Consider the following 274,576-nt stretch of genomic DNA (forward strand, 5'->3'; position numbering starts at 1 on the left):
TCAAATGTTATCCCCTCCACTCTCCCAAGCACCCTTGCTACCTCCAACTAAGGCTGTTGAACCTTCTATATTTATTTACAAGGGTTAGCAGATTTTGTCCACAGTATAGCTCCCTCACACACTATAATCTCTCTAGTTCCACCCTGAGGACCCAAGAAAATTATTGATAAATATTTAACTTACGCTTGTGAGGCCTTTAAAAACCTTGAACACCATTCATAAACTTGGTTCGTTTGCCGTACAGTGCATAAAGCTGGTTAAAAAACTACAGTGCATAGAGCTGGTTAAGAGGCTACAGTGCATAGAGCTACTTAAGAGACTTTTCAGTTTAGTATTCGGAGTAGAGAAATGTCTTCTGCCCATTACTCTCCCTCCACCCAGGCTGCTGTCTGAGGCAGGCAGCCCCCTTACCCAGCAGGCCCGTACGCGTTGCAGGATCCGCGTGGGCGCTAGGAGCCCCGGGGCGGAGCGTCGCCAAGGCCCACCCTCCGGACGCTCTTGACCGCCCCGCCCAGGCGCCCCGCCCCGGACGCGGGTGGGGGAGGGCTGCTGGCAGCGCCGGGCTGCCCAGACTGCTGAGCCTCGGGGCTTCGGCGGCTGCCTCGGAACTCCCGGGCGGACCCAGGTCAGCCGCCGGGAACCAGCGTCTCTGGCTTGGGTTATTCCAACGCATGCTGGTCCAGGATGCGGAGCTGTTCTTCGTGAGACGGCATCGACCCTGAGCACTTTGGCCAGTGAAAGGAAAGCGCCCCCTGCCAGCACCTGCAGCCTCGGTGGCCCCGACATGATCCCCTACTTCTCTGCCAATGCGGTTATCTCTCAGAACGCCATCAACCAGCTGTGAGTCCGCCTCTGCAAATGCTCAGAAAGTTTGCTTTTCAAACCTCTTTTCCGGACATTCTGGGGCGCGAACTAGCGAGCGAGGGCGAAAGAGCAGCGTGCTTGCTGCGCGGTCTAGCTAGATGCATCTAGTTTGCATGGTGGGGTTGGAGGTGTTGGGCGATTCGTGGAGTGTCCCGGAGCCTGGCGAACAGATGAATCTTTTGGAAGAATATTAGACTCCTTGGGGGAGTCTAAAAGTGGATTAACCTCTTAGGCGTCTATGGTGACAGAATGACAGCTGAACTTTGTAGCACGCGAGACTAAGGAAAATGGTTGATAGAATCAGAATAGCGCCAGAAACGCAAGGGTCCGATGGATCCTGCTGGCAGCCAACTTACTGTGGTAGTGAGTCTTATTTAAGTTTGCATATGACTGTACGTTTCTGTTATGGTTCACACAAGGAAGTTCATGCTGCTGTAGTCCGAAGTTATTTCAGAAAATTGGATTTCAGTAGTTTTCTTTTTAAGACCTCTTGACTAGTACATACAGCACAAGTCTTCCTGTACACTCTTTGACTCACTCAAGTGCAGGATTCACACGCATCTTTAAATCGTCATTGTTTTTGAAGTCAGGCTGTAACTCCTTTCCGTTGTGGTTTGCCTGCTTGTGAAAGCTGTGTGCAGAAGTTTGTGGTTAATCTCACCTCGCAGTTACAAAGTTGAAAGTAGAGGAACTCTACCAATTCAAACTGCATCTTTGATCCAGAGGAGAACTTCAAGGTCACTTAAGATAGTAGCAGTTTCAGTTGGTGTGTCTGAGTTCCTTCTAAATTGTCTTCAGAGGAACCACCTACTGAGATTTCCTTATGCCAGTACTAAACAGCGCTGCTACCGTCCCTCCCCATTTAGTGTCCAGCAAAAACTTTTCATTATCTCTTATTAGAAGCACAGAGGATATCATATAAAGTGATTTGTAGATACAGTCATACCTAATTTACTAATTTAGTTATTGATAAACTGTCCTATCCTCCCAGTTGAATTAAACTGATCTTTCCTTTGTGTTGATTCATGGTAGAGCTCCTGAGAAAGATAGCAAAGGGGGAGAATGACTTTACTGCCCAGTACGCTAAGGTCTGCACAGTACACTACCTAACTCTAGAGAGGTGAGGGGATGGACTTTAGGAGGAGGAAAGGAGGAAATACTCTGAAATCTAATAACCAAGCTCAAATGAATAGTTTTATTAGTACTTAAGGAAAGGGGGCAGTGTAAGATCCATCTGTGAACAGTAAATAGATAAGCAAAATGCCCTACACCGCAACGTTATTCTACTTTTTAAAAGAATATTCTGGAGTTGGGGTGATAGTTAACAGTCAGCAGTGAGTAAGTAATATGGCTTTGGGGGAAGACAAGTTCCCCATACTCACTTTAGGTTTCTCCTGTAACTCCAGTTTCAGGATACCAAAGGCCTCTAGTATACGCACATACCTGCACAAAATCAGATGGTTTAAAGCAATAAATAAAAATATTAAAAATAAATATTCAAAATATTGTCTTTTTTTTCTTAAAGGAAATTTGACACGCCAAAACATAATGAACTTGGAAAACATTGTACTAAATGAAGTAAGCCACAAAGAACAAATACTTTGTGATCCTATAGGTCCTGTCCCAGCTCCAGAACTTAAATGTTGTTAAAACTTGAAAGAGGAGTATTTTTAATACTAGTGGAATCAAAAGTTCTAGATACCTCTTACTAATAACTAATGTCCTTGGACAAATCATTTGGCTTTGTTTTCTTCCACTGTAAAATGGGAATTCAACACAATAGATCTCTCTCCCGTTCTCCTTGTTCCTTGTCTCAATGATAGATTGTATTTTATTGGTAGATCCTTAGTAGCTCATACAAGATCATAATTAGCTAACATTTTACAAAACTGTAAATCCTAGCAATAAAAATGAGTTAACTGAATTTAGTAAGAGCTCAGAGCTGCCATCTGTGGACCACTTGTCACCGTGTGTTATCTCATTTAGTCATCACGGGAGTCCTGAACTACTTTGTTGTGTTTACAGTAATGAGACTAAAGCTCAAAGCCATAAGTGACAGAACATCCTTAAAATCCACACCCAGATTTTTTAAAATCACTATAGAGATGTTATTTGTGTTAGTAATTGCAGGGTCACTTTTGAGACCAATAGTAAAGATCTTTGCAGAGTGATGCTAAGGTAAGATGATAAACTTTTAAACGATTTTTGGAATAATCTCTTCCCATTTTGTGTCTAACTACATATCCCAACCTGAGCCCAGACTCAAGCACAGTCTTCCTGCCTAGGCTCCTGGGTAATAGGCGCCACTAGTGAGGCAAACTTTTAAGGTTTGTTTATGTTGAGACTGAGTCTCATTATGTCGCCTTGTTTGTCCTGGAACTGCGATTAGACCAGGCTGAACTCTTTGAACTCAAGAGATTCTCCTGCCTCTCCCTCCTGAGTGCTGGGATTAAGGGGGTGTGTCACCATGTCTGGCCCTAGTTTTTAGGATCTTTATCCCTGACCCTTGTCTCTCATCTCTCTGACTCTTTCTTGCAGTGATGGGGATTAAACGCATGCTTGGTGAGCACTCTCCCACTGGGTTATAGCATATGCAGCTCACTTCATTCTTAAGAGAGGCTTGCTGTTGCTTTGACCTCTAAACTATACTTAACTAGTATTGCTTTGGATATATTTATTAAACATTTACAGTGCTGTTTAGTTCATCATTATGAAAAACATCCATGGGCTTAATATATCTATTGTTGCTACTTAATGCAAACATTCTTAATTTGGAGTACATGACTTGTCTTCAGAAAATTAATGAACTCCCTGAAAGGAAATGTGAGAATATGGAGTAGATAAACATGGATTTTGGAATCAGATTCTCAGTCTGTGATCTTAGACAATGCTGATCTTTTCTAAAGGGAAGTGTTATTTCTAAGATCTGATAATGTACACCTTAACTGATAGGAGCATTTCATGCAGTAACAGATTTATAAATAGCAAAGACTAACTGGAGTAACTAAAAGGTTCAGATTTACTACTAGGAGCCCAGGATGGTAGTTGTGCCTGCAGATGCTACAGCTACTCTGGAGTTTGACACAGAGAATCTTGATTTCAAGACGAGCTTCAGCAACGTAGTGAGACTACTGCCTCATAAAGGGTGGAGGTCAGATTTAAGAGTCCCAAGTAAAGGCTGATATAAGCATAATTTGAGTTTAAGGGAGAGAATCATGAACTTGGGCAAGTGGTTAGTAGTCAGGATAGGACTTGCCCTTTAGAGGATTTCTGTTCTCCTTTTTTCACTTGCTGACTCAGATGATGTGTTTAGAAACCAAGTAACAAATCTTAGGAGACTTGAGTCAAAAAATAAATAGGCCACAGTGAGATTACAAAGCCTTCCTAACCAGAAAAAAACTCATGGCCTTTACAGTGTGGCTTTTGATGATTTTGTAGACTCTGATTTTCAATTGTGATATATATGTTTGAAATATATATATCACAGAATAGTTTTACTGATAATTATGCCATTATTGGTGCATTAAAGTCTCCACTTAACCACTGTATAAAACTCACCAAATGTGTTATTTTTTGACCTATTAACAAAAGAATGTTAAGTAATCAAGTTAAGCTGGGTCTCGTGATCCATACATAATGACTTACAGGCCAGCCTGGGCTACATAAGATTCTATCTCAAGGAAAAAAAATTTACTATCATAAATATCATAAATACTAATTAATTCTACGGGGGATCAGGAGGTATGAGCAACCCAAGAGAATCATCTGATCAAACTTCCGAGTCGTGGGAGGGCTGAGGAGATAACCCAGTCAGTAAAGTATTTGCCTTGCAAGCATGAGAACCGGAGTTGAATCCTCTGAATCCACATAAAAATGCCAGGACTGCACAGTGCAAGATGCTGCTAGCCTGGGCACAAAGTATTAAAATTATTTTGTGAACACTGGTGGTTGTATTAAAACTTATGCCATTGTACTTCAAAAAAATAAAATAAAAAATGCCAGGACTGGCAGTGTGCTGGAAAGTTGGGAAAGATCCTCGGAAGATCCCTAGGGTTCAGGTCATCCAGGCACTATCTCAGAAGTAATGGAGAACATCCCTGAAAATGACACCCATGGTTGCCCTCTGGCTCCCTATGTATATACATACATGTACACACACACACACACACACACAAAACATATACATAATATTTTTAAATAATTTTGGACCAAGACAGTTAAGTTGGGTTAAGAACACTTGCTGATTTTGCAGAGACCTGAATTTAGTTCCCAGCACCCATGTTAGGCAGCTCACAACCAAGTGTAGCTCCAGCCCTAGGGCATCTGACAGTCTCTTTTAGCTTCTATGCTCACCTACATACACTATACACATAAAGAAGAACAAGTCTTAAATAAAAAGAATCTTGAGTCAGTCTGATCAAGATAATTGTGAAATTTTCTGTCCCCTGTAAAAGTCGACATATGCATCCGTCCCTTGTAAAAGCCTACATATGCTTTTTAATAAAACAAACACATAAACTTCTGAAAAACGCAGAAAGGATCATGTACCTCTAGCAGATGAGTGCTGTCACTAAAGGTGTGCTCCATCACATCTAGCTTTTTTTTTTAATATTTTGTTAGTGTGCATGCATGTAGGTGCCCTTAGAGGTCAGAAAGGATGTTGGATCCCTTGGAACTGGAATTATAAGTGTTTGGTAACCAGTAATGTGTATGCTGAGAATTAAACTCTGGTCCTTTGTGGGAGCAGTAAGAGAGCTTAACCATTGAGCTATCTCTCCAGCCCAGGGTTACTTTTAAAAATGATCCCGTTATGAAAATTTTTATTCAAAAGTCTGGGAACTTAGGTATTTAAGTCATTTCTTGGTTTGATAATGAGTTGTTTCTTTTTTTTTAAGCTTTCATTCTTGGACTGAAATGTGTATATTTATTTTCTTGGTTGGGTGTATGAATTTGATTTCCTGACTTTACATCAATGCTTTCTACAAGTTCAAGCTCAACAGTAGAGAGGCATATTGAAATTATCCAACATATAATATAGCCTTTCATGACCTTGGTTTTCTGTGTGTGTATATGTTAAGATTTTAGTTAGTTATTTTAATATATGTGAGTACACTGCCACTCTCTTCAGAATCACCAGAGAGGGCATCAGATCCCATGTGAGCCACCATATGGTTGCTGGGATTTGAACTCAGGACCTCTGTCTGGAAGAACTGTCAGTGTTCTTAACCACTGAGCCATCTCTCCATCCCCATGGTTTTTGTCTTTAACACAGGGTTTGCTACATAACCCAAGCTGCCTAGAACTCATCCTCCTGCTTCATTCCCTTGTAATTTGATGATGTTGAGTTTTTTGCTTTGTTTTAAATTTTCAGTTCCTCTTTCTGGTTGTCCAGTTGATTGCACGTGCTCTTTTCAAGGCTTAAGTTTTCATCATAAACACCTTGAGTGCTTGTTAAAACACAAATTGCTGGTTTCTGAACTCGTAGGCTAGAGAGTTGCACTTCTAACAAGTTCATAAATGCTCATGACGTTAGTGTATACCACACTTTGGCAGCCACTACTTTGTATTTTTCAGAGGCAGATTAGGAAAAGCATCATCCAAATTTGATATAGTAAATAATCAGAAAAAAATGGTGACATAATTTGAACAGAAATACATGGCTTATTTTTGGTAGAAAGGAAACCCACAACAGTATTTGCTATTGCTGATCTAAACTCTTATGAAGCTATATGTGCTTTAAAAGCTTTGATATATGTGCATGTTTATGATCTGTATATGTGTCTGCTCAGAGGTGTGCATGCGTGTGTGTGTGTGTGTGTGTGTGTGTGTGTGTGTGTGTGTGTATGCATGTGTGTATGCATGTGTGTATATGTGACACACCACAGACAAGGAGGTCAAATGTCAGTTTTGGAAATTGGTTCTCTTCTTTTATCTTGTTGAGTCAGGGTCCAACTTGTTTCTGTCTTGCTACATACAGCAAACTGGCTAGCCTTTGAGCTTTCAGGAATCCTCTAATCTCCCATCTTACTTTAGTAGGTGCTGGAATTACATATGTGCCACCACATCTGACTTTTCACATTGATTTCAAAGATTGAAGTCAAGTTGTCAGGCTTTGTACAGCAGTGTTTCTGTCCACGGAGACAGCTCAACAGTCCCCAGCCTATTCAGTGTGGTTACATTACTATTAACACTAATATACTGTGTTAATAGTAACATTAAATAGATTTTTTTTTTTTACTGCACTGTTACCCTGATAACACACTTTTGAGTGCTATATATATTGTCTCATTCTCCTTCAAAACCCTATTCCAGACTTTTTAATGCTGTGCTAGGGATTAAATCCCAAATTTACATTTCTGTCAAACATTCTACCACCAAACTAATAAATATCCATCTAGTACCATGACTTTTTTTTACTGACTTAAACTGCTAGATTTAAATATTAAATTTATAGATTCTTGAGGCTTATTTTTAGATTTATTCTTACTTTTAATTATGTGTATGTGTGTGGACATATTTACACAACTGCCCTCAGATACCAGAAATTTTAGATCGCCCTGAAGTTTAGAGTTACAGATGGCTGTGAACCACCTAACATGGATGCTGGAAATCGAACCCGGGTCCAATTTCCTAAAGGCAATATGGACTCTTAACTGCTGAACCATACATAAGGCTGTTTGTAAGGCCTTCTCTTAAAGTCTGCAGTCTCTGACGTGTCTTTATACTCATACACTAACACCACAGCATTTGCTTCAGTCTTTAGTTGAGATTTTGAAATCTCCTTTGGCAGGGCCTACCTCATTGTTTTTTTTTTTGTTTTGTTTTGTTTTTTGTTTTTTTTTTTTTGTTGTTGTTGTTGTTAATTAACTTTCCAGGGTTGTGTTTTTGTTTTGTTTTGTTTTTTGGAGAGGTACAGGATGTCAGGAGAAAACTTTTTTTTAAACCAAGTGTCACTATGGAGCTATGGCTGCCCTGAAGCTCACTATATGTGTCGATCAGGATGATCTTGTACTCAGAGAGATCTGCCTGCCTCTAACTTCTGAGTGCTGGGATTAAAGGTGTGTGCCATCAAGCCTGGTTAGCAACACCTTTTCTAATTAGTCACAACACATATAACTCAAATGTAACTAAGCTTTTCATACTTTCTTTTTTATCATTTCAATTACATTTATTTGTGTGTGGGGGTGGTATATAGGTGAACCATATTGGGAAGGTCCTTCTAACGGGGGTCTTGGGTATCAAATGAGGTTATCAGGTGCCTTAGCCTGTTGAGCTGTCTGACAGGGCCCATGTCTACTTTTTTATCGATTTCTTTGTTCTTTGTTTCTAATATAGACCTTATTTTTAGTTTGATTTTCTCAGTTCCTATAGGATAATGGTTATATTATCTATAAGTGAGTTCTGTCTCTTTGAAAATAACTCTTAAATTGCTTTGACTAGGACCACTAGTTACATATATTGCACTGTTTGTCCTCTTTCCCCTTGTAAATGGAGTGCTGCTTATGTCTTGTAAACAAGTGTGACTATACTTTATGCTACCGGTTCCTACATATAGTACTTAACGTGTTGAGACTATTTCATTGCAACTTATTTGCAAAGATTTTTATGATTTAGTTTAATTTTGTTGGATACTTTTTTGTTGGTTTGTTGTTATTGTTGTTGTTGTTGTGTAGCCTTAACTGTCTTGGAACTTACTCTGTAGACCAGGCTGGCATCAAACTCACAGAGACCCACCTTCTTCTGCCTTCCAAACTAAAGGCATCTGCCAACTTCCCCACCCCTTAAACCACCAAACTACACACACACACACACACACACACACACACACACACCATGGCTCTGTTGAATACATTTTATATTAATTGAATGTATGAATATAAGGTATTGTTTCCTTTATTAAACTGAGTGGCTAAAGCTAACAAACTAATAGTTCTTATGATTATTTCTGATTCTTGAATAGTCTTATTATTTTTTAAAGTTATCAAATTCGTTTACATTCAGTAAGTCTACAAATAAGAACAAGTTACCAGAGAGCTGTTGGGAGTTTTCAAAGGTACATTTCTGTTTTCATTATTGATAGTAAGTTTTTGTGGCTTTATCTGCACTTGGTTTTGTTTGCAGTTGGTGAAGCAATAATTAGTCTAGAAGGTAGGGCAGACATGAGCTCTGAACTTTGGCCCTGGTCTTACGAGTACCCAAGCTAACTGTAGATTTGCACAATGAAGGTGAACTGAAATGGAGGGTTGCTCTACTCGAGATTTCTGCTTGATAAAGAGTAGGTAGTTTTTCTGAATTATTGCTACTTAACATCTTTTCTCACTCCTAAAATTGAGCAATATTTCTAGGCCTACACTAAGAAACCACTTCTCAAACCTGAAATGATTAAATAAGTCAGTCTCTGTGTCTAAGGGCTGTTGGACTTTGGGAATAACAAAGATGCTCTAACTTTCATAAACTATCATGTACACTTCTCTTGGGTCTCTCTAATAAATGTGAATATACTGAAACATATGTCTAAAATGCCATACATTTACTGTACGTTCAGCTGCACTGGGGCTAATGGAGAATGATACAGGTACTGTCGAACAATTTGTGATTAATCATATAGTTTCTGGATTTCTAAAATATAATATCCCAAGTGTTCACAGATAAAATTAGTTAGCTGTTTTTGTTAAATAAAGCAGGATGTTGCCACCCATCACTCAATTATGCTTAACTTGCCGAAATATGCTAAAAACATTAAGGACATTTTAGACTTTCCTGTTATTTGGAATAAATATAACTGGTTGTTTATAAATAGATTATCAGTGTTACATACTAGACATCAAATTTAGTCCACCCCCTTTTTAAATGTTGTATGAATTTATTAGCAAGTTGGCTTTCTTTGTTAATATACTTTTAGAGGGATATAACCCTTCTTTGAGTAACCAAAGGGATTTTACATTAGTTACATCTGTTAAAGTAACAAAATCTGGAGTCTTAAATCATTCTCTAGTAAAGAGAAAACTCAGTGTTAACCACTTCTAACAGTTTAGGTCTCAGTGCATAGATGTAGAATTATTTTTATATGAGTTAAATAATCCATTTTGTTGCATATGTTAGATTCAATGGTGCTTGATTTTATAAGACTATAGAGTTCGAATGAGATGATTCACGAGAGGTTAAAATTTTACAAATATGAATGTTTGAAACTACACTCAATATTTATTGATCAAGGCTCACATGTAATCCCATAAACCATAATAGTGTACTTCGTTCCTGATTGTTTTACTTTTGGATTATAATTATATTGACTATCTTTTCTAGTGATTTTTATTAAAAAGCATTTATCTTAATGCATCTTTAAGCATTCTTTATCCCCCAGGAAAAGGCTGTTATGGCTTATGAGCTCAGTATCTTCTCATGTGTCTTATTTCTGTTATATTTTGAATTTTACATAATAAAATTCAGTTGATATCCACGAGGGCCAAAAAATGATACTATTTGCTGATTGGAAACAAGTATTGCTTGTGACAGAAAGTGAGACCACTTCTTTAATAGCCTCTTTCATTCCATGTCTTTTTAATTACAGTTTATCCAAGTGTTAAAATACCTGGTTCTCATGAAATTTAAAAAAAAAAAAAAAAATCCTGTTATTATATCATCTTTTTTTTTTTTTTTTAAGGACCATTCCTCTGGGAACTTGTAAATGGAGTTGTGATTTGATTGAGAATGGTTGAATGCTTAGTCACCAGGAACTGTTTGAAAGGATTAAAAGAATTAGGAGGTGTATCCTTGTATCTCCCAGGGTTGGCTTTGAGGTTTCAAAAGTCAGTCTCTCCCTGTCTCTGTGTGTGTCTCTCTCTCTGTCTCGCTGTCTCTCTCACTGTCTCTCTGTTTCTGTGTCTGTCTGTCTCCCTCTCTCCCTCCCTCCCTTTCAGCTATTCCTCCAGTGCCATGCCTGCTGTGCTTGTCACTATCCACCCTGCCATGATGATAATGAACCACACTCTGAAAGAAACTATTCTCAAGCTCCAAGTTAAATGCTTTATTTTATAATAAGAGTTGCTTTGGTCATGGTATATCTTCACAGCAATAGAACACTAAGACAGAAGTGATATGAATTCTAGATGTAATTTTCATTTTTAAAATATTTTTGATTAGCCGGGTGGTAGTAGCACATGTCTTTAATTCCAGCAGTCAGAAGACAGAGGCAGGCAGATCTCTGTGAGTTTGAGGCCAGCCTGGTCTACAGAGCAAGTTCCAGGACAGCCAGAGCTATACAGGGAAACCCTGCCTCAAAACACAGAATAGAGCAAAACAAAATTTATTTTACTTATGGTTATGGTTATAGGTATAGGTATTTTACATTCTTGTATGTCTGTGCACTTTATGCATGCCTGGTACCCACACAGGGCAGAAAAAGACATTAGATTCTCCTGAACTGGAGTTACAGAAGGTTGTAAGCCACCATAAGGGTGCTAGAAATTCTGTTTAGGTCCTCCGAAAGAGCAGCCAATGCTTCTAACCACTGAGCCATATCTTTGTTTGCCTCTCTCCCTTGCTTAATATGGGTTCTCATGTGGCTCTGGCTGGCCTCAAAATCAGAGATCTGCCTACCAAGTAGTATAATTAAAGGTATATGCCACCATGCCCAGCACGAATTTTTCTTAAAATTGTTTTATGTGTATGTATTTGTGCCTGCGTGAGTTTATATGCATCCACTTGTGTGTAGGTACCTTAGGAAGCCAGAGGGAATCCCAGGAACTGGTGAATATGAGCCACCATGTAGGTGCTGGGAACAGACCCTGAGTCCCCAGTAAAAGCAGTAAGAGCTTTTAACTACCGAGTCATTTCTGTGTCTGTGCGTGTGCACATGTGAGTGCAGGTGCTGGAGGCTGGAGGAAGTAATGGATCCCCTGGAAACTGGGATTACAGGCAGCTGTAAGCCACCCAGTGTGGTTCTGGAAACCAAACTCATGTCCTTTGAAAGAACAGTAAGCCCTCTTGGCCACTTAGCCATCTCTCCAGTCCCAAATGTGCTAAGAGATGGGTGAAATAGATTCAAACAATGAGTGAATCTGAACCACTTTGAGATGTTTAAATATCATTCTGTCAGTTCAATCAGTAACGTCTCCAGTTTAATTCTTGCTTGGCACCACTTTTAACTTTTTAGGTTTGGGAGGGTTTTTCAGTTTTGGTTTTGTTTTGTTTTCTTTTGAGATGGTCTCCTGTAACCTAGGCTAGCTTCAAACTTTAAATTTGGCCAACAATCTCTTTGAACTTGTGATCTCCCATCCTTTTCCTAAATGCTGGGAAACACAGGTGCTGTGTGCTACCATGCCCAGCTATCATACATAATTTTTTTTATCTATCCTTCTTTATTTTATTTATTTACATTTCAAATGCTGTCCCCTTCCCAGTTTCCCCTCCACAAGCCCCCTCCTCTGTCCCTCTCCCCTGCCTCTGTGAGGGGGCTCCCACACCCACCCATGCATTCCTGCCTCAGCACCCTAGTATTTCCCTTCCCTTGGTCATCAAGCCTCCACAGGACCAAGGGGCCCCCTCCTAGAGATGCCAGATAAGGCCATCCTCTACTACATATCCCACTGGAGCCACGGATTCCCCCATGTGTATTCTTTGGTTGGTGGTTACTATACATGATTCTTAAAGTGCCCCAATCCCTAAACATTCTTTTTCTTTTCTTTTTTTTATTGAACAACTTTATTTTAAAAAACAGATAAATGTACAGATTTAAATGCATTTTTGCATAAAAGTATATGAATACATTTTTGTCAGTACTTGTTTTTTTTAAAGGTTTGATAGTATACATTAAAATCTTACTCGTTACAATGAGCATAAAGTACATGTAAAACAAGTTGTAACCTGGAAATAGTCAAAGTTTTCTTGGTGTGTAAAGATTAAGCATAATGGTTTTTCTCTCTCTTTTTTTTTTTTTTTTTTTTTGGCCTTTGTTTTTCTTGAACTTGATATAGTCTGTGAGTTGTTTCTGGGGTGTTCAGAGCTTTCTGGGGTTAGTATCCAATTATCAGTGACTGCATATTATGTCTGTTCTTTTGTGACTGGGTTATCTCACTCAGGATGATATTCTCTAGATGCATCCATTTTCCTATGACTTTCATAGTCATTGTTTCTAATGGCTGAGTAGTACTCCATTGTGTAAATGTACCACAATTTTTGTATCCATTCATCTACTGAAGGACATCTGGGTTCTTTCCAGCTTCTGGCTATTATAAATAGAGCTGCTATGAACAGAGTGGGGCATGTGTCTTTGTTGTATGTTGGAGCATCTCTGGGGTAAATGCCCAGAAGTGGAATAACTGGGTCTTCAGGTAGTACTGTGTCCAATTTTCTGAGGAACCACCAAACTGATTTCCAGAGTGGTTGTACCTGTTTACAACCCCACCAACAGTGGAGAAGTGTTTCTCTTTCTCTGTATCCTCGCCAGCATCTGCTGTCATCTGAATTTTTGATCTTAGCCATTCTGGTTGGTGTGAGGTGGAATCTCAGGGTTGTTTTGATTTGCATTTCCATGATGACTAAGGATGTCGAGTACTTCCTTAGATGCTTCTCAGCCATTCGATATTCCTCAATTGAGAACTTTTTGTTTAGCTCTGTATCCCATTTTTTTTAGTAGGATTGTGTGATTCTCTGGTGTCTAACTTGTTGAGTTCTTTGTATACCTTGGATATTAGGCCTCTATCAGATGTGGGGTTGGTAAAGATCTGTTGGCTGCCATTTTGTTGTCTTGACAGCGTCCTTAGCCTTACAGAAACTTTGCAATCTCATAAGTCCCATTCGTCGCTATTTGACCTTAGAGCAGGAGCCACTGGTGTTCTGTTCAGGAAATTTTCTCCTGTCCCTATGTGTTCTAAGGTTTCCCCTACTTTCTCTTCTAATAGTTTCAGTGTACCTGGTTTAATGTAGAGTTCTTTGAATCACTTGGACTTGAGCTTTGTACAAGGAGATAAGAAAGGGTCTATTTTCATTCTTCTGCATGCTGCCAGTTGGACCAACACCATTTATTGAAGAGGCTGTCTCCCTTTTCCATTGAATGTTCACAGCTCCTTTGTCAAAAATCAAGTGACCATATATGTGAGGGCTCATTTCTGGATCTTCTATTCTATTCCATTGATCCACGTGCCTATTTCTGTACCAGTACCATGCAGTTTTTAACACAATTGACTTGTACTATAGCTTGAGGTTACGAATGGTGATTCCCGCAGATGTTTTCTTGTTGTTGAGGATGGATTACGCTATTCTAGGTCTTTTGTTATTCCAGATGAAATTGCACATTGCTCTTTCCAACTCTATGAAGAATTGGGTCGGAATTTTGATGGGGATTGCATTGAATCTTTAGCTTGCTTTTGGTAAGGTGGCCATTTTTAGAATGTTGATCCTTCCAATCCATGAGCATGGAATATCTTTCCATTTTCTGAGATCTTCCTTGATTTCCTTCTTCAGAGATTTGAAGTTCTTTTCATACAGTTCCTTCACTTGCTTAGTTAGAGTCACACCAAAGTATTTCATATTGTTTGTGACTATTGTGAAGGGTGTCTTTTCCCTAATTTCCTTCTCCGCATGTTTGTCCTTTGAGAAGAGGAAGGCTACTGATTTGTTTGAGTTAATTTTATATCCAGCCACTTTGTTGAACTTGTTTATCAGCTGTAGAAGTTCTCTGGTGGAATTTTTGGGGTCACTTACGTATACTATCATGTCATCTGCAAACAGTGATGTTTTTACTTCTTCCTTTCCAATTTGTATCCCTTTGATTTCCTTTTGCTGTCCAATTGCTCCAGCCAGGACTTCCAGTACTATGTTGAATAGGTAGGGGGAGAGTGGGCATCCTTGTTTAATCCCTGATTTTAGTGGGATTGCTTCAAGTTTCTCACCATTAAGTTTGATGTTGGCTATTGGTTTGCTGTATATTGCTTTTATTATGTTTAGGTATAGGCCTTGGATTCCTATTCTTTCTAAGACTTTTAACATGAAGGGGTGTTGAATTTTGTCAAATGCTTTCTCAGCATCTAGTGAGATGACCATGTGGTTTTTTTCTTTGAGTTTGTTTATATGGTGGATTACGTTGATAGATTTTTGTATATTAAACCATCTCTGCATCCCAGGGATGAAGCCTACTTGATCATGGTGAATGATCGTTTTGATGTATTCTTGGATTCAGTTTGCAAGGATTTTGTTGAGTATTTTTGCATCAATGTTCATAAGTGAGATTGGTCTGAAGTTCTCTTTCCTTGTAGGGTCTTTTTGTGGTTTAGGAACAAGGGTTATTTTGGCCTCGAAAAATGAGTTAGGTAGTGTTTCATATGACTCTATTTTGTGAAATAGTTTGGAGAGTATTGGTATTAGGTCATCAATAAATGTCTGATAGAATTCTGCACTGAACTCATCTGAACCTGGGCTTATTTTGGTTGGGAGGCTTTTGATGACTGCTTGTATTTCTTTAGGTGTTATGGGATTATTTAGATGGTTTACCTGGTCCTGGTTTAACTTTAGGATCTTGTATCTGTCTAGGAATTCATCCGTTTCCTCCAGATTTTCCAGCTTTGTGGAGTATAGGCTTTTGTAGTAGGATCTGATGATTTCTTGAATTTCCTCAGTTTCAGTTGTTATGTCTCCACTTTCCTTTCTGATTTTGTTAATTTGGATACTTTGCCCTCTAGTTAGTCTGGCTAAGGGTTTATCAATCTTGTTAATTTTCTCAAAGAACCAGGTCTTGGTTTTGTTGATTCTTTGAATGGTTCTTTTGTTTCTATTTAGTCAATTTCTACCCTAAGTTTGATTATTTCTTGCTGTCTACTCCTCTTGGGTGTATCTGCTTCCTTTTGTTCTAGAGCTTTCAACTGCGCTGTCAAGTTGCTAGTGTATGCTCTCTCCAGTTTCTTTTTGGAAGCGCTCAGGGCTATGAGTTTTCCTCTCAGTGCTGCTTTCATTGCATCCCATAGGTTTGGGTATGTTGTGTTTTCATTTTCATTAAATTCTAGAAAATCCTTAATTTCTTTCTTTATTTCTTCTTTGACCATGCTATTGTTTAATAGAGCATTGTTTAGTTTCCATGTATATATGGACTTTTTGTTGTCTTTGTTGTTATTAAAGACCAACCTTAGACTGTGGCGATCTGACAGGATGCATGGGAGTATTTCAATCTTCTTATATCTATTGAGGCTTGTTTTGTGACCGATTATATGGTCAATTTTGGAGAAGGTGCCATAAGGTGCTGAGAAGAAGGTGTATTCTTTTGTTTTAGGATGAAATGTTCTGTAAATGTCTATTAATTCCAATTGGTTCATAACCTCTGCTAGTTTCACTGCGTTCTTGTTCAGTTTCTCTTTCCATGATCTGTCCATTGACGAGAGTGGGGTGTTGAGGTCTCCCACTATTATTGTGTGGGGTGCAATGTATTTTTTGAGCTTTAGTAGGGTTTCTTTTATGAATATGGGTGCTCTTGTATTTGGAACATATATGTTAAGGATTGAGAGTTCCTCCTGAAAAATTTTCCCTATAATGAGTAAAACGTGTCCTTCCTTATCTTTTTTTATGACTTTTGGTTGAAAGTCTACTTTATTCGATATTAGAATGGCTACTCCAGCTTGTTTCTTCGGGTTGTTTGCTTGGAAGGTTTTTTTCCCAACCTTTTACTCTGAGATAGTGTCTGTCTTTGTCTCTGTCCTGTATGCAGCAAAATGATGGATTCTGTTTATGTATCCAGTCCAATAGCCTATGTCTTTTTATTGGAGAATTGAGATCATTTATGTTAACAGATATTAAGGAATGGTGGTTGCTGATTCCTGCTATTTTTGCTTTTAGAGGTAGAATTGTGCCTGCGTGTCTTTCTTCTTTTGGTTTTCTTGCTTAGGTATTTTCTTGTTTTTACTAGGATGTAGTTTCCCTCCTTGTTTTGGGTTTTCCACCTATAATTCATTGTAGTGCTAGGTTTGTGGTCAGATATTGTGTATATTTAGGTTTGTCCTGGAATATCTTCGTCTCTCCATCTATGGTGATTGAGAGTTTTGCTGGGTATAGCAGCTTGGGCTGACACTTCTGTTCTCTTAGGGTCTGCATGATGTCTGTCCAGGCTCTTCTAGCTTTCATAGTCTCTGTTGAGAAGTCGGGTGTGATTCTGATTGGTCTGCCTTTATATGTTACATGACCTTGTTCCTTATTGCTTTTAGTATTCTTTCTTTGCTTTGGGCACTTGGCGTTTTGACTATTACATGTTGGGAGGAATTTCTTTTCTGGTCCACTCTATTTGGAGTTCTGTAGGCTTTTTTTATGCTTATGGTCATCTCATTCTTAAGGATAGGGAAGTTTTCTTCTATGATTTTGTTGAAGATATTTACTGTGCCTCTTAGTTGATATTCTTCGCCCTCTTCTATTCCTATTATCCTTAGGTTTGATCTTCTCATTGTGTCCTGGATCTCCTGGACATTTTGGGTTAGGAGCTTTTTGGCTTTTGCATCTTCTCTGTTTTTTGTCTTTGGCCCCTGAGATTCTCTCTTCCATCTCTTGTAGTCTATTGGAGATGCTTACATCTGTGACTCCTGATTTTTTTTTTAGGTTTTCTACCTCCAGGGTTGTCTCTTTTAGTGTTTTCTTTATTTCCACTTCTATTTTAAATTCCTTCTTCAATTTCTTCATCTCTTTGGTTCTGTTTTCCTCTAGTTCTTCGATTTCTTTGAGTGTTTTTTCATGTTTCCTCTTTAAAAGCTTCTGATTCTTTTTGCTTTTCCTCCTGTTCTTGTTTAAAGATCTCCATCATCATCCTGAGGTATGATTTCAGGTCTGAGTCTTCTTTTTCTGGAGTGTTTGGCATTCCGCTGTTTGCTGTGATGGAAGAGCTGGGTTCTGATGTTGCCAGGTTGTCTTGGTTTCCATTGGGTAAGTTCTTTCCCTTTCCTCTTGCCATCTTGTTGTCTGTGATTATACGTGGTCTCTCCCATGTACCTGGCCTGTGTCCCTGGATCTCCGCTGTTTTAAGTGGCAAATGGCTTGAGCATTTGGTCAGCACGCAGGGGCCTTCTGGATGGACCCAAGTCTCTACAGCAGAGTTCCTGCTCCCCTGGCCCACCTGGACCGCGCACTAGGCCTAGCCCTCTCTGCACCACGGCTACTCACAAAGCAGTCTTGCCAGGCCTGTGTCCCTAGATCTCCGCTGTTCCCGGTGGCAAATGACCTGAGCGTTTGGTCTGCACACAAGGGCCCTCCAGGTGGAAACTGAGTTGCTATGGCAGAGTTCATGCTCCCCTGAACCAATGGGAAGGGGACGTGCTTTCCGAGCGCCTGGTCCTGCTCTCTCTGCGCCCCAGCCACTCACAGCGCAGTCTCACCAGGCCTGCGTCCCGGGATCTCCGCTGTTCCCGGTGGCAAAATCCCTAAACATTCTTTTTAATGACCTTTAAAAGTTCTCTTGAGTGGGAGAGATGGCTCAGTGGTTAAGAGCACTGACTGCTCTTCCATTGGTCCTGAGTTCAAATCCCAGAAACCACATGGTGGCTCACAGCCATCTGTAATGAGATCTGATGCCCTCTTCTGGTGTGTCTAAAGACAGCTACAGTGTACTTATATATAATAAATAAATATATCTTTTTTTAAAAAGTTCTCTTGGCCCCATTCAGAATAAGTATTTGCTATTTTCCCTTGTTCCCAGTATTTTAATACTATAGTGTTCAAGATAAAGACAACTCTGATCAGACCCATAAAGAATCTCACTATTCACTGCATGACAGATTATATAGCTTCTCTAAGCCTTCATTTTGTGTGTGAAAAAAGTGGAATTTGTAATACAAGGATTAAATATAGTATTTTTGAATTACAGGCAATAGTAAGAGCTCAGTAAATGTTAACTTGGTTTTTGTTTTGTTTCAATACATGGTCTTTCACTTTGGAGTCCTGGCTGGCCGCAGACTCACAGAATCTGCCTGCCTCTGCCTCCTGAGTGCTGATGGTAAAAATTCTATAAATTGTATTATCATAATTCCACTTAATTTGTATGATATAGGAGATAAAAAAGGAATACATATAAAGCATGGGCCAGATTGTTCAGAAGATATGACATATAAATGAAGAAATGACTAAGAATACAATCTAAACAGCAGTGGGTGCTTTAGGAGTGTAGAGGACAGGAAGGTATTGTGCAGCAGCGGTTAGGAAGGATAGGGGTAGTAGGACTTGAACTGGGATTCTGCCCTTTATGTCTTAATTTATGTAAACAGTGGTAAACAATAGAACTCTACTCTGGAGGATATTGTGGCTATATTATAAATAGATAATTTTCAACTAATGACTTAGGAATCATAAGAGAAATCTAGAAAGGCTTTTGCACAGAGGTTGTTTTTTCAGGCTAGCTGCAGTGTGTTTTGAGTCTATGAAATGGAAGAGCTGTAAAGTGTGCCAATGCCAGTTACTGTGTGGAGCGCCCAGGTAGACTTTATGTTGACAGTTTTGAAAATCTGTTGTTAATGAGTCCAAAAGGCTGGGATAACAACATAAACCCTCAGGATCTGCATAAGGACAGAAATCCTTAAACTCTTTGCTAGTGACTTTATACTTAAAATAGTATAGAAAGAATATTCAAGTAATCCAAAGTAAGGCCTGTCTGCTTCATCCAGATGCTGAGCTCTGGATCTTTCGCCAGCATCATAGTCTAGACAGAGCAATACACATGACATGGTTTTATACTGTTTAAGAGAATGCGCTATAAAGGAAAGCTGCTCTGATTGCCACCTTCTCCTCCTCTTTCTCTTCCTCCTCTTCCTCCTCTTCTTCCTCTTCCTCCTTCCTCTTTCTGGCTTGATTACAGACTTTATGGCCTAATGGCTGTTAATAGCTTTCCATGTCACATGCTGTACAAGCAGAATGCAGTTCTTTAGTTTGTAAGCTAAACACACGTGAGAACCATCCTGGTGGATACTGTGATCTTTAAACAAATTATAATCTTCTGACTGTGTCAGTTACTAAGCTCAAGAACTGCACAGGAGACATGTTACCCCAAGCCCAAGTGAGAAAAAAAAGCAACTTTCACATACTCAAAAGTTAGTGGTTATACCTGACCAACACAAAGAATCACAGCAAGCTGAGACTGTGCAAGATAAACCACGGTTTTTTTTTTTTTTTTTTTTTTTTTTTTTGATGTAGTGGGTTCTGACCAAATGAATTTAAAGAGTGTAGTTTATTTTTAGACTTAAGAAAAATGGAAGATTTAAAGGTGCTTGTTGACTTATCTTTAAGTATTACAAACACTTGTTTTAATTGTATTTCTGTATTGCTCACATCTTTGAAATACCTGAGTATTTCTACTGGATCTGGCTGTTCACTCCTGTGACTCTTGTCCTTGAGCATGGTAGTCAGCTACATCCACACGACTGGGACTTTCTCTCTTCCCCTCTAGGTTCAGTGAGATCCTGTCTCAAGAGAATAAGATGAAGACTGGTAAAGCAGATCTCTTGTGTTCACAGGAGTGCTCACCTGGGCATGTGTTCACCTATCACATCTAAGCACAAAAGAGCGTTATGCACATAACATTTGTATTTTACTTCCACTCTTTATCCCCCACTTAGCTAAAAACAAACTTGCCTTGGGTAATTATTTTAAATTGAAGTCACCTTCTTAGTAAAGAAAATACTAATTACTCTATTATTTGCAGATGATACATATTTTTGTTATAGAAAAGTCAGAAAATATTGTTTCTCTTCCATTCAAAAAACAAAAACAAAAAAGTATTTCTCTTGCTAGGTGTGGTGGCATGTGTTTAATCCCAGCAATCAGGAAGTAGAGGCAGGTGGATCTCAGTGAGTTCAAGGCCAGCATAGTAAGATCCAGGACAGCAAGAGCTATGTATAGAGACCCTAACTCAAAAACAAACAAACAAACAAAAGTATTACTCGTATTCTTATCTCCTAAAGATACTTAATGTTAACTCTTTTTCTGTGTATGAATGTGTATTTCCTATATGGATGTTATATTGTATATATGTGTATATACATGTGTATGGGTATTTATTCACCTGTGTGTTGGTGTGTAGAGGCCAAAGGTCAATATTGGGTATCTTTCTCTACCATTTTATTTTATTTCAGTAATTTTTGGTCCTGAGGACTAAACCCAGAGCCTTGCACTTGTTAGGTAAGCCTCTACTATTGAGCTAAATCCCCAACTTTTGTACCTCATTTGCTAAGACAGGGTCTCTCACTGGATCTGGAGCTCACTGGTTGGCCATCAAGTCCCCCTCACCCTCCAGGAAAAGATTAAGGATGTATGTGCTGCCGAACTCCACTTTCATATTACCATATGAAATATGGTATGTGGGAGAGCCCAGCCCATTGTGGGTGGTACCATCCTTTTAAAGCTGTTGGTCCTGGGTTCTATAAGAAAGCAGAGAGCAAGCCCTGGAAACCAAGCCAGTGAGCAGCACTCCTCTATGGCCTCTGCATCAGCTCCTGCCTTCAGTTCCAGCCCTGCTTGGGTTTCTGTCCTGCCTGCCGTGGATAATAAAAGGTGATATGGAAGTATCTACAGACTAAACCCTTCCCTCTCCTATTGCTTTTTAGTCATGGTGTTTGATCAAAGCAATAGAAACTCAACTGAGACAGTTATATAAAGAGACTGTCTCAAAACAACAACGAAATTTGAATGCAGTTGTTCTCCAGGACCATTGCAAAAGGGTGGAGGGCACAGGCAGAAAGACTCTAAGAGCTAGAGTTTGGGAAGGACCATAGCAAAACAGTGTCTTCTGTTCTTATAAACTCAGAGCTGCTCTGTTTACCTACATGAGACCCAAACAAGATCAAACCTGTTTCCAGCATGGAAGACAAAAGTGCTCACAAGACTCCAACCCTAGCTAAGGAGCTATGGACAGATGATAGGTTTTGAGAGTCAGTTTGCTTTAAAAGTGCAGCCCCTCGGAAGTCAAGCATGCTCTAGTGGATTGCCCCACACCCTTGTGTGTTTGTGTAGACAAACTAGACTTGATGGGTTCAAAACAAAACAAAAGAAAAACCGTACACACAAAGTTGGAGTTGGAAATGGATCTGGGAGGACATAAGGGGAGGATTGAAGGACAAATACCGTGTGTGTGTGTGTGTGTGTGTGTGTGTGTGTGTGTGTGTGTGTGTGTGTGTGTGTTGGTTTTTTCACTTTGGCTATAGGGGAGATTGTTTTATCATCTTAGTAAGCATTCCTTCCATAGCCTTCTCATTCTCATTGGGCTGTTCTCTTCTTTTCTTTGTTTAGTTTTGTTTTTTGAGACAGGGTTTCTCTGTATGGCCCTGGATCTCCTGGAACCCCTCTGTAAGCCACACAGATATGGCCTCACAGATATCCCCCTGCCTCTGCCTCCAGAGAGCTGGGATTAAAGGAGTGCTCCTGGCTCATTGAACTGTTTCTATTCACTCTACTGTTGAACATTTTGTGTCCTTTTTGTTCTGAAGTTATAAACATGCATCCAAATCATAGAGATTAATTCTGTGATTTCTAAGCTAAAGGATGCATACCTAGCTTTCTGAGACTGTGACATGGATTCCAGCTTTGCTCACCGCTGTAACATTCTACTCCCACCAGTAATTCCTTTTTTTTCCTGAAGCAAAATAAAATCAATGGAAGCCAATTTTAGGTTCAGTTGGAAACCTAAAGAACTTGGCCTTTTAACTCAAATTTTTATATTTTTATTTTATTCTAAAAGTGTCACCATTTAAACTTAGAGAATTTTAGAATGAAAAGATAAACAAGTTTGCTTAGAGTCCTATGTGAAATTAGCTTAAATCCATGATGTTCTTCTTAGGAAACATTAAGTATCCCTGAAATTTTTCATGGTAATGTCTTACTAGTAATTCACAAAATTTTAAATGATATTAGCTTGTATTGCCAGTGACCTTATGAAATTAGAATTTCCTAACTCGATTTATTGTAAGCAATGAATACATGTCACTAACTTTTTAGAGAATGTCACTTAAATTCTTGAACCAATAGTTTCCATGTTTGAGACCATGTGAGTGTTATTTAAGAGAAAAGACAAGTATGCTTCCTAAAGATGTCTTTGAAAGCTACCTGAAGATCTTAGTACCCCAAGGACCAGTCTATGGAAAGTTTACAGGTGTGGGGTAATAGTTACAAACAGAAAAGGGAAAGCCCAGATATGTGCAAGCTCCATTAGTGTCAGTTGCCCACCTTTCTTTTAAATCAACCTGCTTGTGTTTATGGGCAGGAGAGGCCTTTCAGGTAAAGTCTCACTTTTGCAGTGGCAGCAGTCCTCACACTGTACAGAAGGTGAGTTCAGCACCTTGTCGATCCTATCTCTACCCCACAGCTCATCTCTTTTACATAGTAAGCCTTTGTTTCTTGGAATGGGCCTCTGTGATTGGCCTATCAAACTGCTGTTAGAAATTCAAAGTCCCTGATAAGGAGTCTAAAGGTCAAAGTGAATTGGTGTAGGGGTCACTGTTGCTTTAAGGGCATCAGTTTTGACCTATTAGAATGGGAAATTTAATTGCAGCCCAGCTTCAGCCTTTTAGCCCCAGAGAAAAATTACTGGCTATTTCTACAGTCAGCAGGAACAGGAAGAAAAAAAAAGTCTTTCAAGAATGTTTCTTGGGGCTAAAGAAGATGACTTGACCATTAAGAGTGGTACATGCAGGCAAAACAGTCATGTATATAAAATAAAAATAAGAAAATCTTTCTCTTAAAAGAGTGAGTTTTGGGCCTGGAGAGATGGACCAGCAGCTAAGAGCACTGACTACTCTTCCAGAAGTCCTGAGTTCAATTTCCAGCAACCACATGATGGCTCACAACTATCTGTAATGAAATGTGATGCCCTCTTCTGGTGTGTTTGAAGACAGCTACAGTGTACTTATATATAATAAATAAATACATCTTTTTTTAAAAAGAGTGTGTGTTTTTTTTTTTTTAATTAAGTTGGGAGGTACTAGAAATTTCAGACTCCAGAGATTGTTAATATAGGAATGTTACTACATATGTGCATGGTTACTATCAGGTGACAGGCAGCAAATAAAAAGCAACCAGTGTAGTTTTAGAACAGAAAATCAGTTCGGTGAGATCATATAGCTCATTTATGTAAGTTGTAGTTTTATGTGAATGGGTGTTTTGCCTAAGTTTTTATCTGTGTATCACTTATATGCTTGGTGCCAGCAGAACCCAGATAAAAGGATCTCCTAGAAATGGAATTACAGATCTTGTTTTTGAACTTGTGAATCATCACAAGGAGGCTGAGAACAGAACCCAAGTCCTAACTGCTGACTCATTCCTCCTGCCTCTTAGGCGCTTCTTTTGACATGATAGGAGCAAAGCAGTAGGAAAGGCAAATAATACTCCCATTTCTTACTAGAGCTATAAAAATGGGCTCTTACTAAACAGTTTTTGTAAACTTCAGAATTCAGGCACTACAAATACATGATCTTCAGCCTAATTAAAAGTCAGGCACGGTAGCCCACAGCTGTGATTGCAGTGTCCACACTGGAGAGACTGGGGCAGGAGAAATGTGGTTTAAGGCCAATCCTGGTTATATAATAAGACCTTGCCTCAAAAATAAAATAAATTTTCTTTTTAGTTACCAGTGGTCTTTGTATATCAACCTTGAAACGTTTGTCCTCTAACCTATTGAAAAGATTTTAACTTGGATAGATACATAGTTGTGGGACCTCCTGCAAATTAACTACATAGGACCCCTTGTTCGTAAGTTACTCAGAATCTGAAGATAACACCAGAAGAATCATTAAACCAAGTATGAACTATCTACAGCACTGGACCTTTTATGACTGTATAGACCCATGAAACTGGCCTGACTTTAAATACATAGAATTAATGAGAGCTCTGTTACTTATCCTTATGTATACTCCTAAACCCCTATTTTATCTTTCTATTTCTCATTTTGTTTATTATTGTGGGGAAAGGGCAGACACACATGCTGCGGTACCAGTATAAAGGCCAGGGGACAATTTTTGGAGTTGGCTTTCTTCATTCACTTTTTTGTGGATTCCAGGAGTTAAACTCAGACTGCCAGGCTTGTGTGGCAAGTAACTTTAATCCACTGAGCCATCTCACTGGTACCATATTAGCTTTTAGGTACAGGCTGACCTGGAACTCCCAAGTAGCTTGAATTAGAGATCCTCTTGCACCAGCCTCCCACATGTGTAGCTTACATGTGTATACCACCATAGCTGGCTTTTCTTTAATATTTCTCTTCTGAGCTATCTAGTGAGACTCTGTCTCAAAAAGAAAAAAAAGGGTGGAAAGGAAAATAAATATGAGGTTTTCCCAAGCCATTAAAGAAAGAAATTAGTCAATCTGTCAATGATAAAAGTCTAAGTTCTAAAAGCACATTGGATGAGGGATAGAATAGGTAAAGAATACAAGTCAGCTTTGCCCTCACTTGGCTCTTCTTTGTGGGATACATGATGGAGGAAGCTGTCAACCAGAAAACTACCAGGTAACTCACCACTCTTAGTCCCTGGTGTTTCTGAAGATTGATTCCCAAGTTGAAAACCTATTTGTTCTAGTTTCCAGGAGACAAAACTGCTGAACATTTTACCCTGTTAACCTGGGCAGCTCTTTGTCTCTCTGCCTAAGGTGTGGCAGGCAGTCCTGGCATGTGAGTTGCATGCAAGGTATTCATAGCATTGCTTTAGGCATGGCTATGCCAGATTTATGTATGATAGGGATCTTCAGCTTTGTGCTAGAGATTATACCTCTGTTCAGGATGGAATAGAACTGAGCATTAGTTGTTCTGTTGGCTGTCAAGGAATGCTAAGTTGATAGTTTTGCTGTTGGTGCCTTTCCCCATGATGAAGTTATCAACCCCACTGTTGTGAGCTAAGCCTAAGACTGAGTCGCCTTCTATCTTTAATAGAGCGAGCATATCTTGTCTAAATATAGTAAGGTGGACTTGGCTAGTACTATGGGAGACAGTAGAATGACCTTCACTGGGCTTCATCACTCGTGTTACATTTATATTTAAAGAAATAGGAACACTCTAACAACACAAGATTCAAAAGGTAAAAAATTTTGTACTAGACAAAAATCAAATATAAAAGCCTACTTATAAAAGAAGATAGGCAAGCCAGATACAGAGGTGTACACTTGTATTTATAGCTACTTGGGAAGTTGAAATAGATCACAAGTTGAAAGCTAGTCTTGGTATCAAAGGAAGACCATTGTTTCAAAAGAAAAAAGAGTAAGAAAAACAAACCAGAGTTATTTTTATCTGAAAATATACCTATTGCATGATTTGTTGCCTCTGTTTGATTAACCAAAAGTCAACAACCATTGAAAATGTAAAAGATAAAACATAAGCTTCATGTACCTTAGGTCTTTTACAGTAATGATTTTTACTCTGTGGAAAGCTTTTGTTTACTAAGAAGAGTATTTTGTGTGTGTGTGTGTGTGTGTGTGTGTGTTACTCCAAGTATGTGAAATATGTAGATATCACCAACCCTGCCTGTTTAACAGGAAAAAATCAGACGGAGAAGTAAAGCTGACTTTACGAGGAGACAAAGTGAATCACTGTTGGAACCAGTGATGGTGGTTTCCCTATGCTGCGTTTTAGTTACATGGCCTTCTTTTAATTTCTTTTTAAACGATTTCTATTTTTTGCATTTTATGTATTTTGTCCACATCTATGTCTGTGCACCATGTGCATGCCTGGTGCCCAAGGAGACCAGAAAAGGGCATTGGCTCTATTGGAACTGAAGTTACAAATGATTGTGAGCTGCCATATGGGTTTGGGGAATTGAACTTGGGTCCTCTGGAAGAACTCTTAAACTGCTGAACCATCTTTCTAACTCCTTACTTTCTTTTTAGAATGTAAAACTAGGTCCGCAGCCTTTCTATAATGATTATTCCCATGAGAAACACCCTCCCTTCCGATCCTGTTGCTGCTGTTTAGTTGATAACAGAGAAGAGAAGGACTATTTACAGCAGACTTTCCAGTGGACGCATCAACCATTCGGTGTCTTAAACAATATGTAGTCCCATACAGCATCTGGACAACTTTGTTTTGTCTTTCTGGGTTACACCTCTTCTGCTATGAAAAGCTTAGCAGTGTTTTTGCATGTTTAATTGTCACAAAAATATAATGATCTCATCTTGGATTGAGGGTGTACTTTTCTTGTTATTTTGTTTTGTTTATTTATTTTTACTTACTTACTGCTCCCTCCTGGTTACCCCCTCCTACAATCTTTCTCCCATCCCCCTTCCTCTTCTCCTCTAAGCTGGTGTACCCCCCACACCCAGGTATCTCCCCTACCCTGGTACTTGAAGTCTCTGAGACTAGGTGCTTCCTCTCCCACTGAGGCCACACAAGGCAGCCCAGCTAATAGAACATATCCAACAGCTTTTGGGACAGCCCCCATTCCAGTTGTTCAGGACACACATGAAGGTCAAGCTGCACATCTGCTCTGATGCGTGGTGAGACCTAGTTCCAGCCCTTGTATGTTCTTTGGTTAGTGGTTCAGACTCTGAGAGCCCCAAGGGTCCAGGTTACTTGACTCTGTTGGTCTTCCTGTGGTGTTCATAGTCCCTTCTGGGCCTGCAATCCTTCCTCTTATTCTTCCATAAGAATCCCGAGCTCCATCCACTGTTTGGCTGTGGGTATCTGCCTCTGTCCAAATCAGCTGCTGGGTGGAACCTCACAGAGGACAAAATGCTCCTGTTTACAAGCATAACAGAGCATCATTAGCAGTGTTAAGAATTGATGCTTGCGGGCTGGAGAGATGGCTCAACAGTTAAGAGCACTGACTGTTCTTCCCAAGGTCCTGAATTCAATTCCCAGCAACCACATGGTGGCTCACAACCATCTGTAATGGGTTCCGATGCCGCCTTCTGGTGAGTACATCAACAGTGTACTCATACATGAAATAAATGCATAAATCTTTTTAAAAAAATTATGCTTGCCAATGGGATGAGTCTCAAGTTAGGCTGGCTATTGATTGGCCATTCACTGAGGGTGCAGTTTTAAGATTCTTAGTAAAAATCTTCTGAAATCAAACTTAATGAACATTTTCATAATGTTACGTGAAAATACTGAGATCCATATTAACTCACTCCATAGTATATATACTTCACTAATGACACTAAAATTGTGAGGGTTCTTTTTAGGTTTGCTTCTGTCCATGCCACAGTGGACAGGAGGAAGGAAGTCAGAGGACAGTTTTCCCAGAGTTGTTTCTCTCCTTTCACCATAAGGTCCTAGGAATAAAACTCAAGTCATCGGGTTTGGAGGCAAGTACCTCTGCCTGCTGAGCAGTCTTGATGGCCTCAGGTTCTGCTTTTTGTTTTGTTTTATTTTGTTTTTCTGTCTCTTCTATATGTTTTCCTGAAGTAAGTGAAGTACTACTCATCATCTTTCAGAGAAAATGTCTAAGACAACAAAACTGGCTCAAAGGTGTCTGATAGCCCTGTGTACTGTCATTAGAAAGCCCTGATCCAGCCTAGTGATGCACTAGCAGAGGCCGAGGCAGGAGAGTCTTGAGTTAAAGGCCAACCTGGGCTACATTACACAGTGAGGCTTTTCTAAAAAACAAAAGCAAACAACACTGGCTAATTAAGTAACTCCTGTTTATTGCTTCCTGTAAGTCAATAAAAATATAATCTGAGAACTGGAAGTCTTATTTGTAGAAAGATGTATTTTGGATTGTCAGTGCTGAGCTACTTTTTAAATGACTGTGTTCTGAAAGAAACAGCCACCTTTTTTTCATCCTTTCTCACTCATACCGTCTCAGGTCTCACAATCTCATTTGCAGAAGAGGAGCAGGAAGCAAACTTTCTCAGCTTTATAAAATTGGCAGATTTTCTGTAGTTAGATATAAATTGGATCCAATCTTAGTCTCTAGACGCACTGTTCTCTCTGCAGATTGTCTGTGGTTGTGTCTTATGTCAGTTCTTAGTTATCTCTCACTCTAGAGATGGAGACATTAGCTAACCTCTTGAGAACTGTCTTCCTATTGGTATTCCTAACACTGGGCAGTTTGGCTGAGGGTCCTACGTGTTTACTGTCCCTTGGTCAGTTTACACTAACACCCTAGTACAGAACTTAGCTAAATCACCATTCATTTAACTAAAGCCCATCAGTGTGCTGCCATATACACTAAAGTCAAGTAGGAAAGAGGAAAGTCCTTTGTGTAAAAGCATTCGCCTCAGCTGTTCTTCCTTGATGCTGGAATCCTGTGCCTGGCAGGAAATACCCAGACATGTGTGATAGCAGAGTGACATGAGGAAGAGTCACTCGTAGGCCAGTGGTTTGTCTGAACTGATGAGCTTGTCATCTGGCAGATAGGGACAGGAGAGTTGGATTTCAAATGTGGGGTTTAACAAAGTATAACTTGAGAGAATACTTGAGATAGTGGGGAGGAAAGTATTTTAAGAAAAGTTAGGACAAAAGTGGGTGGTAAAAGAGTTAATAGCCATGTAAATAAAATTTTTTTTGTAAATCCTTGGGTGAGAGGCTTAAAGCTTTGGTATTTGTTAAAGACCAAAGGGCCTGTCAAGAGACTCAAGAGGGACAAAGAAAATATTTTTTATGAGTAGAAGGAATTTGTGCATATCAAAGCATTTCTGTCTGGCTTTTCTAACAACTGGAATTTCTTTATGAAATAAATTTTCCATTGTACCAGAAAATGAACTAGATAGTACCTCATATCCATCTTTTCTGCATTCTCCAGCTTTAGACCACTCTTCTGTCTTACCTAAGATACCAAAGTCGTAGCTATCCCCCATTTAGAAGCCTCACCCATTGTCCAGCATGTTTCCTCTACTGTAGTTAGAAGAGTCTTTCTATAAATGTAAACTGTGGCTTTCTGCTATGCTCAAGATAAAGTCCAAATTCCTTGGCAAACAGTACAGGATCTGTGTACTGTGTGCTGCTTACCTTCCCCCATATTTACAGCAGCCCCATTCCACATTTCAACTAGAACAATAGAATTGCATTTGGTCTCTCCAAGGAAGATCATGTAGGTGATCTGATGGGCAGTTCTATTCCTGTCCCCTTCTGTAGAAGAGCAGTGATATGCTTCACTTATTATTAATTAGCCCTAACCCTAATGCCCTCTCTGTCAGAGAGCCCTTTTCTGACCATGGTTATTTGTCACTTTTAGCAGTTGAACCAGTTGGGTTTTTTCTTCCAGCACATTTATACCATCTGACATTTTACTGACTTGTCTCATCCCACCTCCATCCTACAAGTCTGTCAGTTATTTGAATTTATGTTTATTGTTATATTACCAGTACCTAGAACAGTAATTTACCACATGATATATTTTCAATAAATATTTTAATGAAGCCTATGATATATTCTTTTTAATATTTGTTTTATCTGTGGATATTTTTGCCAGCACTTATGTCTGTGCACCACTTATAAGCCTAGTGCTCTCAGAGATACCAGAAGATGGGATAGGATCCCCTAAACTGGAGTTACAGAAGATTGTGAGCCACCATGTGGGTGCTAAGAATCAAACCCAGGTCCTCTAGAAGAGCAGCTGGTGCTCTTGACCACTGAGCCACCTCTCCAGGCCCTGTGTTGTTTTTGCTGCTATTGTTTTTAGTAATATATTTTTGAAAAGTAATTCAAAACCACATTTTCAGAGGCACCTGCAGCACTTATATACATAAAAATTGCTTTGATAGCTGGTCATGGTGCCACACGCCTTTAATCTCAGTACTTGGGAGACAGAGGCAGGCAGATGAGTTTGAGAACAGCCTGGTCTATGTAGCCAGAGCTACATACTGAGACCCAGTCTCAGAAAACCCTGTTGTGTATTTTGCTGCTTTAGGGTATTTGGGATAGGTTCTAACAGCCACACTTCAAGACTACTGCTAGATTATATAAATACAAAAAGATTCGCCTCTTCCTGCCTTTCTTTTAATATGTTGCTTTAGAACTAAGGTCTCTATAGTTGATTATCTTTGGTTTCTCTGCTATAGTTTTCTGCTCTGCTTCATAGTTTCACCAGTAGGAAAGGGTAGTTTTGAACTATGTGGAAGTAACCTGATTAGGTTAGCTGTTTAGTTTTAACCTAACAAATTTATGCAAACCTACGTATAGCATTCCTTTGTCACAGAAGGGGGGAAAATGATGATATATAAGGCCTAGGGAAGGTCCTGGGATCTGAACAAGAGATTTCTAAGTCTTTTCTAGTCAGCTTGCCCAGAAGACAGATGTAAGCAGTAACCCATACAACACACCCAGCTTCTCAGAAAAGGAAGTTCAAGAAAGAACACAACGTAGGACTTTGCAAGTCAGTTGAAAGTGTTTTGAGTTGAAGGAGAGTTTAAAGTGTACTTCAGTCTTTGGCATTCAGATCATGCTTCTTTAACTATATATGCATTACCCTGGGCACACTATGAAGCAATATCACAGCCTTTCTACAGTATCTTCATGCAAAAGCAAACAGTATAGACCTAAAATATTCACTCAAACTAAACAGAAATAAAATTGAACACACATAAAACACAAGGCAGTAGAGCAGGTCAACAGTTGTATTATCTTAATTTTAACCTGACTTTTTCTGCATCTAATAAGCTTTTTTGTTTAGAGTAAGAGCAAGTGGGGAGGCGGCAGGCAGCTTTAAACAGTAAGTTCTGCCCCATCGATTCTCCCACAAGGACAGGGTAGCTCTATCTAAGAGATCAATGATATTGCTGGCAAAGAACCTCAGTCACCTAAATAAAAAGACATGGGCAGGAGCTAGAGAGATGACTTAGCCAGTTAGAAGCACTGGCTGATCTTATAGAAGCCCTGGGTTCAATTCATCTGGAACCTTATTTCCAGAGAATCCAACAGCTTCTTTCGCTTTGTGTCAAACTTGAGACACACATGCAATACATGTACATACATACATACATACAAAACAATTATAAATATAAAAAACTTTAAAGAAAAAGACAAGGGCAGCTTTAGTTCTTCCTTGGCTGATGGAGGCATCTTGGACAAGAATAGGCAATAAACATAGGCATTAACCTAAAAGCTTTGTATTTCTCTGCCCTGTGGGTTGTAATTGTTGGTTTCTTCACAGCTCACTTTCCCTCGAGCCCCACCCCTCATTGCAGAGAAAAACTTGTTGACCACAGCTCCACTTTTCAAGTCTTGCACAAAGGCAGATGTCTCTAGAATGTAGCTTACGCAAAACATCTGTTTGTGTGCCTGACTGTTCCCACGGAGCTGTTTTCCTTCCGTGCCTTGCTTAGTTAGCATCCTTCCTTCCTCTCCTCTTTTTCCTTCTTTAAAAACTGAAATTTAAACTTTTTAAACATTAAAACTTTATTTTTTATATAAAAAGAGGTGAAAAAACACAGCCTGCCTGACAACCATTTCTATTCTTCCCATTTTTTAAATTCACATAGCTTTTTTTTTTTTAACCTAGTTTTTCTTGAGCAGAAGTTCAAATATTTCGTCATATAACCACTTCCCTGATTTTCCCTGGTTCTGGTATTATCATCTGGTTTGGGGTTGTGAGTTAACAAAAGGACATTATATCTTATCAGCACTATCAGTAAGACCTTACTTATATTTTAAATATTTTGTTGTTTAATTATGTGTATGCATGTGAGTATGTATGCATGTGGACTGGTACCCTCGAAGTCCAGAAGAAAGTGGACTGACTGTCCTGGAGCTAAAGTTGAAAGCAGTTGTAAGCTGCCTGACTATAGGTGCCAGGAACTGAAATCAGGTCCTCTGGAATAGTCCCTACTGGCTTAAGAAATCTATATAAATTATATATAGCCTTGTTAGCTATTTGTTACAATGTGAAGCTTTCCTGTTGATCATTTTAAATGTTGCCTTTAGTATTAAAACTAGTATTTAAAATCATTCCCTTTTAATCCTTATATTTTCCTGGGTCCTGAGTTACCACTGGAGTAGGTGATTGGGCCTAGCTCAAACAGACTAAAAAGCAATCTCCATAGCTGGTGTAGGCTAGTAGTATTTATTCCTATACTGGAACAGATACATATTTTAACTTTTCCTCCCTATAACATGCTTAAAATTCAGTGAAGTTACATTTACTCTTAGATCACTCTGATTTGGATTTCTTCTTCCAAATCCAAAGTAACTCATTACTGTATGGCACAATCTTGTGAAGTCTCTGTCCCTGGAAAGGGAGAAGGGAGGGAGGTAGGACATCAAAACTGGGTTACCTCACTCAAGATGATATTTAAGGCTGCTATGAACATGGTGGAACATGTGTCCTTGTTAGATGTTGGAGTTTCTTTTAGGCCTATGCCCAGGAGTGGTATAGTTGGGTCCTCAGGTAGTACTATGTCTAATTTTCTAAGGAGCCACCAGACTGTACTAGCTTACAACAACCCCACCAGCAGTGGAGGAGTGTTCCTCTTTCTCTACATTCTCACCAGCATCTGCTGTCACCTGAGTTTTTGATCTTAGGCATTCTGACTGGTGTGAGGTAGGATTTCAGGGTTGTTTTGATTTATATTTCCCTGATGACTGTGGATGTTGAGCATTTCTTTAGGTGCTTCATGACCATTTGATATTCCTCAGTTGAGAATTCTTTGTTTAGCTCCTGTCCCCCATTTTTAAATAGGGTTATTTGATTCTTTGGAATCTAACTTCTTGAGTTCTTTGTATATATTGGATACTAGCCCTCTATCAGATATAGAATTGGTAAAAATCCTTTCCCAATCTGTTGGTTGCCATTTTGTTCTAATAACAGTGCCCTTAGCCTTACAGAAGCTTTGTAATTTCATGAGGTCCCATTTGTTGATTCTTGATCTTAGAGCATAAGCCATTGGTGTTCTGTTCAGGAAATTTTTGCCTATGCCTATGTGCTCTTCCCCACTTTTTATTCTGTTAGTTTCAGTGTGCCTGGTTTTATGTGGAGGTCTTTGATCCACTTGGACTTGAGCTTTTTACAAGGAGATAAGAAAGAATCGATTTGCATTCTTCTGCATGCTGACTGCCAGTTGAACCAGCACCATGAGGATGATGATAATTAAATGAGGGCATCCAAGAAAATGCATGAAAAGCAAAGAAGAACTGATAACAAAATCATAGAAGACATGATAGTTTAAGGAGTTGGCCAAAAAATAGTATTTTTGATATATGATGGAATGAGACTATGGAGGCATAATCTGGAATATAAGGAATAATAAAGAAGTTTTTTTTTTTTTTTAAGATTTATTTAATGTATGTGAGTACACTGTAGCTGTCTTCAGACACACCAGAAGAGGGCATCAGATCCCATTACAGATGGTTGTGAGCCACCATGTGGTTGCTGGAATTTGAACTCAGGACCTCTGGAAGATCAGTCAGTGCTCTTAACCACTGAGTCATCTCTCTAGCCCATAAATTTATTTTCTAAGCGCCCTCTTTATGGTTTAAATACAGTGGGCAGGGTAGGCTAGTATTACTGACAAATAACTGAACTGGGATGTTCAAGAAAGGTGCAGAGCAGATGTGATGCTTTAAAAACTACCTGTAAATAGACTCTCAAGAAGACGAAAATTATTTGCATTTCAGGTTTTCAATAAAGAGAAAAGACTGTTGAAGCAAACTTTACTCTGTAGACCATGTTAGCCTCAGATTCAGAGATCTGCCTCCCAAGTGCTGAGATTAAAGGCCTCACTGCCCAACATAACTTCTCTTCTTGAAGAAGGACTTCCTCAAAAAACAAAATTCCCTATCACTTGTCAGTCACCAGAAGTCTAAGGCCTGTTTTGTGCTACAACCAGAAGCTTTCCTGAACAGTCAATGGTTTTTGTGGTTGCTGTGTTGTTTAGGAACATTATCTTTGGATGCTAGAGACAGGGCTAAAGCTGAGCCTTGTGTGGCAGCTGCAGACACTGCAAGGCAACAGGGGTGTGTGTCATAAGTAGGTCTGAACTCAAACCGGAAGTGTTTGGAAGCCAAACTGCTAAGTTCAAGTTTGGAGCAATTTGAAGGAATCCAACAATACATACATCCTCTTTGCCATCCTGAAATCAAATGATTTTAGATCTTTGCTATAGTGTCACATAGGTATAAATTGGGCCCACCTGCTACTATATGAAGCCCTGCCCTATACCTACCAACTCTGGTCTTCCATGTTGAGTAGTTCTTTTAAAATATAAGCCAAATGCTAAATGCTTTCAGTCTTTGTAAAGAGATGAAATGAGTGTGTGGCCGGGTAATACATAGAAGCAAACATTCTTAGTCTCCTAGACTACCAAAAAGAACCCAAGGACTGGGTAGCCATCCACTTTTCCGCTTATGAAAGTCTCACCTGCCTTCATTTATAGGCCTGACATTTTATGTTTGTTTGCGGTGGGGGGTGTCTTGGGGGTTTGGTTGGTTGTATTTTGTTTTGAGGCAAGGTCTCACTGTGTAGCCCTGACTGACCTGAAACTCTTGTATATGTACCAGGCTTGCCTCAAACTCACAGAGATTCACCTCCTTCTGCTTCTTTGGTACTGGGATTAAAGGTGTATGACACCATATCCTGCTTACATTTTGTTTTTATAGTTAATTTTAGTATTTTTTAATTTATGTTTGTTTATTTATTTATTTACATCCCAAATGCTGTCCCCCTCCTGGTCCCCCCTCCCTTACAGAGTCTCTTCCTCCAACCTTTCTCCCCAGTATCACCCATCCCTGGCCTATCCTGTCTCTGCAGGATTAGGCCCATCCTCTCTCATAGACGCCAGACAAGGCAGACCTGTGGGGCAACAGAATCCACAGTCAGCCTACCTTCCTACTTCAGTTTTGGGGGACCCATATGGAGGCCGAGTTGCAGGTCTGCTCCATATGTGCGGGGGGGGGGGGGGGCGGTCCAGCCCATGTATGCGTGGCTCAATCTCTGAAAGCTCCCAGGGTCCAGGTTAGTTGACTCTGTTGCCCTTCCTATAGGGTTTCTGTCCTCTTCAACCCTTTCCGCAACTCTTCTATAAGAGTCTGCAACCTCCATCCAGTGTTTGGCTGTGGGTATCTCTGTTTAAGTCAGCTGCTGGGTGGAGCCTCTCAGAGGACAGTTAAAATAGGCTCCTGTCTGCAAACATAATGGAGTATCATTAATAGTGTCAGAGATTGGTGCCTTTCCTTGGGATGGGTCTCAAGTTGGGCCGGTTATTGATTGGCCATTCCTCCAGTCTCTGCTCTATCTTTGACCATGCATTTCTTTTATACAGGACAAATTTTGGGTTTAGTATTTTTTAAAGTCAGTTTTAATACCTGAGAAACTTGATGATGGGGAAAGAAGCAACTTAGATAATATGAAAGTATTTACCTCATGGAAGTACATCTCAATCTTTTCCCACTCAGACCTGAACTCTAAGAATGCTTGAAAAACAGAACAGCAAATGAGACTTTACTATCAAGCCCCACCTTCGTTCTGTGTACACAAATTAGCTAGATCCAGGGCTTGGAGTTTTGGTTGGTTGGTTTAGTTGGTTGGTTTGGCTTTATTTAAGAGAATGCTTTTCTCAGTAACCCAGGCTGGTTTTGATCCTTGTGCCACAGCCTAAGGGCTATTGACCATAAGGTACATGCCATCACACATAACTGACCAGATGTAAATTTGTTTTGTTTATAGTAATTTGCTTCTTTATATGTTAACATTTTTTTAATTATTTTAAATTTCATGTGTGAGTATGCTCATGTGTGCATACAAGTGTATGTGGGTGTCTGTGGAGTCCAGACAAAGTGTCAAAGCTCCAAAGCTGAAGTTAGTGGTGCTTATGTTTTGCCCATAAAAATTCCTCTGCAAGGGCAGCAAGCAGTTTTAACTGTTGAACATTTCTTCACCCAAGATGTGTTTTTAAATGTCACTTGCTTCAACAGAAACATATACTGTGATATTAACATCTAAGAAACTAAATGTCAGGTAACATGGGGGCTTAGTAACTTGTCTCTTTTGCTAATAAGCTGTGTTGCTTGTGGCAAATGATCAGATTTTCTGGCTTCAATTGATACTGGGAAGTATGTAACAAACTCAGAAATTATTTTTAACCTATCTTAGGCCAAATATTTATTGGACAGTGTCAGTACACTTAGTCGATGTGTGAGAACTAAAGAATCAGTCTTGGAGAACTGATAAACACATGGGTGTTCTAGGAAGGCCATGGAGGAAAAGCAAACAAGTATGGAATTTGCCACTCCCTACAGTGAACATGACCATACCCTACAATACCACCTCCTTTGGTTCACTTGCTAAAGATTCTTAGCCCCAGAGGAAATATTCTATCAAGCCAAGCATAAGCCACGTTCCAGCTTCCTTCACAGCTCCTCACACCAAGTCCACATTTGGTAGAGTTTCCAAGAGAAGAAATAGTAGCCAAGTGGGGTGGATGGGTTCAATGCCTATGTGAGCATCCTTGAGATACTGTTTCAAAATAAAAGTAAAAAAGGGGCCCAGGAAGATGGCTCAGTGGGTGAAAGTTCTTATTGCCACATGAGCCCAGATAGCCTGTAGTAGGAAGCATAGCAGCAGAAATGAGAGACAAGATGAAATAAGAGAACAGACTCCAGAAAAGTTGTCCTTTGACCTTCACTCATATGCCATGCATGCAAACACAAATACTTTTATACATTAAAAAAAATCTTGAGATATATGTCTGTGGTAGACATTTGCCACAAGCAACACTGGTCTGATGTGTGTAACACCCAAAATTCTACTACGAAATGAATGAGTGAATGAATGGAAAAGAAAGATCTGTTAGTAGATAGCCAGAAATAACCAACATCAAACCAGGTATGTTAAATTAGAGGACTGAATTGTATAACCAACAGTAAATTATTTTATCTTTCAGACATCCTGTGATATATGTTATCTGTTGAGGCAACAATGAAATAAAATCTTATTCATAAATGAACAAAACTAAAAAGCATTTTCTGATATTTTAAGTATTTGTCTCTCCTTTTCCCTAATTAAGATCTATATCAGTGATTCCCAACCATCTTAACAATCCTTTAATACAGTTCCTTGTGCTATAGTGACCCCCCCAACCATAAAATTATTATGTTGCTACTTTGTAACTGTAATTTTGCTACTGTAATGAATTGTAATATAAATATTTTTGGAGATGGAGGTTTGTCAAAGTATTTTTGACCCACAGGTTGAACAGAATTATAGTTATAAAGCTCAAAAATAATTTTATGGCTGGGAGTCTTCACGACATGAGAAACTATATTTAAGAGTCACAGCATTAGGAAGGTTGAGAACCACTGGTCTAGATGGAAAATAAACTAGAATTAAAATGGCGTGGTGGTTGTAGTTAATCAGGAAGACCTAAGAGCCTAAGCTCCTCTGTTTGTTAATTGGTTTACTGTGCTTTGTTGATAAGGAGAGAATTAACCTTGCTACTTATATTCATAAATTTGTGTGTGAGAATTAATGTCCCAGGGGAACAGCTTTCAGATATAATTTGCCATTTCCAGAATTGACCAGTGGTAGGCTGTGTGTGGTGGGAATGGAGAATGCATGATACATGGATTTCTGTTTTCTCCCACTGTAATCTAGATTCCTTTAGGGATACAATGTTACATTTTTTCCTTTCTGTGAAATATGCTTCTGAGTTTCTTGCAGTCATGAAGTGTATAATGTCTTTTTCTGCCCTGTTTTAATGTAGCTATGTTTTATCAATAAGCAATGACATTAATACCTGTGTGATCCCTTGGCCTCTGGTCTAATACTTCAAACTTCTAGCTACAAATGCCCTTCTATTCGCAGGGACATGAACACCTTCTCATTTATATTGACAGCAGCTGCCCCAGCATCTTTCTTGTATCTAAAATTTAAAGTACCAAGCAAGGACAGCTTATCAGAAGAGGAAAGTAAAGTATTAAATGTGTAGAATATAGGTAAAAGTTTCCTCTACATGAATATTCCTTACCTATTTTTTAAACAACTTTTTAAAAAAAGATTTGTGTTTATTTGGAGAGGTATATCCCATGGTACACATGTGGAAGTCACCAACCCTACATAATAATTATTCTTTAAGATAAAAATGCAGCAGCTTGAATTTTGTATTTGACTTTAACATAACTGCAACCAGTTCAGCTTTGAGCAATGATGTCATGTACAGCCAGTATTCCACAATCATTTGCCCATAAATTTGGCCTCAGGCAAAAACACCAAACAAATTCAGGTGGCTGGCATTTGAAATATGAAAATAACCTTTTATTTAATTTTATTTTTCTGGATTTTATTTTAAATAAAAATATTACATATACTTACTAAAACTTTCTTTTTTAAAACCTTTCTAAGATTTTTTAAATTTTTATGTGTTTTGCCTGAATTTATATATGTGTACCACATGAATGCCTGGTGCCTGAGGAGGCCAGAAGAGGGCATCAGATCCCCTGGAACTCAAATTATAAATGATTATAAGAGGCTACATGGGTACTGAGAACCAAACCCCAGTCCTCTGTAAGAGCAGCTAGTGGTTTTAACCACTGAGCCATCTTTCCATCCCTGAAACATTCATGTTCCCATAAATTTTCCATTCCTTCCTGTATATGTTTCATTATAAAACAGAATTTCTGGTTCAACCAACATTCAATCATTTGACCAGGTATATGTATTGCTTTGTTTTGTTTCTTTAACATTCTTGCTTGGTCAGAGGTGACCACCCTGACCACATTCCTCAAAGATTGTTTCATTATCTGCATAGCTAAGTATTTTCTTCCTTCCCTTGGTTGACCTTTTCCTTTATGTACTTTGCTTGAGAAGAAACTGCCAGTTAACAAATGCCATGCTTTAGGAAGTGATTTTTATCTGAAGGGTTTGGCAAGGGATGCTTGCCCAAAGCACAGTGCTCTTTCCCCCATTTTTTCGGCTAAAATGCTACTATCATTCCCCGAGGAGATTGCAGTTCTTAATCAGCAACACAACGAGACTGGCCCCCCAGACAGATGTTTGCCATTTACGTTACCTTCAGCCCTCTCACTCTCTACTCCACTTTTAAATTCTCTTTTTAAATTCTCCGTAGGAAAGAAACTATATTCCATCTATTATACTGCCCTAGAGTAACAGAAGAATCTTTCAGAGTCAGGTTGTTCAGATCAGATCTTGAATCTGAGGCTTACTGATATGTGATCTTGGACATATAATATTTGTGAGCTCCTCCAATGCCTAAAAGTAAACTGGAACCAAAACTAGTAGACTGTATTATAAAGGTGAAAGGCACATGCTTAGTTCCTAGCGTTATCATGTAGCCAGGTTAACTTACTAACTCGTTTCTTGTATGTAACCAGGAAGACCTTCCCTCGATGACAGAGAGAAGCAGCCGTTCTTCAGCTTTACCCTGGTGAAGACTGAAGAGCATTTATATCAGTCACGCTTCACCAGGAAAGCTCTAAGCGCTGTTTTCACATTTTTGTTTAAACATCAAGAGGATTTCTCTGTCGTTTTCTTTTTTAGCATAAGGGTTTTAAGTCCTTTGGGCTTTGTATTTGAATTAAATTCAGGTCATTGGGGTGGCAGCAAAATACCTTCACCTAACATTAAGCCACCAGGCTGGCCCCTCAGAACAGATTTTTTAAACAACTCCATCTGCTGAATCTTTGAACAGCTGTTTGAAAACACTGATATTGACAGAACTAAGTACCTTCCTTTTCTGGAACGCTACACTTCTCACCTTACACTGAAGTACGCGAAATTAAATTTACATATGATTTTATTCAGATACAAAGTGTTTAATTTGGCTTATGAAACTCTAAATGACCACAAATTCTGTTGTGTTTCCATTCACCTTTGACAGCATGGTTTACTTTACTCCCACAAATATACTCAGGAATAGTGAGATGTAGCCAGCCACTTCTCATCCGTGCTCCCTCTTTTACCAACAATATGCCACGTTTGTGACCACTGAGGACTTGTATCTAGGGCCATGGAATAAAGAGAATGGGATGTGTCATCTAGAGTATATTGAGTGTCACTCTGAAGGATCCTTTGCCACACTTAAGTGACAGTCTTCTGCCTGCCCAGCTAGGTCTGCTGTGCATTTACTGATTGTACAAATGGTCCAAATAGAAAGGCTGGTTTCCCTTATATCCTATGAGGTATGATCTCTGATCTGTTTTTACAAATTTATATTACTGTCACCATGGCCACTCTGTGCAGTGCTGGGGATCAAAACTCAAGAGCTTTGTGCATGATAGACAAGCGCTTTTCAGACTGAGTTGTGTTCTTTCTGATCATGAATTTATAGACCAAACAGCTTTGAATTAACTTAAGATAATTGCCCCTGCCATTACCCTTGTGAAAGCACTACGTACATTTTGAAAAGCACATTTAACTACTTAATGCAAAAAAATGCGCATAGATATTCTTTAAAGCATAAAAAACAAAAGAACAGTAATACAGAAGTCCCCAAACCAGGAAGTTAGTATGGACTACTGTTTGTCCAGGAAAACTACTGTGTCTCACAAAAGGAATGGCTGGAGGATGTTCAGCTGTTAGGTTCTCACTCAGCAAGTGCTTCCTTTGTGCACTCGGATAACTGCTTGGTTTCCAGTAAACCAACACAGCCAAGGCTGGTAATTTTGCCTAGTGAGTAGGTAGACTATTTAACTGTGTTGTTTTTTCATTTAGTAAAGCAGACGGTTGCTGTGTTGGCAGAAGTGTGAATTTCATTTCCTGTCTGTGGTGTACCCCGTTCATCCTGTCACTCAGACATTTTGTCTTAGATTGTTCCCGTAATGGTCCACAACACAGTGGCATGTGCACACCACGGATGTAACAAGAGACGGGGCTTGTGCAATAAACCACAAGAGAGCAGTGCTTTATTTAAAGATGAAAACAAAACAAAATCAGGGCAGCCTCTCCTAGTCAAATTCAGGCTTTTAAAATGAAATTTTTAAATTTAAAAATGTGTCCAATCTCTCTGACTGGTTGCAACCTCAAAAGCTTTATCAGTCTTATGCCTCTTTATTGCAGCATGAGATTGAAACATAACTCAGCATTGTGAAGCTGATTTCAGCCTGCCTACTCACTTACCATAAATGAGACAGGGTCTCATGATGTAGCCCTTGGTGGCCTGTAATTTGCCATGTAGACCCGGACCTGGCCTCACAGAGATCTGCCGCTGCTTCCCAGGGGCAAATTAAAGATGGACGAAACCAGTGTGCTCAGTGATGGAACAGTGCAGATAGCTGGGGGTAAACTGGTAGGAGTTAAGTTATTATCACATATCTTTCACGCACTTCATGTGTTTCTGCTGATGCTGAGGATGCAGTGGTGAGCAACATAAGGTCCTTGCATCCATGGAGCTTAAGTGCTGATAACTGCAATCAGTAACATACATGCATAAGTGTTTTAGTTCATGAAAATATCCTGAAAGGAACAAAGCAGGACGACAGGGTAGATGTATTGGGATAAAGGAAAAGAGGGATGGTGATTAAAGCTGAGATTTAAATACTGAACAGTTCAGAAGAATCAAGTAGAGGATGAATAAGTGCAGAGGCCTTTCGAAGGGGCCTGAAATCAGAGTAAACACGAAGAGGCAGGTAGCATAAGGTCAGAGGTAACTTGCTTCACTGTAAGCTGTTTTATGGGCCTCACAGACCAACCTGCAGGCTGGCTCTTCATTTTTAAATATGAAGGAAAGAAGCATTTACATAGTTTTATACAGCGATGCTATTATCTGGATATACTTTAAAGCACTCTGGCTATTTGCTGAGAGGGTAACAGAACTAACTACCAAAAGCCTTTCTGCTGGTACAGTTTCTGGGATTTGATTTACACTACAGACAAAGTAAAGGGGATGAAGATAGAAAATTAGCTGTGAACTAAAGCTAGAATGTGATAGGAATATGGGTGTTCATAATATTCTTTCTAGTTTAAGAAATGTTTGTTTGCTTGCTTATTGTGTGTGTGCATATATATATGCACCAGGTGTGTACAGGTGCTTGAGGAAGCAAGAAGAGGTTAAGAGAATTTGAGTTCCAGGCAGTTGTGAGCTCATTAATATGAGCTTTGGGAGCTAAACCTGAGTCATTTTACAAGACAAGTAAAGAACTTTTAACCCTTGAAGCATCTCTCTCACCTCACCACACACACACACATACATGCACACATACATACACACATGCATACTACTTTTTTATTTGTTTAAAAGGTTTTGTTTTTATTTTTGCTTGGTTAATTTGGTTTGAAATGTTCTTACTGTATAAACTAGGCTGTTCTCTAATTTCCATTTGCCTGCCTCTACCTCCTGCGATCTGGGATTCATTTTTACTTTATGTGTATGAATGTTTTGCCTATATACTTGTATATGCACCATGTATATGTTTGTTGAATCCCCTGTAACTGGTACTGAAAATTGAACCTGGGTCCTCTGTAAGAGAAACAAGTGCTCTTCACCAATGATAAGCCATCTCTCCACTCCACCCTGTACCCACCCCTGTATACAGTGTTTAATGATGATCTGGATGACTGTCATCACCTCAGACCTTTATCATTTCCTTATGTTAGGAACCTTCAAAGTCTTGTGGCTAATTTGAACTATATACACAGTTATAATCAGTCATAGTTATCCTATTGTGCTATAAAATATTAGAAGTTATTTTTCCTATCCAAGTAGACACCTGTACCCATCAACCAACCCCCCACACACATTATTCTTAGCAGGTTTTGCTAACCACTGTTCTATTTAATCAAAGTCTTAAGCTCACACTTGAGAATGAGGGGTGTGTGTGTGTGTGTGTGTGTGTGTGTGTGTGTATGTGTGTGTGTGTGCGTGTGTGTGTGTGTGTGTGCTTCTTTCAAACTCTGGATTTGTTATAAATAAATATAGAAGCATTTCTGGGCAGTGAGCATGGATCAGTGCTGAAGTAAGCACCAAGTATATGTGAGGCCTCAGGTTTTATCCAAGAACCTAACACCACAAAAATTAAAAATAAAATAAGAAAGATTTTACATCTTATCAGGACACTGTTGAAATACTATCACTAGCACTCACTAATAATAACTAATTATTAAGGACTTCTGTGAACTCAGGCACCATCTGAGGAAGCAGTGTATTCACTGATTCTTATAGCAGTCTCATGTTACCACTTTTCCCCTACTCTCATCACCCTTCCCCCTCCCCTTGCCTCCATGAAGATGCTCCCTCTCCCACCTCAGCATCCTGGCATTCCCCTACACTGAGAAAATGAGCCTTCCCTGGACCAAAGGCCTCTCCTCTCATTGATGCCAGACAGTGCTGTCTTCTGCTACATATGCAACTAGAGCCATGAGTCTCTCTAGCATCCTTATTATATAGGAGAGTAAATGTAGGTTTGCTCACATAGCAGTCGACCCATGATTGAGACCCTTACAATCTAGTTCCAGAGTCTTTTCCCTTTTATTTATTTAAGGTTGTTTTTAATTGCTGCTGTGTAATTTAAATACAATACCCTAAGTTTTATTTTAGAAAAATTATTTAGACTAAGAAGGACTATATGTGAACAACCAGAATAATGAGTAATCTCTCCTTTTGAATTTCTTAGTTTTTTTGTTTGGTTTGTTGGTGTGTGGAGGGGTGATTTTAAATTTTTAATTACTTTTGTTTGTTGTTTTTGTTTAATTTCCTTGCCACTTTGTTCGTTTTTTAGACAGTCTCACTGTGTGGTTCTAATTGGTATGGAACTTGCTTTATATCCCAGGGTAGCCATGAGCTCATCCAGATCAGATGCCTCACCCTATGAAGTTGGAACATTGCATTGGGAAGAGAGAGAAATCTTAAACTGGGTCTCTTCATCCTATTTACTTTCCTTAAATAATGTTTCTCTTAACTTTTTTCTCACAGCATCAGCGAGAGCTTTTTAACTGTCAAAGGTGCTGCCCTTTTTCTACCACGAGGGAATGGCTCATCTACACCAAGAATCAGCCACAGACGCAACAAGCATGCAGGTAAAACTGCACATATATGTTCTAGTTTCCTTTTTGTTGCTAGGATAAGATATTAGACAAAAAGCAATATGTGGGAGAAGGGAATTGTTTTAGTTCATAATTCCAGATTACAATCCATTATTGCAGGGAAGTCAAGGCAGGAATCTCAAACGGTAGTCACATCACATCCACAGCCAAGAACAGAAAAAAAATTAATGCATACATGCTCACTCGCTTGCTTGCTTGCTTGTGCTTAGCCCAATAATATATCTATTCTAACTAACTCGGCTTAGGACCCATCCTGCCTAGGGAATGGTACACCCTAAGTGGACTGAGTCTTACCCCATCAATGAACTTAATTATGGCAGTCTCCTAGAGACATGCCAGCTGACCGTCCCATGTGGACAGCCCCTCATTGACTGTCTTTTCCCATATGATTCTAGGCTGTGTCAAGTTGACAATTAAAGATAGTCATACAAACCTTTTTCCTTAACTTCTATTTGTGACCTCCAGGAGTGGAAAAAAAATACAAGGAAGGGAATGTAAACATACACATCAGAAGTGAAAGTTAGAAATGTTAGATCTTATTGAGTCAATAGTTGAGTTTAGCTATAATCAAAATAATCTCATCTACCTTAGAGACTGTGCTACTTCTTGTTTGGGCTTTCATCTCATTACAAGTGTTCACTATTATAACTAGTTTCCCTAGGCCATGATAATAAGTTTCTTCCAATACTCTCTGTCAATGTAATTTTTTTTAAGTAAGGGAGGGAAGACTTTTGAAAATTAGCTTAGGTATACTTTCTCAGTACTTCCTCCTCGGTTTCCTCCATCAGATATGGGGGTAAGTATTTTGGCCAAAAAAAAAAAAAAAAAGAAAATAAATACTAAAAGAAAGTAAGCCAACCTAAGCTTTTATTTCTATGAGGTGTGGAGAGTAAAAATAAGACAAACCATTGTTTTAAATCCAACTCACCTGACTAACTTAAGGTGAATTTCCCCTTGGCATGTAACAGTAAATGGGGTTAGTTGCTTTTTAAGCTTCTGCCTTGTCTTGGTTGACTATTTTGGAGGGTGGAAGCACACAGTTCACACTCAACTATTTCTACTTGACATTACTGTTCACTTATGTAAAAAGAAAAAGCAGGTTTAACACAAGTTGAGGCAAAATATGTAGAAGTGAAGTTTACAAAAGCCAAACTTTCACATAAACACCCTTGGCTAAGCTCAGCATAGTGGCAGAATAGAGTACATCAAGGGCTTATAGTATCTGGCGAATTCTTATTTGTGCTTTTTAAATCTGGATAGAGCTTTTTATCTGCTCATTTAAAATATCCAAATTCATGGGCTGGAGAGATGATTCAGTGGTTAAGAGCACTGACTGTTCTTCTGGAGGTCCTGAGTTCAAATCCCAGCAACCACATGGTGGCTCACAACCATCTGTAATGGGATCTGATGCCCTCTTCTGGTGTGTCTGAAGACAGCTACAGTGTACTCACATAAAATAAATAAATCTTCTTAAAAATCCAAATGCTGTTTGTCAATTTAAAAATTATATTATTAGTAAATGATAATCTATGTCTTTAAAAGGAAAATGATGAAAATTCCTTAATCAAACAATTTGCAGTTTAGCTACTACTAGTAGTGAAATATGTGCAAAGAGTATAAAATGAAGGAGGGACTTTAAAGATATGTTGCCTGTTGCTCTCTGTAAACACAAATTTCCCTGTAGGAAATAATACTCAGCTTGCTCATAGCAAAATTTCTCACAAGTAAGAAAACTACACTTTAGACACACAGCTCAGGTAAGGCTTCACAGTAGAAATCCTGGGTTTTATCTGACTTTGAAATAACACAGCTGGATCTCTGCAGCACTTACTGCCTTGAGTTGGAATTTTGGCCTGCTCTTCAGGGTTCTGCAGAGGTTCTGCATCCTGCAAGTCCTTTCCAGGGCTACACACCTCCTGATCTTGAAGAAGAAAGTGAAGTTGGTGCTGATGTTGTTTGTTGTCTACCTGTGCTAAGGACGGAAGCCAGGGCTTGCTCTCATTGAGTCGGACACCTACTGCTTTAGTGCATCTGAATCCCTGGTTTTAGGATTTTTTTTTTTACAGATAGAGTTACATTCAGAATGTCCTTAGATTCACAGTGATCTTCCTGCCTCAGCTTCTTGTGCATTTAGATTTCAGGTATGAGACACCATATGTGATATAAACTTGAAGGGTTTTCATTGTAGATATCTTGAGGTGTAGGGAGTATACCTGTTTATTTATTTATTTATTTTGAGACAAGGCTTTGTAGAACCTAAGCTGGCTTTAGATTGTGTCTCTGGGGTTTAAAACATAATAGAATGGATCTTGTATCTAATTTTAAACTTTAAAGGACTCTGTAATGTTGGAATCAGTCAGAAGCGAGCAGTGAACTGGAGAGGGAAGAAAAAATGAGGGAAGGTTCCAGACCTGTCAACCATTGAGCACACCCACCTCATCTTCCTAGCTCACTACTTCTTGCAAAGCTAATGTCATACTTAAAAAGCCACGAGGTGAACACAGGGGAAATGATGTGTGCAGGCTTCAAAGATAGTGTGAAAGAAAACAAGTTACTCTGGCATCCTAGAGCCTGTCACCTCTAGAACCTTGGGCTTTTGTCCAGGTTTACAGTATCAGGTCTACATTTGTTCTTGTGGACCAGGCCTCAAGTCTAATCTAAAAGCAGGTGGGTTACCCCCATCACCGTTGCACCACTATCTACAGTGGGTACACCCTGTCTGGGAGATGAGTAGTATAGCATGCACTGTGGGCTTTGTGGCTTTTCTCCCCACAGTGGCCTGCATAGCACCTTCTGGCACTATGAAAGTTGGTCAGTAGAGAGGAACTTTCAGGTCAGTTCCAGCTTGATTTCTTTATGTCCTATGGCCAAAGTATATTGTGTCTTCAGCAGTAAGGTTGTATCATATAGTTCTGGTAGACAACTAAGAGCAATGACAATAGCCTGTGATATTTGGAGTGCCTGTGGAGACTCCCTGACTGTAGACAGGGATTCATACCTAGTACTGGTGACTTTCACTTAATAACCCATGTCTTGTGGGGGAATTGTTGTTCACCTGTACCATACAAGGTATCTGTGTTCAAATTTCCCCCCACAATCTTACAACATAGTGAGTTTCCACAGTATACACACACACACACACACACACACACACACACATTTTGTCTTTTGTTTTGGGTTTGGTTTTTCTGGTTGTGGTGGTGGTGGTGCTGCTGCTGCTGCTACTGATACTGATGTTTGAGTCCTGTGTAGCCCTGGCTGGCATGGAGCTCACTACGTAGACCAGGCTAGCCTTGAACTCATAGAACTCCACCTGCCTCAGCCTCCTGAGTGCTGGGATTAGTTAAAGACATGTACCCCCGTGCCTGGCATCATCCTTAATATCTTAAATCTTAACTCAAAGAATTTTCAATTTAGTGTTATAAAATATTAAAGAGTAAGTGAGGTTTCCAATGACTGTTGACCATGTTAAAACACCTGATTTGTTCAGGAGAACATTCCCTATATGTTCTACTTAATAGGTACTCTCATTTTAATATCATCTACTAACCATTTTAAACTATTGAAAATAAAGGGAATCTAACAGTTAAATGCATCTGAATATTCTTATTACAGGAATAGAAATTTGGGATAATGTAGAACTTAGGGATAACTCTTCAAACACTTGTTTGGCTACCCTTAATGGTTCTCTACTAACATACTCACCAACAGATCCCTCATCTACTTCTGCCAGTGTATAAAATACAGATTATTCTTAAAAACACCTTTTCTATGTCAGATACCTTCTTTTTTTTTTTTTTCCAGTTTTTTTAAGGCAGGGTTTTTCTCAGATAGATTCACCTGCCTCTGCCTCCCGAGTGCTGGGATGAAAGGCATCAGCCACCACTGGCTGGTATGACAGAGACAAATCTTAACATACTATAAACTGAAAATAAATATATAAAAAGGTATCCCTACTAGTTACTTACTATTTTAAAAAATCAAACTGGGCTGAAGAGATGGCTTAGTGGTTAAGGACACTGGCTGCTCTTTCAGAGGTCCTGAGTTCAATTCCCAGCAACTATGTGGTGGCTCACAACCAGCTATAATATGATCTGATGCCTCTTCTGGCATGTAGGTGTACATGTAAATAAAACACCCATAGACTGACTAAATAAATAAATAAAACATTACAAATAAATAAAGCTTAATCTAACCAATAATTTTATCTGACATTTTCATCTAATGAAAAGACTCAGGGCCTAGGGAAATACCTCAGTTGTTAAAATTATGCTCTCTATTTTTATAGAGGACCTAAGTTTTTTCTCAGCACCCAAATCAATTGGCTCATAACCAACTGCAACTCCCTCTTCTGCCCTCATTGAATACCTCCTATATACACAAGATAAAAATATGAGATGGAGCTGGGTGTGGTGACTCACCCCCTTAATCCTAGCACTCCAGAGGCAGAGGAAGGCTGACCTAAAAAAAAAATTGGAAGACACCCTCATCTACATATAAAATTTCAGATCAGCCAGGGGTGCATAGTAAATCCCAGTCCTAAATAACAAAAATGTATGAGGAAGTTCTGTGGGTTAAAGGTACTAGTGACAATCCACCCGAGTTCAGTTTCTGGCACCCATATAGTGGAAAGGGAAAACCAATTCCCATAAACTGTCTTCTGACTTCCTCAGAAAGTGTCATCATGATATATGAGCATGTGTGCACTCACACACACTAAAATATTATAATGTAAAAATAAAAATCTAAGCTTTTCAGTAAGTTACAATTTCACATGTCACTAAGGTAGAAGGAATCTTTTCTGTTGGATTTTGAATAGAGAATAATCATCCTTTGCCTTTTAAATTTCACCAGGCGATCTCCAACAACATCTTCAAGCAATGTTCATATTACTCCGCCCGGAAGACAACATAAGGCTGGTAAGTTAATGGCATCATAATTTTTTCCCTCAAAAGACTGCCTATAGTAACTAGTACTAAAGTTATTTTTTGTTCAAACATAATGCTAGGACCTAGGTGGAATAGAATGAAGAATGACCTATCCCCACAGTCCATCTGAGAATTTAATTATTGTAAAACATATTATAAAGTGAGGTAAAATACTCTGGCTCAATTATTGTTAATTGCTGGTTTGTAAGTTATTCTCCATAATGGCAGTTGAAGTGCAGAAAAAAGAGAAAAAGTGGGAATTTGTCCTTGTTGGGGAAGCTTTGGACAGTGGAACTTGAGCAGATCTTAAAAGATGATGAGATTAAGCAGACAAATTCATTCTAAATAAGAACATAGCTTAATCAAAAGCACATATAGGAAGGGACAAGTTATGAATGAAATAGCCAGTAATTGTTGCTGACCTCAGAGTCAGGAGCTATGGGCTCAGGTTCTTGCTAATCATGTGATGTTAGACAAGCTACCTTAGGCTGTCTTTGCCCTTTTCCTCACTCCCTGACTACTTTCCCAGTTGACAGGATTAAATAGACATCAGAAGAAGTGTGAAATGCGGGCCAAATGTGGTAGCTGCACACCTTTAATCCTAGCACTTGGGAAGCAGAGGCAGGTATATTTGTATGACTTCAAAGCTAGCCTGAGCTCCAGGACAACCTGTCTCAGGGGGAAGGAAACAAACAGTCCTTGAGGCTTATTTCACATTTGTATTTGTATCTGATCCCCCAGTCAATACTTCTCCCTCTTCATGAAGCATTGTGAAATACAAGATTTTTAAGCCAAGAAATAACATGAACCAGTTACAGCATCTAAGGAAGATTCTCTAGAAACTAATACAGAATAGATAAAAGGAAGTGCACTAGGCAGTTATTGAAGTTATCCAGGTGTGTGATCATCAGACCTCTAGGTTTAGCCGTGAACATATTGAATTCAAAGAACTATTTCTACTCTCTGTCCAAGAAAAGACGTGAGCACTAAAGTGTGAGACTGTCTGGGACCCTCTGGAGGTCACTGATGCCTCGTTTGTTTTACTTTTAATGTTTTGTTAACTTTTCTCTCAAATGCTGATTCTGCTCTGTGTGTGTGTGTGTGTGTGTGTGTGTGTGTGTGTGTGTTGTGTGAATGTACACATATACATGTAGAAGTCAGAGTTAATGTTGGGTATTATCTTCCTTATTAACTCTCCATTTAATCACGTTCTTCCTTATCCATAATAAACTGACTGATTGATGCACATTTTTTAAAGTTTTTTAAATGTGTATGTGGCATTTACATGTGTACAAGTATACTCACCCGTGTGTGCCCATGTAGAAGCAAGAAGGACCTTAAGCGTCTTTACTCTCTCCACCTTAATTTCTTTTTTTGAAATAAGGTGTCTCCCTGAGATTTTGCCTGTTGTGCCATCTTCCCATCGTTGTCTGCATTTTTAAAGAGTATTTTCTGTGATTAAGTATGTGTGTTTGTGTGTGTGTGAGAGAGAGTAAGTAGAGCAAACAAGCCACATGGAAGTGAGGAGTTGGTTTTCTCCTTCCACCCTGGAATCTAAGGACTAAACTCAGATCATCGGGTTTTCACATCAAGCAGTTTTACCTAATGAGCCACCATCTTGCTGACCATCATATCTGTATTTTTAATACACTTAATTCTCAAATAAATCTTTTAAAAGACAATTTAGCCAGGCAATGATGGTCCACACGTTTAATCCCACCACTCAGGAGGCAAAAACAGGAGGATCTCCGAGTTCAGGGACCACAGAGTGAGCCAGGAAAGCCAGGGATACATGGCGGTAGGAGGGGTCCAGCTATGGGGCACAGAGTATGGTTCTTACAGCTTTCGTGCTCTAAAACAGAGGTTCTGAGACTTTAGGGTTTATCAAAATCACCTCCAATTGGATTGTTGCAGGTTGTTGGGGAGGCAGAGGAGGTAGAGATTATTTACACTTTTAACAAGTTTCCAAAAGATTCGTCACACATTGAGTACAACTTTCCCAAAGCCTGTGGTACTCACAAGAGCCAGTATCAGTTGCCACTTGTACAGGCTGGGTATTTGCTGTGAGAGCTTTTGAACATGGCATGGTATGGGGATAGCTAAGTCTAATGCTGTCTTTATAGGCTTTATCTTTTTTTCATTGAAAAGCTTTTGGAGTTTAGTTTGAACCCCTTAAATATAAAAGTGATTCCCATGTGAATCTGAAGGACAAGTTACGAAGGCAGGGCTGAGTATGAAAGCCTCTTCCTACTAAAGCACACAGCTTCAACCGTGTCCCTTTTAAAGTTCTCACAGTAAGTGGTGTGTGCTATGTTTACAGAGTATAAGTTCAAAAAACTTAAAACGACAAGCCATTTGACAGTTATTTTGAATTGTTACATAGTCTTTATGTTTCAGATTATTGAGTGAGTCATTTTCATGAAAATGAGTAAAGGCATTGTATGACTTTGCACAAATTGGCACTTTGTACTGAAAGGGGCATTTGTAGACCCAAAGCAAGGGCTTTTGTCTGGAGTTTACTTGGAATGCTAAAACTCTTATCTCAGGACTTGTATATAAGGTTAAAAGTTGGATACTCAGCTGAAAATCCTGCTTCTTTTGCTTTCTCTCCTTCTCTCTTTCTTCTTAATCCAACCAAAATCCACTTTTTGCTTAAGCATTGAAAATAGCAAACAAAGAAAAAACAATGTTTTCCTCTGGAGGAGTTCCACTTTCCAAGTACACTGTTATCTCAGTGCTTAAGAAACTCCTAATTGTTAATTGAGGAAATGGTTTTATGGTGCTCTTCCTTATTATCAAACACCCACTTAAAAATCAAATGAGGAATCGATGAGTTTCTCAATATTTCAGTGAGTAGCCTCAATGAGATTTTTACAGACGCTAAGAACCTGGCAGTATAATTCAAGAAAATTTGTTTTTTCATTTTAGTTTTATAATATGTTAAATTTTTTCAGCAATGAAAATGGGTTTACTTTTTTCTGAATATAAGTGGGGTTTGGTTTGGTTTTCCAAATCAGACAGCTCAAAAAGAAATGCAAATGAGTAGCCATCCCCGTCCCCCTGAGAAAAGCCGCCTGGCAGTTGGAATGAGCGCCTTTCCATTTGGTCTTGTATTTGCATGGGGTCCAGTGTAGGCAGCTGAGGAAACTAACAAACACAGCCATTCTTAATTCCGTTTTGTTGTTCTGGAAAAGTAAGAGATATGATGTCTTTCACCCTGTTTATCATGGGTCTCTTGCCAGGTCAGTAATTAGTCATGAATTTGGTAAGCTGTTAGGGACCATGCTGGGGACCAGACATAGGGTCTGTTCTCCTTGATAGATAAGTGTTCTGCCACTGAACTATATCTTTAGCCTTGGCCATGGTTTTCAGTGATTCTACAGAATATAATTTATAGATATTTTTATTTTATAACTTGATATTTTTATCCAGTCTTAAAGACAGTGTTTTTTAATTTATTAATGTCATATCTAAAGTTTATCTTAATCTTAGTACTGATTTTACTTTGTTCTTTTGGCAAGAATTTAATGCTTACATACTTTTGAAACCTTTCTTTCTGATGGATCAGGTGAGCTGCTTGTCTAGACAGTGTGTATCTTTATAATGTGGCTTCCCTAAGGATAAATACTGCATGCAGAGGCATGGTCCAGACTCATGATGAAAATAAATTCAAAGCAAAGGTGTGGCATGTGCTCAGGAAAACTATTTTCAGCTGTTAGATGATGGAGATGAGAAAACCTCTTGTGCAATACAGATCTGTGAACTGCTCTGCTTAGGTTCAACATTTACATTCGACTGAGGGTTTTAAGATGATTCTTTGAATACCTTAAATAATGAGCTCTTGATACTGTATGTTAAATATTAAAAACACGGGTAATGTTTGCACTGAGTATTACTTACCAAAATGTCTTGGTCCTACCTCTAGTTTGGCCAGGTCTCAAGCATTATATTTAGGAAGCTTTTTGTTCTTTTATCAGCTTTGAGTTAGCCAACAAGTTGACACTAGAGAGCTAAAGAAACGGCTTAGTCTATACAGTTCTTGTTGCACAGTGCTGAGGACTTGAGATTTTTTTTTTTAAAGTTGGTGATATAGTGCCTGCCTGTAATCCAAGCACTGGAGAGGTAAAGGCTGGGGACCCCTGGGCTTGCTGGTCACCCAGTCTACCCGCATTGCTGAGCTCAAGTTTGGGTAAGACAGCCTATCTCAGAAAAAAAGGACCTAGTAATTTTTTTCAATTTTATTGAATATTCTCTGTATTTACATTTCAAATGTTATACCCTTATCCCTCCCCCAACAGAGAGTAATTGAGGAAGATACCCAGTGTTGTCCTCTGCCCTCCACATACATAGTACACGCACACATGTGAACATAGCATACTCATATATCTATACACACAGTTAGGAAAACGAGTCGGCTTTTTTTAATTTGTCAGAATCATGGTTTGGTTGTTTTCATGCCATTTATGTTTGCAGATAAAAGTGATTCTAACACATTTGAGAAATTGAACATGTAATTTAAAGATTGCTAAGGCATGCTCAAGTTTTAACATGTGGTAAGATCTGAAATCTGTTGATAAGAAATTCTGGAGCCTGGAACATAGTTCAGTTGGTAAAGTGCTTACCTAACACGTGTGATGCCCTGGGTCCCAACTCCAGCACCATATAAACCAGGCATAACAGCACTTGCCTGCAGTCCTTCTATTGGTGGAGATCAGAAGGTCAAGGTGATTCTTCTCCCAGGCTACATAGCAAGATTGAGGCCAACTGCTGAGTCTGATAACCTGAGTTTAATCCCGAGGCCCCACATGGTTGAAGGAGAGAACCGTCTCCTACTGGCAAGTCTCTGACCTCCACAAGTGCACTGTGGTACACACATCATTCATATACATACAATTAATTAATTGTTTAATCTGACTTCGCCTGCACCAGATTCTCTGGTTAGAATAACATGTCCGGGCCAGTGGGATGATTCAGCTTGGTGCACTTTTCACCAAGCCTGGCAACCTGCAGTCTGTTCCCAGGACCCAGGAAGAAGAAGAGAACCAACTTTTGCATATTTTCCTCTGATCTCTTTACACCCTCACACACACTAAATAAGTAATAATTTTAAATCAAGTTATGCTTTGAGTGGTTTGTAAGGAAATCTAGAGTTGTTTCCCAGTCTACCTCATGCGTATTCACTACTATCCATAGAATTGTGTGATTACTGTTCCTTACTATCAGTTGACTAATTCTAGACCGTGATCCATTTAAATGATAGTTCCTCTTAGCTTCTCGTAAGTGAGTTTGATTTTGAAACTTTTCTTTATGGAACATACAGTGTCAAGTACAGCCTGTGTATTTGACCAGAATGATGGCATTTTATTCTGATTGTGTTGGTTCTTACAAATAAGCTTTAATGTCGCCACTTTGCTACATTAAAGCTGTTTTAATTTTTCCAGCTTTTCTTAGGAACATCAGAACAGAGTCATAAAGCTAGGTACACAACTTAATGGTAGAATGGTTGCCCAGCATCCTTGAAACCCTGGGTTCCATCTCCAGTGCTGCAGAAACTAAGCATGGTAGTAAACACCTGTAATCCTAGCCCTTGAGAGGTGGAGGCAGAAGGACCAGTGAAGGGTTATCCTTGAATATAGAATAGAAGCTAGCCTGTACTACATGAAACTTTTTATTTAATTTAATTAAATTATTTGATTTTTGAGACGGTGAGAATAGAACATAAGGAAGAGAGCATGTCTCCCCTCACCACGGCTTTCTCAGATCATGTGCTATCATTGTATATGCAGTATATGTATAACAGATATTTCAAGTAAATGTTGCCTGGCAGCCATTTTGCTTTGTTTTTATGATTTATGCACTGACCTTTCTTTAACTTACTGAAAAATTTTCCAGACAATTGAAGTAGAAAATATATCCCAGTAAATGTAAGATTCGGCTTTAGTAGCCATCACTCTTTGCCTGGTTTCTCCCATGCATGGCTCTGTCTCCTGGAATTAAAGACATGTACCAGCCACACCAGGATTAAGCTTTTCTTCACCTAGAACTTGCTCTGTCCCAGGCTGTCCTTGAATTCAGAGATCTGCTTGGCTTTGTCTCGTGGAATTAAAGGTGTATAGCACCATGTCTGAAATTAAGTTTAGCTAGGTGGGATCTTACCCTAAAATCCTACTCCCTTAATCTGTTATCTCCTAGAACAAACAGTTCAGTTCCTTTCTACTTTTTGGAACTTCTTTAATACTCAAATCATACATTTAATATTTTTCCTTTCTAAGTTTGCTATACTTGTTCAAAACATTCTTCATGATTTAAACCAGAAAACAAAGTCTCTGTTGGGCTTTTTTGAGACTCCCTTTGTCAATGCAATTAATACAAATCTCTTTACCTTAGCCTCAGGTAGACTCTTCAGAAAATGACAGCCACATTCTTCAACAAAATTTCAGAAGAACAGTCTCTCAGCAGCCTATTGAAATTCTTCTCTGAAACATCTAGAGCCAGGCTTCTACAGTTCATCATCAGCAACGAAGTCTTGCATGTTTCTACTAGGATAGCCTATTAAGCTCCACTTAAAACATCCCACTGCTTTCCAAAGTTCCAAAATCCACATTTCTCTAAACAAAATCATGGTCAGGCCTATCACAGCAAAACCCCACTCCTAGTACTAACTTTCATCTTAATTAGGGTTTTGCTGCTGTGAACAGACACCATGACCAGGCAACTCTTACAAGGATGACATTTAACTGGGGCTGGTTTACAGGTTTCAAAGGTTCAGTCCATTATCATCAAGGCAGGAGCATGGCAGCGTCCAGGCAGACATGGGGCTGGAGGAGCTGAGAGTTCCACCTCTTGTTCCGAAGGCAGCTAGCAGAAGACTGGCTTCCAAACTAGGACAAGAGTATTAAAGCCCACACTCAGAATAACACACCTACTCCAACAAGACTACACCTCCTAATAGTGCCACTCCCTAGGCCAAGCATATACAAACCATCACACTGTTGCATACATATATACAAACACGTGTTTGTATATGTAAATATCTTTTACATACAGATATTCATTTTCACAGAGCCAGTAACTTCCAGCTAATGTTGGATAATGCTAATATTTTGCTGCATATTACAGTAGCTTGTACAAATTTTATCTACATGATCAGTGCTTACATTCATGTTCCTCGTCTTCCCTTCTTCTGTAGAACGTTTTGGCAGTTAAAATCTGCTCACAATGACTGGAGAGATGGCTCAGTGGTTAAGAGCACCGACTGCTCTTCCAGAGGTCCTGAGTTCAATTCCCAGAAACCACATTGTGGCTACACTGACAAACCTTATTTCAAAAAACCAAAATCAAACAAACACTTAAATCTGCTCATAAATACATACTAGAATGGCTAGTGATCTTCTACCATGTACCAAGCACTATTCATGTTCATTATTTTGTAAGATTCTTTTTTTTAAGTGGTTAAAACAAATTTTAGTCAAGACTATTTTTTTAAAGATTTATTTTTTTATTTCATGTACATGAATACACTATTACTGTCTTCAGACACACCAGAAGAGGGCATCGGATCCCGTTACAGATGGTTGTGAGCCACCATGTGGTTGCTAGGAATTGAACACAGGACCTCTGGAAAAGCAACCAGGACTTTTGAAATAAAACTGGAAGACCTCAGTATAGAATTGGGCTTAATTGTTAACCCAGTATGGGCAAGCAGAAATTCATAGCCAAATGACAGAGTTAAGCCTTGTGATAAAAGCTGCTGAAAGGAAATATAAAAGATAATGAAGGACCGAGAGTAAATTGATAAAAGCCCTGTGAGCTGAGGAAACAGGGAGTTGGTAACAGTGCAAGCTGGGCAGTAGTGCCTTCACCATGCAAGCATGAGGTTGTGAGTTTAGATATTCAACACTTATGAAGTTTAAAAAAAAAAAAAAAAAATACAACATGTGCCTGTACTCCCAGTGCTGGTCATCCATTGTAGGCCCAATGATCTTTAATGAAAAGATCCTGTCCCAAAAAATAAAGCAAAGAATAATCCAGGCTAGAGGAAGATACCAAGAACCGACATCTAGTGTCTACAGATACACACACACTTTATATAAACAAATATATTTTTTAAAACCCTTAACTCTCCTATATTTAATTACAAGAGTTAGAGGACAGAGGGGTAGATTAATCTGTTAATACTTTAGTGCCAAATTAACTTAATAAATAGTCTCCTACATTATCGAATCATTATTGAAACCTAGGATGAATTCTAGGCAAACAAGCCACTGGGCTATACCATATACTCTTTATAAATACCTTTTTCTGGACTGTTTGCCTCAGCCTGACACAGTCAAGCAATAGCTCCTTCATACAAACTGACCTCCTGTCTCAGACCTCTGCCTGCTTCTCAATAGTTCACTCTTTCCCATAATCAATATGGATTCAGTGTAAATACTTTGTGCTTTTTTTTCCTCTCAAAATCTTCAGTATAAACTTGTGGTTTGAGTGAAAAATATTTCCTTGGGGCTCAAGTATTCAAAAACTTTGTCCCCAGTTGTTTTATGTGAGTAGTCTTGCTAGAGGAAGTTCATGGGGAACAAGCTTTGAGGGTTTATAGCCTTCTTCACTTCCAATTTGCTCTTTGCTTTCTACCCGAGGAGATAGAAATGTGATCTCTCTACTTCCTGTTCTAGCAAACTGCTGGTATGCCTCCCCCACCATATGGACTCTTCTTCTGGAATCCTTAACCCGAATAAGCTTTTCCTTCTAGAAGTTGCCTTGATCATGGTGTTTGATCATATCAACAAAAGTTACCATTACAGTATGTTTTCACACTGAGGCCCAGCAGGCATGTTTCTGTTTGCTGCCTCACTTCCCTGCAGGTGGTTGAAAAACTTACCCATAGTTAAGGGCCTTCTCTGGTTAGCATCTGTAATAGCTCCATTGGCCTTAGATTTCAGAGAACCCTCAGTATCAAGTTTTGGCTTAAAATGATTTAATTGATTTTGTTGAAGTTAGGCTAAGGTGATCATATATCACTTAGGAGATGATGGAGGATGAGAAACCCAGTTAGATATCAAGGATTATCTGGTAGAGATTATGTAGATTCCAGGTAAATGAATTTAGTGGGGGTTCTTGCTCAAGTTTAATTTTGCAGGAAATTGCACAGATAGATCTAGACAAAGTTCAGGAATCTGACTAAAGCTTGGTGAAACAAGTAATCTTTACCAAGAGAAACAGATTTGGTAAGAATGATTATTACCTTATCCTAAAGCTTGTGAAGACAGATAAGTACACATAGATATATAGACTATTTTAAGAGATGTAAATATAATATATTATATTTTATAAAATATTCTATATACTTTATTTTTAATGCTTTATTTTAATTTTAAATTTTATTTTTTTTATTTTATGTATATGAATACATTATTGCTCTCTTCAGAAGAGGGCATTGGATCCCATTGCAGATGGTTTGTGAGCCACCATGTGTTTGCTGGGAATTGAACTCAGGACCTCTGGAAGAGTAGTCAGTGCTCTTAACCACTGAGCCATCTCTCCAGCCTCTTATATATACTTTATAATGTATGACTACAACATATTTCAGTAAAATACACATCTATAGCATTTTGTGTTTGATAAACTTAATGTATATGTATAAGGACTTATATACTTAGCCTGTATATGTTTATTTTTCATTGAAAATAAATTCTTATACAATATAGTCTGATTTACATACAATGTAGTCATGATTTCCTCTTTCATCTCTACAACTTCTTTTTTTTAAAACAAATAAAAAGAAACAACGAACATACACAAAAAACATATGTACACACACAAATTTGTATAACACAAAATTGGAAACTTAAATACATAAGCAAAAGAAAAGCTAAAATTCAAAACAACAAAGCAATCTTGAGACCTCCCCAAAAAATAATCTCTAAAAATATCATTGAGTTCATTTTGGGTTGGCCATCTATTACTGGGTATGGGACCTGTCTTAAGTGTGATTTGTATACCTAGATTCTTAAAAACAACACAACAGGTATTATTTTATCTCTCTCCAGTTATTTAGTATTACATCAAAGGTTTTTATAGTTAATATGTGAGTTGAAATTTTAATTTAGGTCTCCCAACTATTGGCTCTTTGGCCTTGGTGGCATGCTATGAGATACTAGTTTAAAAGGAAAAAAAAGGATTAAATGGTTTAAAATTTCTCTAACTTTTTTGTTTCTTTGTTATCTGCTAACCTCAGGCTGTAAGACTGGAAAGTACTTACCAAAATCGAACACGCTATATGGTAGTGGTTTCAACTAATGGTAGACAAGACACTGAAGAAAGCATTGTCCTGGGAATGGATTTTTCTTCTAATGACAGGTATGGTACCATAAAAAAATGGGGAAGGGGCATGAAAACTACTTTTTAAGAGAACTACTTTTTAAATAACCTGTTAACAGTTATTTAAGCTATTACAAAGTTTCTTGTATAATTAAGATTTTAAATTTCAAGATAAAGTGGGACAAGAAGGTAAGAGGGTAAGGTTTGTGCATATGTGTTGTTTTATCTTTTTGAGACAGGATCTCGCTAATGTAGACCAGGCTGACCTTGAACTCAGAAATCACCCTGCCTCTACCTCCAAGTGCTGGGACTAAAGGTGTGAGCCACTATACTCAGCTTGTATTCTTGATTATTTCCTGATCACTATTCTATTGCCATTAATAGACACCATGACCACAACATTTAATTTAAAAAAGCATTAAGTGAGGCTTGCCTACAATTTCAAAAGTTAAGTCTGTTATCATGGCAGGGTGCATGACAGCACACAGGCAGACATGGTACTAGAGAAGTAGCAAAGAATTTTACATCCAGATCCACAGACAACAGGAAGAGAGAGCCATTGGGCCTGGCTTGGGCTTTTGAACGGCCACCTAGTAACACACTTTTTCCAATAAGAATACACCTACTCCAACAAGGGCACACCTACTAATCCTTTTCAAGTAGTGCCTGCCACTTCTGATAAGTAAATATTCAAGTACATGAGCCTGTAAGGACCATTCTTATTCAAACTACCACAATATATATGTTTAGGAAAATGGTTGACATATATGTATGAAAGTATCACAGTGAAACCCACTATCTTTTACAGTAAATACGTGGTAATGAAATTTTTAAGTTAAACAATTCATGACAGTCTGAGAAGGCGTTTGCCATGTAAGATCAAGTACCTGAGTTCAGTTACTAGCATTGGTGGAGAATCTAGGTACAGCAGCATGTGCCTATAATCCAACAGTGAAGAAGTAGAGGCAGGGTAATCCCTGAGACTTGCTGGCTGGCAGATGGGCAGCCAAGGAGCTAGCCTAGCCAAATCTGTGAGAGCAAATTTTAGCGACAAACTATGTCTTTAAGATGAAGAGCAATTGAGGAAGACATCCAAGGATGACCAATGGCCTCCAAATGTACCCCATAAACATATGAACACATGTATACGCACATAGACACACAAATCAAGGTATAAAACTAGGAAATAAGTTTCGACCATGATCTTCAGAGACAGTGACACTTGGTAAATGTCTTTGACTATTTCTAATTTACTCTTATTCTTTACCTTTCTCTTACTGTTAGGTACTAATGATAATAATTAAGCAAATGGAGCATAGCTCTGGGGTAATGTTTCCTTCTCCTGTCAATCTATTCTGTCAACCAGTAATGCTCTACTTTGGTACTCTAAGGGTACATACCTTTCTTGGTAATATACCACTGGTCCTGGGTTCAAAACTTTTCTTTTTGTAATTAAAGATATCTCAGACAGGACCTAAATCATTGTCATTATTATTGTTGTTCACTGGGGGAACTGAGGGTATCCTTAAGGCTTTTCTGTTATATTTCTCTACTGTTGTAAAGAACCTTTGAGAAGACTGTGGAATGTGGCTGCTAAGCGATCTTTACACTCTGAGATAATAAGCCTCAGGAAATCCTGCCAGATGTCTCAAACCATGACTTCCTGGTTTAGGACTAGAATGGAATTGTGCAATAGCTAGGGATGTGGCCCAGGCCTGGGGGAATTTACACACACACACACACACACACACACACACACACACACACACACACACAAAGCCCTGGGTTTGGAGGAAGGAGTATAGATTGTCCTTCTGGCTTGGGGTTGGGGGCAGGGAAATCCTAGTGTCACTAGAAAGTTTCCAAAATCAGTGTTTACTCTAGTTTGTACATAGAAGTAGTCTTGCTTTGCTTTGTGTTGCTGCAGTAAAACACTGACCAAAACCAACGTGGCAAAATAGCTATGGGTAAATTCATGTACTGCCAACCCCAACAACCTGGGTTCAGTTCCCCAGGGCCCAACTCCCTCAAATTGTCTTCCTCTAGCTTCCAGCATGCTTCCTCATGCACACAAAATAAAATAAAATGATTTTTTGAAGTTTGGGAGGAAAGAATTGAGCTTACAGGTTATAATCCAACAACATGGGGAGCCAAGGCAGGAACCTGGCATCAAGAACTGAAGCAGAGACCACTGAGCAAAGTTGCTGACATGCTTGCTCCCAGGCTCACAATTCACTACCTCTTACAGCACTGCCCACCATAGGCTGGCTCCTTCTACATCAGTTAGCAGGCAAAAAAAGGCCCCATAGACAAGCTGACCGACCAGTCCAATCAAGACCATTCTTTAGTTGAGCTTCCTTTTCTTCTTCCCAGGTATGACAAGTTGGGGGGAGGGGCAAAAGGTGAAGGCTGGAGAGATGGCTCAGTGGTTAAGAGCACGGACTGCTCTTCCAGAGGTCCTGAGTTCAATTCCCAGCAACCACATGGGGGCTCACAGCCATCTGTAATGGGATAGATGCTCTCTTCTGGTGTGTCAGAAGACAGCTACAGTGTACTCATAAACATAAAATAAATGAAATCTTTTTTTAAAAGGCAAAAGTCAACTTGGGAAATGACTTGTGAGTTTGTAAAGATTACAAAGCCAGAGTTGTGAATGTGTATATCAGTTGCAGCAATTAATTATATGTTCTGAATTTACAGAGGCCTGGCAACCACTTTAAGGAAGCTTTCTCTTGTGGTTTTAGCTTCTAGTGTTTTTCATAAGTAACAGCTTTTTAGTAGGAAAATACTCATTTTTTGAGAATGGTGGCATGTTCCAGTAATGCCATCCAGGGGCAGAAGCAGGAGAAGTGCCAAGAAGGTGAGGCTAGCCTGGTCTGTGTAGTAAGTTCAGGCTATCCAAGAGTGTGTGTGTGTGTATACATATGTATTTGTGTGTGACTGTCTCAAGGACAAGCAAGTGGGGAAAATTTGGACTTTTACCTTTCTAGACCCATATTGTCTAGTACATTTTCCTCTTGATACCTAGCTATTTAAATAAGTAAAACTAAAATAATGATATGTAAGAAAAAATCCTCAGTCCTATCTAGTCATGTTTCATTTACTTTCTTAGTAGTGATATGTGATTGCCAGCTCCCTATGGCACAGTACGATACTTAGACAGAATTGCTGTAGCAATATTTCCTTTGCTCAGTTCCCCTTGACCCTCAGTTGAAAACCTGTAGAACAGGAACTAGAAGTGCATAGAAAGGAGCTGAGGCTTCCCCTGGAGGCTGGAGGCAGTGACTACAGACATCAGATGCCTGGGCAGACACTTTCCATGGGTGACTGGTAATTTATCCTCAGCAAACCACATCAGTTTGTTCTAATAGTCCTGTCTGCATCATACCTAACAGATACCATTGCACTAACAATTTTAGTGTCTAGGAAACAAACTAGGACATGAAAATCAAAAGACATAAAATTCTGTGTCTTCTGTTGAGTGAGCATGTTTTACAGTAAAAGAAATGCTGTTGATTTCAGAATACTAGTGCTCAGTTATTCTTAAAGGAATTTGTTATATTATTTTATATACCAGAATATAAAAATATGTTTTAAAACACTATTAAGTCAAAGTAGAAGACAGATTGTTTGATAAATACAAGTAGTGATGATGTAACCAACTCATTTCACCTATTTTGAGAAGTATATTATAGTTTTAAGTGACAAAGTTTCTTATTAATACAATGTAAAGTTTTTTCCAAAATACACTGCATGTGCTTCAGGTTATAAAATAGCAGAGCTTTGCGGTCTGATGTTTGTTGCTTCCCAGGTTTTTTCCTATGAGAAAAGTTCTCACTGTGAAGCCCGGGATACCCTTCAACTCAAGCAGTGCTTCCAACGGTTTTCATTTGATATCACTGATCCTTTTCAATCATTTAGATCTTGCTGCCTGACACCCCACATCCCTTTCAGATGCATTAGAACAAATATTCTAGGTTAATATTTGATGTTAATTTTATAGTATAATGTCTTAATGTGTTATTTCACTTTAAAGATTTTAAATCTTTGGTCATTCAGTAATGAGTTGATTAATCTTCATGAGTTTGTATATTTACTAAAGATTTGTTTGTTGCCTATTTTAAATTTTATTTCATTGTGTTTAAATAGGCTACATAGCATTGTTTCACATTTTCTGAATTTGTTAAGATTATTGTGTGCATACAACCAGGATGTGGCCTGTTTTAGAGAGGTTTCCATAGGCTGCTAGTGTTAGGTGGGATTTTCTCCTATGGATGTCTGTTAAGTCCTTTTGATGTGTGAATGTAGTGCCCATAGAGGCCGGAAGAGGCATGTTTGGGAGGCCTTCCTTTTCTGAGGAAAAGGGGAGGGGAGGGAAACTGCAGTTTGGATGTAAAGTAAGTAAATAATTAATAAAAAGGAAAGGAAACATAATTACATCATTTCCCCCTTTCCTTTTCCTCCTTCTAACCTTTCCTGTGAGGCTGTTTTATAACCTACTTTGAAAGATGATGAACTTAAGGCTGAGAGGAGTTAAGTAATTTGTCAGAGTTTCAATACCAAAAGAGATCAAATCCAGATGTTTGGCATAGTAGATACTTATTAAATAGGAACTATTATGTTTAGAAACCCTCATGTATGTTTTCATATACTTGATCTTAAAACAGGACAGTAAAGGTTATTTTGTCGCTTCTTTCATATTTGAAGAGAAACACAAGCAATTAAGTAATTTTAGACTTTATAGTTTAAAGGCGAAGGAGTAGCTCAGAAGTAGAGAGCTCTGGCCTAGCCTGGGGAAGGCCCTGGAGAGAAGTCAGAACCCAGGTTCCAGTGTCCATCTGACTGAGAGCCATGATCGTAACTACACCATTCTACTCCCATATCCAGTGTTCTTTCTGCTATTCTATGCTGTCTCTAGAGATGTATTGTGCGGGGACGGAGGAGCAGATCCTTTGGAAAATGTCCAGAAGCAGGAAGTAGTTTAAGATACATCCTTAATACGGGGCAAAAGAGATGGCTATGCAGAGCATGCATTCATTACTCTTGCAGGGAATCCAAGTTCAGTTCCCAGCATCAACAGTGGTTACCTCACAACTGCCTGTAATTCTGGCTCCAGTAGATCTGAAGCCTCTGGCCTCCACAGGCATCTGCACTCATGCACATATCCCCATGCACAGATGGGCATACACATTCATGTATTTTCAAAAAGACTTTTGAGTGTGTGAAGTAAGTCTTAAATATCATCCTGGCCTCAGACTCACAGAGGCCTGCCTGCCTCTGTGTCCCAAGTACTAGAATTAAAGGTGTATGCTACCATACCCAATAAGACTGAAGATTTAAAGATCCTTAAAGCGGAGAAATGGACAGAAATAGTAAACGTTGTCCAGAGAAGTGGAGTCACAGAGCATACAATCAATTGATCCAGAGTCCAGGGCTTCCTGCACTAACCTGTTCTATTCACTTAGAGCCAGTTTTCTTCCTAGGCTAGTGTATGGCTGAACCTAAGGCAGATTACATACTTTACCACTAAGTTACAACCCCCAGACCTTGGACAATATTTTAGTATTTCATAGTAGGACCACCCTTTCATTGCTATTCTACATCTCAGTAGTGCTAGTTCAGTACATAGCATTATTTTGTCAGCTGTGATAGCACCTGCCTATAATCTCAAGGCAGAGAAGGGTGAGACTAAGAGAATTTTAAGTTTAAGGCCCATGTGGACTACATAGTCAGACTCTCTTAAACAAAACAGAAGGTTGGAGAGATAGCAGTCCTCTTCCAAAGAACTCAGGTTCAATTCCTAGCTCCCACATGACATCTCATAACCATCTATAACTCCAGTCCCAGAGATCTAACACCTTCTTCTGGCCTTCATAGGCACCAGACATACAAGTGGTACACAGACATACGTGCACACAAAATACACATGAAATAAAAATAAAATTTGTTTTTAAAAATCTTATCTATACTCATATTCACACACATAAGGCCATGTGCTGTTTTAAATTGTATTTTTGTTTCTCTAACTTGATAACAAGCCATGATTATTATTTCTGTACGTTTTTAATTCCTTTCCTTTTAAGACTATTAAGTGTTATTGTTCAGTGTATCTTAAAGTTGAATAGATCATTTCTTCCAACATCTTGAGCAACAAGCAATAGTTCTTGACATTAAAACTAGTCCTGGAGAACAGTTATGATGGCACATACCTATAATCCCAGCACTCAGGAGGTGAAGGTAGGAGGATCAAGAGTTCAAGACCAGCCTCTGCTATTTGATAAGTTTGAGGCCAGCCTGGGCTACATGAAACTTTGTCCATGACTCCCATCTCCTCAAAAAACAAAAGGATAAAATCCTTGGAATTGAGTTGGATACTGTATCCTGAGCAAAGTCCTACCAAATGCAAGTTAACCGTGACCAAAGTAATCCTGAGAATATGTATAGAAATATAGGAATGTCTCTGCTCTAACATTTATGACACAATTTATTGCTTAAGACAGTGGTTCTCAACCTTCTTCATGCTGTAACCCTTTAATACAGTTCCTCATGTTGTGGTGACACGCCCCTCCCAAAATTATTTTTGTCGCTACTTTATAACTATTTTGTTACTATTATGAATCATAATATAAATATCTGTGTTTTCTGATGGTTAGAGTCAACCCCTGTGAAAGGGTCGTTTGACTCCCCAAAGAGATTGTGACCCACAGGTTGAGAACCACTGTGTTATCATTAGGATAAACCATTGAAAGTTAATAAATGATGACTGCTTCCCAGAATAACAGGAAGTAAGTCAGTGATCATTTGTCTTGCAGTAGCACTTGTACCATGGGCTTGGTCTTGCCTCTCTGGAGTGACACCCTAATTCATTTGGATGGTGATGGGTAAGCACTTTCTCTTTTATTTTTCCCTCCTACAGAGAGCCAAGGGGTGTGGCTCCATCTTAGTATTAGTGGCTCATTCATTCAGCTGAATGGGAGGCCCATTGTGGCCAACTGAACTGACCTGTCAGCAGCTCAGTGAGGCCCTAAAACTGCCATTTAGTAAAGTAGAGTAAAATACTGCTTTCCAGGGTCTCTCTTTTCTGTTATTTTTAAGCTATGTTAGGAAGCCAGGCAAAGAAGTAGTAGCTTGTTGGCTCATCCTTCAATGTGAACATGTAGGACAGCTCTTGCTGTGTTCTCCCAGAGGATGATATGTTCTGTTGCAAATAACCTCTTGTGTCCCCTGCCAGCTGTCAGCCTGCTGTATAACTCCTTTCCTGAGCCAGTTCCTTCCAGTCAACCACCCCCACCTCCTGATGTTTTTAGAATGTATTCCCAAGAGACTGAAATGTTTGTTCCAATTTATAAAACCTAGGTGAGGTTTGCTATGAATCAAAAGGCTTCAAGATAGAAATACACATCAGAATACCTTAGTTTTGCCTGATAGATAAAATCATTTTGTTGAAGATTTTCTTTATTTAAATTTATTTTTGAGAGTTTTGAATATGCGCACTGTCTTTATATTACTTTCACCTTCTCTTCAACTCCTCTTCTGTTCCACCACTCCCTCACAAATCCACAACTACTTTGGTTATTGTTATTTCATATTTACATACATGTATACATATATCTATATCTACCTGCTGAGTCCTTCTGGTGTTGCTCGTATGTGTTTCTGTAGAGATGACAGGGCACTTGTCCCTGGAGAATACTTTAATTCTCCCTCTCTTGGTTGCCATGTTGAAACTTTTCAGTCGCATCCAATGTTATCCTGTTAACGTCTAGATGACATATCTGAATGTTTCTTCTATTTAATCAGTCAGCCGTTGTAGCAAACTTGAAATACCTGACCCTTATTTGTGGACTTTTGTCTGTTCTCTTTTGCTCTTAGTGGGTTCAGCGTATCAACAGATAACAGAGTTCACATATTCAAACCTGTATCTGTGCAAGCAATGTGGTAAGATGGCTTTTGATATCTCTATAAAACTGTGGGGTTTTTTTAAGTTTTATTTTTTAAAAAAGTTCTTTAATGTTATTAAAACATTGCTTTCTGAGAGAAGAACTATTTGAAATGTAACAATTCACTATAAGAATGCTGTATATGTACAGGGTGTGTGTGTGTGTGTGTGTGTGTGTGTGATTTGTTTGCATGGCTGAAGGTGGCCCAGAAGTGCAATTTTTAAATTTTCACAATGAAAAGTTTTATGCTCTGGTGAACAAGTGAAATTCAGAGGAACTAATAGGCTCTAGAAGAGACATTAATGGATTAGCGAAGAGCCTGTTAGAACTGTGTTTCACACTGACCATGCTTAATGTGAGAACCATGTCTATACGTTTTAGTGCTATGCACTAGCTTTTAGCTTCATATGATATCAGAGATAGGCATTGACAGAGTTACATTATAGATAAGTGAATTTTCTTTTCAAGTGCTAGCAATTGTTTGTGTAATGCAAATAAAACTTAAAGAAACCATTGTTAATAGCCAGCCATACACTCACACTTTTAAGTTATTCACTGTGTGCCAGATGTTTTGCACGCTTTATATTTAATCATCACACCAGTTCCGCAGAGCAGTGCTGTTAGCACCCTGTTGTGGATGAGAACCAAGACATTGCTAGGGTTGCATAACTGACCTGAGAGGATCTTATTTATTTAGACATAATAGACTCTTGTTCACTTATCTAGATGGAACATAGCCAGAGAATAATGTGACGTGCACATCAGTAGCCTTTAGCTTTTGGAAACTGAGATATTTCAATCAGAAAGTGTTCATCATGTGAGCATAGGGTCTGAATTTAGACACCAATGCTCATTCAGGTAAAGCCGGGCACTGTGCTCATTTGAAACCTTAGTGTCACATGTAATTGGGAAAGAAAAGGGACATGCAAGACCGGCAAATCCCTGGAGCTCAGTAGCCCACCAGTCTAGCTGAATCAGTGAGCTCCAGGTCAGTGAGATGCTATGACTAGTAATTAGGTAGACATGAATTGAGGAAGACACACAACATTGATGTCTGGCCTACTACATTAGCACACATATACACATGTACACACAAATCTGTACACACACAAACACTCATACCACACACACCAAATAAATACATTTCTGCTTCTCATTCTGCTGCCTGTTCTATAATAGAAACCCCTGATGTGTAGAGTGGATAAGTAGAAGGCAAGCAAAGCAGGAAGTGAATAATCCAAGAAATAATCTAAACCTCATTGTCACTGAACAATTACCTTTCTTAATATTTCATGAAGTAACTGAGGTGGGGCAGTTTTACACCACTTTTATAGATTTATAGCATAGTTCACAGGTGAATTTTTATGGAAAACGTAATGATCTCCTTTGACTAGTACTCAGAAGCAGTAACCTCTCTATTCCCAAGCATAAAGTAGAATGACAGTGCTTTTCAGATACATTTTGAAGAGGAAGACAAAGCAGCCTTAATTCAAGTAATAGCCTCAGATTAAGAGTTGTTGTCAAGTAAACTGACTAGTCACTGTTCTGTTAACTTTTTTGAGGAATATTGAATTGAAAGTCATATGAGAGAAATATTAGTGAGGAATCAAAGCAATATTTAGACCAGGTGCTTCCTTAACCAGACAACAGTTACTGTAGTCTCCCATTCCTATATGCAGTCATTGTATCTGTTTTGGTTTTAGTTTTTTGCTTTTGGGGGCAGTCTCTACATAGCTCTGGCTGTCCTGGAACTCCCTTAGTAGGCTTAGCTAGCCTTAAACTCAGAGATTTGCCTGCCTCTGCTTCCCAGTGCTGGGATTAAAGCCAGGTGCTTTAATCACACCTGAACAACTATAGAACCTTTTCAAAATGAGCATGGCTTAGCAAGTAAAGTCGCTGGCCGGACTAAACCTGAGTGTGATCTGCAGGACACTCTTGGTGGAGGAGGGAACTAACACCCAGGAATTCACCTCTGGACTCCACATGATTGCTACTGTGACACATGTACTCATACATCAATTTTCTTACTTCATTTTATACGTGTTATACATTGACTCAACAGTTTAAAATAGTTATTGATCTTGCAGAGGCCCTAAATTCAATTTCCAGCCCTCAAACAATGGCTCATAATCCTCTGTAACTATAATTCCAGGAGATCCTTCATCCTCTTCTGACTTTATCAGGCACATATGGTGCACAGACATACATGCAGTCAAAATATTCACACATACAAAAATAGTAAAATTAATTAATTAAATGTCATAAAGAAAAGCATTAGTTTATAGCTAATAAGACATTTATTTGAACATCAGCTATAATCTAGGTCTTATTTTTAAGCACTGGAGATAGTCCAATAAACAAAATGTAGAAGGTTCTAGGTTTTGTGTAAGTTACTTCCTAGCATTTCTTTTGTGTGTTTTGTTTACTTTCTAGCATTTCTGGCTTTAGCTTAGGTAAATAGAAAAAGGATAGATTTTAGTTTTGTTTACACCCTTCTTGAGTTTCTGACAGAGTCAGGAGGTTTAATTTAGTCTCATGTAGCCAGAGCTATTCTTAGACAGTAACTCGTGTGAATGAATAATTGGTTTAAAGAACTTAGAGACTAAGATAGCAAGAATGGTAAATGTCATTAGATCAGTACTCCCTGAACATCAAAGGACATAGCCCTGTGGCTTAGAGGCATCTGCCTATGTGATCTTTGTGGAGCCCATAAGAATCATAGAGAATAAGCTATCATATGATTCAGTGCCAAAGAAAAACAACATTTTGAATAGTTAATTGTTGAGAGTTTTGTAATGAAGTCACAGCATGAGTCCAAGGATAAGCAGATGAGACCATAGGTGCCTAGACCTGTTTTTCACTGGGAGTTAGTAGTTGTCAGTTCTCTTCCCCTCCCCCAGCTCCTTGCATTGAGGATGCAAGCAAGATCAGAGACTCTTGACTCCCATGTAGAAAGGAAATTCTCCAGAGAATGTTACCCTGTCAAATTTAAAAAGTAGACAAGTTTGAGATAGAAGTGATTTTTATCCTTTGGTGCTCCACAGTTTGATAGTGCTCATTTCTAGGCTTATCTTTCAGGTCTGCATTACAGAGTTTGCACAAGGCTTGTGAAGTGGCCAGAATTCATAACTATTATCCAGGCAGCCTTTTTCTCACATGGGTGAGTTATTACGAGAGCCATATCAACTCAGATCAGTCCTCAGTCAATGAATGGAATGCTATGCAGGATGTGCAGTCTCATCGGCCTGACTCTCCAGCCCTCTTCACAGACATGTAAGTTGACTTGCTGAGGACTGTGGAAGCCCATGTCCTAAACAGCAGATTCCTTAGGAACTAACCCTACTCTACATATGTCATATATGTGTCAATAATTAAGAATGTAATGCTATAAAAATGTATTACTCTGATTTCATTAATTTGAAATTTGAATTTAGAGGAATTGGCTGTGAAAAGGAGCATTTGATAAATTAACAGCAAGATTCTTTTGAAGGTTACCTAAGAAATTAAGCTGTCTTTCAAAGGAAAGCACTTGCTCCTATAGATGAAGTCCTCAGGAACAATAGTTGATGTCTTCTCTTTTTTCATTTACTGTTGCAACCAAGGCTATTTATACTCTTTGGGGCTGGAGGTGCACACCTTTAATCCCAGCACTCAGGAAGCAGAGGCAAGTGGATCTGAGTTCAAGGTCAGCTTGGTCCACAGAGCAAGATCTAAGTCATCCAGAGCTACATAGTGAAACCTTGTCTCAGAAAAAGAAGATGGAAGAAAGAAGTTTCCAATCCCTTTAAAAGAATATCTGGGTTAAATTTATTTATGTTGAGTTGTTGTTTTATTTTAGGTCAAGAAGATCAAAACATCTTCAGTGTTTTGTTTTGATTTTAAAAAAAAAAAGAATTGTTGATTCTGAAGCCGTTTTTTATTTTTTCCAGTAGACTTAGTTCTTTCAAGATACCATAGTTACCAAAAAGATAAGAATCTGTGGGAAATGATCTTCATGATACATTGTAAAGCTGGTTGGTGGGTTTCAGAGGAATGGATATTCCATCTAGCTCAAGGGAGAAGAAAATTCTCCACAGCCAGGGATAGTAACACAGCACACTTGGGACACGGAGGCAAAAGGGTTTCAAGTTCTAGGCCAGCCTGGACTACATATAGTAGAACCAACTCCAACACAAAGTAAACAATAAATATTTCAAAATCAGTAAACTAATGTTTTCCCTTCCTGATTTTTATTTTGTTTGAGAAGATTTTGGATCTGTAGCACAGAAGGAGTTGCTTTACAGTCCTAAACAAAAACAAACAAAAAAGTGAAAGATCCTGTCACCCAGTAGATACTCACTGAATTTTAGTTCTTAATTTTAAGTTGTATTTAATAAATTGTAGAAAAAGACTAAATGGAGACTGTAGACCAGCGTATCAGTGATAATGTGCAGGCTACTTTTATGTCAACTTGATACAAAAAGTAGTCAGAAAGGAAGGAACCTCAGTTGAGAAAATGCCTCCATAAGATCAGCCTGTAGGCAAACCTGTAGTAAATTTTCTTCAGTAGTGATTGATGAGAGGAGGGTCCAGCCTTTTGTGGAAAGTACCATCCCTGGGCTGAGTTCTGTTTAAAAAAAAAAAAAAAGCAGTCTGAGCAAGCCATGAGAGGCAAGCCAATAAGCAGTACCCCTCTATGGCCTCTGCATCAGCTCCTGCCTCCAAGTTCCTGCTGTGTTTGAGTTCCTGTCTTAGCTTCTTTTAATGAAGAACTACCATGTGGAAGTATAAGTCAAATAAACCCTTTCCTCTCCAACTCACTCTGAGCCATAATGTTTCATCACAGCAATAGTAACCCTAACTATGACATGATTATATCTGGATAGAGTGATTTTTTTTTTAGTTAGTTTTGTTTCTCTATATTTTTATATTTTTTTCAGTAACATCAAAGAGGGGAAAGTGTTTGTGGGCTATAATACTTTTTCTGTGCCCTCTTCCTACCCAAGTTAACTTTAAAAACCTATAAAAGGATAGTTAGAATACAGAAAAATGTGAGCCAAAATGTATTTACAGCGTTTACTGTGAACAGGTATTTTTGTAATCCAAGTGGGGTATGTATACATGGAATTCCCCAGTATACACCTAAAGTTATACCAGGCTCCGAGAGGAGAAAGACCTTGTTCAAGGTCACAGCAACTGTAAGTATCAGTGCTACATTTAAACCTGAGTCTGTCTGCTGCCACAATGCTCCACCTCAGAATGTAAGGACTCAGAACAAAACTGTTCAACTAGGAAAACGAACCCATGCATGCACACAGCTGCTAAAATCTGTTTTTATCAACTCATCTTTCCAGTGGAAAACTGTCGTCACACATTTCCTCCCACATTAGCCACGTCGAGAAAAAATGAAACCTAGATAAGAATTGTCCTCCTAGTCACAACAGGAATGCCTTGTTGAGAACAGCACAGTGTCAGCTGTGTGCTGTATAGTTCATGAGAAGCTGAGTGCCTACGCACTGTGGAGCTCTGAGGGTGTGGAGATGCGGTGTGCAGCATTGGAGATTACCAAGGCTATTTTTGCAGCTAGTGATAAGGCTGTAAGCAGCAGGAACAGGCAGGATGCCTGAAAGCTTAGGCCATGTCCATTTCTAAATAAGGAGATAGAGAACAGTTACCTTCCTTGAGTAGGTAGGGACAAAGACTGGATCAAAAGTACTGAAATTCTCCACAATGTGACACCGTTCCTCTGAACCAGTGCTTTGCTAGTAGTGAAGAGTCAGCTGCCTAGGCTGATTTTATATTAAGGTTCCAAGAGTAGATTAATTTTGTTTGCTTGTTTGTTTGTTTGTTTGTTTGTTTGTTTGTTTTGAGACAGGGTCTCACTCTGTAGCACTAGCTGCCCTAGAAGTCACAATGTAGACCAGGCTGGCCTCAAACTCAGTGTGCTGGAACTAAAGTACGTGCCTTGAGTAATTTTATTTAAAGACTAGAAAATAACCCAATGCTGCAGAGAGAGAGCTGGGCTGCACTGAGTGGTCTGATTTCCCTTCTAATGTATATGGTTACCACTGTATCTTTTAACATATTTATTTCCTTAACTATAAAATTAATATAAAAACTTTATGGAAATTATCAGAAAGGAAAGAGCAGAGATACACACCTATAATCCCAGTACTTGGAAAGCTGAAGCAGGAGGGTTGAAAGTTCTAGGCCAGCCTGAACTACATGGCAAGACCTTGTCTCCAAAAACATAAAAGTTTTCACAGAGCTATTCTGAGAGTTGCCATGAAAAGGAAAGTATTTTGGATGGAACTATTCCATCCAAATAGCTGACTCTCTACAACCCATTTTGCAATAACATTTGCCTTGCTGAAGGAAGATGGATCAGCTCTCCTTCCCTAGCTTATAGGCCTACAGCAGTGAGTGATCAACACAGGATGGCATTTTACAGTCTGGTTCTATTTACAGGCATTTACAGCCTGGTACTACCAGGCTACCCAGATTGCTATTCTAGCTCAGTAAGTAATGATATAAAAGGCACCTGATAGGAATGCGAGATACACTTGATACACCCAGCTTCTTCATAAATGTGTGTTTATGATATATTTAAAGTCATTTAAACATATAGAACCTGTTCAAGTAATTCTTATATGTTAATATTCCTTTTTTAATGTTATTTTATTTATCTATTTATTTATTACATATAAGTACACTGTCTTCAGACACACCAGAAGAAGGATTAGATCCTATTACAGATGGCTGTGAGCCACCATGTAGTTGCTGGGAATTGAACTCAGGATCTCTGGAAGAGCAGTCAGTGCTCTTAACCACTGAGCCATCTCTCCACCACCACGTGTTTATATTCTATATGTTTTTATTTTTAAATGTTGATTGATTTGTTTTGGAAGTATATTCTTACTGTTAGCTTTGGTTTAGGAAGTGTGCCATTATGTCATGCCCACATTGGTCTGAAACTCACTATGTATTCGCTTGCAATCTCATTTGCTTCCACAATATAAATACGAAAGTAAGAGTAATAGTTTGGAAACATGATCCAATGGTGAATTCATTGCTTTAAGTTGTTTACGAAAAATCACTACTTGTTTATTCTTAGACCAACTGAACGTGAGCGAACAGAAAGGCTTATTAAGACAAAATTAAGGGAGATTATGATGCAAAAGGATTTGGAGAATATCACATCCAAAGAGGTAAGCAACTTTGAGTCCTCATTGTTCCAAAACTAGAAGTGGGATAACAATAGATAGGGAGTTTAAAATGGTATTGAAAACACAGAGGAACTTTACAGAGATTAATAAAGTACATCACCTCTGTTTCAGATACGCACAGAGTTGGAAATGCAGATGGTGTGCAACTTGCGAGAATTTAAGGAATTCATAGATAATGAAATGATAGTGATACTTGGCCAAATGGATAGTCCTACACAGATATTTGAGCATGTGTTCCTGGTAAGTTTTAAAACCACTTTAACTGGTATTTTGAAACTAGTTTTGGACTCAAGACAAGAAGGAAAGAGATTATTGCTTTTTTATATTTAAACAAAATAAATGGACTGAAAAAAACGAGTCACTGGTTAAGAACACTTACTGTTAATGCGAAGGACCCAGATTCAATTCCCAGAACCCACATGACTCAATACCATCTGTAACTCTAGTTCCTAGGGATCTGAAGCCCACTCCTGACCTCTGAAGTTACCAAGCATTCACCTGGTACACAGGAGATCAAGCAGACAAAATACTCATGTAGATAAAATAAATAAATCTAAAAAACTTTTAATGTAACTAACATTAAAAGCATGGGCACTATGTACTCAAGCCTTGTTGCTTTCTAATCATTTTGCTACATTATTTTACTAACACTGTTTTATTATTTGTACATTTTATTTGCATGTATTGTATGATAGGAATGTTTTGCTGCTGCTCATGCCTTTCCAGTTCCTCTTTCAATGGGTTTTTATGTGAATTAAAACTTGAGTATAGTGGGACTATTTATACCAGGGAATTTAGCAAATGCTACAAACCAAGGATTTCTTCTTCTAGGTTATTAAAAATGCCATCTGTTTTCAGAGTCAAAGATGTCAGTCGCCTGTGGTTTCATACAATATATTTAAATAGGATGGTTTTTATATCTTTCTACTGAATCTATTTAAGGCCTGATACAGTTCATCAGAGCAAATGGGACCTACTTGTAACAGAAAGTCTATTGGGCTGTATTTGCTTAGCTACTGTTTGGAGTGGAGTGCTAAGGATCAAATCCTGATCCTTGCACATGTTAAGCGAATGTGCTATCATTGAACTACATCCTCAGCCATGGACTTTTAAGCATATAAAACCATGTCACAGCATCTTGAAGCCCTCAAGTTACTTTTCACAATTTCCAAGAAGTCAATAACTAAAAACTGTTCTTCATAGTTTCCAAACACTCAGTGACCTGTAATGCATCAAGGAAGTCGCACACAGAGAGAGTAGATAGAAGGCCAAATATGTTTCAAATGCTTCTTATCCTTATCCATTGAGAAGCCAGTACTATGTATATCCAGTAGTTTAACACTTCCAATTTCTTTTTTTTTAAAGATTTATTTATTTATTATATATAAGTACACTGTAGCTGTCTTCAGACACACCAGAAGAGGGCATCAGACCCCATCACAGATGGTTGTGAGCCACCATGTGGTTGCTGGGAATTGAACTCAGGACCTCTGAAGAGCAGTCAGTGCTCTTAACCACTGAGCCATCTCTCTAGCCCACCCTTCCAATTTCTAATGAATACATATGTGAACTGAATTGATTAGAAGCCAGGAAAAGGGATAGAAGGACAGACATACAGAAACTGACTGAACTGGATTACTGCACTCTGAACATTCTGGAGTTTATTTTACCATGCAGTCAGATTTGGTGCTGTTGAAAGCTTGACATTGTAGAACATGTTTGTCTCTAGTTTGATTTAATGGACTATAGCTATGAAATTATTGTGCAAAGCTGAACTGGCAGGGGATCTTCTTTTCTATTCCTTCTAAGGAGTAGGATTATAGGCATATGCTATCATACCCAGCTTAGATTTCTTACCATTTTTGTTTTCTTTTTATGTGTATGTATATACCTGTACACCACATTGATGCAGAGGCCAGAAGATAACATCAAATCCTAGGAACTGGAATTATGAACAGATGGTTGTGAGCCAACCTGTGGGTGCTGGGAACTGAACCCAGGTTCTCTAGAAATGCAACAAGTCCTCTTAACCACTGAGCCATCTCTCCAACCCCTAGAGTTTTTACTTTTAAAGTATATATTTGTGTACTTAATTTTGAATAAAGAAAAATTTATCTTCAGTTTCACCTACAGTTTGGTTTTCTAAAAATTGGACATTTCTTTACATTGTAAAATTTTAGTTTTTATTTGAGTAAAAGTTGGGTTTTTTTGAGACTGGGTTTTGCTGTCTTAAAACTTGCTCGGCAGACCAAGCTGACCTCAAACTCAAAAGATCTGCCTGCCTCTGCCTCTGAGCGTTGGGATTAAAGGTGTGAATGAGTTTCGTATTTAAGGAAATAACTTCCAAATAAAATTCTAAAATTTAACCTTATTCAATATCCAAAACCAATGCTTGAAAGGTGTTGTCTAAACATCTCATATTTATTTTGATGGCTTCTTTTCAGTTTGACCACACATCCTACATCCAAACTCCTTTGTCTTCTCCAGTGGGTATATACTTTCCCAGCAATTGGCATGGAAAAAGAGATCTAGGTTCAAGTTGCAGAGTTACTTTCTTAAAAGTTATCTCATTTCATGCAGAGTTGCCATGCCTGGAGCTCAACCAGTCTTTGAGGAGAGGCAGCAATTTTCTCTCACTCTGGAAGAATGCTCAACTCTGCAATACACTGCACAGAGATCTGTTTATTCAGAAAAATATCAGCTGATATGGAGAAGGAATGTTTAGAACATAGTTCAAAGAAAATCTGCAGTGAAGCTGATTGGTGGTAGCCAGGTTATTATTAGGGGAAAGATTCATCTAAATTCTCATACGATTGTACAATTTCTCTGAGCTGCCAGCCTTTGCCCAACCAGATTTTAGTATCCGCAGCTCTCCTGGAGGGTGTCTGACTTGGCTGAGAAAAACCTACATGTGAATACAGACCTTTTGAAAACAGCAACTTTTTTTTTAAAGCTGAGCCAGGGAAACAAGAGTATTGGACACAGAATAATTTTGCTTATGACTAAAGTGGCAGAATTTTTACTACTGATTATCTTTTTCAAGATTTGACATTACAGATCCTTTCGAGAAGGGAATTTTGAAATAAATTCAGCTACAAGCTAGTTATACTTGTAGTAGGAGAGAAAAATGGTGTAGAATTAAATGGGCCACTTTGTCATATTCTTAATTTTTTATCCTGAACTGGAAATGTATGCCATAAACCTCTCTTAAAGGAAAAATCCAGAGGCCAGCAAGATGGTTCAGCAGGTAAAGGTACTTTCCACCATCCCTAATAACCTGAGATCATCACCAGAACCCACATGATAGGAGAGAAAAGGCTCTTTCAAGTTGTCCCCTTGTATGACTTCCACATACATGCCATGGCATGAGTACACCCACATCCACACACATGTGTATATATGCACACATAAAATAAGATAAAATTACAAAAATTAAATTATGGCTAGAAATGTACCTCAATTGGTAGAGTGTTTGCCTGTAGCACTGTGCTACCTCCCAACACCATGTAAACTGAGTTTACTACTGACTTTACCGGTGCATGCCTATAATCTCAGTACTTAGGAGATAGAATAGTGGGTTCTGACATTTGAAATCATTGGGGCCAGCAAGAGGACTCAGAGGCCCCAAGCCTGACAACCTGAATTTGACCCCCAGAACATACATGGGTGGAAGGCAAGAACCAATTCCTGGAAGTCAAGTTGTCCTCTGATCTCCACATACACACGTGGCACTTGTCTGTTCACACATGTGCACACACTCATCTCCCCCACCCCCAGGAAAAGATAACTTTTTTATAGTATCATTAGTAAAAACTAGGTATGATAACATAAAACTCCTGATGCTAAGGGGCATGGAGTACTTGTTATTGAGTCACTTTTTAGAACCTCTGTTTCCCGTGTTCCTTTTCAGATGCTGTGTTGCTAATACTCACTAACCTTGTCTCTTTGGCTCCATAGGGCTCAGAATGGAATGCCTCTAACTTGGAGGACCTGCAGAACCGAGGGTGAGCACACAGAGCAATTGCTGACACCCCTGTATAACAGAAGTCCCTTGTTTGATTTTTATATTTATATAATAAGTATCAGTGGGTAACTTTAATCCTTAAAGTTGCTTTCAGTGCTCAGGTATAATTTACAAAAATCAAAACAGTTGTTCTCTCAACCGTTTGATCCTCTTCCCTCCCAAGAAAGATCAATTGTATTAATTGAAAGGCTTTGAAAAACAAATGCCCAAGTGTTTGGCACTCTTTAAAAATCAAATGTGGTTGCTAGAAATGTAGTTCAGTGGTAGTGCTTGCCTAGGCCAGAGGAAGAAGAGAATGACTCATTTCTGAATGCCATGATAGACCAAGAGTCAGGTCCCAGCTGGTACCATACATTTCCTTATTTTCTTCTGACAAGAAAGGTGTTTACAATTGCTAAAATGAACTTCTAGTTTTTATACAAAAAAAAAAAAAAATTCCAAGTAGGAAAAATAGTTGCTTAGTTGAAGATATAAAAGTATAATTTGAAAATTTCTAATTAGTAAGGATTGGTCTGGAGCTTTTGAGGGGGGGGGGGATATATTTTATTTACATTTCAAATGTTATCTCCTTTCCCAGTTTTCCCTCCATAACCCCCATCCCATCCCCCATCCCCCTGCTTCTATGAGGGTGCTTTCCCACCCACCCTCTCCCGCCTCCCCACCCTGACATTTCCCCTATACTGGGGTATCGAGCCTTGACAGGAACAAGGGCTTCTCCTCCCATTAATGTCCAACAAGCCCATCCTTTGCTACATGTACAGCCGGAGCCATGGGTCCATCCATGTGTACTCTTTGGATAGTGGTTTAGTCCTTGGGAGCTCTGTTGGTTGATAATGTTGTTCTTCCAATGGGGTTGCAAATCCCTTCAGCTCCTTCAGTCCTTTTTCCAACTTCTTCACTGGGGACCCTGTTTTCAGTTCAATGCTCAGCTGCAAGCATCCAACTGGAGCTTTTAAAGGTAGGCACTGTATCTTCATCTTCTGAATTTATATCTACCTAGCTCAGAGCTTCACACCAGTGTAAATGAATGATAAGAAGTTCACACACATGTGAGAGTTGTCATTTGCCCAGTGATAGATGAGGAGAGGAAATCAGCTTGTAAACTGGACCAAGAATCCAAAGACCTCGGCTGTCATCCTGTGTCTTCCATTTGCCCTTTTAACACTAAATAAATTGTTCACCAGTGGGTTTTGTGACATGTCCCTTGAAGATGAGACCCTGGTTGTACCTTAAAACACTGACTCTGCCTTATCTGCAGAAGTTCACTTAGATTTCCTTGGTAGTGAGACACAGTTTTTGATAATGTACAATCCTATAAAATTTTTAAAAGCTATAATTCTAAAAACCTAATGTGTGATATTTAGTATGAAATCTGATATTTGACATAGCCCTGCTTGCCAGATACATTATAATCAAATTGTATATACATACACTAGACTATAATCCAAGCTGGAGAGAAGCCTCATCCATCTCATTGCTTCTTTTATTAAAACATTTTATAGAAACATTAAATCTGTATACATTAATGAGGTACCATGTGATGTTTGGATACATATATTTAATGTTTTAAATCAAGTTTGTCATCTGGAACATTTTTCAAATTTTTTAAAATAATTTTTACATGTATAGGTATTTTGCCTGCATGTATATCAAATCCCCTGGAACTGGGATTACAGATAGTTGAGAGCTGCTATGCTGGGAATTTCCACCTCCATTTATCAATTATTAATTAATTAATTTATTTATTTATTTTATATATATGACTACACTGTCAATGTCTTCAGACACACCAGAAGAGGGCATCAGATCTCATTACAGATGGTTGTGAGCCACCGTGTGGTTGCTGGGAATTGAACTCAGGACCTCTGGAAGAGCAGTCAATGTTCTTAACTACTAAGCCATCTCTCCAGCCCTTATCAATTCTTTATGGTGAAAACTCTTCAAAATATTTTTTTTTTTTTTTGCTTTTTGAAATGTACAGTATGTAGCTATCCATCGCCCTACTGTGAAATATGAGACATCATTTACTCTGAGAAGACTTAAACTACAAAGTGCAACTGACTCTTGTCTTTAAAAACAGAACTATTCAAATTAAAACAGCAACAACAGTAACAGATTGGCTGGGCAGTGGTGGCACATGCCTTTGTTCCCAGCACTCAGGAGGCAGAGGCAGATGCATCTCTGAGTTCAAGGACAGCCAGAGCTACACAAGGAAACCATCTCAAAAAGAGAGTAGAGAGGGGGAGAGGGAGAGAGGAAGAAAGGGGAAGAAGATAGATGTACAGACATCCACTACTTAGGTCTTATTTCTTCAGTGACTCTGAAGCTTAGTGTGTGTTTATTCACAAGACTGTATGCACTGACCCCTGCTACTACTTTATGGGATTTCAAAGCACAAGCTTTAACATTAAGGTCACTTTCAGGTCATCTAATAACTTTAGAAACTAACTTTGAGGGTTACTCCATATAAAATTGCATAGTGGCAGATACAGTAAAGAAATTTGGAGGAGTTACAGTAGCAGTGACCAGTGGGCATCATTCAGCTCTGAAGTGAAAAGGACTAGAAAGCTTGTCCTGTCTCTATAGCGATGATATCACAAACTATCGCTGAAGTGTAGGATTAGCGTAGGAGACTGATTAGGTTTTGGGATTTTGTTATTAATTTTCTGTGTCAGAGTCCAGGAGAAGGCCAGAGCAACATGCAGTCCAAACCTCTGAGCATCTCTTCATCCCCTCATTTTTATCTTAAACAAAATCAGCAAGCCAGGCATGGTGGCTCACATCTTTAATCCCAGCACTCAGGAGGAAAAGGAAAATGGATCTGAGTTTTCAGCCAGGCTGGTCTACATAGAGTTCCAAGGAAGCTAGAGCTACATAGAGAAGCCTTATCTTGAAATAATAACTAAATAAAAAATAAACTGAGTGTGCTTGCTTTTACTTTTATTGAAAGTAATGCATAATGTAATGTAGCTAACAATTAAAGTATACAGCACTGTGGAATGTAGTTTCTGAGTTATGCAAATACCTTAGAACTTCTTTAAATAAAAAAGAGACTATGCATGCCGCCTCTGTCATATTTTCCTTCTTCCCTCCTCTAGAAGCCACTAATATCATCCTTTTGACTATTGTTAATAACATTGCAGTGACCCCCTGCATGCGCACTGTGGAGTGAGGTTAATGCTTGTGTAGTAACTGTTTGGCCTTCTCAGGAATTGCTGAGCTTTTTTCCACAGCAGTTGCATCATTTTACATCCTACTGTGCGCTTCATTTTTTTTAATTAAAAAAAAAAAACAAAATCATTTGTATTAGTAGGCTTTGGTGCTGGTTGAAGCAAATTCAATTCATGTCTCAAAAATCTTGGGCCTAGTTGGCCTTTACCACAGAGTAATTATATCTCTTCTTGTCTTTCTTCTTCTTTCTCCTCCTCTTCTTCCCTTCCTTTTCTTCCTCCTCTTCATCCTCCTTCTGAAACTGAGTTTATTGAACCCCACATTTGGTTATTTGAAGGAAGGAGTTTTGTACAAAAAAACTGAGTCTATGTTGCTACAGTAAATTCTAGTGGTGTCTATATAACTTTTGGCAAATTAAACCCAGGCATTAATTAAGGTGGTGTGGGAGAGAGGTGATGGGAAGTTTTTAATAGATAAACCCTTCTCTGCCAGCATTCCAGTTTATGAACTCTCAACAGGAATGTGGCCAGACAGACTTGAAGAATTTCAGGCCCAGCTCTCCATGGACAAGTTCCAACAGCTTCTTGCCTAACAATCTGGTGTTCAGAAAAATAAGAAATTTTCCCTTTTCTCTCTCTCTCTCTCTCTCTCTCTCTCTCTCTCTCTCTCTCTCTCTCTCTTTTTTTTTTTTTTTTTTTTTTTTTTTTTTTTTTTTTTGGAGTATATCAGTAGCCTGGTTTTATACAATCAACTTCCAAATAAAAGTTTATTATTGGTAATTTTAGCAACGTAAATTGCTAGGCTGTGGGTATCAGTTTGGTTTTTGTATATAGATATTAGGGCTGTTTCCAAAATACTGTCAAAGATGAGATTGTATAACCACACATAAGCTGAAAATGGAATTTAGGTATTGAACATGGCAGATACAGGGTTGGAAATTAGTTTTAGCCTGAGAATATATGCCCTCCTTTGGTTTTTTTCACAGGGTTCGGTATATCTTGAACGTCACCCGAGAGATAGATAACTTCTTCCCTGGAGTCTTTGAGTATCATAACATTCGAGTATATGATGAAGAGGCAACAGATCTCCTGGCTTACTGGAATGACACTTACAAATTCATCTCTAAAGCAAAGTGAGTATTGTCCCACACACATTCTGATCCCTCTCCACAGTGTAACTAAGGCTGGGGTGAGACTGAGACAGTTTACTGAAAGCTCTTAGAGAAAAGAGTAGGAAGGAAGAAAAGGCAATAAGCTTTTATGATCCTGGATGAAAGATTAATTAATGACTTAACATTTTTCCTTTAAGCAAATGAATAGAACAGAACAGCTTCTTATATGGCCTGGCAGTGGTGGCACATGCCTTTAATCCCAATAATGAGAGGCAGAGGCAGGCAGATCTCTTGAGTTCCAGGACAGCCAGGAAACTGTCTCCAAAAAAAAAAAAAAAAAAAAAGATAACCTCATATAGCCTCATTTTCTGATATGCAGAAAAAAATTTTAAATGAAATTATGCTGCAGCTAACAAAAAGATGACAGAATGGAGGAATTTTTTTTTTTTTTTTTGAGACAAAGCCTTCCTATATAATCCTAAATAGCCTGGAACCCTACATGGACCAGGCTAGCCTTGAACTCACAGGAATCTGCCTGCTTTTTTATATACTGAGTGCTGAGATTAAAGGCATGTACTATCCACCATGCCTGGCTCTAAATTAACTTCTTTAAATGCCACTGGGGATATTTGTAAGTTTTGTAGCAAACATTATTGTGAACAGGTATAATACTGGGCTTTTCTGAATATAAGGCATTCATTCAAACAGTGAGCTTTGAAAATCTTTCCAGTTATTGACTTTTTTGTAGATACTGTAAATGGTGAAATTTTTCTCTGGCCTTTCATTGAGGTCATCTTCAAATTAATTGACTCTTAAAGTTCTGAGGACTTCCTTTCCCAATTTTACTTACCCTTTCATTGGGAAGAATCATAAGTGAGCTCCTTAGCCACATCCTCTTCAGAAGGGACAGCACTCAAGCCATCTTTAGTGAATGAGAAACACTTGTTTTTAACTTTCTTTAAAAATCAGTCTTAACTTCCCTTAACAATATTGATAGACAGGACAGGCGTCAAATCTATTGCCTCTCATAAATGGTAAATCAGGATAATAAAATCTACTTAATTTTGTAAAATATTTCACACCATGGGCTTCCAGTACTCTGCAAACTCCCAGGAGAGGCTTTGACAACTGTAGATGCTAGCAAACTGGAAAGCATAGTCCAGATGTTTAAAAGATTCATCCTTACACTTCTGTTGCTCTAGAACCACTTTTGGCACCAAAATCTGTATTAGTCGGGGCTACAGAACTTATAGCACATACATATGCTTTTATGTGAATGACTTACAGGCTGCAATCAAGCTAACCAAACTGTGGCTGCACATAAGCAAAAAGTTCAAGAATCCAGTAGTTGTTCAATTCATGAGGTTGGATACCTCAGCTGGTCTTTAGTATACACTGGAATCCTGAAGAAGTAGGCTCTAATGCCAGTGGCTACCAGCAGAGAGTGGAGCCCAGATTAGAGGTGGGTCTTCCTACCTCAAAGATAATTAGAAGTGTATTTTCCCACTTCAGATGATTTAGTTAAGCAAAAAATCTTCATAGGTGTGCCTAGCCATTTTGGGGTTTTAGGTTATTCCAGATGTAGTCCAGTTGTTAACCAAAATAACCATCATAAGCACCAAGGTCGGAAATGGAGGCTGTTGCTCATGAGTTTCCCAAGTTTGAGTCAGAGTCTGAGATATAGTGCCTCCTTATATATTTCTTTTACAGGGCCCTCTTCCTAATGTTACAATGCAAACTTAGTCTAGACAATTCTATGCAGGGACTAAGGGGTGAAATTGAAATGTAGAATAGGTGAAAACTAACCTTCTTAAATAAATTAGAAGCTGAGCACTTAAAAAGCCCAGTTGAACAATGCCAAAGTGCACACCTTCAATCTCACATTCAGAGGCCAGTGGACCTTTGAGTTGTCTACATAGCAAGTGCTAGGACAGCCACGGAGAAATCCTGTCTCCAAAAAAAAAAAAAAAAAAAGTAATAGTTGAAAAAGGTGTCTTCACAGGGAATAAATTTTACTTTACTTAGGCTTGTCCAAGTTGAAGCATTTTCTATACCTATAGGCAAAGGCCTAAAATTTGATATTTTTAGAGCTCATTTGGAAAACAGAACACACACGTCTAAACTTTTATCTGAATCGTTGTGCATTGGCTTCCTAACTCTAGTCTAATACAAACTCTATAGTAAGGACCATCGAGATGGCTTCCAAGGCTAAATTTAATCCCCAGAACCCACATGGTAGAATTTTAGAGAACTGACTCCTCCAAGTCATCCTATGAGCTCCACATGTGAACCACCACACGCAGATGCCCACCCACATAGACACATAACCATAGAGGTTTCAAATTCAGAAAGATTATCCCATTCCGTGCTTTGTGTTCTTGTAGCTTATTTGCTCACTCATTTGGGCAAGTCACCTCAGCAGGGTCGCCACTGACAATTCTTCCGTCATTCATGTAGCTCATGAACAGCTTCTCTGCTTTTGCTCAGGTGTCTATGTTTTGGTTATTAGAACAGTTACTCGGAAGGATTAGAGTCCATGATCAGTAGCCATAACAGTTACAGTTCTTTTCCTCCAGTTTCTAAAATAGTTCCTCTTCAACAACCGGAAGATGTGATCAGCAGATGAATAAGCAGAGCTTATTCATGCATTTAACTGACCCTTGATGACTTAGTTTGTGCTGCAACACTATGTTGTTAGAATTGGAACATAACTGAATGATGTTCATATCCAAGATCACTAGCTTTGGCCATTAAGATTGAAGTATTTTCTTTGCTTTGCAGTAGCATTGTTTTCTCTTCCTTCCCTTGTATTAAAAGCCCACAGGGACTGGGACATAGCTCAGTGACAGAGCACATCCTTAGAGTATGTGTGGAGCCCTGAGTTCACTTCAAAGCATGCAAAACACAAACAGGCAGCTCTCGTTCGTTCCACCTGAACACTGAGAATGACACATGATATGTCACATGTTTTCTTCCAGTTCCCTGGGGCTGTGATATTGTGTGAAAAGCGATCTTTAGAATAGAGGAAAAACCTCAGCTTCATCTATGCTTTCCTCCAGGGTCAGAGCCCTTCCTGGGAACTTAACTAGAAATAACTCTATTAGAACAAATCAGATGAGTCATTACCACACCTGTAACTTGGGAGCGTGCCAGCCAGAAGATGTGCCTGAGGGCTGTGAGGGAACTGGCCTCCACCACACAGGAAATAACCTCCAACTCCAAATGCAAAATTCTCTCCACGCTCACATTCAGGGCGCTGCGACATTGATTTTTGTCTGTTTCTCTAACTCAATTGTACCCGTACATTAGGTTATATATGGTAGATCTTTACTGAGTGGATTAAGAGGCTTAATATTAAAAGTGAAAAAAAGAGAGTTCGGCAATGGTGGTGCCACACCTTTAACCCCAGCACTGGGGAGACAGAGGCAGGTGAATCATTGAATTCCAGGCCAGTCTGGTCTACAGAGTTTGTTCCTTCCAGAACAGCCAGGGCTACTAAGACTAACCTTGTCTCAAAATGGATGGATGTACAAAGATGAAAACATTGCATAGCAAAAAAAAAAAGTTAAAGGGCAATACAGGAACCTGAAACCCATCTCTTACACTGTACTGTCTGTCGGCATCTTGTCTATTTCACCTCACTCTCCCATCCATCACTCTCCCAACTAGGAAACATGGATCTAAATGTCTTGTGCACTGCAAAATGGGGGTGAGTCGCTCAGCCTCCACTGTGATTGCCTATGCAATGAAGGAGTATGGATGGAATCTGGATCGAGCCTATGACTATGTGAAGGAAAGAAGAACAGTGACCAAGCCTAACCCCAGCTTCATGAGACAACTAGAAGAATACCAAGGGATCTTGCTGGCCAGGTGGGTGTGAGTGGCTTTCTCTGCCTCTCATTCCATTACCCTTAGGAGTTAAAAATCACCTTCAGCTACTCTCGTATCATATGGTAAATGACTTGAGAATTAGTTTCTTGAGCTGTCACATGCTGAAATTCTCTGGCTTGATAGATTGGTTTGTTTCCCTATGAGCAGTTCTAGGCTGTGTTTTTAGGGTAATAGCACAGCTGTCTAAAAGCACTTGCAGCTGGTGCCAGGGTTTGACTCCAGCAAGTCTCATGACTTGATTTTGACTCTCAAATCTGGGCTGTGTTTCCACAGAACAAAATGTTAAATAGCCTTTCAGCCTATCCACACAGAGGGGCCGCCCTCCAGCCCCAAAGAATTGTGAAAATGTGACCACAACATAGCAATATGGTCTCCACTAACAACCCTCCCATTTACTCAGCATTTGGAAAGATTTCATCTGAGCCTCTGTCTTGAGAAGCTGGGAGAATACTCAGTCCTCCTCTGTTTCAAAGGAGTTCTGGTTCTTTAGCAACAACCTCGATGACACTTTCACATTAAGTTAGGTCATGGGGGTCCTTTTGGGCACAAGGAAAAGGTACCTAAGCATCTGAGGAGAACATAAATATTACATGTTCCCAGACACATGCAGCACACATAACGGATGTTAGGCAATGTCCTCATGTGACCTACTGAGAGGGAGGACACTACATGTGCTGCCAACTTCAGTATTTATTCTGGAATCCCAGGCTACTGAAAGCTGTTGGGTTGGTTCCCTTCCCCAGCACTCCTCCCCCAGTATGTGGTTTTCTTAGACATTAAAGGAATTTCAGGGAAACAAATCTTAAATGAGGATATGAAGGGCAGCATAAACCCCAGAGAATCACGCTTCCTCTTTCCTTTTCCTTTCCTTTTCTGTTCCATCCTGACTTCCTGAGCCTGATTCATAAAGGGAGGGCAAACTCCAGACAGGAAAAAACACAGAATTTGCCTCATTAAATCTATTTTCTGTTCCTGGTTCACCTATGTGCTGCAACCTTCAGAAGTTACTTGTGTTTCTAGTTCCTACCTGACCCCCATCTGTAAAATTAAAACATCAATATGAAGTTGAGAGAGGCAGTACAGTGCCTTTAACCCAAGCACTTGGAAGCATGCAGTTCTCTGTAGGTTCAAGGCCAACCTATTAGACATATCAAACTCCAGGACAGCAAGGGCTACATAGAGAGATCCTGTTGATTTGTAGGTAGGTAGGTAGGCAGACAGATAGATAGACAGATAAGATAGACCAGTTAGTCTATGTTTACTGTTTTGTTTTAGTTTCTTTCATAAAATAACATGTTTTGTTTTGTGTTTTTTTAGACAGGCTATCACATACCCCAAGCTAGCCTTGAACCTACTATGTATCCAAGGCTGGCCTTGAGTACCTAATTCTCCTGCCTCATCTCTCAAGTGTTTAAGTTATTTATTTTATTTTTTGTACCACTATGTGTTAAGGGTTGTTTCTCACCATTTCTTTTCTCCATGGTTACCCAAAAAGCATGCATTCATATATGTTCTTTATCCTTCTCCATTGGCATCAGCCTTCCCCCACCATCACACACACACTTAACTGGTGTCACCTGTGTAGAGTTCTACAGATGTGGGGCAACCTCCCTGAAAGGCAGTTAGACAGAGACAACTTCCAAAGTTTGGTTGTTCCTTAATAGTATTTTTTTCCTGGATCTTCTTTTCATATCATAGGAAACACATGGTGATTCTCAAAGAGTTAGAATTGTGATCCCAGCATCCTATAACTGTAGTTACCCAGAGCAGTGCTAGATACTTAACTGGCTGTGCCAGAAGTCTATTGGAAGGAGCTGATTGGTGCAGTGACCTCTGAGTTACACATTCCTATAGTAACATCTGAATTGATTACAGTCTTAGTGAGAGCACGAGGGCCCCAGTCACATGTCAACCCTTGGAAATGCAAAGAACATCTTACATCATTTAAAATATCAGAAAAGGTTGGTCTTCCACTCAAAGACCTAAAAAGGATGGTATAATTAAACTATTGCTGTTTTTCATGACATATTTTTTCTGTATTTATAATTGTGGAGTGGTAGCAGGAAGAGCAAGTTATGAAGCTCTTCCTGCTACCACAAGGATTTAAAATAATAGATGTGATCTAATGTTGTGTACCAAGTCCCATCAGTGTCAGAGCATTAGAATACACCAAACCAGATTTATGCTCTGTCAGACAGGTTCAAGTTTCAAGCAGATCATTTGCAAGCTGAGCCATGTGTCTATGGTATTAGGTTCCAGGGGCAGAAGGAAAACTAAGTGACAGCTAGGAAGAATTTGTGTTCCATGTCCTCAGACATGTCCACTTTGGTTATGAGAGCCAACGGTGGCAGGGTTTTCTTCCTATCCTGGTTTTCTGGTGGCGAGCAGTCTATTTAGACATAGCTGTCAGCCAAGCAGCAAGGAGCCTGAAATGAAAGGACATAGATTTCTGGCCCATGACAGCCAAGGCTAGTTATGGCATAGAAGGTTTTTTTTAATAACTTTCTGGTAAAATAATTGAAAATATCCAGGACTGTGCACAACTCACAGAAATGCCCACTGCTTTTCCTGATACCCTAGAAGGTAACCACACCCGGTCTTATTTTCCTAGCCCTACATTTCTAGCAATGTTTTCTTCTGTAAACATTTCTTAAGAGTTGATGCTATTACCTAACATGTAGCAAGAAAGCAGAAGGAAGAGAATGGAATGTCTTATATATCTTACCAATCACGTTTCTTTTCTGCTCATCTAATAAATAAGAAAACTAAACTGTTACGCAGAGTGGCCCAGTCATATGTGTGCCTGTGTTTACATGATTCCAAATTCAGGTCAGAGGCCACTCAAGGGAGGGGAGATCTAAGGCATGGTTGCATCATCTAGGCCACAGGCCAACTCTGATGTTCCTTTTTGGCAGCTTGTTTATTTACTTGCCTGCCTAGAATGAGAGTTGGGGGCCAGCTGGATTAGAGGTTAACCCGTTTAAAATAATAGATGTGACCTAATGTTGTGTACCAAGTCCCATCAGTGTCAGAGCATTAGAATACACCAAACAGAGCCTCGCTGAAAAGCAATCTAGTGTTACCAGCAAACCAGTGGTGCACAGTCGGCCATGACCCATGTATTACACTCTATTGCATGACACCTCTGAGAGACTAAAGTTTCAGCAGCCATAAGAATGTTCCTGGCAATATTTACAGTAGCCAACCATATGGACAAACTAATTGTGACACATTCATTTCACTTTATGAAAATAACATTTTAGTCAATATAATGTTTTAAGGTCAGGTGTGTGGTGAGCATGCATGCCCCTAATCTCAGCAGAGAGAGGAAAGCAGATATCTGTGAGCTCAGAGCCAGCTTGGTCTTCACAGTGATAGCCGTGATAGCCAGGACAATGTTTTTAAGATTCAATCTTAAAAAATAATTGATTGATTTTTTTTTAAATCCCTGCCGTAACATTTTAAGGAAGAGAAAGGCACAGATGATAAGCACAGAGCTCAGGAGGGAGGAGGGTGCAGGTCAGTGGGGACATGTGGTGCTTTAGCGGTGATGTTGGAGCCAGTCTCTGGGTTAGAGTTTCCTTTTCTTACTCTTTTATAAGTAGGTGTCAGTTGTATTCCCAAGCCCATATGAAGTATTTCCTGATGATCATCAAACTCCAAGAACAGAAGGAAGTCCTTGCTGAGAAGCAGGCTGTGTGTGATATTAGCTACTTCTTCTGAAACATTCACTGTTTACACTAGCATAACTTCCATTTCATATTTCCTCTTGACTGGCAATATTTTAATGTACTAGATTTATTCATTTTATGTATGTTAGCCTATATGTATGTATGTGCATCATATGCATGCTTGGTACCCATGGAGGTCAAAAGAGGGCATTTGATTCTCTGGAACTGGAGTTATAGATGGTTGTGAACCACCATGTGGATGCTAAGAATTGAACCTGAGTCCCCTGAAAAAACAATCACTCTTAACCACTGAGCTATCTCCCCAGCCCTGACTGATAAGCAATTTGCAAGCTTTTTTTTTTTTAAACTATACTTTGAGGAATTCTTGAGATAATGGAAAGTTCTCGTTTGTTTGTTGGCTAGTCAAATCAGCTGCTGTTTTATACCATCAGATGGCTAAGAACTGCTACACTCTGAGCTGTCTCTTCAGTCACATGCACCACAGGAATTATCTTACAGTGCTAAGTGAGAAGACCCATTTGAACAACCCCACAATAATTCACAGTGTGGAAATTAGAAAACAGGTGGCATTTAGGCCTGGAAACAAAGGCCTCCCGAGCTAAGTAAAGAAACTTCCATAGGAAGCGAACCAGCCTTGGTAATAACACAGTTTAGACCACGCTTACCCACAGCAGTCAGCTTGCCTCTCACTTGAGATGTGCAGTGTGTTATGTTGTCTCCTCCTAGGGGTGGCTGGAGGTCATGCAGCTTGAAAGGGTAAAAACTCCACAGTACAGCCAGCTAACTGATTATAGCTTGTCTTAATAAACAGATTTGACCTGTTCCCTTGGAGGGAAAGCACCCTCTGCTGCGAAGGCCTGAGTCAGAGCACCACACCCAAGCAGCAGACACCAGAGGGAGCTGAGAGCAGGTGTGGAGTTGAGAAAAAACAGGGTCACATCATTGTAGGCACATGACTCAGCAGAGCCCACATGTGGCCCCGAGCCCAGGGCAAATTGTTTGAGGCTGAGTTTCCCTTTCCACCCAGAAGTTAGGTTGTTCTTTGTCTGCTATTAAGTCATGGGGACTGTCAAGCATCATATTTAAGATCTAATCCCTGGGCAGGTGATTCTGACCAACTGTACAGGCAGCTGAGACATTTTGACTGGAGCTTTGAGAATTGTGTTTTCTATAAGCATGTAGCTTGAAGTGAATTTCATCATCAGACGTCACATCATGAAATAACCAAAGGATGACTATGTAGTGGTTTCTGGGGTTGGTGGGAAAGGCCTGTCCTTTATTCTCCTCTTCATTCTGTAACGGCACATTCAATCCAGACTTACTAGGCCACCTTTATTTTCTAACTGAATGATCACCTTAGCCAGACATGGTGGTATATGTCTTTAGTCCCAGTAGTCAGGAGGCAGAGGCAGGTGGAGTTCTGTGAATTCAAGGCCAGCCTGTTCTACATAGTGAGAAAAAGCCACATAGATCCTGTTTCAAACACACACACAAAAGACCGAATACCCTGGAGCTGGAAAGAAGGCTCAGCAACCCACATTTGGTATCCGCACCCATACTTGGGTAGCCTCTAGAGATCTGACTCCTCTTCTGGCCTCTACTGACATCAAATAAAAATAAGAAGAATCCTGATCACCAGTTTCCCCCACTTGAGCTCCAGCAACAAGAGTTACTATATAAGCTTTCATTCTAATAATGAACCTCTGAAAAATTATTGCTCTTTGAATGACTTATATGTTTAGATTGGGGGTTTGTTTTGTTTTGTTTCTGGTTGAATTGTTAAACTTTTTAAAAGATTTTTAATATTTTAATTTTTTAAATTTGCATACTATATATTTTAATTGTATTCCTTCCCCTCCCACAACTCCCAAGTCTTCCCCACCTCCCTATTCTTTCCCTATGGGGGGGGGATAGCATAGGTCAAAACAAACAAAAACCAGTAAAACAAATAAAAAACAAAAAAGCACCCCAAAAACAGCACCCATGTTGTGTTGGGGCCTGTTCTAGAGTATAGTTGATATATCCAGTGTCACCCTGGTGGCGAAAACTGGTTTCCCTTTCCCTGCAAATATCCGTTGCAAATAGCTTCTTGGTAGGGGTGGGACTTCGTGTCCCTTTCTCTGTGCTGAGAGATTTCTTCTGGTTTGAACTTATGCAGGTCTGTGTGCTGTCACAGTCTCAGTTCTTATGTGAGGAAGACACTGTTTCTTCAAGTCATCTTCCACGTCCCATGTAGTTACTAGGAACTGAATCCCAGTCTGTGTGTGCGTGCGTGTGTGTGTGTGTGTGTGTGTGTGTGTGTGTGTGTGTGTGTGTGTGTGTCAAGAAAACTTCTTACAGGAAGAACTGATTATTTAAAGATTAAATTTGGAAAGCTATTGCTACACTTGACTCTTAAAAGAAAGTCTACAGGGGTGTGAGATAGCCCAACAGGCCAGGTGCTTGCCACTAAGCCTGACAACTTGGGATCAATCCCTAGGACTCAGGCAATGGAGTGAGAGGACCAACTCTCCCAAGTTGTCCTCTTATCTTATACTTATACTGTGTGCCACAGTATGGCACAAATGGTAAATGTTTAAAGTCCACAGCTCACACTTACCAGTGCCACGAAAGAACTTGATTATCAGTAGTGACTATTAATAACATTTTAGCTCCTATTAATCTGATTTCAGAAAAAAAGTCAGATCTCAGCCCTCTGGAGGCAAAGGCAGGGAAATCTCTATTAGTTTGAGGCCAGCTGGTTTATATAGTGGGTTCCAAGTCAGCCAGGACTCTGTTGTGAAAACCTGTCTCAAAAAAATTCAGATCCCAACCATCTATTGCTGTTTGTGTTGAGTTTTATTCCTGTAAGTTGTGCATCTTTTGCAGTACTTTTTGTCTTGGACTAATGAATAGGAACAAGGATTTGCAGGAGATAAGGTTTCTCTGGATGTGGGGTCCTAGAAGGATGTTGACTGTTCTCACTAACCTGTTTGTGTTATCCACAGCAAACAGCGACATAACAAACTCTGGAGATCTCATTCAGATAGCGACCTCTCAGACCACCACGAACCCATCTGTAAACCTGGGCTTGAGCTCAACAAGAAGGAGATGACCACCTCAGCAGACCAGATTGCTGAGGTGAAGACTGTGGAGAACCTTGCAGCCATGCCTCCCGTCTTTGTGGAACATGTGGTCCCACAAGATGTAAATCAGAAAGGACTACGAACCAAAGAAAGAGTCATCTGCTTGGAGTTTTCTTCACAAGAGTTTCATGCTGGACAGATTGAAGATGAATTAAACTTAAATGACATCAACGGATGCTCGTCAGGGTGTTGTCTCAGTGAATCAAAGTTCCCTCTTGACAACTGCCATGCGTCTAAAGCCTTACTCCAACCTGGACAGGCCCCCGACATTGCCAACAAGTTCCCAGACTTAGCAGTGGAAGATTTGGAGACAGACGCACTGAAAGCAGACATGAATGTCCACTTACTACCAATGGAAGAGTTGACATCGAGACTGAAAGACCTCCCCATGTCACCTGATCTGGAGTCACCAAGCCCCCAAGCCAGTTGCCAAGCTGCCATCTCTGATTTTAGTACAGATCGTATTGATTTTTTTAGTGCCCTAGAGAAATTTGTAGAGCTTTCTCAAGAAACTCGATCTCGGTCTTTTTCTCACTCAAGGATAGAAGAATTAAGTGGAGGAAGGAGTGAGGGTTGTCGCCTGTCTATGCTCGAAGTGTCACCTTCAGAAATGACAGCCGATGACCAGAGAAGCAGCTCTTTGAGTAATACTCCCCATGCATCTGAAGAATCTTCTGTGGATGAGGACCAGTCAAAGGTAAAACTGCTATATGGTTTTCTATTTAATGAAATTCTCACCAAAGAAATGACTGAAGATTTTGCTGTGTTAATGTCTTTGGGAGGGGTTGGGGACACTCGCCCATGCTAAGCCAGTCTATACCACTGAGCTTTACCCCTGGCCCTATCTTTTCTTTAATTATCTTTTCTTTAATTGAGTTGGCAGTTCACAAGGTTCCTAGAGAGGTTAACCTAGTAAGATTCCCCCAGACCTTGAGTTACAAGGGCTTATAAGCTGCCCACCATGGGTGCTGCGGACTGAGCTCTCTTCTTCTATACACGCTCCTAACCACTAAGCCTTTTCTGCAGCCCTTTGATTCATTCTTGATGTTAGTAAAGATTTCCCTAGTAAATAGTAAAAAAATCCAGCTGAGACCTTCCTTTAAAACATGGCGCTTTTTAAGGACTTTATCTTTTCAGGCTTTGGTGTCATTTTAGATTTATTTTATGTGTATAAATATTTTGTCTGCATGTATAAATGTGCACCACATGTGTGCCTGGTGCGCACAGAAGTCAGGAGAGGCCTTCAGCTTCCCTGGAACTGGAATTAGAGATGGTTGTGAGCCACTATGTAGGTGCTGGGAGTCAAACTCAGGTCATCCACAAAAGCAGCAAGTGCCCTTAACCTCTGAGCCATCTCTCTATCCCCTGTTGGAAGCATTTCTGAAAGGAGATACCAGAAGAGAGAACTAGCCAGAGCTCGTTCTGTGGATGCTGGGACTCAGGTCAAAGCTCAGCAATGATGAGGTGTCACAGTGCCACCTGCATGAGATGGCATCAGAGAGGACAGGTTGGTTTGGGAAACATTTTGTCTCAAAGTTCACAAGCTAGACACAGGTAAATAGTTGCTGGAGTAGCAAGATGTCCATGCTGAGCTTAGTGATGCTATTAGTAATTATCAGTGAAGTTCTCTCCAGTCCTATGGAACTCAAGAATCAAAAGGTAGTTTGGTAGGATAAATTTGTGAGAAGCCAGTATCCTAAGATGCCTAAGTGGCATATGTTTTGATCTGTTCTGTTTTGTTTTGTTTTTCAAGACAAGTTTCTCCGTGTAGCCTTGGCCTTTCTGCAATTCACTCAGTAGTGAGAGGCTGGCCTCAAACTCAGAGATACGCCTGCCTCTGTCACCCAAGTGCTGGGATTAAAGGTGTGTGCCACCATTCGTGATAATGTATGATTTCTTATGAATCATTTCAGTAGTAAGAGGAAATACCATAGATGATCCAAAAAAGTTGCTTTGTTTGTCTTTTTTGAGACAAAATCTCAAGTTTACCCTAACATATAAAACTTTCCCTAATGATCTTAATGGACCTCATTATGGGACATTTATTTTGCAGTACTAGGGGTTTAACACATGGTCCTGTACATAGCAGAGAAGCGCTTTACCAAGTGAACTTTATCACCAGCCTTGGTTAGATACTTGAGATCTGGTCATTTCCTTCTATTCTGCCTTCATCTGTTGTTTCTTCACAAATACTCCAAGACAACGTTTGCTTCTACTTCTCTTTTGTTTGTTGTGTTTCTGTGGGAAGTCAGAAGGTTTAAGCTCTCTTTATAAAGCAGCCCGTGTAGTGGCATTGACAGAAATAGCCTCCCACTGAGTCCTTGGTCATATGAGCACTCCTTTCATGGCCCGTGCACATACCAGCTCACCAGTTCTGCCAAGATCACCTTTGCTTGATGTCCTGGCAGCTTCTCCCCAAAGGCAAGACTGGCCTTGTTAGTTTATACCAACTAAGACTCTTTTAAAGGATAAAAACCAGCACAATTCCTAAGTAAATATTGTATTTTTAAGTCTCACATACATAAAATGTTAGCAAAGGAGACTGACTGTCATAATGTACTGACTTCAAAAAGGACCATGTATACATTTTGATTTTTTTTTTTTTTTTTGCAGTGAAACCTGCTTTGAGCAGGGGCGGTTAGGGCTGGGGGAGTCTTGTCCTAAATTCATGGGAATTGTTACCTTGGACAGGAGTAAGATATCTACCTTGTAAAGGAGCAGAAGGATTCCTTTGAGAAGAAGGGTTCTAAGGCTACTGAGGGAAATGGCTGGCTAGGCCAAGTCTTCCTTTCCCAGAAGGAGCCACATGAAATTTAGGGATTGTTGCCAGGTGTGGGGTACCTGCTTTTAATCTCAGTACTAGAGAGACAGAGACAGGCATATCTGAGTTCAAGACCTGGTCTATGTAATGAGTTTGTTCTCCTGTCTCAGAAAAGGAAGGGCTGGAGCCAGCAGGGGTGGCTCACACCTTTAATCCCAGTACTTAAGAGGGAAAGCCTGATCTGCCTATGAGTTCCAAAATAGCCAGGGCTACACAGAGAAACCCTGGGGGCAGAGGGAAGGAAGAGAGGAAGGAAAAGTACCTGTTCTTGCAGGAGACCTAGGTTTGATTCCTAGCACATAACTATTCATAATTCTGTTTCCAGGGTGGGGTGCATTCTCCTGACCTTTGTAGGCACTGGGCATGCATATGGTACACATATACATGTAGGCAAAACATTCATACACTACACATAAGAGTTAAAAATCTTGAAAGAAAGAGAGAAAGAAAGAAATTTAAAGATTGTGAGGTCAGATACAAAGCACATTCTCCCAACCAGGAGGAACAGTAATGTAGGTGATCTGTTGAAAGCTATTGAGAGAGAAAATGGCAGCAAATCTTCAAATTGTACATCAGATGGCAGCCACAGCCATCTTGTCCTGTCTTAAACTGGGTATATTGAACTGGCCACCAAGCATTTGAAAGACCTGTGATCACCACCTGAGTAAGTTACTACCATATTAGAAGTTAATAAGCTAACTAGGAAATGGTTTCATTTATTTCTTTATGGTCTAAGTCCTAGAAGCTAATAGTACTATGAAAATATGAATTATAAAAGCCCCCATAGCTATTTGCACATAAACAGAGTCCTGAATTAAAACCTTACATGGGTAAACAGAACAAAATTTAGTAAACAGTCATATACCTTATAATACATTTTCTGCCTCCTGCTTTGATGATAAATCCTGTTTTGTTCCCATGGTCTGACAGCACAGTGAACCTATGCACTTGGCACCATAACTTAAGTTCTCATAGACAGTTTTTCTTGGATCACAGGGTTACTAAGTGAGTTACTAGCACTTTCAGTGAAGCCACAACTTTCGATAACCATCTCACTATTTTCTCTTTATAGGCAGTCTCAGAACTTGTCAGCCCAGACATCATCATGCAATCTCACTCAGAAAATGCAATTTCAGTCAAAGAAATTGTCACTGAAATTGAGTCTATTAGTCAAGGAGTTGGGCAGGTTCAGTTAAAAGGAGACATCCTCTCTAACCCATGCCATACACCAAAGAAGACCACCATCCACGAGCTGCCCCTGGAGAGAGCACAAGCCCCTGAGAACAAACTTGGACATCTGGAGCAGGACGAGAGTTTCTGTAGTGTCCAACCAGAACTTGCCAGAGACTTGGGGAAGTATGCCCCAGAAGAAGGCTGTCCGACCACACACTCATCCACAGTAGATTTGGAAGAAGAGGAACCAGTTGAGGGGGAACATGACTGGGGCCCAGGGATGCACCCTGGTGCCAAATGGTGCCCTGGGTCTGTGAGGCGCGCCACCCTGGAGTTTGAAGAGCGCTTGCGACAAGAGCAAGAGAACCATGGTACAGCCTCTGCAGGTCCCACATTATCCAATCGCAAAAACTCTAAGAATGATTCTTCTGTGGCAGACCTAATGCCAAAATGGAAAAGTGATGAAACCACCCCGGAACATTCGTTTTTCCTCAAAGAAGCCGAGCCAAGCAAGGGTAAAGGGAAATGCAGTGGTGCTGAAGCCGGATCACTATCCCACTGTGAGCAGCATCCCACTGCTTCAGCCCCTGAGCTGCCGGAGCACCATCACTCGCCAGCTCCTCAGGACTGCCCAGGGTCGGATAATAGAAGTAAGAAACAGGAAGGAGACCTAAAGAAGCAGAGGACTGTGGTTTCAAACCAGGCCATTCTTCTACCCCTCCCCAAGAAAATAGAAATCATTGAGTATACACCAACAGTTACTTCGTCACTTGATCACACTGAGCCAGGAGGTGAGACAACACCCAGCAAAGACTGTGAGAAACAAGGACTGAGGAAGGTGAAGATGGAGAAGTCTATTACTATGTTTTGTGCTCTGGATGAAAATCTGAACAGGACTCTGGACCCCAGCCAGGTTTCTCTGCCTCCCCAAGTACTACCTCTGCCTCATTCTTCCTCTGAGTGTGACAGACCCACTGACCCAACCCCTGTGTTAAGTAGCCCTCAAGACAAAGGGGACAGTTCATCTACACCCTTCAAGATGGCAGCACCTTTTGTCAGCTGCAGTACCCAGGGAGCATCTGTCAGCTCAGATTGTTTGCATCCCCATCCCGTGGTTCACCTGGAAGGCTGCACAGAGCAAAGCAGTACCACAGACAGCGAACTGTCTCCAGAGCAGGTTAGCTGGGAGGACAGCCAGGGGGGCTTCCTTTCCAGTGGTAGTAGAACGGCACACACCTCCTCCCCGTTAACTAATGAAGACCTGAGTTTAATTAACAAAGTTAGTGACAGTGTTGGCGTGTTACAGAAAAAACTGGATCTATCACCCGAAGCCTGTCGAATCCCACATAGCTCTAGTAGTGAAAATATAAGAGATCTCAGCCGCAGCCCTGGTGTGGTGAAGGAGCATGCTAAAGACATTGAGTCTCGTGTGATCTTCCAGGCAGGGTTCTCCAAAACATCACAAATGAGGCGCTCGGCTTCTCTTGCCAAGTTGAATTACCTGGACCTTTGTAAAGACTACTTACCGGATAGAGAGCTTGTCTCCTCAGAATCCCCTCATCTCAAATTGCTTCAGCCCTTCCTCAGAACAGACTCAGGCATGCATGCCTTGATGGCCCATGAGCCCTCAGAAAGCTCAGGTGCCCACCAGACCCCACAGCCCACCAAGTATTTTGTAGAACAACTCAAAACAGCAGAGTGTATTGTACAGAGCAAGCCAGTTGAGAGGCCCCGTGTGCAGTATGCCAAAGAGTTTGGTTACAGTCAGCAGTGTTTGCCCCCCAAGGCAAAACCAGAATTGACTAGTTCTAAAGGAGGCCTTCCTTTACTACAGACACAGGGTCTGCAGTATACAGGCCCCTCTCCAGGGCTGGCTGTGGCACCCCGTCAGCAACATGGCAGAACTCATCCCCTTAGGAGACTGAAAAGAGCAAATGATAAAAAACGGACAACCAACCCCTTCTATAACACCATGTGATCCTGAGCCCACATACATGATTTTCTAAGAAAATGTTTGTTAAAGGGGTGGTGTAATATGTAAGGAACATGCACTTTATTTGGTTAATTTTATAATATTTTTGGTCATTTTACTATTCCTGGCTCATGCAGGGTTTGGGTTTTTTCATGTGTGTGCATGCATGTATGTGTGTGTGTGTGCGTGTACATGTGTATGTATGTGTACTGATTTGGATGGCAAGATCATTATATCATTTTTTATTTTCTAAAAATTCAAACCTCAAAAAAAAATTTTAAAGAGCACCTTTATCAAAGGCAAATTGCTGTTTTTTCAATCAACTGCCACCTATGTCTTCTCACTTTGCCCTCTGAGAAAAGATGTGCCTGTTTGGCTGAGGGAAGGAAACATGGGGTAGGCGGTTCTGAAGCTGGGAACTGGAAATGCTCACCCAGGCCTGAGGAAAACCTGTTCGCTGAAGGGCAGAGGGAAGTCACTGCTCTCAGCCTCCTTCTCCAGCCCTCTTTGGAGTTTAAGAAGTTGCAGGCTCCGCTTTGCTTTAAGAGGCAGTTGAGACTCCCATTCCTTCTGATACTCCAAAACGTATCGATCATTACAGGAAAGAGAGTGGTAATCAGCCTACTGATAGAAACCTACGAAGCAAATAATTTTCCCCAAGAAAACAATCTGAAAATCAAAGAGAACCCTAAGCAAAATTCAAGGTCATCTATAGAGAAATGCATTAGGAGAGGTGGGGTCAGAGGTGGAAATGCAGCCCCTGAGTTGCTGTGGGGCCAGTGGAATCCACACGGGTGCGTCCTGGCCCCTCCTGCTGGGTCCCCACCTGTGGATGACAGCTCTGCCACCGCCTCTCAACTAAAGACCTGGAAACAGGCTTGAAAAACAGCAGAGTCAGTGTGTTCTTGTAAAATGAATACATACTGTGGGGTGTTAACCCTCTGTTACTTGAATATTCTGTGGGCCTTCTGAGTTTAATAGTTGTGGTTTTCCAATTGATTTCTTCTCTCTTGCTGTTTCCCCATTCTGCCCCTTTTTTAACTTCACAAATTATATTTTAATTGTTACATTACATACATAGAACCTATTGAACACAAAGTTTTCTGTGTTATCCCTGTTAACACTTGACCGAAGTTTTTCCCCTAATTTTTCCCAGGTTTGTCTTTTCTCTATAGTTGATATAGACAGTATTTATGTACATACTATCACGTTTTAATGTTTCATGACTGATATTGTGGGTCTTTTGATTTATTCTTGTTAAGGAGTAGAGTTGCAACTGGAAAAGAGAGACACCAGAAATAAACTGGTAGTTTTTGGTAGAATCTTTATTTGTTTTAAAAGAAAACTTGTCATTGCCAGCTCCTGCCAAATTAAGTACTTCCTCTTGAGAAACCCCTGCAGGCTCCCGCTAGATCACACTGAACACTGGCTTCTGTTTGAGGCTGAAGTCCCAGATCACTGTTTGCCAGTAATTAAAGCACAGCCAGATAGGTGTCTTCACTGCACAAAGTAGAAGCTCCTAGTGTGAGGCTGACGGGCTGGGGGCTCAGCCAAGGGCACGGGTTCCTTTTAGGATACCATCGCTTTGTTGATGTCCTGCCTCTTTAACACTGGCCTACTTGCTGCAAATATGCCCCTGAGAATAGTACAGAAAACATCTGGAGATAACCCACCACAGCTCAGCAAAACTGATGAGGTCTTCATATTTGTTTCCTGCTTGCTTTTGTTGATGTCCACATTGCTGAGGATTATCTGGGTAGGAGCCAGGGACTTGGGTTTTTTAATTCATCATAACCCTAATTGGGAAAAGACAGACATACAGATTATCATTAGAGACAGAATTTGGAGGGAGCAAGTGGTAGGATACAGGAAAAGTAGGACTGCAGCCATTCTCAAGTGCTCCAGATCTGGGAGTCCACTTGCCATACAAAGCCGTAGTTGGTTCTGACATTACTGCTGGGAAGCAGTTAGCGACCACCTGCTGAAAACATGGTGTAGAAGTTCTATATCCCTGTGCAGTCTTTCGGTAGTCTCTTTAAATGCCACAGCTTTGTGAGTCCCGGGTGTGTGTGTTGTCTCATTAGGTGGTATGTATCAGTGTGAGGGAGGCTTGGGAGGCAAGATGGTGGATTCCAGGACCCATCTACTAAAGAGTCCTGTCTACCAGTATGACGGGAGGACGAGAACTTATGATAGGGTAAGGAGTGTTTACGTCAAGGTTGAGAGAGTGCATCACCAAAAAATAGTAATAAAGGCTGGGTGTAGTGGCTCACATCTGTAATTCTAGCACTTGGGAGGCTGAGGCAGGAGGATCACTATGAGCTGGATGCCAACTTCAGCTACAGAGTGAGACCCTGTCTCAAAAACAGTGACATCCATGTGCTACACATTATCAGCAATGGGCACTGCTCTCTCATCTCCCAGTATAGATGTCCTCATTGGATCTCTCACAGCAGAGACTGAAAAAATGCCCAATTTGGGCACTGGGGGGAGGGGAGGGCAGAGGGATGGACAGACGCACAGACAATACCTGTTTTTGTTTTCAAGAATGAAAAAACATCTGCTGTCTTCCTTCTTAATTGTATTTCTTATCATCTTACTCACCTGCCTAGGTATCTTCCACACAGGGTCTGTAATTTAGCTATGCCAAAGGGTCTTGCCAGCCCTCCAAACCCCAACCCTTGGGTTGTTCCTAAGTCATGCTTATGACTAAGGCAGGTGCATAATAAGCTGTTGAAGACATTACTTTAGCATTTGATAATTTCAGATCATCTCCCTTTTTTCTCTTCATGGCAAGACTGGACCTGCCTGACCAACTGCTAAGCAGGAAAACCCGTGACCTCTGACCTCTGACTAGTGCTTAACCTCCTGCACAGTGCACCTCCTGCTCAAAGCCGCTGTCTCTCTTTACTGCTTTTCAGACCACAGTAGTCCTGTCAGTGTGTCTCAAAGTGTGTAAGCACACGTGTGGGCACTTAGGGGAGCTGACAACCCCAGGAGCAGGCAGGGTTGGAGCTACAGCCTGACTATAGGGAGAGGACTCCAGGCTTTTATTTTTGGAAACAGCAGCAGTAGGTGGTGTGGACACAGCACAGTAGGAGCATTTCATCTCAGTCTGGTTGCCCTTCGTTCTTTTTAACACATTCCTTCCTGTTCTGCACGCCCCCCCCAACCCCTCAGCATCTTTAGTGTTTTCCTGCTCTGTACCTTTGTCTCTACTGCTATTTCCTTCTCATTCTGGGAACTACCAAGAGCTCCAGGGACAGCCTGGGGACACAGCCCAGGCTCCAAGGCCTCCTGCTCCTGAGCCCAGATGCTTCCTCGGAGAGGCCTCTGACGCTGGCTCACGGGAGGGCTCTGCACCTGAGGTTCTCTCTGTAAAGATGTTCTGTGGGAGTTGGGTTTTTATTTTCTAAGAAAGCATTATGCAAAAAGTTTTAAGGGCATTTTAAAGAAAAGCCATTTTTCTTGGCTTTTTCAAACTATCTGTGGATACTTTGTTTCCTTTGTGAGTATTAAAATGCGCATCATTGTGGTGGCCTCCGGCACTGAAGCCATGGCTGCCCAGAGTCCTCCCCCTGAGTGGGTCAGATGTGCATCTGATCTCCACCTGTGTCCTGCAGTCTTTCTCCGTGCTGCTGTGTCTCCATAGTGATGGTCGTGATGGTGAATGGGTAGTATGGTTGTTTGGTTTTTGCTTTTTAACAGTAGACAAGGTGACATTCCGTTGTTTCAGCACCAATCCAACTTAAAAGATCATAGACGTCGTTATCCCTTCCAAACTAAAGATCAAGCATGTATTGGACATAAGTGTACGTGTCGCCTCAACTCATCTGGCACCCATATTAGGAAAAGGCCAGCCACCAAAGCAGGAAGCTGCACGCTCCTTTCCCAGGGCTTTGGGACCTCTTGATGCCATGGAGAGCTACTGCAAGGTGCTTCTGTACTGCTCCAGCCTGAAGCCGAGGTGACTAGGCCTAGCTTCTGCTATGAAGAGAACCAGCCTCATCTCAGTGCCCCAGAGATCTAGGACAGGATTTCTAAACTGGAATCACCCCTTATCTGCTTGTAGAGCCCCACCCCCCCACCCCAGGAATAGGGCTGGTGCTGCCATTTGTCTTCACATTGATGCTAGTGGCAGCATCCTGCCTACAGAGAGCAAATACCCCAAATGCAAAGCCGAGGAACTGACATGTTTCCTAGTCAGTAAGCCCACTGGGAATTGATGAGTTTTGTTTATTTGATTATGATTTGCTTGGCATAGCTAAAGGTGCCTTTCCCTCCCCCTCCCTTCTAAACTTTGTTTTGTAAGACTTGCTTGAAACCTTAGCAAGTCCAAAAGACTTGCACTGACTGTTACTTTGTTCGGGCTATTCTCATCTTACCAATAGCAGGTGCTCCCTGGAATCTCTGGGACCTTTTTGAGGCATTTAAAGCAGAATATAAAGAGTGGTCTCATCTCCTTCCTTAATCCTGGTGGTTGGGATGTCCCACTTGTATCATAGTTGTTTTTATTCTTACTGATGTGCTCCGCTGTTTTTAAATGTGAACTTGTGCGCAGACGTGCAGATTCAATGTTCTTGTTACAGATTGAATAAATTTTTATTTTGAAGACAAAATGTTTGTTTCAAGTGTAACAAAAGAGGGGGTGCTGGGGAAGGTGGGGGTTAGAAAACAGCACGGACAACAGACTGACTAACACTGAAGAACTTTAGTGTGGGGAAATAAATATATACACGTGTGCATTTGTTTATGTATATAACCTACCTTTCACAAAAGACTACCATAGGAAAAGGGGTTACCAAAAGTTGTAGACAATGAGATTCAGATCAGGTGATCAGGCTGGGGACTTGGCTGGTCAAAGAGTCACTCACAGAAGCTGTCACCTGAATGTTAGAATGAATAAGCTAAATCCTTCTGCCAGCTGTGGTGCAGAGTGACTGGTGTGGGACATCTGCGGTGACCTGTTCTAGCAGTGACTGGATTTTTTGGGTGAGTGACCTCACCAGACATTAGGACAGAACAAACAAGTTTTCAGCACAGTGAAATCTACTAGGCTGGGGAGATGGCTCAGTGGTTAAGAGCACTGGCTACTCTTCCAGAAGACCAGGTTCAAATCCTAGCACCCACATGGCAGCTCATAACTGACTGTAACTCCAAGGTCCGGTACACACACACACATGCATGCATGCAGGCAAAACACCAATGCACATAAAAAAAGCTACAAAGTCCAAATATAGCACTATCCAAATACAGTACAGTAAGTCCAAATACAGTACTATCTGGGGGAGCTCTATTAGTCTCCCAATTGTCAAACAAATTTTCTGATGTTTTCAAAGAAAACGCCTGCCTACTACTTTCTGAATTAGCCAGGTTAGGTGAGTGACTCACTGCTGTTCTGACTGAACATGATGGTGAAGGTATGATCACCTCACAAAATATCTAAGGAGTGCTTGAGCTCCTGACCAACTAAATACGTCCAGTCTTGGCTTTGTAGCCGAAGCAAGTGGACCAAATCATGTCTCGGTTGTCAGGTCTCTTTCAGAAAATGTTTGTGAAATGAAACTTCTGTTAGCCTCATGGATTGCAGTTCAGAACCCACTGATAGTTCTATGGGAGAACCCAAGCCCAGTGGCTTCTTTGCCTGACTGATGTTTTGTTTTAACTTTATGTGTATGGATATTTTCCCTGCCGTGTTTGATGGTGCACCGCATGTATGTCTGGTACCTGTGGAAGCTAGGAGAGGATATCGGATCCCCAAGAACTGGAGTTATAGATGGTTGTAAGCTGCTGTGTGGGTTCTGAGAACTGAACTTGGGTAACCAAAATGTGCCTCCAGAACAGTTCGAGCTAACCATGTACCTGGAATCTTAAGGTAAAAGACTCCATCCATTCTTGTGGCTCTGCACACATAGATGCCTCAAATTCTCTGTGTAGCACCAACAACTCTGGTTCTGTTCCTCTACAATCCACTGAATACCAAACCCTTCATGAGAAACCAACACCCTTGTGCTCATGCGCGTGCTCTCTTTCAACACACACACACCCCATACTGGTCTCTGGAAAACTGTACACTGTGCTGCCTAAAACCGGTCCTATACTACCCTCCAGAACCCAAGATGGGACAGAAGAAAGAACTCATGGGCAAGCATTGGGTAAACAGCAACTCAAGGAACTGCTGTATTTTATATTCTTAACCTTGAACAACCACTCAGACTGTGGGTCTTGGGGGTGATGGATTCTGCCCTAAAATAGAGGGATTATTTCAAAGAAAGCCCAGAGGGCTAAACATCTTCAGAGTTGGTCTCTCTGACCTCTAAAATGTGGCCAAATATCTGTGCCAACATCTTCCTCTTGAACCTGGTACTGGGAGCTCACTTTTCTCTGAGCTACCGGCTTAAGCCGCGCTCACAGAACCTTCTAATAGGGATGCCAGTGTTTTGAGTTCTCAAACTATCGCCATCGCTAACAATAACTGCCGTAGCCTCACAGTAGTTGCCCTGAGCCAGCCTAGACCCTCATCAAGCGACTGAGACGATTCCCCCGCAGAGTATCTTCCGGGGCCTCTCCCCGGCAGGTCGTGGCTGTTGGGGACAACCCCGCCCGCTGGGAGCGACCAAATTAGCTGCGCGATTGCGGCAGGAATGCGGCGCGCAGGCACCTGATCTCGCGCGGTGGCTCCCAGTGTCCGTGTCCCGCTTTGGACCGAGCGCCTGGGCCTCCGGAACCTGGATGCGAGGGGCGGACGAAGGGGAGGCACGAACACCCCGCAGGCGTACGCACACTTACTTGTCCCGTTTTACCGCCGAGTTGAGACGCTGGACTTTCCCGCGCTGGACGGGGCGTGGCCGCTCCGGCCTGGCCCTGCCCCCGCCCGGCCCCGCCCCCTCAGGTTGATGGCAGCAGCAGCTGGGACTGCAGCGGAGCCCGCAGCACGCTGGACCCGGACGCACCGACACCTCCTCCCTCGTCCCTCCGCGTACTCCGGCCCGCTCCGCAGAGGAGTCCCAGCGTGAGCACCTCCGCCCGGCTTAGGACCAGGTATCCCCCCTCCCCGCCTCCGCCACCGCAGCCAACGGCGCAGGCGGGTTCTCTGGAGGGGGCAGAGGTCTGCACCCCCCTCCCCCGCCGCTAAATTCAGTCCGGCAGGGCGGACTTGGTGTCTATATTTGGCCGGACGGCGGCTGGCGAGGAGACACCTAGTCTCACACGAACGCACTGCGGGGCGGGAGGCTGGAGGAGGGGGCGAGTAGGCCGGCCTTCAGGCCTGGGGCTGCAGAAGTGGTTTGAAGGGCACAAGGATGCCCGGGCTGGGGGGGGGGGGGGGACGCAGCTGGCCATTAGGAGAACCTGCTGTGCTTCCTTGAGAAGAGTAGCATAGCTAAGCTCCTAGCTCCAGAAGCTGAGGCTGTAGCACCAGAAAGAGGACCCCACCTTCTCCCTGGTTGCACAACTGGTCGGTGCAGGTGGGATCGAGGGCTCCCACCCTCAAGAGAACCTACTAGCCAGTATAGACATTGCACCCAAGAAGCTGGACTAAAGTATGCTGTTTGTGCAGATGACCATAGCCAGGGCTCCCCGAGAAACCGGTGCATGGTGAAATGGACGGAAGGAAGAGCCTCCTTACACTACCTACTCCTACATAGCCCCACACCACGGGAGGATTCTGCTAAGAACAGTAGGGAACAGGGTTAACAGGAGGACCTTTGCTCTTGGCGAATCCGTAGAAAAAGACACATCTGCTTGAACTCGGCCAGCAATGTGAAGGGATCTTGAGGGCTGCAGTCCTACCTAGCCCCGAAGCTAGCTACGGTCCAGTGACTAAAAGAGAATGTGTTGAGTGAGGTGCCTTGAGAAGGGATGAAGACTTGCAAAGAGGTGCTCACCCATGACTAGCAGCATGAGGGGACCCACTGATATTGCTTCCCTAAACATTCAGTCTTGCAGGAAGTTTCAGCCCTGTGTCAGTTTCCATTATTCCTCCCAGCCTGTGTGTCTAAGAAGTGGTGAGACTCCCATCCTTGTCCCTCGGGTTAAACAGCATGAGACAGGTGCCAAAAACCTGCCTCTGGCCTTGGTCACTTTAAAGATCCTTGCCAGATAACCCTACTCACTCGCTCCTCCCTCCCACAGTTCACAGGACTAAGGACCAACGTGCCTCTGGGCTTTGATACCCCCTATCTTTGCCCCAGCCATGAGCCGGCGTGTGGTTCGGCAAAGCAAGTTCCGCCATGTGTTTGGTCAGGCAGCAAAGGCCGACCAGGCCTATGAGGACATCCGGGTATCCAAGGTCACATGGGACAGTGCCTTCTGTGCTGTCAACCCCAAATTTCTAGCCATTATTGTGGAGGCTGGAGGTGGAGGTGCCTTCATTGTACTGCCTCTGGCCAAGGTGAGGGATTCTGGGAAGGAAGCAAGTGGGAGGGAACTGGCTGGGGGTCTCTGGGATACCCCACACTAGCCTTTTCTCACTAAAGTTCAGGCCTAGGTCAGAAGGGCAGTCTGTGTGGATTGGGCACCCTGTCTTTGCCAAACCCACAAAGAATGGTGGGGAACAGCGATATCAGGGTGACCTGTGCCAACCCTCTAGGCCACGAAGCACCATGTTCCTAGCAGAAACCAAGATGGGAGTTGGAGATGGTTGGGATGCAGCCGCCTCTGACCTTCTCTTTCCCTAGCGCCAGAGAGAGAGAGAGAGAGAGAGAGAGAGAGAGAGAGAGAGGAGAGTTCAGACTCTGATCCTGGGAGCAGGATGAAACTAAAAAGAGAAAAACTACAAATGCCAGAGCCTCCCTCCCCTGCACAGAAGGAAAAGAGCCAGGCACTAACTGCAGCCTTTGCAGACACTTAGCCATCTGTACCCTAAGACAGATACCCCAAAGCATAACCTTGACCTAGATACTGAGCCCTATACCTTGCTAAAGAAGGCCTCACACATGGCAGGGTCGGAAAGAGGCCTGACAATAGCCTATGACTCACACTGGACAATGCAGACACCATCCCGAGGGCTCACATTTCAGCCAGAGCCACCTCCTCCCCAGTATGACTGCCATTTCAATGCCATTTAGCCACCCTCTCTCCCAGACTGCATGCTCTGGGCCAGTGCCAACGCCTGCAGAGTCTTCATAGCTCCCATAGTTTACTCATGAAGACACAAAGAAAAGTGAGGGCCAGCCCCAGGTAAGGGCTATTCAGAACCAAGACTAACTGCTGCCTGTGGCTCCGAGGTAAAACCAAGGGAGAGGTCTGTCCTAGGGCCTAAGCCACTGCATTCAGGATCACACAGGGGCTTACCAGAGTTACTGCAAGTTGGGGAACAGGCCCAAGTATATTCTCCTCATAGGCTGTATGGTACATGCCTGTAAGCCCAGCACAAGTCAAGATTAGCCTAGGCTAACAAACATAATGAGACTTTATGTTTGAAAAAAACATCCTTCTCTAAATGTCTTTTGAAGAGCACAGGACTTTAATTCAAGTCTGGCTTCCATGTCTTTCTGTGGGCCCTTTGTCAAGTCATCCTGCCTCTCTGAATCAGATCCCTAATACAAATGATTTCTCTCTGTGCATCTCCAGCCAAGTTCAAGGAGTGGAGGTTGGGGTGGGGTTAGAGACTAAGTCTGCAAAAAGAAAACTAATAATACAGAATCGAGGTCAACAAATCTACTGCCCACTCCAAAACCACATACAGGAGAGCAAGGACCTGGGATGCAGCTCAGTTGACCATTTACTTAGCAAGTGCCGGACCCTGGGTTCTATTCCCAGCACGCCCGTGCACACACACAAATGTATGACAATGGTCCCACATCTCCCTCTCTGACCCTCCAGACAGGACGAGTGGATAAGAACTACCCACTGGTCACTGGGCACACTGGCCCCGTGCTGGACATTGACTGGTGTCCACACAATGACAACGTCATCGCCAGTGCCTCAGATGACACCACTGTCATGGTAGGAGCCCAGTGGATGCTGCCAGGCTGGGCAGGGGAGGGAGGTGCCTCACCTGTGCTGGGGAAGGTGATAGAAGGGACAGAGGCTCAGAGCTCTGCCCTGTCTTGCCCAGGTCTCGGATTATTTTTAGTTAAATACATACCCGAGTCCTCCCAGAATGCACTGCCTAGAACTAATTATAACCATGGGCAACTTGGGGCCCTAAGAGCAGGGGTACAGCACTCTGAAGTTTTCTTGACAGAGTGAGGGAGGCAGTCATTGGAGAACTCACAATACTGCCTGGTTCTGAACTGCTGCTGCTGGTACCACTATGCTTTGTTCTGTAATCCATCCGTAGCACTCAAAAGGACCAATAGCACTAAGTGGGCGGAGCCATCTCTGTATCGCACCTACTTGTTGCCTTTCTTCCTACCTAGGTGTGGCAGATTCCAGACTACACCCCTGTGCGAAACATCACAGAACCTGTCATCACACTCGAGGGCCACTCCAAGCGTGTGGGCATCCTGTCTTGGCATCCTACTGCCAGGAATGTTCTGCTCAGTGCAGGTCTGGGGTGGGACTAAGGAAGGTTGCTACTATAGATGAGGGTGGGGGTGAGGAAGGCGGGGCTCGGATGATGCGCCTGGTCACTCTGCACAGGTGGTGATAATGTGATCATCATCTGGAATGTGGGCACTGGGGAGGTACTGCTGAGCCTGGACGACATACACCCTGACGTCATCCACAGCGTGTGTTGGAACAGCAATGGTAGCCTGCTAGCCACCACCTGCAAGGACAAGACCTTGCGTATCATTGACCCCCGGAAGAGCCAAGTGGTTGCGGTGAGTGTCTGGCCGGGCTGGCTACTCCCTAGCACCCCTTGTTCAGCACTAGCTGTTAGCACCTGATACCCAGTCATCAGAGCCCAGCTTTTACCTGTTTTATCCCTACTCCAGAGATTAGTCATGACCGCCCCCTCCCCCTCGCCCCTTGCAGGCTCTACAGCCTCAATCCCTACCCTGAGTAAGCTCCCAGACTGCAACCCTCTGCCTGCTCCGGTTCGCTCCCCTCCCATACATCTAAGAGCTCTGAGGAGGGCTCCTTGCTTTGAGATTGAGGAGGGGAGAGACTGGAAACTCCATTCTCCAACCAGAACCTGCATGAAACCTGAGCTCCAGGACCCTCTCCTCTCAGATATCCTACGCCATCTTCCAGGGTCTGGGGTCTGACCACCGAGACTTGACCCCCCCCCCCTTCCCACCAATGACCCACTGGGTGGGGATGAAACAACCCTCAAGCGTTGTTTTTCCCAGATGGGTGTTCTGGGAATGGACCTGCCGAGGCCAGCCTCCTTTTAACCTGGGGTGTGCCTGCATGTCGGCTTGGAGCACAGGCGTGGCGCGGCTGGGAACCGGAGGGCGGGTGGGCGGGCACTCTAACCCACTAACCCTGCGAGCAGGAGCGAGCCCGGCCTCACGAGGGCGCCCGCCCGCTGCGGGCCGTCTTCACCGCAGACGGGAAGCTGCTCAGCACCGGCTTCAGCAGGATGAGTGAGCGGCAACTCGCACTCTGGGACCCGGTAGGCCAGGCCAAGGCGGGCGCATTGGCTCGCTTTGCAGGGTCAAGCAGGAGCATCCTCCTGAGTGGTGGTCCGGCCCAAGTGGCCCAAGTGGAGCACAGGGCTCCATTGTGGGTAGAACAACACTGCAACCCCAGGATGCCTGCACACATCACCTGCCCCAGTGATCACTTTGAGAGTGCCTAGGGACTGGAACCTGTTGAGAGAGTTCCAGGCCTCCTGTTCTCTCTCTCAGCCCTGATGTTCTCCAGGCCAGGGTCCTGCCACTGACCTCTGAGAAGCTGCGTTCTCAGGACTCCTTTTCCCCACCCCCATCCCACACTCAGGTTGGCAAGGTTGCTCAGCTTTCCATCTCCCGAAGGCAGGCAGCAGGGTGATGCTCCTCCCTTCTCCCCTCCCCCCCCCCAGGAGAGGTTTGCAGCCCACGAGGGGATGAGGCCTATGCGGGCTGTCTTCACGCGGCTGGGTCATATCTTCACCACGGGATTCACCCGTATGAGCCAGCGAGAGCTAGGCCTGTGGGACCCGGTAACACAGCTGGAGGCTTGGGGTGTGTGCCCCGGGGGCTGGCATCACGGGCGAGGGGCCAGACGCCCCACGCCCGCAGGGTATGCCCATTCCGACAGGGCTGAAGGTTGCTGCCACCTCACACCCAACACTGCCCTGTTTTGCTGCGTCGCCTGAAGGAGCTCGCGCTGGCGCCCCCTCCTGGTGATGCCTAGTCCCTGGGGGTGGTTTGCTGTGACTGCATGCAACCGCACAGAGTGTACCTGTGCGAGGGAAAGGGAAAGATGCGTCTAGAAGAGCCTGTAGCTCTCACCAGGGGTGGCTATAAAGCAAATTCTGAAGTAACCCGGGAGGGTGAGCAGGGCTGGTCACTCTTCCTGTGCTCGGCAGAACAACTTCGAAGAGCCAGTGGCCCTGCAAGAGATGGACACAAGCAATGGAGTGTTACTACCATTCTACGACCCTGATTCCAGCATCGTCTACTTGTGTGGCAAGGTGCTGGAGGTTGGGCTGGAAGAACCAGGGCCAGATGAAGATGTGAGCGTGCTGTCTGGTTTTGTTTCTGTCTAAATTGGCTGGTTTTGCAGGGTGACAGTAGCATTCGGTACTTTGAAATTACGGAAGAACCACCTTTCGTGCATTATCTGAACACATTTAGCAGCAAAGAACCGCAACGGGGCATGGGTTTCATGCCCAAGCGGGGACTAGATGTCAGCAAATGTGAAATCGCCAGGTCAGCACTTTTGTTCCTCCTGTCCCCTGCCTCTGTTCCTCATGTCAGCTCCAGACCTTCCCGATTGTGCTGTTCTTTAGGAAAGCCATACTAGTCTTTTTCAGGGACAGTCCCAGTGCTGTCCCACTAGCCTAACATCCCAACAGAGGTGCTTTAACCCAAAACTGATCATGTGCAAATGGTACTTACTGGGAGTGTTGACTTTCAACACCTTAGTCACAGACGTGGGGATTTTAAAAAGGATGGGGAGTCAGCAGGGATGTGGAATTCTCCTCCCTCATAGATTCTACAAGCTACACGAACGAAAGTGTGAACCCATCGTCATGACTGTACCTCGAAAGGTGAGGAAGGAGGGCGTTGGTGGAAAAGCATCAAAACCCAGACATCCAGCGCCCAGCTCACACAAGCCCTCCTGTCCCCCACTCCCTCAGTCAGACCTGTTCCAGGATGACCTCTACCCGGACACGCCTGGCCCTGAGCCAGCCCTGGAAGCTGATGAGTGGCTTTCGGGCCAGGATGCAGAACCTGTGCTCATTTCGCTGAAGGAAGGCTACGTTCCCCCCAAACACCGTGAGCTCCGGGTCACCAAACGTAACATCTTAGATGTGCGCCCGCCAGCCAGTCCTCGGCGCAGCCAGTCAGCCAGCGAAGCCCCCTTGTCGGTAAGCTTTACTAAGATCTGACCGAGCCACCCTGACTCTATATCCCCTGCCTCCTGCTCTCTGCCATGGTCTTCTTTGTCTTCAGCAGCAGCACACCCTGGAGACACTGCTGGAGGAGATCAAGGCCCTCCGAGAGCGGGTGCAAGCCCAAGAGGAGCGCATCACTGCGTTGGAAAACGTGCTGTGTGAGCTGGCGGACGGCACGGACTAGCACTGCATCTGCGCTGCAAAGCTCTGCACACTGCAGACCCAATGGGGCAGGGCGCACCGACGGCAGCACCGGCTGGAACCTGCACCCTGCCTCCTGGGGTTGAAATTAGTGGGGAGATCAGAAAAGAAACTCCATCTCCCACCGGAGGCCTGAACACACGGATCCTAAGTAGCAGGGACTGAGCTCCCTACTAGGTCCCCGGACTTTGCAAGCCTGGGGGAGCTGGGATAATGTGGCCTTAGCAGTGGTGCTTCATGGAGAGGCGGTGTCCCTCTCTGTCCCTTACCCTGGGCAGGGGAAGTGTTTAGTATTAGCGTGATGCCTGGGAATACCAAGGGGCTTAGTAGGTCTGACCTCACAAGAATGGTGATTCAACAGATTTCCCCAGAATCTCAGGAAATTTCCAAAATTTCTCCTAATAAGCAGCACCTCGTTTCTGTTACCGGAAAAGAGCTTACCCCACTGACTTCAACCATCAGTCAATGAGAGTGGGCTCTTCCCATCCCCCCACCTCTAGAAAGGGCAGTTTCTTGGACACAAACAGACCCCAGAGAAATCTCAGGAGAACTGGCACAGGAAAGCAGGTTCAAAACGCGCGCGCGACACACACACACACACACACACACACACAGAGCCTTCAGCACTCTGCTGAATCTTTTAAAAACACTGAGGCATAACTACTGAAATATTTTACTAAGTACAAGTCTGTGCCTCCTACACAGAGGGCCAATATGCTGCCCCATTACCCAAGGCACCATGAGGAAACCAGGCCTTGTCCAAACGAGGGGGGGGGCAGCACCCCAGTCCCTTTTTGGAAGCCTGAGGAAACCTAGCAAATGCAAGCTGGACTGAGGACCCACCAGGTAGCTTTTTACCCCAGATTATCCATCTTTGCACTGAGGTTCCCAAGACACCCACCCTCACACCCACCCCCGTGGGCACTTCTCCCCAATAAAGTTAAGTAGAAACGCATCTGGTTTGAAACCTCTTTTATTTGTGCCTCTGAATCAGTCTGGTGCCCCTGGCATCAGGGAAGGGAAGAGGAAGAACAATTTTGCTTTGTTGCTCTTTTCTTGACCCACTTTTGTGCCCCTTCTGAGCCCCTGGCAGAGAGAAGCCAGCCAGAAGGCAGCCCAGGACAAGGGTGTGGCCCCTGCTCCAAGGGGCCTGTGCTTCTTTAGGTAGGGTGGAACAGGGAGAGCCGGGGTTAGCACCATTGGATAAAGGGTGTTACCAGCCCCTGAATGGGGGCAAGAGGGGTGCACAAGCACAGAGGGCTAGCAGCAGCTGGCAGGAAGGGGTGGGTAGTGATAGTGGTACCAGGGCCCTCAGCAACGCTCTGTGTTGGATCTGGTGCTTGCCTCCAAGCCAATATGCTGCCCCCATTCCCCAAGGCACCATGAGGGAACCAGGCCTTGCCCAAACTAGGGCCACCTTAGACACACTCCCTGATCACAAGAAAAACGTGCTGCGGGCATGGGGATTCCAATTCCTGGCTGCCTAAGGAGAAGTTAGGACCACCCTGAGACACAGGACAGGTGTGGGAACTGGGGGAGCTGGGCACCCCGCTAAGTGCACTTGACGCTGAAATGCGGGGGTGGGGAGGGGCTGGGCCCTTGACGTGCTGGTTTGTGTCTGGGACAAAGCAGCGACACAGCACGCAGGGTGATCAGCTGCCTCCCAGGGGTGAAGAGCTGAGATGCGAAGGCTTCAGGGACAGTGTCCTGGAGAGGGGTCAGTGAGCAAGAAAGAGGACCAGCCATAAGGAGCAAGGGACGGGGACAGTGCTCCTCTCAAGGATTCGTTTCCTTTTCAACACCACCTGCCTCCGCCCTTGGACAGATCTGAGCCCAGAGGAGCGGATTAGGGGTTACCGTACAACAAAGCAGGGAGGCCAGCCATGCCTCTAGGGCTCTGGCCTGGAAATTAACTCCACGCTTCTATCAAACCCCTGGCATATCAAGCCTGATGCGCTGCTACACCCCCAATGCGATGGCTCCAGGCTCCAGCAGCCGCTCGGCAGGTGCGCAGACCCAGGTCCTGCGTGGAGTGGGAGAGGGTCCCAGCAGGAGGCGCTACTGTTCGGTCAACGAGAGCCGCAGGATCCGCTCCAACTCTTCCTCCTCCTGGCGCGCTCGCCGCCGCCTCTCCTCCTGCTCCTGAGCTGACAGCTCCATTGCCAGCCGCAGCTGTTCGTCGTAGCTCCGGAACACGTGGTTGCTGGAGCCGGGACCTGGGCTGGGCCGAGGGCTGGGCACTGGAGCCGGGGGCATGGGCTGGCGCTGCGGCGTGGGTGGGGCGCTCCTGGGGGCGGGGAGGATTTGTCGAGCGCTCCCCGCTCCCGGCACACCTGGGACACCTGCTCGTAAGCGGGGGCAGGAGACATCGTGGAGGTCCCAGGGCTGGGCAGGCTTGCCACCCTCTAGGGGAAGCCATGAGTCTCGCTGGGCTGACCTGGCCCCACCCAGTGGTGGTAGATCCCAGGTCCCGCCAACCTGTCTGTTGTTGAGGGTCTGAAGGTCCAGGGGGCTAGGTCCCTGATCTCTGCACATGCCTGGAGCACTGGCCACCCACCCTGTGCCAGGAAAGGGGGTTGGCAGAAGCCATCTTGATAACAGGTTCTTGATACCAGATAGAGCCCTATTGAAGGCACTGAGGGTTCTCTGGGCCTAGTAGGGTTCCAGTGTCACTGTGCAGTGTGATGACTTAGTGAGGGTATCTGTGCGTGTGGGTCTGGGGTAGGAGAGGGAGCAGGCACCTCTAAGTTCTCTTTGGCCTCGTGGGCACTGACCTGTCCTGTCGGCGGCCTTCATAGGACATGGGGTGGGTGCCTGGCTTGCTGTTGGTTAGCGCCTCCCAGATGGTGACCTGAAGGGAAAAGCCTGTTAGCTGGACTTGCCGGCACTCACTGTAGTTTGGAGTGGCATCGGGAACACACCTGGTCATACTCACTGCCCGCCTCAAGCAGGCTCTGCTGGATGGCAAACTGCAGCAGGTCATCGTCTTCATCACGAGTCGCAGCCTCTCGCTGGCCGCCCAGCACGCTGTAGCCACGTGGGGCCTCGAACAATGCAGGGGAGATCTCACAGGCACGGCAGGAGGCTGGAGGCGTGGGCCAGGGGTCAGGTGTGGGCTGGGCTCACCCCTTGGTGTCAGGAGGGGAAATGGAGCCGAGCTTGGGAAGGGTAGGACTCTGTGGGGAGTGGAGAGTCTCACTGGTAGAGCTGGAGCTGCTGACGCTGGAAGAGTCACTGCCAGGGGAGGGCGTCTCGCTGCTGGGGCTACCTCGAACGGAGGGCACGGGCTCATCGCAGCCATTGAGGTTCCCGAAGGTGATGCGGGCGTTGAGGATGTGAAAAATCGGAATTTCTGAGGATAAGGAAGCTATTAACCACTCTCGTCCAGCTCCTCATACCTTAGGCCCAGATTGCCTCTAAACCTCATCCTCTCCAAGTGGCTGAGAGTATGGTGGGTGGCTTACCAATCTTGACTGGGAAGCCAGGAGGCAGGCGCAATGTGATGAAGTCCCGGAGCTTGGCAAAAAGAGCGTTGCTGACAGCCATGAGGTCAATGATCGGAGCCACCTGCTCACACAGGGACAGGGGGTGCTCCTCACACAGCCACAGCTTGGCCTTGAACCTGGTCCCCCAGATCCCAAGGGGTAAGGGAAAGCTGTAGGAAGCCATGGCCTCCTAACACCTCTCGGACCCCTTCCCTGCCCACCCCTCCCCAGAAAGAGCAGGGGGCCTCACTTCTGTGTCTTGGTGGTCAGTTCCATGGGACGGCCCATGTCTCGGTTGCCAAGCTCAAAGTTGGGGTTGAAGTATTCTTCCGCAGTGATAGCTGGGGGGTTGGCTTGGCTCAGAGTCTGAGTGATCAGGGTCTATGCCACATAAGAGGGAGTCCTTAGTCCCTGAATCAAAGTCAGGGGTTGGTGACACATCTCTTCCCCCTCCCAGCATAGGGCTGACATGACTTTCTCCACATAGGTCATGGTAAGCAGGGTGCCAGCCAAACCTCCTAAGCCATATCCCCAACCTTCAAGACAATAAAACCCCTGGTACTCACTCACCCCATTTTGGGGTCCCCCGTGCTGCTCGGCAATTCCCAGGAAAGACTGCAGAGGTGTCTTACAACCTAGAAAGAATGTGGGGTCTCAGGAGAGACTACAGCCCCAATACGGGGGTGTCTAGGGTTGGGTGTAGGTAGAAGTCTACATTCTTAGCCACTTTCATCTAAAAATGAGGACTCTGGAGAACCAGGCTCAGGACCACTGCAAGCTTAGGAAAATGAAAGGTCACCTAAGCCAGGCATTGTGGGTAGCACTTTGAGGCAGGAAGGGGGATGGGTGTCTATGAGTTTAAGGCCAGCCTGGGGACATGAAAAATTTGAGACCAGGGTTACATAGTGAGAATTTGAGACTTGTCACAATCAATCAATCAATAAAAGCATTTAAGATCAGAAGAAACTTCCCAACATGCCCCTCTGTAGGTTGGTGACTGTGGACAGCAAAGCACCCCTCCCCTTCTCTTTGGGAGTGTATGTGAATGCTTCTTGTCTTAGGGTTTCTGTTCCTGCACAAAACATCATAACCAAGAAGCAGGTTGGGGAGGAAAGGGTTGATTCAGCTTACACTTCCATATCGATATTTATTAATTACCAAAGGAAGTCAGAACTGGAACCCAAGCAGGTCAGGAAGCAGGAGCTGATGCAGAGGCCATGGAGGGATGTTGTACTGGCTTGCTTCCCCTGGCTTGCTCAGCCTGCTTTCTTGCAGAACCCAGGTATAGCAGCCCAGGGATGGCACCACCCACAATGGGATGGGCACTCCTCCCTTGATCACTAGTTGAGAAAATGCTTTACAGCTGGATCTCAAGGAGGCATTTCCTCAACTGAGGCTCCTTTCTCTGTGATAACTCCAGCTTGTGTCAAGTTGACACAAAACCAGCCAGTACACTTCCCATTAGGTATTTCTACAGTAATGACTTCATTTTGTTCTTCTATGGGTAGGAATTACTTGTCCACTTGAGACAGGTTAACGGTGCCCAGTGGATATGTGTGAAATAAACAAGCACTTAGACTCAGTGGCAAGGCTCCCTTTTCTATTTGGGTTTTGAGACAGATGACTAGATTAGCCTCTGAATGGTATGCATGACATTTCTCTCCTAAATGCAATACAGACATTAGTAATCAATCACTGAGCCCAAACGAGCCCCAGGATCTTCTTTGCAGTATGTTATATAGCTATTTGAATTGAAATCTATTTGTCTGGCTGAGCCATCCTGGCACTGGGATGTTGGAGATGCTGTTGGGGACACCTAGATGAGAGGTGTCCCTTCCATCCTACTGAATCTCTCCCCATTTGCCTCAAGCTCATTACCTTTGACCTTGCCTTTGTGTTGTTCTGAAAGATGCTCTGTTCGTGTCCGGGTGATGAGCTCCACATTGGAGGCCCCGTATACCTAAGGACAGAGACACGAGGCTTGGAGACAGCTCTAGTGCCCACACTAAATTCTAAACACTCCCACCATCAGGCTGGATAGATGGCTCACTGACGGCTCTTCCAGAGGTCCTGAGTTCAAATCCCGGCAACCACATGGTGGCTCCCAAACCATCTATAATAAGATCAGATGCCCTCTTCTGGTGTGTCTGAAAACAGCTACAGTGTACTTATATATAGTAAATAAATCCTTAAAAAAAAAAAACTTCCACCATTAAAAAGTCTTAGAGGGACCTTTGCCCATCTTTAGGCATGTTGGCAAGTAAATCTGGTAAACTACTCATCCATTTACTTAGTCATTCAACAAACTTTTCAGTGATGCTTGGGATTGAACTCAGGGCCTCTGGTACCCTAGGCAAGTGTCCTGCCACTACACTGCAGCCCCAGCCCAGGAAGCAGATGTTTTGGAGACGTTAGACGCCAGCCATTGAGGCAGGCATCAGGACTACACAAGCTGAACAACCCAACACAGTCCCTGCCCCACTGAGAGTCACATTCTAGTTGGAAAGACAATTAGTTTAAAAAGTGAGATTCGGGCAATAACAGAGACACCTGAGGCCTCTTCTCTGAGCATACTGACCAGAGAGGAGACATGCCCAGAGCCTGAAAGCCTGTGTCAGCTCCGTCTCATTCATCACTCACTGGGCAGGTGCAGTTCCTCGGTGACAGTTTAGCGGCCTGGCCTTGAGGTCAGGTGGCCAAGACATGGTCCCTAGCTCTGCTACGTACAATTCACCTGCAAGTGCCTCCGTACCAGGTCAGCGAGCCACTCCATGTTTCGTGGACTCATCTGTGGGCCAGGGTAACAGCCGGCAACCCCAGCGTGGCCGAGTGCTTAAGGTTAAGTGGAGTACTGTGGAGAGGGCTCAGTACACATCTGTAACGTGGGGGTGAGCGCAGCTGCCTGCTGTGAGGAGTAAATGGGGTGACATAGATTTCCCTGAACCCCTACAGCATGTCGGAACAGAGCGTCGGATGTGAATACCCTAAGGACTCTGCAAATGGCCGTCTCCTGAGGGGACTGTAGGTCTCATGCCTTTCCTTCGTGCTGTGTCGCCTCTGCACCCCCAAGGCTGAGGAAAGTGGGTTGACAGCCCTCTGCTCAGCAAGGTGCCGGAGCTCACCTTGGCCTCGTAACCGTTCACCATCTCTGTCTTCTCACTGCGCCAGCCCAGAATGCCAGTCTTGTTCCTGGGGAGATAGAGTGGTCCCGGTGAAGGAGCGGCCCTCGGGCTGGCTTCTGGCTGGCCAGGCTACACCTGCTCACCTCTCAAAGGAGATGTTCTTGGTGTCAAGCTGTGTGGTGACAACAGGCGCAGTGAGCCTGCTCAGCACCTGTTCCTCCGAGGGCTGGGCAGCAGCCAGGAGCAGCTCCCGATCCTGCCCGGCCAGCGCCAGAGTCTCCATGTACACCACACGGCGGTCATGGTCAATCTCCATGACCACAGCACTTGTGTCTGCCATCAGGGAACAGCACGGGGGTCAGAGTGGTCCAGGGCTGTCCGCTGTCTCCCACCCTGCCCTACCGACTGACTGACTGACCTTGACCCCTGAAGACGAAGCTGCGGTTCCCCCTCTGCCAGGTCATATGGTCAAAGCCCAGAAGTGTGGTGTCTACCCTCAGGTTCTGCCCACTCTTCCACACTTTGTAGGTGTCGCTAGGGCAAATCTTGGATACCAGAGGCACTGGGTAGAAGTGAAGGTCAGAAAGGACTTCAGTTTCCTGGGCCAGCTCAGAGCACAGGAGTCAGAGCTGATGGTGCAGCCAGAAAAGATCTAGGGAACTCACAAGGGAGGGGCTCTTTCTTCACCACCACCCCAAATGGAGATTTGAGCAATCTGAGCTGGGCAGAGGGATGGCTCACACACGCTGTCTCCAGTACCCACTGTGCATTCATGCTACCACTCCATCTCATCTAAGCTTTCAACAAGTAGTTACTGACCGCCAGTCCCATGCCAGGTACTGTTCCAGGCATTGGAGATACGACACTGGGCAAGGCAAGGCCCCCGCCAGATGGACTTTACCTTATACCAACATCAGGCACTAAATAAGCAAACCATCACAGAGCAGAAAAAATCATAACGGAGTCATGATAGAATCCAGGGCAACCTGGAAAGACCTGGCTGGAAGCTGGCACCGAGGCTAGGTGAGAAGGAACCCCAAGAAGAGCACAGAACCTCACTCCAGGAGGGCACAGCGAACTCAAGAGTCCCTGGGTCAAGTTCAGCCCCTCTTACCCCAGCTTGTGAACTCCCATTTCATCTCCACATAGAAATCCTGGGCCTGGAGGAGGACAGAGAAGGGGCTAAGCTGGCACTCGACTCAGGACACAGCCAAAGCAGGTAGGTGGAGAGCCAGTCTCACCTTTCGAAGCTTCTCCAGGAGCATGGGAATGCCGGCCAGCCGCTTCACCACCCGCTGGTAATCCCTGTACCGCAGCACCAGCTGCACCAGCTCAAGGTCCCTGGTGCTCACAGCCTCCTGAAGCACTGGGAAGTGAGATCACAGGGTGGGACTCCAGCACACTTCGGGTGAGCTGACTATACTGGGTGCAGGGCTAAGGTAAACAAGGATGCTCACCTGTCCAACCACTGCGATTCTCCCTGCCCACATCTGCACCATGTGCCAAGAGCACACGGGCACATTCCAGGTGTCCCAGTGTGGTGGCCAGGTGCAGAGGAGTCCGGCCACGGGGATCCAGCTGTTCAATGTCCACCTGCGGAAGAAGTTGAGATGGAGCTCCAGTTACTTTGGAAGAGCCTGACGTAGACCTAAGCTGGCTGCAGGTCTCTCTCACTTGGTCGGGCTCACAAGGCCATGGGAGAGACCAGCATGATGCTATGCTGGGTGAATGGAGAAGGGGCAGAGGAGACAAAGATGAAAGGACACTGGGAGGGGAAACCGGCCACTTTCCTTCCTGTCTACCAGGCCCCCAGGTAGAGTTAGTTTTCTACCTGGTATCTTGGACCTCCTGTGGGAAGAAGGGCAGAGACGGAGTGTTGGTCCATCCAAAGGAGCTGTTAGCCAAGGAGAATGCCTATGGCCAAACCTCTCTGGTGGTCTCAGACCACACTGCCAAGAAGCACCACCAGTTAACAATGTTGGGATGACCACTGAGTACCAGTAGGCAAACAGCTAGGACAACGCCTACACAACAGGTAGTACACACCCCCATAATTCCAGCACTGGGAAGGCTGAAGCAGGGTGACCATGAGTTCAAGGCTAGCCTGCACTACATAGTGAGCAACACCTCCCCCTCTTTCAACACTGGTAGTGCTGAAAGAATGTGTTCATAGCAGCACAGCTTCAGATGCCTTCGGGCTCATGCATCAGTGTTCCTATGATTTCAGGATGACATTCCACTACGTTCAACTATATTGTGTTGTAAAAAGCATATGTGCTAAACATAAATATTTAAACATATCTCAAGAGTCTGAACTTGAGTTAAATCCAGTGAGTTGACCATATGCTTGCTAATGCCTTTCCAACACCTAATTCGAGGGCTTCTCTCCCAACCAAGATGATGTAACAAAAACTATACTGAATGTGGACAGGGTCACTAGCACTTCAAAATATGTGAAGTAATTGTTTTTAGACAATTGACCACAGGTGTCTCTGACTGGGACCCCGAGCCAGTGGCTTCCCAGGAACACCCGAGATTGTTACTCAGAGATAGGGATGGTCAGCAGACTTTTGGAAACAGACAGGAATCCAAAGAAGGCCAGGCAGTAGGATGCAAAGTCCTGGAAAAGCACATGGGCTTTGAGGAAAGGGGGAGGAAGGCTGGGGGAGGGGAAGCGAGAGGGAGAGGAAATCTTCACTGATTCTACCAATCCTCACATGTGCACAGTAAAACTACAAGATTCAACAAAACAGAGACGAGGACAAAGCTCGCTGAGGGCTGTGCTCGGGTTGGCTAAGAGGAGTCTGGATTCCCCATCTCTTTAGTAAACTCCAGAGAAAAGGCTAACCTGGAGTCACTCAAACAAATTAAGAGTTAGCTTCCAAAGGCTCACACTCATTGGCAAATAATTTGTGAAAAGGAGGCCTAATCTTTAAAGCAGTGGTTCTCACTCAGCCAGGAGGTTGAGACTCTTTTTGGGGTTGCATATCAGATATCCTGCATATCAGATATTTACCTCATGATTCATAACAGTAGGAAAGTTACAGTTATGAAATAGCAACAAAATAATTGTATGGTTTGGAGTCCCACAACATGAGGAACTGTGTCTTAAAGTGTTGCAGCATTAGGAAGGTTGAGAAACACTGCTTTTAAAAGGAAGACAACATTTAGGCATTTAATATGTATTTGAGAGTCCAACATCCAGTCAAACCTTGCTAGATTGAATATGGCAGCTCGGACCCAATAGGCAGGAGGCAAAGGTAACCGTGCAAATAGCTTGAGTTATGTAAGGAGACTGTCTCCAAAACCAACCACACATGCTCTCTGGTGCATGTCTTACTTTCTGTGGAGCGCCTCTCTTTCTCTTAACTATCATGTTTAAACCTATATTAGTGCCTTTATTAGATCCCAACTCAACATCATTAAAAAAAACAGCCCCCAGGCTGGAGAGATGGCTCAGCGGTTAAGAGCACTCACTGCTCTTCTAGAGGTCCTGAGTTCAAATCCCAGCAACCACATGGTGGCTCACACCATCTGTAATGGGATCTGATGCCCTCTTCTGGTGTGTCTGAAGACAGCTACAGTGTACTCACATTCATTAAATAAATAAATAAATAAATCGGGGGGGGGGGGGAACAGCCACCCTTCAAAAATCACTACATATGTCATGGAAAATATGGTCTGTAATCAAGAGGAAAGAGCATTCAGTATACACTCAGAAATTAAAGATGGTAGTGCAACATGGTCAAGTTTGAGATTTTTGGAGTTTTCTTTAGTTGTTTTCTGAGTGAGCTTGAGATAGGAAACCTGAGCTGGCACTGAGGCCGTTCTTCTCTGCCCGCTCCTCAGTTGGTTGTTGTTACTGTAGAAGGGGGGAGTTGAGACACGGCCTTAGCTGGCCTTGAACTCAGGATGTAGCTGAGGCTACTCATGGATCCCAATCCTCTCACCTCAGCCTCAAAGTGCTGGGATTATAAACATGTGCTACCACACTCAGCTTGATGCCTGTAGACCCATGTCAAGGACCTCCAGGTGACATCACCATAAATTACCATCACAGCTCCAGAATCCAATGACTAATGTTTTATAGAACACACAGAAATAGAGACAAAGACTATGCAACCATAAGGCAATGGGTCCCTGGTGCTACCAGAAGTTGGAGCAGGCAGGGACAGGGTCTTCTCTAGACATGGAAGAGGGTGCTTCTTGCTGACGCTTGAGAATTCTGAGAGTAAATTTTAGGCTTTTTTGTCTTGGAATTTGGGGTTTTTTTTATTTTTGTTTTTCAAGCCAGGGTCTCACTATGTAGTCCTGATAATCCTGGAACTTTCTCTGTAGACCAGGGCTGGCTTGAGTGCACAGAACTCCACCTGCCTCTGTCTCCCAAGTGCTGGGATCAAGGGATGCACCCCTACACTCAACTGTAACTTTCATCTTTACTCACTCATTTTTTTTGGAGCAATTTGTTGCAGAAATGTTTACAGTGATAACCTACAGGACCAAGAAACACAATGTTCCCATAATCAGCTGATGCCAGGCCCTAACCATCAGTCAGACGCTGGGAAGGTGCACTTAACAGCACTAAGAGGAGGCCTGGATCAGTGGAGCAAACAGAAAGTGCTTCTCTCTTGCTTCTCAGTGGAAGGCATACAAGCCAAAGGCAGCAGTGCCGGCTTACAGTGCCAGCACAGGGGAAACTCCATGTAAAGCTCTACACCAAGTGAAAATGCTCTTCCAAAATGGAGGGGAAATGAAGACTGTGGTGAGCCACAGCTAAGAGAATGGAGTGTGGAGCCAGAGGACGTGTGGAAAACGGTCAGGTGGGAAGAAAATGATACCAGATGGAGACACAGATCCACACAAAGGAGTAGAGAACGCCAAAAATGTTACATTTGCAAGTATAAGAATGTCGGTGAAACATTTAAAACCCACAGGAATAAAGAGATGTCAGCAGATGAAATCTCAACACATCTTCAGAAGATGGACGGTGGCTGAGGATCACTCCTGACTTTAGTGTAACAGAGGAAACCAGTATCCACAGTCAGGGGCCGGAGCAGCAAGGCAGGTCACCCCAAGCTCATCAGCAGGAAGTGTGCTGGACTTGGTGACAGTCAACTCCCCAGCAAAGGACAAGGTTATGGGGCACAACTCTGGTGCCCCTTCCACTGGGTCCAGAGCTGCGATCAGCCAGAATGCAGTTGTGTCTTGTCTCCACAGCCCACCCCTCCATCCAGGTAAGGTAGAGTTCTTCCTTGGAGGAAGTGAAGGCCCCAGTGGTGCCTGAATAGAAATGTTTGGGGTTCCCATGATGGGTAAGTAGCTTACTGCCCAGTTGTCTTATGTGTCGGTGAGCTCCAGACCCCATTCTCACACATATCCCAGTAGCCACTTGGGACTAGACACTGGAGACAAACTAGTCCACTGTGAAACCAACCCTAATAGACAATGGGATGCTATGCACCAGGAGACTACCTCTGCAGGCAGTGGTGGGAACTTGGTGGGGGCAGCAAGGCAGCCTCAGGAAACCCTCAGGAAAAGATGGGAAGATACCTAAGTTCTCAGTCAGAGCCCCTGGCCTCCTGTGACCTGGATCTTTGCTCACCGCCCTGTGCTCACTTCAGAAGCATCTTCTTCACCTTCCCTGGCTTGCTTCATTCCTGCACAGCTGCCCCTGGCTCCTCTCACAGTGGACAGCGCCTCACTTCACTGCATTTTCAGGTTAAAACAAACAGCACAGGCTGGGGGCAAGACGGCTCTGCAGGTAAAGGTACATGTCATCAAAGCCAGTCACTCAAGGTTGGTCTCAGAGATCTACACACTGAAAGGAGAGAACTGACTTATTGTCCTCTGACCTCAACACATTCTCACATGTACAGTGGTATACGTATGCCCCCTCTCCACAGAATGAGAGAGAGACAGAGAGAGAGAGACAGACAGAGAGACAGAGAGACAGAGAGACAGAGGGGGGGAATTGAACTTTTAGAAATAAAAACCTGTGTCCCCTTCTCCCCCCACCCCCTTAATTTTATTACTATGCTTTGGGCATGAAAATTACATGCTCACTCTGAGCTATATCCCACCTCTAGAACCTTCCTTTACTAACATTTTGATGTCCTCTCTTTCCTTCACCCTCCTTATTTAACTAACCGTTAGCATGACCTGCAGGCTCAACCTTCAGAGTAGACTAGATTTCCCTCAGTTCCCACCGTTCTAGCTACCAGGATGCTCCCAGCCACCCATCTTTCACAAGGCACCTCCGTCACCCCCTTACTGCTCACATCACCTCCCTCGTGCCTCCACACGACCAAGCTAAACTGAACTCAGGGAAAGCAGAGAGGTGGCTCAGTGGTTAGAAGCATGAGTTGCTCTTGTAGAGGAGTTGCATTCAGTTCCCAGCACCCAATGGTGTCTCAGAATAATCAGTAACTCCAGTTCCAGTGGGATCTGATGCTCTCCTCTGACCTCTAGGGGTGCCGGGCATAGATGTGATCTACATACGTACTGATAGGCAAAACACTCATATACATAAAAAGATAAATGAAATGAAAGGAACTCAGGGCTTGGTACACTTTAGCACAAATCTCTCCACTGGGTTTTTATGTGTCAGTGCAGAACCCTGGCCCTGGACTTCTGAAACTCATTTACCTCACCCACACTCCCACACTCCCACCCTCCCACACTCCTATTACCAGCCTTCTTTGTCATCTTAGAAATGATCCCTTGGGGCTGGAGAGATGGCTCATCAGTTAAGAGCACTGACTGCTCTTCCAGAGGTCCTGAGTTCAAATTCTGACAATTACAATGAAAATTAGATGCTCACAACCATCTGTAATGAGATCTTCTGGTGTGTCTGAAGACAGCTACAGTGTACTTATATATAATAAATAAATAAATCTTTTTTAAAAAAAGAAATGATCCCTTGGATACCCCAATATTATGATTTGTCCCCCAAAGGTTTCTGTGCTGGAACCCCAGTCCTTCCTCATACAGTAGGATAGAAAGGCAGCAGATCCCTGAGAGCTGGGACCCATTGGGATGATGATTCGGGCATGGCCACCACCCTGGAAAGGAAAGGCTCACAAGAGCAGGTCAGGTCTCAGGGGACTGAATCAGGCCCCACAAGAATTGGTCATTACATGAGTTCAGCTTCCTGGCTTTGCCCCATCCCACCCCTGCGTTCTACAGTATGCCCTGATTTATTCACTACACGGTGACATAGCAGGTGGTCCGGGCAGATTCTGCCTGTGTGCTACTTGAACACCCCCTTTGACCTTTCCAGCTCCCAGAATTATGAGCTACTGTGACCTACAACAACCCCTTTTCCTTGTGAAGTCTTCAGTTATACTAAAGGGTTATGTTTTTTTGGGGGGGGGGTGTTTGTTTTTGATTTTGGTTTTTGGTTTTGGCTTTTTTGGTGGTGTGGGGGATCAAAGTCAGGGTATGACTTGCTGTCTGCTAGGCAAGTGCTGTACCACAGGGTCACATCCCTAAGCCATCAGAAATTCTGCCATAGCAACACAAACAAACCGATATCTATAGAACCTTTCTCTCTCACTTCTGGTTGCCACCAAATGTCACATCCTTAGCTTAGTCTGCCCTGACAACCAACCTGAAGTGACAGTTGCTGCTTATCTCTCTGCTTCCCCTTATCCGGTTTCAATCTCTGCAGCACCCCAGGCTTGTTTACTCTTGGTGTTCCTCACCCAGGCTCTGCACAGCCGGCCGGATCCTGGCATGTCACTGGTGGCCAGTGCACATTTGTCAAACAAGAGTAAGGTGACTACATTGCGGGTCAGGAGAAAGTAATCATAATTTTAAAAGCATGAAAGTGATAAACCAAGAGATATACTTCTGGAAGTATTCATAATTACAGAGGTGAGCTCAGTGAATACATGAGATGAGTAATGGAAGAGGGAAGCGGGCTCAGTAGACGCCCAAGAGCAGGGGAAAGAACCCAGAGCTCCCGGCCTACGCTGCTCTGGAGGCAGCGCCCAGACTGAGCGCTCAGAGCTGCTGTCCCTCCACCCCGAGGGTCCCATGCCTTGTTCCAGCCTCCTCAGACACCTTCACTCACGGCACATACCCACACGCAGACACACAATTTTAAAATAAAATATGTATTTTAACTTAAAAAGACTCCTATAAACAACTAAATATTTAAAACCATGGAAATGAATTCACTTGTCAAAAGTAAGACATTTGGGTGCAAGACAGCCCAGAGGTTAATTAATGTGTGGCTACTCTGCCATGAAAGCGGACATCCAGGTCAGGTAGCACACACATGCCTGTAACTCCAGCTCCAAGATCTGATGTGTCTTCGCATCCCAGAGCTTGCCCTCACAGAAACACAGACACACGCAAATAAAAATAAATCTTTTTAAAAGACAATTTCAAGGCCAGGTGAGCTAGCTCTTGTACAAATGCACAGGGATAAACATACATTAAAACACAGTTTCAAAACACAGACAGGCTCAGGACTTGATCAACATCTCTGTTGTGGCAAGCACTTACATGTATGCGCACATACCTATAGATAAGTGTAGAAAATTTTTCTTTTTTGTTTTTGGTTTTTGAGACTAGGTTTCTCTGTGTGGCCCTGGCTGTCCTAGAACTTACTCTGTAGATCAGGTTGGCCTTGAACTCACCACCACTGTCCAGCTAAAATTTTCTTTTTCTTTGTTTTGTACTTTTTTTATGTGTCTGGATTTTTTTTCCTACGTGTATTCTGTATATGTGTATGCTTGGTACCTGTGAAGACAGCCAGAAAAGGGCACTGGGTCCCCAGAACCGCTTATAGATAGTTGTGAGTTACCAGGTGGTGTTTTTGTGTTTGTTTGTTTGTTTGCTTGCTTGCTGCTTTTTGTTTTTTTAAACTGAACCCAGGTCCTTTGTAAGAACAGCAAGTCCTCTTAAGCACTGAGCCATCTCTCCAGCTAGTAGTAATTTTTTTTTCAAAATGGTGAATAAATTTTAATCCAGCAGGTACTTCCCCCAGGATTGCAGGTAAGCTACTTGGACATCCTCCACCCTTCCCTAGATGCCCCTGCTAGCGCAGCTAACAAGGCCCCAGGGAACTAGCAGGCACGCTGCTGGGCCCCAGGGCCCATGTGGGCCCCAGTTCTCAGCTCTGCAGATTAGACCTCCTGCAAGGAAGGTGGATGCCTTTCCCACCCCAACTCCTCAGACTGTTCCCAAAATCTGCCCCTAGGCAGCACTGATTCCAGCGCCCAAGTGGACCCCCATGCACCCACCCAGACCCTAACGCCGCACTCCCTTCCTATGCAGAGCAGAGCCTACAGTACAGCGGCACTTTGCCCTGGGCCCAGGTGGGAGAGTTCATTAATTTCTTCTGCAAAAGCTCGCAGCTGTTTAATTGCTGCAATGAAAAGGTTTCCATGAAACCCAACACCCGCACTTCCCACAGAGAGAGTGGAGCCTCCTGGACCCAGCAGGCTCAGAGGGAATCAAAGCAGAAGTCTTTGGGTATAAGGGCTAGGACTCCCTGGGCAGAAGCTTTCCTGCCTCCACCTGTGAGCAGCACCCCTGTGCACATGCACACCGGTGTGCACAGGTTCCAAAAGAAAGCATGCTAGTCCTACATGCACACCTGAGCCTATGCACACTTACCTGCACAGGCACAGGTGTGCCTAGCTGCTCTCTAGCCCTGCATTGAGTTCACTTGTGTAATGTGTGCCTGGTAATGGCTCACTCAGTCTAAACACCCACACATACTAGCGGGGTGTTTTTCAAACTCTTCCAGCATGGACAGAAACCATTTGTCAAGTAAAGCCTTAAAAACACTTGCCAAATATACAGTAAGTCTGCAAAGAGCCTTGGCCACTTGGTCTTCTCTCTCTCCCCTGCCGCCCACCCACCCCTCCTTCCCAACCCTAGGAAAAATGGCTGGAGTTTGATTTAGTCATTGCTTCTGAGAGCTGCCACCTAACATGGGGCAAAGGGACAGGCATACCTTTCTCAAGGGTGAGGAGAGTTGAGGGTATTTCCTCAGCGTGCATGGAGTACAGTGAAGACTGTGTCCACGCTGGGGGTGGGGTGGGAGAGGGGGAGGGTTATGGTAGGGGAGAGCTGACTCTCCACCCTCCCAACCCTCTGTGACCTTTCTTTCATCCCAGAACTCATTGAACTGGATGTTTGTGTGTTTTTGGGGTTTGTGGCTCTCTGCAGACCTTCCTAGCTTACTATGGTGTTAGCTCCCACACAGGACTACCTTCTGTAGTGCGAGCAGGTACTAGGTGTTCCCCCAAGGTTCCCATTATAACTGGTACTTTTTTTTTATGTCCCAGGTGTTTTGTTTGCATGTTTGTCTATGTGAGTGTGTTGGATCCCTTGGAACTTGAGTTACAGGCAGTTGTGAGCTGCCAAATAGGTGCTGGGGATTGAACCTAAATCCTCTGGAAAAGCAGCCAGTTCTCTTAGCCATGGAGCCATCTCCCCAGCTCCCATAACTGGTACTTTTAGCAGGGCCCCACAATCCCATCTCCTGAGCTCTAAGTGAGAAAGATGAGTGGAGAAAGCCAGAAGAAGGCCATGGCAGTGGCAGCCCTAGAAAAAACAAACAAAACCAACGGCTCCCAAAGCCACAGTAGGATCCCCTTCAGAATCCTTGCTGTAAGGAGAACAGTCCTATTCCCATGGCCATCCCTGCCACCTCACCCCGAGAGAACTCATGACTCCAGAACCTGGGCCATGCCAGGCTAAGGGGAAGTGACATAAACCGCTCCTAACACCAACTCTCCTGCCTGGCAGGGCGCCAGGCTCCGGCAAGGCTCTACCTTGCCCGGCACCTCTTAACTGCTTACCACTCCCAGAAAAGCCCCCGGTAGCTGAGCCACTCTGAAAGCTCTCTGTCCAACCCTACTCAGTCAGCAGGCATTGCCAGGCCTGCCCGCGGGAGGCCTCTGCAGGCCTTTGTTGGAGCAAAGCAAAGGCAGCTATGCCAAGCAAGAACCAAGAAGACCCAGCTGCCAAGTGCTTGAGGAAAGCCTGGCAGGTTTCTACAGTAGCCTGTGCCAAGAGCTCTTGAGGTCAGGGACCCCCACACACCATCTGGGATGCTAAGAGTCTACAGGAGTATTATAATGACCTCAGGTGACTCACTCCCAGGTTTGTCCCCTGAGAGGACATCATAATGCTCCAAAGATGAGACGGTGCACATTTGAATACAAGTGTCACTCTGTGTCAGCCCTGGGGTTAAGGTACAACCAGGGACTCTCCCATCAAGGCTTGCTGCTTCCTGGTACTCAGGAGGGAAGGAGAATACTTTGCTTGGACTCCCCATGGATGAACAAGAGTTAATGTCACTGGTGCCCTATATTCTCCTGGCTTGGATCAAGAACAGGCAGGCTGGTGTCCATTTCAATATGACCTTAACTCACCAGGGCTAGAATAAGGTGAACATGGCACCTAACTACCATGGCAGCCAGAGCTTGAGAGGAACATCGGAGCAGCCCTGGGCGTCATGACCTGCAGCAGCTCCCCAGCCCAACCTCTTCAGCAAGATGGCTGACTTGAAGTCTGTCAGCAGAGGCCTTGATGAAAAAAAGCCCTTCTCTGATACATTCCTCTCCTCTCTAGTTTTAGGAGGACCACCCACATCCTTTTGGATAAGGGAGTAGAGCTGAGACATTCTGAGGATTCAGTTTCTAGCCTTCTAACAATCCCTAGATCTTTGGGGACTTCCTCAGGCAAGGAAAGTGAACAGCCAGAGAAAGCAGGACTGGATCTTTATGTCCTGTGTTCCGCACACTGTAATCCCAGAACCAAATCTCCTCCAGGGCAGGCACTGGTACCTTGTATTTGCTTTCCCAGGCTCTCTGACCTTCTTTACAAAGCCTTTATGACAGAAAAACTAACTTGGGGAGACCTTGTGGAAGCAGAGGCAGGAAGGAAGTGAACCCCTAGACCAGCCCAGAGGCATGCAGGCCCAGGTTGTTTTATTATTTAATGGGATACAATGCATAGCTGAATGCTGCACTGGTCTGGAAGTTCAGAGTGAATGTCAGATGGTCCAACCCTCTCCCCTTCACAGTCTGATGTCCAGCCTTGGCCCTGTCCCTTGGGAATTAGACAGGTCTTCATACCGAGCTTTCATGATGGAGGAAGTGAACCCATGGTCCCTAAGCCTCAGACTGTAGTAATCAAGCCTGCAAATGTGAATCTTTAAGCAATCCAAGGTAGCCTGGGCCTAGCTCTGCCCACTGTTTCCCCTGTGAGGTTGGGGGGTGATGTTGGCACCATTACTGCTTTGTCAGTTGTCAGGGTGGCAAGAAGAGAATTGAGAACTATTAGTGACTTGCGCCCACCTTTGTCCTGAAGAATGGCCAAGAAACCATTCTCCGGCTTTCCGCCTGGTTTGGTTTTCAGATACCCGAACCCTATCTAGCCTTGGCTGCTCTGAACATAAAGTACACCAGCTGACCTTACACTTGTGACAATCCTCCTGCCTCTGCCTCCCCGGTGCTGAGACTACAGGCATGCACTACTTCTGGCTCACAGGCTTCTTTGAAGTCACTGCCCAACCCAAAGCTGTCTGACCCACAGGTCTCTCTGATTGGCAGAAAGCAGGGAACCCCTGTTCTGGGCAGGACACCAAGTCCTTCCTGTGGCCCCTAGCTTCCTCCACGGTGAGAAGGTAGGCCCTAGCACCAAAAGGCCGGAGAGCGCCTTTCAGCACCTGGACAAGGCCCTTCGGTGCTTCCCAGTAGGGTCTTCACTCCTGGCTCCGGAGCCAGGGCTGGGATTGAAGCACCCATGGGTTCTGTCCACTCTAAACAAACAGAGACCTGGTTCACCAGGAAGTGAGAGGGCACTGGGTGGGGCTGGAATGCCTGAGGGTGCCACACAGCTTGTTCCCCGATCTTGTGTGGGCCCCCTCCCCACGCAGGCCTTTCCCATCTCTGTACATTCACGCGGGGATGTCGAGCCTAGCTAGATCTGGTGGGGTGGACTCTCCCACCACATGGAGCACAGACAGAACCGGCAACCCCTCCCTGTAGTTCCTTTAAGCCCCCACGGAGAAGAACACAGGGTCCCTCCACACCAGTCTCGGAGGGCCCGGAACACGTGTGGGCCACCGGTCCTGGAACCAGAAAAGCAGGCGTGGGCCGCTGCCATCACCCTCTTTAGGTCAACAAGCACAAAAGCCGCGGCTGCAAACAAAGAAGCGCTGCAAACTAGCTGGGGAGGCGGGACAGGCGGCGCCGCGCCCCCTCCCCACGCCGCGCGGGCGTGCGGGGCCATGGTCTCCGACGGCGCTCCTACCTGGCCGGCGCGGACCTCCTTCTCCAGCTCCCGGTGGCGGTTGTGCCACACGAGGTAGTGCAGCGGGTACTTGCCCTCGGGCCCCTTCCTGGCGGAGGCGTTGGCTGGGATCATCGCCCGCTCCTCATGCCGGGGCCGCGGCACCCGGCCCGCGGGGAGGGACGGCGCGGGAGCCGGGGCCCGGGGCCGCGGGGCGGACAGCGGGCGCTGTCTGCTCGCGGGGCTGCGGCTCGGGCATGTGCGAGCGGCGGCGGCGGGCGGGGGCGGCGCGCCCGGCGTGGTGCGGGCGGCGGGCGTCCTCAGGAGGCGGCGGCGGGAGGCGCGGAGCAGCCCCCACCCGCCCTGGGAGGGAGCGGGCACTCGGCAGCACGCGGCCTCGCGCCTCCCCTCCCACACCCCCGCACACAAAGACGCCGCTCGGCGGAGGGAGCAGGGACCCGCAGCTGGAGCGGGGGCGCACGGGGCGCCGGCCCCGGGGACGCCGCCGTCGCCGCAGGGACGCGCGCCCGTACCCTCCAGCTCCCCTAAGCCGCATAGCCCGGCCCTCAGCCCGAGCGGCCGGTGAGGGACTAGCGGCTGCGGGAAATAGAGGAGGGGACCCGGGTGCTCGGAGCTGGGCTTCTGCCCCGCAGCATCATGGGGCTTGTAGTCCGCCTGATAGAACCGAGCGTTTCGGATGACCAGAGATGGTCTGGGACTGATTTCCTTGGGGGTTGGGGGGGGCGGACAGAGAGTCAGACCCGGTCAAGACAGAGGCCTTTCTTGGATGCCAGGTGGGTTGGGGCGCGCCTCTACCCTTTGGCATTTTGCCTTTTGCAAGGAAATGGGGAAGCCTTTGAGGTCTGGCCTGAAGGATTGGGGCGGGGGACTGTGGCCTGCAGAAGTGAGCTTGAGTCCCAGTGAGGGTAAGGAGACATCTGAATTCCTAGAAGATAGTGACTAAAGAGTGACCCCTAAGAGAGATGCAGGGCATCAGTACCAAGGGTCATTGAAGCATGGAATCTGACACTCGAATTATTTCTCAAATCTTTGCTCTCTCAGAAAATTAAACCCCATCACATTGGAAAAGCGAATGTCTAATGAGACGAAGAAGACAGTCTTTCCCCCTCATTGCTCAGCAAGAGCCAAGATGAGGTTGAGCAAAGACAGCAGCAGGTGGCAATTCCCCACCTCCATCCCATGTGGGTCCCTGTCTAAGGGAAATGACTGACTCCAGATTGCCTCTTCCCTGAATGATCAGAGCAGACAAGCGCTTTCACAAAGATCCCTTGGAGAAAGTGTGGTAAAAGTCAAATTGGCCTCGGTGGCGGCCACCTGCAAATGTTAAAAGGACCAAGATGCCTTGGGAGAGAAAATGTCAAGAGAGTTGTGTTTAAATACCGTAACAATTGCTTGATCTTAAGCAAATTGATTATACTTCCAAGTTTCTCGGTCCACTCACCTCTAAAATGGGAGTGGATATTACCTCCTGGGATGAGCTAAGGGTATGAACTGCCTGGAAATGGGGCCTCTCTCCTTCAGTCAGGCTGAGACAGGTGGTGGGAACATGCCTCCTTCCTTGAGCCCACCTCAAGGAATTCCTCGCTAGCCCGACTTAGAACAACAATCTAGAGAGTGCTTGTGTGGGAGGTGACAGCAAAAGCTTGCAAACTCCTTGTGCCCGTCTCGGATTTCTTTGTGTGGTCTTCTCCCCTGCTTCCTGCACACCCAGCGGTGCCAGGCTGTGAGGACTGAGGGAGGAGTAAACTGCCTCGCCCCTTTCTGCAGCCTGGGCGGAGCCGCCAGGCGTCTCTGCAGCCCAGGGCCGCAGCCCACCTTCACCACCAGGGGTCAGCAGAGTGTCGTGATTGCAGCCCGAGTTGAGGAGGGGGCTAGGTTGAAGGAGGGACAACTAGGAGAGGTCGCGAGGATGCCTGTACAATTCCTCATTAAATCGTTTTCAGAGACTTATGTGTGATTTCACTTGAGCTGTTATGTTTCCTGAGATGGTGACATCTTCTTCGAGAAACCCAGAAACCCCTCTACCCCGATCTTCAAGCACTAAAGCTTGGCTGTGATGAGATTGGGGGTTCTGCAACAAAGTTTGGACAGTGTCAGAGCCAGGGCCCCTCCCAGGCAGTCCCTGAGCCAATAGGGAGATAGGGCAGCCAGGGTGGGGGGACGTGAATCATTCTTCCCCTGCACACCCTGTATTCCAAGAAAGGAGAGGCCAGCATGCATTTGGAGGAACTATTCTTTGGGCAGCTAGGTTGCCCTTTTGCCAGATGGCCGGCTACCGACACTAAGCCCAGGTCGCTTTCCTTTTGGTCTGAACGCCCTGGCTGCCACGTGCTCGAGACGCGCCCACACAGCGAAGAAACAAAGGCAGCCAAGCGAAGGGGCTGCCAGCAGCTGCCTCGACATTTAATAAATGAAATTCCATAGCTGGGGGTCGATCCGGGGTGAACGGGCGGCCACTGCTCCCGGGCTGCGCGCCCAGTTTCAGCTGCCAGACTGCTTCCCACCTTCAATGCTGGGGCCACCAAGCCTACATACCTTTGGGCATGAGTGCAGTTGGGGTGGCATAACCATCACCCTTTGCTGGCAGAAGCCCCACCTGCTGAGCTGCTGACTGACTGGGGGGGGGGGTGCAAGATTTTTTTTAAAGGTGAGATTATAAATATATCCTGTGGATCGCAATTTCAAACAAACTTGTCAATCTGGGTTGCAGCAAAAGGCGATGGAACGTTGCGTGTATTTTGGGTGGTGTGACTCATAAGCATTACTTGTCTCCCCTAGGGAAGGAGCCTGCCCACCCACAAGTCACTGCTGCTGTGGATTGCTGGGAGAAGTAGCCCACTCAGGCACCCCTATCCAATGACTCCCCCCAAACCTCCGCTTTATTACTGAGCAGGAATCCCTGACATCCAGGGAACTCTCCCTTAACTGTGTCTCCACTGACCTGCCTCTTTCCCTACGCACGGGGGGGGGGGGGTTCCCCACCCCCGACCTGGTATTGTGTTTTTTGCCCTCTCCATAAGCTGAGTACTTTGACAGCCCTTTTGCGGCTTGAAGGGGTGGGGGCTGGGCACAAACGGGTCACACGTGTATGGGGGAGCATGCTCAGTGCGGGGTGCACCCACGTACAGCATGCACTTCAGCTTCTTGCCCCCACTCTCTCCATGAGAAGTCCAAGAAAATAAGATCCTTGCAAAAAATTGCCCACTGTGTGTTATTATAAACATATGCTCAGGATACATATACACCGGTCGGGCGGCCCAGGCACATCGTTGATGCACAAGAAACAGATAGCAAGTTAGTGCTGGTGCACACAACACAGTGGTCACTCTTAATAACCACCCAGATTCTTTGCCTTCCTATTTGAAACAAGAACGATATTTTTTAGTCCCTCCGGGAGGGAGTCACACTTAAGTGACCTCTCGGGCACTTGGCCGTCCATTATTGGTGGTAGTGAGAGTACTTCTCAGGGATATGGCCACAGACCCACCTGGACGCTGACTTGGACACAGAGGGAAGCAGAACACACACCTCACCCCAACCCAGCCTCTGACCGCTAGAAGCATTGTGCCTGGGGATGCTTCCTGTCCACCCCGATCCCCCACCACGTCCGTCTCGCGGCTACTGGACCGAGCGTCCCCTGGACCACTCCCCAATCGGAAAGTGAAGGTCAAAGTGCTAGCGGGTGTCTCGATTGCAGACCCTGCTGGCGCGGGCCGCGGCTCCTTTAAGAACCCCCGTCCACTCCCGCCTGCGCGCAGGCTTCCTTTCTCCGAGAGGCTCGGCCACAGAGCGGAGCGGAGCGCCGGGGCGGGGTGCGGGCCGCCCCTCCCCCGGTGGGCAGGGCTTTCGCTGCTTCCTGCAGGAGCGGCCTGGGCCGCGCAGGGGGCGGGGAGAGCGGCGAGCGGCGGCGGGGCGGCGCGGGGTGGCGCGGGGCGGAGGGCGCCCGAGGGCGAGCGGGCGGGCGGGCACGGCGGGTTCCGGGCCAGCCCCGGGGGCGGACGGTTGGCCGCGCGCGCGGAGCCTCGCCGGGGCCTTGCGGGAGCCGGGCCGGGCCGCAGGGCCGCCGCCGCCGCCCGGGCCCGCCGCCCGCGCCCCCCACGCTGGCCCAAAGGGCTGCGGCCGCGTCGCCGCTGAGGATGTCCCGGAAGGGGCCGCGAGCGGAGGTGTGTGCAGACTGCAGCGCCCCGGGTAAGCGGCGGGACCAGGCCGGGGGCGGGACCGCGCAGCAGGCCGCCGCCGCCGGGCGGGCGCCGAGGCCTGGCGGGAGTGCTGTGCGGGGCCGGAGGGCGGGGCGGGGGCCACTGCGGAGCGGCGTCCTTGGCGGGAGGGCCGGCTGCGGGGGGCGCTGTGCGTTGAAGCCGGTGGACAGGAGGGGACCGCCTCCCACCTCCATCTCGGCATCCAGACGGAAGCGCCAGCCTGGTGTGGCAGGAGGGCCGTGGCGGAGGCCGGCAAGCTGTGGGAGGTGGGCGCTAGTATGGTTTGTGTCATCCCTGCCACCCCCGCGTCTTGCACCTGCTGCTCACACGGTCCGCGTGCCCGCCGGAGCGGTGGAGGGCAAGGGGCCTGGATACGGGTGGCTACTCTGGGACTCCAGCCCCTGCTTCCTAAGGCTGGGGCTTCTTGGAGGACCCGGTGTTCAGGAACAATCTAAGCATGGGCATCTTCCCCGGAAGCATCTCCAGGCCTCCTGGTGTCTGGGAACATCTAGACTCAGCTTTTCCTGTTCCGGGTAGGCCTGTTGGAGAAGGTGTGCTAGGTATTGGCTCAGTCTAAACACTGATCCCTTCTGGTCTCTAGCTCATTGGATAGAAGAAAGTGGTGAGGGGTGCTTAGGATCCCCGTGTCCAGCTGACTGCTGAGCTGGCTGGACTTATACACTGCTTCCTCCTACTAGCCAGCAGAGTGAGCTTGGGCTTGCTGAGGAAGTGAATGGAGGGCAGCAACTCACCAGGCTGGTCCCTTATGTGGGAGGACACAGCGGGTGATGGGACTTAGCAGCTGGCTGGAGGCAGGAAACTACTGGCCTTTGCCTGTCCCCTATAAAAGAAAGTCTCTCTATACAGGCTGGGGGGGGGGCTTATGGACTCAGGGTGCTGTAGATGTGATTAGCTGAGAGTGTGGAGTGCTGATTTGTGGGCCTGTAAGGTTGTAGTCACCCCTTAAAAATCCCAAGATCTCACTGTGAGTCCTGTAGTTCGTGTGGTCTAACTAGAGTATGGGAGTTGTGGGTAGCTGGCAGGTCCGTGAGCATGGGGTACCTTGTAGGTGACTGACCCTGAGACCTCCTTAGGATATAGCACGGTTTTTTTTGGGGGGGTCCTAGAAGATTCATTTACAAACGGATGTCCATATTCCTAGGAAGCTAGAAATGATGGCTCCCTTTCCCTGGCCATGGGTCGGCCTTGAATGGATGAGCTATGTGTCTATCCAGGCTGTTGCACACCTTTGAGGGATAAGCCTAGGGAGCCTACCAGGCCCCCAACGGGGGGGGGGGGGTCCTGGGTTCGGGTAGTGCCTTTGTTTCTAGCTTACCCTGTGAAGCTTTGCTCACTCAGGGCCTCAGGTACCATAGGAAGGAATTTTTGAGGACCCTTGCATTTCCCAGTCTACATTCTTGGTTGTGTAGCAGAGGCCTGTAGGATAGAGCAACTACCTTTTTCTTGTCTGTGACTGTCTGGCTGGAGCCTCTGGACACCCAGTCAATGAAGGGAGGAACAGGGTGTGTTAGATGTTAGGCCACTGAGCTCATAGCCCCCATCCTCATGTGACTGGGGCCTGCCTGCCTCAGGACTCTTTCCTTCCTCTGATGTAGAATGCAAATGACTAAGCTGAACAGCCACAGTCTTCCTCGTTATCCCACCTTAGCACCTAGTGTGTTGTGATTGGCAACCACTCACCAGGTACAAGTGTTGGTGTTTGTCAGGACGGCCCTATACCACACTGGGTCTGGCAGACAGTGCCATTCTTGATCTGGGCCTATAGCATCCCAGACAAGAGAGCATAAGCATGCCTGGCATTCTCATTCCACATATATGATATATAACAAAGTGTAGTCCATATAGTCATATATCCCAGTATAGCCCAAAGTCAGAGTCACTGATAGAATTCTGCTATTGCCTGGTGTGGTAGCATGTGCCTTTAAACCCAGCACTTCAGAGGCAGAGGCAGGCAGATCCCCAGGCCAGCCAGAGCTATGTATTGAGATCATAGGGTGGGGTCATGGCGGGTTTTGTAGTTTATTAACTTGGAGTATGATAGAGGTAAGAGGTGAGACTCAGCCTGAGCTCAGAGACAGGTGTGACTATGTTGCAAGGTATCTGGACAGAATGTGCCTGCTGTGGCAGCTTGTGCCACCTTACCGTGCTGTACCCCTGCCTGCCTTGGGAATCCAGGAGAGAGCAGGAGTCAGGACACACTGGAATGTTGATTGTCCCCTTTCTTTGCCTCTGCCCACTCTGCCTCATTGCCTTGGTCCTAAGAACTCTGACCTGGCTCTCAAGTGTTCCCTTCCCAACCCCCAACCACAGCCTTTCTATCAGCTTTACCTTGTGATCCTGGATTACCTCCAGATACCCAGCCTATAAGTGACCAGAGCTGGGGACTGTGCTTCAGGGTGATGCACACTCACATTTCTTCTTACAAGGACAAATGGTGGTCTTTTGCTTTTTTGGGGGGGAAATGAGGGGGTAAGCCAGTTTGAGACAAGGTCTCTTTTGGGTAGCGGCCCTGGCTATCTTGAAATTCACTTTGTAGACCAGGCTGGCCTTGAACTCCCAGATCCACCTGCCTCTGCCTCCTGAGTGCTGGGATTAAAGGTGTGCATCAGCACTGCCTGGTGACTCTTGCTTCTTGTACTTATATAACTTAGACAGAAAGACACTCACTTGGCTGTACCTGTACCTTTTTTTTTTTTTTTTTTTTTTTTCCAATTTTGAGATAGGATCTCACTATATAGACCAGGCTAGAGATTCACCTGCCTCTGCCTCCTGAGTGCTGTGACTAATGGCGTGCCCTATCATGTCTGGCTATCCTGTGGGTTTCAGACTATGTGGCCACCACCTTACTCAATGTAAATAACATTTCTATGGCTCTCCACCGCTTCCACCTCTGACCACACCCCCATTGGTAACCTTCATCCCCTTGGATTCCTCTTGTCTGCTTTCAGCACACCAAGTGTTTTCTCTCATTTTCCAGTGGTTTGGCCTTAGCTTAGTGGGTGAGAGGCCTGAGCCTGGGCTTTATATGCAGACCTCTGGCCCTTTGAAGATTGGTGGCTTTTGGTGGTGGCATGAATTTATTTCAGGGCTTTCCTATTGTTGCCACCAGTTACCTTATCCTGATGTCCCCTCTGATAACCTGGCCACACACACTGGCCTTCACCTGCCTATGGAGCAGCTAGGTGAAGACACTGCCTTCTCTAAGCCTCACATTTCTTACCCTTCTGCCCAAGTTTGCAAGGAGCTTCTTAGAAACCCATCCTGGTCTTCTGCTTCAGAATTGGCAGAGGTGGGGTTTGGAACTCTGTTGGCTGGCCAAGGTCATTTGGACCTAGAATGCAGGTAGAATTGTTAGACACAGACTCCTATCTGTGTCATCCAGAACTGAGCTGGCACCAGTGTGACCAAGACCAACAGTGTCCCCTGCCCTCCCTTCCTGTTGGAGGTCACAGCAGGGGAAAGGACCCTTCTCAAGCAAGTATAAGGTGCCAGGAATTCGTTAGCAGCTTGAGGTCCTGGAACCACTAGCCCTGGATGTCAGCTGAGTCCTGTAGGCCTGCCTTCTCCACAGGGCTACATGCCTGGGGTGGAGGCCTCAGTACTGCCCCATTCTGATCCTGGCCTGGGCGGCTCCCCACTCACAGGAAACCCTACCTCTTCAACAAGAGGAATTTAGGCTGCATCATTTCCCGCTTCCTGCCTGGGCTGCTGGAGGTGACTGGCAGGCAGACCCCCTGACCCAGTGGTGTTTGGGAGTGGGGGGAAGGGAGTTTTCCGTGCCCTGGGGGGCGTGGTTCTCATTGTTTGGGTAAAAACGGACACAAAAGTACTCTAGGGCTCCCCCTCTTGGCAGAGGTGGCTGGTCCCTTCCCCAGTTGTTAAAAGTCAGCTCCTGGAAAGGTGTATGGTGACCACTCTGTATATCCCTCGTTGCCTTCTCTTATGAGATTCCAGAAGAAGACGGAATCCAAAGACAGCTTTCACTTCCTGTTTCCGTACTGTATTGGGGAACACCCCCACATGGGCAGAAGTTGAGCTCTGACTCGTCTGCTCATGACTCCGGGAACTTTGATGGTGACATTGGTTCCAAGGGCCTGAGAATTGCCCTATGTTTGGGAGAGATTACTCCAGCCCCTAAGAGTCTCCACTGCTGAGCATCCTGAATTCTAGTAAAGCAAGGCAGAGAGCCAGCCCCATCCCCCAGAACAAGGCTTCCTGAGCCTGGGTGGGGGCCTGGGCAGAGCACAGTGTCCTGGAAGAGCGACTCCCTGCCCCCACTCTGGACAGCACACAATGGCCGCTTTCTCCCCCATGACCTTTCCTTTCTGTAGTCTTGAGCCGAGTGCAGTTTTCTCCTCCCCTTTTCCAGAGGAGCTTGGTGTGGTGGCATCTCTACTACCCTTGAGGACCCAGGAGTTTCTACCTGTTAGCCCCCATTCCTGTTTCCCAAGTTCATTTCAGCCCAAGGACTGGAGAATGGCTCCCCAGACTAGTCCTGAAACTCAAGTGGGAAGCAGTGGGCAGCAAGTTTAGGCTTGGCTTTGTCTCTGGCATTGAGGTGTCTGGCTCTGCATTCCGGCAGCACTCCTTATTAGCTGTGTGACCTTGGACAAGCCCTTTGACCTCTCTGAGCCATTTTAGTCCTTATGTGTAGAACAAGATAGCACTTCTGAAAGAAATCATAGACAGAATACTTGGCCAGTAAATCCTGAGTACTAGGTTAGTCCCATTGTCCTGAAGGCCGCAAACCCACAGTGATGGTGGCATGGGACTGGCGCCTCTCAGCTGTGTCAGAGCAGGGGTAGGAAGCAGTCTGTCAGACGGGGTCTAACAGGAGCATGCCCAGGACTGGGTAACATGTGGCATCAGGGCTCCTACCTCCCTGTGGAATGGCTGGGTAGCAATCTTAATCCCTGAGGAGAGGCTGTACAACTCATCACAGTGGCTGTAGGGTAGGAAGCTGTGCCCGATTAGGAGCCCTGGGGACCCTGCCTTCCCAGAGGTATAAGGAGTTACAGGAAAGGGCTAGTGGCCAGCTTCTAGGCTCCTAGGGAGACTAAGTAAATGTACCTGAAGCACTAAGCATGTACCTGGCTCCTGCTGACATCCTGCCTCTGCTCCCCCAGATCCTGGCTGGGCATCAATCAGCAGAGGTGTGCTGGTTTGTGACGAGTGCTGCAGTGTGCACCGGAGCCTGGGACGACATATCTCCATTGTCAAGCACCTTCGCCACAGCGCCTGGCCTCCTACTCTGCTACAGGTAGGGGACTGAACCAAGGACTGTTCTTGCCAGCGTGCAGCACCCAGGTTCCCCAAGCCCCCACTCTCAGCCTACACGCACACACAAACACACCTGTTCACAATATGCAGCTCCCAGGGACAGCAGCCACAGAAACAGAATATAATCCTGAGTCTTTCCACCCAGCCCCTGTCCCTATAGTGTCTACTCTTTAGCTTGGACTCATATGTTGGACGGTGTATTGAGCAAGTTGCTTAAACATTCTGAACCATGGCAAACCCACCAAGGTAAGCCCACATGAAGTACTAAACAGGACATGTGACTGGGTGGCTTGGCTGGATACAGGTACACTGAGGACCCTCAGTGGTGTTACCAGCTGTAGGAGGCACTTTGGGAGTATCTCCGCCAGTGCCCAGCACGCACTGGACACTCTTGCTTGGCATCTCTTTCCCACAGATGGTGCATACGCTTGCCAGCAACGGGGCCAACTCCATCTGGGAGCATTCCCTGCTGGACCCTGCACAAGTGCAAAGTGGCCGGCGCAAAGCCAACCCCCAAGACAAAGTCCAGTGAGTGGGGCTGCAGGGGTGGTGGGCAGGCCGTGTGCCCTGGGACAGGGTCCTGAAAGGTCTCTTCCCTAAGCTTCTTGCTCCCATTGCTTCCTTCGTGCTCCACGCAGCCCCATCAAGTCAGAGTTCATCAGGGCCAAGTACCAGATGCTGGCGTTTGTGCACAAGCTTCCCTGCCGTGATGATGATGGGGTCACCGCCAAAGACCTCAGCAAGGTGTGAGGGGCCCCTTTCCACACCCATGGCACCCTGAGGTCCCAGAGGCAGCATAGGGCCAGGGAAAATAGTAAATGCAGATACTCTGGGGCTCTGTCATGCTGCCGATAGCTAAGATGCCCCCAAGTGGATACACAACGCCTCCCATCTTCCACTTGAAGCTAGGAAACCCTGGGATCCTTCATTTCCTCCTCAGTAAAATGGGAAAGTAATAACAGGACCTACCTCTAGCTAATACCTGTTCTGAGGAGAACACGAGGAGGATAGTGACTGGCAGCAGCTGTTATTAATTGGCATTATCCTCTAGTGGGAAGCCCTTTGGCCTGCCTGGTGTTGGGTGATGTGTGGGGTCCTTGGGTACACATGTATCACTCATTTATTGCACACTCTGCTCCTCGTAGCAACTGCACTCAAGTGTGCGAACAGGCAACTTGGAGACATGTCTGCGCCTGCTTTCCCTGGGTGCCCAGGCCAACTTCTTTCACCCAGAAAAGGGCACTACACCTCTACATGTGGCTGCCAAGGCAGGGCAGACATTGCAAGCTGAGCTGCTGGTAGTATATGGGGCTGACCCAGGTTCCCCTGATGTCAATGGCCGCACACCCATCGACTATGCCAGGTTAGAATTGGCTAAAGGAGGAGGCTTAGGTGGAGGGGAGTGACTGCTGCTGTGTGGCTGAGCCGTGCCCCTCCCCACAGGCAGGCGGGACACCATGAGCTGGCAGAAAGGCTCGTTGAGTGCCAGTATGAGCTCACTGACCGGCTGGCCTTCTACCTCTGTGGACGAAAGCCTGGTGAGCAGAGAGTGAGCTGGGCCTGACTAGGCCAGGCAGGTGGGACCCAGACACACCCAGCAGCAGGTGCCATAGTGACAAAGCCAGCTGGGGAACTGTGTTGCTAGGCAACTGGCTCCTGTGAAATTGCTGCAGGCTCTGGGTTGCTGCCAGATGTTGGGGCCAAGGAGTGGGGGTGGGCCTGACTTCCAGCCAGCTTCCAGTGCTCTTGGGGTATCCTGCTGACCTCCATCCATTTTCTGACACTTTCAAATGTCAACCTCTGCTCATGGTGGTAAAGTGGACTCCTGGATGCTGGCGCCACCTGCCATCAGTGACTTGGCATTTTTATTTTTGTTCAGATCACAAGAATGGGCATTACATCATCCCACAGATGGCTGACAGGTGAGTGCCCACCTGATACCCCTTTCCAGCTATTAGATACAAGGTTACTTGACCTAGAGCCCTACCTCTTTCCAAACTTTAGAGGCCTGCCCTTCCACCCTATACTTGTATTGACCAGCAACACAGGAATTTGTAGCCTAGTCCCCCTACTACTGTAGACTCCAAGGCAGGCAAGAAAAGTCAGTTCAACATACAAACAGTGCATGTGAACCTTGTGATTATTAAGTATCTGGTGGGTTTAGGTACAAGGATAGGCCTAACAGGGTTGGACCATTGTGTTCGACCTGCCGTGTAGCCTTTAGATGAAGTAATTCCCTCTGTAGGGAGAAGATAACTACAGGGAACTTGTTGGCTTTGGAAATACTGTCCAGACCTCCAGTGTGCAGTGGCAGGGGAGTAATGGTAAATTTTTGCCTCTAATCATAGAGGCCCCAAGAAAACTCAGCAGTGGAAAATATCCCCTGCCACTTACTCAGTGCTTACAGGACAAGAATGAGTTGGTGCCACCTAGTGGTCCTCAGAGGACTACACCTTCATGCCAGGCAGTGCCACCTGGCATTAGGAGAGGTTTTCCATCACAGCCTATGTAGATTGATTGGATGGTCAGACTGTGCAGCTTAGATTCCTAAACCCAGAACTCTCCTGTTTCAAGACCCCAAGACTCAATTCTGTTTCTCTAGTCTGATCTGCCTAGGTGTGTGTGTGTGTGTGTGTGTGTGTGTGTGTGTGTGTGTGAGCATAGTCAACAACATACACATACAGGGACATAGAGTCAGTGGTTGTAACTTAGCACCTTCTCAGAGCCAGCTGCTGCTCTGGAGACACCGAGGTAATGCAGACACCACCTTACCCTGAGCTACAATGAAACAGACAGGACAGCAGCAAGAGGTGCTAGGGTACAGAGGTAGGAACTCCAAGCAACGTGTACCACAGCATAATGTGAGGGAATGAGACTAGAAAGAGCCAGGTGAGAATGAACCTTGTGGGGAACCTCAGCAAGGGCCTGAACGTCCTGACGGAGTTCGGAGCGTGACTGTAATGGATATGTGGTGGTGTTACTACCTGACTGTATGACTTGAAGCAGGTTACCTGAGCCTTGGTCATCTCATCTCAACATGGGGGTGCTAGGACTTACCCCTTTGGGAATATTGAGAATAATTAATACAACAAATACAAAGTACTTAGCATTGTTTAAAGAAAGCATTGTGAAAAAGTATGGCAGAACTATAGTCTATGTACCCATTACTATTGAACTGTTTTAAGGCAGAGGGCATAGGGGGTGTGTTGCCACTCTGCCACTGGATAAGATAAGAATTTTAAAGACAAGCCTAGAAGTCAAAAAGCCCGGACCAGAGGAAACAAGGGCAGAAGTAGGAGGCATGGCTAGGATCTGAGGAAGTAGAAAATGTTATGGCTCCATGTGACTGACAGTGGACAGAGGAGCAAAGCTGGCGAGACAAATATTCTTGCATGTTCTGTTTTGGGTGTGTGTGGAGATGTGTCTGAGCTTGACATGTGAAGGCAAGAGCTGCCTGCTCCTGGGTAATTGCTGCTCTATCCTGTTCTTCCCTTTGCTGCCTTCCTGGATTAGATCTCGGCAAAAGTGCATGTCTCAGAGGTACCCACACCTGTTGGCTGCAGGCTGTGAAGTTTGGGTGGGGGAGGCTTGGTGTGTGACCTTGGGGGTCTCATCTCCCTGAGCTCCCTGCATGCTTGGGATGTAGCCAGCAAGTGCCAGGCTATCCCTCATGTCTGGCCTCTCTCCTTCTCCCTTCTTTGTCCACAGCTTGGATCTGTCTGAATTGGCCAAAGCTGCCAAGAAGAAGCTACAAGCAGTGAGTCTGCCTCAACAAGCTAAGACTTTAGAGCAGCCCTCTTCATCCTTGCCAGCCTCCTCCCTCCAGTCACCTCCCTATGCCCTTGTCTTGATCCTGGTTCTGCCCTCCAAGTAATGTGTCCAGAGCCTCATCTCTGAGAGGATGAAATGACCTGAACTCTCTTCCTTGCACATAAAACCTTACCCACCCCTCAGTTCTAAGACAGGCTGGGTGACACAGGAGTCTTGAGACTTCCCCACATCACACAACATCCTGACAGACACTGGGTCTCCCCTCTCTACCTCTAGCTTAGCAACCGGCTTTTTGAGGAACTGGCCATGGATGTGTATGACGAGGTGGATCGCAGAGAAAATGATGCTGGTGAGTGGTAAAGGACCTGCCACAAAGGGCAGCGACCCAGTGAACTAGGGAAAGGGCGGTGAATCCCTGTCACACCCCCACACACACCCCACATATCCCTCTGGGCAGTGCAGAGCTGTCAAGCAGCCAGCTACCTCCCTACCCACCAGGCACTGGAGCTCATCTTGCTCTGGCTGTCTCCTCAGCCATGCTCCACCCCTACATCACTCCTCCCAGGCCACAGCCAGATTCCAACCCACACTCTGAGTCTGGCCTGGTGGGCCCTGCCTTGTGTTGTCAGTGGGCGGGCCTCACCAGGCCTGGCCCAGCTTCCTGCCACATGGCCCAGTCTGAATAGAGGGGGCCTGGGGGGCTCTGCTCAGTGCTTCTTCTCTACCTCTTCTCTGAGGGTGCATTACAGTGGGTAATGCTGCCCCCTGCCCTTCCCCCACAGTGTGGCTAGCTACCCAAAATCACAGCACCCTGGTGACGGAACGTAGTGCTGTGCCCTTCCTGCCAGTCAACCCTGAATACTCAGCCACTCGGAATCAGGTGAGGAGGGATAGGCAGGAGGCCTGGGTGGTTTCCTCTCTTGAGAGCCCTGCTGTTCCTTAGCCAGAGACAAGCTGGCACTCAGGCAGGCTCTCCTGATCTGACTAGGAATGGGACGAAGCTATTCTCTAGTACTGATTGGTATTTCAGCCTCCTAAAGGCTCCCCTGGGTGCCTTAAGCCTTTGCTGACCTAGGCTGCCACACTGCTGATGTTAGGCTGGGTGTTTTAGCTATGAATAAATGGGATGGCCGGGCCCTGCTTTGTTGTCCTGTTCCGGCCCCTGAGCCAACCAGAAGTGGTCCCTCATTTGGGTCTTGCCCCTTTCTGCCTTGCAGGGACGACAGAAATTGGCCCGTTTTAACGCCCGAGAGTTTGCCACCTTGATCATTGACATTCTCAGCGAGGCCAAACGGAGGCAGCAGGGCAAGAGTCTGAGCAGCCCCACAGGTGGGAGCACAAGCAGGCCCTGCGGTCACCTTTGCCTGGGATCTTGATAAATGATGTGTGTGGCTGAGCAAGCCCCAAGAGACAGGTCTTTTGTCTTTAGACAACCTCGAGCTGTCTGCACGGAGCCAAAGTGACCTGGACGACCAGCATGACTACGATAGTGTGGCTTCTGACGAAGACACAGACCAGGAGCCCTTGCCCAGTGCAGGCGCCACGCGGAACAATCGTGCCAGGGTCCGAACACTGACCCTGCTGTTCCCTCCCGTAGTCTCCTCTGTTCCTTCTGGCCTCTCTAGACCCATCTCCATGTTTACATAGCCTAGCTCTGGTCAGCCTCTGCCCCTGAGACTGACTGGTTTCTGTTCCTGCAGAGCATGGACTCCTCAGATCTGTCAGATGGGGCTGTGACGCTGCAGGAATACCTGGAGCTGAAGAAGGCTCTGGCTACCTCCGAGGCCAAAGTGCAGCAGCTCATGAAGGTCAACAGCAGTCTGAGTGACGAGCTTCGGAGGCTGCAGAGGGAGGTGAGCGCTGTGCCTGGGGGGAGTGGCAGAAAAGCATCCAAGGCTCTGGGAGTAGGACCACCCTCTCCAAAGGTGGGACCCACCTTGACCCAGAGGTGGACACCATTGTGTACACTCAGATCCACAAACTGCAGGCAGAGAACCTGCAGCTCCGGCAGCCACCAGGACCAGTGCCTGCACCCTCACTTCCCAGTGAACGGGCAGAACACACACTCATGGGGCCTGGTGGAAGTACCCATCGCAGGGACCGCCAGGCCTTCTCTATGTATGAGCCAGGCTCTGCCCTGAAGCCCTTTGGAGGTGCACCTGGTGATGAGCTCAGCACACGGCTCCAGCCTTTCCACAGCACAGTGAGTAGTAGCCTGTCAGCCTTGGTTGGGAAAAGGAGGGTCACACCAACTCAAAACTTACTGTGACACTGTTTCGCCTCCCTTAGGAGCTCGAAGATGATGCCGTCTATTCAATGCACGTCCCTGCTGGCCTTTACCGGGTAAGCAGAACCTGGGGGTGGAGGGTGAACCCTGCACCAGTGAGTCACCAGCCCCAGTAGCTGTCAAGCTGCGCTGGGACAGTCACTCAACTACAGGTGGAAACTGACTCTAGCCCTACCCTGGTTTTCAGATCCGGAAGGGAGTTTCTGCCTCTTCTGTGCCCTTCACTCCCTCCTCCCCACTGCTGTCAAGCTCCCAAGAAGGAAGTCGCCATGCGGTAATTTCCATCCCAGTGCCCAGAGACAGTGTGTGGGCTATACAGGTCCAGGAATGTGTGCTCACCCATCACCCTTCCCTATCCTCTCCAGAGCAAGCTTTCACGCCATGGCAGTGGTGCAGACAGTGACTATGAGAACACACAGAGTGGAGACCCTCTGCTTGGGTGAGATACCTGTGGCTCTCTACCCAGCCCTGCCAGCACCTAGAGGTGCAAGCAAGCCATCAGTGGCTGGAATGGCTCCTTTCCTCTCCCTCCTGGGTTAGGCTTGAAGGGAAGCGATTCCTAGAGCTGGGCAAGGAGGATGAGCTGCACCCTGAGCTGGAGAGCTTAGATGGAGACCTAGACCCCGGGCTCCCCAGCACTGAAGATGTCATCCTAAAGACAGAGCAGGTCACCAAAAACATTCAGGAACTGTTGCGGGCAGCCCAGGAGTTCAAACATGACAGGTAGGGTGGGCACAGGTTCTTGTTAACTTGTGAGCACTGGGTGAAGGGTTCTGCTAGTTAGGGTCCTCTGACTAATCCCTCATTCAACTCTTCCCTTCCCCTGACAGCTTTGTGCCCTGTTCAGAAAAGATCCATTTGGCTGTGACTGAGATGGCCTCTCTCTTCCCAAAGGTACTGGGGCCACCGAGAAACAGTGGGAGGGCTTTGGGGTGGGGCAGATAAGCAGACTACTGCCTGGGTGGAGCCAGTCAGAAACCTGGCTTAAAGTCCAGGGCTCATCATCTCCTCATTCCTCCCTCCAGAGGCCAGCCCTGGAGCCTGTGCGCAGTTCACTGCGGCTGCTCAACGCCAGCGCCTACCGGCTGCAGAGTGAATGCCGGAAGACAGTGCCTCCAGAACCCGGCGCTCCCGTGGACTTCCAGCTGCTGACTCAGCAGGTGATCCAGTGCGCCTATGACATCGCCAAGGCTGCCAAGCAGCTGGTCACCATCACCACCCGAGAGAAGAAACAGTGACCACTTTCCCTGCCCTTACCCACACCCTGGGACCTCACTGGCCATGGGAGCTGGGCCACTCCAGACACTAACCCACCCCCAACAGAGCCACTGGCACAAGTGCCCTTAGTGCCACCATTCTCCTCTGGCATCCAGGTGCCCTGGTGCCCACCCCCTCAAGCCCCAAGGATGGGAATGTGAGGTAACAGGAGCTTCTGTCCCCCACATTCCATGCCCTTCCCTCTGTACATAGCTTCCCTGCCCTGCTGATATGCAGGAGCCTCAAGGAATCCCTCCCAGCTCTTCACCTGCCTTCCAGGGCACCCTCAGCAAAGGGTGGGACAGGGACACTCCAAATGGGGCAGCTCCGCCTACTGCAACCTAACCCCATGAGCCAGTTTAGCCCTAGGGGGGCCGAGCAGAGGCATCCCTCTCCTTTGTACATTATCTCTGGATGTCTCTGCCCTGTAGCCAGCAGGCCCCCCGCCCTTGCTGCTCTTTCATGCCAAATGGCCCCTGCCTAGAGCACAGGCCCCAACTTGTGTGCCAGGGTCCCCAGCAGCAAACACTGGAAAGTCTCTCCTCTCCCCTACCCCTTAATTTTAACTTTGTGGTAACTGAGTGTCCCTGCGTTCCTACAACTAAGTATGTGAGCGGCAGTGCCGTTCCAGAGACCTGGCCCACCTGGAGCTGAGGGGCAGGAGACCAGAGCAGTGGGACCAGCATTGGAAGTCAGCTTCCCTCTCCCCCACCTGGGGAGGGGACTGTCAGGGTCACCAGCTGTGGTCCAGTTGCTGCCCCTACTTGTATCTCTATCCTATAAACTTAAAGAAAAACCACTTCCCTCCATCTCTCCCCGGTCTCCTGTGGGAAGTGTGCTGGCCAGGCAGAGGACAGAGCACCTGCGCCTGGGGCTGGCTCCCCAGGGTCCCCAACTCAGCTGGTGGCTGTGGAACTGAGCCCCTCCCCTAGCCTCTGCAAGGCCAGCACCCACATCACTACCTGCACCTACAGTGACCCACCCCTGAAGGCCTGGGGATCTGGCTGCAGCTGGGAAGGCTGGCAAGGCCCTGACAGCACCCACCAGCTATTCCCTCCCAACCACCTTCCTAGCCTGTGGTGGTGGGTAGCTGTCAGAACGTGTGTCATGTACATTTGTATCAAAAATAAATAAGTGACCATGTGCCACTTCTGATGTCTAGAGGTTAGAGGTGGGGCTCAGCCCAGTATTCAGTTCTTGGTTCAGGTCATTGTCCCTACTACTTAACGTGTCACAGTCCCCTGTTCTGCAGGCTGAGGCAGAACATCAAGTTTAGGGTTGTCTTGGGGCTACAGAGATTGGGGGTGAAGAGTCAGGAGTGTGTGTTAGGCAGGGGAGACACGCAAAAAAGTGAGCACTGTCAAGCCACTTCATTTGAAACCCGGCCTGATGTGATTCTAACAGTCCTGGGACACTGGCTGCCTGGGGCCAGCTCCGCTCTAACTCCCCAAGGGCTAGTGACCTGAAAGGAGTGTAAAACTGAGGGCAAGATACACTCGCCAAACTCGGAATTCTACTAAAATAATTTAATTAGAAACAAGAATTTGTATCTGGGAGGCTAGACTCCCAAGAAACCAAGTGAAGCCTCCAGGGCCTCTCCGCCTGCCACCAGGGGGCGCCCGCGGACGGCCCACGTGGCAGCAGTCGCAAAGGGGTGGAGCCGGTCAGTCTGAGCTCTCCGAGTCAGGGCCACTATCCGGTGTGGGTGGGAGCAGGGGCCGTCTTCGAGACCGCTTGGTCCGGCGCGAGGGCAAGGGCAGTCTCCGTTTCAGGATGGCTGTGGGAGGGTGAGAGGTCAAGGGCGATGAATTCCAGGGACTGGGTTTACCTGGTGGGGGTTGAGGGGGCGGGGTTCTCACCAGCTACGGTGTCCTGGCTGTCTGCCGTGGGCCCCCAGTAGATACTCTCGCTCCTGCGGAAGTTCCGGTGCAGTCGCGTGCAAAGCGTGGCCAAGGTGAGTAGGACTAGCAGGAAGGTTAGGGCCATGGCAGCCCAAGCTGCCTCTTCAGTACGTGGAGTGGGCCCTCTGGCTACCCGAGGAGGCACTGCAGCTCGAGGAGCTGGGGAAATCTGATCCGGACAAGCACAACCTCCAGGGTTGCCTTGCCTATTGGGCATCTGAGCCTCTGTCCTGAACCTACCATTGCCTCCGGGTCCCCCAGTCATCAAGGAGTCTGGGGCCACAGATGAGGTTCCCAAAGTCGGCTGCTGGGCCTTGAGGCTCTGTGAAGAGGCCAAGGAAACCCTCAGGCCTGAGGGAGTGGATTGTAGACCAAGGGCAGCGCGGAGACCCCTTCTCTTGACAACACTGAGCGAGGACCTCTTAGGTCCTCTAGATGTCACCTCTATACCAGGAGGTCGCCAGCTCCGCAGAGCAAAGGCTAGAGTCGGGGCCTAAGGAGAAGAGAAATCAGTCCCTACTCTCTGTTAACTCCATCATTCTCCACAAACCTGGTCCCAGCGCTCCTCACCTGTAAACACCGTCTCCCACATAACTTCCCTCTTCTGGGGCCTGGCATCGTGGGAGTGGGCCCAAAAAGATTGTCAGAGAGAAACCACACACTCTTTCTCAGCTTGCGCCGCCGCCGCCGCCTCTTCAGCCAGTGGGCAACCCAGGCTGGTTCTATCCATGCCATCTCCAGTGCAGTCCCCCATGCTGTCAGCACTAAGGGCTGTGAAAGAAGGGAACGGAGAACGAGCTGAGCTAGGATGAAGAAGACCCTGAGTTTTCCTTTCTCTGCCCTTAGTGCCTCGCCCTTCTATAGCACAACATCCTGTTTTGGGGTGGGGAAAGGGGATGAGACAGGTTCTCACTACATAGCCCTGGCTATTCAATATGTAGACCAGGCTAGCCTCAAACTCACAGAGCTCTGCTGGCTTCTGCCTCTAGAATACTGAGATTAAAGATGGTAGCCACCACGCTGGAGAGATGGCTCAGCGGTTAAGAGCACCAACTGCTCTTCCAGAGGTCCCGAGTTTAATTCCCAGCAACCATATGGTGGCTCACAACGATCTGTGATGAGATCTGATGCCCTCTTCTGGTGTGTCTGATGACAGCTACAGTGTACTCATATGTAATAAATAAATAAATCTTTTAAAAAAATTTTTTTTCTCGCCCCAACCCCATTCTATTAAACCTCTCCACTAAAAAAAAAAAAAAAAAAAAAAAAAAAAAAAAAAAAAAGATGGTAGCCACCGAGCCCAGCTTTTTTCTTTCTTCATCTTTCACTAACCACTTACCCTGTCCCAAGTGAGACTGAAGTCAGGAATGAGTGTGGGCTCAGCCACATACACGTGGGCCAAGACAGCAAGCTGGAGCTTCAGCCAGAGGTGGGCACAGGGGTGGAAGAAGAAGGTGATGCCCTCAGCCTGGAGGAAAGGCAGAGATATCAAGCCAGGCCCAGCACCCTCCCAGAGAATCACAATTTCCCCTATCCTAGGCTCCAGGATAAAGGGATTATCAGAAAGTGCCTGTCCACGTCTAGGATAAAGGCAAAGGGTCTTGAGGATTTAAGTATACTCCTTTCTAATTCACCTCTCTTCTCTATCAAATGCATGTGCACATGCACACACACACACACAGAGAGAGAGATATACCTCTGGGCAAGACCACATAGCTAACCCCATCTGACGCCAAACATGCTCCCTTGCCCACACACGGTGTTGGGAAGGAACATCAGGGCCCTCTTACCACTCAATGACCAGGCTCCAGCTGTATTTCTGACAGTGCATTAATGGCTCTACAGGTCCCAACTCTAGACTCTACCCCTCGTATGAAGACCAAGTCTTTGATTTCTTGATCTAATCCATGCATTCTCCCAGGAGTATCCAAACACAATCTCGTCAGTCATAGCTCTCTGAGTTCGCTTGTACAAACTGCTATAAAAGATACCAAAAGAGAACTCCTGGGCCTTAGGGGATGGATAAGGAACGCAGGGAAAGCTAGGTGTGATAGTGGACACCTGGAATCCCAGCCACGTGGAACATAATATAAGATTGAAAGTTCAAGGCTAGATCCAGGTACACAATGAATACCTCAGCTTAGGCTATGAGAGCCTACCTCTAAAGACCGTGGAGTAGAGGGAGAGAAATTCAGGCAAGTAAAAAACAGATACAACTCAAACTGCTGTGTGTGTTAGGGAGGTGGGGGGTGGAGGTGGAGGTTCTAGGGATCTGAACCCAGACAAATACTCTACCAGCAAGTTATACCTCAACTGTCTTCTCACTTTTTTTTCTCAAGTTTTAAAATAGAGTCAGTCTCACAGCATTGTTCAGGCCAGCCTTGAGCTCACGTTCATTCCTCCTGTCTCAACGCCCCCGAGGAGCTCAGAGCACAAAACCCTGTGCCACCATGTCCAGCTAGCTTAGCTAACTGTAAGAGGATGGGATAAAGGCAATCCAGTTATGAGGAAAAGGGGTGCTGTGACTTCTGCAATGAGCTTTGAACACTGTTGAAGACAGATAGCTACAGGGTGTGAGGCTGTGGGTTTCAGGTCCAGATTGGTCAGAAACAGAAAGTAAACCAGAGAAAAGAAAGTAGGCATCTCGGAGGAAATGAGCCTGAATTCACGTGTGTGGTGAGAGCCCATCGTGATGGAGAGAAACTAATTAAGAAATCAGATGAAGATAATTTACATCTTGACAAGTCAGACGGGAATTCAGCCACAACAGGTAGATTCTAAACATAAATCATAAAGTCCTATGGATTCTGAACAATGAAATAACTTAAGAAGGGGATTATGTGCAACAAAGAGGCAGCCAAGTCTGACAGCATGCCTGCTATAATCCTAGCCCTTTAATAGGCAGAGGGATCAGAGCTTTAAGATCATTCTTGGCTATATAACAAGTATGAAGCCAGTTTGAGCTACATGAGACCCTGCATCAAAAAGGGGGTTAGGGGTGGAGGGGCCTGGAGATACAGCTCAGTGGTTAAGAGCTTTTGCTGCTCTTCCAGAGGATCTGGATTCAATTCCCAGTACTCGAATTGACAATTCAAAGAATCTGACCACCTCTTCTGAACATACAAACACACAGGCCCTAGGCAGTGGCACAGGCTTCAATCCCAGTACTCAGGAAGCAAAGGCAAGTGGATGTCTGTGAGTTCACGGCCAGCCTGGTCTACAGGGTGAGTTCTAAGACAGCCAGTGCTACACAAAGAAATGCTGTCTCAAAGAACCAAACAACAAAACTAAATAAAAACAAACAACAACAACAAAAAACCCACAGGCAAAATTCATACCCATAAAATAAATCTAAACAATTTTAAGAGCATTTATAAAAACTGAACTCAGTTTACAACACATTAAAGCGCACACTGCTCATGATAAAGCGTTTTTCGATCCAAACACCATTCACTTCTCAAAGATGAACGGACAGAAATCTCTTGCAAAAAATCAGAGCCTTGGAAGACAAGAGAATCCCAATCACACCAGCATTGGGGTGTGGGTTGCTTTTGCTACCTTCAGAGTTCCATCAGGAGTTACTTGCCACATCTAGCTACTCAACAGATCATCTGACCCCGCACGACCGCCTGTCCTGGGACCGGCAAGTGGACGCACAAAAGTGGTAGGAATGGAGCTGAGAGCCAAGAGAGAGAGAGAGAGGAACATTCTGCCTCCAGGAAAGGATCCCAAGATGAGTCCCTTGTTCTACTTACCTGTCCTTGTCTCACCTGTGTGTAAGTCACTCTTGGTAACACCTACACATGGGGAAAGAAGAGAGCAGCTGGGGACTTCGTGTTGGGTGTGGAGAAGAGAGGACAACCAGCCCCAAGCCCTGGGCTCAGATGTAGACGCTGGAGACTGAGGGCAGGAGAAACCAACAGATGTCCCAATCGGGCGACCACCGAAGGCGCAGCGGGGCCGTTCATGGTTCATACCCTTCTCATCCTCGGCCCTACAGGGTTCCTACCTGTGGAGGCAGAGGCCACAGGCCTTCGGGGCAACGGGTTCCAGCCTCCTCCGCAGGCTCAGCCAACACCTGTGGGTCCAAAGAGAGGAGCTGGGCGTTGGCCTCTGCGAGGGCCCCTCCCTTTCGGTTCCAGAAGTAGAGGCGCAGACGAATGGAGGGGCCTCCGAATCCCCTCGCGCGCGCCACTCTTTCCAGGACAAAGTTGAAGCAAAACGCTTTGAAATCCCCTGGCCAAGACCTTACCAGGAGCCAGTCGCCTTACCTCGCAAGGACTCAGGAGCCCCACCAGGGCTACCAGAAGCAACCGGGACGGAGGTGGAGGAGAAGGAGGAGGAACCATTTCAGCTGGGCCAGCAGTCCCGCCAACTAGCAAGCCGCAGCGCCACTCGCGCGCGCCCGCGACCCCGCGCCGTTCGCGCGCCCACGTAGACCGCGGCTCGCGCAGAGTCCTGCCCCCTCTTCGCCCGGCCTCATGCCCCGCCCCGCCTACCGCCAGGCCCGCCCCCGCCCCGCCCCCGCCTACCTCGTCCCGCCCCCGCCTACCTCGTCCCGCCCACTGCCAGGCCCGCGCACGCGTCCTGAGCCCAAAGCCGGAAAAGTTAGTCGCCAAAGATCTGGTTTCCAAGCCGCCCGGACCACCTCCCCCGGCCGAGATGCGTTTGCGCGACCATCCGAGCCCAACTGTATCGCCTGAGTGGAGTCCGGGAACCCTGCAAAGGGCGGGAAGTGAGATCCTTAAGGACCGGGTGACCCAGGCGACATGTGTGCTCTTCTGGCAAACACTGAATTATGAAATCCTAGCTGTCCCAGAGAGAGGGTTTTGGCTTTAGCGCTTCGCCTTCACGCTGCCCCATTCCTGCTTTCGATAATAATAAGTCCTGAGCTGTCTTGGGGGGAGGGGTCTTAGGCACCTCTTACCTCAGGCCCAGAAGCCCGGAGAAGCCGGAGCTCTCCTGATTCCTGCTCTCATTCTTTCAGTTTCTCCTAACAGGTGAGCCAGCGGACACTGGTCCGAGGAGCTACAGTGCTCAGTGCTCCCCTGCAACGGAACGCCACAATGGAAACGAGAACCCGGCTAAGGACTGACGCTCAACACAAAAGTTTGAAACCGGCCTTCAGTGGTGGCTCAGTGCTGGCCGCCATTCTGAGGACCAGAGTTTAGTCTGTGAACCTAAGTGGTTGAAGGAGAGGCCTGATTCCCACAGGTTGTCCTCTGACCTAGACACACACACACACACACACTCACACACACCCCTAAATAAATCTTTTTAGGTTGGAAATACATTTTTTTAAAAAGCTACTTCAGGCATCTCCCCTGTCTACTCCTGCAGGAGTGACCAGATGTTGATCTGACCGAAAGAATCACAGTGAACCTCTCTGCCAAAGCCCCACCGCGGGGCTAAGCACCCCTTAACCCTCTCTCCCTCATCTTATTCTGCCAAACCCCGAGGCTCTTTCCTCTCCCACAACCCTTTCTAATGAGGAGTAGAGATGCCAAGTTCTTGGAGAGCGTCCTTGGGGGGTGGGCTGAGGAGGTCACAAGTGTCTACCGGCTAGTGCTCGCCACAGAGAAACGACAGCCACCTCCCTCGAACTCGTGGTCAGCGTCAGATGCTTCAGCCAGCCCTCTGGCCAGGTGCAGAGTGCCAACCCTGCTGCGTTATAGAACAGTTATGGGTCCTGACTGGGCTGCGGAGCCAGGCGAAGGAAAGCGATATAAGTCACTAGCTGCAAATACAGCCGCAAGTGGGAAAAGTGAAGCCAGAGAGGGAACAGCGCTTTGCTCCCTTCTTGCTTCCCCCCCCCCCCCATCAATAGCGGATCCTGAGGGTGCAGTGACCCAGGGTCTCCCCTGGCAGCCAGACTTCATAGAGAGCAGGGGTAGAAGCAAGCGCCTCATATTCACCCAGGCCTCCAGCCTCACCCCCACCCCACCCCCAATCCTTTCCTAGCACTCCTCCTTATTCCGCGCTCTCTGGTTGGCCCTCACCTCCCCTCTCCCCCTTTGTAGCCCCGCTCTTTTTCACCCTCTGCTCCTGCTTGTTGCAATCTCTGTACAAAGGGCTGGGGGCGGGAGTGGGAGGGCGGGGGGAGCTCGACCCGAACTGGCTGTCTCCTCCTGGCCGCGACCAATCCGGAGCGCGCGCGCCCTCCCGCTTGGGAGGACTCTTGACAACCGCGAGCGGCCGGGCGGAGCCCCGGGCAGAGCGGGGAGCCCAGAGAGGGAATAGCTCCGCTCCCCATCGCCCAGTGCCTCCCGCCGGGAACTGTCCGGCCAGGCCATGCCTCCGTGGGCGGCTGTCCTCGCGCTGCTGCTGGCAGCGCTCTCCCTGCTCCTCCTGCGCCCCTGGAAGCGCGCTGTCCGAGCGCAAACCTCGGTCTCGGACCACGAGGAGCAGGAGGTGGTAAGCGGAGGCCCCGCGGATCAATTCAGCGACCAGCGCGAATCGCTCCCCGGGGGCTGCAGCCTCCTTTGCAAGCCGTCGGCTCTGGCCCAGTGCCTGCTGCGCGCTCTGCGACGCTCGGCGGCGCTGGAACCCAGCCCGCGCTCCTGGCTGTCGGGGCCCCACCTGCAGACCTTCTGCCACTTCATCCTGCCCGTCGGGCCCGGGCCTGAGCTAGCCCGTGAGTACCTGCAGCTGGCAGATGATGGGTTGGTGGCTCTGGATTGGGTCATAGGACCTTGTGCCAGGGGCCGCCGGGTCACCAACCCTGGGAGCCTTCCTCCAGTGCTGTTGGTAATCCCCAATGCATGGGGACGCCTCACCCGCAATGTACTGGGGCTCTGCCTGCTCGCCCTGGAGCATGGCTACTACCCGGTCATCTTCCATCGCCGCGGCCACCACGGTTGCCCGCTAGTCAGCCCTCGACTGCAGCCTTTCGGGGACCCGTCCGACCTCAAGGAGGCGGTGACTTACATTCGCTTTCGACACCCGGCGGCCCCACTGTTCGCCGTGAGCGAGGGTTCAGGGTCCGCGTTGCTGCTCTCCTACTTGGGAGAGTGCGGCTCCTCCAGCTATGTAACCGGTGCCGCCTGCATCTCGCCAGTACTACGCTGTCGCGAGTGGTTCGAGGCTGGCTTGCCTTGGCCCTATGAGCGTGGGTTCTTGCTGTACCAGAAAATCGCTCTCAGCAGGTGGGTAACGGGAATAGAAGTCTAGAGCTCTGCCTGGTATGAAAACAGACCATTGTGGGTAGGTTAGGGCAAAATTCTCACAAGGTTTCCAAAGCTGTTCAAACCCTATAATTGACATAGAGCTAGGAAAGTGAGTTTCAAAGCCATAGATAGCCCCAGGGCCTCCATCAGGGCCCATTCAGTTCATCTCAGTCTTAGGTGTCCTAGCAACCAGTGGTCAGTAGAGGCCTGCACCTGACATTTACCACTTAGTCCATAGCCAGATAGGTCGGCAAACAGGGCTCTGGAAGTAATTGCAGCTGATTATCTGTCCAGAATGTTTACTTCCAGACTCTGAGCCAGGAGGTAGCAGGAATGAGAAATGTGGCAGCATTTGATTTATTAAAACTCTTTAAACTGACAGATGGTTTACATATTTCTAGGTGAGCCAGCAACACTTATTCACGTGTGTGTGTATGTGTGTGTGTGTGTGTGTGTGTGTTCTTTCTGAGTCCAGGTCCCATAAAATTCAGACTACAGCTGAGGGTGTGTGCCCTTGAACTCCAGATCCTTAGCCTTAGCCTCCTAAATGCTGAGATTACAGGCATCAGGCACCACACATATCTACTAAAAAACAAACAAACAAACAAAAACCAAAAACCAGTAAAGTCTTAGATCTCCAGAGAGAACAATTTTAACACCAGGCAAGACTGTTCCACAGAAACCACTTGAATGACATTTCCGGTCTTTCCTAAGAGATGGCAAAAATGAGGTCAGAGGCATTCTGGCAACAAATAGGAAAACCCAGGACATGGGGTCAGGCCTGGCTCGGGTCAAATCCTGAATTTACAGGGAATCAGCCAGCCCCTGTAAGGCTCACTCCTCCTTCAGTCGAGTGGAATTATAACAGCACCTCGGCAGGTGTCTGTGCACGTTGCATGAAAACACAGGACTCTGACCTGACAATTAGAACTCTTCCTTTTTTTCTTTGCCATTTTGCCTCCTTCTATTTTGAAAAGGTCAAACTCTGAGGCTGAATGAGAGGTGCTGCCATGGCAACCCAGAGGTTTGGGACAGGGACAGGGTACTCTAGTTTAACTTAACTGCCACCATTTCCACTCCAAAATGACCACCTTCAGTGCTCACCATGGGCTCAAGCCAGAAAGTTGGGTAAGGGAAATGGAGAAGGAGCCAGGGCCTTTAGAAACCACACTTCCCGTAGAAGTTTGGGGTGGAAACTCAAGCACTGATCTAAAGTCAACTAACAGGGTTGATTAATCTACCTAAAGAACTGAGCTGCCCCCCCCCCCCCGGCTCCTTGTGACCCTTCTAGCTCTCTCCAGGGAGCTAAGAGGTCTTTTTCCCAGTGCAGTACTTTGCAGGCCCATCCAATAGATTGGTTATAGTCCTAGTTGTTTTCTCTGCCACCAAGCACTTGCTAGGAGTACATGCTCCAGGTGTCACTGTCCCCAACCAAGGTCACACCACCAGGCATGCACATCAGCCGAAAACCACAAAGGCAATGAATGGAATAAAATGGCGATTGCTCATGGGAAAGGGAGACATGCCGCCTCCTAGTTTGGATTGTCCGAAACAGTGAGTTCTATCAGGATAAGCCTCAGAGGAGGCAGGCCGTGAGTTCCTTGCAAAGGGTCAAATTTTGAGGTTACAGGGAGAGCTAGCCCTAGTCAACAGCTGCAAAGTCAAATGTTATCCCTGGGACAAATAGTAAGAGTGGCAGAGAAGATGTGATCATCCCTACAGAGAAGCCAAACATATGCATTATATCAAATCTTCTGATTGTAAATGATGGCCACAATATGAAGGTGGCTTGGGAGACTAGAAAGATGGCCCAGTGGTTAAGAGCACCATTGCTTTTTGCAGAGGACTCTGGTTCAACTCCCAGCATCCACATGATGGCTCACAACCATCTGTAACTCCAGCTCCAGGGGAGCTCCTGATTTGCATGGGTGCATGGCACACATATACATGCAAACAAAACACTCACACACATGAACTACATCTTTAAAAGGGGCTGTGTTGTTTGCTTGTGTGTGCGGGTGGGGTGAGGTGGGGCTCTGACTGAGAGACTGAGACTCATTGACTGTCATTGGAACTCACAGAGATCCACCGGTTCTCTGCCTCTTGAGAGCTGGGATCAAAGACATGTGCCAGCACCAGACCTCTGTTATCTATATTTCAAAAGCTCAACCTCTCTGTGGCTAGGACTCTGGCCTGGGTGCCGCCTCCGCTATGACTTTGCCTGTCACCTAACCTTCTGGTTTCTCTATCCCGTTGTCTTTTTCACCTGTGGTCAGGTATACCTCCGCCCTAGAGGACACAGTAGACACTGGCAAGCTCTTCAGGAGTGGCTCCCTTCGAGAGTTTGAGGAGACCCTGTTCTGCCACACCAAGAGTTTCCCCATCAGCTGGGATACCTACTGGGATCTCAACGACCCACTTCGGGATGTGGATGAGGCTGCGGTGCCCGTGCTGTGCATCTGCAGTGCTGACGACCCGGTGTGTGGACCACCCGACCGCACTCTGCCTGCCGAACTCTTCCACACCAACCCATACTTCTTCCTGCTGCTCAGCAGCCATGGAGGCCACTGTGGTTTCCTGCGCCCTGAGCCCCTGCCAGCATGGAGCCACGAGGTCATCTTGGAGTCCTTCAGGGCCCTGACCGAATTCTTCCGAATGGAAGAGAAAATGAAAGGGCTGAGCAGGCGCCGGACTTCATTTTTAGGGGGCCGGCGTCGCTGGGGAGGTCTGCAGAAGCGAGAGGTTTCCCCTTCTTCCAATCTGGAGGAGATCTTCAACTGGAAGCGTTCTTACACCAGGTGAGGCTTGCCAGAAAGCCTCTGGACCTGTGAGAAAGACCCCCACAAGGTATCACGGGGGGGGGGGCCTCTGGGCCTCTCTTAAACTGGAGAAAGAACTTCCACCCTGATCTCAGTACCTTAAGAAGAAAGCATTGCTCATCCGGCTCAGCCCCTGGTCACTGTCTGCTGTCTTCAGTCACAGGCAGAGTAACAACAGTCCTGGTGAAGTGCACAGACTGGAGAGAAATCCTGCCTCTCCTAGCTGGGAGTCCAGGCAGGATGAACTTATGAGAGTTGATGGGTGGTTCTGTCCCACATAAATAATCATCTTGGTGACTCTGAGTCTCAAGCTGGAGCCATTTGATACAGAAAGGACAGGATGTTTGTGTCTGTGTCCCATTTCCCTCATGTGCTCTGCGGGCTGTGGTTCTGCTCTGACTCGCATATCAGCGCTGGGGAAGCAGGCTGTCACAGATGCCTAGCTCTCCCCAGTCTGAGAAGCCAGCAGAAGCAGGAGATGGTAGGTGGAGGCCAGAAAGCGCTAACTAGACTGTGTCTGTCCCTGCCTCTCACGGTGGGTGAAAGTTCCAGGCTCTTGGCTGGTTCAATCCATCTCCTACAAGTATCTGAGGAGTAGGAGGTGCTATTGCCCAGGGTGTAAATTCTGTTAGATCATGGTTGTGGTAGCCAGGTTAGGCCAGATACACCCACCCCTTCAGTTCTGATTCCAGGAGATTCCTCCAGAGAGCAGCAGCCAGAGGTGTTCCTCCTGAAATGTGGGCTTCCTTACAGTCAGTGACAAGAGTAACAACCCTCATAATAGAGTCTCTCATCAGTTTTCTTCTGGTACCAGCTTCTCCCTTTCCACAGCCAGGCAAGAGATCTGGGAGCAGAGGAGAGAAAAACCCCCAAGAGCTCCATGAAGGCAGCACAAGTATGTCTGGGTGTCTCACATTACAGCTTGGTCTGCTCAATTATTCAAAGAGCTGAAGCTGTTTTCTGAACCTGTTTACTCAGCCACTGAGTGGCCATTTGGTTTTAGGAGGAACAATGGCGAAGACAGAACAGTGAGCTCACAGGGTAGTTTACATGGCTCAGAGTGGACTAAGCCTTTACAAATCATTTTGAGAGCTGGACATCTGGATCCTGTGTTGTTAAGATTCAAAATCTACCCTGAAATTTTGATTTTTACTTATTCATGGTGCTTAGGCCGTGCTAGGTAAACACTCTATTACTCTGGGCTGGCCATCCATCTTTTTTTTTTTTTAGTTTATCAGTGGGACTTAAAGCAGCAAGGCAGGCTCACAACCATCTGTAATGATATCAGATGCTCTCTTCTGGTGTGTCTGAAGACAGCTACAGTGTACTTACAGTGACTCAGTGGTTAAGAGTACTGACTACTTTTCCAGAGGTCCTGAGTTCAATTCCCAGCAACCACATGGTGGCTCACAACCATCTGTAATGAGATCTGATGCCCTCTTCCGGTCCGTCTGAGGACAGCTACAGTGTACTTACATATAATAAATTAATAAATCTTAAAAAAAAAAAAAAAAGCAGCGAGGCGGTTTGAAAGAGGCTCTCATAGCCCAAGGACAAGAATAGCACACAAGGAATACTTGGGCTTCAGTTCCAGGTTTGGATAGCCTTGTCCTACATAGTCTTCGGTTTGTTTGCTTGTTTGTTTGTTTGGACTTTTCTTTTGTTTTCTGCTTGGTCCAGAACTCACTGTGTAGACCAGGCTGCTCTCAAGTATGGAGATCCACCAGATACTGGAATGAAAGGCCTGTGCTCTCCCACCGAGCCTTCTAATCTTCTTCTTTTAGATTAAGAAATGAGGAAGTAACTCCAAGATGTAATCCAGACAACATTCAATCATCTAAGGCCCATATCCTATTGTGAAAGAAGTTTTTTTTCCCCTCTTCTCCACTTCTGGCCCCTCCCCCACACCCTCTTGTGGCACCCTTTCATCATTTCTGAGCAAGAGAAATGAAAAGGAACTGAACTCTAAAGAGGAAGCTCCTCTGTCGCTGGTGAACCACAGCCACGGTGGAAGGCTTGGTTGGCGGATGGCTGGCATATGGTCACCCACTCCTACCCCCACATCTGGGGCTGTAGGGATTTCAGTTAATTAGGGTCCTGCTGTTCCCTGTATGTTATTGGATCCCTCAGAAATAATGGTAAGATGGGAAACAGCCTGGTAGTAGTTCAACCCTAAGACTTAAAGTGTCTCTAATGGCAAAAATCTAGGCAATTTTTCTAGCTCAGCTACCACACGACCCATTTCTTCAAGAGAGCACGTTTGTGAGAAAGCCTGGCTTGGTTTTCCTTTCTTTTTTTCTTTCTTTCTTTCTTTCTTTCTTTTTTTTTTTTTTTAAGCAAGCTTGCTAGTGAAGGGAGTATAAAGACTTTATAGTAAATTTTTTATTCTTTTTGTGGAGCTGGTGGTTAAACCCAGAGCCTTGCACAGATCAGACGGAACTTCACCACGGAGCTCCACCCTCTACCTTAACATAGGCCTTGCAGTCCTCAGAGGAATGGCCGAGCAACTCTTGTTCAGGTTCTTTGGGCCCCAAGTCCCATTCCCATCCCTTGCTTTTTTTTTTTTTTTTTTTTTTTTTAATTTTATGTATATGAGTACACTGTAGCTGTCTTCAGACACACTAGAAGAGGGCATCAGATCTCATTACAGATGGTTGTGAGCCACCATGTGGTTGCTGGGAATTGAACCTTGGACCTCTGAAAGAGCAGTCAGTGCTTTTAATCACTGGGCCATCTCTCCAGCCCCCCCCCCCACATTCCTGCTTTTTACACAGGGTATTTCAGGGAAGGACTTATTATTTTTTGAGATGGCATCTCAGAACATCAGCTGGCCTGCAACTCACTATATAGACAAGGCTGACCTCACCCTCTTTGATTTCTGCTAAGTTCTTACTGCTGATATCAATATGCTAAAAGCTAGGGAGGTGGCTCAGTGGGTTCTGAGACAAACAAGCAAGTTTGGGTCGCCAGCACCCAGCCAAAAAGAAGATGTCATCTGCCTCTAACCTCACACATCCTGAGGGTGGGGAATGGGAGGTGGGTCCTAGAGCTTGATGGGCAGCTAGTCTACCTGATAAGCAACTGCAGGTTCAGTGAGACCCTGGGTCAATGAGATGGGGCTGGAGAGATGGCTCAGTAGTTAAAAGCATTGGCAGCTCTTCCAGAGGACAAGGGTTCAATTCCCAGCAACCACATGGCAGCTCACAACTGTCTATAAGTCCAGTTCCAGGGGATTTAATACACTCACAGGGACATGCATGTAAGTAAAACACCAACCAATGCTCATAAAATAAAAATAAATAAATCAGTTAAAAAAATAAGACGGAGAACAATGGAAGAAGACACTTGACATCCACCACATTGGCTCCATGTATACTTGCACACATTTGTACACACACATGCACACACATATACATACTTACCTGCAATATCCACACACATACCTGCACACATGTACATGTACACACATGTGCACACATACACCTATACACATCTATTCCTGCACATGTGCACACACATCTGCACATGTGTACATGCATATATATGTGTACACATATACCTGTATACATACATGCACACCCAAATGCACAAACACACATATACCTGTACACATGTGTACATGCACACAATCACACACATATACACATCCACATACATGTATGCACTTACATACACTGAACACATGTATACACACATGTATACACACATATACACCACATATGCATGCATGCACATACAAGACACAAATGTACACACAACTGCACACATGAGTACATGTGGGCACACTCAACTATACACATGTATATACACCCACATATACACAACTATACACATATGTATATACCTGTACACATGTGTACACACACAAACATACCACATATATGTGTGCATGTACACATACATAAATGCACAAACACATGTACAAACACATACCTTGACACATGTGTACAGGGACACACATGCACACACACTGTACTAAGCTGTGTACAGCTTTATGATCTCATAGAGACTTAGTACTTATATATCTATGTTTCTAGAGAAGTGGCTGGAGACAGCAGTATAAGAAAGAAAACACCAAAATACTCTCTCAAGAAGACATTTGTTTTGTGTAAAGACATCCTTTCTAAGACCCAAAGGCTGTTTAAAAAGAGATCTTAGACAGGAAGTGCTGTCTTGGCTTCATGTGTAACCTCAAAGCCACCAGCATCACACAGTGCTCTGTGCTCATCTTCCATCTGAACCACCGAGCCTTTGTTAGTCAGAAATATGTGAGCAAGCAGACCACATGGGGTCACATGATCACAACGTTTACAAGATTTTGCAAGGCCAGAAGATGAGGTCAGAACATTTTATGAGTTATCATGGTTTGCTTTGAGGAAGGTTTGAGAGGGTAGACCCAAGGAGTCTATGTGCCTAAAACCAGAATGAATGCCTCCAAACTAGCGAGTCCCATGTTTTCATTGAAGATATTCAAGCTAGACTGCTCTTTGGCATGTATGAGGAAACACACAACTAAGACATGAGAAGGGCCTAGATCCAATTGAAGGTGTTGTTTTAAGATTTAACTTTTATGGAAGCTGGAGAGATGGCTCAGCGGTTAAGAGCACTGACTGCTCTTCCAGAGGTCCTGAGTTCAATTCCCAGCTACTGCCTGGTGACTCCCAACCAACTGTAAATGGAATCAGATGCCCTCTTCTGGTGTGTCTGAAGACAGTGTACTCACATACATAAAATAAGTAAATATTTTTAAAAGATCAATTTGTATTATCTTTACTTACCTATGTGCAGATGCTTTGAGAAAGTGAAAGTGAGAGACATTGGATCCTCTGGGTCAGGTGCTGGGAATGGAACCCAGAACCTCTTCAAGACTGGTTCATGCTTTCTGACCACCATGCCACCTCTTCTGCTAATGAAGGTCTACAAAGTTTCACATACCCCAGACCAGCTGTCTAGCAGACAGTGACCTTGAACTGCTGCCTTTCCTGTCTCCACTTCCCCACATTCTGGGATTACAGGCCTGTGCCACCAAGCCTGGCACCTTAGAGAATGAGACAGGAAAAGGTTTTTGAGGCCAGTCTGAGCTACTTAGTGAGGTCCCGTCCCAAAAATCCAAGTGAGGGAGGTGAGAGAAGAGGGGAGAGGGAAAGGGAAAAAGGAGGGAGAGTGGAGAGGGAAGGGGGATAAACTAGCACACACGCATGCTCATATACACATCTTGTCTTTTTCTGTAATAAGGTGATAACTGCTAAGCTATAGTTGTTGTTTTTTAATTCCCTCCTAATCCTTTGCCTCTGAGTAAATTGCCATTTCCTGCAACACTGGAATGTTCTTAGTGTTTTCAAACAGGTTCTTACTATGTGGACCAGGCTGGACTTGAGGAAGCTGCCTCTGCCTCCTAAGTGCTGGGATTAAGGGTGTGCACCATTTACACTCAGCCCTGCTGTCTGTTCTTCAGTCTTTAGGATCAATTGTGTGCTCTTGCCCTCTAAGTGCTTGTGCTCTGACAGCTTACCTGCTAAGAGGCCCACAGAGCCTCCTGCAGGCACTGGCTGTTCCCTCCTTCTCACCAGGAGCAGCTGTTTAATCAGCCACCAGGCCTCCTGCTCTGGGCTAATAATATCTCAGCAGGCTTAAAATTCTCTGATCATCAATGGTATCTTCTTAGATGAGTTCCAGTGTGTAATGCGTGTGTTGCAGGACTTACATAATCACTTGAACATAGAGGTTCTAGCTAATTCTTGTGTGACTATGGACAAAGCCAGATGTGGTGGTACATACCTGTAATCTCGGGTTGCTGAGGCAGGAAGCATTTAATGTTTGAGGCTACCCTACTACATAGCAAAACTGTTTCAAAGGCCCACTTCCTCAAAAATTCATTCAGTGACCCTAAGAGGTATTTTATTAGTCGACTATTACTAATTATTAGTTTCAGGAAAAGGCTGAAATTATGCATGAGCTTTAGAATGTAAAGTCTGATAGGTAGTGAAAGCAGGTAGAGGACATTCTCCAGCACAGATTCCTCAGCCAGAAACCAGACACCTCTGGGCTGGAGAGAACACTTAACTGCTTTTCCAGAGGTCCTGAGTTCAAGTCCCAGAAATCACATGTTGGCTCACAACCATCTGTAGTGGGATCTGGCACCCTCTTCTGGCCTGAAGGCAGAACACTGTATACATAACAAGTAAGTAAATGTTCAAACAAACTACAACAGCAACAACAACAAACCCGAAGACCTCTAATGAAGCTGTTTCTACTTTCAAACCAGACACACTGAAAGGACCTAACAATTAGGATGCGTTACAATGCTTTTTAGCCAAATTGTATTTCCAATAGATTGAAGGTCTGAGATGTGAATTTTATTATTTTGTGTGTATGGTGTATGCACATGTGTGGGCACATGCCCCAGTGTGTCCACCAGGAGGCCAGAGGTCTCCATTGGGTGTCTTCACATTCCCTTATCTTTGAGATGGGGTCATTCATTGAACCTGAAACTCCCTGACTGGCTAGACTGTTAGGCCCCTCCTGCCTTCCTTACCCGCTCACCAACTGCTGGGGTTGCAGAACACTTAGCTTTCATGTGGGAACTGAACTCTACTTTACCCACTGAGCCTTGTCCTAACCCTCCCTATCTATTCCCCCCACCCTGAGATGTAACTTGTGTTTTCCAAGACAGGGTCTCTATGTGTAACTGCCCTGGCCATCCTAAAACTTGCTTTGTAGACAAGGCTGACTTCAAACTCAAGAAATGTCTGCCTCTGCCTCCTGAGTGCTGGGATTAAAGGCATATGCCATCATGCTCAACAGGGTGTAACTTTTAAGATCTCACAATTATTGATGGGGTTAAAACCTGAACCTAAACCAGTGTTCTTTTGTATGTGTGCATGTGGATGTGCATGCATTGTGATTGGTGGATTGGTGGCCAGAGGACCTCAGGTGTTCCCGTTCTTTTCTTTTTTTCTTTTTCTTTTTTCTTTTGAGACAGGGTCTCATATAGCCTAGGCTAGCCTCAAACTATATAGTTGTTGGGGCTTGAAATTCTAACTCTTCTGTTGCCTCTTCCTTAGTGATAGAATTATAGTTATGCACTATCACACTTGGATTATGGACTGGAGCTCAAAGCCTTGTTTACTGTGCAGAAATTCTGCCAATCTCTGCATAGCCTCAGTTTTCACCCCCTTCCCCCCTGTTTGAGACAAGCCTTTCACTGACCTGAAGCTTGTCAAGTAGACCAGACTAACTGGCCAGTGAGCTCCAGGAATCTGTCTCCCCTTCCCTCACACTTGGATTATGGCTGGCTAATTTTTTTAATATTATTTATTTAATGTATATGAGTACACTGTCGCTATCTTCAGACACACCAGAAGAAACATCGGATCTCATTCCAGATGGTTGTGAGCCGCCATGTGGTTTCTGGGATTTGAACTCAGGACCTCTGGAAGAGCAGTCAGTGCTCTTATCCGCTGAGCCAGCTCTCCGGCACCAGCTTTTTTATTTTTAATAAAACAAGTAATCAAGGACTATTTTCAGCAGATTGATAGGGAGCAAAATGGGAAGTACACCCTCTGGAGTGAAAGGCAGACTCCATGGAGCAGCAAAAGCTTTTCTCCTTGGGAGATTAAATTCAGGTCTTCTTGACTGACTGAGTTCCAAGCCACCCTCCCCAACACATTTTTCTTTTTGTCTTTTCCTTGATACAGGGTTTCTCTGTGTATCCCTGGATGTTCTAGCACTTGCTGTGTAGACCAGGCTGACTTTAAACTCTTTTTAAAATTCTTTTGCACTGGAATTTAAATCTAAGGTATCAGGATTGCCAGGCCAACACTCCCACTGTTACAATCCCAACCAGCCAGCTCTAGTTACACTGTAAATAAATTGCTTTTCCTTGACAAGTTCCTGTCTGGAATGGTAATGGAACATGCCTATCTTAGACTTTGTAAAACATGGTATCAAATGCAGAAATTATGGAGCTGGAAGGTTGGCTCAGAGGTTAAGAGCACTGGTTGCTCTTCCACAGGATTTGAGTTTGATTCCCAGCAACCACAACCATCTCTAACTCTAGTTTCAGAGGACCTAATACTCTCCTCTGCTCTCTGAAGGTACCAGGCACACATGTAGTGCCCAGGCATATAAACACCCAACTTCCCCACAAACCCTACCCCCCCCAAAAAAAAAAAAACTAGCATAACTTTCTGTCTCTTTGGAGCTGTTGGGAGGGGAGACATACATTCACCTTTAAAAAAAGAAAAAAGAAAGAAAAAAGGCCTCTCCAGAGAGAGTGTGTAGCCTACACACACAGCTGATAGCATCCTCAGGGGCCTTGACTCCCTCTGTTCACCAAAAACGAGTATCTGGGAAATGCCATTATTAGTAGCCAGTCCATAAACAGAAGACTGCTGTTCTGGAGCATCCCTGAGTGGTAGCTAGCTAACATCTGTAACATCTGTAACGTTTGTTTATATTCTTGCAATCTGTTAGGAAGAGGGGGTAGGGGAAGGGTGGAAAAGAAAATCTTTCCTGCTATAAACTCAACAGTGGAAGCAAAGCAAATTCAGTTTGTCTACCACATAATTTCACAGACACATTAAAGTCAAATGGCACATACCACCATTCAAGTAGTAAAAATGTGCCATGTTTCCGGTTGTTCTCTAGTTAATATCATAGGTAATCTAAAACACACTAAAGATTGATACTTAAGTCAGGCCTCCCTCATGGCGCACACCTAAAAACCCAGCAATTTAGGAGGCTGAGGCATGATAATGGAAAATGTAAGGTTAGCTGGGGAAACTCAACAAAGACCATGCTGCCAGGATTCTGTAAACCCACTCCTTGCCTCAGTTACCTGACACTATAAAAGGGTCTGCTTGCCTCCTCCTCTCTCGCTCTCCTCTCCCCACACCCACAAGTGCTCACAGCCTGCCTCTGCTTCTCTACTCCTCTCTGCCCCTACTACCCTCTTAACTCCCCCCATGCCCTGAATAAACTCTATTCTATACTATACCATTGTGTGGCTGGTCCCTCGGGGGGGACTCCCAATATGGGTCCCCCAGAGGCATCCCCTTTTCCCCCAGGCCTCACCTATCTCCATGGGTCATACCCCCCCACTCTTCATCTTTTTCCTAACACTGGTGCCGAGACCCGGGACATCATCTTTTTCTTTATATACACATCACTGGTGTCCCGTTTGAGAAGATTAGATTTCCTTAAGACCAGATATCTCTTTCTCCTTTCACTTGCTACAGTTTAATCCTTGTACAGAGACAAGCTAAAGAGGCCACGTGTGGTAGCACAGACCTTTAACCTGACCAGAGGCAGAGGCAACTTAAGAGTTACAGGCCAGTTACAGTTACAGTCTGGTCTACATGATGAGACCACCCTCCACCCCACCCCCCCCAAAAAAAAGACAAAGCAAAGAGAGAACTGGTAAGATGACTCAGCAGGTAAAAATGCTTGCGGAACCTGACAACCTGAAGTCTGATCCCTGGGATGCTGTTCTCTGACTTGGCATGCATGCACACGCATCCACAACACACAAAGTGTGATGCCAATGCTTAGAAACAGGTTAAAGAAGAGTGGGGATAGAGCTTAGCGGCAGAACACTTGATTAGCATACTAAAGACACTGGGATCAAGCCCTAGTACCACTACCACAGTTAAATCCTCCACGGTGAGCTGGGAGTAGAGGCACACACATCTAGCTCAGTACCGGAAGATCAATTATATTTCAGTGAGCTGAAATAGAACTCACTCTGTAGACCAGGCTGGCCTCAAACTCAAGAGATCTACCTGCCTTTGCCTCCTGAGTGTGAGGATTAATGGCATGTTCCCCTACTGACCAGTAAACCAAAATATCTTTATGAAAAAAAATTACGAAGGATACCGAGCAGAGGGCTGGAAAAACGGGCCAGTGGTTAATAGCACCTACTGTGCCTAGCATGGTGGCACACGGCTTTAATCTCAGCACCTGGTAGGCAGAGGTAGGTGGAGCTCTGAGTTCAAGACCAGCCAAACCAATATAGAGAAAAGCACTTTCTCTTCTTTCACAAGACCCAGGTTCGATTCCCAGCACATACATCATGGTTCATCAGCAGTCTGTAACTCCTGTTCCTGAGGATCTGATGCCCTCTTCTAAATTCTTCTGGTACCAGGGATGCATATAGTGCACAAACACACATGCAGGCAAAGTATTAATAAACATAAAAGGAAATAAATCTAAGAAGTAAAAATAAGTAGACACTCTGTGTACTAAAATTACTTTTATTACAGTTGATCTTTTAAACATTTCCTTTGCTATGATACAAAGGATACTTACAAACAAAATATTACATATGACCTGTTTTCGTTCTTAAGGTTCTGACAACTTGATAACAGCTTTAAATGCACAATCTATACAATTAATACAGGTTATATACGAACTATAAGGTATGCTGAACCAGAAGAATACTGACAATACTGTACAATAAGCCTTACCAGTTAGTGCTGTGGACCATTTCTACCAAAAGGAAAATGCACATCTGCACAGTCACCTTTACCAGCTGGTGCTGACAGTGAGGGAGAGGCTTCTTCCTCATTGCAACCTTTGGTAAGCCTCCACTGTGGGCATCTGTTTAGTCATTGAAAGGACCAGGTTTACTCAGAATTATCCACTGTTAAAAGTATTAGGATACTATATGTTCAATATGGTAATCTCTTGCCCTTTCCCCAAAAACTATCCCAGTTTTAAAGACCACACAAGTCCTTTGTCCACTATGAAAACCCTACAGGCTCAAGGGCTTTAAGAAAAGATGAAGGCTGCCAAAAAAGGAGGCGAGAAACCAAGCCAAAATCTAGGTCTTGCAAAATCATCATTTTTTCCCCTTCACCAAAGGGAACTAGAAATGTACAAATTCATTGACGAACCTCAATGATAACTTATCAGTTAGCTGATAACCCTCATTTATCTGGACCTAACTTGTGGGAATAACTAAACAGACTGCAGATAACATATACCACATTTTGTACAGAACATCTTTCGTGGTTGATATTCCCTTTAGCCACCAAAGCTGGTCCTGGGCTGACAGGTGTGCATTTCTCTCAATGGTCTACTCAGAAATGATAAGGTTACAGCTTTTTTTTTTTTTTCCTTTTTTTTCTTTAAATTTTAAATAAAAAAAGCAATTGACTGAAGCATTGTCTCTCTCTCTTTTTAGGTAAATAGCAAAAATAAAAATAAAAACCAACCCTGGCATTTGCACAAATAAAGCAAATGGAATGCCATGGCTTTTAAGAGGTTAGTAGAAAGACTAAAGAAAATATAGAGAAAAATCATGTTATTAATTTCCTTCTTTTAAAAAATTTCTACATGTGCAAAAAAAAAAAAAAAAAAAAAAAAAAAAAAATCAAACCAAACCAAACCAAACCAAAAAAAAAAAAAAAAAAAAAAAAAAAAAAACCAAAAAAAAAACAAAACTACCCCAACAACAGCAACATGCTGTTTGAGGAAAACCAAAAGAAATGAGTACATAAAACTAAAAATATAAATAATGTTTGGATGGTTCAGTAAAAGCAAAAACCAGCCTGGGTTACAGAAGGGTTATACATTCAAGATGCTTTTAAACCCAGTGGGATAACTTATGTTAAAATGTGTTAATAGTTAACTTTAAAAATCTCAAGTTTGTTCTTAAATCTTCACAATACAAGCAAAGCTGTTTAAAATATACACTATACATATTTCTCATAGTCTCTCCAACCTCATTAATGCGCATTAGGCTTTTTCATATACTAAAAGGAGGGGTTCTCAAAGCTAACTTGCTCATAATAACCTGCATTATTTAAATGTTTTATATGGGTTAAAAACCTTTTCAGACTTACATAAATAGTATTTAGCAACAGAAGTGTTAATTTAAAAACTCTAAAGCATTTACAAATAGGTTGGAACAGCCTAGGGAGTTATGTGCACTGTACTTTAAAATGGTATTTACATCAGACCATTATTTTTGTAAAAATTTCCCTAAAAAAATTAAAAAAATTAACCTATTCTAAACTAGCAGAGAAGGATCATAATGAGTAAACCAAGAACAAAGTTATTTCCTGATGGAAACCCCACACATCCCTCCTCAATTGGGTTTTACTCTATGAAACCATTGTGACTCCTAATAGGCTCTACTATCAAGTGTCAAGATAATGTGGTAAAACAGTTTGTTAGATAAATTACTGGCCAAGTGAACTTGAAAAAAAAAGTTTTTCCATTTTGTCTCTGGCTTGGATGACATGTGTATTTAACTGGAGGGGCAATCGAAATAGGCACAATTCCCATTTAATGTGGAATAAAAGACAAAAAAAAAAAAATAGGGTGATGGTTTCTTGAGAGTATGAAGTGCAAGGACGGTCAACAGCACATGTGGAATGGACACGCAGCAAAGACAACAGTGTGCCAACACCCCAGGGGTAGCCAGTGCCTCGATAACTGATAGACCTGTCTGACCCCAAGGAGGACTAGAAGGGTTCCAATACCTACACTGTTTTTTGAGATAGATACCAACCAAAACTGTAAATATTGGGCAGCTGCATCTTTTCAAAATTTTATAATTCGCTTGATGACCATGTGTAATTTATATTAACAATAATGTTCATGCCGAGGCAATGTATTTGAGGGCTAAGAAAAAGCAAAATGTGCCACCGAGAGAAACCTGTTTCCATATAACTGGTCTTCATGCTTTCAAGTGGCTCTAATATACCTTGGATACTAAGCCAAGCCATGCAAAAGCAAAGAGTACATACTTGTCATTAACATTGGTATCTCATTTCTAAACCACTGACTTCAAAATTGCCATAGAAACATGTAACACAGTACTGAAAGCATACAGTTGAGGGCTCATGAATTTTTAAGAAATGCATTCCCCTCATCTATGTTCAACAGTCTTTAAATCTTAGCTACAAGGCATATCAGAGGAAGGGAGGTTAAATGGGGGTAATGTCTAAGGAACATACGGAATTCTGGAATTAGAAAATGTTCCAGAAATGGGATCAATGTGCCAGCAATAAGCATAGTTCAATTCATTTGAAAATTCAGTTAAAAGAGCCCATAAACAGTCCCAAACCATAGTTATCACCTGCATAATTTACATAAACATTAACACTTGCACTTTATAGACAACACTCTGTAAACAATGGCCACTGGGGGAGGGAGACTCCCTACAACTCACTCATGACTGACGACATGTAATCATAGTAAATAAAATTACTTAGCTTCAAAAGATTCCAAACCTGACCAATGATTAAGCTCCATTGCCCCATTTAACAACACTTAAGCGTTAATTCTAAAATGTCACCTAGGATGGTTTCAGGGTTAGATGCTAGAAGCACAAGCAGCAATGAGAGCAACTCCTCTCTAGCTGGCACAGACCTATAAACTTTAGTACAAAACCAAAAAAGTACAGAAACTAGGTCAATTTGTTAGCTACATATTTACAGATAAATTACATGATTTTTCACTCATAATTGTTAAACTACGAGTAAAAGGAAACTGTGCAGGTTGAATTACCCGTACTTTGGGGGGCAGGGATTCTTGATCATCAAGACACCCTTTTTCATTCATTGAGAAGTCTTACCTTCTCATCTCTCTACACATCCAACTACTTACAGATGTTAATATTATTATATCCAGTGGGCATTCTGCTGGAGAGGATTAACCTTTTCCTGTATTACAGAAGAACCCCTTGTATATTTAAAAGCAAAGCAAAACAAAACCAACACACACACACACACACACACACACACACACACACACACAACCAGTTTGGATTGCTGGAAACAGTTAACAGATGTGGTGACATAGTACATGGCTCCCCAGTTTTTGCTTGCTGCTTCTATTTCCTAAGATACTTATTTTTGCATGGATGGGCAGTGCAGGTTTCTGAAGCCTGCAATAGGTAGATATGATGTATATTTCTTATACTTATGATCTGAAGGCCAGCACTTGTTTGGAAATCTAAATATAATCAAAGAGGAAAAAAAGTCAATACAACTTTAAAAATGGGCTACCAGAATTCAGTAGGAAATATAAATGCACAAAAGAGTTCTCAGCTTCACTTTTTCTACAGTGTTTAATAAAAATTTCTTTACAAATTAAGTTATTTCCAACGTAGATCTACTGTAGTGATTTCATAAAAGTGCAGACAACATAACCAGACACAGCAAAACAGACTTCAATCAGTAGTCCTTGCATACAAGAGGCACATATGCTGAGTGTACAGCACACTCTTCATCCTTAAAGGAATCTGAGGGTGGGAAACTTCCAGTTTTTAACAACTCAGGGTGAGTGCCTTCTTAAAAAGGCAACGAATGCTAAAACCATGGAAGGGAGACTTCTGTAATTAGGGACAAAATAAAACAATGTATTTATATTCAATAATGATCTGTTTTTTTTTTGATAAGCAGCTCAATGATGACAGCCCAATGCTCATTAAGAGAAGAATCTATTTAAGAAGTGAGAATTTCTTTCATCATTATAGCAGATTAATACTTAGTATACCTTAAATATATTATTTTCTGAATTTAATACACATTAGGACACTTCACATTCTGAACATGAAACTAATGCAGAACTAGAAAACCTCCAAAAGAATGGGTTGCTGTGGCTACAGGCATGGTAGTTCATGCCTGTAATCCCAGTACTTGAGAGGTTTACAGAAAGACTGCTAGGAATTTGAGGCCAGCCTTGGCTAAACATTAATCACTTGATCAGAAAAGATACATACATGTCTCAAGAGAAAAGAAGCAAAACTAAGAAAGGCATGTTGTGTTAGACCAAATCTCTGCTTGAACAGCAGTGGCTCAGAAGGGGTAGAAGGTGCATAAAGAACTCACTGTTAGCAAGAAGATAAAAGGAGACAGCCCTTCAAACCAGCATGCTTTCTCTCCCAGTGATCACCTCCTGCTCATTTTACAACTGAGGAGAACCTTAGATATGTTTTAGTTGTAATTCCTTTCTTGGCACTTTGACCCTCAAGAAAACAGGTAACTATTAGTATTAAGAGTAAAAAGCAAATGAGGTTCACAGCACCAACACTAAGAAACCCAAAAATTCTGTGAAGACTGACTCAGGGGCTCTCTTAACCTTTGCAGAACTACTACTACCAGTGTTCTTTGCAGAGTTCATTTTCTCTGCAGCTTGTATCTTTAACTGCATTGTAAAACAAACTCAAACAACTGGCTCCTTCCCGAGCACAATTTTACTGCGTTGTAACTTATGGTTTCATATTTTACTTAACCTTCTCCTCATTCATACAAGTGCTAAGGGGGAAAAAGAGTGCATCTATTTATCACCTTCCATAAGTATCAACCCAGAGTACTCACTCTTTAAAACCACACACAGTCTTGCTGTAACATGGGGCAGGGAGTGGGAACAATAAAACTTGAGCCCTGGCAGACATGTTTAGAATGAGTTATATCCATCCATCTATACACACATATAGACACTCATATGTATATACAATATATACATACAAATGAAAATAGCTATACCCAAAAATGCACATGTAACAGTTTTAAAACGCCAGTAGATCATGGTATAATACAATTTATTTCCACTTGTAAATGGCACAAATGGAGAAATGCAAAGGTGTTCAAGTACAATGAAGTCATTTTTACAGGTGAAAATAAATCATATTATTCCAGTGTCCAAAACAATGTATTTATGCTTAAAATGCTAGACATTTACAGAAGCACAAAATTACTGAATTCTGCCTTATGATCTGAAAATTCTCAATTTTTGAAAAGGATGTACAGAGAAATTGTTAGAAGCAGGATGGGATCTCCAGAACAGTTTCTTTAGTGTTATGTTTACTTGATGTCCAGACAGACAATGACTATGTACAAAGCTCCATTTTCTAGCAAGGCCTTGACTTCAGGCTGTGTTTCACCTGTGGGGTGACTTCGAATTCAGGACTCTAGATATGGAAATGTGCAGAAGAGCAGGAGCTCTTAAAATAAACATGCTTTCAGCTAACATTGTTTATACAGTGCAAACACTTTCTGATGTCAAAATTTAGGGTTAGAACTAAGCTTAAAAGAAAAGTTATGTGCAAAGGGCAGGGAATCTAATTAGGAATAAAATGTCTCAACATACGAGGCTTTGCATTTTTAAAATGCTGACCCAAAATGGGAGAACAAGAAACGTTTCCCTGTAGGTTCTGGATACCAGATATAGATCCACAACTTCTGGTGTGCTACACGAGTTCTCCATGCTTTCATTTTCCTAAACACACATGTAATGAGTGAATATCAATAATTGGGGAGGAGGTAGTGTTAGTCTGGTCAAATGTTGACATTTTTTGTTTTTTATTTTCCCCCATGAAGTACTTGTCCCGATTTCAGAGCATTTCACACCCTTTCAAATTTTCCTGCTACCAGTTTTTACTGTGACAATTCCTACAGTGTACATGATTCCTCTAGAGTTATTACAGGTTAGAAACACAACCTATTCATTCTAATCACTGTGCAAACTACATGCGTTTTAACTAAACTGATGGTGTAATCCAGGTATGATGACCTACATGGAAAAACAGGGTGCCACATGATTAGATGAGGCAGAAAGCCTTATTGGACAGGACAGTCAGTATTCAATCACACTAGTAATTATGATCAAAATGGACACACTAAATTTGAGCAAGTGATGCTCACAATGGATGATAAAATGTGTTTCTGGTGATTGTTTGGAGTTCGAAGAGATGTCATACACACATCTGATCTGCTTTCTCAATCTAACCCTCTGGTAGCAGATAGTTGCAGAATGGTTTTTAAGGATATTATTTTATAACTCTGAAAAGCCTATGAAACTCCAAAGCTTTCCCTTATGTCCTCCAAACAGAATTTTCAATTTGTTTGACACTCAATAGTATTTTGAATGGAAAAAAGGAAAAAAACACCTAAAAGAAAAGCCCTTTTCATTAACTATAACAAGTATGTTACCTAAAAACAAATGGGGAGTGTCTAAAACTCTGCTAGAAGTGTGTAGATACTATTCTCTTTCTATTCGATTTTCAAAAGACCTGTATTACAGCATATATCTTTCTTGTTCTTCCTTTTTTGAGTCACCTGAAGGCAGCCTTGAACCTGAGATTCCTACTCCTGCCTCCTAAATGCTGGGATTATAGGCATTTGCTACCACATCCTGAACTAATTTTTCCTTTAATTAGTGTCAGAAATCGTCAAGGCAGGGACACTTGACTGACATACCTGGACAAGACATAAAATGTGGTTAAGAAAACCAAAAACTTCCATAGTAGCAGATGAGAATTTGGTCACTAGTTTGTTCTAATTATGATTAAGAAAATGCTTACCGTCTACCTAAATGAAAAGCAGGACCCAGAGTTAGTAGCAAGAGCTCTTTTATACAACTGAGGGAGCAGGACAATAACTTATTTAAAAAAACAAAAAAACAAAAAAACCAAAAAGCCAAACCTGGTCTCTAAAGGGCATTGGCCCAGGTCTATGACCAACTCAAGCTCCACACAAGCAATGGGATAGTAACTAACGCCGATGCAGAACACTGGACTGATCCTTCATTGAAGAACAAACAAAACATACTCTCCAAATGTTAGTGGTCCCTGACCACTACATAATATTTTCAATTTTTTTTTCTTTCACTCACCAAACTATTTAGTTTCTTTCTCAGTAGTATTTGAGCACTAAAGCTAGAGACTTCTGAAAGGGAATTTGCTACTATGTGATATAACATGGACCCAGAGGGTCACTAAGTCTCAATGTATTAAGAATCCGTAATGTACTACAGCAACAAAAATAGCAATTAATCATAGAGGACCTGAAAATGAAGCAATAACTACAGTGTGAAGATTAGTCAGCAGCTGGTAGTCATTGGCTCAGTGACTCCTGGTGGCAACTAAGTATTTAAATAATCGACTATTGCTACGTGTAAACAGGAAATCCCATAAGCTAAAAGGGGGATAATAAAATTATGTCTATGTAGTGTGATGAATATTCTAATAGATGGCAGTTCACAAATATGGCATCATTCAATACCTCTGGCATTTGCTTTGTGTTGGCTATATGTCTTCATTTTTGTACAAACAAAGCAAAGGTACTGTTGGGGATCTTATAGTTTGGGTCAGATGAGATACTGTACAAAAAAACAAAATGTCAGTCTATACAGGTTTCACCTCCTTCTCCCTGCAGAACATTCCTACCTATCACAGGAACTTTCAGAGGCCCCTTTGGCCCTCTAGGTTTTCCCTCTGAAAGCCCACAAGCTTGTTAATAATGCAATAGCCACACAGCTTATGATCTCCTTAAGCAACTCCATCTTATGATGATACAATCTACAAAATCTGACAAATTTCTGAAGCACTTACCAAGAACTAAATGGTTTTCTACCACTGAAATCTTTTAATGTTAATGGTCTTACATTGTTTTAGCCCAAATGAGGTTGAGAAATCAGATCAATTCATAAATAAAGAAAGCACACTGGTGAGGAGTGGAGGTATATTTCAGTAAGAACGTGTTTCAGCATGGATGCTGCCTGCTGTCAGTGACTCACAGAATTTAAAATATGAAGGAAGGCTTTAAATCTTCCAACAAATTTCTTAGGCTATGGATAACCTAAAGTGATGATCCAGATTAGTTTGCTTCATTTTATTTTTATATTGTTCAGATAATACCCCTTCTATTAAGCCAATATTTTTTTTGCCACATACATGAAATATTTATCTATTTCCACTTTAAAATTTTTCCAAAAGTTAAAAACAAAAGAAACAAAAAGCCAACCACAAAAACCCCGGCAGCCAAATACTATGACATCCCAATTAGTAAACACAAAACATAACGCTTTACAAAGACGAATAAAATATACCATATGCACAGCTTCCACACGGTAGTACCCAAGTGAGGAGGCTGCTGTGATGATGTCTGTAGGCAGTTTCTTTTGGCAGACAGCTCCAGCAGAATTGCCACTTTCAATTATTATGTGTAAGACATGTGTGACCCATTGGATATTTGTGAAGTGACACTCGTGCTTCTGCTCATGCCCTGTTCCGTCCGTCCCCCAGAAGCTGTCCGCCTCAGAGCCTGGGGGCTATTGCGGACTCCCATACTGCTACCTCGTGGTACCCCTTGCATTGGCCCTGAGGGATGACCCCATGGTTGGGGTCCACCTTGCATCGGATGACCCCAAGCTTGTGGTGTGCCACCCATAGGATGACCCCAGTGAGGTCCTGGACCCCCAGTAGGATTGTGAGACCAACTAGAAGCTCCTGGGTAGCTGTGGCTGAATGCCTCAGGGGAGAGATTAGAAAGGACCATGTTACTGAAACCTAATCTCATGCTTTCAGAGTCAAAAGCTTCAATTTCTCTGGCTTGACGCTCAAGCAGGCTACGTATTCGTTCTGTGCGTTCATTCTGCAAAGCCAACATCTCTTCTTCAATCTGTCAAGATAGGAAAAGGGAGCAAAAAGATCATTTTATGTTTCAGATTAAGAAGCTAAAGCAATAACTACTCAAGATAAACAACAGCAATTTTATGGATATAGTAATAATAATAATAAATAATAATATTTTGTGTTTTTTAAGACTGGTCTTCTTATGTAGCTCTAGCTGTCCTGAAACTAGCTTGATAAAATATGCTGGTCTTGAACTCACAGAGATCTGCCTGCCTCTGACTGTTCAGTGCTGGGATTAAAGTTGTATACCGCTGGTGGGCTCCTTTTCTTTGTTTACACAAAGAAACCCTGTCACTGTCAAAAAATAAAAAATAAATAAAAAATAAGAAAATGGAGCTAGCATTCCTCCTCTCATAATTCAATAGTCTTCACATGGCTTTATATTCTTTCTTGTTGCATTGACACACGGTTTCATATAGCCAAGGCTGGTCTCAAAGTAATATAGGCAAAGACAATCTTGAACTCCTATCCTCCTGTTTCCACACACCAAGGGCTGAGATTATAGCTTTGTGCCACCATATCCAGGTCATTTGTTTGTGTTTTACTGTTTGACTCCTTGATAAAGTAATTGCATGGCAGGTATGGGCGCTTCTCCTTGTGCTGAGTAAGTCAGTGGTACATGGCTCATTTTTCTTCTTGGGCCACAGGTCCAAGGTTTTGTCCCCACAGCATTTTCTGTAGTTTTCTAAGTCCACTTAATGATGGTGAGGACAAGAATGATGATTTATTGACAACTCAATTCTTGGAGTGCTTGAACACAGCAGTGCATGTAAACTTTGGTATATGAAGAAGTTCCACCTTCAGATCATTGAGTTGTTGCAGCAGCTCCTCTTTACCTCCAGAGGCTAGCCTGTTCTATCGAGCTAGTCCCAAACCTTAGTCTTCCAGTGGCTCACAATCTACCCATTAACTATGTTCCTCTGAGTTTTAAACTTCATTAGTTAAAAAGTTCATTATTGAGCACAGTGACATATGACTTTAATCCCAGGACCTAGGAAGCAGAAGCAGGAGAATCTCAGTGAATTTGAGGCCACTCTAAACAGTGAATTCCAGGATAGCTAGAGCTCTATAGTGAGAGCCTGTCTTTAAAACAAAACAAAAAATAAATAAAAATTAAAAGTTCATTATTGAATTCTTGGGAAACAACAACAACAACAAACTTACTAAACAAGAATTAAAAAGCATTATTATGAAAGAAATCTAATACAAGTCCTGCTGGTATTAGTAGAGTTCTTGTCTTCCAAGTGGGAGGTCTTAGGCTCAATCCTCAGATCAAAAAAATTAAAATGAAAGCTGTGAACCTGGGATTATATATACATGTACACACACACACACACACACACACACACACACACACACACACACACACACACAATCATACCTATACAATGAAAGAAAATATACCCTGACCCACTCCCAAGCTTATGGGCATATATGTATATTTAGCTCTTTTGATAAAAACAAATACTAGAACAGTTCTATTCCTCCTGTTATCTATACCTTTTGTTCTAAGAGTGCTCTACGAAGAGAGACCCTCTGTTCCAGCTCTCGAAGCTCTCGATCATGTTGGGCCTCAGCCTGCATCTTGATTTTGCTCTGATATGCATTCAACAGCTCCAGTTCCTGCTGAAGCTGCATCTTCAAAACCTGGCATTCTGCTTCCTGTGCTTCATCCAAACGCAGCTGAGAGAGAGAAGAGAAACTGATACATTCTACTGTGAACTACCCATTCATGACTTACAGAAAAGAATGAGAGGAAACAGACTACATTTTTATCAACTATATAATGTCTTTCTTGTAGCCTGACATAAACATGCCTAAAAGAGAAAGATAATAACCAATATCATATGACAAAAGATTCTATCATAAGCTGTTCTGAAGATGGCTGGATAACTGCTTTTTTGTAGAGAAACCTACACTATTATTGTTTAACAAAGTGTTCAATCTCTCCTCCCCTAGTGGAAATAATTGCAGGACAGAGTCAACAAGTACAGCACACAAGCTGCTTGTTTATCTTTGTTCAGTCCAGTATCTAAAACTGGGTTTTATATTCTGATGTGGTTACATTTGTAGCAGAAGTACCTACACAATATCCTGAGAATTTTACCTCCTGGTCTGAAAAGTCTAAAATATTTACTATTCTGCCCATTAAGAAAACACTTGCACAGAGTTTCATCTGTGCCCTCCAAGGTACCCATTTAGATTCCTATTCAGAAAACTATATTTTGCTTACAGTTTATTCATCTGATTTCCCCCACACCCCTGATTTTTTGAGACAAAGTTTCTTTTTCTGTATAGCCTTGGCTGTCCTGAAAAAAATCAATCCATAGCCCAGGCTGGCTTCAAACTGAGAAATATGCTTGCCTTTGCCTCTTCAGTGCTGGGATTTAAAGCATGTGCTACCACCTCCCTGCTTACTCATTTGATCTTGATAAGCTGTAGAATCCACACCTGTGCGTAGACATAGATCTAATTATGTCTAACATGTCTAAATGTATCAGTGAAATTCTATATACACTATGCTTTTCCCAAACAAGGCTAAGAATAGTAAGTCTATGGATGAGCACAAATTTTTTTCTGGGCTATTGAAGAGCCATCATTCCCAATTTATTTTTCAATTGCCAGGATTTCATTTGTGTGGTAGTAAGAAACAGTAGTAAAATTGTTTTGCCTAAACAAAGCAAACTCACAGCTTGTGTGGAGAGCATTTCATTAATGCTATGATCATACTGCTCAGCCAAGATGGCTAACTTCCGAGTCTGCTCCTCCTTGAGTCTTTTCAGAACAGCTTTGTGCTCACTCTTTGGTGTAGTCTCCAGTAGGTGATTCCTTAATGCTTTGTACTGTCTGGTTTGAATTTTGCAGGTATCCTGAAACTGCTTTTTTATTTGGAGTTCTTTAGACTGGAAAGAAAGGGGGGAGGAGGGGGAGAGATGTGAGTATATGTCTCAACATATAGCATTTGGCATAGTGTACACTAACATCTATATATAAATAAAGTCAGGAAGAAAATGGAGAAGAAAATCACAAAGTCATATAAGATTGCATGTAAATTTTGCATCTAGCAAATATTCATGATACAAACCTAAATTTCATCTCAGAAATTCAATATGGTAGTTATAAACATTGACAGGCTAAAGTTTCACCAGATATTTGAGGCAGAAAATAAAACAGGTTTCTTTGGTCATTTAGAATATGTCACTCCAGTTTCTTTTCTTCTCCTGAGAATTTCAACTCTAACCACAGTCTAGAATAGATCCTAATTTCTGTGATATCTATGTACAAAACTTCATATTAATCTTGAAGTATGCAATAGTAAATAATTATTTACAACTATATTTTCTTTAATAGAGTATGTTAGAATCATACTCAGCAACAGTTCATTCCCTTTGTCTTACAATTCTGAAGTCCAAACCTGGGGCATCATGACAACTACCATTAATTCACCAACTCTTTTTTTAAAAAAGATTTTGAAACAAGGTTTTGAATTGACCAAGTTGTTCTTGAATTCCTTGTGCTTTAGCCTATTCAAATGCTGTAATTACAGGATGCACATGCCATCTGCAGTAATGGTTTTACCTTATTGTTTAACATCTGAAGAAAATCTTTAAAGTCAGTTAACTATTCTTTCAATGGTCTAATAAAAGCTAAGGTGCAAGGCAGGAACAACCTCCTTGGAGTAAACAAACAAACTCAACAAATATTTTTGAGACAGAAATATTGTAAGACTTTGCCTTTAAAATGGTTTTATTCATTTTTTTATTAAGATAAATGTGAAAGTGTACAATTTTGATCCCAGCAATAAGGAGGTAGAGGAAGGAGGATCTCTGAGTTCAAGACCACAGAGCAAGTTTCAGATTGCCAGGAAACCATATCTTGAAAAACAACATTAAAGGCAGATATATTTCTGTAAGGTACATTAGTTTAGCATAAAAGTGAGACTATAAAAGCTGGAGAGATGGTTCAGTGGTTAAGTATACTGACTGTCTAGAGGTCCTGAGTTCAATTCCCAGCAACCACATGGTGGCTCACAACCATCTGTAACGGGGTCGGATGACTTCCTCTTTTGGTGTGTCTGAAGGCAGCTATAGTGTACTCATATACATTAAATAAAAAAATAAACCTTAAGCACCTGCCTTGCTCCAATCACTAGGTTCAATTCAGTGTCATGGTAAAAGTATAATTAAATGAAAATTTACATCTTTCTTCAGGAAATTAAGAGTCCCAGGCTGAGTTACTTAGAACAAAAGGAAACTTAAAAGGTTACCATGTTGACCTGTAGACTACAATGTTAGCATTAGACACTGTGCATAGTTTTAAAATACTGATTAAGAATTCCCAGGGCTACAGAGGTGGCTCAGAGGTTAAGAACATTGGCTGCTCTTCCACAGGTCCCAAGTTCAATTCCCAGCACACGCATGGCAGCTCATTATCTGATGTTCTCTTCAGGTATACAGGCATACATGCAAACAAGGCACTCACATACATACAGTACAGAAATACATTTTAAAAGAATTTCCGCAGTTAAATTTTCTGGTGATTCTTTTTCTTTGATACCAAGTACACAAACAAATGATGAAGCAATAGGCAGCCCACCCAGGACCCCAAGTAAGCATGCCAAAAATGAAAAGGACTAAGTCAACTCAATCTCTCAGTGATGAGACACATGGCTCTGTGAAGTTTACACTAACGGTACCTTCAAACTTTTAGGTTGTTGTCGAACTTCCATGACATGTTTTCGCCTTAGTTCCCGTTCCCTTCTCTTATTGTATTCCAGCTGGTTAGTGAGTTCAGTTTGATGCTGCAGTCTGATTAACTCACAGCGCATCTTCTGAATAGTGTTGAGGTGGCGAAACTCCAGTTCTTGCATTGATTCATGCTGTCGCAGTAACATTGCATGTTCCAAGTCCTTCTGAGTCTGCCTTTTGTTTAACTCCTAAAATATAATCCAAAAGACAGAGGTGGGGGGGAAGACATTAAATTAAACAAAACAAAAACATTAAAATGTGGATGTAATTAAGCCAGTGCTTCAATGGTTACATAGTAACCACTAAGTTCTCATGTACTAAGTGTGTACAAGTATTATTTGAACACAAGAAGAATGCTGTCTCCCGCAAGTCCTATTCTATAAATTTAATAAGGAAGAGATAAGTTCTGAATTAAAACTTCTTATAATAATATATAGCACAAGATAGTATCTAGGAAATGTTATTCTTGCTGGCCATGGTAGCTCACACCTGTAATAACAAAATTAGGAAGGCAGAAGTGGTTTGAAATATAAGGTCAAGTCTAGCCTTGTCTACATATCAAGTTCTAGGTCAGGGCTGTATTATGAGACAACTGTCTAAAACTAAAATATAATAAAATAAAAAAATATTTTAAATTATTCTCTTAAAATGTTTTTGTCCAAGCCAGGCCACGGTGGCATAAGCCTTTAATCCAAGCTCTCAGAAGCACAAGTAGATGGATGGATGGATTTCTGAGTTTGAGCCAGCCTGGCCTACAGAGCAAGTTCCAGGATAGATGCATAAAACCCTGTCTCAAAAAAACCAAAAGTTAAAAAAAAAATTTTAATTTTGTCCAGAAAGAAAGGGGAGCTGGATAGATTCAGTGATTAAATGCACTTATTGATCATGTAAAGGACTTAGGTTCAGTTCCCAGCATCTGCATAGTGGCACACAGCCCCTCCATGGAGGAGGAGGCATGTGACACCCTTTTCTTTCCTCCAGTCACTGCACACATATGGTATACATACAATTACACACACACACACACACACACACACACACACACACACAAACATGCACGTGTGCATGTCCTGCAACCTGTTCAGGTACTCTGTGCATATTTTTAAAAGTTATAGTTCAGCAAGGTGGTGATATCACATGCCTTTGACTGACCCCAGCACTCAGAAATGAGAAGCAGGCAGATCTCTTGAGTTTGAGGCCAGCCTGGTCTACAGAGTGAGTTCCAAGGCATCTAGGGCTACATGGAGAAACTCCATCTTGAAAAACAACAACAGAAAGGTATAGTTCAATCATCTGCTCAAGAATGGTACTAACAATGTCCAATAACAACTAAGCTTACACCTAAGACTGGACATTAATTTTTTTCTTATCAATATTATTTTTAAATTTAAATCTAAACCTTTTTTTTGGGGGTGGGGGGAGATGGGTCTCTGATAGCCACGGAACTCAAAGATCTACCTGCTTCTACTTCCCAAGTGCTGTGTCATCTTGGCTAAGTTCAAATGTCCTTATTTTTTATAAAGTTATCTTGAGTGACACAGATATGTATCTCTGTGTTGTATGGACACTTAGGTGCAGGCCCCTGAGTCCAGAAGCATCAGATCACCTAGGAGCTGGAGATATAGGCAGATATTTTTAAGCCTCCCACACATCCCCCATTTGAATGCTGAGAAATGAACTCATCCCTACAAAAGCAGTCTATACTTTTATAAGCTGAGTCATCTCTCCAGTCTCTACATTTCTTCAGTGAATATACAGCATTATACTAAGTGCAGCTTATTTCATTCCAATCCTTTAAATAAATTTACCTATTTTTTTTCTTTTCTAGATTTACTTATTTTCTGTGAGTACACTGACTCTGTTTTCAGACAGACCAGAAGAGGGCATCTGACCCAATTACAGATGTTTTTGAGCCACTATGTGGTTGCTGGGAATTGAACTCAGGACCTTTGGAAGAGCAGTCAGTGCTCTTAACCGCTGAGCCATCTCTCCAGCCCCAAATTTACCTATGTTGACAGACATTCTTGACAAAGAAGATTCTTTTTTTCTTAAGGCAAGACTGGGCTTGGTGGCACAAGCTTTAAGGTCAGTACTCAGGTTTCACCACCTTAAAAGAAAAACTGGCTGGCTGTTAAGGCTGGCAAGTTGTCTTAAAGGACCAACCAACCAGAGCTCCCAGGGACTAAACCACTATCCTAAGAGCACACATGGATGGACTCATGGCTCCAGCAGCATATGTAGCAGAGGATGGATGAGCTTGTTGGGCATCAATGGGAGGAGAAACCCTTGGTTTTGTCAAGCCTGGATGCCCCAATATAGGGGAAATGTCAAGGTGGGGAGGAAGGAGGGGTGGCGAGTGGGTGGGTGAACACCTTCACAGAAGCAGTGGAAGGGGGGATAGGCTAGGGAGTATTGAGGGAAAACTGGGAAAGGGGATAGTATTTGAAATGTAAATAAAATATATCCAATTTTAAAAAAAAGTCTTAAAGAATAGAAGTCTCTGCTTTGTCAAGCCTGAAATTTAGTCTCTAGGACCCATAAGGTAGAAGCATATAACTAACTCCTGTAAGCAGTCTTATTTCTGTATATGCATGTGTCCCCCAAAAATAAATATAAATACATAAAAGCATAAAAGACCTTTAACAACATTCACCAAAGTAATAATCAACATAATTATTAAAAGTATTAAATGGCTTGAAAGGCAGAGGCAGATGGATCTCTGAGGCCATCCTGGATTTCAGAATGAGTTCCAAAGCAACCAGGCCTACACAGAAAAACCCTGTCTTAAAAAAACAAAAGAAAAAACAAATAAGAAGTGTTAAATGGTAATACATACCCCCATGGTACCCATTCTAGAAAAGAAATATAAGAGTTGCCCAATTTATTTTCTTATATTCAAAACTAGGTATTTTTGTCATTCATATATTATTAATGAGTTACTTACTGAATGCCCGCTATAGAGTAGACAATGGGCATTTGAAGAACTGAACAGTCTGTGATTTCACAAAAAGTCAATTCTAATGAGGGAGAAGACACACTGACCTCCAAGGTGTTGGTACATAAGTTACTATGCATTTGTGTCTTCATTTGTACATAAGAGGGAAAAAACAGAGTACTTTAAAAGATGTATTTATTTTTATTTTATGTGCATTGGTATTTTGCATGCATATATGCCTTAAGGTGCCAGATGCCCCGGAATTGGATCAAAAGACAGCTGTGAGCTGCCATTAAAGGTGTTGAGAATTGAACCCCCGGCCCTCTGAAAGAACAGCCAGTGCTCTTAACTGTTGAACCATCTCTCCAGCTCCAGCAGAGCACTTCTAGAGAAAGAAGAACTGGTATTCACAGGTTTCTATCATATTCTCTCCACAGGGAGAGAGGTCATGTGAACATGTATACAATAGAATACAGAGAATGCACATAAAAAAACAGAAATTTGGGAGAAATTTTCTTTTTCTTTTGACTTCTCAAGACAAATTTTCTATATATTTTCTCTATATAGCCCATGCTGTCCTGGAACTTGAACTTGCTATGTAGACCAAATCAACCTCCACTAGGCTCGTCTCCTGAGTGCTCCAGTTAAAGGCATGGCCCACCGTGACCAGCATGATTTTCAACCTTCAGAAGAGATTCATCAATGAAAAAAATAACAATTAGGAGACTGAGTTAAAGATTAGCTTGACTTAATAGTGAGTTTTAGGCCAGAAAGACCTACAAAGTAAGGCTTTGTTGAAAACAAACAAACAAGAAAAAAAAGTTTTAATTTCCAACATTAAAAGACTTATTTATTTTGAGCACATCATTTAAATGTACGCACCTCCCTGACAAGGTCCTGTTCCAAGTTATGTCGACCAAGTAACATTCTTCTTTTGAAGCGACGACATTCTAGTTCTAGATACTGCCTTTGACGTCGAAGAAGATTAGCTTCTTCTTCTGCCTGAAAATGTTGAATATTCTCCTTCTGCTTTGAAAGCCATTCCTGTTTTTCTTTTTTAGGTGTGCTCTGGTTTTCATTCAGCTCCTGGAAACAAAACAACAACAACAAAAAACTCAGTTACATAAAAAAATTAACTAACATATGATGTCACGAAGTCCATTTAACTAGTAATTTTGAGTTTTATTATTGCTTATGTAGCCCAAGCTGGTCTTGAATTCAAAATCCCCCTGCTTTAGCCTCCTTGATGGTAGAATTATGCAAGTGTGAAACCCCATAACTGGCTATGATAATTTATTTATTGTTTGCAGTGAAGGGAATTAAGGCCTTGATCATGCTGAAAGATACATCCCCCATCCATTACATGGTAAACTTAAAAGCACTTAATTGTGTTTTGTTTTTCTAACAAGCTTAGTAGAGGTAAGTAACATGTTCCCTATGTACATCAAAATACATAAATAGCTCTAGTTTTGCAGCTGAACTTTCATGGTTCCTGGCTTCAAAGCATAGAATGACTAGTCACTAAACAAAACACCCTTAAAAAACCAGGTGTGGTACATGTCTTTACTTCCAAACCTTGGGAAGCAGAGGCAGACAGATCTCAGAGTTCTAGGCCAGTTTGATCTACAAAATGAGTCCAGGACAGCTAGGGCTCTGTTACACAGAAATATCCTGTCTTGAAAATACAAATAAAAATCAAAAAAATAAAATAAGATAAAAAATAAAGAGCAAAAAAAGCCCAAAAAAGATGATGATGACAACAAAAACTTTCCAAGAAGAGATAGGCATTTTGTCAAGTAGGAAAAAAAAAATTTAATTGGAATTTTGGAGAAACTACAGTTAAGCATCATTTAACTACTTTGTTTTTCAAGATTCTCAAAAATTCTTTTGTTTTCTTCTGTAGACAGGATCTCTCTGTATAGAGCTGGCTATCCTAGAACTCAATCTGTAGACCAGGTGGGCCTTGAATTCACAGAGATCCATCTGCCTATGGCTTTAGTACTGGAAATAAGGGTGTGCGCTACTACTGCCTGGCTCTCAAAGTTTCTTAAATGGAACTACCATTCATATTAGGCAAAAACTAAAAAAACAAAAACAAAGCAAAACAAGCAAACAAAAATCTACTAATACTATTACTCAAAACAATGAACTCTAAGATGCTAATAATACTGGTATGTTTTTAATCCAATGAGCATCAACACTACAGAATATCAATCAGTCATCTTTCTCAGGTGTAATAGTCTTCAAAAAACAATAAAAATTTCCCTGTCATTAAATCATTCAAGAAACAATTTTTTTTTAAAAAGATTTATTTATTCTATGTGACTACACTGTCACTCTCTTCAGACACACCAGAAGAGGGCATCAGCTCCCATTACAGATGGTTGTGAGCCACCATGTGGTTGCTGGGAATTGAACTTAGGAACTCTGGAAGAGCAGTTACTGCTCTTAATGGCTGAGCTCCTTTTCCAGCCCAGAATTAGTTCTTTACAGCTTTATTTTATGAAACATGAGAAAATATAAAAACAAAAAGCACAAAATCTGCAAGTATTTTTTTCTACATGGTTTTTGAGATAGGCTACTACTATATAGTCTGGGTACATAGTACCAGATTACAGGTGTACAATATCATACCTGGATCAAGAAAATAATTCCTTGAGCACCTATTCAAGTAGAAAACTAAGTAAATTATAAATAAGTAATATATAGTCAATGCCTTCATGCAAGCAGATATGTATTTTGTGGACACAAATAAATCTTTAAGCTATTGCTATTGAGTACAGAACCATTAAACATAACTAATAGCAGAAAAATAAAAATTTTTTTTTGTTAAAAAAAAAAAAGTACCTCCTTAAGCTGCTCTTTTCGAAGTTTATATTCTCTTTTTTGAGACTCCAAAAAGCTATTTAGTTCTTTCTTTTGTTGAGCCTGAATGTGTTGCTGAAATTTTTTCTCCTCGTTGGCCATCACTTTAGCCTATATAGAATTTAAAAAAAAAAAAAAAAAAAAAAAAAATCAAGTTAGTTAAGTAGATAAATTTAAAGCATAAGTTTAATCAGTATCACTAAGGATACTTTAAAATAAGAAAAAAACAAACAAAAACAATGCCCAGAACATCAAAAAAACAACCTAACCATATTACCTTTATCAATCAACGGGGTGGAATTAATTTTTTTAAATGTGTTTATTGGATCAAGATGTTTTCGCTGTTTTATTTAGTAAGAAAACATATTCCGTTCAGTAAACGAAAATCAAGTACATATTTACCTTCAAACATAACCTAATAATTTTAAAGTTTTCATTATATGTGTGTTAAGTGTACATTATATGTTTATATATAGTTATGTGCTGCCTGCAAAGACCAGAAGAATCAAATCCTCTTGGTGGTAGAATTACAGGTTATGTGAGTCACCTGGTGTGGGTACTAGATATTGAACTTAGGATCCTGGGGTATAAGCTCTTAACTGCTAAGCCATTTCTTGGTCCCTATAAATTAAGTCTTTTTATCTGAGTTAATTTATACATTAAATTAGATTCAATCATCATCAAATTAGATCCTTACCTATAAGTCATATGAAAGTGAATATTAAATTCATATTTGGCACACACAGTTGGGGGGGTGTATGTATTGCTTGAGTATGCACAAGTGGAGGCCAAAGCTTGATTCTGGGTGTCTTCCTTAATCACTCTCCACATTTTCTGAAACTTTCACTGAACCAAGAATTCACCAATTCAGATAAAGTAGTTTTAACATTTTGCTGAAAAGTTACTGCTTTGTAGAATGCACATTTTTAACCTTTCTATTTCTTCTACACTGTTGGAATAAAATCTTGAGCCTAGAGAAGCTCCCTACCATCTTCACTGAAGTCCAGACCTTTTTCTAAAAAAAAAAAAAAAAAAAAAAAAAAAGCCTTACTGGGTGACTTGCTTAGGCCATTTGTAAACTTGTTCCAACTAGCTTTCCTTCAACTTTCAATCCTGTCTTAGTCTCCCAAAAATACAGCAGCTATAGTTATGTACAATGATACCTGGCTTAACCAATTTTAATTACTGACTTTTTGTCTGTTTTTTCAAGATAGGTTTCTCTGTGTAGTCCTGGCTGTCTTGGAAATCACTCTGTAGACCAGGCTGACCTCGAATCCCAGAGATCTGCCTACCTCTGCCTCCAGTATACTGGGATTAAGTGTGCACCACCACCACCACCACCACCACTGAGCCTTGAGTCAATTTTTAACTTTTAATCATAATGTAAATCCTATTTAAGGAGTTGCTTTCCTACATGTCAGTATCTAACCCTTCTCAAGCTAATACCCATTTTTTCATCACCTAACGGGACTCTGAATATCTGCATATTGTTTCATTAAAAAAAGTTATCAAAAATTAAGTATTAATAATTATGGTGTCATTTTCCTAATATTTCCTAATGTTGTTTAACTTGGACAGTGGAGGAAAATCCAGTAGATGAATGTTGATAAGATTATATATTTCCTAAAAAAAATGTTTACATATAATCTGTGCATATCACACACGTGTGGGGGTACTCTAGGAGGCCAGAAGAAGCTGTTGGTTCCCCTGCAGCTGAAGTTAGAAGGTAGAGGCAGGAGGATCTCTGTTATGTTGAGGTCAGCCAGGTCTACAAAGTGTGACCAGTACAACCAATGCTGCTACACAGAGAAACCTGGTCCTGAACCCACCTTGAAACCCCCAAAGCAGCACAGATTCATTCATAAAATGAATAAGAAAGCAAATAGAAATCTTTTTTTTTGTTTGTTTTTTAACAGAAAGGTTTATACAAGTTTACACAAATGCTTCTCTTTCCTGGATCAATTTACTTAGTTCCTAGGGCTAGATACTTTAAACACCAAAATGTTAATCTGAACAACTTAAAGATGGACACAGGCTAAAAGAAATTCACAATATTGAATTGGTCCAACCTCTTTTTCCATAGAAGCTTGGTGTTTCTTAATAAGTTTTTCCATTTCTGCAGCGAAATTGTTACGCTGAGTTTCAAGATCTTTATCTAATCTGAGCCGGTGTTCGTCCATCTCTGCCTTCAGTTTATTTTCCAGAGTCATCAGCTGCTTCTGATGCTGTCGCCTCATCCGCTTGTAACCAGACATCTGTTCTCTAAGCTCAGAGTCCTGCTCATGCTCTTGCATCTGTCTTGTCACCTACACAGACAATTGAGGAGGAAAAAAGACAAGAAGGCAAAACAATTTTCTTTCACAAGCATTTAGAAAGCTTAGCATTTGGCTGTCTAAGAAAAGAAATTGCCAAGAGTTCAAGTATAGATTGGTAGTATTACACAGAATGAGTGAAAGGCCAAACAAGTCTTTTATGTCACAAGGCTGTGTCTCTACTAAACAAAATAATAATGATAAAGCATTTAGAATATATTACTAATACTTAAGGAGGTAATTAACAGTTTAAAATTAAATTTTCCAGCAGATATTTTAAAGAAATAGACTGATTCTAAATGCATATGAAAATATAAAGTATCTAGAGTACAAGAAATTGAGGAAAATAAAGCAGGAAGCTGAGTATTACACTAACCAAAACAGTATGATATGGCACAAGGCTAGGCTAAGTGGATCAAGAAAGAAAACAAAGAGGCTGCCATGGGAGTGCACACCTATAATGCCAGCACTCAGGAGCCTAAGGCAAGATTTTGAGGCCACCCTGGTTTATAGAGTGAGTTCCAGGGTAGCTAGGGCTACAAAGAGAAACTCTTGTGCTGAAAACTTGGTTAAAAAAAAAAAAAAGAGGAAAAGAGAAACCAACAAAAATTTGTGCACAGAAACACCTGTACACAAAAGTACATGCTTAAAGCCTCAACTACTTGAAATAACTATGAAGTGAAAGATCACTCAAGCTAAAGAGTGCAAGACCAGCCTGAGTAAGAGACTAAATCACATCTAAAAACCTAACCAACAAAAACCAAACCAAGGGAAATGACCTAAATCAAACTAGACTAGAGCTATGGTTGTGAGCTGCCATGTGGCTGCTTCGTCGTTGTTGGGAATTGAATTCTGGTCCTCTGGAAAAAGACTCTTAAATGTTGAACCATCTCTCCAGTTCCAAAATGTCTTTTTAACAAAAACAATTGATTCACAGCACAGAAAAAAAAAAATTCTTGACCCTCTCCACCATCATTTTGCATTTAAAAGCTAAAGGAAAAGGGATACCAAGCAAGCAAGAGAACTAGAATTAAATTCCAGAAACCCTGTATAAAAAGCCTGGCAATGTAATATAGTCTTATAATCTGAATGCTAGAGAGGCAAAGGTAGGTGGATTCCTGAAGCTTGTTAGATCTTGCTTCAAAAACAAAAGAAAACCAGAATGATCATTTGGGGTAAATATAAAATGAAAACAAACATTTTCTGTATGACAAATTGTTTTAGAATGAACTTTTCAAGATTTAATTAAGAGTAATTTATGTGTACGAGAGTGTTTTGCCTACATGTATGTCTCTGTGTTCCATAGTATGGAGTGCCCCTGAGAGGTTAGAAGGGGTGTTCAATCCTCTAGAACTGAAGGTAAAGACCAATGGGTGCTAGGAACCAAATCTGGGTCCTCTGGAAAGGCAGCAAGTGTTAACACTAGAGCATTCTCTGCAGTCACTATTTAAGCTTCTTAAAATTATGTATGAGGGGAGGGAGTACGTATATGATAGTACAAGTTACAAGGAGCCTAGAGTTAGTCACTTGTGAGCTGCTTGACAGGGTTGTTGGGAACCAAACTGAGGTCAGTATACAGTCTTAACTATTGTAACATCTCTCCAGCCTGGTCTACCTTTAAGTAGACAAATACTTCTTGGGCAGGTCCGAAACAAAACAAAACAAAAAACCTCACTGACCATAAAGAAAAAAAGATAAAGATAAGCATATGTGATTTTAAAATTTAAAAAAAAAAAATTTTTTTTTAAACATTTACATAGGGAGTACATGCCGTAGCATGTTTGGGCAGGGTAGAAAACACATGGCTTCCAGGATGAAACTCAAATTGTCAGGCTTGATGGCAAGGTCTTTTACAAAACCATGAGTATAAACAAATCTTTCTGAGATGACAGAAATTCGACAGTTTATTTGGTGCAAGGGTTAACAAAGTTAAGAAGCATATAATTAAAAAAATTATAAGCTCTATTGTAACTTACTATACACAGGCAGAAGGTAGACTGAGTCATTGTACAAAATACAAGAATGTAGCTATATTTATGTGTGTAAAAGTATACAGTTTCAGAATGAAATCTCCTTGAAATAGAACTGGAAAGATGACTCAGAGGTTAAGAACACTCACTAGCTGCTCTTCCAGAGGTCCCAAGTTCAATTCCCAGCAACCACATAGGAACTATCTGTAATGTGATTTGATCCCCTCTTTTGGTGTGTCAAGACAGTGACAGTGCACTCATATACATAAAATAAATAAAATCTACTTTAAATAAATGAAATAACTGTGTTTAAGAATATCATTCTTTCCTAGCTTTTCATTTTTTTTAAGATTTTATTATTTTATGTCTACAGGTGTACTCCTACCTTATGAACATCTGTATAGTACATGTTAAGCCTGTCACCTATAGAAGCCAGAAAAGGGTATTTGATCCACAGGAACTTGAATTACAGATGGTTGTGAGATGGGTGCTAGGAATTGAACACAGGTCCTTGGGAAGAGTAGTCTGTGCTTTTAACTTCTAAGCTACCAATGTAACAAAAATACTACTTCTGGAACAGGGCAATACATACCAGTGATGCTGTCCGTATAGTTGCAAAGTGTTCTCTGTTACGATAATGTGATTTGTGACGAGACACTTGAGGTGGAGACTGTGGATCTGATGCTCTTGTTCTAGGATCTCCTTCTTCTTGGTAATTTTCCTCCTCCTTAAAAAACAGAGAAAGAGAAAATATTATGTATGATGAACAATTTATTTAAGCATTCAAAGAAAAAAAGTAAAAACAATTTTAATAAGCAATCTTTAAAAAAAAGCCCCACAATTTAACAAAGCAGAAATAGATACTAGAAATACTATTGATTCTTTCAACACAAGTAGAGTTAGCTGAAATTATTTTCAGAGTACATGAAATAGTTTAAATTTAACATAGAAAATATACCCACCCCTCCCCCGCATTAATAGTAATATTTAAAAATAATAAAAACAAATCCAAAAAGCCTTAATAAGTTAAAAGCAAAATAGGACAACGTGTAATGAATGTTTCAAATGGTGATATAAAAAAAATTGTATTCTATGCAAATCCAAAAAGCTTAACTTGGAGAGATGACTCGGTGGTTAGTAGCATGTATTTTTTAGCAGAGGACCCAAGTTTGATGCTAGCACCCACATCAGGTGGCTCACAAGTACCTTTTTCTCCAGCTTTAGGGAATCTGACAACTCTGGCTTGCTGGAGCACCTGTACTCTTATAAATACATATACCCACATATACACACATATTCAAAAATAAAAACAAAACTGAAAGGCTTTAATGTAACTTAAAAGCAAAATAGGACATGTTGTGAATGTTTCAAATGGCAATAAAAAATTAAACACTCAAGTTTTATAAGCAGTACAAGATAATACTGTTTTGTTGTTTTGTATTTTCTCTTCTTTGATTATAGATATGTTCGACTATGCTATGCTTTAGATCATGCTTATACTTCTGCCATTTATAAAAGGAAATAATGAAAAAGCTGTAGAAACGAAGGGAAACTACTGTAACTGTTACAGCATCCAAAAACTGAGACAGCACTGTCATGCTGTGAAGCCTACCCTGACTAGTCTAAGACCACATCTCAAAAGAAAAGAAAAAAATTAAGTGGAATTTTATATAAACAATGAAATTATGGTTTAACCATCACCCATAATAGGTTTATTTTTCTGTAAAATATATTAAGGCTGAGCATGGTAGTGTATACTTTTAATCCTAGAACTTGGGAAGCAGATGCAGACAGATTTCTTGAGTTTGAGGCAAGTTGGGTATACACAATGAGTTCCAGACAAGCTAAAGCCTTACCTTAAAAAAAAAAAAAAAAACAACAACATTTTTATCCCTTTGGCTATTTTAATTGGCAACTGCTTCATTTTCAAAATCATAAAACTATCAGCACTTTACCACACCTCAAACTGTTGCTCTTTTTATCGATTAGCAGCATCCTCCATTCTATTATCTACTCAGACCGTGGTAACTTCTGATTTAGCATTTATCCCTACAGCTCCTGCTATGCAAACATTTGGTTTACATTTCTTTATAAAATATTCATCCATTTGTGTCTCTGACTTTTTTTTGGGGGGGGGGGGGGGGGGGAGTTTCACTATATACCTAAAACTGGCCTGGAATTTATAGCTCCTGCTTTATCCCTCTAAATAGGATATTTAGAATCCTATATATAGGATTATATATACATTGCAGATTCTATTACATAACTTTATTCCATTAGATGTATGCAGTGGTTTAAATGAATATGACTCCCATAGGCTCATAGGAAGTGGCTCTAATGGGAGGTGTGGTCTTCTTAGAGTAGGTGTATCAGTCACCAGGAGTAGGTTTTAGGGTTTTATAAACTCAAGCCAGGGCCAATGTTACTCACTCTTCCTACTTACCTGCCAATCAGGATACAGAACTCTCAACTACCTCTCCAGCTTGCAAGCTGCCATGATCCCCACCATGATAAAATGGACATAATATCTGAACTGAAAGGCAGCCTCAATGAAATGTCATCCTTTTAAAGAATTGCCTTGGTCATGTGTATCTTCACAGCAATAAACCCTTAACTAAGGCAGATATATAAACTATAATTTCTTTATCCATGGTTGTTTCCATCTTTTAGTAATCATGTTTAATAACTTCTAGGTAGTACTACAAGTTGTAAAATCAAAAGATTATTCTTAGATGCAGAGGTAGGAGGACTGCTATAAATTTAAGAACAGTCTTCATTTTAATTCTACTGTTGAGAACTGAATCCAAGATTACCAGCCTGCTTTAAATTGAACTCAATGTCACTGTATGCTATTCTAAAGTGTCTTCTACAAAACCGTCTTCTTGAGAAAATTAAAATATTTATACTCAAAATTGCAAAGGAGGATCAGGGAGACAGATCAGTGGATATAGCAATTGTCATAAAAGCTTAAAGATTAGAGTCTGAACCCCTAGTGCACAGGGAAATGCCAGAAGGACATGGTACAGCCTGTCTGTAATTCTAGCCCTCAGATGATGGAGACATGGGATCCCTAGAGCCAACTGGCAAGTTAAGTTAAGCTCCTGGTTCAACTGATACCCTGATTCAAATGAAGGTAGAAAAAATAATCAAAGAAAACTGTTCAACATGTGAACTGTATATGTATAACCATGAACACATATGCTACACACAAAAATTTTTTTGCAGAGAAGGTAGCAAATGGTTACTTTTACTAAACCCTAAAATTTCAAATGTATTGTTTTAAATATAAAAGTAGATACTACAGGGGGCTGGAGAGATGGCTCAGTGGTTAAGAGCACTGGCCTTAAGATCCTGAGTTCAAACCCAGCAACCACATGGTGGCTTAGAACCATCTATAATGAGATCTGATGACCTCTTCTGGTGTGTCTGAAGACAGCTTGTGTACTAATACACATAAAATAAGTAATTTTTTTTTTAAAACAAGGGATACTATAAAAGTTGCTTCTGGCTCATTATATCAACTCATTTTCTAATTACAACAGCTCATAATCTTCATGTACATATTTTTCCTGTTTTTCAATAGTCTAATAATTGGTTATATGGTATTTCTGTATTTTTGTTCTAAGATAGGTTCAAGTCTCTTTATATTTCAAAACAGTAATTTCCAAAATTTAGTAAACAGGTTAACACTTAAGACTACTGCTATGGAAAACAAAAAGTAATCTAAAGGTTTTTCTTTTGTGGGGGGAGGGGGACATAGGATTCTATATAATAATTTTTTTAGTGGGGGAGGAGGATACAGGAGCTTAACCGCTCGTGTGCACACATAATTATCTGTACATTTTGAATGCAGCTGTCCATGGAGTTTAGAAGAGGGCATTCTATCCCTTTCATCTGGAATTATACAGCAGTGTGAGACAACCTGTGAGTGACATAGCTGCTTGTTATGTATATGAAGACAGAAATTCATATCCTCTGGCAAAGCAACAAATGACTTTAACCACTGAGCATACTCAAACTGGTTGTTTTTCTTTCTATGGAGTTAATGGGATGGTGATAGTAAACAGGGTCATATGTGGCCCAAGCAGGCCTCAAATTCACTGTATAGCTGTGGAAACCCTTGAAATCCCAATCCTTCCAAGTGCAGAGATTCAGGTGTGTACCACTACACCCAAATTCCAAAGTTCTTAAACTTCAAAGAAAAAATCCCTTTAATTAATCAGTCAAAGAAAATAATGGGTCAACGTTGAGTCTTTGGCTTTTTTTTCTCCCCAAGAGAACTGAAAACACTCACAGGTTTTAAGTGGATGACAGAACTGTTAGACATTACTGTATGGTCTCCCTCCATCATGTCTAGCTCACTCTTGTCATCCGATGCATCTGGAAGACTATTAACACTGCTGCTTTGGCTGCTGGCACTGATAGACATACTGGGGATAGACTGATTGCTTCCAACACTATTCACCGTTCCTGTCCGGCCAACACCATGGTCTTGCTCCTAAGAAAAAAAGCGATAGATTAAATTCTTTTATCAAAATCTTTTCTCAATTATAGATCAAAGTAGAAAACTGTTTGTGTTTCTTTAGTAAAAGACTTCTGGTAGCCTTTCTTGCACAATATAAAGGTTCTGGAAATAAAGTATATAATAACAAAATTAAAGACTTTTGTTTGTAAATAGAATTTTAGAAAATCAATGATAAGAGCCAAGCAGATTCGAACCGGTAACATAAAAGGTATTCTTGGCTAGGCAAGTACTGTAAGAAACCAATAAAATTAAACTCAAAATCTGTTTCACTTTGAGTATATACCTCCTCTTCTTCCTGTGCTTCTACTGCTGGTCCATTATGTGCCTCCTGGAAAAGGAGTTTCTTCATCTTTCGATATTGCAGATTGTCCAACTCTCTTACTGCATCCTTTGTCCTTTGAATAAGATCTATTAACACTGTTTCAGGACGTTCTCGAAGAACAAACATGTGCTAGAAGGACAGAAAATAAAAGGTCATTTTCTCCCCTAATTAGTTCAAATATATTCCTTTTCATAACATAGATATGATATAAATTTATACAATCTACAGCGATCCAATTTTATTACATCTATGATTTTTGATACCTAGAAAAGAGTAATTTCCGCCAATGCTGGTTTTGAACTTGTGATACTCCTACAGCTGAAATACAGGTATAAAACAGTCATGGGCAGACTATTAAAATAAATAGTGATAGTGTGTTGTTGATAGTTTGAGTGTTTCATTTGGTGAAGGCTTTATTTCTGAGACCACATGTGAACTTCTCCCCTGGAACTACAAAAGCAGTTACTGTTTTTCTATATATTGTGATTGGAAAATATTTTATTCAATGTATGTAGGATGTATGTCCAGATATTTTTCAAATACTCACTACTGCCTAGTTACGATGCTTTTAATTATTTTTTTAATCGGTATTTACTGACAATGTATTTTGCCTACATATGTTTTGTGCAGCATGTGCATGAAGTACCCTCCGAGGCCAGAAGAAAGTGTCATATGCCCCAGGAGTGGAAGTAGAAACAACTGTGGGTGCTAGAATTCAAACTTGGGTCTTCTGGAAGAACAGTCATTGCTTTTGATCACTGAGTCATTTCTTACGCACATAAGAGATTTTAAAAGAGCTGGGGATGCAGTTCAGTTGGTATTTGTCTAAGATTCAGAAAATCTTTTATCAAATCCCAGTAGAGCACACAGTACTTGGGATATAGAAGCAGGAAAATGAGTGGTTTAGAGACCGTTCTCAACTACAAAGCAAAGTTCAAGGCCACCTGGGATACATGAGATTCCATCTCAACAATCAAACAACAACAACAACAAAAACCTTTAAGAACTATATTAAGCCAGACTGTGGTAGTGCACATTTTCAATCCCAACACTGGAGAAGCAGAGACAGGACAATCTTTGTGAGCTCAAGGCCAGCATGGGGTTAATTAAATGAGTAACACTAAAATGAAACACTTGAGAATAGCCAGCTAAGAACAGAATCTATATTTAAAATTTTAATATTGTAAATGTTGTGTGTGTGTGTGTGTGTGTGTGTGTGTGTGTGTGTAAGAGAGAGAGAAGGAGAAAGAGGGAGGGAGGAGCCTATTCTTCCGAGACAGCACTTCAGGTAGTACTGATCTTCCTCCATTTACAGGCAATTCTAGGGTGTTATAGATGGATGCTGGAATCCAAACTCTAGTAATGAAATATTAGAAACATTGTATAGGTTTGGATTGACAAGATAACTTAGTGAATAAAGGCCACTAAGCCTTAAGAGACCAGAGTTCTATCTTTAGAACCTATATGAAAGAAGGAGAGAACTGACTCTCAAAAGTTGTCTTCTGACTTGTATATATGCTCATGCACCCCAGTCTCTGTTTCTGTCTCTGTCTCTGTCTCTCTGTCTCTGTCTCTCTCTCTCTCTCTCTCTCTCTCTCTCTCACACACACACACACACACACACACAGGTGGGGGAGGTGGGGGGTAGGGAGGAGATACCTGAGAAATCTTTAAAACAAAACACAGCATCTAAGGTAGACCAGGGTTGGGATAAGGTGGCTCAATTGAAAAAATGCCCCCCTAATGTATTTAAACCTCTGAGTTCAATACTCAGATAAAAGTTGTCAAGAGATAAAATAAAAATACTAGCACTTTTAGCTGGGTGTGGTGGTTCACATGTCTAACAGGAGGTTAATGTCTAATTCAGGAGGCAGAGTAATGTCAGTGAGTTCAAGGTCATGATATTAGATCATACTGTGAACCCCAAAACTGTGACCTGGAAAAATCTTGTGGTGTGATTCAGCCATAGCATACAAAATCTTTAACCCAAGAGCTTTCTGTAAACAGGGTTAAGTAAACTCAACTCTAGGTCAAGAGACAGAGCAACCAACCAGTTGACAAGGAGTGAACATAGGAAGTAGAAAGGAGGAATATTGAGTTGAAGCATGGAGAAGGGGAAAGCTTTTTCCTTTTGGAATATAGGTTGAGGAAGAAGAACAGCTGGGTGCTTTTTCTCTTTCTTTTGGAGCTAGCAGGCTTTCACTACAGCCTCTGGCTTCTTGAGTATTCATTTGGTAAAATCAAACGGCTGGGATTTTTGTTTTTAAAACAACAACAAAGGTCTGGTATGAGTAATTTCCAGGACAGTCTCAAAAACAAACAAACCAACAACAACAACCAAAAGTTAGCATGCAATGGTTTGGAAAAAAATAGTTGAATGATTGTAATACATGTTTAACATGTAATCCTATTTGAGTGCTGGTACTAAGCAATAACGCTTTAAATTGTTATTTTATAATTACAAAGTCTCTCTTACATTTTATGCACACTGAAGTCAGTTTTTGCTTTCTATCATATGGATTTCAGTGATTCAATGCAGATTGTGAGGTTTGACATCAAGTACCCTCACCTACTAAGTGATCTTACTGGCTCCAAATTTAGCATTTTAGCAAACTCTTAACATAGTTAATCCTGATTGACAAGAAAAAAACAAAAAAACAAAAGCATCTTAAAATAATTGTTTAAGGCTAAAAACAATGTTTTACAGACTGACCTTTAAAAGTTCCTCTGATGTAGGGCGATCTTGAGGGATTTTCTGGAGGCAAGAATCTACAAAGTTTCGAAAATAATCAGACCTATTGTAAAGAAAGTATCAAGTGAACATATTGCTATTTCCTTTAAAAACACATCCAAAAAGGCAATGTCTACTCACAGGAGGAAGAATGGAGAAGAAATGATAATTTCATCTGAAGCAAAATTATATAATTGCATGCAAAGTTATCTAAAGCAGCCAAATATTCTTTACCATTATCCAAAAATTGACTTGTACAGATCACTTAAAAACCCTAGGCTGGGGGTACAGTGCATTGGCAGGGTGAATATTGGGTTAGAATTCAAAATAGAAAACAAAATACCCTGTCCCTAAATCTTTACCTACTAACAGTTACCAATACTGAGTCAAGAGAAAGAAAGCAAGAGTTCCTCTCCATTCTAACACGGTTTCCCAGCTTCTTCCCCATCTTTAAGTCTCTTCTTATTTGCACACTTTGTATTGTTTTCTATAGAGCAGGTTTTTAGAAAAAAACTTTTATTCTCTACATAAAAGAAAATTTTGGCGGCGGGGGGGGGGGGGGACTTTTTCAAATCAAAGTTTCTCTGTACAGTCCTGGAACTCACTCTGTAGACCAGGGGAGAAGAACATTTTTAAATACCGGAGTATTTGCTGCCCCGACCAAAAGAGTAAGATTTCCACTAAACTTAGAAAACTGATAGATACTTTTAAATATTAAAAGTCTGTAATTGTATCATTATAGCATTATTCATGGGAGCTCAGTGATAATCGAAATTACTTAACCAATGTTTATCTTCAATACTCAAAAAGAACAACACATTTTTGTTGGTTTTTAAGATAGGGTTTCACAATATAGTCTAGGCTGGCTTTGAACTTGCAGCAATCCTCCTGCATCCAAAATGTTAAGATTATTATAAACAATGAGATTTGTTGGAACTGTTAAGACTATGGGAACTTTTAGAGACGGACTAATAAATTTTGCATTATGGAATGAAAATGCAGCTTTAGGAGGAAGAAGTATAATTCTGAGAAGGGACAGAATAATTATAATCCTATCAACTGGACATGATTTCAAATCACTCTGGAAATATGCCTCTTAGTGGGTCTATGATGATGCTCCCAGAAAGTATAAACTGAGGAAGTCAGACGCTGAATGTAGATAGCACATCCCATGGGCTGGAGTCCCAAAATGAATGAGATAAGCCAAGTGGTGCTACAGCATCCATCTCTTTTCAATTCCTCCCTCAAGACATAGTGTAACCAAGGTGCCTCAAGTTCCTACTATCATGCCTTCCCCATGATGATGGACTGTACATTCAAACTCTTCTTTAAGTTGTTTTTGTCAGGTAAATTGATACAGCAATGAGAAAAGTAACACACAATTTTTTAAATTCATAACAATCCTAATTCAAAATTGTTAATCTCTTCTCCATATGAAGTTTTATCAAATCAATAATATACCAGAAAAAAAATTAGAGCAATATGACTAACATATTTAGCTAAAATGTTCCCAAGGTTTTAAATTATATAATAATCTATTATTTGAACAAATGCAAGTTACAACAATCTGTGTATTTTAGTTACAAACTACTAATGCTTAAAAATGCTATTAAAATATGAGGCTTATCTGTGTTCCTGAAACTGAAAGGAAAACTAACCATTCTTTTACTTATATAAAATTAAGTCATTTTGATAATGAACTATTATAATATCAATATTACAAATTTTCTAAAACATTAATCATATTTTGTGGGAATACTCACCATTCATTAGACTGTAGTGTAGGGGATTCATTTTGGGCTATGTGATATAAGGCACTCATTGCATTCATATTAAATAAAGGAGGCTTCCTCTCGGCTATAAAAAAGAAAAACTTTCTGTTAAAATGTGAACATATAAGGATACTTGAATGTTGATCAACTTTTTAAGAACATATTTTGAAAACAACTTAAACTTTAATAGAAAACTGTAGAAAGACCTTTCTGTTTTTGTGGGTTTTGAGATAAGGTCTCTCTGAATAGCTGTGCTATCCTCCTATTGCTCTGTAGACCAGGTTGGCCTTCAACCCCAAAAGATCCACCTGCCTCTGCCTCTCAGGTGCTGGGATTAAATGTAAGCCTTTTGTTTTGTTTTTTTGTTCTTGCAGGTCTTACTAAATTTCCCAGGCTACTTTGAATTGAGTATCTTGTCAAGCAGACCTTCAACGTGCAATCCTCATGCCTCATCCTCTACAGTAACAGGAGTTAAGGCAAAAATGAACATCTAACTTCTAAACTTGAAAGTAACTTGTGGCCTGGAGAAATGGCTCAGTAGTTAAGAGCACCAATTGTTCTTCCAAAGGTTCTGAGTTCAACCACATGGTGGCTCACAATTATCTATAATGGGATCAGATGCTCTCTTTTGGTGTGTCTGAAGACAACAACAGTGTACTCACATTAAATAAATAAATCTTTTAAAAAATTAACATATACTTGTAAATAATTCATGACTAAGAAACTTCCTATGAATAATAAATATGAATTAGGTGTATTCTAAGTGTTAAAACAAACATTAATTAAAAATATCAGTTGCTGAAATATAAGACCACAGTGAAAACTTATTTTAGACCTAATTTAACAACAAATGTATTTAACCTAATACATGCCATATTTATAGAAAAATTAGCAGACAAAGCAAAAGCTTTAAACCATTTATTTTTTCCCCTTAAATTAGGGATTAGGATAGCTCAGTGAATAAGAAAACTGGTTGCTGTTCCAGAAGATCTGAATTCAATTCTCAGAATTCAAATGGAGGTTCAAAACCATCTGCAACTATAGCTCCAGGGGCTCCAATACCCTCTCTTCTGGTCTCCCTAGACACTAGGCATACACATACTTAGACAGACACGCAGACAAAAAATACCCATACACATACAATAAATTTTTAAAAATTGGGATCTAAGATAAAAATCTAATTTAATATATTAGCTGAAATAAAACACTGAATCAAAAATTAATTCAGCTAGGTATGGTGGTATACATTTTTAATCTTAGCTTTCAGAAGGCAGTAGCAGGTGAACCTTTATGAATTTGAGGCCAGTCTGGCCTGCAGAGCAAGTTGTAGGCTTGCTAAGGCTACACAGTGAGGCCCTGTTTCAAAAAAAGTTAATCCCTAGTAATAAAAAGCCAGTGCTTACCTAATTCAATACATGTTATTCCAAGAGACCATACATCGACTTTGCCATCATATTGTCCTTCATCCATGGCTAAAATTACTTCTGGGGCCATCCTAAAACATACAATAAATATTCAATCAACTTAAAAGTTTGAGAATTTAAGTTCCATCAACATAAACAACATTGATTTGATCCCCAGGCAGTATTTTATAAACATAAAAATTTTTACAACGAGAAACAAATTAGAAATTAGGTATGTATTTATCAGTGCTTGGAAAACATGAGAACCATTCTCACCATCTGTTCTGATCAAGTAAAATCATTCCAAAGGGACCATTCCAGAGCAAGGTTCTATTACAAAATTCTAATACTTGCTCTAAAACTGAATTTTACCATGGGCAACAAACACTGTCCTTTTTTTTTTTTTTTTTTTTAAACCTGAAATGCAAAGGAGGACACAAGGCTTATCCATAAAATTGAATCCTGACCCTTTAATGTTTCTTTTAGAAAATGGACAGTCACAAAATTTCTCTCTAGTATGCTTTTGAGACTTTACATTCCACATTCCAGAGCAATGTTACCATGGTAAGAAGTTTTCCTTCTTAAAATATGGGAGATTAAACACAGATAAGAAAAAGGATACAATAGATCAAAAGTACTATTTTGAGAATATAACAAGATGGTACTTGGAAGCTTATCTAAAATAGGATTTCCTACAAATTATTATTTCCAGATACATATAAAATTATTCCTAGGCCAGAGCAGACAATAGCTAGAATTTCAATAAAGCTGGGGTAGAAAGGAAAGAGTATGGAAGACAAAACTAGCCCTATGCAAGGTTACTGGGTAACTGGGAAGAAAGATGTCATCATACTTCTATTTTTATGTATATCTGAAATTCACAAGTAGAAAATTGAAAATTCAACTACCAGTCTATGTAATAACTGATACAAAGTAAATGTGTTTTCATAAAACAGAAGTAGGAGGATCAGAGATGCCTGTCAAATCTACAGGAAGTTTACAGTCAGTCAAAGCAGCATGAGAAACCATCTCCAGAAAAGAGCAGTGCTGTTGCAGCAAATATGACAAAGCAGTGATAAGCACTTGCTGATCTTCTAGAGGACCTCGGTTTGGTTCCTAACACCCACAACAAGGCTCATCTCTATAAGACCTCCAACTCCAGCTTCAAGAGATTTGATGTCCTCCTCTCGTCTACAAAGTCACACCAATACATGTGACTTACATTCACAAAACACAAACTTCAAATTTTACTTTTAAAAGTACAACTGTTATTGTTTATATGGCATGTCTATTTCCTCTATATGAATATTAGCAATTTCTCTCCTGTCCTTATACACAATACATAGAATGATAGGAAAGTAAAGTTAAAAAGGATAAAAAGATGAATAAAAAAAAGACAAAAAAGCAGCTGTAAGGGCAAACCTACAAATCTATATTTAAAATTAAGTATAAAACAAAGTGAAAGGTATCCAAAATGATAGTATATTTTCAGGAAAACAACACCTTAGAAAGTATAATCACCAAAAATACCAGATAAGATTATTCTTACCAATATGGTGTTCCCACAAAAGAATTGGCAGGGGAGGCCATGGAAGCAGATCCAAAGTCAGCAAGTTTCACTTGGCCTGGTTCTGTCAGAAGAATATTTCCTGCTTTGATATCTCTGGTTTAAGGAACATTAATAGAATTTAAGTATAAACATGCTAACAATTAACAGTTAACAAAGCAATAAAAAAAATCAGTCAACCGTATTACACTGCACATCTTTGACCTTGATTATGACGATGGACAATGGCTTTGAACTCATAAGATTTCTATGTTTCCCCTTCCAAACTAGGTTTATAATAAAAAGATGACTCACCCCATTTCTCAAATTTTCACAGTTTGCAATTAAACATGAAAACTAAAGTACAAGGATAATATACTATCAATGGCCCCCAAGTTCAAATTCAAATTTACCTTTCAGGAAAAGCAAACACACTATCCAAACTAAGATAAGCTATATGGACATATTCACAATGGGAGTATATGTTGGTACTAGAACACCTACTTACATTTTTATATATAAATAAATTTACTTATCTATTTATTCTAAATGTAGGAGTGCTCTGTCTGTATATATATTCGCAAGCCAGAAGAGGGCAACAGATCCCTTTATAGATGGTTGTGAGCCACCATGTGGTTGCTGGCTACTGAACTCAGGACCTCTGGAGGAGCAACCACTGGGCTATCTCATCAGCCCTCTAATTTATAAAACTCAAAAAAAAAAAAGCATTTACAAGACTTATGGATTCTTATTCATGAAATACTGAATATAATACACTTTTATTTGTCTTTATAATGGAAAAGTACTTTGTCCCTGTGATTGAGGGTCTGTGTGTAGTTCTGGGGATTCCAAGCCTTCAGCATAGGAGGTAATTTGGAGATAAGAAAACACATTTTAATTCCAATTATTCAAAATAATTCTAATTTGGCCACTCCCTCACTTGTTACTACAAGGACTTCTCTTTGATTTCATTTGCCCTCATCTAAAAATAATGACAATCTGTTAACTCAAAATGACTGCCTAATTTAATATCTACTGCCTGAATCACACACACCATTTTTGAAATGGTAGTATCTATGTGAAAGAGACAAAACTAACACTGGATTATAGAATGGTTTAACTCTAATGGTAATATAATTTTATAAAGGATGATTAGGGGTTTATGTTCAGAATTAAAAGGGCTTTGGTTCATGTCATGGAATCAGTGAAACAAATCTGCCATTATCAGTTATCAAGAAAAAAAGGATCCATTAAATTCAAGCTCTAATCATTTGGCTTTGTAACCTTAAAGAAATTATAGGCACAAGTCAGAGCATCAATTGTACAAGAAAGACAGACCTCATAATCCTGAGGATCTCTTCCAGTTTGCAAATTAGGTAATTCTACAGTTAAGTTCCATAAAATACATATGCTTTAGGAAACAGCAACACACACAGCAAAAGTTAACGATTATTCTAAACAGATCAAGTGTATATTGCATTCTTTCTAATACAAGAACAGTCTAAATAGTGTGAGATTATATAATTCTATTTTGCTAAAGTAAACAAAATATCAGATACATTCAATTCTGTAAAGGTGATAAATTCAACAATCAATTTGCTTGTCAATGTAAGTTTTTGAGTCACTTACCTATGGATCATGGTATGAGAATGTAAATAAGCTAATCCCTGTAGAGCACCATGTGTAATTGCTGCTATTTCCACTTCTTGTAATGGCTTTTTATGAACTGAAAGTAGAAATTTATTTGAAAGTAATTATAGATAATACTTTTGTTTTAAAAATATACAGAGATGGGCTAGTAGATAAATTACAAGCTTGAGAATAAGTGTTGAATGCCGTGAAAAGAAAGACGAGAACCAACTCCTTCAAGTTGTACCCCAACTTTCACACTGTGGTGTACATGCACATATATGCATGCACAGAGAATATATTCATACAAAATAAAATTTTAAAAAACCCTATTTTTTAAAAAATATATGAATATACAAATTGACACATTGGTATTTATGTGTATAGTATGTGTGTGTGTGTATGTGTGTGCTCAAGTCTATGTGTGGTCAAAGAACAACACTGACCCTTACACCTCCTACCTTGTGTGAGGAAGTCTCTTTGGAATTTGCTATTGTATATATGCCAGGCTAGCTAGTTCACAAGCCTCCTGTCTCTACTTCTATTTGCTTGTGGAAAACTGGAATTACTGAAACATGCTACCATGCCTAACTTAAGTTCTGAGGATTCAAACTGAGGTCCTAATACTTGTACAGCACTTGTTTATCATTGAGCTATCTTTCCAGCCCATACAGGGGTTAATTTTAAAAAGCATCAGACATTTAGCAACAGACAATTGCCATGGTGATAAAACAAGGCCATTAACTTGTAACTAGTATACATTTATGACAAGTGTTAACATGTACTGACCAGCCAAATGTTCCTCTAAGCTTAACAATATTGAACAACTAATAACTGTAAAAGAACAAGATAATCCCCTTTTATTTTTACTTTTTATTAACAGAACAGATCAAACTGAATGACAAAGAATTCAGAAAAAGTGCATATAAAAGTTCAATCAGAAAAAAATTATCTTTTAAGCATACCAAATTTCATGAAAAAAATGAAAAAGGCTAGGGATTTTATATTTCTGCAAAATTTCATATTTAGTTAATATTAATAATGTTGAAATAAACTTAATTATTTTTTCTAATACTTTAATAAATAATAAATAAAGCCACAAATAATGGCACATACTTTTAATCATATCAGGCAGGATAGAGAAGCAGGTGTTGTTCTGTGTGCTCAAGGCCAGCCAGGATTACATAGTTTCAGGACATCCAAGGTAACATAGAGAGATCCTGTCTCAAAACTTATTTTTATCCATCCATCCATCCATCCATCCATCCTTTCTTTTTCATTCTTTCTCTCATTTAGTGTTTTTGAGACAGGGTTTCTCTGTGTGGCCCTAGAACCCTGTCTTAGATTTTATTTTTATTTATTTACTTATTTATTTTTGAGGCAGGGTTTATGTGCAACCCTGGCTGTCCTGGAACTTGCTCTGTAGAACAGGTAGGCCTCAAACTCAAAAGATCTGCCTCTACCTCCCAAGTGTTGGTATTAAAGGTGTATGCCACCACAGCCTGGCTTCAAAGTAAAACATATTAATATTATGAGAATATTGTAATGATATATAATGTTATAATGTGTTATATAATGTTATACTGTGTTATATAATGTTATAATGTCAAATATTGTTAATATTTTATAATAATGATAATAAGGGTAGGTTACCTTCTAGTAAATCTGAAGCAGATCCTAAACAATATTCCATTACAAGCTGCATAGGAAGAAAAATTATAAATACATTAAAATATATTCTAAATACTTATCTCTTAGAGAAACAGATGAGGTCAAGAAGATAGTCTCAGTCTAAAGGAAAACAAACTTAAGCTATCATCTACTTTTTACAGTAGGTTGTTTACTGAGTAATTTGTTAAACTTATACACAAAATTAAGCGAATGAGGCATGATGAAACATGCCATTAATCCCAGTACTTAGGATACCAAGGCATAAAATCTAAGGCTAGCATGTGAATTCCAAGATAGCCTAGGACACAAAGCAAGATCACTATGCAAAAAAATTTAAGCCAATGAAACCAATTATATTAGCTGTGTATTATATATACACACTTTTCTATATAAATAGATTTATAATTATATAATTACATCTATAATTAATCTATTTCTTATAATACAAATCATAATTCTCTCCTTTTAAGTCAAGGAATCCTGTCATCTCAAATTTCAACAAGATGTTTCAAAACTTCACCAGGATCTTGGTACTTAAATCTACTAACACACATCTATGTCAAAGATATGTTCACTTCCATTCTCAAATAATGGTACTACTACTCTTAAGATGTTCAGTTGGGGACTGGAGAGATGGCTCAGCAGTGAAGAGCACTGACTGCTCTTCCAGAGGTCCTGAGTTCAATCCCCAGCAACCACATGGTAGCTCACAACCATCTCTAATAAGATCTGATGCCCTCTTCTATTATGTCTGAAGACAGCTACAGTGTACTCATATAAATAAAATATATATTAAAAAAAGATGTTCAGTTGGTATTCTTGAAAGTATGAATAAACTCTGGAGAAAAGTTCTTTTATATGTAAGAGTTGTGGGAATACTATCTTTCTCTCCCAGGATGAATCAGCATCTCCAGGTGTATGTACATGTCTTCACATAACTAATCTGAGACATTGTGAGTTAAGTTATGCTAAACCAAAAACAACTAAGTTACACCAAGAAGAGAATAAATACCAACCCATGCTGTGTGTTCACGTAAATAGCAGCCTTTGTATTCTATACTGTTGGGATGTTTTATTCTTTGTAGAAACTTGACTTCCTTAATAATATCCTGCCATTTCTATGTAGAGGGAGAAAAAAAAAAGGAACAGGAGGAAGAATTATGAACAGCTGATCACAATACATAAGAAAAAACTAATTACTGTAAAAAAAGATTTAGAACATACAACTTTATGATCTATTCATGAAATGCTAAAATATAGTTTAAATTGTGTACTCAGCTTGCTACTTAATTATATAAGATACAAAATATTAAAGAACAAATTTCAGTTTAATAATAGACATAATCAGTGCATCCTGTAAGTTTTATAACCAAAGGCTCTCTGAAATTAAAAAGCACTTGTTGCTCTTCCAGAAAAACTGAGTTCAAACCTTAGTACACACATGGCAGCTCTAACTGTCTATAACTGGTTTCAGGAGCTCCACCCTTTTCTGGCCCGCAACACACAAGGTACAGATACATAGAGGCAAACACTCATGTAAATAAAATAAAAATAGATCTTAAATCATATCAAGCACATTGATAAGTCCAACATTTCTATTTTCTTTAAATATGATTACTTTAAAATTAATTTTATTAATTTCTTGAACATTTCATAAAAATGTTGATCATATTCATCCCCCCACACTGAACATCTCCGACATTCACCCTATCACCCTACCCATCCAATTTGTGTTCCTTGCCTTTCTTGCTTTAAAACCCATCCATCTAGGCAGTGGTGCCACATACCTTTAATATTAGAATTAGAGGCATGATCAGACAGAACTCTTGAGTTCACAGCCAAAGGCCAGCCCTGTCTACAGAGTAAATTCCAGGATAGACAGGGCTACACAGAAAAATTCTGTCTCCAAAACAAACAAACAAAAAAACCCTCATCCAGTCCAACTTGTGCTGCCCAAATATTTTTGAGTGTAGGACCTGCCCTACTGAGAGAGGACCTACCAGGAACCACATCCTTAAAGAAAACTGACAATCCTTCCTCCAGCAGCAATCAATTGTTCCCTGCCCTCTTTTGGCCTCCTTGGGCAATTGGGAAATATACACAACACAGAAATACAAGCAGCAAAATATCCATACACATAAAATACAGTGCTAATAGAAAAATTATGTATAAAAAAGGTCACAAAAAAAAGAAATATAATTACATTTTTTCTGACATACTCTGATCCCTCCTGCACAAATTTCATGAAATACAAGTAACATTTAGTCCACATCCTTAACAAAACTCTTTTGTGTGTATGTGTATGTACATACCCATGTATGAATGCAGGCATATACATGCCATGGCGGATGTGTTTGTAGAATGTTTTGGAAGACAGGGCCTTTTTTTTTTCTTTTTGTTATTCTTTGTTGCATATACCAGAATTCTGGGGACTCTGTCTCCACCTCCCATCTAATTATAGGAGCACAGAGATTACAGACTGGAACCTAACTTTTATGTGGGTCCAGGGAACTCAAATTCAGATCTCACACTTCATTAGAAAGTACTTTTGCACACTGAGAAATCTTTCCAGTTCCTAAACATAATTGCTTATATTAAAGTTTTTTAAGCTTTACCACTGATGGGCTATATTTTATAGTTAAGAGCAAAAAAAGTATAACAGGAAAATTAAGAATTATTTTATACTAGGTTTAAAATATCTATCTTTGATATTACTTAACTAAAGATAGTAATAATGAAATAATGAAATAATTGTTCAAGATATAACTAACTGATCAATAGACTTCAACAATTATGAAATAAGTTAATCTATTAGGTCTAAATTATTTTTAATACAATAGTAAATGAAATTATACTTGAAAACAATGTCAGTTTTTAGATATCAAAATGATGACATGATATAGTATTACCATACCCTCAGTGTAATAATCACCAAACCAAGATTTACCACAAAACAGATTAAAAACAGGGAACAAATTCAGCAAATCCAATTCTGGGTATATAACCAAAAGAAATTAAAGCAGACTGTAAGAAATATCTGTGCAGATTTCTTGACAATAGGCAAAAGACTAGAAGAACCCAAGTCTATCTGTAAGAGGTTTAAATTTAAATGTAAGGTGTGAGCATATGCAGAGATAGATGTAACACATATAAACACAAGCGAATATTTCTCAGTCTCTTAAAAGGGAAGAGAATTTTGGATGCATGCTATCCTATGTATGAACAATGAGAATATTGTGTGATATAAAATACTCTAAGAACAGAAGAACAAATACTGAGTGAGACTAATTCCAGGTTTATGCAATCTGCAGCCCTACAGGCTTCATGGGGCAACACTTAGCTGAAGATAGGTATGAAATATAGTCTAATTCAAAACTTAAAATTTAATTAAAAAATTTTTTTGCAAATTTTTTAATAGTATAGAATAGAGTTTATTCAGGACATGGGGAGGGGGGTTGAGAAAAAGGCAGAAGGGGAGGAGGGATTAAAGGCTGGCCAGGTGTGCCTGGAGAGTGGGGGTATGGGGAATGGGGAGAGAGGGGAAGCAGAAACAAGAGCAGAGAGCAAGGGGGCAAGGGTGTTTTGGGGATTTTTAAAATCTCAACTGCACAGTTCTCCAGCATGAACTTATAGATAACAATGTGTCACAGTGCCAAAGGCTGAATATGCTTCAAAGTACATCCAGTAGACCACTCAATGACGCCAGGACTGGGTGTTTGACAAAAAGAAGTACTATTGTTTGGTGGTACTGAGGACTGACCTCACCACATTATCATGTGACTAGATGTCAACTGCTTTATCTCTAAAGCCAAATCCCCATTCCATACCATGGGTATACTTTCCACTGTCCCAAGATGAAAAGAAGACTTGAGATGGGTGAAGGTAATGGTTACACAAAATGCAAGTACTTAACACCACTGAGCCATCTACTTGAAGATGGTTTAAGATGGCAAATTTTCTTATAAGTATTTTACCACAACTAAAAACTGTGTTTAAAATTAAAGACTCTCGCTCTTGATCTCTTACCCTCTTTGCCCTTTGTCCCTCCTCTTCCCATTCCCTTCCCTGCTCTTTCCATGTGCTCAGTTCTCTCCTTTCCTCTCTCTCTCTCTCTGCTTTTCTATGCCCCCTACTACCCTCTTAACTGCCCTCCCCATGCCCTATTCTATTCTACACTTTAAAAAAATTTTTTTAATTAAAATTAAACAGACTCTCAGAATCCTGGATTTCAGAGTAGAGTTATTTTATGACTTCATAATTACACAGACCAAACATAATCTAGAAATAAGATACTGGCAACTAAAGCATCTAGTTCTCCTTTTGCCTTTTAAAATTATTCCAAATGTATTACCTTTGCATAAAATTTAAAAGACTGAAACACTTTCTAAATTATTTTAAAAGGTTATGTCCTATTAATTTACTATCATATACATCTTAATTTGCTTTAGTATCTAGATACCAAAATAAACATAATAATTCATTAAACCACAACATAAAACACTCGAAACACAAGATACAAGTTAGGAGGCTTTTGGTGTGCCACTTAACCTGTTTACTGCTCTAAGGAGTATAACTAAGGGTCTCACTCATTTGTAAAATAGATTCACTGATGTGAGTATGGGTAGAAATTAAGAAATTTAAGTCAGGGAAAACAAAGAGGCTATAAAAAAGAGGGTGAGGAATTTGAAGGAGAAATAGTAAGTAGAAATGGACTGGAAGGGTAAAACCAACCAGAACAAGATGAGAAGGAGAGGAAACAACCACAAATCGTGTATGCATGAAAACAGCATAAAGAAACCGGAAATTTAGTATGGCAATTCTAAAGATCTTTAAAAATTAATGAATAAATAAAAGAGGAAAATCCACTGGTACAGTTATGATTTTTTATGCTTTTACATATATCTATTTTAAACCTTACTTTTCTCCCTTATTAAAAATACTATGTTTTGCCAAACAATGGTTATGCACACCTTTAATCCTAGCACTTGGAAGGCAGAGGCAGGTTGATCTCTATGAGTTCAAGGCCATCCTGGTCTACAGAGCAAGTTCCAGATAGCCAGAGCTACACAAAAAGTAGCCCAGTCTCAAACAAAAAATACACTAGCCAGTATGTTTTCCTAACATGCTAACATGTACATAATTAACCTACCTCAGTAGACTGCTTTCCACTATAAGACATTTTCTTGATGGCCACCACTTCATTAGTACGCACATCTCGTGCCTTAAAAGGAAAAACAAAGAAAGAACCATTATGAAACAGAAACCAACAGATTGAATCTGAGACATTATTCCTTTAAAAACAAACATGCTTATTAACTAGTTCAAAAAAGATCAAAATTATCTTCAGCTGCAAAAAAAATAGGGAAGATGTAAGTCCAAAAATTTGAACAGGAGTCTAAGGATCTAATAACAACTCAGAACTACAGTTAATAAAAAATTTTATTACAAATTTGTTAACTGTCAGCTACTCTTGTCACATACAGAAGTAACTGTAAGATAACAAACAGGGTTGGGGGGCTAGAGAAATGGTTTGATGGTTAAGAGTGCTTGGGGCTGGACTTCATGTACACGCTTGCACTTGTGTGTTCTCTCTCATGCGCTCTCTCTCTCTCTCTCTCTCTCTCTCTCTCTCTCTCTCTCACACACACACACACACACACACACACACACACACACACACACAGAGTAAATATTTTTTAAAAAGACTCTACTTTAAAAACAAAATAAAAACAAAACGTGGGCTCGACAGCACTATGGTAAAGTGCTGCTGACAGCTTTTGTAGAGGAACCAGTCCAATTCCCAGCACCTATAATGGCAGCTAACAACCACCTGTAACTCCAGTTCTATGAGATCCATACTTATGGTCTTTACAGGTACATGGTGTATGTAAATGCATGCTGGCAACACATCCATACTGAGAAAATAAAAGTGATTAAACACCACAAGGTAGACTGCTCCTGAAGTAGTTCTATGGTTCTTTACACATATACCTGTATCTGAACACACACGTGGAGGGAGCAGAGTTGCAAAGTGGAGAGGGGGTCATCTTTCCGTATATAAAAGAAAAGAAAGCCAAGAAGTGATGGTGATCACAGCAGTGGTGGCGCACATCTTTAATCCTAACACTTAGGCAGAGGCAGGTAGATCTCTAAATTCAAGGCCAGCCTGGTCTACACAGCAGGCCTACTTTAGGACTGCAAGACCTACACAGAAAAACCCTGTCCTAGGGGGTGAGAAAAAGGGAAGAAAAACTGTCTCATAAGAATGCAATATGAGCCTACAACCAAAACCAATTAAAGTTATACACCAATTTAACTTATAAATATAAGCAGGAAGACTCTAAAACTAAATTTTATAACAAATGGGGATGTAGATAGATATGGTTCAGTGGGTAAGTCATTTGCCACCAAGCATGGTAACCTGGATTCAATCCCTAATACCCAATAATGGAAAGAAAAAACAGACTTCTACAAGTTGTCCTCTGACTTCAAAGGCCCTTCCTCAACAAATTATATAAATGTAAAAAAGTATTTTTTAGCCTGAATTTTATATATATCATGAAAGGATGAAAGGAATGATCAAGATGAAATATAAACTCAGAACTTGATACTGTCTTAGTTGTTTTGAGACAAAGTTTCTCTATGTAGCCTTGTCTATAGTTGGCTATGTAGACCTGATTATCCTCAAACTCAGACTTATCTGCCTCTACCTCTGCCTCCTGAGTACTAGGATCAAAGGCATATGCCACCACATATAAACTTGAAGACCAAAAGTTTACTTCTAAATCATCCCTACTGTTTCAAAAAAAAAAAAAAAAAAAAACTTAGAAAACAAAAATTAGAAAAGTCTTCAACAAATCATATCTATAAGGCTTGGGGTATATTTTTTATTGTTTTAATAGTCTTTAAAAATATGTACGCCACGCTAGCCTTAAATTCGCTAACATATCCTATACTGGACTCATACTTGAAATGTCCCTACCTCAGTTTCCTAGATACTGAGGCATTGATAACCATGGTTGTCTTAACCCTGTACCATTTTTACCTATCATTCTCCTATTTTACCTTCTCTAAGCAACAATATACCTTTCCTATGCCAGGAGATTTACCTATCTGGATACTTCATTTAAAAGGAACCATATATGGCCTTTTATGATTATACTTAATAAAATATTTCTAATATTCATTTTCTAAACCATGTATCTTTATGGTTGAGTTCTAAGAGTTCTTTATATATTCTACATAGAATTCGACTTAAAATACAAAGCTATATACCAGAGATTAGGGCTAGAAAAATGGCTCAGTGATTAAAACCATTTCCTGCTCTTCTAGAGGTCTTGAGTTTGAGTCCCAGTACTCACACTGGACATTGCACAACCACTTATTAACTCTGCTTCAGAAAGTTCAATGCCCTCTTCTGGCCTCTGAAAGTGCCTTCATATGGGTGGCATACATACAAAATTTTTAAAAATTTAAAAAAAAAAATTGAGAATTCCAGGCTGGCCTGGAACTCTCTATGTAAATCAAGCTGACCCAGATTCAGAGATTTCACTAGCCTCTGACTCCTGAGATTAAAAGTGCCTGCCCTATATACAACTATAACAATAACAACAACAAAAACAGGTAGGAACTGGTTTGAACCCATCCTGATTCATACAGTGAGATCCAGGAAAGTCAGGACTACAAAGAAAAGTTCTGTCTAATCAACAAGATATGTTTAACATCAACGGTTGGTTATTTAAAAACTGAAATTAAAACTACTCCACAGTGGTGAAAAAGAATATAATCAAAATACCAAAATAAAAGGCATTACTACCAAAAAAAAAAAAAAGTATTACCACAAAGGTGAAGAAGCTAAAAGTCTTTACTGATGGTAGGAAAGGATACAGTAGCTATTGTGCTAGCAGTTAGATTATTCCTCAAAATGTTAAATATAGAATTCTCATGGATATTTGCAATTCCATTCTTAGGGTAGGTATGAACTGGTTAAGTACTTTGAACTAAAGTATAAGCTCTGAACCTTGGACCTTCTAACCTGAACTTTTCTAAAAATGCGAAATTGTGGGGCTGGAGAGATGGCTCAGTGGTTAAAAAGCACTGACTGCTCTTCCAGAGGACCTGAGTACAATTCCCAGCAACCTCATAATGGCTCACAACCATCTGTAATGGGATCTGATGCCCTCTTCTGATTGTATAAAGACAGCTACAGTGTAGTCATATAAATAAATCTTGTTTTAAAAATGTGAAATTATATGCCATTCATAGTAGTATTTTCCATCTAGCTAGGACATGCACCACTGTCTGTCTAGTGTATTTGTGATGCATACCCTACTTACCCATATGTGACTTAGTAGCATCTTGATGGTTTGTCATGGTTGTCTAAGTCCTAACTGTTCAAACAATCATTAATTGACATAATAACAATATGAAAATATAAGAGGCATACAATAACAGCAATTTTGACAAGTCAAAAAGAAAAATGCTTCCTTTGAGAAAAAAATATGTAAAGAAGCCAGGCATGGTGGTATGTGCTTTTAATCTTAGCATCTGAGAGACAAAAGCAAGCAGTTCAAGCCCAGCCTAATCTATACTTAATTTCCAGGGTAACCAGGGCTACACAAAGAAAACCTGTTTCAATAACAAAGTACCAATAAGGGCTGAGGAGATGGCTTACTGGTTATATAGTGCCTACAACACTAGGAATTTTAAGGAGTGGAGAGATGAGCATGGATCCTTAAGAGGGAAAAATCTACTGAGTAGATTTTATGAAGACAGTTTTCCAAGGAAGATTGCATTTCAGAGTTATTCCAGTGTCTACAGAGTAAATAACACAAATCTTGCCAAAAGATATATTCAGGGTGATGTATTTTTATTTCCCTAAGCTCTTATCTTGGTAAAATATTTGGAATTTTGTACTTTGTTGCAAGCAATCTCCAGAACGGCTACACTGATGGGATGATGAAAGAGCTTATTATGTTAATAGTGAACCTCTTTCAACCACATCTGAGGTCTTTTGAGGAAAGTACCTAGATAATCACAGGATCGGAGGGAAAGATGGTTCTCAGGGAAACCAATCCCATGGCAGAGAATTGTAATTAGCATTATGCACCCAACTCTCACCTTGAAAGGAAGGAAAGTAACTGAAGGTTAAGGTAATCATCAACAGCCAATAACTTAAAATCATTTTATGTAATTATGTAATTAATAACAACCTCAAAAAAATTGGAATCTGTGAGGAAGATGAGAACACCACTACATGGCCAAGAAACTGACCATAATTCCCTGTAGTCAGAAGCTCTAGTACCAAGCAGGATTCTAGACCTCAGCCTATGGATCTTTTCTCTGTATTATTTAAAATAAAATCTTTACACAAAAGAAAATGGTTGGAGAATCTCAATTCCATAGTTAATGCAAGCACAGCCTAGAGCTTTCACAATTGGCATCTCAAAGTGGAAGGCATTTTTTAATATAGGACTGGGCCTAGATGGCAGTATCTCTAGGTAGCTTTGAAATAAAATTGAATTAGAGGACATCCAACTGATGTCAACTGCAAAAAGCTATTGCCTTCATAAAGCATAGCTGACATATACAGTGTAAAAAGCAGTGTACGAGCAAGTTTGTTTTGCAACTCAGCAAATTTCTCATCTCTTTACCATTTTTTACTCCAACATCACTGACATCAAGTCTTTAACTCACAAAATATACTGCTCCAAAGCTCCCATGGCCGATTTCTCTGAGATCTGTGAAGAGCTTTTCCGGATCTTCTTTGAAGAAGAGCTCTGCAATTTCGGGGTCCTTTAGACTGCCTGCTCTGTTAGTTGATGGCATCCTGCTGAGCAGTCAGCTGTCTGATTCTAATTTTATACTGCTATCCAAATGCTTGGTTCATCTGTATGAATGAAGCCACGCTGGCATAAACTAGGAAAATAAGAGGGGGGAAAAAAAGAAAATGTAAGAGTTGCTACAAATAATTAAAAGATCATCTGTAGTCATTATCTACAAAATTGTATCAGTTCTAGAGTGTTAAAACAGTGCAGTCTTCTATTGCATTAGCTCATCACAATCACCTGTGGCACTTTAAAAGCAATGCCTTCTACAACACAGTTCATTTGAATTTTAGCTGCACCTCTTAAAACTTGGGAGCCTTTCTACTGCTTAAATTACCCAACTGTGACAAATCGAGCAGAAAAGACAATTAACAGACTATTAAAAGAATAAGTGATAACCCATCAGATGTGATAGCACACACCTTTAATCCCAACACTTAGGAAGCAGTGGCAGGCAGATCTCTTGTGTGTTCCAGATTAGCTATGGCTACTTTTTTTTAATAATTCTTTTTTAAAAATAATTTATTTTTATTTTGCATATACTGGTGCTTTGCCTACATGCCACAGTTGCAAAGCTGGGCTGTGGATGATGGGAACTGAACCTAGATCCTCTGAGAGAACAGCCAGTGTTCTTAACCACTGAGCCATCTCTCCAGCCCTCCTTACCCCCAGGTATATTCTTAATAAACAAAACAAAGTGCTGGAGAGATTGCTCATCAGTTAACCACATGTTACTGTTTTTTCCAGAGGACCTGCACTGATTCCTAGCACCCACATTAGGCAATTTACAACTGCCTTAATTTTATCTTTGGAGACCTGATACCCTCTTCTAGTTTGTGCATACAGAGTTGCATACACACATCCACCACCTCACACATATATACACATAATTTAAAAAGTAGCAAATTTAAAATTTACACCCCCACACACAATCACAATAGTCCACAATTTATTTGAAAGATTTTTTTTTAAAGATTTATTTATTTTATGTATATGAGCACACGGTCCTTGACATGCCAGAAGAGGACACTAGATCCAATTACAGATGGTTGTGACCAAACTCCCAAAAGTCCTCTGACCTTCACTTGTGTCAAAGTACATGCTTACACTGATTTGTGTATCTATCTCTTATCTATCTCTACTTTTCCTACACAGAGATTAAAATTTTTTTTAAAAAGCATGCAGAAAAAAATTTAAATTTAACATAGACAACAGGCTTCTCATAAACGTAATTCACCTGATTAACACATTAAAACATGGCTTCTATGATCCTTTCTGGTTCTAAGTCTCTGACTCTCCTGCAAGCTAACATAATGGGATAGCCTAAGATTTACATAGGCTCATGGAGCTGAACTTTGTGCTTCTTGTAATTTTATAAATAGTCCTCCTAGTTTACAGTCAAGTTTCTCTATGACTGCTAGTTGCTATCCAAAGCTTCAAAGAACTAACTTTGAAAATTCAAAGAGATTCTACTAAACTGTTAGAACTACATGACCTCTGTGAGGCACTACATTAGGAACACATGATAACTAAGCTCACTCCCAAAGAACACGTACAGAATAATTAGAACACTAGGGACAGAGTATTTAAAAGTAAGTGCAAAGGAGCACAAAAGGATGATACCATATTACTTGCAGAGAAGGTATTATAAGAGTGGTGCATTGGGTAGTTATGTTTTTTAATGCAAAAAATATGGAAGGGCAATCACAAATAACCTTAAAAAAACTAAACAAAATGGACCCAGCAAGATGACTCAGAGGGTAATTGCCACACAAGCCTGTCCTTTTTCTGATCCCCAGAATTCACAGTAGAAGGAAAGAACTAACTACTAAACCTGTCCTTTAATCTCCTCTTGCACACTGTAGCATGTGTGCACACACACATAAGCACATGCATTCATAAAAATACAAATGTATATATACACTCACAATAATAATTTTAACCAAGCAAGATAATTTATAAATAGCCTAAGGTAAAGAAGTGAGAACAGAGGTAGAAGAGATGGTTACTGAAGTGGAAAAGACAAAAGGTACTAGAATGTTAGAAACTTTCACATATAAATTTGTATAGCCTTTCTTCCCTGCTTAAATAAAGAAGTGTATAATTTTAAGTGGTAGATTAACTTGTAAATCTTCATTTATGTATTTTACTATAACGCTGTAAGTCTGAGTACACAGAAGAGCAATAGCTCAGTGGCAGAGCAACTATCCGTATGTTTGAGGGGCTGTGTTCAATCCCCAGCACAGCAAGAAAAGAGGACAGGACTGTAGGAGATAAATCAGAGCAATGAATAAGAGGATCAGAACTAGGAGAAACAAAAACGTTAAAAAAATTTATTTTCTGTATTATGTACATGGATGTTTTGCCTGCATGTATGCCTGTGTACCACGAATGTGCCTGATACCTGGTACTGGAGTTATTGTGAATGGCATGTGGATGCAAAGAATTGAACTCTGGTCCTCTGGAAGAGCATAGTGGCTCTTAACTGCTAAGCCATCTCATAAACCCTTCTGAGTAATGCAGAATCAAGACAATACTATACTAACACAATATGCCAAGTACTATTCTCAAGTCTATATAATCAATCTAATCCTCTTAGACCAATACTTAGAAGTATTATCAGTTCTAATTTATACAGATGATAAAGCTGAGGCCCACAGAGATTAAATGAAAAAAAAAGAGAGAGAGATTAAATGATTTCCTCAAGTTCACAAAGCAATAAGAATATCATCCATTATGGGCATGGTGGTGCACACCTTTCTAGCACTTGGGAAGCAGATAGTAAGATCTCTTGAGTTTGAGGCCAGCCTGGCCTACAGAGTTTGTTCCAGAATATCCAGAGCTGTAACACAGAGAAACCATATCTTGAAAAGAGAGGAGGGCTGGAGAGATGGCTCAGCAGTTAAGAGCACTGGCTGCTCTTCCAGAGAACCTAAGTTCAATTCCCAGCAACCATCTGTAATGGGATCTGATGCCCTCTTCTGGCCTGCTGATATATAAGCAGCAGAGCACTCATACATTAAATAAATAAAATTTAAAAAGAGAAAGGAAGAAAAAAAAGAATGAATGAAGATCAATCATGGCAATAAATTTTCACTATGCCATAGCAATGCATATAAAAACATGTAAAATAGAAAAGAATTGAAAAGTGACTACCAACAAGTACAGATTGGCCCAGAAATAGATTGTATCCAACACCAACAACCTTTATTACAATTCTGTAACTTTGATGTCAGCACCTTCCTCACCAATCAGTCAACGTTCTCACCTGACTATAAACCTTGCTCAGCAAGTATACCATTTGCACCATTATCCTCAAATCTTCCACTCCTAGAATAAACCTTCACGGAAGTAAAACATAGTCTCTTAAGAATGTTACAATATATAGATGAGGAGAGAAATTAAAGAATCAAAACCAATCCCAAAGTTTCTAATGTATGAAACTTCAGGACTGAAGAGATGGCTCAGTGGTTAAGAGCACTGACCGCTCTTCCAAAGGTCCTGAGTTCAATTCCCAGCAACCACATAGTGGCTCACAACCATCTGGAATGAGATCTGATGCCCTCTTCTGGTCTGCCTGAATACAGCAACAGCGTACTCATACATAAAATAAATAAATAAAAAGACCATTATAGGTATAATGTTTCTCTGCGCTGTGTAAAGTTTACCTTTGTGTTATTCAAAGGCTGATTTCTTTGCCCTAACATCTTGTTTCAATCCAGGCACAATATTATAATGTTTATACTAAGAATCTCCTGTCTCAAATTTGTGTAAACAATTCTTACCATTTATTCTCTGCCTTGTCAATAAATGCTGGTCACCCAATGGCTAAGCATAACGACTAGAGCGGGATGTCTGCCAACCAAAGTGAGGAGATAGATACGGGGATATAGATCAGTTCAGAAGGTGGATGAATGAGAGCCATGAGGAAGGGGTCCAGAAAGAGTTTATTTTTTAACTTGCAAATAAAAAAATTACACACTAGAACTAACCAGACTCAAAATCTATACATGCAATGGACTTCATTTTATTCAGTTAGAATAGGCATTTAGAATGAAAACTGGAAAGCTTTACATTAAATTTTACACTCTCAGTATTGGATATATTTTATGTACTTATCTAACACCAAAACCAAAAAAGTCCAAAACAGAATTATAAGTAAAAAAAACAATTAGTTTATAATTCAAAGGAGCAAAAGAAGCTAGTCATGGTAGCTCATTTGTACAACACTGCCCAGAGAGGCTGTTAATAGACTGAAGTGAGTTTGAGCCCAATCTAGTCTATATCATGAGTTTCAGACTAGTCTGAAATACAGAATGAGACCTCGCTCCCCAAAAGAGAAATGGAATGAGGGAAAAGCCTTCAAAAATACTCAAATCTTACAGTGCTAACTAAATAAAGTCAAAAATGAGTACTAAATTCCGAGAGAAAATCTGATCGTGAATTTTTAAATCTAAAACAAACAAACAAACAAAAAAAAAAACTTGACCTTATTTAGTAAGGATGTTCTCTCTACTTGTCCTGAAAATCTCTTTCTTGGTTTTAATAGGAGTAAATTGGTAGAAACCAAGCCAAACACAAACGAGAAGGCCAAAATTATAGCATATGCTTGTAATCTGAGCACTTAAGAGGATCAGGAACGAAACACCAGCCTAGTTTACATACCAAGTTCATGGCTACCACCTTAAAGACAGGGTCAGCAGAGAGTCGAAAGTGCCCCAGACTTATTTAATGTGTATAAATACATATTCTGCTTGCCATGTATGTATATGCACCACATTCATGGCTGATAACCCATGGAGAACAGAAGAGGTTGTCAGATCCCCTCTAACTGAAGTTATAGATAGCTCTAAACCACCATATGGTGCTGGGAATTGAAGCCAAGGCCTATGGAACAACTAATGAGTGCTCTTAACTGTTTAGCCATCTCTCTAGCCCCAAAGCTGTCTTTTTTTTTTTTTTTAAGATTTATATATTTACTTTATGTATATGAATACACTGTAGCTGTCTTCAGACATACCAGAAGAGGGCATCAGATCCCATAACAGATGGTTGTGAGCTACTATATGGTTGCTGGGAATTTAACTCAGGACCTCTGGAAGAGCTGAGCCACCTCAACAAACAAAAAAGAATTAAACTTTTTCTATAAAGGAATTAAAAGCAATCAAAATACAAGATCTATAGTAATACACAGAAGCATTCTATAATCTGTTTAATACTTAGCACACTAGTCACATTAATTTTATGAAATTACATACCATAATACTTGAATATTAAATCTATTCTCAAACAAAAATAAGTGTTATTTTCTTAATATGCTCCAAATAAGTTTCACAGTGTTGCAAACCTGCAAGTTACAATTACTTGAAAACTGAAGCAAGAGGACCACTTGGGCCCAGGAGGTCATGACCATCTTGAACAACATAGCAGAACCTTGTCATAATTGAAAATAAGAGTAAATAAAAAATAAGGAACCAGGGGCTGGAGAGATGGCTCAGTGGTGAAGAGCACTGACTGCTCTTCCAGAGGTCCTAAGTTCAATTCCCAGCAACCACATAATGGCTTACAACCATCTGTAATGGCAACTGATGCCCTTTTCTGGTGTGTCTGAAGACAGCTCCAGTGTACTCATACATTCATATATAAAATAAATAAATATTAAAAAAAAAAAAGGAACCAGAAATGTACCCTGGTTGGTAGTGACTGCCTAGTATGTACAAACCCTGGACTGATGATGACCAATCCCACATACCAGAGATGGTGGCATGGTGTCAACCCCAGTACTCAGCTACATAACTTGAGGCTAACCTAAGATACATGAAATCCTATCTCAAAAATAAGGTTTTCCTTCTGGGTGACAGGGAGAGAGGAATGTATTTCAGTAGCAGTATGCAAACTCACTAAAAACAAGGCCACAAGTTCCATTCCTAGCAACCCCAAAAGTTTTCCCTACTAATTCTACAGTGTTCAAGAAAATATAAATACACTTACACGTATGATGTAACAAACATTCCTAATATAAATATCTCTCTCTGCAATTATTTGCAAAACTCTTTAAAAGTATTAGCCCTTTCCAGGATCTCTTTGGTAAAGACCTTAACACACCAAATTTTAAGACCAAGTAAAGGTAAATATGCCAATGTGAGCAAATAGAGTAGACAATGAAATCAATACAAACTTAAAGGTAGAGTTTTTTTTTTTTTTTTTAAGGAAAAAAAAAAAGCCACACAAGCACTCTTCAGAGACATTATATTAGACATAAAGGGCTCTAGAAGAGCTCTTGCCTACTATGGAAACTGCTCTTTTCAATTCAGCAAGAATAGAATTCAAAATAAAAAGATATTAACGTGTCCAGAAATGTTATGGCAAACAATATTTCCCTTAATAATCTTACCCCTTACTAACGTACCACACTATGACATTTCTCATCGTTTAATTGGTACTGTACTTATTATAAATTGAGTTCACATTAGTCACAACCTAGAAAGTAATGGCTTAGAATAACTGACAAGCACGAAAAGACCTTAGTGTCCCATGAATAGCTATCTAACTTGAAAAAAAAAAAAAAAAAAAAAAGGAAGATTTTAAAAACAAGAAAACTCATCCAGAACAAGGACAGTATCTTAACAGCACACAATAATCTCTTAAGAGTCTAAATTATTCAAGCATGATGGCTCAGACAGGTTCCCAGCACCTGGGAGGCTGAGATAGGACAAGTTCAGTATCAGTCTGGACTATACAGTGAGTTCCAGGCCAGCCTGGGCTACAAAATGACACCATGTTTCAAGAAAACAAAATATGGGCTAAAGTGATGGCTTAGCAATTAACAGCATTAGTTTTTATTGCAGAAGAGCTGGCTTCAATTACCACATGACAGCTTACATCTGCAACTCCAGTTCCAGGTGGTTTGAGAGACCCTTTTCTAACCTCTGTAGGTACCAAGGCAACATGCAAGCAAAATACCCATACACACAAAAAAATTATATACATACACACATATACACTAACTTGCCAAATTAACATACTCTTGTTAATGTATTTCAAGGTAAGGACACATCTACAAAGACTATGTAAGACTAAATAAAAAGCTTAGCTGAGCTGAAAAGATGACTCAGCAGTTAAAAGAGTACTGGCTACACTCCTAAAATACCTGGATTTGATTCCTAGCATCCACACTGAGTGGCTCACAACTATGTTAACTCCAATTCCAAAAAAGATCTGACACTATTTTTTGGCCTCTGAGGGTACCACACGCACATATGCCATATGTAGCATATGCATACACTCTGGGATATACACATGAATATAAAGTATTTTTTAGGGTCAATGGTGGCACATGCCTTTAATCCTAGCCCTTGAGAGGCAGACATACAAGCAGGTGAATCTCTGAGTCTGAAGCCAATTCTGGTCTACTGAGTGAGTTCCTAGACAACCAGGGCTACACAGAGAAACCCTGTCTCGAATAATAATATTAACAAAATAGGCATGGCCCCACAGATTCATGAGTTTGAATGCTTGGCCATAAGAAGTGACACTATTACAAAGTGTGACCTTGATGGAGTAAGTGTGGCCTTGTTGGAGGAGGTGTGTCAGTGTGAGGGCAGGCTATAAAGTCTCCTACGCTCAAGCCAAGCCCAGTATGCCACACAATCTCCTGCTGCCTTCGGATCAAGATGTAAAGTCCCAGATCCAACAGCACCACATCTGCCTACATGAAACCATGCTTCCCACCATGATAATGAACAAAACCTCTGAAACTGTAAGCCAACCCCAATTAAATGTTTTCCTTTATAAGAGTTGTCATGGTCACATGGTTCCATAGTATAGCGGTTAAGTTATCACATCTACTTTACACACAAAAGGTTCTGGGTTCGAGCCCCAGTGGAACCACTGGAGCTTTTCCTTTGCAAAGGCCATTTGAGTTTAAAGGGCTGGAGAGATGGCTCAGAGGTTAAGAGCATTGACTGCTCTTCCAGAGGTCCTGAGTTCAATTCCCAGCAACCACATGGTGGCTCACAACCATCTGTAATGAGATCTAATGCCTTCGTCTGGTGTGTCTGAAGAAAGCTACAGTATACTCATATCCATAAAATGAATAAATATTTTTAAAAAATTAAAAAGAAAATTTTAAAAGAGTTGCCATGGTCATAGTGCTGAAGAGCTAGCCCAGCAGTTTAAAGCACTTGCTACTCTTCCAGAAGATCCAGGTTGGACTCCCAGCACCAACCTGGTGGCTTACACCATCCAGAACCCATGACTCCAGTTCTAGAAGTCCTGACTTTCTCAGCTGACCTCTAAGGGCACCAAGCACACATATATACATACATACATACAGACAGACAGACAGACAATGCATGCATGCATGTAAAACACTCAAACATAATAAATAAATCTAATAAAATTTAATTTTAAAGTGTTACACATCAGTATTCTTGGATGCCTTCAACATCAGGCATGGAGAACTCTACTAAGAAGTTTTATACCAAATTCTTCCTAAATAAGAAAAAAAGTTCTAAAGAGGAAAAAATAAAATTTCATTCCTTAGCATAGACTTTACATTGAGCAAAGGAAAGAAAAAAAGAAAAAAAGAAAAAAAAACTCACAGATTTAAAAACTCCAATCAGGCAAGTGGGGTGTACCAACAGGTATTTCAGTACAAGAGTGTTACAAGGCCCAGGAATCCATTTTTAGACACTATTCTCCCCAACCCATCCCACACACATTAGCATTAAATAATTCATACTAGTCTATTCTAAACACAACAGTAAGCTACTCTGATTTTCTAACCATTTCTCAAAAACTATGTCAGCCAAAGAACTACAGATGTAATTCAGTAGTAGAAATACTTTCCTAACATGTACGAGGTTCTGGGTCCAACCCAAAGCAGCACAATGATATGCATGTATATAAGATGCCAAAAAGTATAAACCATTGATGGCTAGCAGCTAAAGGCACATTCTACTGAGCCTGACTACCTAAATTCAATCCCCAAAACCCACAAGGCAGAAGGGTTGGCAACTCCCACAAGTTGTCCTCTAACCTCCACATATGCATAAACATAAACACAAAATAAATTTAAAATAAATAAATTATAAACAAAAAATATAAACTGAACTTAAAAAGTATAAAACAGGAGTCTGAGACAAGAGAACACAAAGTTCAAGGTGAACTGGGCAACTTAAGGAGACTGCCTCAACTCAAAATAAAGTTTAAAAAAAGGCTAGGAGAGACTAGAGAGATGGCAGCTCTTATACAGAAATCAGGTTTGGTTACCAACACCTACAATGGAGTTCACAATCATCTGTAATAGGATCTGATGCCCCCTTCTGGTACGCCTGAAAAAAGCAACAGTCTAAAGAAAGCAACATGCTTAAAATAAATTAGTCTATAAAAACAAAAACAAACAAACAAAAAACGGTAAAGTACTGGGATAACTGCTCAGTGATATGGTACTTGCCTACCATACTGCAGATCCTAAGTTCAACTCTCAGTACTGCAAAAAAATAAAAACTAATACAAAAAAATTTTAAAAGCCTCACACTTTTAGTAGACATTTTATAAATAACCCCCTGTAACTCACTCTTAAATATTAAACACTCTACTATGTTTGCTCATAAATATGTATTAATCAACTAATATAAAGTCAACAATCTGCTGAGTATTCGCTATGTATCGGGTATATTAAGCAAATAAAAAAGATCATCCTATTTGAAGCCCGCAACTCAGTAAGTACTATCTTCACAGGAAAAAAAAAGTTAATTAAAACAGGTAAGACAGTTCAGCATGTAAAAAATGCTTCCTGTGAACCCTGATGGCATAAGTTAATCCTCAGGACATACATAAAGGGAGGGTAAGAATAGACTCTCTCTGTCTTCTTATGCACCCCACAATTGTGATTAAAGAAAAAAATTCTTTAAGCTAAGGAAGGTATGTAGTTTATAACTGCTATCATTAAAATATAGTAATTAGGCCAGAGAGATGGGTAAAGGTTTTTGTTGCCAAGCTTAACAGCACAAACTCAATCTTCAGGGCCCACATGGCTAAATGAGAGAACCACCTCCTACAACTTGTCCTCTTACCTCCATACAGATGATGGCATCTTCACTCAAATAAAGAAACAAATGTAATAATTTTTTGAGGTTCAAATTTAAAATATGCCAGTTTTATTATGCTGACTCTGTTCCCATTCCATTAACTAATAATTATTCCTCAGAAACTGAACTAAGCATATTTTTCTAAATGTAATTCACCTGCTTACAATTAATTATTTGATCAAAAATTTTAACAGGGACTAGATATGACTCAGCAGTCAAGATCACTTGCTGCTCTTGAAAATGATATTGGTTCAGTTCCCAGCACCCACATGGTAGCTCATAACCAATAAGCTAGATCCAGGGCATATGCTGACCTCTTCTGGTTTCTGGGAACCAGGTATACATACACATGGTACATAGAAATATGTAAGTGCAGACAAGGTACTCATACATTTAATTGATGTTAATGAAATAATCTTAAAACAAGTTTTTAAAAACTTATCAGGGGGCTGGAGATATGGCTCAGTGGTTAAGAGCACTGGCTGCTCTTCCAAAGGTCCTGAGTTCAATTCCCAGCAACCACATGGCAGCTCACAACTGTAAGTCCAAGATTCAACACCCTCACATAAACATACATGCAAGGCAAAACACCAAGGCAGATAGATGATAGACACTTATAAAAAGAAAAAAAGTGGTCCTTTTTGCTTAAAAATAAGCCAGGAAACTGTTAGATATGATGATGCACACCTATAATCCCAACACCTAGGAAGTCCATTCTGGACAGCATAGAAAAGCTGGAGAAGTGCTACTAATGCAGAGTCCTGGGTTCAATCCCCAGCACCACAAAAAGAAGAAAGAAAAAAAAAAGTAGGGGAATATGCCTATGATTCCAGCTCTAAGAGGTGAAACAGGAAGACCAGAAATTCAGTCATCCTCAGCTATACAGCCAAGTTCATGGCCAGCCTGGTGACCTGAACCCTGACTTGATAAATAAATACCTACCGCATAGCTGATGCTTGTTTTAAGATGAAGTTTCCTTAGGTTGCCCAGACTGGCCTGGAACTCAAGAGATCCTGTTACCTCAGGCTCCTTAGTAGTAAACTGGCATGTTTGACAGATTAGCATGTCTACTAAGCAAGGTATTTAGTAATATATAATCTTACTTATAAACAAAGTTTTCATTTTAAGAAAGTCTTACACCTTTTATTGACCACTTAATTTTGTCACTATTTAAACAGAACAACAAAAATCCGACTCTACCACAAATGGAAGAAACTGATCCAAAAACAAATACTTGTTACCAGATGACAGAAACATCTCAAATGGAAGTGTTTCTAGTAGCTAGAATTCATTTTTTTTTTAAAGCAGTGAGACACCATTAACAAACTAAACATCAAATTTTATCACTAAAACTTCAATACTTTAACCCACCAATAAAATAAAATAAAATATAGTTTTTTATCTTCTCACTTACATTTCATAACAGGAAATCTTGAATATATTTTTTAAAAATCCAGCCATGAACAAGTTCAGAAACCTAAAAGGTAGATGAACATATGTTGGCACTCTATTTAATGGGACAATCCCAATTTTATGTAGAATTTGATTATACAAACGTTTTAAGTGATTCATTTATATATGATTCTGAACTGAACAGCAGCCCTTCTCCAAAAAGCTCTAATTTCTAAACAGTTAAGTTAGAAAAAGTAAAGCTTGTTGTTATAATAGACTACTGATAACCAAAGAGATATGAATGAGAAATAAAGTAGTTTTAATACATAAACATTTCTAAATGACATGAAGAAAATAATCTCAATTCTAGTTCAAATGTCAACAGCTGACATACAATATTTGGTTTAATAAGTATTAAACCAAATACTTATTGGTATTGGTACTTAGTGGTAAGCAAAGAGGAGATAGATGGTGAGAGTGTGTGTACTCTAGTGAACACCAAATTTAAGTATCCCAATTAGTATGTTTGTTATTTGTAAAATAGCAAGCATTATAACATGAGACTAAATATGACTTGATATACAGCTATTTAGGGCAGGGTCTTGTATAGCCCAGTCTGGCTTCAAACTTAATCTGTAGTTAAGATGGTCTTTAACTTCTGGATCTTCCTGCCTCCATCTTCATGATGGAATTACAGGCCACAGACAGAATTATAAGCATATTCTACCATACCCAGTTTATACAATTTTGGAGACTATACCTAGGACCTTAAGCTTATCACTGACTTATATCCCTAGCCCTAAGATATACTTATTTTGTATTAGCATACAAATAATTATCATAACCAAAACTCTCCAGAAATCTGTATTATAAAATATATAGCAATTACTTTCTATTTAATTTTTACACATATTTGGTTCTGTATACTACTGTATCTCCTTTAAACTTTTCAAACAGCAAGAATGTAACTCGGTGATAAGATTACTTATTTATAACGGAAGCAATATTTTCATACTATTAAGATAGTCTTGGTGCAAGGGAGATGGCTCAGTGGGTAACAACAGCTACTGAACAAGCACGAGGGTCTGAGTTTAACTTTCCAGAATCCATATAAAAACCTAGCTATGCCTGTGAGCTCCTCCCCAGCACTGGAAGGCAGAGAAAGAATGGTCTTGTTGTCCATCAGCCTACCCCCAGATTCAGCCAAGATACCCTGGTTTTAAAGGAATAAGACAGACAGTGATAAAGCAGGACACATCCTCCTGTAGCACTCCCACTCCCTCTCACAAACACAGACACATTTTTTTTTAAATGACCACTCCTAAGGGAGCATGCCTGTAATCCCAGTTCAAGAGTCAAAAGCAAGCCTCTGAAGCAAATTCAGGATACCCTGGTCTACCTACCGAGTTTCAGGCCAGACAGTATTCACAGTGAGATTCTTAAAACAATAAAAAAGCAATTAAAAAAGTACTTTGATTATTAAAAGCCTCTAAACCAGTTGATTCTTAGAAATTCCACTACTTACAAAACATGAGAATAATAACCAAATTAACAAATCAGAATGCCAAAAATTAAGTCATTAAAAGGGAATCCAAAGAAAGAGCCAGTTGTGAAAGAACAGGAAGTGATGTACACTCCATTTTGTGGGTGAACTATTTAGAAACATAAGCACCACACTAATCTGGAATCAACTCAGGCTAACAGCTCTCAGTATTGTCTGACAGTGCCATCAGGGGTCATAAAATAACCCTCAGGCAGTTTTTTCCTTAATAATGAATTTATTTAACTGATCACCAACATACTTTTGCCATTTTTAGGGAAAAGCTCCTACCAGCTATAAAGATGCCTTAGTTCTAATATGAATCAGTAAAGCAATTAACCTATACCCTGTGTATATCCTTAAATTTTGTAGCTATTGATAAATCCACTCTTCTTGCATCTTTCCAAAATAAAAACAGTCACTCTTTACTGTGCATTGGAGTCATATTTGCTAATATGATATGAATCCATTATCAACAATAAACCATAAAGCAGAAAATTAGGTATTACAGCATAATTTTTCCTTTATGAGGAGAAGGCTACATATTCTGCAAACAGGACAACATCATTTATATCATGAAGTAAAGGTTCAAATGAAGCTGGGCACAGTACTTCAGTACTCAGAAGGCTGAGGCAGAAGGACGGCCACAAGTTTAAGGCCAGCTAGGACTGCATAGTAAGAACCTGCCTCAACAAAAACAAATTCTTGGCACACAGTGGCACAGGTGAGGTAGAAGGTTCAGTTCAGAGCTAGCCTTAGCTACACAACATTTGAAGAGAATCCGGACTACATGAGATCTTGTTTCCCAACACCATCTTCAAAAAAAGAGAAAGACGAAGATTCAAATGAATGGTGCTATTTATATTAAATGAACTGAGATGAATATTAAAACAATAAATAAGGCAATTTTTTTTCAATTTTTGAGAAAAACATAATACAGTTTTCACAAATATCATGAAATAAATAAAAGAATTGAGGACAGGCATGGTGGCTCACACCTTTAATCCCAGCACACAGGAGGCAGATACAAGAAGATCTCTTGTGAATGAGGCCAACCTGGCCTACATACCAAGTTGCAGGCCAGCCAGGGAGCTCACTCACCACTGTATACACAGTATAGTGAGATGCTGTTTCAAAAAAAAAAAAAGTTTAAACTGAATATGAAAGCACACGCCTGTAATTCTGGCACTTGGAAGACTGAAGACAGAGTTATCAGGAGTTTAAAGCCATCTCAGCCACAGTTACACCAGCCTGGGTGTGCTACAAGAGAAAGAACTTAAGTCAGTACCTAGCAGTACTGCTAGATCTTTAATCCTTGTATTCATAACTTAAAAATAACTCATTAAGAAAAGCTTAGACACTAAATGTGATGTTAATAAAATATCAAGATAATTCATTAGCATAGTTTAGCAATCCTTAATACTGCTAATATTCACATATAGAATATTTCAAAAGCACCTCACTAGTAAATCTAAACAATTTTAAAAAATGGACCCAGGTGTGGAGGCTTACACCTGTAATCCCAGCACAAAAGAGGGCAAGAGGCAGAATGGCTGAGTTCAAGGCAGTATTAATACAGAGACCCTACCTATAAAACAGGGAGGATTGTACATCAAGATTCTGTTTACTACAACCCAGACAAGATGATTTCTTTTAAAATAAGTATGACATGAAGTAAAAAAGAAAAAAAATGAATACAGAATACAGATCATAGGATAACTGGGTGCATTACCTTACATTTCCTCAAGAAGGAACATTTGCTACATGAAAGTTTGTAACACAATAATTTTCAGAAATGTTCTTTATCAATGTTATGCAAAATAGTATTAACCTTAAAAAGTCTCAAGCCAGGGTTAAACGTCTGATTATCCGAGTTGAATGCAATAATTTCTAATAATTCTCAAATAACTACAAAAGCCAAAGGGGGTAAAGGGAAAGAATGGGAGAGATTTTATTAAATCCTAACAAAAACTACCGGACCCTTCAACAGTCCATCCAAGAATCCTCTCTCTCAAAACAGAAAACTGTTCTAACATGAGGCCATATCTCAATAGTAACAAGAAGAGCTGACATGCTTCCCATGGACTTATCTCAGGGGAAGAATCCAAACAGTACTGTAATCGATTTAAAACCAAAGAGGAAAAAAACTAACCTCTCCAAGGGAAGCGCCATTGCTTGCCTCTCCTGCCCTCCACCCCCACTTCAGTGTATACATGGATATTTGTACCAAGAAACTGACTTGGACTCCTGCAGCACTGCAGTAGATTACAAGATATGGGGGAGGGGGAAGAGATGCTTCCATCACCCCTTACATTAGTAAGGTACAGATTTCCTTGGGGAGGAGTGGAAACCACCCAGTTGGTTACCCAGAGCATTCTCCATTCCCAAGAATACAGATGCTACAAAGGAGGAGAAGCAGGATGAGGAGAAAGACCAGAAAGGGACCTCGCGCCTTTAAGTCGGGGTGCACGTCAACTCAAATCTCCCTACTAGAGCCACACCTTCTTAGAAACATCCCCTTCCACCACCTCTTCCGGTGACCCTTGGAAAAAAGGAATGCAATTGCTCTGGCCCCTCAAAACAGGAGGGCGCCCAGCTCACCAGTTTCTTCACCCCACCCACAGATTCACAGACCCTCCCTGTCTCCCTCCCCCACTCTACCCCCAGAGCTCTTCTTTCACCCAGAGAAGAGCCTGAGTGGGCAGAATTTCCCCGCCCCCTCCATGTCTTCCTTTCCCAAAGCAGAGGTGCCCTTACCCCTTCGCCGGCAGGTCTGGGGCAGAGCAGACGGGTGCAGACCCCTGGAGCGCTCCGGTGGCCGCAGCGCTGGAGAGCGAGGAGTGAGGAGGAGGGGGCCCGGCGACAGACCGCCGCCCCCCCCCCCAGCCACCCAGCCCAAGCTCTGCGACAAGGGGCCGGGGGGGAGGGAGGGGGGGGACGAGGGGACGACCGGGGTCGAGGAGGCGCCCTTAACGCTCGGGCTCAGTTAAGATGGCGCGGGGGAAGTGCCGGGAGTCGCCGCCGCCGCCGCCTCGGGGGAACCGGCCCGGGCCTCGGCCGCCTCCGGTCCTCACAGCCGAGGCCCTGTCGGTCCCCCGCCGCGGCCCCTTGGCGGGCGGGCCCACGCGCACCCCTCCGCCACCACCACCACCCCTGGGAAGGGGGCGCTCACAAAGAGAAGAGAGGCCGCGGGCCGGCGGGCCGCGGGGCGGGGTCCCTTGGGGCCGAGGGGCCTGGGAGGTTCGCGACTGCTCCGCGCTCTCGGCCCGCGAAGGGCGCAAGGCGAGCGGGACCCCTCCTCTCTCCTCAAGCGGGCGGCGGCACCGACTCACTCTGTTCGCCACCCTCCCTCTCTCCTTCCCAAGCCCTGAAGCCACAGAGCTCGGCCGCTGCCCAGGTCCCCCCCCCTTCCCGACACCACTCCCCTCCTCCCGACAGACATCTCAGCCTCAGATCTCGCGAGACTACTTGCCTGACAGGCCCGACCCTGCGCGAGACACGACTGCCTGCGCGCGCCGGCGCGCGACCTCGGGAGCGCGCGAATACTTCGGCTGGGCGGAGTGGCCCGGGTTGCCCTGAGTGTTAGTTAGGCTTGGTCCAGTCCCACCCTCAACTCGCCATTACCACGCGGCCGTCAGGTGCGTGCTATTCAGCCCGGAAATCCTGGGGAGAAGAGCTCATTGCAGTCTTCTTCCCTCTTCCCACCTCCAGAACATCAGCCTCCCACTAAAACTGCCAAAGGAAAACTTTGCTCCAAAGTGTAGAACATCTCATTCCTACACATCTCACTTGGACTCCTCGTGGGATCCAGGGATAAACTTGGCAGCATAATCATTATGTACCTGCGTTTGTGCGGTTCTGATGGTTAAATTGTTTGGGAACGGTAGTTAGACTTGTGTATAAGCCATCCTGTATATTTATGATAGAAGAAAGGGAACTTCAAAGGGCTTTGTAGACTGAGTAAAAATCATTTTTAGGTATAAAAGAAGCAAACATGGCCAGGCATGGTGTGGCACCCCTTTAAACCCAGTAATCGGGAAGCAGAGGTAGGTAGATCTGAGTTCTAGGCCAGCCAGCCTGGTCTACCTAATACATTCCGGGTTAGTCAGGGATACACAGTGACACCCAGTCTAAAAAATAAATAAAATAAAAGTCAAAATAATAATTTTTTTAAAAGCAGCAAACTAAAATATCCTGTGTAGAAAAGAGGTAAATCTTATTCTGAGTTTAAAAGCGATTTTTTTTTTTTAAATTCTCGCGCTCTCTCTCTCTGGTTAAAATAAAATCTTTTTTAAAAACAGAAAACTTAGGCTGGAGAGATGGTTCAGCAATTAAGAGCACTGATTTCTCTTCCAACGGTCCTGAGTTCAATTCCCAGCAACCACATGGTGGCTCACAACCATCTGTAATGGGATCTGATGCCCTCTTCTGGTGTGTCTGAAGACAGCTACAGTGTACTCATATACCTAAAATAAATCTTAAAAAGCAAAAACCAGAAAACTCTTTTAGAGGGTATGGTGATGCACAATTTTAGTTTCAGTACTCAGGAGGGCAGAAGCAGGAGGACTTCTTTTAAGTTGGAGGCCAGCCTGAACTACAAGACAAGTTTCAGAACTGCCTGGACTACATGGGGAGACCCTGTCTCAAAAAAACAAACTAATATACATACTTAGAAACACACACACAGACACAAAGTGTGTGTGTGTGTTTTCCTAGTGTGGTGGCCCATGGCTGTACCTTCCCAGCATTCTCTTGTGTGCTGTGGATGCAGGAGAATCAGCAGTTCATGCCTAAAGTCGTTTAAGAAAACAATATGCTGGGGCTATGGAGATGACTCAGCCAATAAAGTGCCTGCCACATGTGCAGGAGGTCATTTGTTTGGATCCTCAGCACCCACATGGTATGCACCTATAATCCCCACACTGGGGAGGAGGAGGAGAGGAGAGGATGCCAGGAACTCACAAGCAGCCAGTCCAGCCAAACAGAGCCAATTCTAGTCTTAAGAGACTTTGTCTCAAAAAATAAAGTGAAGGGTTACCAAGATGACTCAGTGGGAAAAAGGTCTTGCCTTGAAAAACCTGCTGCTCTGAGTTCAGTACCAAGGACTCAGGTTAAGTTCCTGATTCCACAAAGTTCTCTGATCTCTGCATTGCAATATTCATGCCTACGTACACACATCATACACCCACATACTAAAAATACGTAGTTTTGTAGAGAGCTGACAGGCATGGTGGCTAATACCTTGAGAGGAGGAGGAGACAGGTAGACCTCTGAGTTCAAGGCCAGCTTGGTCTACAGAGTGAGTTCTAGGACAGCCAGGGCTATGTACAGAAATCCTATCTAAAAATAAAGGGGGGAGGGGAGCCATAAAAGAAAACACCTGGTGGGCATGTTTAGCATCTAGTATCCATATATACTAGCTTCCAGACACATTCACATACATATACAGAATCAGGGATTGGCTGGGTGGTAGCACATGACTGTAATCTTGCCACTTGGGAGGCTGAGGCAGGAAGATTGAGTTCCAGTCTGATCTGGGTTACATTATAAGACCAAGTGTCAACAATGACAAAGAAGAGAAAGGAAGGGAAAATCTCTAGCCTGGGGAGAGTTCAGATGTACAACAGTTGCCTAACACACCTAAGGCCCTAAATTACCCTGGCACTACAATGGTGGCTCTCTAACCAACAGAACAGCTGTAATAAATCTGTCCTGGGAGTTTTATGAGTAAAACTTTACTGAAGAGAAAAATTTTTTAAAATTTAATTTGAAGAGTTCAAGATTTCAGTAAACTAAGGGAGTCAATTGGCCAGGATCAGAAAAGCATGCCCTCTGCTTCAGTAGGGTGTAACTCAGAGCCTTGCACAGAGTCATTGCTTCCTCTTTCTGCCTCTACCCTCATGCACTCTCTCTTTTTTTTTTAAAAGCTTTAGTTATGATGTATACACATATATAATAAATAATATACACTGTTCTGCCTGCATGTATACCTGCAGGCCAGAAGAGGGAACTAGATCTCATTACAGATGGTTAAAAGCCACCATGTGACTGCTGGGAGTTGAACTCAGGACCCATAGACATTCAGCTAGCATTCTTAACCCATGGAGCCATCTCTCCAGCACCCTCAACCACTCTCAAATACCTTTCAGCATAAACCACATGCAATGGTTTCTCCTTGAGGATGGGAAGAACACTCCCCATCTTTCTTCCCCTTCACAGCCCATCCTTTTGTGTAATTTACCAATCTCTCACTGCCACTGAAACCTGAGCACATTGACCCTGGTTGCTCTATCTAGTGAAGACATTTAATCCTTTTCTCCCTGTAATCTATGATATTTGACATCGCCGACACTGCTTCCTCCTCCTTGAGACTATTCCTCCTTGCCTTTTCGACACCCCTCAAAAAAAAAAAAAAACTTTTCTTTCTATTTTCCTTTCCCCCCTTTCTCCACCTAGCACCTAAAATAGCTCTAATTTTGGTCCGTTTCAGCAAGAGATTGTCACCATAAGAATTTTTTCCATAGCCCAGGGCTATAGTAGTAGAGCACTCGTGCTCATCATATGGAAAATCTAAGTTCAAACACTAGGACACACATACACACACATGTTCTCTGCCTCCTACTTGTTTCATATATAGGACTAGAAAGAGACTCGAATCAGTCTAGAATTAGTATAGAATAGTAATCCCTGTGCCTGTCATCCAACTTTGCCTATTTGCAACCCTTTTTTGTTTACATGAAACAAGTTCTTTTGCATCCCATGTATGTTATTATTATGGGATCCCAGGCATCTCACAACATTATCTGTTTTTTCAAGACAGGGTTGGTCTGTGTAGCCCTGGCTGTCCTTGAACTCAGAGACCTGACCCAGCCTCCCAAGTGCTGGGATTAAAAACATGTGCCACCACTGCCTGGCTTTGTTACATCTTTATACAATGAGTCTAAAATTTTAATAGCTTTTAATATTTGATCCATGGTCACTTAGCTCAATCATTTCCAAAATATCTTTTACAGTTCATTTATCTGAATTGGGATCTGAATATGATTCACACTTGATGCTTGATTAATAAACCCTTCACTCTCTTCTTGTTTTCATTTACAAAAAGTTTCCTGATACTTGTGCCTTCTTAGTTTGTCTTTTCTTTTTCTTTTTTCTTTTTCACTGTTTTTTTAACATTTACTTGCCAAAGATCATAATACCAGGAGCTATAGCTCAAACCCATAATCCCAGCACTCAGGAGACTGAGGCAGGAGGATTGCTTCAAATTCAAGGACAGTTTGAGCTAAAATGGGAACCTGTTTCAGAAAGACAGACAAGCAGGGAGGAAAGGAGAGAGGGAGGAAAGAAGGGAATGTTGTGTAGAATTTTTCCACCTTCTGGACTTAATCATATCCTCGTGATATCATTCACATTTGCTTCAAAGGCTCAAGTTTCCTGGAAATTAGTTAAAATCTAAAGGCTTGATTGTATTTAGGATAGTCTTGTTTTTGTAAGGATGTTGTGTGGATGCTGCTTATAAAATTATCTGGGGGGGGCTGTTTAATTGATTGGTATATATGTATTTATTATTTATCTGTTTTTGAGTAGAGGTCTCTTTGTGTACCCCCAATGTCCCGGAGCTCATTATGTTTAGGAGGCTGGCCCCAAACTTTCCAAGATGCTCCAGCCTCTGTCTCCTAAGGGTTGTTCTTTGTAGTCTTTAATTGGGTGGTCACAGGTGTGGACAGGTGGATGTGGGGGAATGTGTTGGTGGGTGTTGGTGGGGGTGTGATGGTGGGTATGTGCATGTGAGTAAGGATCCCTGCAGAGGCCAGAGACTTCAGAACACCCTGTGGCTGGAGTTATAGGCAGTTATGAACCAGCTCAGATGCCTTGGACCCATATTTTCTCCAGATTGTTTATTTATTTATTTATTTATTTTGGATACAGGATCTTTGTAAAATACCTCAGGCTGACCTTGAACTCGTTACATATCCTAGGCAGGCTAACTTCAAACTTGTGGCCATTCCTCCTGCCCCAATCCTCAATGTACTAAATTACAGATGTGCACCCCCATAGCTGGCTCCCATCTGGTGATTTTATATTTTGTCTGCCACTAATCCACTCTCATATTTAACCTCCACCTTAGCTATGACAGGTAGATCTACTCTTCCCCATTTCCCTGCACAAGCTGTTTCAAATTGCTTAGGGCTGAAAATTGAACTTAGACTCTCAAACCAAACAAAAAAAAAAAAAAAAGTTCCTACCATCTTGACCTATTACTACAGTATTAACTATTAATACGCTGTTGCCAGGGTATAGATCAAATTCCTAAGCCTTCTCTAATTCACTAATGCCCTACAAAAATTCAAGTTAAATGTCATCTTACTTGAAAGTACTTTTCATATCTCAACTAGATTTCCTTTGAATCTACAAATTGTTGGGAGAAAAACAATTCATACCAATGTTTTGACCTTGATAGAAAACTTATTCCCAAAGTGACAAAGCTCTACCAACATTCCATGTCCACTTACAAGTAGCCAAGGTACTAAGAGCTTGCTTCATATACTGCAAACTATACAGCTGGCAGATAAGGGCAGAGCTAGAATCTGAACCTAAGATAAATGAATCAAAAGTACACTCCCTGTCACATTGTGTCCTCAACTACTATCGACCAAAGACATGCATAATTATGTACATGTCTGGCATGTGTCAGAGATGCCCAGGTATGTGTCATATCTGTTGTTGTTGTCATACATATATCTGTATATGGAAAAGATAGCTTGTCAGTGTGTCATCAGGTGCCCTGAAAAGCATGAGTATCTATCCAGTGGAACTCTTTGGTATTGTAACCCGGTAAAGGAACGAGTCATGGTGACCTCAATTCAACAAATACTTATTAGCATGAGATGTGGTGGCTCATGCCTACTGATCCTAGCACTTGGGAGGCTGATGTAGGGGGATAGCACTGCGGCTGCCCCTCTTCACTCAGAATGGGTTTTAGATGGATATGCAAATGTTAGAAGCAATTTCGAAGGCTAGGAATAAAGCTGAACATGTACAGAGTTGTTTTGGGTTGGGGCTGGTGGTTTTGTGGTTTGTTTTGGTTTGTTGTTTTCAAGACTGGATCTCACTATGTAGTCCTGGCTGTCCTGGAACTCACTCTGTAGACCAGGCTGGTCTCAAACTCAAAGAGATCCACCTGCCTCTGCCTCCCAAGTGCTGAGATCGAAGGCGTGCACCACTAAGCCTGGCTTTGTTGTTCATTCTCTTAATGGCTTATTTATTTTTCTTTTTGTGCAATGGTGTTTAGTCTGCATGTGTGTCTATGTGAGGGTGTGGCATGCTCTGGAACTGGAGTTACAGAAAGTTGCAAGCTGCCATGTGGGTGCTGCAAATTGAACTTGGGTCCTCAGGAAGAGCAGCCAGTGCTCTTAACCACTGAACCACATCTCCAGCCCCTAAAATTACTTCTTAAGCTCTATGTTCTCTAGGATGGGATACAAGTCATGAACATGTTTTTAAAACACCAGCCTTATGCTCAAAGTCATAGGTTTGATTCCAGAAATTGGAGAAAAGAAAGGATGGAGAGGTTGGGAAGGCACACAGGTGGGGAATACTGGAGGGATGCAATCTTTTAAAAATATTCTGCATGTAGAAGGAACAAATTCTTCCATTTCAAACCACAAGAATAAATGAATGTTGGGTCAAGGTACCAAAGGATAAGAGAATGAAATTCAGTCTGAGAAAGTCCTGACCTGGAAAGCTTGCAGTCTCAAGTATCAGATAAGCTTCTGCACCAAGCCATAAATAAGTTAAAGCAGCTGCCTAAAAGAACCCAGCCTTGAAGAAACTCAGGAGTGGATAGAAAAGAGGGATGGCAGCCATTTAAAACATTGACTTCACAGTGGTGGAGCACGCCTTTGATCCCAGCACTTGGGAGGCAGAGACAGGAGCATCTCTGTGAGTTCCAGGACATCAAGGACTACACAGAGAAACCTGTTTCTAAACAAACAAACAACCCCAGAACAAAACACACTGTTGACTTGGTAGTCCGAGCTCCATCAGCCACTGTCAGTGACCACCTTACTTCGTACCATTAAAATAACTATACTGAGCACAAGTCTCTCCATCTGGGAAATAGGGTCAGTTCAAGACCATATCCACAGCTCATTGGTGAAATGCTTGCTTGCCATGCAGAAGGCTCTGAGATCCATCTGAAGTACCACTGAAGAAATGGAGTTGACATTAACCCCCTTAGACATTTACAGGAGGAATAAATCAAACAGCATGTAAAATGCTTAGCTTAGCACTGTGCCTAACCCATGGAAAATGTTTGACACAGTTAGCTTTTCTTGCCTATGTGTAAGGGGTAAATATTTATTCCACTGCTCTGACACTACCCCACTGGCAGGCATGCCTGATCAGTGTCTTACAGCTGGGATTGTCTGGGACATCTGTGACGATGGGAGAGGCTGGGCAGCATGTTTGTGGACTGAGAGGTTTTGTTGGAATGTATCTTCAAGACCAATTGGTGATTTTTGTCATGGCTTTTCTTTGCCTGACATCTGCTAAGACTAAAAAACAAAAAGCTATGTGAATTCTTACCAGCATTGTGCCCCACGGGTTATGAAACAGAAACAGCTGGCATTCAAACCAGGGAAAAGCCAAGGGTTTTAACACCTGAAACTATCTTTGGGCTTTGTTTGTTTGTTTAAGACAGTCTCTTGTTGCTCAGGATGGCTTTGAGTCTGTTGTAAACTCAAGGATGACCATGAGAAAATCCTTGACCTTCTGATCCTCCTTCCTACCTCCACTGCCCAAGTGCTTTGGATCAAAACTCAAAGCTTTATCCATGCTAGACAGCACCCTACCAAATGAAATACATCCCAGCCCAACCTCAAATTTCTGGTCCCCCTGCCTCCCTTGTTCCCAATGCTAAGATGACAAGCATGCCGCCACCATGTTTGCTTTAGGATTTTGTTACTGTTGGTGGTGGTTTTGTTTGTTTGATTTGGTTTCTGAGACAGGGTTTTTCTTGTAGTTCTAGCTGTCTTGGAACTCACTCCACCTGTCTCTGTCTCCCAAGTGCTGAGATTAAAAGCCCGTGCCACCACACCCAGCTATTGTTTTTAACTAAGTAGCAATATTGAATAAGACATCTTTTGATGTTGGTTGAAATGGCCTGGTACAGTAGTGCATGGCTGTAATCCCAGGATTCTGGAGATGGAGGCCAAAGGAGGATCAGGAGTTCCAAAGTATGCTTGGTGCTGCCTTTAATCCCAGCACTAGGAAAACAGCAGGTGGTTATCAGAGTACAAGGCCAGCCTGGTCTACACAGTGAGTTCCAGCACAGTCAGGGCTGCACAGAGAAACCCTGTCTCAAAAACCAAAAAGAAAGCAAACAAAAAACTATGTTGACTTGAGGACAGCTTGTGTTATTTGAGTCCTTGTCTCAAAAAGAAAAAAAGGGTGGAAAAAGTGACAATTCAAATTAAAACAGGGGAAAGGTCATATATTTATCACACCATAAAAATTCAGGGTCTCAGAAATGAAATGTGTTGTAGAGATCAGATTACTTAGCTGGCATGTACAATGTCCTGGCTTTGATCCCAGGGTTGAGGGGGTGTGAAAAATTCATGAATTTGTTTGATTTTTGTTTTGTTTTGTTTTTTGCAGTGCTGAGGATCAAACCTAAAGACTTGTGCACACTAGGCAAGCACTCTACCACTGAATTATATGCCCATCTCTGTCATTTCTGAGTGTGTGAGTGCATGTTTTTGTGTAGACATATATATTGTACTCAGGTCCCAGGCCCTGGGAATGATCCTTTATCTATTGGACTTTGCTTTAAAGTTGTATATATCCACAGTAAGAACAAGGGTAGGCTGATAAATGAAGACTCTTAGATGCTTCCCACACTGCCATTAGAGTTATGTACTCCAATATACTGAATATTACCATTGATACCATATACACACTGGAAAGGAATCCAACCGTTTTCTGATATTAGGATGACTTTTTTTTTCTCCTTTTTTGTACTGAGGGTTGAATTTCAGGCCTCATACTTGGTAAGAAAGTATTCCTTTTATTGATATGGTTTTAAAATATTAATTTATTATGTATGTATAATTTAATGGTCTATGTGTGGTGGTTAGTGGTGGACATTTAGGAATAGGTTCCTTCTCTCCAGTTTGAGTTCTAGGGATCAAACCCAAGTCATTAGGTTCAGCAGCAGTGCCTTTACACACTGAGTCATCTGGTCAACCCTAATATGGTTTTTATGCTTACTAATAACAAAAGCCTTTTTCTCAAAGTTCCAGTTTTATGCAGTATTTCAGCTTGCTTAGTTTATGAGCTTTTCCTACATAAACTGCTTTTCCCTTACACACTGCTCAGAAACTTCTGAGCAGGGGTCAGATGTCTGATCTATCTATCAAACATGTAAATGGTTACCTATCTATATCTCCTTTTCATAAGTTCTCCTGACACAAAGCATGGGTATTATAAATACAGAAATGAGGGCATCTGAGGTGCCAGCAAGACAGCTCAGTGGCTAGAGGCCTGTGAACCAACTGTGTGAACCCGAGGTCAATCCCTAGGACATACATGGTATAGGGAGAAATGCAACTCTCAGTAGCTGTTCTCTGATCACTATACACTCACTGTGACACACTCATACACACACACACACACAAACAAACACATGAGAGAGAAAGAGAGAGAGTAAATCAAAAGCATTTGAGACTTTATGACATCAGGTCACAACCCTTTGACAACCCTCTATCTCCACAAGTATTTATATTATGATACATAATAGAAGCAAACTTACAGTTATGAAGTAGCCACAAGTATAATTTTATGATGGGGAGAGAGTCACCACAACATGAGGAGCTATAATAAAGGGTCACAGCATTAGAAAAAGTTGTGAGCCACTGCTTTATGTGGACCACTGAATCAAAACTGGAGACTTGTGAACTATTGTCATAAGGAGCTTCACAGAGCTGGGCAGTCATGGTGCTTGGGAGGTAGAGGTGATCAGGTCTCTGAGAGTTCGAGGCCAACATGGTCTACAAATTGAGTTCCAGGACAGCCAGGAACATAGAGACTAACACCCACACACACACACACACACACACACACAGAGAGAGAAGCTCTACAGAGCTCATATTTGGAAAAGTTTGCATCTTAGTGTTTTGAAGTTTGTTTTCATATAACAAAAGGATGCTAGACCAGCACTGGAGGAAAGGAGGGCTAAGAAGAATGGCTATAAATGATCCAAAGCTGTATCATCCAGATTTAGTAAGCCAAAAGCAAATGAAAACTTCTAGATCTGGTGTAACAGTGTATAGACTCCAAATGAACAACATGGAGTAAGTTAGCATGGGCCCTGTACCCTGAGAATCCCCTTGGTTTTAAATCCTAACACTAGGAAGGCAGAGGCAGGAAGGTGTCTATAATTTCAAGGCTAGCCAAGGCTACATAGTGAGACCACAAACAACAAAACAACTCCCTTGGGCCACTTCTTTCACCAAGAAGTACAATATTTTGACTATCTTAGGGATGATTGGGTCCCTGCCCTGTGGCAAAAGACTCAGAGTCACTTTCCCACAATAAGAACACAGCATGACAGGAAGGAAATTCCCAAAGGGAATGTAGGATTCTTTCGCCAGAAAAAAGAGAGAGAGAGAGAGACAGAGAGAGAGAGAGAGAGAGAGAGAGAGAGAGAGAGAGAGAGAGAGAGAACTATAGGATAGACAGAAACAACAGATGTTCTGTACAAAGTACAGGCAATGTTGGTGGAGCCAAATGATACAGCTCTACGACATGCCAGAAGAGAACATGACAGAGCCTATTATAGTCAGGTGAAAGGAAATAGGAAATGCTCGCACCACAAGATGATGATGATGATGATGATGATGATGATTATTATTATTATTGTTAATGTTTCTCGAGTATGGTTTTCTCTGTGTAGTCTTGGCTGTCCTGGAACTCATTCTGTAGACCAAGCTGCCCTCAAGCTCACAGAGACCCACCTGCCTCTCTGTCTCTGCCTTCCTAGTGCTGGGATTAAAGGCATGCAAAATCCATCATCTGACAGTATATATAATATATATATGTATATATGTGTGTGTGTATATATATATGTATATATGTGGATATATGTATATATGTATGTACATACATACACACACATACTTATATATATAATTTTATTTTAGTTTTATGTCTATGGGAGTTTGTCTACATGTACATCTATGACCCACATACATGTAGTACCCACAGAGGCCAAAAGATTCTCCTGATACTACAGTTACAGACAGTTGTGAGTTGCCATGTGGGTGCTGAAAATCAAACCCAAGTCCTCTGGAAGAGCACTCAAGTGCTCTAAATTGCTGAGCCACCTCTCCAGCCCCAGGATATACTCTTGAGACTTTAAGTTTCACAGAGACATCTCCTAAAAAACACATGATGCCTATGACAGTTGTAACTGTGTCATGTCCATCCCACTGAGGCACATTCTAAACATTCCTAGAACCCCAGTCAGCCCTGAAAACACATGGGACATGCAAGCACCCAGAAACACCCAGGGGTCAGACACAGGTGACTGAAGTTTCTGAGAATGAGAGCCTGCTTTTGCCTGGAGTTTTCTCTCCTACTCACTTCCCAGCGGCTTCTCTCCCCTATTGGAGGTGAACAGCACTAATGCACTCAGTTTGAGTCCCACTTCCCACACCCACCCCAGCTTCTAGCACATTGTGGAAAATGTCTATGGAATGACTGAACTGATAGGCAAGTACTCACTGAATGTCAGCTATGCCCATTACGGCCAGGCTCTGGACGCAGAGCTGAGTAAGACAGTAGTCCTCTCAGGTGACCACAGCCTCGTGGGAAAGAAAACTCTTTGGTACTAAATGACAAGACCAGACACAAAGCAGCTTAAAGAAAACAAGAATATCTTGGCTTATAGATGCTTTGAAATCATTTTTAGGTGAGAAGCAACCAGGGCATTGTGGGTAAAATTACATAAAGTGCCCTCTGCGTGAGCACGGGCACCTGGCTTCGGGTCTTTAAAACACAATAAAAAGTCTAGCACCTGCAGGAATAATTAAGTAATCAGTTGGTTAATTAATTTTAACCTGCAGGAATAATTAAGTAATCAGTTTGTTAATTAATTTTAAAAAGCTGGGCTTGGTGACGCATATCTTTAAGTCCAACACTTGGGAAGCAGAGGCAGGTGAATCTCTTCGAGTTCCAGGCCAGCCCAGTTTACATGGTGACTTCTAGGACAGCCAAGCTATGTAGAGAGTCCCTGACTCAAAAGACAAAAACCAAAAAGTAGAGATCAATTAAGGAAGATACCCAACCTTAACCTCTGTCCTCCATACATATACCAATGTACATGATATACACATGCATACATATATTCATTAATACATACATACACACATAAATGTGGGAAATAGCTCAAGGCTTGCCTATACAACGTCCTGGGTTTAAGTCTCAGCACCTCATCAACCAAGGCAAGGTAGGACATAGTCATAAGCTAAGGTTTTCGAAATAGTGACAAGAAGATCAGAAGTCTGAGTTCAAGAAGCCAAGGTGCAATGCATGAAACTTTCACAAGGAAAACACAAAGAGGCCCAAGGGAACGGCAGTCTAAGCAGTTACAGAGTGTAAGTAATCTGGTTGAGATTCCAGGACAAATCTTCCAGTGAGTTCCCTCTGGCTTGGGACTTTACAGCAAGAGGCAGCAGAAATTCCAGTTCTTACTTCTCTCAAGCTTGTGGAAATACATTTGACAGATAGCGCACTGCCAGACTCTCAACAATTTAGTCAAGTTTTCTGGGACAGGTTGGCAATAAAGTTCAATGGTAGAATACATGTTTAGCATTTGTGAGGCTCTGGGCTAAATCTCTCTCTCTGCTTCAATTCTACCATTCATAAAAGGAAATAATAATCATACATAGTTAATACTCTACCATTCATAAAAGGGAATAATAATCATACACACTTAATACTCTACCATTCATAAAAGGGAATAATAATTATACATACTTAGTATGGTTATTGTGAACACAATAAAATAAGTTCGGTGTTTCCAACTCTGCATGACACAGGATAAACAAAAACTTTAATTAACAGACATGAATTAATTCGATTAATAATAGCATTAATTAGTGAACAAAATTAACCATTTCGTTATTGTTGTCACCATTAGAAACTCTCAAGGGAAAGAGAAAGAAGAGAAATTATTTCTTCAAAATGCCAGGAAAACCTCATGACACCCACTGGCCCTGACAGAATCTGAAGGGACTCATGTGCCATCCTTGAGGCAGACCTAGGGGACACTAGACATCACAGTTTACTCTAATAAATACATTCCATCCCTGCTATACACTAAACTCAGCATGACCATCTCCAAGTAGACTGTGAAGAGAGGAGGGGCTGCTTCCCTGGGAAAAACCGAGGTACAGTGACCAGAAAGAAAGACAACGGTTGTTAACTAGAGAAGACAGGAGATGAACACCAGGAATGGTTGGTTCTGTGGGACTGTCTGACCGGCGCCATGATCAAAATAAACACCAAAGATAACCTGAAGAACTCTGACCTAGACCAGAAAGAACTGAAGAATTGAGAACCCCCTCACACACACACACACACACACACACACACACACACACACACTCTGCCACTGGGGCTGGTGACCTGAGAGCTCCCAGGCTCAAGCAATCCTCCTTTTGCAGCTCCTAGTGCGGTTAAGTCACGGTCCCTGGTAAGGTTTTCCATTCTCTATGAACTCTCAAGGGTTTTATTTGAACTTCCTCTCTTTCAGCTTTGTCATTCAAACAGCCACTGAAGCCCGAGATGCAGAGCCGGGGTGGAGAACTGGCCTAGCAAGTATACCGCCTATGTTCATCCCCAGGATCTCTCTCTCTCTCTCTCTCTCTCTCTCTCTCTCTCTCTCTCTCTCTCTCTCTCTCTCTCTCAGCTAGCATGGTGCTTCATCCCAATAGCAACAACACTTAGGAGGCTGACACAGGAGGAGTATGAGTTTAAAACCAGCCTGGGCTACAGAAGTAAGACTCAGTTTCAAGAATCAGAATAGCGTGATAGCTTAGTGAGCAAGGCACTTGCTGCCAAGCCTGGCAGCCCAAATCTAACCCAGGATCCACGTGGTAGAGAGAACTGATTCTGGAAGGTTGACTTCTGACCAACACACAGGACCATAGATAGCATTTGCACGCCCATATACCCATACACCCATACGTGCATCATATATATTTGATTTTAAATGTTTTATATAGGGGACCAGGGACATGACATAGTCAATAAAGCTCAAGGAGGACCTATGACCTATGACCTAGTCCTCAGAACTTACTTAAGAGCTGGGTGCTGAGCTGGAGAGATGGTTCAATAGTTAAGAGCACTTGTTGTTCTCTTGCAGAGGTCCAAGGGTTGGTTCCCAGCACCCACATAGTGACTCACAACCAACCATAACACCAGTTCCAAGGGATCTGAGGCACCAGGCATGAATACACTACACATGCACACAGGTAGGCAAACACTCATACTCAGGAAATAAAAATAAAAAGCAAGCTGGACGCTGAGGCCTATACCTATAATCCTACACCTGGGGAGGTGGAAACAGGAAGGTTCTTGGGGCTGACCAGCTAGACATTCTATCCAAATTGGCAAGCTCCAGGTTCGGTAAAAGACCCTGTCTCAAAAACTAGAGTGGACAGTCATTTGCAAAGACACCAGATGTCCACCTCTGGTGTAAACTTTGTATACTTCATATAAACATAATCAGTAAATTAAGCTGATGGCTGTATTCCTTTAATTTATGCTGGTCTCCAATAACTACACTGAGAAACCAAGATTTATTTAAAATTGTACCTTGATAACTGAGCTAAATAGAAGTTAAATGATCTCCCTTAGCCATCTTTGCTAACCTGGCTATCTCCCAGCCCTATCCCATGAGACCTGCATACTACTACTGATCTGGCTCTTTGGGGTTCAGGTGTGTTTCCATGATCTCTCCCTGGACCCCTTTTTCATAGCTCCAAATCCTCCATCCTCCTCGATAATCTGAATCTCCCTCTCTCCCTCTCTCCCTCTCTCCTTCCTCTGGTTGGCCCTATTCTCTATTCTGGGCAGCCACTGGGTGATCAGCATTTATTGACAAGGCAGAGAATAAATGGTAAGAACTGTTTGCATAAACTTGAAAGAGGAGATTTTTGGTATAAGCATTATAATGTCATGTCCAGATTGAAACAAGATGTGAGGGAGGGCAGAGAAATCAGTATTTGAATAACACAAGAGTAAACTTTACACAGTATATAAAACATTATGCCTACACTCTGGCCTCCACATGGAAGTATATATATATATATATATATATATATATATATACACACACATATATACATATACATATATATATACACATATATATACATGTAAACATAAATACACAAGAATAAAATAAGAATTTTTTTTTTTAATTTCCAAACAAACCCCTTCCAAAAAAAAAAAAAAAAGAAATGTGTCTTGGGTTGGGACTATAGCTCAGTTGGAAGAGTTCTTAGCATACAAGAAGTTCTGAGTTTAATCTCCAGCTCTCTGTAAAGTGGACATGGTAGATTATAGCTGTAATCCTAGCATAGGTAGAGGCAGAAGGATCAGAAGTTCAAGATCATCCGTGGCTATAAAGTAAGTTTCAGGTCAGCCTGAACTACATAGGACTGTTTCAAAAAAAAAAAAAAAAAATTAGGAAGAGGAAGAAGAGAGGAAGGAAGGAAAAAGATGATGCTGTGTCACATTCTCATGTTCTTTGCCACTTCTAGCTCTGATGACCCCCACACCATTACCAAACCACACAGTCAGCTCTTGCAGACACACATGCAAAGGTTTCCTGTCCCCACTTTGCTTGCAATCTAGATAATGTCTTGAGAAGGCTGGCCGGCCTTTCAGACCACATCCTTCAAACAATGGGGAGAGAGCTGAGGATCTAGACACTTTGGTTTCCTGGGAGGGAACACTCCAGCTGTGAAAAACCAAAGTTGTAAATTGTCAGATGGTTACTGCCCTTGAAACCCATCAAGATGCTTGACAGCTCGGCTGAGAACCTAATTACCAGTTACAAAGAAAGACAGGAAAAACATGTTGCCAGAGAGTGCCTGGTCAGACGGAGGTGCAGTGTCCTGAGGTGCAACCTCCTTCTTGCTTCAACTAGAGCAAAACACACGTGTATAGTTGACACTGTGCATGTTTCCATGTCCGGCACAGCTCTGTGTCAGCTGAGCCCTTGGTAATCACATAAATCGAATGGCGGCATTTGACCTGACAGCACAAACATTTCTGGCATTCTTTTTTTCCTTTTTCTTCCTTTCCTTCTTTCTTTTTTCTTTTTTACTTTTTGGAACAGGGTTTCTCTGTATAGCCCTGGGTATCCTGGAACTCAGTCTGTAAACCAGGCGGATCTTGAACTCATAGAGCTCCGCCTGCCTCTGTGAGAGCCTGGCTCACTTCTGGTCTTCCTTGATGCCAAGGACAATACCAACCTATGCTTAACTTTCCACCCCTGGTTTGCACAGACTTCAGTCAATCCTCCTTGTTTCCTAAAGTGAAGATTCTTTGAGAGGGATGACAACTGACAACTTACTCAATGTCACACAGCCAGTCCACAGCCCAGCATCATCTACCAAGAAAGAATGTAAAAGAATTGTAAGAGGGCTGGAGAGATGGCTTAGCGGTTAAGAGCATTGGTTGCTCTTCCAGAGGTCCTGAGTTCAAGTCCCAGCAACCACATGGTGGCTCCCAGCCATCTGTAATGGACTCTGATGCCCTCTTCTAGTGTGCCTGAAGACAGCTACCATGTACTCATGTATATAAGTTGTTTTTAAAAAGTAGTAATTTTTATAACTAGAAAGAAAGGAAGGAAGAAAACCATCATGTTAGGGCTGATGAGATGAAATCATGCCACTGAATCTGATGTCTTGAGTTTGATACTTGGGACCTGTGATAGAAGGAAAGAACAAATTCCTGAAAGTTGTCCTCTGACCTCTTCAGACATGATGTGGCATGCATGTACACACACACACACACACACACACACACACACACATAAGTATTAATAAAGAGAGTAAAGAAAACCCTCACTAAGAACCCCCAAGTTACAGAAAACCGGTGTTAGCCTTTCTTTTCGAAGTTGCACCGGCACCCCTGAAACATAAATGATGCCTTTCTTGGTAGGAAACCCCCACCCCCGAAAAACCGTGACCTATCACTTTAGCAACGGGGAGCAAAGAAATCACTTAGTAGTCACCGTGTTCCGGATGCTATGGAACTGTAAGCCAATTGGTAAAGCATATGTATAAATGGTCAGACTCCTTACTTCCAGCTCAGGAAAGCTAATTGTCTAAACTCCCACAGCTAGTAACAGGCAGTCAGCTATTTTGGGAGCTCATACCTGCAGCCCTAGCTACCTGGGACACTGAGGTGGGAGGGTCATGTGAGTCTACTCGGACAAGGCCCTGGATTTGGTTTCCAGAATAATGTTCTTTTAAATAGCCTGGTTCACACATAGAAAAATAAAAATAAGTAAACAAATTAAAAGTGGCTGGCGCAAATAGAAGGCACTCCAGCATTTCTAACAGGATTCAGAATCACCGAGAACAGTGAACTGAGATGGAAAGTGGGAGGATGGAACGGGAAGAAGTGGTCAGGGAGAAGGGAATCTGACTAGGAGGAAATCTAAAAGACATGGAGAGTCCTTCCGGGAGACCTCCTACCAAGACCTACAGAAGAGAGCAAGCTTGTAGCAGCTATACTCTTTCCTTTCCTTTTCCCGTTTATCAGTTATGCTCTCTTCTGTAAAAGGATTAACAGGATGAGCTCAGTGGGAAAGGAGGCCCCTGTGGGATCCTGTTACCAGCCATCTGTGTTCTGTTCTTTACTTTCCGAACAAGACGGCTCCAAAACTCTCAACTGGAGAGGGAGTCGGAGCTGCATACAGATCAGCGAAGCTGTTGCTACCCGCTCTGACGCCTGCGGGATGACTCAATCCTGTGTGCTGGAGGAGTCAGCAGCGGTCCCCTGGAGCCTCCTACTCCAGGGAGGAAAAAAATCAGAGATGTGGGAAAGTGGCTTGGGAAAAGGGAAGGAGGACCCTAGCTTTGGAGCAGGAAGTCAGGCTAGAAAGATGGATTGGGAGACCCTGAGACTTGAGCAAAGAGTTCCAGCTGATGGTGGGGGAAGGATTTTAGGAAACAGCTAGAGCACAATCTTCTGTAGGTTTTAGCTGTTCTCCAAGAGGGGTATACATACCGTGTGGAGGATGGCAGTCGGCAGAAGCCATATGGCTGTGTCCCCAGGAATTCAGTTCAAACGCAAACCTCACTCACCTCCTAGGTAGATTTTATCCAGGTACAGGCAGCTCCCGCTAGTTCCCGGCTTTCAGAGGATCGCGCTGACTCCTCCTGGTCCTACTGGGTACCATTAATACTTTAGAACGTGTTTGTGCTGAACAGTTGCTAGCATCAGACCTCTCCCCTGGTCATTCACTCAGATCTCTGAGCTACAGGCAATTAGAAGAAGAAACCATGCCAGGAAGCTCCTAGGTAGCCTTCCTGTTTGCCCTGCTTTCAGCTGCTTGCGTATCCATAGTGCCAAGAGGCATCTGGATTTACCCTATGCTAATACATAAACACGCTGCTCCACCCCCCAACAACCCCAGGCTTCCCTCAAAGAACTGTCTTTTCATTTGGCTCCTTATCACTCACCAATAAATAGTCCCCGTCCCCCCTCCCCACCACCCGGATTGGCTTCTTGTTGCCATGGTAACTCAAAAGCAACGGGTTGAAGCTGCCAATAAAGGCATCTGCGAGAGCTCCCTACAGCCAGACTCCTTTAAAAACAATAGTACAAAGTGGAATCACTGCTACATCCACCCTCCCCTTCCACCCCACATACACTCTTCATTGTTGGGTTGATGGAGAAACTGGCACTTTTTGGAATAGCCAAGAAAGTGGTTGCTTAGGCCCATAGGAAAGGTTTTCATACTGTATACAATGCTTTCTCTAGATACTAGCCTAGAAAGCTGGCCAACCTGTCAGGTGTTTGCATCTGTACAAAGGACAAAAAATTTACAAAATAAGCCTGCCCATGCCCTTTCCCTGTGTTTCTTCTTGCTGTGTTTACAGGGATGAATCTGGCCATTCCAGGAATAGAACTGCTGGCTGGTTTCACACAAAGGGCTCTGAGAGATGGCTCTGCAGTTAAAAGCACTGGCTGTTCTTCCAGAGGTCCCAGGTTTGAGTTTCCCGGCACGCACGTGGAGGCTCACAACTGTCTATAACTCTGGCTCTAAGGAATCCGACACCCTCTTCTGGTCTCCAAAGGTACCAGACACACACATGATGCATAGATACGAAGAACCAATACACATAGAATTAAAATCAAGTTAAAAACAACAACATGAGCGGACTCTTGATATACTTGGATAACACATATAAAAATGGCCAGAACAAATAGGGGCTGGAGTGACAGTCAAGAGCAGTTGCTACTGTTGCAGAGGTCCTAGGTTCAGAAGCATCTACAATCCAGTTCCAGGGGGATCAGATGTCCTCTCATACACATATACACATTATATATGTGTGTGTGTGTGTATGTGTGTGTGTGTGTATGTATGTATGTATTTAAGGTACTCATATCCTCATATTAACCACCATTTTTAGGAGGGGGGAGATTGGTGGAAAGGGGATAGATAGCACCTGAATTGTAAATACAGAGACTATCCAATAAAAAATAATTTTTAAAAAGCTGCCATTCTGGTATCCATTCCCCTGCAGTTCAGATTATATGACAAAAATTGCTAAGTGCTTATTCTCTAGATCCAAGCTTCCTGATTTGAATCCCTTCTGTCCCCTTGCTTTGCAACCCTTGTCAAAGGTTTGCTCTGCTTCATCTTCCCTGCCTGTCAAACAACCTAACAGTAGCTATTTGGAGAGCTTTCAGAGGGCTTTCCTATAGATGAAATAAATCAAAGTCTATAAGGTGTAGGGAGCAGTGCCTGTCTTCCTGTGCCAAGCATTTCTCCTTGTATCAGCATCTACTGCAGGACACACTGTGCTGCTGGGAACAGACAAGGCATCCTTACAGTCTAAACTGTATATAGTGGTGTACTTCGGTCCCAGCGGAGGCAGAGGCAGGTGGATCTCTGTGACTTCAAGGCCAGCCTGATTTACAGAGTGATTCCTAGGACAGCCAGAGTTACCCAGGGAAACCCTGTCTGGGAGAGAGAGAGAGGAAAAAAAAAAGATAAAAGTCCAGAGAAGACAAACCACAGTAAGTACTAAGTAACAGGGAGAAAACTGGCGGCGCCAGGAGCTGCCTTAAAGGATCTCTAACTTCTCCCCAAACATGCAGATAAATGGTTCCTGTGTCACTTAGGTATTTGAGTTACAAAAAAGCAACTCACTCTGCTTAGCTCAGCCATTTAATTCTAAAGATATACATCCCAGAAAGGCCAGAGGAGCAGGACAGCATTTTGGCGTTTCTACCCTCATGCTTAATCATTAGCATGACTCCGCTCTTTTCCTGTGCTGGAGCAGCTTTTAGAATTATCAGTTGCTTCCTTTCTTTAAAACGTGTTTGTTTTAGTATTGTTGTTCTTCAGTGCCGGGGATTGAACTCAGAGTCTCACATATGCCAGCTAGTGTTCTACAGCTGAGTTTAGTCTCTGTTTTTTATCTTCTTCTTTGAGATACTGAGCTCACAGTTTCTTTTTTAGCGAAAAAAAAAAAAGAAAGAAAGAAGAAAAAGAAAGAAAGAAAAAAAGAAAAGAAAAGAAAAAGAAAAAAAATCTTAGCTCGATTGCTTGCTTGCTGTTATGCATTCTTTATTTTGGCAGTGTTGGGGATGGTACGTAGGTCTTCCAGTGCTGAGCAGGCACAGTGCCAGGGATGGATCTGAGCTCCTCCGGTGCTAAGCAAGGACTCTCCTGATGAATTATATCCAGCCCTTTCCTCTTCTAAATTTAGATTTTAGAGAACAAAAGGTAGGGTGCCTGGTATAGCGGCTCTCCTCTTTAATCCCAGCACTTGGGAGGCTGAAGCAGGAGGCCTGCAAATTCAAGGGAAGCCTTTTACTACATAGTTTGTGCTGGCTGGTTTTCACGTCACCTTGACACAAACTAGACTCCTTTCAGAAGGGAGAGTCCCAACTGCAGAAATGTCCCACCAGATTGGTCTGTGGGCAAGCCCATGCTGCCTTTCTTGATTGATGATGTGAGAGGGTCCAGCCCATGGTTGGTGGCACCACCCCTGGGGAGGTGTTCCTAGGGGTGTATAAGAAACCAGGTTAAGCCAGGTGTTGGTGGCACAGGCCTGCCTTTAATCCCAACACTAAGGAGGTGGAGGCAGGTTAGTCTCTGAGTTTGAGGCCAGCCTGGTCTACAGCCTAGGCTACATGGAGAAACCCTGTCTTGAAAAACAAACAAACAAACAAACAAACAAAAAAACAAACAAAAAAAAAAAAACAAGAAGAACAAGAACAGAAAAGGGAGGAGAAAGAGCGGGAGGCAGGTTAAACAAGCTGTGAGGAACAAGCCTGGAAGCGGTGCTCTTCCAGCTTTCTGCCTTGCTTGAGCTCTGCCTTGATTTTCCTCAGTGATGGACCATGATGTGGAAGTATAAAGCTAGCCAGAAAAAGCGCCCGGTGAGACCAGTCTCAGAACAACAAAAGCCAGGCGTGATGGCGTATTCCTGTAGCCCCAGAGTGGGAGGCAGAGAAAGCAAGATCAGAAGTCCAAGGCCAGTTTTGCTTACACAGTGAGTGTGAGGCCAGCCTGGGCTATATGAAATCTGTCTGAAGGAAACAGAGATGGAGTGGGTGGATGGGGGCGGGGGAGCAGCAGGATGTCTGATGCAAGCCTAAAGTTGGAGTTGGAATCCTCGAATCCATGGCTAGGTGCAAGAAGAAAGGAGATAATTGGCTTCACGAAGCTGTCCTCTGACCTTCACAAAGATACCAAGCACAAACACCTACACACACAAAGTAAAATCAAATGAGGGAGGGGACAGGTCGAGGCTCTGGTTCAATGTCATACACAGAAAATAAATAAATCGAAACTTTTTTTAAAAAATAAGGTTTCTGGCTGACATGGAATTCACTCTGTGGACCGGGCTGGACTAAAAAAATCTGCATGCCTCTGCCTCCCACGCACTGGGATTAAAGGCAAGTGCCACCATGACTATCTGAAAATATTTTAATTTTTAAAAAAGATTTATTTATTTTATGTATATGAGTATACTGTCGCTGTCCTCAGACACACCAGAGGAGGGCATCAGATCCCATTACAGATGGTTGTGAGCCACCATGTAGTTGCTGGAATTTGAATTCAGGTCCTCTGGAAGAGCAGTCGGTGCTCTTAACCACTGAGCCATCTCTCCAGCCCCTGAAAATATTTTAAGAATAGCAGGGTATTTATTTTAAAAGCAATGGAAGGCTGGGCAGTGGTGGCGCAGCCTTACCAAGATAAAGACTAGATAGGAATTACAAATGAATACAATCTGAAAGAGGTGGGATGACTCACTGGCTTCTGATTGGCTGGCCCCAACACTCAGCTTTTCCACCATACTACTTCCGGAGCAGAGGGTAAAAGGATAAAATTAGGAGGAAGACCAAGGGTGATTGGGGAGAGTCTTCTACGCCATTCTCATTAGCTCAGGTTTCACTCTGGAACCTTTAAGAAGCTGTTGAAAAATGTATGAGCCAGAAATATCTTGGACAGATAGATATCTTTGTTAGCAAATTTAAAACTTACTCCTCTTTAGCACTCCAGAATTCCTCCAGGGCTAATTAGCCTGTTTGGGAGTGACACTGCTCCAGTCCTCTTTTCATATTCTGCCCTCTAGTGGTAAGAAAGAAAACAGCTATTTCAGTAACCACCACTGGGAAAGGATTTTTGTTTGTTTGCAGCTTTGCTTTTTAAAATGTAGAGGTGAAGGGGCTGCAGAGACGCTCAGCGGTTCCAAGCACCTAAATAGTGGCTCACAACCACCTGTGACTCCAGTTCCAGATACCTTCTGATCTCCACAGCATCAGGCGTGCATATGGTGGGCATACATGCAGACAAAGCGCTCATACACATAAAATAAACACATTTAGACAGAGATGATTTCCCCACACTCAACTTGTAATCGATCGGCGTTTGCATACATTTTTACGTTTATCTATTTATTTATTGTGTGTGTGTGTGTGTGTGTGTGTGTGTGTGTGTGTGTAGGTCATACGACAACATGAAAGAGTTGGTTCTCTTTCCATCCTGTGGTCCTGGGGATCAGGCTTGGAGAGGAGATCCACCAGAACCTTCCCAACCCTGTTTTGTTTTGTTCTTGTTGGGTTTTGTGACACTGTTTCTGTTTAGACAAAGCTGGCCTCAAAAGCTATATGTATCCCAAGGCTAAACCTGAACTCCTGACCCCTGCTTCTGTGCCTCTGGGATACTGGGTACTGGGATAACCGTCCTTAGTCACCTTCCCACAACTGTCCACGAACTGATTTGCTCTGAATGTCAGTAACTCTTGTTTCTCTCAGACTCTCTCAGCTGAGACCACACATTTGTCCCAAGATCTCTCCCAGTTCCTGAACATACACTCGCCAACTGGTTTCTCATCCTCACCCCCACCCTACCCGCTCCCCACCGCAGCCCTCCGCACCCTACCTCCTCCCCTCCCCACCTTCACAGTCTCGGCTGCTTTTCCATTCCCGGACTGTGCAGATTTCTCAGCCGGCAGCCATGAGCAGTCAGCAAAGGCTGAGTCTGCTGCCACCAGGTGGTACTGTAGCGAAGTGCATATTTTCTTGGAACAATTTCTTCTTAAAACTTGGTGTTCTTAATGGCTGGCATCTATCTACTTCTCTATATCTGAGTTGTAAAAGGATTGTGCTCCCCTAGGCTCATATCTAAAGAATTATTTAATGTGGAGAAATAGAAATCAAGAGTAGAGTCTAGATAGATGCCTCAGAGATAAAGAACATTTTCTGTTCTTGCAGAGGACCTGGGTTTTGTTCCTAGTACCCGAGTGGTCATTTACAACCGGCTGTTACTCTAGCTGTAGAGGACTGAATTCTTTCTTCTGGTCTCCGAAGACAACAGACACACGGTTGATATACATATATGTAAACAATCGTGAAATAAAAATAAATAAAAATCTTAAAATTTTCACAAAATTGCAAGAGCTGGCCTCTCCCTTCCCCCACATACACAATGAATTCATCATTATTGACATTGTACCATTGTGAAAACAGGCTCACAGCAGCTTCAAGAAGGGCAGGTCTGTCGAAGTCTTGTCCCTGTTTCATTTGAAAAGAATTCCCTCCCTCATACCTTCACCCCTAGTCCCATGCCCAAAGTTCCTGTGTCTCTAAGACCAATGCCTTTCGTGTGACAATCCACGTGTGTTAGAGCTGGCAAAATGGTCCAGGGGTATAAAGCACCATGTAAACTTGACTGTCTTAGTTGGATCCCTGGAACCCACAGAGGTCAGAGAGAACTGACCTTCTCCTGTAAACTGAGGCACGTGCTTGTACAGCAAGCATGCGGATAATAAGTAAAATAAATTTAAAGAAGGAACTTTTGTTGTCTGGGGAAAAAAAAAATCAGGATCTCTTCTCAAAGACCCAGTTGATTCAAACACTCTATGGCCATGCTCCTTTGGCATATTCACCGGGTCTGAAGAAGTTGGGTCACCGGTCCCCTTGGTCCTTGACTGGGCACTCAGTGACAAAGTGGATCTGTAAGTCATAGCTACCCCCTAAAAGGGAGATTTTGTGACTGACCACTGGTGCAGTTTTCTAATCTAGCACACACCCCACTTATAGTGAGTTTACTCCAGAAGTTCTCTAAAGCCAGAGGATTTAAAGTTTTAATAGATTTCTTTCCCCCATCCAAGCTCTCTGTTCACCCAGGGATTCGGGATGGAAAAAATCCTGCTGGCTGGGGTAGAGCTGCAGAGGGTAGGGTGGCCCTTGCCATGGGCAGATGTGAGAGTGTCTGTCTAGAACTGTCTGTACTGAGTGAATAGACCCCAAAGATGCCTAGAATCAGAGCTGATGGGATTCAAACTGAGCTAGTTCCTCCATATTACAGATGAGGAAACTAAAGCTCACGATAGAGTCAACTAACCTGGATGCCTGGGGCTCTCAGACTGAACCACCAACCGAAGAGCTTACAGAGGCTGGACCTATATAGGCCTCCCTGCACATATGTACCAGATGTGCAGCTTTGTCTTCATGTGGGTTCCAAACAAGTAGAGCAGGGGCTACCCCAAAAGCTGTTGCCTGTACATGGGATATGCTCTATTAGCTGGGCTGCCTTGTCTGGCCCCACAGAGACTTAATATGCTGCCATGGAGGGATACCCAGAGGTGCCCAAACCCGGGAGAAAGTGATGGGGAAGGGGTTGTGGGAGAGGGTGACTGGGAGGGAGGCGGTGAGGGGAATAGAAAGACCTTAGGTAAAGGATTTCATGAAGGTCCCAGGGAAAGGTAGAGTCAGATTAGTAGTTTTTTTGCAATGCATTTTATTCTACCTTTTGCAATAAAGCATCTACCCTGTCAGGGCTGAAGGAATAACTGAGTGCTAAAGTGCTTACTTAGCAGAGGCCCTGGCTTCAGTCTGAGATATATATATACACACACAGGACATATAGAGGCCATTCTCATTCAAATCACCAGAGAAGGATAGAAGGATTAAATAGAACAATGTGGTATTTAAAGTACTTAGCATAGTCACTGACATAAAATAACATTTCTGTTCTTTCTTGGTTTTTAATGTTTTTTTTTTTTAGAATTATATATTTTATTTCATGTGTTCGATTGTTTCACTGGTATTTGTGTCCCTACCTAATGCTCAGGGACTGGGATGTAGACAGCTGTGAGCTGCCACGTGAGTGCTGAGAAACCAAGCCAGGTCCTCCACAAGAGCAAGTGTTCTTAACAATGGAACCATCTTTCCAGTCTTGCTATGTTATTTCTATTATCTGTTCCCAAGATGACTATGCCAGAGAGTGCTTTTAAGCCACTGAACTGAACATGTTAATTTTTTTTCGCTTTAGTTTTCCTAACAAATCTTTAAAGTAGGTTCCCGAGTTATCTAATAAAACTAGGCCTAAAGGGGTGGAGTATTTTGCCTGAGGCCACAGACTAGGAAGGAGCTGTGCTAGATCAAAACTAGGTCTGAGCTGGGTATGGTAGCACATGCCTTTAGTCCCAGCACTCAAGGCAGAGGCAGGTAGAACTCTGAGTTTCAGACCAGCCTGGTCTGCAGAGTGTGCCAGGACAGCCAGGGCTACATACAGAAACTCTGTCGGAAAAAAGAAAAGAAAAGAAAAGAAAAATAGTTTACCTCTCTGCTGTCTGTCTATCTGTCTGTCTGCCTCTGTGTGTGTGTGTTTTACCTTGTGTGTGGTAGATATGTGTGGATGCACAAGCCACACCATTCATATATGACAACTTCCTGAAGTCAAGTTGTCAGTTGTCTCCTTCTACCACAGGGGTCCCTGAGATCAAACTCAGCTTCTCAGACTTGGCAGCAAGCGTTTTTACCCACTGAGCCATCCCACTGACATCCCAATTTTGTAAAGAAAGTTTGATGCAGGTCTCAGACATGCTATGTGTGTGCCTAATAACCTTGAAGTCCTGATTCTTCTGCCTCCACCTCAGTAGTGTAGGATTACTGGAGTGTGTCACCAAGTCAGATTCAAGTCTCTAATCTTGATAGTTTATACACCTTGATTGCAGAAAAGAAAAAGGATAATCCAACCGATGTGGAGTATTTAGACTTTGTCTTGGTTTGAATATGCTTGGCCCAGGGAGTGGCACTATTTGAAGGTGTGGCCTTGTTAGGTGTGTCTCTGTGAATGTGGGCTGTTACACCCAAGTCCTAGCTACCTGGAACCAGTCTTCTCCTAGCAGTCTTCATATGAAGATGTAGAACTCTCAGCTACTCCTGCACCACACCTGCCTGGATGCTGCTATGTTTCTGCCTTGATGATAATTGACTGACTCTGAACCTGCAAGCCAGCCCCAATTAAATGTTCTCTTTTATAAGACTTGCCTTGGTCACGGTGTCTGTTCACAGCAGTAAAACCCTAACTAAGACAGACGTTGGTACCAGGAACTGGGGGATTGCTGAGATAGGTCTGACCATGCTTTTGTTTAGAAGAATGTGGATTTTGAGACTTTTAATTTGGAAAGCCAACCTAGTAGGAATATGGAAGACAGTAGTGCTTAGGGTCATTTGAACTTCGCAGGCCTGCTGGCCCAAGAAGTTTCAGTGGAGAAGAACTTTAATATGTGGCTGAGAGACTGTTTTTGTGAAGAATGTGGCTGCCTTTTTTACCTTTGTCTGAAGAGACTGCCTGAGGCTAAGGTAAAGAGATTTATATTCATTGCATCAACAAAGAAAGTCTCAAAAAAGCCCAACAGAGACTTTGTTCTCTGGTTAAGTCTGATGAAGAGCATTTTGAACAAACATAGCAAGCTGAGAGAGGAAAAATATAAAATATATAGTTTGAGTATTAAAGGGACACAAGGAAGTGAAATGGAGCTGAATCCTGTGCCCTCTGAGATAATAGATTAAGGGAGTGGGATATTAAGGCAAGAGTCTACACAGCTAAATTTAGATCCAGGCAGGATGGTACACACCTTTAGTCCCAGAAGATAAAGTCAAGCAGATCTGGGAGTTCAAGGCCAGCATAGAACAGAGAAAATTCTAGGTAAGAAAAACTTAAATCCAGGCTTGGTGGACACCCCTTTAATCCCAGTGCTTAGGAGACAGAAATACAGATCTCTGAGTTCAAAGTCAGTCTACAGAGCAAGTTCCAGGACAGCCAAACTTAGGTAGTGAAGGAATTGGAAAACAGAAAGCTGGTGATGTGTAATGGAGCAAGGGGACCATGTTTCAGCTCCAGCAAGCAGCAAAAGTTGGCACCTTCAACCATGTGGCTCTGGCTTTAGAGTACAGAATAGAAGGGACTACTGGGACAATTGATGCTGGTCAGCTGGAGCAAAGAAATTATTGGTGATTAAGAAAAGACCAGCATCACTGAGGTAAAATCTTCTGGGAAGTGTTTTCTAACAGCACAAAGAAGCTGTGTTCCAGAGATCGCCAAGATTGTACCTTGTGCTGCAACTGTACTTGGTAATGTGTAAGAGTCACCTAGGTGGTACTGGTTTTGAATGTATGAACAGGTCATGAAGAGCAGCTGAGGCTCGGCACTGTGAGAGGCCATAGAAGGGCCTCAGTTGCAGTTGATGGCCCAGGACTGACAGAGTCAAGCAAAAAATTTGAAGCTTGGCATCATGAAGCAAGTCTACGAGAGGCTATTGGTGAAGCCTAGTTGTAGCAGAAAACCCCAGTGTATTGGAGATACCAGTTCCATGGGATAATCACCAAGAACAGCAGCAGCAGCAGATCAGACCAACCTGAGCTTAGAGTGCAACAGAGAGCAAAGCTGGAGAAGTGATGCCAGCCCTTAGGAGGAGCCCAGAAGATCATGTGTGAATCCCAGACATTGAAACAAGAAGCTGTCACATTGAAATTACCTTGGAGACCCAAAGATGTTAAAGATGCCAGAGCAGTGGGATACCTACTAAGGAAAGCTGCTAGCAGGGAGTAGAACCAGCCCAGGAGAAAGAAGTTTGTTGCAGTCAACAAAGATGAAAAAGGAGTTGGAGATCTGAAAACTGCTTTGCCATTAGACATGAAGATGCAGAGTTTGGAGTATGCCCATCGGGGTTCCTGTCTTGTTTTGGGAATTACAGTTAAGTGATTGGATGAATTTCAGAAGAGACCTTGAATACTGAACTGTTAACATTGTTGAGACAGCTATAGACTATGGGGACTTTTGAAGTTGAACAAAATGTATTTTGCATTATGCTAGGTCTAGGTATGGCCTCCATAGATACGTGTTTGAACAAGCCTATGGGGGTGAGAGAGTGGAATGTCATGGTTTGAATATGCTTGGCCCAGGGAGTGGCACTATTTGGAGGTGTGGTCTTATTGGACTAGGTGTGTCACTGCGGATGTGGGCTGCTACACCCAAATCCTAGCTATCTGGAACCAGTCTTCTCTTAGCAGCCTTCATATGAAGATGTAGAACTCTCAGCTACTCCTGCACCATGTCTGCCTGAATGCTGCTTTAATTGTCCCTCCTGGTGTACTGTAAGAATATATTGTTTCTAAGCTCTGCTCTCTAAGAGAAAAGACAGGAAGTAGCAGGTCTTATCTCCAGGAAGGGTGATGATTTTCCTCAAATAACCAAGCTGATCTTGCTTTGAACAATGTATCCTGTTGCAATTGATCACTTTATGGTTGTTTTATTGGTTGCCAAGGAGCTGGCAAAGTTTTCTTCTGCCTTCCTTAGCAAGTCCAGAACGTCATGGCATATTTTGTGGGATGCCCTCCTTCCTCGGTGTTTTGGGTTTTGTATTCCCTTTCCTTTCCCTTTCAAAAATACTTTTTTACTACTTACTTTTTCAACCTTTAAAGCCACCTGAAAGTTGCAAGAAGAAAAATATTCTCTAATGAAAGAATTACTTCAGGTAAGGTAAGACTAGGCACATAGCTTAGTGGTACAGTATGTAGGTAACATTTCATGAAACCCTGGGTTCAATCCCCAGGACAAAACTAACTAACCAACCAAACAAACAAACAAATAAGCAAATATAAAACACAAACCAGCAACTCAAAAGCATCCTGGGAATCTCTATCAAAGATAAAACTCATAATCTTTTCATTAAGAACTTATTTTAGCAGGTGGGTGGTGGCACACATCCTTGATCCCTGCGTTCTCAGGAGGTAGAAGGCAGATCTCTGTGAGTTCGAGAGCAGCCTGGTCTACAGAGTGAGTTCCAGAACAGCTGGGGCTACACAGTAAAATTCTGTCTCAAAAAACAAACAAACAAATTTAGTTGAATCTGGTGTCTCATACCTTTTAATACCAATACCTGGGAGTCAGAGGCAGGTGGATATCTTTCTGTGTATTTGTATATGAGTAAAGGTGTCCTTGGAAACAAGAAAGAGGCATCAAATTTCCCAGAGTTGCAAGTGGTTTTGAGGAGTCTGGCATAGGTAATAGGAACTGAACTATGCTGCTTTGAAAGAGTGGCAAGCTCTCTGAACCTGCCCCCCAAGCCTTCTCCTCTGTCCTTACCTATTTATTTTGAGACATGGTCTCTAGCTGGTATGAAACTTACTATGTAGACCAGGCTGGCTCTTGGATTTTAGACCCAGGACAAAGGGCATATTTTACATACCAAAGCAGACCTGGCCTTCAGGTTCTCCCAGCATCCCTCAGTCCTGTCCCCCCTCCCCGCCGCACCCCCTTCCCCTGCATACCCCACCTCCAACCCTGAACTTTCAGCCCAGAAGCTTTGTTGTCTTTCTCCCAGAGGCTCCTTTCTATATTACCCAAACATTTTGGTTTATGCTCTCTTCCCTTCTCTCTCTCTTCTCTTCTTCCTGTTTGCATTCTTTCTCTTCCCCTCCCCCTCTCTTTCCCCATAGGGCCTTCCATTTATATACTCTAATCTGGCTTGAATTGTCTCATTTTACCACTGGAGAAATAACTTAAAACTGGCCTTGAACTCACAGAGATCCACCTATTTCTGCCTTCCAAGTGCTGGGATTTAAGGTTTATACCACCAAGCCTGGCAAAAAAAAAAAAAAACAAAACAAATCTTAAATGAAGCAGACAAGTTCTCCAAATAAGAGGTTTTTTTTTTTTTTTTTTTTTTTTTAAGTTACGGATGACTCTAAAATCTTTATTTCCTTTGACTTAATAATTCCACTTCTAAAAAGTTAATTCTAAGGAAATATGGAGCCTAGAGAAATTCCCAGTACCAACATGGTAGCTCTTAACCAGCTCCAGAGGATCCTATGACCTTTACTGGCCTCCAAGGGCACCAGGCACACAAATGGTTCATAGAGATACAAAACACCCATGCAGATGAAAATACAATTAGGAAAAACTGGAACAGAAGAGGGAGAAATGATACATGTGTGAGGATACATTATACTGTAATCATGAAAACAGGCTTTTAAGCAGGAGTGTTACATTAACAGGTATTTCTCAGAGCGGCAAGATGCTTAAATGAGATACTGCACATTTCTTAGCACATCACTCAGTGTACAAAGCATGTGCTTAATACGCTGGCTGGTTGGTTTCAGTGTTAGCAAGCAAGCTATACCTCAGCCATGGTTATTCCCATCTGTCTCCCAGTCCTCCATACTTACAGAGGACTAGACAGTGAAATGTCATGGTCGGAAGGCTACAGATGATACCAAACTTCTGCATCCAGTGTTCAAGTGGGACTTTGCCATCTCAATTTCCTAAAATGTCCACCTGCTTACTTAAAGCCTGGCATTCCACCTTATACCAGACTGTTTACTAAGGTTACCAGTAAAACCTACTAGAACTCCTCTGAAGTCTCACCGTGAGCAAAGAATCTTATGAGAATGCTACTGCTATATAATCTATGTCTTCATGGTTTCCTTCTTCATATTCTCATGCAGAAGTCTCTAGGAACCATGATATTAGCACAAGTTTCTGAGAGGTCCTGTTTATTTAAGTTACCCCCCTAACTCCAGAGGATCCCCTGAACAAGCCAGCTCAGTCAGTCAACCAGCCCAGGAGTGAGGATTAAACTGAAAAAAGACAATTAGACAGCATTGTAGCATGACCCCAGGCAGTTCTGAGGCTGAGGCAGGCTTGTTTTTTCCTAGTCTGCTTTTATACCATTTTAATTACATGCAAGTAATAAGGTCAGTAGAGAACCTAGACAATAAACACAAATAGTCAAGGAACAATCAAGGCAATAAACTTCTGTCTGAGATCACTGTTTCTAAGGGTTTAAGGACATCTGAACCTACTTCCCTGTCCTAGCCCAAGGTCATATTATTGCCTGAGCCTACTTCTTTGTCCTGCCCCAATGTCAACTTCTTACCAAGCCAGCCCCAAAAGCTCTCCACAATCCTCCCTTTCCAACTTCATTGCTGTTGTTGTTGGGTTTTTTGTTTGTTTGTTTTGTTTTTGGAGACAGAGTTTCTCTCTGTGTGTGTGCATATGTGTATATATGTATATATGTGTATGTGTGTGTGTATAATGACATGTGCCACACACATAATGTATACCCACAAACAACAATAATTTAAAAAATTAAGCAGAAAAACAAATCATCATCTATGGGATAAATATTTGAAAGGAGAGCCAGGCAGTAGTGAGGTACATCTTTAATCTTATTACAGGGGAGGCAGAGGCAGGCGGATCTCTGAGTTCAAGGCTGGCCTGGGTTGGAGGTGGGGTATGCAGGGGAAGGGGATGCGGCGGGGAGGGGAGACAGGACTGAGGGATGCTGGGAGAACCTGAAGGCCAGGTCTGCTTTGGTATGTAAAATATGCCCTTTGTCCTGGGTCTGAAATCCAAGAGCCAGCCTGGTCTACATAGTAAGTTTCATACCAGCTAGAGACCATGTCTCAAAATAAATAGGTAAGGACAGAGGAGAAGGCTTGGGGGGCAGGTTCAGAGAGCTTGCCACTCTTTCAAAGCAGCATAGTTCAGTTCCAGGACAGCAAAGCTACACAGAGAAACCCAGTAGGGAAAGAAAAAAAAATGAAAAGAAGATGAAGGTTAAATAAAATTTGGTGGGGTTGGAGAGATGGCTCAGTGGTTAAGAACACTGACTGCTCTTCCAGAGATCCTGAGTTCAAATCCCAGCAACCACATGGTGGCTCACAACCATCTGTAATGGGATCTGATGCCCTCTTCTGGTGTGTCTGAAGACAGCTACAGTGTACTCAAATAAATAAAATAAATAAATCTTAAAAAAAAATAAAATTTGGTATGCTGGCCTACGACTGGCAGGGTCTATTCAGTTGAAGTAACACTTTTACAAAGTATTTTCTATTTGGCAGATACTGTTTGAAGTGTTGGGGGTGTAAAATAAAGAATAAAGTCCTTTATTTCTATTGGTCAGGAAGAATTTGGCAGGTAGAGGAAACAGCTTAGAGGAGTCAGAGATCCCTTCCCCATTGTGCCGAACCCGCTGAGGAGTCCCATGAGCAAAGCCCACCCTCCTGCACTGAAGAAGTTTATGGACAAGAAGTTATTGAAGTTAAACGGTGACAGGCATGTACAAGGAACACTGCGGGGCTTTGGTTTCTTTATGAAAACCCCATTATAAAGAAAAAAAATTTCTTTATCAATCTTTGTGATTGATGAGTGTGGGGAGATGGCAGCCAGTGGGCAACAGAACAACATTGGGATGGTGGTCGTCGAGGAAACAGCGTCATCGTGTTAGAAGCCTTGGAAACAGTCTGACCAGTGTTCAGTAATGTGTCCACATCCTTCCCCCAAAGGCCTGTTTGATTGCGATGTAGAACTAGGTCACGTACATTTTCATATGAAACTTTTTGCTAAATAAACTTTTGTGATACTCAGAAAACAAAAAAAGAAGTCAGAGATCTTTCAACAACAAGAGGTCACTGGGTAACTAAGAATCGCCTGTAGGATTGGGAAGCTAGGTTCACAGTTATGTGCCCCACGACAATGATCCAAGTCTAACTTGGGGGGTCCCACTGCCATCAATAAGTACAGATTCTTAGGAATTTAAACTGTGGATACTATTGGAACAGACTTCAAACAACAATCCTCCGTCACTGTCTCTGTCACTCAGGAATTCATTCTTCCTACAGGGGTCTGTCTTTCCCACCAAATTTCTCTCGCTTAAATTGCTAGCTCCCAATAAACAAGCTAGAGCAGAAAAGGCCACGTGTGGTGGGGCACATTCATAATCACAGCACTTCAGCTGAGGCAGGAAGACCCCTGTGAATCTGAGGCCAGCCTTGGTTACATCGTGAGCTCCGGGCTCTGTCTAAGCTACAGAATGAGACTCAGTGGGAAACCAAAACACAAACAAGCACACAGCCTGGCAACCATCTGCTGGGATGCTAGAGGCTGTGCCCACTCCTTACTTTAAGGGAAGCCAAAGAAGTACATGGTACTTACTGTCTCTGCCTCTAGCCAAGACTGCGCCTGGGAATTCAGGAAGAGCGGTCTCATAGTCACTTCCCCAAGGCAACAACTGTCCACTGAAGAGGAAGAACATGGGATGATAAGAGGTTAGGGAAATAAGCAGGGACCCAGTAATTCAGGGTTTAAGGGAGAAAATGAGGAAATGATTTTTACCTGGGGACTAGTATGATTGGATTTTGTGAGATTTTTTTTTTAAAAAGACAATTGTAGAGGCTGTGGCCTCGGATAGTGGGGAGGAAAACGCAGAGAAAGAGAATCAAGTCATGAGGCCACTGAAGTTCAAACTAAAGTTCATTGCACCTGGACCAATATGCCAGAAAGAGAGAAAGGAAGAAGTGCATGTGGGTGTCATCTTAGAGACAGTGAGGAGTGCTTGCTGATGAGGAGAGGGAAATTGTTGGCTCATGGATGATCTGTTATGTCTTTGTTCCCATTGGCCCCATTGGAGTTAATGGGATCTCCAAAAACTTGAAGCAGATCATGTTTCTTCTCTGCTTAAAAACTTTAATGGCCTCCGGGACTCTAAAAATAAGACCTAAGCTTCTACCTGTGACTTCAAACATCTTCAGCAATGAGCTGTTTTCTTCCCAATCGCTCCATGCCCCATGCCCCTCGCTAGTCATGACCTTCAGCAGTTAGGTCATGCTATATATTCATGCTATACTCTATATTTTTCTTTTAAAATTTTTTGAGTATTTTTTTTTCTGGAATATACTTTATTAGTTGATTGTTTGGCTTTTTTATTATTGATTTTAATTTTGTTATTATTACTATTGGGCATCTGTGACTGCATGTGGAGGTGAGAGGGCAACTTAGTGAGTTTGTTCTTCCTTCCACTTTAACTTGGATTCTGGGGGCTAAAACTCAGGCTGTGGGTAGCAAGCGCTTCTACCCACTGAGCCGTCTTAGTAGTCCTATGTTTTTATTATTTATTTTTATTTATTTTAATTTGGGGGGGGGTAGTCTCGAACTCCTAGGTTCAAGTGTTCTTCCATCTTGGCTGCCTGGGTCCTGGGACTAGAGATATTTGTCATTTCTTTCTTTGTTTGTTTATTCATTTTTGAGTCAGTGTCTCCTGTATCCCAGAGGGGACATGCATATAGTAAAGATGACCTTAAACTTTTAAGTTTAAAGTCATCCTAGGGCAGTAGAGGTGACTGAGTGGTTAAGAGAACTGGCTGCTCCTGCAGAGGATCTAGGTTCAATTCCAAGATCCCACACGGCAGCTAACAGCCACCTATAACCACAGTTCCAGGGGAATCTGACACTTTGTAATGTCCTTGTATACCAGGCCTGGTTCACAGACATACAAAAACTACATTAAATAAATAATCTTAAGATCCTCCTGCTTCAGCTTTCACATGCTTAGATCATAGGGACGAAGCATCACTCCCAGCTTTATGTTGTGCTGAGGACCAAAATCCAGGACTTCACAGGTGCCAGGCCAGCCAACTCCATCCTCTACCTTTGTGGGCTTCTCTCTCTCTCTTTTTAAGATTTATTTATTATATATGAGTACACTGTATCTGTCTTCAGACACAACAGAAGAGGGCATCATATCCCATTACAGATGGTTGTGAGCCACCATGTGGTTGCTGGGAATTGAACTCAGGACCTCTGGAAGAGCAGTCAGTGTTCTTAACCACTGAGCCATCTCGCCAGCCCAGCGGGCTTCTCTTTATTTTGACTTTTAGGTTTCAGCTCATATGACTCACTCAAAGAGGCAAACCTTTAGCTCAGTGTTTCCCAGCAGAGAAAGACTTTATTTCTCGGAGTTCTTCCAAAACTAAAAACTCTCTCTCTCTCTCTCTCTCTCTCTCTCTCTCTCTTTCTCTCTCTCTCTCTCTCCCTCTCTCTCTCTTTTGTCATGATGAAAAGGATTGTAGGCTACTGGCAGACAAAATCCAGGGATGTTACTGAATGCTCAACAGGGCATCCTGGTGCACAAAAGAACTAGCCACGAAGCTAGAAAGAAACATGAGTAAAAAAGTTCTTGCCACAAGACCTCATGACTTACAACTGTAAAATATACTTTCCTTATCAAAGTTTTCCTTTAAAAATTAATGTAAATCAAATTCTCAACCAAGAATGTTTTTTTAATCATTACTTAAACAGATACTTTGGGAGCACTAACCATGTATCAATCAATGAGCTAGATGCTGCAAATATAATAAGGAACAAGGGAGCTGGAGAGATGGACACACACAGAAATATCTAGGTAGACAGACAGATATCTAGGTAGATAGATAGATATCTAGGTAGATAGATATCTAGGTAGATAGATATTTAGGTAGACAGACAGATATCTAGGTAGATAGATAGATATCTAGGTAGATAGATATCTAGGTAGATAGATATCTAGGTAGACAGACAGATATCTAGTAACCAGACAGATATCTAGGTAGATAGATATCTAGGTAGACAGACAGATATCTAGGTAGACAGACAGATATCTAGGTAGAC

The 274,576-nt window shown here is 42.5% G+C and overlaps 7 protein-coding genes and 1 pseudogene across 17 annotated transcripts; 5 read left to right on the plus strand and 3 right to left on the minus strand.

The window, feature by feature from the left end:
* Positions 1-597: 597 nt before the first annotated feature.
* SSH2 (slingshot protein phosphatase 2) lies at positions 598-100,115 on the plus strand. Of its 2 annotated transcripts, XM_080924238.1 has the most exons (14): positions 598-840; positions 44,593-44,696; positions 49,578-49,642; positions 59,886-60,007; positions 66,781-66,849; positions 67,841-67,906; positions 70,987-71,181; positions 75,002-75,095; positions 75,225-75,353; positions 79,071-79,117; positions 83,294-83,440; positions 87,089-87,289; positions 93,990-94,824; positions 98,021-100,115. In XM_080924238.1, the coding sequence occupies exons 1-14, from the start codon at positions 785-787 to the stop codon at positions 100,097-100,099; spliced, it is 4,209 nt and encodes a 1,402-aa protein (XP_080780364.1). In that variant the 5' UTR covers positions 598-784; the 3' UTR covers positions 100,100-100,115. The 2 variants fall into 2 exon arrangements, with proteins under 2 accessions (XP_080780364.1, XP_080780365.1); XM_080924239.1 differs by lacking the exons at positions 598-840; positions 44,593-44,696; positions 49,578-49,642; ... (1 more) ...; positions 66,781-66,849; positions 70,987-71,181 and having other exon boundaries at positions 67,877-67,906.
* A 6,665-nt stretch (positions 100,116-106,780) lies between these two features.
* CORO6 (coronin 6) lies at positions 106,781-114,677 on the plus strand. 5 transcript variants are annotated; one of them, XM_080924244.1, is made up of 12 exons: positions 106,781-107,134; positions 108,227-108,485; positions 109,919-110,041; positions 110,458-110,587; positions 110,681-110,862; positions 111,480-111,599; positions 112,008-112,127; positions 112,497-112,601; positions 112,694-112,839; positions 113,123-113,180; positions 113,271-113,501; positions 113,587-114,677. In XM_080924244.1, exons 2-12 carry the CDS (start codon positions 108,288-108,290, stop codon positions 113,710-113,712), a joined length of 1,539 nt encoding a protein of 512 aa, XP_080780370.1. In that variant the 5' UTR covers positions 106,781-107,134; positions 108,227-108,287; the 3' UTR covers positions 113,713-114,677. The 5 variants fall into 5 exon arrangements, with proteins under 5 accessions (XP_080780370.1, XP_080780368.1, XP_080780366.1 ...); XM_080924240.1 differs by lacking the exon at positions 111,480-111,599 and having other exon boundaries at positions 106,783-107,134; XM_080924241.1 differs by lacking the exon at positions 111,480-111,599 and having other exon boundaries at positions 106,784-107,134; positions 113,590-114,677.
* A 28-nt stretch (positions 114,678-114,705) lies between these two features.
* ANKRD13B (ankyrin repeat domain 13B) lies at positions 114,706-134,136 on the minus strand. 2 transcript variants are annotated; one of them, XM_080924246.1, is made up of 15 exons: positions 133,618-134,136; positions 121,794-121,929; positions 121,578-121,702; positions 121,451-121,496; positions 120,755-120,898; positions 120,480-120,669; positions 120,337-120,403; positions 119,093-119,174; positions 117,785-117,849; positions 117,465-117,595; positions 117,194-117,351; positions 116,929-117,081; positions 116,651-116,814; positions 116,504-116,580; positions 114,706-116,071 (listed from the first exon to the last, which is right to left on the minus strand). In XM_080924246.1, exons 1-15 carry the CDS (start codon positions 133,729-133,731, stop codon positions 115,672-115,674), a joined length of 2,052 nt encoding a protein of 683 aa, XP_080780372.1. In that variant the 5' UTR covers positions 133,732-134,136; the 3' UTR covers positions 114,706-115,671. The 2 variants fall into 2 exon arrangements, with proteins under 2 accessions (XP_080780372.1, XP_080780373.1); XM_080924247.1 differs by having other exon boundaries at positions 115,644-116,016.
* Positions 134,137-137,558: 3,422 nt separating this feature from the next.
* GIT1 (GIT ArfGAP 1) lies at positions 137,559-151,593 on the plus strand. 2 transcript variants are annotated; one of them, XM_080924169.1, is made up of 21 exons: positions 137,559-137,805; positions 142,964-143,097; positions 143,533-143,645; positions 143,756-143,861; positions 144,263-144,480; positions 144,561-144,655; positions 144,997-145,039; positions 146,631-146,657; positions 146,826-146,874; positions 147,165-147,237; positions 147,671-147,768; positions 148,106-148,217; positions 148,318-148,451; positions 148,589-148,741; positions 148,861-149,091; positions 149,178-149,231; positions 149,363-149,449; positions 149,541-149,614; positions 149,716-149,898; positions 150,006-150,069; positions 150,201-151,593. In XM_080924169.1, the coding sequence occupies exons 1-21, from the start codon at positions 137,754-137,756 to the stop codon at positions 150,411-150,413; spliced, it is 2,313 nt and encodes a 770-aa protein (XP_080780295.1). In that variant the 5' UTR covers positions 137,559-137,753; the 3' UTR covers positions 150,414-151,593. The 2 variants fall into 2 exon arrangements, with proteins under 2 accessions (XP_080780295.1, XP_080780296.1); XM_080924170.1 differs by lacking the exon at positions 146,631-146,657.
* A 184-nt stretch (positions 151,594-151,777) lies between these two features.
* TP53I13 (tumor protein p53 inducible protein 13) lies at positions 151,778-156,761 on the minus strand. Of its 2 annotated transcripts, XM_080923837.1 has the most exons (7): positions 156,605-156,761; positions 156,343-156,411; positions 156,089-156,130; positions 153,673-153,801; positions 152,904-153,104; positions 152,292-152,826; positions 151,778-152,209 (listed from the first exon to the last, which is right to left on the minus strand). In XM_080923837.1, the coding sequence occupies exons 1-7, from the start codon at positions 156,680-156,682 to the stop codon at positions 152,097-152,099; spliced, it is 1,167 nt and encodes a 388-aa protein (XP_080779963.1). In that variant the 5' UTR covers positions 156,683-156,761; the 3' UTR covers positions 151,778-152,096. The 2 variants fall into 2 exon arrangements, with proteins under 2 accessions (XP_080779963.1, XP_080779964.1); XM_080923838.1 differs by lacking the exon at positions 156,089-156,130.
* Positions 156,762-158,556: 1,795 nt separating this feature from the next.
* Positions 158,557-163,784, plus strand: ABHD15 (abhydrolase domain containing 15). Its single transcript, XM_080922317.1, has 2 exons — positions 158,557-159,478; positions 161,776-163,784. Exons 1-2 carry the CDS (start codon positions 158,625-158,627, stop codon positions 162,299-162,301), a joined length of 1,380 nt encoding a protein of 459 aa, XP_080778443.1. The 5' UTR covers positions 158,557-158,624; the 3' UTR covers positions 162,302-163,784.
* Positions 163,785-173,741: 9,957 nt separating this feature from the next.
* TAOK1 (TAO kinase 1) lies at positions 173,742-237,917 on the minus strand. Of its 2 annotated transcripts, XM_080923505.1 has the most exons (21): positions 237,787-237,917; positions 233,512-233,574; positions 221,873-222,094; positions 217,326-217,397; positions 213,193-213,294; positions 212,159-212,204; positions 210,506-210,602; positions 208,880-208,993; positions 207,331-207,422; positions 205,919-206,012; positions 204,138-204,219; positions 201,386-201,553; positions 200,872-201,075; positions 197,170-197,304; positions 194,365-194,601; positions 192,278-192,406; positions 190,313-190,516; positions 186,444-186,683; positions 184,438-184,650; positions 183,248-183,430; positions 173,742-181,733 (listed from the first exon to the last, which is right to left on the minus strand). In XM_080923505.1, exons 3-21 carry the CDS (start codon positions 222,002-222,004, stop codon positions 181,272-181,274), a joined length of 3,006 nt encoding a protein of 1,001 aa, XP_080779631.1. In that variant the 5' UTR covers positions 222,005-222,094; positions 233,512-233,574; positions 237,787-237,917; the 3' UTR covers positions 173,742-181,271. The 2 variants fall into 2 exon arrangements, with proteins under 2 accessions (XP_080779631.1, XP_080779632.1); XM_080923506.1 differs by lacking the exon at positions 233,512-233,574 and having other exon boundaries at positions 237,787-237,825.
* A 33,219-nt stretch (positions 237,918-271,136) lies between these two features.
* Positions 271,137-271,399, plus strand: LOC308425064 (small nuclear ribonucleoprotein G-like; annotated as a pseudogene). The gene has a single exon. The product of its transcript is annotated as a small nuclear ribonucleoprotein G-like (transcript).
* The last annotated feature ends 3,177 nt before the right edge of the window (positions 271,400-274,576 follow it).

This window comes from Micromys minutus (genome assembly GCF_963924665.1).
Source record: "Micromys minutus genome assembly, chromosome: 10".
Taxonomy (NCBI): Eukaryota; Metazoa; Chordata; class Mammalia; order Rodentia; family Muridae; genus Micromys; species Micromys minutus.

Excerpts from the sequence above, each read along its gene's own strand:
- SSH2 (XM_080924238.1), top strand. The coding sequence starts at position 785 with ATGATCCCCTACTTCTCTGCCAATGCGGTTATCTCTCAGAACGCCATC. Across the intron at positions 44,697-49,577 it reads CAGACGCAACAAGCATGCAG|GCGATCTCCAACAACATCTT; the intron begins GTAAAACTGCAC and ends AAATTTCACCAG. Across the intron at positions 67,907-70,986 it reads GTATCTGTGCAAGCAATGTG|GTCTGCATTACAGAGTTTGC; the intron begins GTAAGATGGCTT and ends CTTATCTTTCAG.
- CORO6 (XM_080924244.1), top strand. The coding sequence starts at position 108,288 with ATGAGCCGGCGTGTGGTTCGGCAAAGCAAGTTCCGCCATGTGTTTGGT. Across the intron at positions 111,600-112,007 it reads AACTCGCACTCTGGGACCCG|GAGAGGTTTGCAGCCCACGA; the intron begins GTAGGCCAGGCC and ends CCCCCCCCCCAG. Across the intron at positions 113,181-113,270 it reads TCATGACTGTACCTCGAAAG|TCAGACCTGTTCCAGGATGA; the intron begins GTGAGGAAGGAG and ends CCACTCCCTCAG.
- ANKRD13B (XM_080924246.1), bottom strand. The coding sequence starts at position 133,731 with ATGATCCCAGCCAACGCCTCCGCCAGGAAGGGGCCCGAGGGCAAGTAC. Across the intron at positions 120,899-121,450 it reads ATGGGAGTTCACAAGCTGGG|TGCCTCTGGTATCCAAGATT; the intron begins GTAAGAGGGGCT and ends ACTTCTACCCAG. Across the intron at positions 117,596-117,784 it reads ACGGGGGACCCCAAAATGGG|ACCCTGATCACTCAGACTCT; the intron begins GTGAGTGAGTAC and ends TATGTGGCATAG.
- GIT1 (XM_080924169.1), top strand. The coding sequence starts at position 137,754 with ATGTCCCGGAAGGGGCCGCGAGCGGAGGTGTGTGCAGACTGCAGCGCC. Across the intron at positions 146,658-146,825 it reads CAAAAGTGCATGTCTCAGAG|CTTGGATCTGTCTGAATTGG; the intron begins GTACCCACACCT and ends CTTTGTCCACAG. Across the intron at positions 148,742-148,860 it reads TTCGGAGGCTGCAGAGGGAG|ATCCACAAACTGCAGGCAGA; the intron begins GTGAGCGCTGTG and ends GTGTACACTCAG.
- TP53I13 (XM_080923837.1), bottom strand. The coding sequence starts at position 156,682 with ATGGTTCCTCCTCCTTCTCCTCCACCTCCGTCCCGGTTGCTTCTGGTA. Across the intron at positions 156,131-156,342 it reads TGTGGCCTCTGCCTCCACAG|GTGTTACCAAGAGTGACTTA; the intron begins GTAGGAACCCTG and ends CCCCATGTGTAG. Across the intron at positions 153,105-153,672 it reads TCAGTCTCACTTGGGACAGG|CCCTTAGTGCTGACAGCATG; the intron begins GTAAGTGGTTAG and ends CTTCTTTCACAG.
- ABHD15 (XM_080922317.1), top strand. The coding sequence starts at position 158,625 with ATGCCTCCGTGGGCGGCTGTCCTCGCGCTGCTGCTGGCAGCGCTCTCC. Across the intron at positions 159,479-161,775 it reads CAGAAAATCGCTCTCAGCAG|GTATACCTCCGCCCTAGAGG; the intron begins GTGGGTAACGGG and ends ACCTGTGGTCAG.
- TAOK1 (XM_080923505.1), bottom strand. The coding sequence starts at position 222,004 with ATGCCATCAACTAACAGAGCAGGCAGTCTAAAGGACCCCGAAATTGCA. Across the intron at positions 190,517-192,277 it reads GAAAAGAGCAGCTTAAGGAG|GAGCTGAATGAAAACCAGAG; the intron begins GTACTTTTTTTT and ends TTTTGTTTCCAG. Across the intron at positions 186,684-190,312 it reads AACAGGACCTTGTCAGGGAG|GAGTTAAACAAAAGGCAGAC; the intron begins GTGCGTACATTT and ends ATTATATTTTAG.